General features: G+C 41.8%; 2 protein-coding genes across 3 annotated transcripts; one reads left to right on the top strand and one right to left on the bottom strand.

Annotated features, from left to right (window-relative positions):
- The first annotated feature begins 57,410 nt into the window (after positions 1 to 57,410).
- FBN2 (fibrillin 2) lies at positions 57,411 to 194,360 on the top strand. Its single transcript, XM_079995931.1, has 65 exons — positions 57,411 to 57,696; positions 61,249 to 61,331; positions 64,641 to 64,739; positions 66,149 to 66,244; positions 70,972 to 71,067; positions 84,894 to 85,091; positions 95,899 to 96,024; positions 107,895 to 108,020; positions 109,470 to 109,622; positions 111,201 to 111,434; positions 112,532 to 112,669; positions 116,817 to 116,936; positions 118,637 to 118,762; positions 119,962 to 120,084; positions 120,401 to 120,523; positions 123,368 to 123,520; positions 124,660 to 124,713; positions 125,431 to 125,556; positions 126,348 to 126,473; positions 132,774 to 132,893; positions 134,895 to 135,032; positions 136,720 to 136,770; positions 137,443 to 137,568; positions 141,152 to 141,379; positions 143,205 to 143,330; positions 146,687 to 146,815; positions 147,525 to 147,650; positions 148,891 to 149,016; positions 149,391 to 149,513; positions 151,396 to 151,521; positions 152,648 to 152,773; positions 154,493 to 154,615; positions 157,723 to 157,845; positions 158,222 to 158,347; positions 158,813 to 158,935; positions 159,494 to 159,616; positions 160,634 to 160,795; positions 162,346 to 162,414; positions 163,626 to 163,751; positions 164,596 to 164,721; positions 166,061 to 166,213; positions 167,061 to 167,129; positions 167,478 to 167,603; positions 169,259 to 169,384; positions 169,710 to 169,835; positions 170,119 to 170,235; positions 171,610 to 171,738; positions 172,518 to 172,637; positions 174,905 to 175,030; positions 176,141 to 176,293; positions 178,585 to 178,650; positions 180,106 to 180,231; positions 180,350 to 180,469; positions 180,654 to 180,776; positions 182,143 to 182,274; positions 183,006 to 183,131; positions 184,100 to 184,306; positions 185,530 to 185,655; positions 186,195 to 186,317; positions 186,888 to 187,004; positions 187,649 to 187,777; positions 188,507 to 188,626; positions 189,143 to 189,374; positions 190,806 to 190,971; positions 192,410 to 194,360. The coding sequence occupies exons 1-65, from the start codon at positions 57,461 to 57,463 to the stop codon at positions 192,773 to 192,775; spliced, it is 8,706 nt and encodes a 2,901-aa protein (XP_079852057.1). The 5' UTR covers positions 57,411 to 57,460; the 3' UTR covers positions 192,776 to 194,360.
- Positions 194,361 to 205,560: 11,200 nt separating this feature from the next.
- Positions 205,561 to 253,673, bottom strand: SLC12A2 (solute carrier family 12 member 2). 2 transcript variants are annotated; one of them, XM_079995340.1, is made up of 27 exons: positions 252,844 to 253,673; positions 241,227 to 241,346; positions 238,313 to 238,388; positions 237,595 to 237,690; positions 234,813 to 234,952; positions 233,842 to 233,952; positions 231,979 to 232,087; positions 229,456 to 229,583; positions 229,286 to 229,370; positions 227,592 to 227,743; positions 225,369 to 225,476; positions 224,744 to 224,867; positions 224,032 to 224,133; positions 222,276 to 222,431; positions 220,054 to 220,153; positions 219,021 to 219,132; positions 217,927 to 218,067; positions 216,672 to 216,778; positions 215,853 to 215,932; positions 215,285 to 215,410; positions 214,310 to 214,357; positions 212,842 to 212,958; positions 212,614 to 212,725; positions 212,063 to 212,149; positions 209,860 to 209,995; positions 209,618 to 209,685; positions 205,561 to 208,259 (listed from the first exon to the last, which is right to left on the bottom strand). In XM_079995340.1, exons 1-27 carry the CDS (start codon positions 253,492 to 253,494, stop codon positions 208,124 to 208,126), a joined length of 3,528 nt encoding a protein of 1,175 aa, XP_079851466.1. In that variant the 5' UTR covers positions 253,495 to 253,673; the 3' UTR covers positions 205,561 to 208,123. The 2 variants fall into 2 exon arrangements, with proteins under 2 accessions (XP_079851466.1, XP_079851467.1); XM_079995341.1 differs by lacking the exon at positions 214,310 to 214,357.
- Positions 253,674 to 288,358: the final 34,685 nt, after the last annotated feature.

Raw genomic sequence — 288,358 nt, forward strand, 5'->3', positions numbered from 1 at the left:
CTTTGAAAACAGTAAACACCATAAAATTATCAAAATATAGATAAAATCAACAGGTTTTTAAAAACAAATGCAGTCGGTAAAATTATATGTCTGGCTCAGCTTGCCTAAACAAGAAAGGTTTTGGCAGAAGTTGTAAATGTTGATATTAGATGTCTGCCGAATATCAGTCACAATTAAACAGCACATTGACCCAGAAGTTGACTTGTAAAGGATAAAATTTGTTTTAAGTGGGTTCCCCTCCACCTTAACTTGCTTTCTTGTATAATTGTATTATAGGTGCGTTTAAAAATAATAATTAAAAAAATCCAGTTATCTGTCACATTTACTCTGAATTCATTTGTAGAGAGTTATTTAACAACAACAACAACAACATATTACTTATACCCCGCCTATCTGGCCAGGCCTCTCCAGCCACTCTGGGCGGCTTCCAACAGGTTATTAAAAACACAATAAAAGATCAGACATTAAAAACGTCCCTAAACAGGGTTTATTACACAAACCAATGCACATATTTGCATACAACACATAGATGGGGGTGTTTATTCCATGACCTCCCCACTCCTTGAACTTGATAGGTTCGTGCAGTGGAATAGAATGGAGTTACAAATATTTTCGTGTATTTATTTTATTTAAGGAAATCTGTGGTTTACAACACACATTCATTCTCTCTCTCATACACACACAGACACCCCTTTGGAGGGGGGCAGGAAGCCACAATCTCCAGGAAAAAGTCAACTCGTTTCTAAAGGAAGAGCGGAGTCCTACAGGCAGAGATCCAAAAAAAACTGCAGCTGCTTCCCTTCCTCCCCAAGTCCACCTGGGCTGAGAGCAGACAGCTGTGGTGTAAATGACCCAGCCATTTAGGGAAGATGAGCCTAATGATCGTCATAATGGGGCATGGCAAGTTCATCTCCTTAGAAAAGGCCTTCAGGAAGGACCTGCCGCATTTATTTTGATGAAGGAAACTGGCTGGACAAGCGAGGGCTCTCAGAACTGGGGCTGCCCCATTTCGCCTGTGGCTTTCGAGTGCGAAGTCTCGAGTCGGGCTGTGTCAAGGCCATGTAATTGGAACTGGTGCATTCTTTTGGCACTGCTCCTGCGTCCCTCATTTGGCAGTCAGATAGTTCAAGTTTGCTCTGCAGCTGCAACAATAAAGAGGAGAGTCCAGGAATTTTGCTGATTGCATGTGCACACAGAGGTTTCTTTCTACCATTCTCTAAAGAGCATCAGCTCGGTTCTTTGTAAGTGACTTACTCTCTGGTTTCGCTATGAAACTGCAGCCGAACTCGCCAAGCCAGGCTGCTGCAGAGTAAGCTGTGAACAGATCCTTCCCTTTGGGGGCCATATCTAATTTCTCTCTTTCTGGGTTTTAGGTCTTGTTAAATCTGCACTAGAGCCACATGTCTGCATGCAATCTCGAGAGCCCAAAGCAAAAAGCAGTTGTTGTTGTTGTTTAGCCGTTTAGTCGTGTCCGACTCTTCGTGACCCCATGGACCAGAGCAAGCCAGGCACTCCTGTCTTCCACTGCCTCCCACAGTTTGGTCAAACTCATGCTGGTAACTTTGAGAACACTGTCCAACCATCTTGTCCTCTGTCGTCCCCTTTTCCTTGTGCCCTCCATCTTTCCCAACATCAGGGTCTTTTCCAGGGAGTCTTCTCTTCTCATGAGGTGGCCAAAGTATTGGAGCCTCATCTTCACAATCTGTCCTTCCAGTGAGCACTCAGGGCTGATTTCCTGAAGAATGGATAGGTTTGATCTTCTTGCAGTCCATGGGACTCTCAAGAGTCTCCTCCAGCACCATAATTCAAAAGCATCAATTCTTCGGCGATCAGCCTTCTTTATGGTCCAGCTCTCACTTCCATACATCACTACTGGGAAAACCATAGCTTTAACTTCTGTAATATGTGTTTTGGCCCTAGAATTCTTGCTAAGATTGCCAGCTATAGTTTTGCTTGTGGACTAGTATTGTGGTTTGTTTTTATTGTTTGTAAATGGAGTAGGTAGGTTGAGTAAGCTTATAAGCATAGGTTGAGTGAGTTTATAAGCCTATTGAAAGTCATGGAATTTCAGAGTTTGCTAGCCGCCGTGAAATGAGCCAACAAATGCACAACATTAAAACTTTTCAATATTTGCAGTGTACACTTCATGGGCTCTTATGGCTTGTTGAGTTTCCCAGGGGGTCTGAAGGGTTTTGGATCTGGTCCTTAGGCTTGCAAAAGTTCCCTACTCATCTACTATAGTGTTAAGAGTTTGCGGGTGTCAGACTCATAGCTGTCAACTTTCAGATTTGAAAATAAGGGATCAGCAGTCTCGAAAATAAGGGATCAGCAGCCTTACCTGTCCTGGGGACAGTCTACAGGATATCTAACAATCCGGGATAAGCAGCGGGAAGCAGCGGGAAACGGCACTGGAATAAGGGAATTTCCCGCAAAAAAGGGAAGGTTGACAGCTATGGTCAGACTCCTATAATCCCTGGGTCAAGGATGCCAACTTGAATAAAATATTGTGGGGGCCAAGGTAAGCCCCACCCCTCACAATCAATCACATGACGCAGTGCATACAAACCATTTGAATGGGAATGCCCATCAACTTTCTGGGGGCCCAGCCCCCTCAAATATTTTATCATGGGGGCCGAAGCCCCCATGGCCCCTAGGAGTGGGCTCCTATGCCCTGGATTCAGCAAGTGTGAGAATTTGATCAAGCCCTGTGTTGTTGGGTGCCCGGCTACCCCGTATCTAGAAAATGTTAACAGTTAATTAAGCCAAGCTAGTTTCCTTTTGAGGTGATAAACCCTGGGTGATCAGCCATTAAAAGGAGGGGTCTTGCTGCAAGACGGCAAATGGATAGGGTGCCATGCAATTGTCATGGACCAGGAGTCAGCTTCACCTGCTGAACAGCAGCCTGAAGGGGAGAAGATGGATTGACTCCACCTGCAGGTGATTAGCCTTCAAGGACACAGAAGAGAAGGTGCTGATGAGAACCAGCTGGCTTCAGCCTTCTTAAGCGGAAGCATCCTGTTCTTCACAGTAGTCAACTAAATGCCTATGGGAAGCCCATATTGAGATGGACAACCATTTCCTGCTATTGTTCCTGGATGACTGGTATCCAGAGTTGCATCTGAATCTGGAGATACTCAGGGCTTTTTTTCAGCTGGACCTTGCCAGAACTCAGTTCTGGCACAATTGCCATTCTAAATGAACGAGGAAGGCATTCACAGTGAGTTCTGGCACCTCTTTTTCTAGAAAAATAGCACAGAATATGCTAGATAACCATTATGACTCATAGCCACTGGTAGCCTCATTTTTCAAGAATTGTTCATGAAATTTCTCTTGAAGGCCTAAGCCAGATTTCCAAAGAAATACTTAAAATTCATTACTTTTGCAGCGTAACCTTGGACTGCCCTTAGACGTTGAATTAATGTTGCTTTATGTTTTATACTTTGCCTTTCTGATAAGTCATGCTGGCACCTTTAACTCAGATAAGTGCTGATTAAAGTTTCCGTCTGCTTGCTAGAAAAAATCAAAGCAGTATTAATCTTTTTCCATTCTAAATGATTCACAGTAGATTTGTTAAGTGCAAACTCTTTGAGAAAGGTTGATTTAATGTTACAGGATGATGTGTCTTTTTTGCATTCAAGGACGCACAAGCCTAGATAAGATTTAAGAACCTATCCAAGAGTAAATTTTCACCATCTTCCCAGACTATCTGTGAAGCTTGATCACCGCAAGGCGATTAGTGAGACAGAATATTTAGGCTAATGTGCAATCCAGATTTCAACGGAAACACCTTAACATTGTTTGTGGTTGAAAGGCTGGGAACTATCTGCTTACCCTGCAACTTTATTTTACATCTCTCCTCCCCATTGGAAGAAGTAAAACAAAGGAGATCTTTGCATTCCTTGTACAATCATGATTCTTTTTTTTATTTTTTTGATTGTCTCTCTTATAAAGAACATACTTTGTTTTCTGAGGTTAAGGTAAGAACCTTAAAAGAGAGACTTATTTTTTAAATAAAATCATACTGTCTACCACAAAGCCATACGGTGGGGAATATGGGTTAAGTTGAAAACACATTTTTTTTAAAGACATCTACAATATGATCCTGTACCTTGGCTTACTCAGAAGTAAGGCTTACTATGTTTAATGGAGCTCATTCCCAATGTGTGCAGCTGGGTGGGGAAGAAGACATGAAAGAAATTTATAAAATTGTGCATGGAGAGGGGAAAGTTTTTCAGGGCTCCCTCCAAATAATCTATTTATTCAGCGTTCATGCTGATTTGCTTGCGCAAAAGTTGCATGGTGATTAGGCTATGTCCAGCCTTTATTGTGGGCCGACCTACACTCATGTTAAGGAAGGGTTAAGGAATGGTTTGATAACATATATGGGCACATGACGTCCTGCTTTTAACGTTCATGTGTTATTAAATGCATTAATGCATTAACCAGAGGGCTTTGCAGAGCAGCCAGCAACCAACCGCAAGGAGACAGCATTTTGACAGGGAAAAAAACCAAGGTAAAAAAACACTTAACAAGTAGGTCCTGTGATGTTTTAGAACGACATATCTAATATCATTCTAATAATGTTAAACTGGTCAGTGTAGATCCAGCCTGTGTATCCACGGGGTGGTTAAATGACAATGAGCATTCATCCTGATTTACTTGAGGGATGTTTATACTGCTTCCCATTAGTCATTTGTTCATCTCATCCATTTCCCCTTCACATTCCAAGCTGCAAAAAGTCCAATACTTTTTTTAAAGAAATTTTGTTTCACTGTGGCAGCAGAGGCCTTTAATCCACTTTAACTGTGCGAACCAGTATGTGCTCGAATCCCTCCCACAAAATGGGGGTGTTATAGAGGTACCCTTGGTCCCATCAGTAGATCCAGGCCAGATAAAATAAAACAGGTTTTCACAAAACACGCAAAATGTGGTGGTGTCCAATAGCAGTGCTGGTGCGAGGCATTAAAAGTGTTGTTATGCAATTCAGACATGGCTTCCTGCCTCCTTTTAATTGCCCCATGGGCATACCTGAGGCAAGTGATTTTGCCCTCCTACATAGGTGCCAACTCCCTGGAGCACTGGGTGTCCGAGCACCCACAAAATTTCCTATTAAGAGGCCGGCCACTCACAAATTTAGGTGCATGCTGGCACCCGCAGCCCAGGACACCCACATTTGTGGGGCCGAGTTGCTCTACTATGTGGCAAAGCTAGTTCGATGGCTTTATTCCCCCCCCCCATGCTTTTTTATTGATTTTTCTTTGATATGAACCAAACAAACAAATACAATAAAATTCTATAATCATATACCCACTTACTATCTCAACGCTCTGCCAAGCGCAGACTTCCCTCCCTCCCTTCAGCAGCTTTTCGTATTACAGTTTGCTTTCCACAGTTTCTTAATAACATTCTATCCACATCGTAAGATTTATTTTAGTCCTGCTACAGTCTTTAGACTTCTACAGTTACTACTTATATACTCCACAAATTTCCTCCACTGTCTTCTGAACTTTGTTTCCTCTTGCTTACGAATCCTGTAGGTCAGTTTTGCTAATTCCACATATTCTACCATTTTTGTCTGCCACTCCTCCAATGTGGGTAATTCCTGTATTTTCCATTTTGGGGCTACCAAAATTCTGCTGGCAGTCGTGGCATACATGAATAATCTCTGATCTGGTTTTCCTATTTCTTCTCCTATCAGACCTAGCAAAAAGGCTTCCTTCCTGTTTTTTTGGGAAGGTATATTTAAACATCTTTTTCAATTCATTGTAGATCATATCCCAGAATTGTTTCATTTTCTCACATGTTAGTTTGATGGGTTTTTTTTTTAATAAATTTTTTATTAAGAGTTTTGTTAATACAATAAAGAAAAAAAGACAGCATAAACAGAGAACAAACAGAAAATAAAACAAACATAAATTTTTACATCTTGTAATAACCATCTTTTCTTCATTTTTTCTTTTTGGACTTCCTCATGTCTCTCGCTCCTACATTCCAAGTTCATAAAACTTTAGCCAGCAACTTATCACCTTATTTTCATTCTTATTGTACATAATTCCAATATTTTATCCCTAACTTTGAATATTTTTATCAAAATCTTAAGTACCTAGTTTTAACATAATATTCATTCAAAATTTGTCTTTCTCATGAAATTCACTCATTCTCATAGTCTTTTCAGCTAACTTTATGGTGCCCTGTTATTTTCAAGTCTCTCATCCTTCTTAACACTCATATAGTTTACAGTGTTTTTGAAGATAGTCCTTAAATTTCTTCCAATCCTCCTCCACTGCTTCTTCTCCCAGGTCCCGGATTCTGCCGGTCATTTCTGCTAGCTCCATGTAGTCCATCAGTTGCATCTGCCATTCTTCCAGCGTGGGCAAATCTTGAGTTTTCCAGTGTTTGGCGAGAAGTATCCTTGCTGCTGTTGTTGCATACATAAATAATGTTCGGTCCTTCTTTAACACCCTCTGGCCAACAATGCCCAGAAGGAAGGCCTCTGGTTTCTTAGGGAAGGTATACTTAAATACCTTTTTCAGCTCATTATATATCATTTCCCAGAAGGCCTTAACCCTGGGGCAAGTCCACCAGAGGTGAAAGAACGTTCCTTCAGTTTCCTTACATTTCCAACACTTATTATCTGGCAGGTGATATATTTTTGCTAGCTTGACTGGGGTCATGTACCACCTATATATCATTTTCATAATATTTTCTTTCAAGGCATTACATGCCGTAAACTTAATACCGGTAGTCCATAACTTTTCCCAGTCAGCAAATATAATATTATACCCAATATCCTGTGCCCACTTTATCATAGCTGATTTAACCGTTTCATCCTGTGTATTCCACCTCAGCAGCAAGTTATACATTCTTGAAAGTAATTTAGTCTTAGGTTCTAACAGTTCTGTTTCCAATTTCGATTTTTCCACCTGGAATCCTAACTTTTTATCCACTTTAAAAGCCTCTTTAATCTGAGCGTAATGTAACCAATCTCGCACTTTATCTTTTAGTTTCTCCATACTCTGCAATCTCCAATTGTCTCCATCTCTTTCTAATATTTCCCAATATTTCGGCCATTTGACCTCCATATTGGGTCTTTTCACAGCCTTAGCTTCCATAGGTGATAACCACCTTGGGGTCTTGTTTTCTAATAAGTCTTTATATTTTATCCAGACATTAAACACTGCTTTCCTTACAATATGGTTCTTGAAGTTCTTGTGAATCTTAACCTTGTCATACCACAGATACGCATGCCATCCAAAAGCATTGTTAAATCCTTCCAAGTCTAAAACATCAGTGTTTTCAAGAAGCAGCCAATCTTTCAACCAGCAAAAAGCTGCTGATTCATAATACAACCTTAAGTCTGGCAGGGCAAACCCCCCTCTTTCTTTAGCATCAGTTAATATTTTAAACTTAATTCTGGGCTTTTTGCCCTGCCAGACAAATTTAGAGATATCTATTTGCCACCTCCCATTTTATCCACAATCTGTAAAGTCTGAAAAAGAAACAACATCCTTGGCAATACATTCATTTTTATAGCAGCAATTCGGCCCAACAAGGAAAGTTTCAGTCTTGACCAACTTTCTAAATCCCTCTTGATTTCTGACCAGCACTTTTCATAAAGGTAAAGGTACCCCTGCCCGTACGGGCCAGTCTTGACAGACTCTGGGGTTGTGCGCCCATCTCACTTAAGAGGCCAGGGGCCAGCGCTGTCCGGAGACACTTCCGGGTCACGTGGCCAGCGTGACATCGCTGCTCTGGCCAGAGCCAGAGCCGCACATGGAAACGCCGTTTACCTTCCCGCTGGTAAGCGGTCCCTATTTATCTACTTGCACCCGGAGGTGCTTTCGAACTGCTAGGTTGGCAGGTGCTGGGACCGAGCAGCGGGAGCGCACCCCGCCGCAGGGATTCGAACCGCCGACCTTTCAATCGGCAAGTCCTAGGCGCTGAGGCTTTAACCCACAGCGCCACCTGCGTCCCTATGCACTTTTCATAATTATCCTTAAATAAACTCAGATTCTTTGCTGTTATGTTCACCCCTAGATATTTTACTTTTTTAACCACGTTTAACTCTGTCTCTTTCTGAAACCTTTCTGACTCTGAAGCTGTCAAGTTTTTTTCCAATACCTTAGTTTTTTGTTTATTTAGTTTAAATCCCGCCACCCGACCAAACTCTTGAATCAATTGTAATACCCTTTTCGTACTAGATTCTGGCTCCTGTAGGGTCAAAACTAGGTCATCTGCAAAAGCCTTAAGCTTGTACTGTTTCGCTCCGACCTGAATTCCTTCCACCAACCGGTCCCCTCTAATCATATTCAAGAGCACTTCCAGGACCGAAATAAATAACAGAGGGGAAATAGGGCAACCTTGTCGTGTTCCTTTTTCAATTTTAAACTCTTCTGTCACCACATTGTTAACTATCAATTTAGCCTTTTGTTCTGAATAGATTGCATCTATCCCATTTTCAAATCCCCGTCCCACTCCCATTCCTTCCAGGTTTTTCTTCATAAACGTCCAAGAAATGTTGTCAAAGGCCTTCTCCGCATCTATAAATATTAACACTGCTCTTGTATTAATATTTGTTTGCAAAAGTTCCAAAATATCAATAATGTTCCTTGTGTTAGCAAACAAATGTCTTCCTGGGAGAAAGCCTGCCTGATCTTTATGGATCACTTTGCTTAAAACCTTTTTAAATCTGTTTGCTAAAATGTCTGCAAAAATTTTGTAATCATATTTAGAAGGGAAATGGGGCGGTAGCTCTTAAGTTGTGTCTTTTCCAATTCTGATTTAGGTATCAATGTGATGAAGGCTTCTTTCAACGTTTCCGGTGCTTTCCCCCCCTCCATAATCTCATTGCAAACCTCCATTAGTGGATGTATCAAGTAGTCTTTCAGTATCTTATAATATTTGGAGGTAAGCCCATCTGGCCCTGGGGATTTGCCCAATTGCATATTCTGAATGGCAACTTCAATCTCTTGTCGTGTTATTTTACAATTCAGGATTGATCTGTTTTCTTGAGACAACATTGGCAGTCCATTCTTTATCAGAAATTGTTCTATCTCAGCCTCGTTTTGCGGCCCTTGAGTATATAGTTGTTTAAAGTATCTCTGGAAGCACTTCCTAATCTCCACAGGGTTCTGAATATTTCTTCCTTCAGTCTCTAGGTTAGTGATCGTGTTTAATTTTTGTCTCTTTTTCAACTGCCATGCTAGCAGTTTTCCACATTTATTTGCCGAATCGAATGATCTTTGTTTCATTAACTTAACTTTCCACTCCACTTCCTGATTTATCAATTTGGAGTATTGTGCTTGATGAAATTTAATTTCTTTCAAAATCTCCTTTGACTTCGGTTTCAATCTTAACTTCTTCTCACATTCTTTAATTTTCTCCAAAATCTTATCTTTTTTCTCATTTTGTGCTCTTTTCTTTACAGCGTTCTGTTGTATCAGAAACCCCCTCATAACCGCCTTACTTGCATCCCAGATGATTCTTTTTTCCACCATGGTGTTCAAATTTATCTCAAAATAGTCCTTCAAAACTTTTTGGGCCTTTTTGGTGATCTCCTGATCTCTAAACAGATTGTCATTCATCTTCCATCTAAAGGAGCCGGTTGGGATTAGTCTCATGTCCATCTTTACAGCGTTATGGTCGGAGCAGGTCTTTGGGCAGATTTCCACCTTTCTCGTCTTAGGTGCCAGACCTCTAGTTATCCATATTTGGTCAATTCTTGTCCATGTCAGTTGGGCTTCAGAAAAGAATGTTCCCTCTTTTCCCAGGGGGTTCTTTGTCCTCCAGATGTCAATCAAGTCCATATTGTCAGTCAGTTCGAAAAAAGTTTTAGGTAGTCTGCCATCTTTTGTCACATTTTGGCTTTGAGACTTGTCCATGTTGGTTGATGGCACCCCGTTCATATTTCCCATCATAATGATGTTGTCATAGTCCAGATAGTCCAGCATTATCTCATGCAGCTTCTTATAAAATTCCGATTTCCCCTCATTTGGTGCATAAATTCCTAATATCAAAAACTTTTCTCCCTGATTTTGTATCTCAATTGCCAAGATTCTTCCTTGCTCATCTTTAAATAAAAATTTTGGTGATAGGCTCTCCTTTGCATATATCACCACTCCTCTTTTCTTAACTCTGTCCGAAGAGATAAATTCTTGTCCTAGTCTTTTATTTATTAACACTTTCCTATGGAGCCTAGTCACATGTGTTTCTTGCAAACAAATAATGTCCAATTGTTCTTTTTTCAATATATGAAATATTCTTCTCCTCTTTTCCGGGGAATTACAGCCATTAATATTCCAGCTCAGAAGTTGCAGAGACATCCTGGACAAATCTGTTATTCCTCTGGTGGTGGTATCTTTTTCTCCGGGTCTTCAGGTCCCGAAGGTGCAGGTGCAGGTGATGGCCCAGACCCTGAAGGTCTTTCAATCCCTTTCTGAAGATCCTCTCCGTAGGCACTCAAAAAATTTTCTTTATCCTCGGCTGTTTTAATTTTAACCTTCTTCCCTCTGAATGTAAAAGATAATCCTTGGGGAAATTCCCACCTAAAAACAATTGAGTTGCTCCTCAGTTTGATGGTTTTAAAGGGGGATTAGACTAATTAAAAGGAGGATAGGTCTATCAATGTCTATTAATAATGAACATTATATGGAATCTCCATTGTCAGAACGTCCCAAATCTGATTAAAAAGTAGACAAAATTCTCTAGACTTTCTTGGTTTCTTATGGTGCATATGACACAATAGCAGTTTGTTTTCCCCATATATATATATATATAGAGAGAGAGAGAGAGAGAGAGATTTGTCTATCAGCATGTCTCTTGTATAAACGTTTCAAATGCTTAATTTAAAAATGTGCAGATGAAGCTTTTCCTTTAAAATCCACATTAAGAATTGTATATGGGAGGACTGAGGCTGAAAGGACAAGGCTGATAGTATCTTTGCATTTTGTTATGAATGCACTTTCCCAGTACACAATACCCGGCTTGTTCAGTAGGACTGTTACTCAGTGGAAAGAGATCTTATAGCAATACATACATAATTACCCATTGAAAAATAGCCTGAGCAAAGGTTTCATGGATAATGTGTGCTCATGTGAGCCGACGGGTGATTTTTCCTGCTTTACCTGCAGAGGGCAGTGTAGTCATCCCTTTCAGAAATGACTGGTTTGGGGTACAAAGAAACAGAGCTGTGTCGCAAAGTCCACCTTTTGTGCCAGCTTCTGTCTGGAAATAATATTTTTCTTATTGGATGAGGAAGATCAGCTTTTGCAGAAGTAGGTTTGATAACACATGTGAATATACTTTAACAGCAAATGCTAAGCTGTTGAAGTTGGTTAATGCATCCATATTACCAACAGACATTGACTTAGTCATTCATTTATTTGTACATTTTTATGCCATCTTCTGGTGCAGAACTGACTGGGGACTCAATTGCATGTCTCATTTGGCTAGTATTTTGCTGTTGATAAGTTTGTCCATTCATGGAATTCTGCAACAGTTACACATTCAGACATGACTAATGTAGACACTTGCAAATTATTTATTTCCCATCAAGTCAACATGCTGTTCCTTTAACTTATGTGGGTGTTTTATCTCTAATGCTCAAGCAGATGTTTTGGTTGAGTTGACCGCATTGTCTTAAGATATATTCTGCTTCCTGGACATCTGGAAATGGTACTCTAGAATTAACCGCCACATTTCATAATTTTTAGAATCAGTCTTTGAATTTACATTTTTTTCCTTTTTAAAAAAAGAAAAAAAGTTAAACAGATACTACCTAGTTTTATCATGTTTTGTCAGTTATTCAGTTCTCTGTTAGCATATTTTGCAGCGTAAGAATAGTTATTAATGTTCTCAGTCAAAGCAGCTGTTTTCCATGTGTTATTTTCATTTATCATCGTAAGAGTATTTCTCTGTTTATGACAGTGAAGTTGAAGATATGTGTGATTCTCATGTCTTGTCTCTCCTGCATCAATATAGCATTGTGTTGATAGACACAGAAAAGGGCTTTGTTTGTGTGTGTGTTTAAAAGAATGGAAAAGCATTTCAAGTCTAGCATAAGTAACTGTTGTCACCTCTGATACTATGTCTTATGCAAAACAAGGATCTATTTTCCGCATCTGTTCTTGATAAGAGCATACTTTTCATTCTTTAGCATGAAGTATAGATGGTTCTATTTAGCGTATCAAAAGGCAGAATATTTTATATTATCAAGAATGACTTTCCCCAAGTGTATACCCAACGCTAGCCAGTTAGCGTCTTCCTGCGTTTAGTTAAGGTCTTCACTGACACAAATGATTACTCTGTGGACTTTAGAAAATTCCATTGTAAATAAGAATTGATAAATATTTTTAAAAATATGTTTATATTAAAAGTTCAGCAATAGGCATATCAGCTTTTTGGTATTTTCAACAATCTTGAAAACTGGAGATCTCTTTCCTCTGCTTGCTTAAAAAAAAGATATCATTGTGTATCTGCCCATGTTCAGAAAAGTCAATGTGTTCTTTTTAATATTTGGTTGAGCTACTAAATCCTCAAACACTAAAATTCCTTAATCATGAGCATATGGTTTTGCTGAATGCCACCCATACTGCCAACATAAACTGTACGAAAAGTCATGATTAGAGCTCGTGTGTTTTAAAACAATAATACATTTGAGTTCTTTCCCTCCATCTCCTCTACATTTAGGGTCCTGCTCTAATGTTTTTCCTTATGACTGTAAAGGTTAATCCTTTTTTTTTTCCAAAAAAAGAGAAGTTGAAATATTTATTTTATCACATCATTGCAGCATATGAGGCCATTAAAGACAATAGCAAGTTTGACTCCAGCCTCTTTTACTGTAGCAAGGATGATCTGGCTTGTGGATTAAACTTGGTCTACAAGAGGTTCAAATTTAGCTTGTGAGGCTGTTTTCTTCAAATCGCGCCCACCTGCTCCACACAAAATGTCATCTGTGATGTCAAGCGTTTGCCCACAGACATGCAGCAACCAATGTGCAATCGGGAGCCTGAAAGTGCAGTTTTGATTGTGCATTGGGTTGGCAAGCGAAAGCAGGCTTTGGCCCTATCGCCCATCATCAGTATGCTGGATTGGCTGCATGAGAGACTTCCCTACTGGAACTTGCTTGTGCAGCAAATGCACGATGGGCGGTACAGCCAAAGTCCGGTACACGATGGCTCCTGAGTACCTCTGCATTGCTGTATGCCAGGCATGTCCAAAGTCCATTTTGGGGGCCTAATCTGGTCCACCGGTCGGTTTAATCTGGCCCCTGTGGTAGCTTATTTCCTGAGGTAAAATTGTTTAAAAGAAGCTCAGCAACTTCAGTCTTTAAAAAAAAACCTCAACTTCAACCCAATTAAAAGCTCAACAACTTTGGGGTAAAATCGTAAAAAAAGAAGTTCAGCAACTCCAATCCCCCAAAAAGGTCAACACGCATGTTCACTTCATCAAATCTGGCCCTCTTTGAAAAAAGCTTGGACACCCCTGCCGTATGCTAACATCCCTGTTCCGAGAGCACAAGCAGTCCCTCAAATACAGACATGGTGAGGATCAGTCTACTGGAGTAAGATATTGAATTTTTTTACAGATTCATAGGTGGGTTGTTCTGCACACCTATCAAAGTGGGCGTCTCCTGAAGGGGGGAAAAATCAGTTATGGGCCAACAAGGATATCCATGAGAGCCTATGTAATAGGCAAACACATTGAAAGACTGGAGAGTTTACATTTCTTCAACCATGGTTGAAATTAACAACTGGTAGGATTTTGATTAATTGGGGTATGGATGAAGTTGCAGAACTGTGCCAGATGAGGAATCTCAGGGCTGGCTCATGAAAACCAGCTTGGCTGACCTAGCAAAGAGCAAATGTGTTAAGACGATAAAAGGTGTCTGAGAGGAATCTTCTGACCTGGGCAGACAGATGTTGCAAAGGTGATGAGGTATGTGTTTGAGGTGACAGGAAAAGTTTTTGAGCCCCTCTTGAAATGACCATGCTGTAAGATCTGGACTCCCTCCATGCACACTGAAGGTGTAAATAGGTGTCATATTTTTCCAGGACATGTCCTCTTTTCCCGGGGTAAAATTTGAGACAAATTGCATTTATTTGCTTTGAATGGCCGTCATAGTGTCCTCTTTTTTTGCTCTTTGAAATATGGCAGCCGTAGGTGAATAAACCGTATAATAATAAATAATAATATTTTATTTATACCCCGCCCTCCCCAGCCAAAGCCAGGCTCAGAGCGGCTAACAACAGTAAATTAATACAGTATTCTAAAATAAATTCATTATAAAATCTCTTAAAGCTGTAATAGTCTCTGCCATGTTTCAGTTCTCCAAAGAAACACAGACCCTGGGCGAGTGCCTGGAACCCCATGGGTTCTTGCTGCCACTTAGCAGAGATAGGGGAAGGCCACCAACTTTTTGTAACAATACATTTTAATTCATTTTATACAACCATAGAGTTGTGTTTGTAGGCATTGTCCTTCACAGGAGCATGGCTGCCTTATTACCTCAGTACTGAAGTAATCATTACTGTTTGCCTCTATATTGTTTTTCTTTGGCGATCACTCGTAGCCGAGTAAGATGGTCTTCCATAAACACGGTTTTAACCATGAGTCCGTAAGTGACTGTGGAGGCCAATTCTGGATCCACACGTCCTTCCACAGTGGCAGCTGATCTTGGTGAGGGTTTGCCAAACATGCCTTCTTCTTAGCTTGTTTCTCTCTTTAGTCCTGAGTCTGAGCATCTTCAAAGTCCATGACACCTTTGGTAAAGAATGTTCTCTAACTGGAGAGCTTGCAGACCAGTGTTTCCCAGTTGTCGGCATTTATACAGTGGTACCTTGGGTTAAGAACTTAATTTGTTCTGAAGGTCCGTTCTTAACCTGAAACTGTTCTTAACCTGAGGTACCACTTTAGCTAATGTGGCCTCCAGCTGCCGCCACACCGCCACTGCGGTGTTCTCATCCTGAGGTAAAGTTCTTAACCCAAAGCGTCTGTAACCCGAGGTAGCACTGTACTACATTTTTTAAAGATTTGCCTTGAGAGTGTCTTTAAACCTCTTTTGTTGACCACTCTGTATTGCATGCAATGACTGGCAATGGTTCTCCAGGATTTCAGCAGGATTATTTCCCAGCGCTACCCGGAGATGCCAGGATTGAATCTGGAACCTTCTGCATGCAATGTGGATGGTGTACCAGTGAGCGATGGCCCCTCCCCCAAACATTAATTTCTCTTACCATTTTGCTTGAGGTAGTCAAGTAATATCCTCATTCTTACATTATTATATGGGTAGAGGATAATCTTGCTGCTGGGGGTGGAAGGAGGATAGCTTTGCTCCAGGATCAATATGCAGCTGAGGTTATAACCGGTAGTGAAACTGTTCCACTTGCTGAGCTGCAAACTGCTGTTTTCCATCATTTGTAGTTAGTGGTTTAAATGTTGGGAAACACTGATTTCCCCACAACAGGGTTACTTTCAGGAGTTACGTCTTTCCAGGTGGTTGAGTTGTCTTTCCTGGAAAGGTCTACAGACTCAGTAAAAAATATATATCAAAAATCTGTGTGCTTGAGATAGGAGTTTTCTCTGTACATGTGCATCCCTTAAATCATGGCTCCATATCCATCTGTCATATTTAAGATGTGGGGAAGGGGATGGAGAAAGTGATTAATATATACTGTCGGACTGAACTCCACTTTTTACAGATTTTGTATAGAGTGATATAAAATGTACACAGTTGCATTATCATGCCACATGTTTCTAAGATCTATTCTTTACCAGATGTGGGGCTCATGCGACTCCCATTGCTATATTTGAATTACTTTAATGCGCCCTTTACCATGTGCATGTCTCCTCAAAATATTGCTTTCAGAATCCAGACACAGGCTTCCTAATTTTGCAGCACTGGTGTTTTTGTAATGGATGACTGGGCAAAGACGTGTCCATGGGGACAATAAATAAATTTATCTCACAGTTCTGCAGATGATAGGGAGCAAACCAGAACATTTTCCAGATGAAAGTACTTTTAGCAGTTGCCGGAGGATAGGTGAGAGAGCACCTTCCATTCATCTTGTCCTATTGGCAAACAACACAGCCCATTTTTTCAACATGCTAGTTGAGTGGGGTGTTGTTGGAAGCTAAATGATTAATGATTGATGTCAGTGTCACTAGGGATCCTGTGAAAGTGTGTCTAGTCTCTTTTTGGCTGCTACCGTTGTACTTTTGATGCTGTTGCTGGGAGAGCATAGCATGTTTCTAGTTACACCGGTGTAAGCTTTAATGGAACAGTGGTTGACATAGGATTGCTCTGTCGACAGAACATTTCTGTGAACTGTTCCTGCTTCACTTCTGTACTTTTAGAATTGAAATATATATTTTCTGAAGAACTACCCAAAGAGATTAACACTAGCATCTGTTGAGTGCGACTACCTGGAAGAGAATTGTGTGGACTGTATGCCAAAGACAATTTGGAGGCAAAGTTAAGAATATATATTTGAGCAGCTCTTTTTATGTGTGGTTCTGTCTATAAAGCATTCTTTGCCTCTGAATCATTTGTTTAACATTGTAGTGTTTTTTGTTCGCTAAGTGCATTAACAGTTGTGCAAGATAATTAATAATTTGTCAAGGTATAGATGACTCAAAAAAGTTTTAAATAATGTGCCCATACTGCTACCATATGTCAAATTAAACATTTCTGATGCAATCTTTACAAGGTCAGGAACCTGATCTACCCAGTGGTAGGTGATTTAGCTATCTATTCAGCCAGAAAAATGTAAGTGTTGAGTCGACGTTGGTACCTTGCCAACATCTCAGCTATGTTGCAGCACAGACATAACAGGGGACATGACTATTTACAAACCCTATCTCCAGTGAAATGTTTGTATGATGCAAATTATTGATACTAAGTGTGTTCGGTTCCAGAGTTTAATATAAACATAGCAAACTACTGTATTATATTCACTATGTTAGTGAAAGAAGCAGAAATTCCTAACAGCAAAGCATAAACTCCACCAGGAGCTATAGGTTCCAAGAACTCTAGACAGGGCCAGCTTTTAGCATACCAAAACATCTAGATTCTGGTTTGCCATAAAGTTTTAATATGTAAAGAAATTTTTATTGGCTGTTCCTGCTACATGCATTGGATCAATACCTAACACAGTTTTGAGTAATACCAGGTTGAAGCAATTTAATCTAGCGACACAGGATCAGCTCTCTAAATAGTTAAGCGTTTGATTCTTTGTTTCCTCAGCAGTCCACTCCTCGGATAATGTTCCCACATAATACACCTTGCTTCTAATTCAAGTACTCAACAAGTTCTAGTCAAAGGAACTAGTCTCAATTTATTAGTAGCAAGAAAACATGTACAGTGGTACCTCGGGTTACAGACGCTTCAGGTTACAGACTCCGCTAACCCAGAAATAGTACCTCGGGTTAAGAACTTTGCTTCAGGATGAGAACATAAATCGCGCGGCGACAGCGGGAGGTCCCATTAGCTAAAATGGTACCTCAGATTAAGAATGGTTTCAGGTTAAGAACGGACCTCCAGAACGAATTAAGTTCTTAACCCAAGGTACCACTGTATTTCCTTTTACATGAGTGGACTCAGAAGGTCCTCTCAAGGAACAGGCCTAAAAGCCAAGTCCTTCCTGTTACGTTTGGTAAGGGCAAGGGAGACTTTTGTGCATGGTCATTAATCTATTATATACAGTGTTATTTTTCTAGAAAAAGAGGTGCCAGGGCCAGGGCCGGCTTACCCACAGGCACTAGGGGTGCGGGGCACCCGGGCACCGGGCTCTCAGGGGCGCCAGGCCGAATGTCCGGGGCCGAGATTTGGAGTCCAAGGATTGAAGAACCAGGCCAGCCCAAAAATTGGGGGCGCTGGGCAGTTTTTTGCATCCTGGCACCGCATATGCTAAAGTCGGCCCTGGCCGGAGCTCACCATGAATTTCCCCCTTGTTTTCTTACAGTGGCAATGGCGTCCACCTGAGAGGTGCCAGAACTTAGTTCCGGCTGAAAACCAACAACCCTGAGTACATATACTTCCCAACAGCAAGGACATATGATTCTGCTTTTTGTTTCCCTCAGTTTTCCAGTCTTACATTCAGTTCGCTACGTTTCTATGTCAATTTGCGATTTATTTTTAAAAAGCTCTCACAAAAATATTCCACCCTTTTAATGTGCTCTGAATGCACACATTTTTATATTCACCTTGGTGTAATATACATATTTTGCAAGAAAATTTCCCTAATATAATGTGTTTTTGTATGTTGTTTTTCACTAACACATGTATGTTTTCCCTAATATACATATGTTTGTGCCTGTTTTTTGCATTGCAAAATTTAGAGGTGTTTGAGTTCACATATTGTTTGGGGCCAGTGTGAATTAGGTAGGTTCTCCTTAAAATGTGAAATGAACCAAATTACTTTCCCATTCCTACCCAACAGTAACATCAATGTCTTCTTCAGGAAATATTATGTGAGGATACTCTCGCATGGCAGCTTACCCCAGCGTCGTAGCACTAAGGGATGAGGGTTGGGTTGGGAGCACAGCTTACAAAAGAGGTACTGAAACGAATTCAGAATTCTGAAATGATTATCATTGTATTTATGCCACTTAAAGGTAAAGGGTAAAGGGACCCCTGACCATTAGGTCCAGTTGTGACCGACTCTGGGGTTGCAGTGCTCATCTCGCTTTATTGGCCGAGGGAGCGGGTGTACAGCTTCCAGGTCATGTGGCCAGCATGACTAAGCCGCTTCTGGCAAACCAGAGCTGCACACAGAAACGCCGTTTACCTTCCCACTGGAGTGGTACCTATTTATCTACTTGCACTTCACGTGCTTTCGAACTGCTAGGTTGGCAGGAACTGGGATTGAGCAACTGGAGCTCACCCCGTCACGGGGATTCGAACCGTCGACCTTCTGATCGGCAAGTCCTAGGCTCTGTGGTTAAACCCACAGCGCCACCCGCGTCCCTATTTATGCCACTTACGTTGATCCTATTAGATTGTTTTGACTATCAGCAATCAGCACCCAGACTGGCAGAGGCACAATGCAGACAGCAGGTATCTTATGTGCAAAATCCTTCGTCTAGAAGCATCCATTTGTTATCCTGGATCTAATTTGATGGCCCATTACCAACAGACTGTGGTTGTCTTCTAAATATTGGACGACGAGAAGATCAGTGATATGAAGAAGCAAAATGAAATGAAACTCCTGTTGGGCCTGTCTCCTGTTAAATCTCTCCAAAAACAAGGAGAGTTGCTTGTAGCCTAAGTGAGTTCTTCAGCATTACTTGGATTAAACTGATTTAACCCATTCACGTCGATGGAAATGTGATTCAGACTGTTCTGAGAGCTGGCTGGGGTTCTCTAAATCTTTAGCTGAGTCTTTGCCAGTCCTGGCCCATTGTCTGGAGCAAGGTAAAGGCTGTTCCAACATACGCAGCCGTAAACAGTTTTTTAGATGGCCGCCTGCCAGCAGGCTGCAGCAGCGCTTCTCCCAGCCATCTCCTCTGCAAGCTCAGTTTGTTCCTTACAGGAACATACATACAACGGAGTGAAGGGGTCTGATTTTTTCACTGTGGAGCTAATGCAGATGTCGTTGCTGCTTTTATGTTGCAAGTGAATTTTAGATTTATTTTTTAATACGAGATTGAAAGGAGAAAAACATGTAGGCTACGAACGAAGATCTTTCGAATTGTACACTCGATATATTTCATGTTTTCCTTTACTTCTGTGACTGTGGTACTTTGGTGTACAATTCTAACTGTGCAAATCTGCTTACCTGGTCTGATTTGCACCATGTTGTGGAATGTGGGCCATTATCAGTGAGCTAGTACAGCTAGTACAACTCCCATCGTCCCTAGCTAACAGGACCACAGTGGTCAGGGATGATGGGCATTGTAGTCCCAAAACATCTGGAGGGCCGAGTTTGGGGATGCTTGAGCTAGTATCATGCAAGGAGAAAAACCAGAGGAGGTGTCAAGAGACCAAGTGAAGAATAAACTGTGGCTAATGATGAATATCGGGACGCGGGTGGTGCTGTGGGTTAAACCACAGAGCCTAGGACTTGCTGATCAGAAGGTTGGCAGTTCGAATCCCCGCGACGGGGTGAGCTCCTGTTGCTCGGTCCCTGCTCCTGCCAACCTAGCGGTTCGAAAGCACGCCAGTGCAAGTAGATAAATAGGTATCGCTCCGGAGGGAAGGAAAATGGCGTTTCCGTGCGCTGCTCTGGTTCACCAGAAGCGGCTTAGTCATGCTGGCCACATGACCCGGAAGTTGTACACCGGCTCCCTTGGCCAATAAAGCAAGACGAGTGCCACAACCCCAGAGTCGGCCACGACTGGACCTAATGGTCAGGGGTCCCTTTACCTTTACCTTAATGATGATGAGGTGGCTCTTTGGTAGCAACAGCTGCTTTCTAAGGCTTCGCAGCATAAAGGAAGTTTAAGTTTAAGCCATATTTTTATCTAGCAAGATTTGGTGACAAATGCAGCTGGATCTTTCCTGGATTGTGTGGTAGTAGTTATGCTTTAAAAGCTAAGAGGCCATGTGGCTGGCAGCCAAGACAGATTTACGATGGAGAAGTATTTAAAAGCCTATGGGTTGCATCCTATGCTAGCCCTACTTAGAGTAGACCTATTAAAATCCATAGACATGGCTAACTTAGACCCATTAATTTCAGTGGGTTTACTCTGAGTAGGACTCGTATTTGGATGCAGCATAGAACACCGCTTCATAGAAGTTAGTTTTCTTTCAGCAGAAAGTTGATTCTGTCATGAACCTTCCTTTACTGCTGCTGCATAGCAATGCTATAATAATAATAATTAATAAATAAATAAATAAATAAATAAATAATTTATACACCGCCCATCTGGCTTTGTCTCCCCAGCCCCTCTGGGCAGCTCCCAACAAAATATTAAAAACACGATAAAACATCAAACATTAAAAACTTCCCTAAACAGGGCTGCCTTCAGATGCCTTCTAAAAGTCAGATAGTTGTTTCTTTCCTTGACATCTGATGGGAGGGCGTTCCACAGGGCGGGTGCCACTACCGAGAAGTCCCTCTGCCTGGTTCCCTGTAACCTCACTTCTTGCTGTGAGAGATGCTCCTTCGAGTATACTGGACTGAGGCCGTTATGCATGAGCGTAAAGAGTCTATATGTCCTCTGCTACTAATAGGGTGCCTATTGCTGCTAAAAAAACACATATCCCTTAAAAAGATGTTGGAGGGAGGCAAAGAAGGACTCATGTGATCCTAAGAATTCAGTAATCCTGTAGAACTAATAGTCAAATATAGAGTATACAGTCAAAGAAACATAACAGAAAACTAAAATATTATCTTATAGTGCCCAATGAAAGAGGTAAAGAGCAGCCTCTGATTTCAGGAGAGTGGTGGATATTAGCAAATAAAAAAAAGCCATGACTGTACTCACTAGGTTGTTTTAAAACTAAAAATAATTTTGCTGGTTTTGTTGTCAATCTCATCATCGGCAGCTTTTCAAAGTGGCTCACAGCATGGTGAAGTTTTCTTAAGGTGAACTCAGTTACAAGTCCTAATGAAACAGTCATATGAAAAATAGGCTTAAAAACAAGTATTAACAAAAAAAAAAAAAAGAACAGTCCACTGATAATTCACAGTAAGTTCTGACCCAAAAAATAAAAAAGGAAGATAAGGCAGATCACGGAGAAAAAGGAATGCATTTCTGGAACAAAGTCTTGACCTCAGAAACAAGAACGAAATAATACCCCACCATTCACAAGCCAGGGAATACATTTTTAAAATAAAATAGAATTATCTCTCTTAATTTCATCAGTCTTTGGATCTGGAGGCTATATTACTTTTAGCATGCATTGTACATCATTTTGAACTGCACAAAGTTTGAACAGTATCTAAATGGGTGGATTAAAAATGCTGGAGGCTTTCAAGCCTGTTTTTTGTTCATTATGTTTATCTCATAGATTCCCCCCACCCCAATTACAGAACCCAAGGCAGCATACATGGGATTCCCAAGGCAGTCTCCCATCCATACACTGACCAAATGCAGACTTGTTTAGGCTCAGCAAAGTAGCTACATCATGTGCCTTCATACTTCGTCCTGGAGCCAAAACATTTTTGACTTTGAGACGCTTACTTTCTGCATCAGCTCCAAAACAGAAAGCTTGAAAACAGCACATTTGCTAGGGCATAAATTCCACTGCAATCAATGGGACTTGTCTACAAGTGACTGTGCTTAGGATCCTGTTGTAAAGAAGATGACAAGTGCAGTAAGCATTCTGGTTATTCTCTGCTCCCTCGCAGGGTTTAATTTGAGCCAGAACCCAGTTTTGTATACTGCAGGCAAGTAGTAATGGAGTACATATGTGAATATGAAGAATGGCTTTCCCTTGCCACTGACTAACCACAGCATCCTCCAGACATCTGGGATTAGGGACCATCAAAGACTACAGCTTTCAGGTGGTTCTCTTCTTCTTCTTCTTCTTCTTCTTCTTCTTCTTCTTCTTCTTCTTCTTCTTCTCCCCCTCCTCCTCCTCCTCCTCCTCCTTCTATATTTATATCCCGCCTTTGACAGAACTCAAGGCTGCCTACAGAAAAAGAACCTCTTAAAAAAACATAGAAAAACCAACCATTAAAATGCCATTGGACACTAATACACATTAAAATTATGTGTATAATTTTAATTCTATTACAAGTTCTGGGAGCAGCCAGCAAGAAGGCCCTCTCCTGTATTCCCACCAAGCATGCCTGTTAACGCAGGTTAATTCTGTGTCCAGGGCAGCTGTCTACCAGCTCCATCTAGTACGCAGGCTGAGACCCTACCTGCCCGCAGACTGTCTTGCCAGAGTGGTGCATGCTCTGGTTATCTCCCGCTTGGACTACTGTACTGCGCTGTACGTGGGGCTACCTTTGAAGGTGACCCGGAAACTGCAATTAATCCAGAATGCGGCAGCTAGACTTGTGACTTGGAGCGGCTGCCGAGACCACATAACACTGGTCCTGAAAGATCTTCATTGGCTCCCAATACGTTTCCGAGCACAATTTCATCTTGATCATGGCTTGATCATGAAAACCATGGGGGAATTAGAACACAAAGCTTCCACTAATTTCCAAATTAATGGGGGGGGGGGCGTTCTGGAAGCAGTTAATAAAGAAATGAGCAAAGTGTTGCTGCTGACCTTTAAAGCCCTTAACGGCCTCAGTCCTGTACTGTATACCTGAAGGAGTGTCTCCACCCCCATTGTCCAGCCCAGACACTGAGGTCCAGCTCTGAGAGCCTTCTGGCAGTTCCCTTGCTGCGAGAAGTGGGGTTACAGGGAACCAGGCAGAGGGCCTTCTCGGTAGTGGCATCCACGCTGTGGAACGCCCTTCCGTCAGATGTCAAAGAGATAAACAACTACTAGACTTTTAGAAGACATATGAAAGCAGCCCTGTTTAGGGAAGCTTTTAATGTTTGATGCACTATTGTATTTTAATATTTTGTTGGAAGCTGCCCAGAGTAGCTGGGGAAACCCAACCAGATGGGCAAGGTATAAATAATAAATTATTATTGTTATTAATGTTATTCCCATATGCTATAGTTCTCCTTGGCAAAAGAGATGTGTTCTGTTTGCTTATCTAAAATGTAATCTTGTGTATGAAATATTCTCCACCTTAAATCATTTGCTTTTAAGTTAACAATGGCAAACTGTAGCAGTTCATGGGTGTACCTTGCGTTGTTTTTGTTTTCACAGTCACAATGGCAGTTGCCTGATAGACCTTTGTGTGGGTAACACTGGCAAAAAGTTAACAGCGTTGAATTTATTGTATTTTGCATCTTGCTCCAAAGAACTCAGAATGGTGTGCTTGGCATTATTCCATTTTATCCACACAATCGCTTGTGAGGTAGGTTATACTGCCTTTCCTGCGGCCACCCAGTGAGCTTCATGGCTGAGTGGAGATTTGAAAAGGGTCTTCCAGTCCAAGGTAAATACGTCCAGAAAATTTGCATTTTCTATAGAACACAGGGCAGTTTTCATCTCAAATTGCAAGTGCTGGCCTAAGGTCAGTGGTGTAACAGAGGAGCCACGCTTCATTCCATCAACAGCCTTCTTCATTAAAACATATAATAAACTGCATTTACATAGACACTAGAGACAAAGGCTGTCTTTTTATATAGACTTATCAAAAAGGTAACTAATAATCTTACTTGATTTGTATTAGTAGAAAAGTTTCCCAAGAAATTGACTTTAATACCCCATTAAAAATGCATTGGTTCTCAAAAGTAGGCTTCTAAGAGTATTCTTCAAGATAACACTTTTACTGTGGAGCTTCAAGAAGGTACATGGAAAGAGAAAGGGCCAAATTATGCAAGGCAGGAAGGTTAGTCAGCTGGAAAAATGATTGATTATTTTCACTTCACTGTTCTCAGCAGAGCTGCAACTTGAAAGAGCGTATTCTCTCATTTTGCACTAAGCGTAGCACTAGATCATTCCACTCCTCCGTAATTTGGATCTGGGAGGGGAGACTCACTGGCATTTCTAAATTCTGCAGTGAAACTGGTCACTAATTCACTATATTTTAAAAACCCTCGTAAAGAATGTCTCTCTCACACACACCCTTTGCCATTGCAATTTTAGGTTCTGCAAATTTCTTTGGTGCCCATCCCAAAAGCTGCCTTAGTCCCTTCTCTGTGGCTGTACCACAAGTTGTCAAATAAATGGGTAAAAATTGTGGAATGTCATCCCAGGTAACAGGTTGGGGTTAGTTGGCTGGAAAAGGTAATTGCTGTAGGACTTCTAGCAGATGAAACTGGATAGGCAATACAAGGCAAAATCTTTTACTGGTTTGGTACTTTAACCACTTTCCCCTTTAAAAGAAGGAACAATATGGTGAAGGTCAATACATTGTGAACATATTTTCCTCAACCATAATGAAAGAACCATACATAGTCTGCTTAGGAAGAGAGGGATAATGGACTCTTTATGCTTACAACTATTATTTTTACTGTTATTTTGCGTCACACATAGATTAATTGTATTTTTGAACGCCTTTATAAGCTGCCTTTTATGTAGTTAACTGAATAGCAGACTAGTAGTAATAATAATAACAATAATTATAGGAACTATATCTATGGCACCTTTATGAATACAGCAAAGATTTGCGAATTTAATACTTGAGAGTAAAGATTTATTACAATTTAGTTTTGCACTAGGATAGGAGTTGATTTTTTTTGTCATTTTGTTTTCTTGTGACTGACCAAAATTGCATTTTTCATTCTCAACTTTCTTCACAACAATGGAAAACACATGAATCCGCCTTGCCACGTAGTCCCTTCAGCACATATTAGACATTTTCAAGAGAAAGCATGGTAATAGAAAACACAGGCAATTAAGCAAGCAACATTGCCAAATGGCGTGACTAACAAGGGAGGGAAGAGGGAAGCAGAAGCACTTGCTGCCCATTGTTGGTAATGAAATATGAACAGGAATACCATTTGCAAACCTTTCAACCCAACCCATGAACTGGATAAACAGGAGGGCTTGGATATGAGCCAAGCTCAGTGGGACTAATCAACCTAAATCTAAGAATTCAGACTTGATTGTATTGCGGATTAGTCTTTAGTTATGAACATTTTAGTATCCCCTTTTGAGGACTGACAGGAATCATTGTTCTACCGTTTGGAGCTCTTGATTGATTATCCCTCCTGAAGCTCTTTTTGATATAATTTTAGATATGAGAGACCAATATAGTATACTTCCACTGCCATAATCAGTACATACCATACAGTTGGCGTTAGTACATGCTTGTGAATAAGCGATTGTTTGGCTCTCTCCTTAAATATATAGTTTGCCGCATAATGAATAGTAATTGAAACCAAAATCTCAGGGTTACTTGAATGATCACCTATCACCATTGTCTGTTGGAGGTGTGGTAATTTTATCTGAATGGACAGGGATATTTTCTTGCATCACTAATTTACAGTGCTTGTTCTGCATGTGAACTTGGCACCAACCCTTGGCTTCTTCCAAATATTTGCTGAGGGGTTCTGTAAAACTGAGGAGTTTGCCTCTAATACCCAGCCTGAGCAGTTGGTCCAGGAGAATACCATTGTCAATGGTATCAAAAGCCAACGAGAAATCAATTTACAGTAACAGTGTTGCATTTCTTCTGTCCCTCTTTCGATAAAGGCCCAAATCCAGACTGAAGTGGGTCCAGATACGTAGTTGGGTTACATAATGGTAGGACACTCTTTAGAAGCTTGGAAAGAGAATGTAATGTAAGTCTGCAAGCAGCGCACACTGAGAGCCATTGTGGTGTAGTGGCTAAGAGTGGTGGACTCGTAATCTGGTGAACCGGGTTTGATTCCCCGCTCCTCCACATGCAGCTGCTGGGTGACCTTGGGCTAGTCACACTTCTCTGAAGTTTCTCAGCCTCACCTCAGAGTGTTTGTTGTGGGGGAGGAAGGGAAAGGAGGTTGTTAGCCACTTTGAGACTCCTTAGGGTAGTGATAAAGCAGGATATCAAATCCAAACTCTTCTTCTTTTTGATGACATTGAGACAGCATTTAATAATTTTACATGCTTTCTAAATAAAATGACGATAAACCATTTTAAAAATACACAAGCTCATACAAATTTCCTGAAAGTTGCATCCTTTGCCTTCCATTTCCTGCCCACAGTTGCAACTTGACATTCATAGTTTATTGCACTGAACCGTCTATAATCAAATGACCTATTAATGGTGAAGCCACATGTGAACAATGTAGTAATTCCAGTGAGTGCCAACAAAACCTTTAGACTATGCCCAACTTCATGTAGCCTTTAAAGGCCATATCTATGATGGGAAAACCTGCAGGAATGCTTTTGAGAACTCTAGAGACCTGGCATGTTTAGTCTTTCTTTTCATACTTGTGAACGCTTGCTCGTTCTGAACAGTCAAGTTCCATTAGTACCAAGTGTCAAACACCTTCTAAGAAAGAAGGTCCCTGAAAAACAGTTCTCACTGTATAACTTTATTATTAGAAGAGGAGGAGGAGGAGGAGTTTGGATTTGATATCCCGCTTTATCACTACCCAAAGGAGTCTCAAAGCGGCTAACAACCTCCTTTCCCTTCCTTCCCCACAACAAACACTCTGAGGTGAGTGAGGCTGAGAGATTTCAGAGAAGTGTGACTAGCCCAAGGTCACCCAGCAGCTGCATGTGGAGGAGCGGAGACACGAACCCGGTTCACCAGATTATGAGTCTACTGCTCTTAACCACTACACCACACTGGCTCAAATGAATGTGAGAACAGACCCTTTGCTGGTACCATCTTTTTGCAACCTGTTGATACTACTCTGGCCAACATGGCTTCTCGGCCCTTTTGGCTAAGATCAAGTGTAGTATCTGTTCTTATCAGTTTAATATCTGATACGTTCTCTATTTGAGGACGATACTACTCTGGCCAACATGAACTGGATGCCTAGGCAATGCATTGATGCATCAGGTTGTTTCATCCCCACACAGAGACCAAAATATGGAGCTAATACTTGGTTTCACACCACAAAGTAAGCCTAGCCATGGCTTACTAGGACTACATGGATGTACTGACACCCAGTGAGGAGCTTGTTCCTTCCTGGTTCTTTTTGCTCCTGCGCCATGCTGAGCTCAGCCAAGGTTTGATAGCCAACACCATCCAAACCCAGCCTCATGGTTATGCTCTCTCTTCACTGACCATGACCTGCAGCGAAGAACAAACACCAGCATCATCTTGGTATTAGGAAAATATAACTGCCTTTTTTTAAAATGTAGAAGATTCTAATTCTGCTATCTAATTTGGCTCTTAAACTAGCAGGGAACAGAAAAGTTTTTGGATTTGATATTCCGCTTTATCACTACCTGAAGGAGTCTAAAAGTGGCTAACATTCTCCTTCCCCTTCCTCCCCCACAACAAACACTCTGTGAGGTGAATGAGGCTGAGAGACTTCAAAGAAATGTGACTAGCCCAAGGTCACCCAGCAGCTGCATGTGGAGGAGCGGAGACGCGAACCCGTTTCACCAGATTACGAGTCCACCACTCTTAACCACTACACCACACCACAGATGATTGGCAGGGAAGAAATGACCTGCATAAGTGATATGGTGATCCCTTGTGCAAGCAGACCTTAATAACCACTCTCCACTAGCAGCATAGGAAGATGCTGAATCAGACCATTGGTCTATCTTGATAAGAATCGTCTACCCTGACTGGCAAAAGCTCTCCAGGGACTCAAGCAGATGTCTATCTCTGCCCTATCTGGAGATGCTGGGGACTGAACCTGGGCAGATTTCCTACCGCTGAGCTACTGTGACTGAAGACACATATATTTACCCTCACTTGTGACACCTGAGATGTGTATTTTTTTGGACCCACCTTAACTCTGTAATTGCAAGTTGTTTTAAACTGTTTTTAACATTGTTTTTAAATTGTTGTAGCCTAATCTGGGACATTGGGACGCAGATGGCACTGTGAGTTAAACCACAGAGCCTAGGGCTTGCTGATCAGAAGGTCGGCGGTTCGAATCCCCGCAACAGGGTGAGCTCCCGTCGCTCAGTCCCTGCTCCTGCCAACCTAGCAGTTTGAAAGCATGTCAAAGTGCAAGTAGATAAATAGGTACCGCTCTGGCGGGAAGGTAGACGGCATTTCCGTGTGCTGCTCTGGTTCGCCAGAAGCGGCTTAGTCATGCTGGCCATATGACCCGGAAGCTGTATGCCGGCTCCCTTGGCCAATAAAGCGAGATGAGCGCCGCAACCCCAGAGTCGGCCACGACCGGACCTAATGGTCAGGGGTCCCTTTACCTTTACCTTTAATCTGGGACATTAGGGTGAAAGGTGGATAATAATAATAATAATAATAATAATAATAATAATAAAAATAAAAAAAAATTGATAACAGTGCTTTTTTTCTTAAAAAATGTTTAGGGTACTCTCCTTTTGTATCCAGAAAATCACTATTTTATAGTTCAAATCAGGAAAAGTAAATGGACCAAAGTACAAAGATTCACAAAATGTTTAGGGTATTCGTACCCCTGCGTGCCCCCCCCCCTCCAGAAAAAAGCACTGATTAATAATGTATTTTTCTAAGTGACACAGATCTCTAGACTGGGGTGGCTGACTATGAAAGCAATGGAGAAATGTACTAGTTATACTTTTGCCGTCTTTTCCAGCTGAAAAATTAAAACAAACAAACCATATGTCAAAATCACAAATCCTATTCAGCAGTATTACTTTAGCACATTAAAGGAGTTAGGCATCATCTAGCATTCGTTCTTGCCAAATTATTTATGGAAAGCATTTTGCATTGACTTTGCTATCCTGTAGTTGATTAGAAGCCTTTTTTAAAAAAAACCTTGCATGGCAAACTATTGCTATTGACATAATAAACAAGTGAGCCTTAAAGGCAGATGTTTACAGTATGCTGCAAATTATTTTAAAAGAAGGGGAGGCAGAACCCGACATTCTTTACGTTTGTCTCAACAGCTGCATTCAGTAGTTGGCATCCGGTAGTTGAGCTGTGCAATGTTAAACTTTATGGCTTTTCAAGCATTTCAGGTACTATTCCATTGTATCAAGCTTTCCATTATTTTTGGCAGTACACATTAGGAATGTCTGCTTCATTCAAACATAGCTTTGGTGCCAGCATCATGCTGGGACAGAAACAGAGACTAACATTACAAAAACAAAAAAGCAAACTGTAAAGAAGGGTCTTTTTTAAAAAAAAAACACACAATTTTTTACAAAGTCACCTTCCAGATGATGCAATTAATATGCTACATTATGATAATTAAAAGGATAGAATCCATTTGCTAGACTGGAGGATGTCTTTAAAAATAATGTTTTCCAGGTAGCTAATTTACTCACTTGGCTGAAACACTCAGAAATAACTGTCTATAGATGGAGATGAAAACCAGACTTCACTCATTCCAGTCTGGGGGCAGGGGGAGAGTAAATGTGGGCCATCACTGCCAGTGAAACACCTGCTTGGGGCACCGCCACATACTTTTGGCCGATTAATAGACTTCATAACTAACTAAGCTACTGATAACTTAAGAGGACAAATAAAATACCATTGACTGCTAAGTGTTACCTCTGTGTCTAGACTTACAATGGCTGTGATCAGCACCCTTAGTTTGATATTGTTGTTGTTATTTAGTCGTGTCCGACTCTTTGTGACCCCATGGACCAGAGCACACCAAACACTCCTGTCTTCCACGGCCTCCCGCAGTTTGGTCAAACTCATGCTAGTAGCTTCGAGAACACTGTCCAACCATCTCGTCCTCTGTTGTCCCCTTCTCCTTGTGCCCTCAATCTTTTCCAACATCAGGGTCTTTTCCAGGGAGTCTTCTCTTCTCATGAGGTGGCCAAAGTCTTGGAGCCTCAGCTTCAGGATCTGTCCTTCCAGTGAGCACTCAGGGCTGATTTCCTTCCGAATGGATAGGTTTGATCTTCTTTCAGTCCATGGGACACTCAAGAGTCTCTTCCAGCACCATAATTCAAAAGCATCAATTCTTCAGCGATCAGTTTGATATTAGCATTATTTATTTGCCCTTGTAGACATGATCTTTTGCCCGATACGCAAATTTTCCCTGGCCCTTTCTTTAACTTGAAAAATGCACAATTCCATCTGTAAACAGTGGCTTTGCTAATTTATTTTTACTTTTTAACATTTTGGAGCCGGCACAAAGCTGATCTAACGGACAACCACAAACACCTAGCACTAGTAGCCAACATGGTGTCCTCCAGATGTTTCTTTACTACAACTCCCATCATTCTGGGTCACTGGCAATGGCTGATGAGAGTTGTCGTCCAACGACACCTGGGGGGCATCATCTGGCATAGCATCTCTCGGTTAAGTTGTTGGGCAGGTCAGCCAACTTCCTGGAATAACAGGGGAGATCTGATGGCCATCCATGCAATGTGCCAGGTGTGCTATGAAGAAATGGGTCACTGTGGAGCTAATTCAATGCTTCTGCCACTGAACTCTTACTGCCTCTAACCTCCTGCCCTCCTCTCTCAGGAACTGGCAGCATTTATCAGTGTTCAGAAGGCAGGTCAGCAACTCTGCACCACCCTATTAACTGCTATTGGAAGAAACATTGGATTGAGTCCAAAGATTCCGTTCTCTCCAGAACTATTGAATCATAGAATTTTAGAGTTGGAAAGGGACCCTAAGGGTCATCCAGTCCAACCCCCTGTGATGCAGGAATCTCAGCTAAAGCATCCATGATAGAAGGCCATACAACCTCTGCTTGAAAACCCTCAAGGAAGGAGAGTCCACCACCTCCTGAGGGCGACTGTTCCACTGCCGAACAGCTCTTACCGTCAGAATGTTTTTCCAAATATTTAGTTGGAATCTTCTTGCAACTTGAAGCCATTGGTTCAAGCTTGCTCCCTCCTCCATGTGACAGCCCTTAAGATATTTGAAGATGGCTATCATATCTCCTCTCAGTCTCCACTTTTCCAAGCTAAACATACCCAGTTCCTTCAGCAAGGCAGATGGATCCATTGATGTCTTTTGTTTTAAATTTGACGCCCATGTCTTTTTGTATTTACTTATCCAGAACAACAACTTTCTATGGGCAGTGTATTAAAACAAAATTACCAAAAAAATGTTCTTCTGTGTTAGTTTTCCTGGCAATACTTGCTGGTACAGTCATACAGCTGCTTCAGGTTGTGTTTTTTTTTGGGTTATGGATCGCCGAAACCCGGAAGTACCGGAACAGGTTACTTCCGACTTTCGGCAGTTGTGCATGCACAGAAGTGCCAAATTGCAACCCGCGCATGCGCAGATGCGCCACTGCAGATTGCGAACGCTGCGGGTTGCGAATGTGCATCCCGCACGGATACGTTCGCAACCCTAGCGTCCACTGTAGTAATGATGGAATAGCAATACCAAACTAGAACCTGGAAGTTTTGCTTAGCAGCAAAACATCAGCTTATTGCCCATAATCATCAAAAAGCTTTATTAAACGAGCTTTCTCCTGTTTCTCCACCATTTGCATAATTTCTAGTCCGCGATGCACTTTCACATGACCTGTGAGGGAAGGGATAAAAATGGATGTCCACCTGATTCTGGCATATATTTTTTTCTTTTTCTGTTGGGGATCCCAACTGCTGTTAAGAGAACTTTATTCACCACCCTAATGAATGCATCACATGGAAGCAAGTTCTACTGAGCCAATAGGAAATTCTTTAACATAAGATCGCTCGCTGATCAAGAGTTTTCTGTGCACTTCATCCACACATGACAGAACTCCACAGTTCCACATCAGATTCTTCTTTCTCTTAAATAGATGGGGCAGTTCTGATTTTGAAATCTTTTTCCTTTTTGTGTGAGTAGTTCTGGAGTGAATGGGGGACCCCAGGTGTGGAACACAAATCCTGCATCTGCAATCAATTGCTGAGTCAAGGTTATTCCATTCAGGATCAGGCTTCAAGTTAATGTTTTATTTCTGAAATAAGCAGTGTTTCAAGCAGCGCATGAGATGAAAATTCTGTATATTTCTGACTCACTGTTTGGATGGGATTTATATTTGACATCTGGGGAGCTATCCAACTAAAAAGGGTGTAAAATTTAACAGAGATGGTTATGTATTGTTTGCCGCATTGTTTATTTTAACAGTCTGAAAATATTCTGGTTCCATATATGTTGATCATATCTCTTACATTTTGGGGCCTCTCATTCCCTACTGACTGGAAATGTAGCGTAGAAAAGTTAAATTTTGTACAGCTGCACTTTTGTCTTATCTTAATGTGGACTGCATATTGTCTCAGACATCTAGGTATAACACAAAGCATGAAGGGCTAAAGAGAATAAATTGTGCTCAGTAAGAGAAGGGAAAATCTATATTTGACTACCTATTGGTTGGGAAAAAAATAGGTTCATGAACTGTTGATCATGGGAATTTATAACAGCAAGGAAAATTTGGAAATCATTTTTTTTAATACAGTTAATCAGCAAGTCAAGCTGGAATAGTAAAACATTACAATGCGAAGTCAGATTATGAAATCATGAATACTTAGGCTCCCATGTGAGATGCTTGTGTACATTCTTGAAACAGACAGTATTGAGTAATTAAAGGGACATGTCAGCCAGGGGCTCACAAAGGCTAACTGACACCCGGGGCGGGGCAAACCGCTGGCTGCACACGCGTTGCGCCACTACGCACGATGCATGCATGGCATCGCTACGTAGGGCACATGTGCAGCATTGCCTGAGCGCCATACAGACAGTGGAGGGATCCTCTGCTCACAGCTGTAGTGGCAACGGAGGGATCCCACTGCCCTCTGTACGGCACTTGAGCAGCGCTGGCGGCAAACCGCTATGTACAGCACATGTGTGGCGTCGCTATGTACAGTGTATGTGTGCGACACCACACATGCATTGTACGTAGTGGTTTGCCGCCGGAGCCACTCAAACGCTGTACGGGCGGTGGCAGGATCTTCTGCTCGGGGCTGCAGCCGCGAACGGAGGACCCTCCACATGCGGTGGCGGGATGGCTGCTCATGCCGCTGCACCCAGGAGCGGTGGGGCGAGCACCCCGTGGGGTGCATTGTCACCCCCCCAGACATGGCACCCCAGGCGCACCGCCTCCCCACCCCCCCTTGCGATGCTACTGATGTCAGCTAATGAGGCCACACATTTCAGCCTCTCTAATACTTTGTATATTATAGCAGCTATACTTTATTATTATTATTATTACTACAGTGGTACCTTGGGTTACAGACGCTTCGGGTTATGCATTTTCAGGTTGTGTACCGCGGGAAACCCGGACGTACTGGAAAGGGTTACTTCTGGGTTTCGCCGCTTGCCCATGCGCAGAAGTGCTAAATTGCGCTTTGTGCATACGCAGAAGCACCAAATCACGTCATGCACATGCACATGCACAGGCGCAGCACTCCAGGTTACGAAAGTGCCTCCATCATGGATTATGTCCAGAACCTGAGGTTCCACTGTATTACATACTTATGACCTTCCTCTAAAGGCAGCGTACAAGAGATAATCCCATTTTATTCTCCCATTTTTTCCTATGTGATAAAAGATTACTTTTATTTATTAGAATATTACTTGCCCCAATCCACCCAGAGATCAGGGACCATATACAGAAAACAACCCTGAATTTTTTCCGGCTCTGGAACGACACACACAGTCAGCATCCCAGTGGTAGGTCTGTTGTTTCCAACTTAATCCCTTTTGCTTCCTCTGCTCCTCTTGGAATTGCTTGTTAAATTCGAAAATTAAGGCCCCAACTTATACAAAACTGACTGGTGTGGTCCCAGCTACTGTTAATTTTTACCTTCCTTTTGTTAGCCCAGAAAGGGCTAATACCTTTACCCTCTTAATCCATCCTGATTTTGACGAGACAGGAAAATTGGATTGTTAATCTTTGCTTTTGTTTTAACCTTTAAGCCTCCATTTGGGACAGGCATAGGCAAACTCGACCCTCCAGATGTTTTGGGACTACAACTCCCATCATCCCTAACCAACAGGACCAGTGGTCAGGGATGATGGGATTTGTAGTCCCAAAACATCTGGAGGGCCGAGTTTGCCTATGCCTGATTTGAGGCATAAAAACAGTTGTGTTTTGTCTCAGTAACTCGTAATCGTTTTGGATCTCAGAGACCCCTGCCCAGAGTTTCGCTGTACATGAACTTTTCTGTGATCTTCCTTCCTTCTCTCTCGCTTTCTGTTGAGGAAGAGGTGCCTTCCTTTCAACTACGTCAAGCCTTCTCTTCACAGGTACATCCCCACACCCCATTCTCTCTCTGGCAAACACATCAGCTGACCAAATCCTCATTCTCTCTCCTTCCTCTGTTTTCTGCTTCCCAACTTTGAAAAGTATATGAAAGAACCACTGGCTTACAGTGGAGCTACATGCTATGCTCACCATGGGACTGTTGCTGAAAACGGTGTCCCACCTTGCACTCTCAAATGCACAATTGTACAAATGTACAACCTTTGGACAAATCTCTTGTCCTGAACCCAACTGAGCCCATCTCTGGGATTTACCCAGAGCTGGTAAATGGAGCCCTGGATCACCTCCAGGCTGTGTCATGTCCACCTGGAGCGAACCAGGCTGCTCAGGCAACAGCATGTTTAACAAGGGACTCAGCTATATTAGTGAAAATACAACAATTTGAATGTGTTATAAACATCGGCACCAGAGAGCACAAAAACCTTTCTATAACATTTTTACATAGGTTTTTTTTTTCTTAAGGTAAAGGGACCCCTGACCGTTAGGTCCAGTCATGGACGACTCTGGGGTTGCAGCTCTCATCTCGCTTTATTGGCCGAGGGAGCCGGTGTACAGCTTCCGGGTCATGTGGCCAGCATGACTAAGCCGCTTCTGGAAAACCAGAGCAGCGCACAGAAACACCGTTTACCTTCCCGCCGAAGTGGTACCTACTTGCACTTTGACATGCTTTTGAACTGCTAGGTTGGCAGGAGCAGGGACAGGGCAATGGGAGCTCACCCGGTCGCAGGGATTCGAACCGCCAACCTTCTGATCAGCAAGCCCTAGTCTCTGTGGTTGTTTTTTTTCTTATGACGATTTAATTTCTGACTTATTTATAGTGTGTTTTTCCCCTGTGTTTAGATCCAGCCCAGGAGTTTGAACCCAATTAAACATGCGGCCAGAGGGAAGGAAGGAGGTACAGGCAGAGATTATTATCTGTCCTCCTGCTTTGCACATGTTTAATCAGGGTTTAAGTGTGGGATCTGGAAGGTGGGGTAGGGAGTGAAGTAGCCAATGCAGGCAAGAGTCTCTCTGTGTGTCCCTTTCTTCTCCATCTCCTCAAACCAGTAACATGCTTAATTTGGCTTTAAAGCCCCAATTATTGTAAACCACCCTGTGATCCTCAGATGAGGGGTGGTATAGAAATTTAATATGAAAAAATGCAAATGGGACTCTGAACCAGATTGCAGGGGATATGCAGAGCCCTAGCACACACCTTCCTCTCTGTGTTTGTCCTATTGTGTGGTGTGTTTCCTCACTCTTGCCAGGGGCAGTTACTAATGTGGCAGCTCAAACTGGTGCTACCATCCATGCTGCCACCACTGACCTCCTGTCTGCTTCCTCCTTGACCTCTCACTTGCCCTTTGGTAGTCAAGGGCTGCATTGCAGGCTACTGTGTGGGAAGATGTGGTGCTTATTCCAACGCTGGCAAGAGGAATTGTATGCAATTATGTGTCATCGTGCAAGAAGTTGGAGTGCTTCCTCTTCGCTATAGAATAAAAATGTTGAACACATGTTTTGGAAATTAAAGTGGGGGTGGCCTTGTTCACATTCATCAACTGTAGCATTGCTTCTGTTTTTGTTTGGGGAAACAGCAAGAGTATGCAAAAAATGCTAAGTGATATCAGTACGATATCAGTGACTGAGAAGTGAATATTATTGGGTAGATCTGTTATCCCTTCCTTCCTCCCCAAATACTGTCTTTTCTTCTTCTTCTTGAAATAACTCATCTACAGAAATAGCGAAAAGCAGGTGTTTTTTTTTAAAGGAGGTACTGAAGAAAGAACATAAGATGCAGAGAAGCCAAAATAGGAATGCTCCAGAAATACAAAATTCCAAAGGTTTCATATTTAGAAGCTCTTTCTACAAATAAAGATTTTGCAGTTGACTTTTGTCCTGAGGGACTTGTCGTTTTCATGGACGGTAATCAAAGCATTCCTGGGAAAACAGCCTATTCCTAGAACGACCTTTAACGGTCCCATTGACTGCTTTGTGTGACCTGACTGGAAACAGATAATAGTTTTTAAAAGTGGCAGAGGTGCTATAACAGAGGCACTGTTGCCTGTACAGTGGTACCTCGGGTTAAGTATTTAATTCGTTCCGGAGGTCTGTTCTTAACCTGAAACTGTTCTTAACCTGAAGCACCACTTTAGCTAATGGGGCCTCCTGCTGCTGCTGCACCGCCAGAGCACAATTTCTGTTCTCATCCTGAAGGAAAGTTCTTAACCTGAAGCACTATTTCTGGGTTGCGGAGTCTGTAACCTGAAGTGTATGTAACCTGAAGCATATGTAACCTGAGGTACCACTGTACTGTGGGCATTGATTGCACAGGGAAGGAAATAAATAGGCAAGCACCAGAATTAGATTAAACAGGCCACAGTCTTGTTGAAGGAGCATGGACCAGCATGCTAGCTATCCAAACCACTGTGGAGAAGATGGCTGTAATACTACCTGGGCTGATAAGCCAGAGAAACTGACAAGAGCAGTTCCCCTGACACAATTCTGTTCACCCATGTGCCGGTCCTGTTAATTATCCATTTGCTTTGGAAGGAAAGTGTGAGACAAGTTCCTCAACAATGATGCCAACAACCCCGTGTGATATCTTCACAGCCATAGACTACCGTTTCACTTGAGCACGTCCTGTCTAGTCAAGTTGTGTGGGATCAATTCCAATCTGTTACCTCTGAGGATGTGGACAGGCTGCTTGGACGAGTGAAACCAACCACCTGTCTCCCGGATCCTTGCCCATCCTGGCTTATAAAAGCTAGCCAGGAAGGACTGGGCGATGGGCTTCGTGGGGTGGTGAATGCTTCGCTCCGTGAGGGAGCCTTCCCAGACCCGCTGAAAGAGGCGGTTATTAAACCGCTTCTTAAAAAACCATCTTTAGATGCGGCCACGATGGCCAATTATCGCCCAGTCTCAAATCTTCCATTCTTGGGCAAGGTGGTTGAGCGAGTGGTTGCTGAACAACTCCAGGCACGCCTGGAAGAAGCGGACCATTTGGATCCCTTCCAGTCGGGATTCAGGCCTCATCATGGGACTGAAACTGCCTTGGTCGCACTGGTTGATGATCTCCGGCGGGCTAGGGACAAAGGTGAGAGCTGTTTCCTAGTTCTGCTGGATCTCTCAGCAGTGTTTGATACAATCGACCATAACATCCTTCTGTACCGTCTAGAGGGGCTGGGAGCTGGGGGCACTGTCATACAGTGGTTCCGCTCCCTCCTGGGCCGTGTTCAGAAAGTGGTGGTGGGGGATGAGTGTTCAGACCCCTGGGCTTTCACTTGTGGGGTGCCTCAGGGTTCTGTCCTCTCCCCCATGCTTTTCAACATTTACATGCAGCCACTGGGAGAGATCATCAGAAGGTTTGGGCTGGGTGTTCATCAGTATGCGGATGATACCCAGCTCTACCTCTCTTTTAAATCAGAACCAGTGAAGGCGGTGAAGGTCCTGTGTGAGTGTCTGGAGGCGGTTGGAGGATGGATGGCGGCTAACAGATTGAGGTTGAATCCTGACAAGACAGAAGTAATGTTTTTGGGGGACAGGAGGCGGGCAGGTGTGGAGGATTCCCTGGTCCTGAATGGGGTAATTGTGCCCCTGAAGGACCAGGTGCGCAGCCTGGGAGTCATTTTGGACTCACAACTGTCCATGGAGGCACAGGTCAAATCTGTATCCAGGGCAGCTGTTTACCAGCTCCATCTGGTACGTAGGCTGAGACCCTATCTGCCTGCAGACTGTCTCGCCAGAGTGGTGCATGCTCTGGTTATCTCCCGCTTGGACTACTGCAATGCGCTCTACGTGGGGCTACCTTTGAAGGTGACCCTGAAACTACAACTAATCCAGAACGCAGCAGCTAGACTGGTGACTGGGAGCGGCCACCGAAACCATATAACACCGGTCTTGAAAGACCTACATTGGCTCCCAGTACGTTTCCGAGCACAATTCAAAGTGTTGGTGCTGACCTTTAAAGCCCTAAACGGCCTCGGTCCAGTATATCTGAAGGAGCGTCTCCTCCCCCATCGTTCTGCCCGGACACTGAGGTCCAGCTCCGAGGGCCTTCTGGCGATTCCCTCACTGCGAGAGGCCACGTTACAGAGAACCAGGCAGAGGGCCTTCTCGGTAGTGGCGCCCACCCTGTGCAAAAGCCCTCCCATCAGATGTCAAAGCAATAAACAACTACCTGACATTCAGAAGACATCTGAAGGCAGCCCTGTTCAGGGAAGTTTTTAATATGTGACATTTTAGTGTATTTTTCATCTTTGTTGGAAGCCGCCCAGAGTGGCTGGGGAAACCCAGCCAGATGGGCGGGGTACAAATAATAAATTATTATTATTATCATTATTATTATTATTATTATTATTATTATTAATTATTATTATTCAAAGTGTTGGTGTTGACCTTTAAAGCCCTAAATGGCCTCAGCCCTGTATACCTGAAGGAGCGTCTCCACCCCCACTGTTCAACCCAGACACTGAGGTCCAGCTCAGAGGGCCTTCTGGTGGTTCCTCACTGTGAGACGTGAGGTTACAGGGAACCAGGCAGAGGGCCTTCTCGGTAGTGGCGCCCGCCCTATGAAACGCCCTCCCACCAGATGTCAAGGAAATAAACAACTATCTCACTTTTAGAAGACATCTGAAGGCAGCTCTGTTTAGGGAAGTTTTTAATGTTTGATGTTTTATTGTGTTTTTTAATATTCTGTTGGGAGCCACCCAGAGTGGCTGGGGAGACCCAGCCAGGTGGGTGGGGTGTTGTTGTTGTTGTTGTTGTTGTTGTTGTTGTTGTTGTTGTTGTTATTTCTAGCCCAGTATAGTCTTCTCTGACTTATAGCAGCTTTCCAGACTTTCTCTTAGAGGTCTTCCACATCATGTGCTGGTCATTTTAACTGGAAACAACAGGGATTGACCCGGGAACCTGGGATGCACTTGCCCACGGGACTATAGACTTTCCCATTCTCAGCTGACAAGGTTCTTCTGTGAACCTTCCCACATTACTGCTACTACTGGTACTTTTCTACATCCACACTGGTCCTCCTGCCATGGGAAGAAATTATTATAAATTTTGAATCCCTTGCCACCCCTTAAAGTCCTAAAGGTAAAGGGACCCCTGACCATTAGGTCCAGTCATGGCCGACTCTGGGGTTTCGCACTCATCTCACTTTATTGGCCGAGGGAGCTTCTGGGTCATGACTAAGCCGCTTCTGGCGAACCAGAGCAGCGCACGGAAAGGCCGTTTACCTTCCCACCAGAGCGGTACCTATTTATATTTTGCACTTTGACGTGCTTTTGAACTGCTAGGTGGGCAGGAGCTGGGACCGAGCAACGGGAGCTCACCCCGTCGCGGGGATTTGAACCGCCGACCTTCTGATTGGCAAGTCCTAGGCTCTGTAGTGTAACCCACAGCGCCACCTGCACCCCCCTTAAAACCCTACTTGCAGCCAATTCATGTAATGTGAATCCTGCCCTGGGGTGCCTTTTGAAGGAAAGATGGGCTAAAGATGTAAGAGTAAACAAGCAAACACTTCCATTGCTCCAACCCCCCCCCCCCCAAAAAAAAAAAAACATGAAGAGCAAAGTCCCTACACACTTAATTTCACCTTGAAACACAGAACTGGTAGCTTCTGCACAAACAAATCCAGTTTGCCATAAGAGACAGTTTGTGGATCTAGAATACACTTTCCAGACTACCCCTCTAATGTTCTTCTCTTGTAGGAATGAAAATCACGACAGACGAGTAGTAGGTGTTCATATGAGGAGCGTCTCTCGAGCATGTCTCGAAGAGTCTCTTTTATTGAATATTACAGCATTGCCACATATGTGCTTGTTGCTGATTGGTCAACACAAATACAATACAAGGGTTGCATATAGGCATTAATCATCAATAGACCAAAGGCTGGGAAAGGGAACACAGAATTGGGCAGGCGTGAAAACCTCCTTGTTAAACTATTACTAGTGATTAATATAGCAAAATAGGGACGCAGGTGGCGCTGTGGGTTAAAGCCTCAGTGCCTAGGACTTGCCGATCGAAAGGTCGGCGGTTCGAATCCCTGCGGCGGGGTGCGCTCCCGCTGCTCGGTCCCAGCGCCTGCCAACCTAGCAGTTCAAAAGCACCTCCGGGTGCAAGTAGATAAATAGGGACCGCTTACCAGCGGGAAGGTAAACGGCGTTTCCGTGTGCGGCTCTGGCTCGCCAGATGCAGCTTTGTCACGCTGGCCACGTGGCCCGGAAGTGTCTCCTGAAGCGCTGGCCCCTGGCCTCTTGAGTGAGATGGGCGCACAACCCCAGAGTCTGTCAAGACTGGCCCGTACGGGCAGGGGTACCTTTACCTTTAATATAGCAAAACTTGTTCCATAGATGTGGTCAGCCAAGCACTAAGAACAGGTCAGACTAAGAACGAGTCAGAATGCAATGTTTTCTGCTGTGCAGAAACAAAACTTTCCTACATTCTCTTACAGAGGTCTGCATCAACAAAAAATATTCATGCACTACAGCAGGGATTCCCAACCTTTTGAGGCCTGTGGACAGATTTGAACTTTCAAAAGTGGTGTTGGAAGTTGGGAGCTTGCTCATGATGATGGCAAGTGCTCATGGCTAATGTTCCACAGCCACTCCAGTTAATATTGGGGGTTTTCTTGGGACTTTGCCTGCAGTAAAAGGAGATAGCTGCACAGATAAGGAGGAGGGGGCACACTGTAAGAGCTAAGGAATGTGACCTCTTCACATCCAAAAAGGAGGCTATCTGGTAGATGAAGGCCCCTACCCCTCCACCCAAAATGGTGTCAGAATTCTCCTGGACCTATTGGAATTAAAGGTCAGCAAGACGGAATGAATGAGTTACAGTGATTCAAACCTAATAAAATGTTGAAATCCAGATGAAGGACATTTTGAAATCCAGATGCAAGGGGCGGGGTGGGGTGGGGAAACATTAAAGGAGAGAAATATATATTGATGGCAGTGATCCTGGAAAACCAGACTATTATGAAAGACTTTGGAAGCCTACAGGGGGACGAATAGTGGCACACAGAAAAAAGCAGTAAGCAGAGAAACAGAAACAATTGAAAAACAAGCAGTAAACAAGCAAATATAAAATTATCACCACCACTAGCACTGTGGACAAAACCATGTGCTTTTACTCAAATAAAGTTCCACTGATGGAACTTTTGAGCAGATCTCCTATACTTGCAGTTGACAACAATAAGCAATGTAGACAATGGCCGTATTAGTTTCCAGTCCAGTCTCAGAAGAGCCTATTCTTGAAATCCTGATCTTTACAAATAACATCATGACTCAGATGAGTACCTACCCCTCTATTGCCATGGCATCGGCTGCTGTTTCATTACTATTAAAAGGCGCTCCAATATTGTCAGGAATATTATTTCTGGAAGATGTGTAATATTAGCAGTAGAGAATGTGATACTGTATGGAAAACGTGGCAATTTGTACTGTGCTTAAATGTATGTGCGTGTGCATGCAAGAAGTTCATCTACATCGATCCTGTGAATAAGATCAGTTTTAGTGTTTAAGTGAAAGAAGAATTCTGAATATTTTTCACTTGAATTATGATCTGATTCAAACTCACAGATGTAGAATTCAAAGAATTTTAATGTAAGAAGTATGGAAGCAAGATACTGCACAAACTGAAACGATATATCATGGAAACTGGGAACTGGTCTAGAAGTTTAGTTCTGCCAAGGTTTTGTTTTATCTGGAAAATGTAGTAAGTAAGGCTTTCTCAGAACATATAACTGAAGGCACCTATATAATAACTATAATGAGCAAGAAAAATATGAGGAAAAAACAACACACCTCTCAACTTGCCTTTTAATAACCTGGATCTTAAGCATTTGTACTGATTTTCTTCTTCTTCTGGCCAATGATAGTGCGGTCTTCCTTGATACTATAGTATTGCTAATGCCATTCCTGCAATTTTGAACAAACAATGTGCTTTTTTGGGGGTGGGGGAATAAGCCTTACTATAATTGGTGGGGAGTCTGAATCGCTGTTTATGGGGGTAGAACGGGAGAATCATTTATTTGAAAAGTCACTGGAACAGGCAAACCTCTTTCCTAATGCAGAGCTTTGGCTGCAAGCCTTTAGGTTTGTTCTACCACACGGTCATATGGTGGCAAGCTGTTTTATGTGCAGTGGATGTGGTTGTGCTATTGCTGAGAAAAGTTTAGTTAATTCACTTGAAGCATTTTACCCCACTCTTCAGCCAAAAATGCTTGCAGAACAGCTTACATAACACTGATAAGAAACTAGACCGTCTCTACGATCAAGCTTACAGTTTAAAAGGAAAGAGAGATAGGGAGGGAAGAATTTTTTTTTAATTAAAAAACAACAACAGTTCAGGGTTCTTAAATGACCAACTTGAATGGAAACTGTTCACGAAGAGGAGCAGCCAAATGGGGTTCGTCTGGCCCCTCAGTAGAAATCCTTCCAAGTTTCCTATCTATGTCTGATGAAATGTTATTCTGATTTGTGGGAAAGGATTCTTTTTCCTCCTTGCTTTGAGCCTAAATAAATTTTTAAAAATGTGTGGCCCATGCTCCTTTCATGGTTTTTTGGAGCCTCCCTGGACTGTTCTACTCAGCTTAAGAGCCTTCTTCATGCCCCTTTATTAGAGATACCTTGGGGTAGGACCAACTTTAGTCCTCATAGCTCAGGAGTAAAAGATTGCCGGAAGAAATATCAACAACCTCAGATATGCAGATGACACAACCTTGATGGCAGAAAGTGAGGAGGAATTAAAAAAACTTTTATTGAGGGTGAAAGAGGAGAGCACAAAATATGGTCTGAAACTCAACATCAAAAAAAACGAAGATCATGGCCACTGGTCCCATCACCTCCTGGCAAATAGAAGGGGAAGAAATGGAGGCAGTGAGAGATTTTACTTTCTTGGGCTCCATGATCACCGCAGATGGTGACAGCAGCCACGAAATTAAAAGACGCCTGCTTCTTGGGAGAAAAGCAATGACAAACCTAGACAGCATCTTAAAAAGTAGAGACATCACCTTGCCAACAAAGGTATAGTTAAAGCTATGGTTTTCCCAGTAGTGATGTATGGAAATGAGAGCTGGACCATAAAGAAGGCTGATCGCCGAAGAATTGATGCTTTTGAATTATGTTCCGGGGGGAGACTCTTGAGAGTCCCATGGACTGCAAGAAGATCAAACCTATCCATTCCTAAGGAAATCAGCCCTGAATGCTCACTGGAAGGACAGATCCTGAAGCTGAAGCTCCAATACTTTGGCCACTTCATGAGAAGAGAAGACTCCCTGGAAAAGACCCTGATGTTGGGAAAGATGGAGGGCACAAGGAGAAGGGGACGACAGAGGACGAGATGGTTGGACAGTGTTCTCGAAGCTACCAGCATGAGTTTGACCAAACTGCGGGAGGCAGTGGAAGACAGGAGTGCCTGGCGTGCTCTGGTCCATGGGGTCATGAAGAGTCGGACACGACTAAACGGCTAAACAACAACAAAGGGAAACAGAATTAGGTTGGCCGGCTAGATCTTGAGTTCCTCAGTCCTGGTGGTTACTTTGACATGTGTCAAATCACCTGATAGGCAGGAGACCTTCTCAGCTTCACCTGGAGATACCAGCAACTGAACCTTGGACTTCTAGGATGCAAAGCTTATGTTCTACCACTGAGCTATAGCCCCAACATTCCTTTTGACTTCAGAACTCTTTTTTTTGCTTTGGAAATCCCATTGCTCATTCTCCATGTGTGAAACCTACTCATAGGAAGGGGGACAGCAGGACTGAACTGCTGATTCCCTGGACATGTGGGATACTGAGATGGGCAAGCAATGTAGCCCTGTTGCCCCTTCTCCTTGGAAACGAACGAAGGGGGCTAACCCAAGAGTCATGTCTCGTTTGATGACAAGTACAATAAGTACCCCTTTGTGCCCTTGTGAGTTTTAATTGTTTTTTTTTATTACAGTGGTACCTCAGGTTACATACGCTTCAGGTTACAGACTCCGCTAACCCAGAAATAGTGCTTCAGGTTAAGAACTTTGCTTCAGGATGAGAACAGAAATCGTGCGGCAGCAGCGGGAGGCCCCATTAGCTAAAGTGGTGCTTCAGGTTAAGAACAGTTTCAGGTTAAGAACGGACCTCCAGAACAAATTAAGCACTTAACCTGAGGTACCACTGTACTTCTTTCATTTCTTATTCTGCATTTTATTGTATTACAGTTTGAATTATATGAAATTCAGATATAAAATAATTCTAAGCAACAAAATACAATTTAAAATCATACAGCATCTGGCACAGCACGTTACAATTGCCACAACGGGCAGAAAAATGATTAAGTGGTCCACCAAGACCCTAGGCAGTTTTCAAGTGGTCCACAGGAGAGGAGAGTTTGGGAACTGCTGGTTTAAAAGATTTCACATGAATGTGAACTATATTTGATTTTTACTGTGATTAGGTCATAGGAGGAAGCAAAAATAAATGAAGCATACTGATGAAATGTTGACTTTTTGCACACATCCGTCTGCAGTCAAGACATGCAGCTAATAAAATAAAATATATTTTCTTCTCTTTCACTTTCCCTGTGTATTTTTCCAGTGACTATAATAAAAGTGGAAGTGAAACAACTTGTATTTGAATTTGATCGAAGGAAGCTCAGTTTATCCACAAACTTAATAACACACCTTAAAGTATTATTTTTTTGTTCAAAGGAGTGCTGTACATACATATCTGCTCAGAAGAAAGCATTGTTGGGACTTACTTGCATGTAAATGTGTCTAGGATTTCGTGATTTTGTGCAATGGTTTGCTTGTAAGCCTATTTCCGTGTGGATTCTTATTTTGCTCCTTTGAGGAGACACAAACTATGTCTCGCTACACTGTCCTGGTTGCAAACACGTAACTTGCATTATTCACTGCTTAAATGATACCTTAAGGCACTGTCCAATGTACAACACACTTGGCATATTGTTTGGGGGGAAATGCTAGCCAGAAATGTAGGACTAAATTAGTCTCTTATAAATATCCATTTGCAGGGCAGAAGCAGGCTCTTGTTTTTTAGGTAGGCTTTATCTGAATGAGTAAATACATTAAAATATAAAATTATACAGTCTTCTTTCAGTTAGAGCCTAAGATCCAGGAGGGATTTTCCAGGAATTGTCTCAAACGTCCTTCCTTCTATACGGAAAAAGCACTTATGAATGTTCAGCGACTATGGCTGTAATCTGCACATGGCTCCAATCCTATGTATACATACCTGAGAATAAGCCCCACTGAACTCAGTGGGGCTTACTTCTGAGTAGACATGCATAAGATTGTGCTGTAATTTGGCTTATTTTGACAGTCTTATTTCCCCAGAAAGCTGTTGCCTATGTCATCTTGGGCCAGTATCAATTAGGGCTTCAGTATTTAGTCAATCCGTCACTTAGATTCATCTAATAAAAACTGATAGATTGGACATAAGATTCCCGCCCCCATTATTATTTTCATTTGTTGTTGTTGTTTAGTTGTGTCTGAGTCTTCATGACCCCATGGACCAGAGCACACCAGGCACTCCTGTCTTCCACTGCCTCCCGCAGTTTGGTCAAACTCATGCTGGTAGCTTCGAGAACACTGTCCAACCATCTCGTCCTCTGTCGTCCCCTTCTCCTTGTGCCCTCAATCTTTCCCAACATCAGGGTCTTTTCTAGGGAGTCTTCTCTTCTCATGAGGTGGCCAAAGTATTGGAGCCTCAGCTTCAGGATCAAGTGCTTAAAGAAATTACAGAAGACAGCCACCTTCTGAGAAGAGTCATTCTACCTTCTCACCAACACTGGGAGAGATGCCTTTTCACTGGATGAATGCCATATCATATCCAAACAGAGGCATACCTAGTGGTTGGTGAAACCAGCCTCCATCTCTGTGTGGCAACATGCAGCCGCTGTCATTGCAAGATCAAACATGGGGAAGCTTCCCGTCCTTATTACAATGTGGCACAAAGGTGTGCAATTTTTTCCACCCTTCCTCCTCACCAGTGATTTTTTTCTTTAAAAAATGTTTCAGGGTACTCTCATTTTGACTCAGAGACGCAGGTGGCTCTGTGGTTTAAACCACTGTGCTGCTTGGATTTGCTGATTGGAAGGTCAGCGGTTTGAGGCCCCGCGACAGGGTGAGCTCCCATTGTTTGGTCCCAGCTCCTGCCAACCTAGCAGTTCGAAAGCACGTGAAAAAGTGCAAGTAGATAAATGGGTACCGCTCCGGTGGGAAGGTAAATGGCGTTTCCGTGCGCTGCTCTGGTTTTGCCAGAAGCAGCTTAGTCATGCTGGCCACATGACCTGGAAAAAATTTCTTTGGAAGCGGACAAACACCAGCTCCCTTGGCCTTTAAAGCAAGAATTGCGCCGCAACCCCAGAGTCGTTCGCGACTGGACTTAACTGTCAGGTGTCCCTTTACATTTTGACTCAAGGAAATCACCATTTTATAGTTCAAATCAGGAAAAATAAATGTAGTAAATGGACAAAAGCACCCCTATGTACCCCCTGAAAAAAGCGCAGCTCCTCACCTTGCCCTCACTTCAGATGCGTCAAAAACTTGGGTCCTGTAAAATGTAGCACCTTCTAATGAGGTTCTTGCAATAGAGTGGGTTTTGTTTTTCCTGAGAGGGGTGCTGATACAGCTCCTTGCCAAAGGTGCAAGGGACCCTAGGTAGGCCTCAAGTCCTAAGTGCCCAAGGGTCAGTGATCTCACTTCAAATTTCTAAAGGGACCTCATCAGGTGCCTCCAGCCCTTATGGAACTACTAGACCTGAATGCACACACAATTGAGCCCCATTTTGCACAATGACAGGCCTGGAACCAGTTTTTCCTAGTGATGGAAAGACCTCATGATATCCAGTGGACACATTAAAGCTGCCAAGATCCTTTGAAAGATTATCTTATGTCACAGCACTAAGGAGACTGCTAAAGAAAACATTCAGACTTCAGGAAAAAGTTAATGTAAAGTGCAGTTTGTTTGCTGTATATTTGTTGAGTTAGAAGTAAGCCAATGGGAGGTTTTGATGGGCAGACAAGAGGAGTGCAGTGTTAGGGAATCTAGTCCAGCCCCCGTTCGGGTTTGCTCTGGAGCTCTGGCTCCAGTGGCAGCTGCAAAAAATAAAAATAATGTATATATATGTATATATATAAAATAGGAAAATAAATAATATGATGAAAATTTTATTCAGATGCTACACACACACACACACACACACACACACAGTATGGGAGACATTTACCCCTGGTCTGCAAGAAGCGAATAACTAGCATTTCCTTTTCAGACTGAAAACTAGAGGAATGCAACAGCACATCTGTGTGAAATTAACATCCTTCCCTCCTGAAAATTCACAGAACTGCACAGTTCCAATATGTGATTACAAGCCTTGATTTGTGTTAGCTAATAAAAGCACTAGGATTGAGCATGCTAAAGGGTCCAATGATTAAAAATGGAATATGGCCTTGTTTTTAAAAAACAAACACTACCAGCCGTTCCTGAGGAAGCTTCAGCACATTTGCTTGAGGCTTTTGGTGGAATCAGATGAACGCAGACAATGCAGTGACTGCGAAGAAGCCAATCATGGGATATTGAACTCTTGGCATCGGACAGAAACTTGTGGGAGTATCACACATTGGCTTAACTATAGTTAGGAAACACTTTGAAACTGCAGAAAGACTCAGTGTCTGCTACAGTTTAAACTTTGCAAATGCAGTTAATATCAAATGTAAAGTTATGGGATTTGCATGAGCCTCATACCAAGTACGGTATATTTTACACATTTACATTGAATGTATGGTGTTCCTACGGTGCATAGTTAGATGATTTTTTTGCCTTCACATCTTAAAGAAAAAATACTCTTGAACAGTATTCAACAAAGTATTTGCACGAGCATGTTGGGATTTTCCCCTCTCTCCTCTTCTCTCATCTCCCCACAAAATCCTCTCTGGATGACTGCGGGGGACGGACGGACCGATAACAGATTTAAGAGGTGTGTGGAGGAAGGAGTCTGTCACCCTGGTCTGTCTCATGCCTTAAGTGAAATAGCCAAACATGTTTTCAGAAATGGGGATTATGCATACCTGCTACCCAGAAACAATTCCCCCCTGTAATGTTGATGGGCCCATTTGGACGACCCACCCTTGGAAACCTATGGAAACGGATACAATCCTGAATGCTCTGGGTGAGTTTCCCGTGGAGAAAGCTGATGATCCTGTCAACTCTCTGGTCTTGCTACGGAACGGGTAGTTGACGTGATTGATCCTGAGCATCTCCTCTGCTGTTGCGGAGCCTGAGTGGCTCCTTGGTATTGTGAGGAGCTACAGGCTGGCCACATCATGAGAAGAGAAGACTCTCTGGAAAAGACCCTGGGAAAGATTGAAGGCACAAGGAGAAGGGGACGACAGAGGACAAGATGGTTGGACAGTGTTCTCGAAGCTACCAGCATGAGTTTGACCAAACTGTGGGAGGCAGTGGAAGACAGGAGTGCCTGGCATGCTCTGGTCCATGGGGTCACGAAGAGTCGGACACGACTAAATGACAACAAACAGGCTGTGAGGTAAACTAGAATAAGGCCAGAGTGGAAGCGGTGCAAGTCTCACTCTGAAAACAACCACACCCCAGTTGCACATTACACCTATGAATAAATTGAAGGGCTGCTAAAGCTGTGCATGTTCTTTTGGGGTTGATTGATTGATTATTTATTTATTTATTTATTTATTTATAATATATATATATATACTGCTTGCTTGTAGAAAAAAAAAAACCTCAAAATGGTTTAAAATCTTACAGCTACTATAAGCACTGCTGGGAGAAGAGAATCCTGCCAACAAGCTTACTAAAACTGCCCCCTCCGTAACTCTTCTTAATATGGATCTGCTGTGAAATAATATTAATCAAATACATAATCAACCTCAACAATTGCTGAACATTCTTGATTTGGTTGTTCACTCACACACACTCACACTCATACACACAGAGAGAATGAATGACCACCATTACAAAAATTGTGTTTATATGAAAAATCCCAATCTTAGCCTCAGATAAGGAGAATCTCTTGTAATGAACAGTGAACAAATGTTTTGTAAGTCATTACTCCTTCTTAAAACCTTCAGTCAAATATCTCAAGGGATATAGTTTCAGCCTCATTTCAATAAACCTACTTGTTGAGGTTACTACGGTCTCTCTCTTCTGTTATTTGTGGTAGTCCGTGTGGTCTTGGCAACTGTCTGTCATCTTTGTCTTGCCAACCCAGACTTCGATTTCCCAGACTACTTTTACATTTTTCTTTCCCTGCAAATCTTGCATTCAGCATTTTGTGACTTTTTGGGATAATGTTTTTGAGACACTTTTGAGACAGAGTTGAAGTTCCATTAGTTGGCACTTTCCTGACTCAATATTAGCTCTATTTTTCCTGCTGGTACTTTCTCTCTCTGTGTGTGTATCTGTTCTTCTTGGTTGTCTGTTATGCCAGTATTTTGGTTTGCTTGGCTGTCCATTGCTTATGTTAATTTGCTCTTCTGTTTTATTTTCATTTCATCTGTATAATGCCATTGTTTTTTAACACATCCCTTGGGGTAATAGTCAATGTACTTGGCTTTGCATATGCATTTTTTCATTTAATATAGCTGTAGATTAAAGTAGGGACACTTCATACACTGAAATTGATAGACATGACTAACTTAGGCTCATTACTTTCAGTGGGTCTACTCTGGGAAAAAATTAGTTGGCTACAATCCAATATTCTGCAACATAAAGGTAAAGGTAAAGGTACCCCTGCCCGTACGGGCCAGTCTTGACAGACTCTGGGGTTGTGCGCCCATCTCACTCAAGAGGCCAGGGGCCAGCGCTGTCCGGAGACACTTCCGGGTCACGTGGCCAGCGTGACATCGCTGCTCTGGCGAGCCAGAGCCACACACGGAAACGCCGTTTACCTTCCCGCTGGTAAGCGGTCCCTATTTATCTACTTGCACCCGGAGGTGCTTTCGAACTGCTAGGTTGGCAGGCGCTGGGACCGAGCAGCGGGAGCGCACCCCGCCGCAGGGATTTGAACCGCCGACCTTTCGATCGGCAAGCCCTAGGCGCTGAGGCTTTAACCCACAGCGCCACCTGCGTCCCTATTCTGCAACATAGTAATTTGCTAATTTTATCCTGCTTTTCAATAGATTCCAGAAACAAATACAGTTGGAGATTCAAAGGAGAAGGCAGGCAGGAAAGAAGACAAAATTACCCCTCTCCTTTTCTTCTATCTCCTTTATTAGAGATAGGAGATGGGATACAGGATTAGAAGGATTGGCAAATAAAATAAAATAAAATCTAAGGGAACATGTATTTTCAGGGTCAGCCAGGTTGTCATAGTAGATACGTAAAACTAATGATAGCATTAGTTGCTTGCTGGTCTCCATTGAAAACAAAATAAAACATCATTTGACCCATGGTTGGTACCATTTTGACGCATCTACTCAACACCAGTCATTGGTGTTAGTTTTCTTTGAAATAATTAGCAAGCTCCCATAAATATCCTCAGAGCAGGGGTGAGGAAACTCTACCAGTCCCAACCTTATCAGGATTGGCCTGGGGGGCCAAATTTGACAGGTGGGTGGGGCCACTCATATTGTAATCATGTGACCTCATTATGACAACACATGATTGACAGGTGGGTGACCCAATATACTTCAAAATACCATTCATGGGGTTCCCAAGCACCTAGAAGCCAGCTGTTGGGTGCTTAGGAATCACAGAGACAAGCATAAGCCTAGAAAACTACTGTAGTTATTTCTCCCTTCCCCATGGAGAGTGGGGAAAAAAGAAGCTGTTATTTTACAGGCATCCCTGCATGTAATATCTGAATCAAAAGTGGATCTCGTCAACATTTTGGCTTAGCTATATGTGAACTTTTAAGAAAAATGCACAGTGCTTTCTTTAAGGCTAAGTTAGACTCGCTGAGGGTTATACAAATGAGCATTTGTCATATATCACTAGAATGAACCTTCCAGTGTCAATAACTTGAAAAGGTACATGACCCTGATGATTACGTAAGGCCCAACTTAACATTTCATTGTTCTATTTTAACATATACTATTTCAAATGTTTTAAATATGAAGTGAGTTTGAATAACAGATGGATGTGTTTTGTTCCCACTGTACTTTCCTGAATAAGTACTGAAAGATCAAAGCAGTATAGGCTCGCCGTAGCTTTAGCAAAATGGGAGCAAGGCCAGGCTATTGGGAACTATTTGAAGCTCAAAGCCTTTATTATAAAGCTGGGAGGCCCCAGCAGATTCTATGCATTTGTATGAAGTTTTGAAGGAAGATTTGAGACTTGCATACAGCAACTTATAATTTGCAAAGAACACATTCACTGGTGACAGAAAACAAGAGAGGCATGTCGGCTTGTAAAAATGGCCAAGAAACAATGACAGAGAGAAAGACATTGTAATTATTCCCATAGACATGGGTTGTTATCTCATGCTAACAACTTCTTGGATAAGAACCCTGAGATAACAACATTGGACAACAACCTCTAGGCCTCTACTTTCCAGAGTCAGGGCCAATTGTCATGGAACAGTGACCATTGCTAGATACATGGCGCTGTCTTGGGTTGAACAATGTGAAAAGGAAACAGTCATCTTGTAGCTTGTCTGAACTATGGGGATTTTAAAGTGTTCCACTACGAAAAAAAGCATGTTTGACTTGCTCTCTACTCAAGACATGCTGTCATATAATTACACTACAAAAGGGGTCTCTTTGACTAGATGTTCTTGACATAATAGTTAATCCAGCCCCACTGGTGGCTAAAGTTATCTTTTTGATGGAGGTTTCTCAAGTCATCGTAATGACAGAGAGCCCTGTGTATGGATGGGCTTCCAAAGATGAAAAAGGTGTTCTATCCTCCCGTGGCCTTTCCCCATAGTGCAAACTATGTATTTTCTCTTTTGAAAACACAATGGTAAATGCCAATTCCCTGCAGAACTCTGTGATTGCAAGACTGCAGAGATGCCCTAAAAAATATTGCTTGCTTTCCCCCTGCTTATTTAACTGCTATAAGCTTTTTTATCTTGATATTGCATCGGGTTATTCTGAAAGCTCCAGGGAAAGTGCATATATGCCTTTCCCACTTGAGTTTGCTTACATTGTCTAAATTGGCCTTGGCCAACCTGGTGCCCTCCAGATGTTTTGGATTACAACACCACAGACAGAAGGCCAGAGAGCATTATTTTGGCAAAGGCTGGTCTAGATTTCTTTTATAAGGAGTGCTTACATTTGACATGGGAGCCGGAAACTCTGTATTTATGCCAGCCAGGTACAGCTTCTTTCCTGTAGTTAAATATATGGAGGAGTGATGATGGCATATCAGAATTTATGTGTCGGTGTAAAATTTGGTCCCTGTATCCTTGTAAAGACAGTACCTAAGGAGAAGAAAAGGCAGTAGCTAAGCATGAAAGCTAAAGGGGTCAGCATCCCCACCCTCCCTGTATTTCAGGTGCTTGTCTAACAATTTTGAAAAAAAATCCTTCCAGTAGCACCTTAAAGACCAACTAAGTTAGTTCTTGGTATGAGCTTTCGTGTGCATGCACACTTCTTCAGATACCTGAAGAAGTATCTGAAGGTATCTGAAGAAGTATCTGAAGGTATCTGAAGAAGTATCTGAAGGTATCTGAAGAAGAAGTGTGCATGCACACGAAAGCTCATACCAAGAACTTAGTTGGTCTTTAAGGTGCTACTGGAAGGTATTTTTTTATTTGGTTTTGACTATGGCAGACCAACACGGCTACCTATCTGTAACTAGATTTATTTTGGATCGCCAGGAACTAATCTCAGCTGCAGAAAAAACATACAGTATTCCCCTTTTTATTTTTATTTTTTAAATAAATTTTTATTAAATTTTACACAAATATCTCCAATTAACAACTCCCAATTAACATATTTTTCTCTTTTGGACTTCCCTCAGCTTCTCTGACAATCATCCATATTTAAGTTTATTATCTACGCATTCCCAAAATTAATATCGTCTTTTAAAATACCTTTGCAGACATATTTGCATTCTTGCAATATTCCTTATTCTCTCACAAAGCTTCTTTAAAACCCACTAGCGTTGTTTGTTCATCACATACACTCTCCCCTTTTTATTTTTGACTCTCTTGGGCGCAGGAATGTAACCTTAATTATTTACAATTTCTGTTTAACCCGCAAGAAAGAAGGGCTTTTTCGCTGGCTAGGTTCAATTGTAATCCTTCTAACCTCCTTTGGGGTAGGTTTGCAGGTATGGCCGAAGGAGATAGGATCTGCTCATGTGATGCCCACCTGGTGGAAACTCTAGCTCACATGGTTCTTAAATGTAAAATGTATGATAATCTCCACCAACAATTCTTAGACTATCTATGTATCCCAATGTGGAAACCATATGCTTTATATGCTTCTTATTACAGGGGAGGGGCCAGCAGCTCACCAAGACAGTAGCTAAGTTCCGCTATTTGATTTTTTTTGCCGCCGAAGTACGCTACAGGACCCTGCCCTTGCTGGAGACCCACAGAGGTGAAATAGATTGCTCGCCTCTTCTTTCTTTTGGAAATGATTGTACAGTGGTACCTCGGGTTAAGTACTTAATTCGTTCCGGAGGTCCATTCTAAACCTGAAACTGTTCTTAACCTGAAGCACCACTTTAGCTAATGGGGCCTCCCACTGCTGCCGCACCGCCGGAGCACGATTTCTGTTCTCATCCTGAAGCAAAGTTCTTAACCCGAGGTACTATTTCTGGGTTAGCGGAGTCTGTAACCTGAAGCGTATGTAACCCGAGGTACCACTGTACTGTTGAAATGGTGACAAGATCGCATTGGCCTATTTATTCTGAATGTTTGTAAGTGATGCCGATAAAGGTTTGATGATGGTGATGATTACTTTGGAATGAAATTACAAAGCAAACATAAGAATTTGGAGAAAGCAGCTCGCTATTTTCTTGCAGGCTTTAAATAAGACTTGGTTAGTAGAGCTAACCATGGTAGAGCCCACCAGGGCTTTTTTTCAGACGGAGGTCACAGGAATTCAGGTCTGGCACCTCTCAGGTGGGTGCCATTGCCATTCTAAAAGAACAAGGGAGAAATTCATGGTGAGCTCTGGAACCTCTTTTTCTCCCAAAATAGCACTGGAGCTCACCATCCCTCATAGGAAGCATAGGAAGATGAATTTGAGGTCCAGTGGCATTTGTCATCCAAAACATCTGGACATACCAGGTTGGCAAAGCTTGATTTAATACCTAGGATTGTTTTGTGATATGCATTTGATGTTGATGATAATAAAATCATGATGACAGCTAGAGTTGGAGCAATATGACTTTGCAGCAAACCTTTACTTTCTCATGTGTTTTTAGCAATCATTTCGCTTGGTCCAAACGTCTTGTGAATTCCCAGTATTCCAGTGTTGGTATTAAAGGTAAAGGGACCCCTAACCATTAGGTCCAGTCGCAGACGACTCTGGGGTTGCAGCGCTCATCTCGCTTTATTGGCCAAGGGAGCCGGCGTACAGCTTCTGGGTCATGTGGCCAGCATGACTAAGTCGCTTCTGGCGAACCAGAGCAGTGCACGGAAACGCCATTTACCTTCCCGCCAGAGTGGTACCTATTTATCTACTTGCACTTTGACATGCTTTCAAACTGCTAGGTTGGCAGGAGCAGGGACGGAGCAATGGGAGCTCACCCCGTCGCAGGGATTCAAACCGCCGACCTTCTGATCGGCAAGTCCTAGGCTCTGTGGTTTAACCCACAGTGCCACGCGTGTCCTTGTGTTGGTGCTAAATCTACAATATTATCCTTGCAGTACAAGAAACAAAAGACTAGACTGCATGACAATGCCTTTTGCAGTAGCAGTTTTCAGTTATTAGCTTCCTGTGTTCAATTGTTCTGCTGCTGTAGTTTGCTGCAAGAGAAACATATCTGTTGTCAGTGAGAGAAACCAGGATTCCATATTGCTCTACTGAAACTGAAGTTTGGTGGAAAGGTCACAGGTGGTCAGATTCTTACCCCTGGGTTACAGCTGAGTTTCCTTCACAGTCCCAGGACAGTTTCTAACAGTGTTTCCCAAACTTGGGTTTCCAGCTGTTTCCAGACACTACAACCCCCATCATCCCTGACCACCGGTCCTGCTAGCTAGGGATGATGGGAGTTGTAGTTCACAAACAGCTGGGACCCCAAATTTGGGAAACCCTGGTCTATAAGGACATTTGCCAGCCAGGATTGAGCTCCACTGAAGTCCTGGTTGTCGGCGTTTCTGGAGCCCTGCGCGGGATCCTCGCTTTTCTGCCCTCCAGCTGCCAGTTCCACTGATCAAAACCGACAGAAATCAGCGCTCTCGTTGACATCCGTGGGCTCTGGATCGCGTTCAAGTTCCCATCTGGTTCCTTTTACGAGGGGCGTCGCCTCGTGTGCCTGTCAGGATCCCGGAGGCTCGTGAAGGGATCCCCTCGTGCGTGCCAGACAGTCCCCCGCCAGCTCTCTCCGGAGACCCCATGCTGCCTCCAAACCGCATCTTTCCTCTCTCGCTCGCGCGAAAGTTTCTGAGGCAGCCGTTCCAGAGGCGCGATTTTTGATGGGGGAGCGGGGAAATCGACGCCGCCGACAGGGGGCTGCCATACGTCCGGATTCCTCCGGGCAGTGACTCCGGTGCGCTACTATATACAGCAGTGTTCCGTGTGTGTCCGGGACAACCCGGACGCATGACAACCCTATCCCGGAGACTCCAACTGAGGGAAATTTGGGCGGCGGCGGCGGCGGCGGGTGAGAAACTCCCCCGAACTGTCCCGCCTTTCTTGAGGTGATTTTTTTTGGTGCAAAGAGAAACTACGAGGCCAGGGGGCTGGGAAGTGGATGGACGGACTGCTTGAGAACGGGCAACAAGGTTGTGTGACTGACTGGCGCCCAACGGTTCCTCTTCCTCTGACAGACTTTCCCCTCGGCGCCCCCTCCCTCCCTCCCTCCCTCCCCGCGGCTTCCAACGAAGCTCCTCCCGCCATCCCTCCAGCCCCCTTTCACAAGTGCCGCGGCCCCTCCCTCTCCCGCCTCCCCTCCGGGCGCCCCCTTCCCTCAGCCTCCCTTCCCTCCGCGGGCGCGCTCCTCTCCCACGTGCTTGGCGCGGCGCTGCTGCTCCCCACCGACGAGCGGGCGGTAGTGCCGCCCTGCCTCCCTCGCCCCTCATTCTTCTCGCGGCGCACCGGGCAAGAGCCGCCGCCTCGCCTTCCCCCGAGTCGGCGGCAGCAGCAGCAGCAGCAGCAGCAGCAAGCTTCTCCTAAAGAGGAAACCCTCCTCCTTTTTCGCCTTCCAGGGTGGAAAGCTGCTGCCGGCCCCTGTCACTAGCGGCTCCTTATCATTACTGCTGTTATCCTTGAGGCGGGCAATTTCGAGCTCGCTCTCCGAAAAGCCCCTCTGAGGGCGCCCACACCCTTCGATTGTTCTCCCCCCTTCCCCCTCGCCGGACCTCCTCTCTCTCCCTCCCTTCTTTCCCCGACGGCTTTTAATCGTTTCGCTCGGGAAGGCGAGCAGCGGAGAGGCGGGAAAAGGGAGGAGGATGCAGCGCGGAGCGAGAGAAGAAGGAGCAGCCTCCGCCGCCGCCGCCCTGGCCGCCCCGACCCGCAGCAGCAGAGCGTCGCGCTGAGGTGGAGGGGGGAGAGAGCGCGCGGCCCGGAGGAGGAATAACGCCTCTTCTCCTCAGGAAGGGAGAAGAGCCGGAGGTCGGGGCTCCTCTCTGAGGCACCTCAGGATTTTCGCGCCCGCGACCATGGCGAGGCGGCGGGAGCTCCGCCTGCAGCCTTATTTCCTCTGGCTGGGCTGTGTGGCGCTCTGGGCGCAGGGAGCAGCCGCGCAAGGCAAGCAGCAGGTCCGCCCGGCGGATGGAGCAACAGGCGGCGGGGGCGGCGGCGGCGGCGGCACCAGCTACCCAGCCTCGAGGAGCTTGGAGGGCGCCGCCACCACGAACCGAGTCCGCCGGAGAGGCCAGCAGGACGCGCTCAGGGGGTAGGGAAGCCGCGTTGCCTCGCGCCGCGCAGGTAGGCCTGCCTCTCACAAACAGCGACGGCGAGGCGGCATTTATAGAAGCCGCGTGCCCGGATCGTACCACTTTCAGGCGGCAAGCGGGGGTGGGGTGCATGGTCTTCGTGGGAACGGAATGGAGCAGTCTCTGTGGACACGGGGGGGGGGGGCCGCTAGGTGTCAGGGGGGAAAGGATCCTAGCCTAGCTTGATGCTCCTTGATGCTCCTTGAGTCGTAGGTGTGTCATGATTAGCCCCGCCCCAAAGAGCAGGTCACCTCCACCTGCAGTCTGAAGTGGTACAGTGCAGGCAAAAGGTTTATCTCCTCGATCCGATGCTGTTTGTGAGAACTAGGCCAGGCGTGTATTGCCTTGTTGTTGTTGTTTAGTCATTTAGTCGTGTCCGACTCTTCGTGACCCCATGGACCAGAGAACGCCAGGCACTCCTGTCTTCCACTGCCTCCCGCAGTTTGGTCAAACTCATGCTGGTAGCTTCGAGAACACTATCCAACCATCTCGTCCTCTGTCGCCCCCTTCTCCTTGTGCCCTCCATCTTTCCCAACATCAGGGTCTTTTCCAGGGAGTCTTCTCTTCTCATGAGGTGGCCAAAGTATTGGAGTCTCAGCTTCAGGATCTGTCCTTCCAGTGAGCACTCAGGGCTGATTTCCTTCAGAATGGAGAGGTTTGATCTTCTTGCAGTCTATGGGACTCTCAAGAGTCTCCTCCAGCACCATAATTCAAAAGCATCAATTCTTTGGCGATCAGCCTTCTTGATGGTCCAGCTCTCACTTCCATACATCACTACTGGGAAAACCATAGCTTTAACTATACGGACCTTTGTTGGCAAGGTGATGTCTCTGCTTTTTAAGATGCTGTCTAGGTTTGTCATTGCTTTTCTCCCAAAAAGCAGGCGTCTTTTAATTTCGTGACTGCTGTCACCATCTGCAGTTATCATGGAGCCCAAAAAAGTAAAATCTCTCACTGCCTCCATTTCTTCCCCTTCTATTTGCCAGGAGGTGATGGGCCCAGTGGCCATGATCTTCGTTTATTTGATGTTGAGCTTCAAACCATATTTTGCGCTCTCCTCTTTCACCCTTATTAAAAGGTTCTTTAATTCCTCCTCACTTTCTGCCATCAAGGTTGTGTCATCTGCATATCTGAGGTTGTTGATATTTCTTTCGGCAATCTTAATTCCAGCTAAGGATTCATCCAGCCCCGCCTTTTGCATGATGAATTCTGCATATAAGTTAAATAAACAGGGAGACAATATACAGCCTTGTCGTACTCCTTGTATCGCCTTAGTAGCAGGTTATGCGTGGATGCAACCAGCTGCAACCTGCCATTCTGCGCCCCCCCCCCATCAAATATGTGCATGCACACCATCTCGGCAACTTCTGGGTGATCCACGGGCAAAAATTCTGAAATGCCACCTTTATTGTGCTTTGATGAAACCTTCAGCTCACCTTTATTCTGCTTCCATGAAACCTTTGGCTACTCCTGCTGACAACCCCTAAAAGCACTTCTGTAGTTCTGTAGTTCTTTCCTCTTGTCCTGTGCTCATTTCCTGCAACTTCCTGATTTCCAGTGCTCCATCCCCAATGAATTCCTTCCCTACCTAATAATATGCAGCCACTCCTGCAATATTCCTCTTCTGCTCTCCTTCAAGTACTTCCGTGCAACTCAAAGGTAAATTATCCACATTCCCAGTCCCTATCTTCTAGCTCATTTATCCTCTTTAACTGGTCTCACACCATCCGTAAGTCTTGTTTCTGATAAACCAGTGTTTCATGCAGTGTTTCAGGTGAAAACATCACTTTATCCTGCCTCTGTAAAGCCTGCAGCCACTTCCTGATAACTGTCCCATCAATGCTTGTCTCCCATGAACAGCCTCCTTCAACCCATAATTCTCCCTTGGCATCAGAGCCCAATCAACCTCCCACCAAGTTCTCTTTTACCTCAAATAGCCTTTAATCTTTCTTCCAGGATTTCAATATTAACTCTGCCACTGTTATTGTCACTTACTAGCCTTATGTCCTGTAAGAACTTAGCAACATCCCATAAGCAATTGATAGTTGCCTGTGGGTGGCATCAAGTCTTGGACCTGGACCCATTCTTTAATATTTCCCTTCACCCTCCTGCTGTCTGGTCCCCACACCCAGAACTAGTCCTAATGTGCTCTCTTGAAGCACACCGCTATAGAGCAATTGAGGGTTCTCTTTCATAGAAGGCTACAGTTTTGAAGATGAAATGGGTTTGCCTTATTTTTCTATTTGACTTCTCCAAAGGTCCCCATGAAATAGACACCATTACTCCCAGGGGGTGCCAACTTGAATAACATATTGGGGGGCAGGTAAGCCCCGCCCCACATTATTGATCACATGATGCAGTGCCCACACACTATTTGAATGGGAATTCCCATCAACTTTTGGGGGGCCTGGCCCCCTCAAATATTTTATGGCAAGGAGGCTGGAGACCCCTCAGCCCCTAGGAGTTGGCTCCTATGATTACGCCTTTATCTTTGAAGTTGTCTTGTAGAAAACCTACCAACAAGGCAATACATAGGAACCACTGGTTTGCAGCTAGCTCTAATGGACAGCCACATTTCTTTTGATCTTGTCTCTACCAGGCTGTTTTGTTAAGATGAAGTTGTATCCCAATAGCCACCTCTCTATACAGCTTGTTTTCCTAATCAGTCCCATCACACATCTGTGCATTCCCTTTCAAACTTTCAATCCAAATACTAGCAGTTGTCTCCATTTACTTCTGTCCTTTCCCCCTTCTGTAATTGTTGCTTTTCTTCTTAATGTCTACTGATTGGCTTGATTTGAATGTTAATTTTAAATTTTGGTCCATCTTGGAAAGTTTCCATATGTTTCTTGAGAGTGGTGTAAAAAACATCTGGCTTTTGCAAAAGAAAGCATGTGTAAATACGACACTAATAGCAATACCAAATGTGGCAAATATTGCTTCAGTTTCATGATCAAGTTTTTAATGGTCTTCGCTATAACAGTGCTGAAGGGTGAATTCAATTAAAATCTGCTGAAGAAACATGTTTTTTCAGATTGGTTGAGGGAGGCTTTAAAATGCTAAGTTATAAAATGCATGATCATTTCTTTCCACTTTCAAATCTTTCTAATATACCTCTAGAAAAATCAGATTTTCATATAAAATGTAACTCTCGGTGTTAAGATGAAAAGGCTGTTTTAGATATGTTTGGTGTGAATTATTTACTGCTTGTAAAGTAGTTACAGTAGAGCATGCATTTGGTTCATTGTTCAGAACTGTTTAAAAATGGTACCTTACTAAATACTTATTACTTAGTCATTGTCTCTTTTTGCTAAAAAGTTGGGCTCTTAGCTCTTGGAGGGAGGGATTCAGTGAAATGCTTTTTTTATTAAGAAATGTGAGGGTTCTGTAAAAAGAAAAAGAAAAAAAGCTTGTATGTTGTTTCTGAGGCCAATGCATTTTTATCATGCAGACCTAAAATCTGTTTCCATTGACCTATATTTTTTGTGTACACACTTGTTTGCATATAACAGGCCAAATGTGTGTGGCTCCAGATTCCACTCCTACTGTTGTCCTGGATGGAAAACACTCCCTGGGGGAAATCAGTGTATTGTTCGTAAGTGTTTGGCTTCAGATTTTACAACCTCTGAGTAATAATCCATCCAAAAGACATCTTTGAATTTTAATTAATTACCCTTTTGAAAAGGAAGTAAGGAATTAATCTACTCTGGTTGCTAAGTTTAGGCTTCCATTATGCTTTTAAGAACTAGACACTAACTAACTCACAAATCTATTGATTTAAAAAATGCCCTTTTACAGATTCAGAAATCCAGCAATGAACACTTAAAACAGAAATAGTCAAATACTAGGCAAAGTAGGTTGTACTTTATCAACAGAGAGAAAATGTAGCTGAGTTACCTAGGAATAATATTTCACATAAGGCTGTTGGTTGTTTTTGTTAGTTCGGGGCTGTGCTACAATAGATCTAGATTAGATTTTCTTAAATATATGTTTAACAACAACATGATTGTTTATTTGGCAAAGCTCTTTATTGTGCTGAGCTATGTGACAACTGATAAGACTTGACAAAAGCATGTAAATCAGTTAAACTGTGGTTTGGACTCACCAGGAGTGAGCCTACATCCTGTGGCTAAGGTCAGAGTTCAGCTCTGGAACATGTGAAAAATGTTAAAAGTTCATTTGGGCATATGCAGAGTAGAGGGCTTTTATTTCCCCACTGACTAATATTATCAACATCCACTATCTCTGGGATTTAGAGAGAAGAGGTTCAGGCAGTTGGGGTTTTATAAGTTAAGAGCACAATGCAATGCAAGTTTAATCAAAAGTAAAACGATGTGTTCAGTGGGGCCCACTGTGTTCCGTGCGCCTCACTCCCAGGAATTTGTATAGGAGGGTAGCCTGCTGTAAACTTCCCTTGGAGTAAATTCCATTGAACTCAGTGTGGCTTACTTCTCAGGCGGCATGCCTAGTATTGAAGCATAGTTCAGTCTAGTAGAACATGAGGCTCTTAATCTCAGGGTCAGGGGTTTGAACCCCACATTGGGACAAAGATACTTGCATTGCCCCATTGCATTGCCAAGGGTTGGAAAAGATGATTCTCGTGGTTTCTTCCAACTCTACAATTCTTTGATTCTGTGATCTGTTAGTGTAGTTAATGGCCGGAGCTCTTGCACTGTGACACAGTAACAGTTTATAAAGTCAGGTGCTACATCTCCAAAGCTGTTGCAAGGGCACAATACATAACTTTACATGGATGCTGAGGTCTAATCCTCAAGCCCAGTACTAATGCAGCAATAGTTACCAGCACTGCTACAGTGCTTCCCGAAAAGTATAGATCCGGAACCAAGAGTTCCTTCTATTGAACTCAAAGGGCTGTTGAAGGGGCAATAAATTTCTTTTGTTAGTGTAATCCTGATAATCCATTCTAACTCATATCCTAATGCACCATTCAACAAATCAAGTGACTAAGAAGACCTGAATTGGGGTTTGAAATTTTAAACTTAGTTATGAAGGAATTCTGTTCACATTCTGACCCAGGTGTCTAGTTGGCCTTAACATTAACTGCACCATATAGGCATACTTTAAAGTTTCCTAACCCAGAAATAATAAAAGTAAGAGAATAGATCTGTGTTTTAACTATTTATTCTACTTTCTCAAGTGGCGGAAGGGTGACCTTTATTTTATTTCTGTTCTCAGTTATGGCATTTTTGGACAAAGTTTCATTTATATTGCAGGCCAATCTTCAGAACATTTTCACACATGATACTTGAAATAGCTTTGGCTTAAATTGTTAGGTTTTACATTTGTATTACATATCTTGGCTACGATATACATGCATTTTCTATTTTGTGTTATATCCCATATTAACAACATCCACTATTAACACTGTACACAAAACAGCACAAAGGGCTTCAAAGGCACATGTGAATATCTAGTTAGTTTCAGATGGGAAAATTCGCTCAGAATATGCTGCTAGGACATTGAAAAGCATTAATATAGATGCAGTGCTTAGAGTATAGATGTGTTCAGCCTGAGTATTCTCCATCAGTCCTCTGAAAACCTACTGTATGAGTTATATAGCAGGTTTGTTATATTCATGTGGAATGCTTTGTTCTGTCCATATTTCAATAACCATCATTAAAAGCTCAAACAAGATAACAGTTCTATGCAAGTATTGCTATCTCAAACAAGGTAGCAACCCTGGAAGTAAGCTGCACTGAACACTGGATTTTCCTCTGAGTAAACATGGATATGCTGGAGCTGTGAAAATACTAATTTCATTACGTATCATTTGTATTGCACTTTAGCTGTGCAAAGTTATTTATTCCTTGCAGCGCTAAAACAGGTGTGGGAAGTTCCATCTGCTCATCTTTTAAATGTGTCAATTAAGCTAGAAAATATTCCATTGTCTCTAAAACAAGGTCAGAGAGATATTTAAAATTAATGTTCCTAGAAAATGTTTGAATGAACTGTATCTCAAAAATAATCACTTGTCTGGAGGTAATCATGTATCTTTACAGCAAAGGAACTTCAAAGTCTCTGACTAGTTCTATGTATTCTTTGGCTAGGAAAAAGTCAGCTGTTAGCATTGTTTTTGAAGATACTGTTGCCAACTAGAAAGCCATAGTTTAGGCTTATGGGGGATAAAACAACCCTGCTGTTAAATATATGGATGAATTTAATTCGCCTGCTTTTTATTATCAAAATAACAGCCATGGGGAAGGTAGGAGGTCTGGTTCTGTGGAATAAGTGGACCACATCATGGTTGCAATGATTCCCCTCCCATTTCAAAAAGATGCTAATAACCCCAAGAAGGAAACTTCCATTGGCACCAGCGGTTGCCAGTGGTTCATTGGGACCACAGCGTTAAAGGAAAGAATTTAGCCCTGACTCCCATTCCTCCCCACACCCAGTGCCATGGTCCTGATCCAACTCATCCTACCCTCCTTTGTGGCTATTATCTTGATAGCCAAAACAGGTGTCTTAAATGCATTTACACGCTTAAGGTCACATCTGTTTTGTCTCTCAGCCCTTACACGCAAAAGTAAAATGTCACTCCATAATTTTAGAATTTTCTGATTTCCAGATTGACTTTTACCTGTATTTAGCACACAAATCTCACTTCTTAGAGAAGTAATGTTTTGTACCACCCTCTAAAATCTTAAGCGCATCATAACAGATTCTATCTTTACAGCCCTGTTTTTAGTAAAAGTGAAGCTAGCATAACAAACACAAAACCAAAAACAAAAGTAACATTGTTTCAGCATATACACAGTTGCTTATGTTCTTGGGGTGTGTATGTGGGGAATTGGACACATTTAAGCAAATAATTTATCTTGTTTGCCAGTGTTTCTTAAGCAATTTAAGATGTACAAGCATTTTGATTCATTATTTTCTTCCTCAGCAATTTGTAGAAATAGCTGTGGTGATGGATTTTGTTCTCGCCCCAACATGTGCACTTGTTCCAGTGGTCAGATATCGCCAACCTGTGGAACAAAATCAAGTAAGGCCTAAAGTCTCCATTTTTAAAGTTAGGGAGAAAAAGTGTTTTGCAACATTTTACACTTAGGATAGTGTTTAAGGATAAATACTAAGTGCATGGGAGAATTACCTGTCTCATCTTCCCTACCCTCTTTTGCATGAAAGGCGCTGCTTTGCATATAGAAGATTCCTGCTCATTACTTTTTATGACTGTGTCTCAAATGCCCTCCCATGGGAGGTCCAACAGGTTCTGTCCCTACTTGCCTTTTAGTGAACAGTGAAAACACATTTATTTAAGAATGCATTTGTAGGAAATGTAATTTAGTTTTTGCTGTTCAGCTACTTCAGTTCTCTGCTTGGGGTCTTTTTATGTATGTAGTTCTTATTTTATTTTATTTTATTTTTAAAATTGACATTGTATTGTATTTTGAATTACCTTATCTCCTGAAGAGCAAGTTATCAGCAGTGCAGTTTTATGCATGCAGTATTACAAAGAAGCATGTCCTACTGAGTTCAATGGGTCTTACTCCCACGTAACCGGGTATAGGATTGCAACCTCTGTTTTAATAAAGAAAATTTAGGAAGGTAGTAATGTATTAATTCATGTCGATTATTCTGTGCACCTAGAATAATGAACAAAAGACCTTGAGGTCAGAGAATGAATGAATGGATGGGATGAGGTTGATATAAGAAAATGAAAGAAAAGAAACTAATTGTAGGAATGGTAAAGACCTTTGAGATAAAGGATAAAAGAGATAAAGACAAAGGAGCTCCAAAGTGACAACATAAATCTAAAGGGGAAAGTGCAGAGATTTAAGAAAAGGATAATATCATAGTGAAATTAGAGGAAGGAAAAATATATTGAGTATGGCAGTCTAAAGGCAAAAGTTATAGTTGGATTGTTGTTTTTTTACTGCAAAATTCAGAGCACCATGCCTATTCTCTGTTTTTGGCAGAGTAGTTTCACCCCAACAGCACAAGAAGAGAGAAGGGTGGACAGAAAAAAAGAAGTGTCATGAACAAGGATGCAGTGGTGGGAGGGGGGGACACAGATATCTTAATGTGAGAAAGTGGGGAGGCAAGTGTGTATAAGTGAAGAGGTGAGAGACTTCCCCATTTTTCTGACAGGGTAGCAGCAAATGAAGGAATTAGTTACACATGCATTGGAATTCACCAGCCTTTAGCTCCATGCCTGTAGCTTAAAATAACGCGCCTTAGATCGCTTTTAAGATTACAGCAAAGTCTTTCCAGTTAATGAGGTGCTGAAATATGTTACGTATTCTTATGTGGTTATTTCCTATTTTCTGCTTTAAATTAATACCTATCGCAAGTATTTGGGCAGCCTTGAAATATCACTGCATGCTTGATTGGTGGTTGTGCATTTTTTAAAGCTACCTGCCATAATTTTAAATTGTTTGTGTTTTGCTGCAGTACAACAGTGCAGTATCAGATGCATGAATGGTGGTTCCTGTCTAGAAGACCAATGCCAGTGCCAGAAGGGATATATTGGTACTTACTGTGGACAACGTAAGTAGATACTTTGGGTTCCTTCTGGACTGTAGGAAAACCATAATTTGCCTTTAAACCAAGATCCCAGGCCATGGTTTCATTCTGGTTTAGGAGCAAACTACAGCTTACTCAGACTATAGATTGCCACGTTTTTGATGCAATAGCAAAATCATTTACCAAGAACCCCGTTTAGAAATTGCAGTGTGCAAGAGTATGAGAGAGGGAGGATGGAGTTTGCAACATCAAACCTGACTGCTCATGCATGCTAATACCAAACCATTGCTTGGTATTATGTCTCCATACACTTGAGTAGTCTTTATTGTCCATATAGAGACAGACAGAATGGAGCTTAGGAAGAGAAGGGTAGATAATTGTAGGATAGAATTCCCCTTTCCTACCCTTGCTATCTTTCTGTGTTTCTATGTGTGTTGCTTCTTCCTTCCTTCCCTATATTATTTGCTGTTACATTGCACACCCTTGCTTGCTCCTTAAATTTCAAACATTTCTTGCCTTCTACTAGCTCTGTCTCCTTTTTCAGCAGTTCTTTTAGCTCCGGCATTTTATATCAGTGAGAATCAAGATCTGAGCTGGCAATAAATGGTGCAGTTATTTTAGCCACACTTGAAGATTTGGGCCGTAACCTATAAGCTGATAATATGCTCAAGTCTTTGTGTACTTGTGTTTCTGTAGCCAGAACCACCCCATCCATGCACGAGAAGGGGCTATCAGAAGACCTGGTAGTTCCCAAGGTTTGCAGAAGTACAATAAATATTAGAGGACCCCTTAAAGGGGGGGACAACTCCCAAAAGCCCCATGAATATTCTCTTTGGCTTTGGAATGCTGACTGTTTGCTGGCGTAGTGGGGAGGGCGGAGAATAAAAAATCTCTCTCTCTCTTTCTCCCTTTCTCCATATCCTGGAGGAGGGCATGCTTGGCTGACTGGATCAGCAGGCAGGAGCACGCCACACACTGCACCATTTTGTTGCAGGTCCAGCTTGTGTGCACTGAATTGTAGTTCACATGAAAATTAGACAAATATTATTCTTATCCATTATCACTATGCAAACATTATTTAAATGCACTGTACTTGAGATTTAAAAAAAACAATGTTATTTCACATGGCATCATAATTCACTCGCTATATATTTTTATAACAACACAGAAGTGTTGTCATTCTGCGCATAGATGAGTGAAAGGTAATTCGGTTTAATAAGCCTTGATAAGGAGTAGAATGTCTTGCGACAACAGTACATTTTTATGTGTTTCCCCTTGTGATATAAGGGGATAGTTCTAGCACACTTCAAAGTTCTCCCCTCCCTTTCATTTCCCTCCCTGCCCCCCCCCCCCCAGTATGAATGATTTATTCACTCCCTACTTCTGTGTTGTTTTGGCACAGGAAAGCTGAATGCTTTCAAAACCTGACCATACGCTATAGGGGCTGGATTGGAAACCTGCCTAAAAACATTGAGACCAAATCACTTTTAGCTGTTGCTTGAGGAAGTTGTTAAGACAGTGAAACCTCTTATGGTTGCAATCTGCTAGGTAAAAATGGAGCTATTGCAGACATAGATACTTTTAGCACTTTATAGATTGCACTGCAATATGCACTTGTGAAACAACTCTGGATTATTTCATTTTAGAGTATCTCTTTAACTGCAGTCCAACGAAAGGGAAACTCGCAGATTGAGCTCAGTGCAAGAATGGGCTTTAAGTTCTTGTACAAACTGTTGTTTTTTCCCAGAGTAAGAAGGCAAATAAAAAACCCCAAGTATTTCGAACACAAATGGACTGTCAAAACCTTGCTATACATGCTGTAGAGTCACATACCTGAACAGCCAACTTCCTTATTTCCTTGGGGTTTTTTGTGCTTTGATGGTTGGTGGCTGACATTTTCAGACAGAAACCACGAAGAAAGGGAATGTGGAGTGAGATTAGACCAATTAGAGAGCAGGAAAAATCAGACAAATCGGAGAGCTGGAGAGATTGGATAAATCCATTTTACCCCTTTGCCTCTCTTTTACCAATTGGCTGCAGCAATTTATTTATTTTTTACAGTGGGGGGACATGGAGAGTTAGGGAGAAGAATGTGGACAAATCCTGCATTCAAAGTGTTCCCATAGGAATGAATGGAAATCTTGAACTTGATACACGAATGCTCGTAAAGTGAGACTTGTGTGTGTTTCTTTTAACAGTCACTTAAAAGAACAAAACTGTAAAGAAAAGATAAATATTCCTCCCTATTCAAAACTTGCATTTTTCACAGCATACAGAACTGCCTCATGAAAGGGGCACCTGTGGCTCAAAATGTCTGGCCATTTTGAACTGCTCTGCCTACTTATTCTGAACTTTCAATACCTTCCATCCATCCTTCCTTTTCTTTCTTTCTTTTAGCACACTTATAATCCATCTTTCATTGCAGTAGATCCCAGGGTGGGGTACAGAATACACTGACATAATAGCACTCAAGTCTGTTCTTCTGCTGATAATTCTAAACTATGTACGTTCACTCATCGGCTGACGCATTCTCTTGTCTTTATAACATTTCCCCCCATTAGTTACCATTGGCCTCAATCTAGGAAATTATGAGGGCAAAGTTACAGCGTCTTCCTGTGTCGGTGAGGCAAGGCACACAGTATGGTAGCCTTTCCCAACCTGATGACCTCCAGATGTTTTAGACTACAATCTCCATTAGCCCCAGCCAGCATGACCCGTGGTCAGGGGTGACGCAAGTTGTAGTTCTGTAACATTTGGAAAGTACCAGATTGGAAACGGTACATTTATATGTGGCTTTTTTGTGTGAAATGGGGTTTGTTAATGCAATCTAGATGCTCAGATTCATAAGTGAGCCTTGAAAAATGCAGAACGGATTTTAAGCCATCAGCGTTATTTTCACAGCACGTTAGCCTAATTATACTGCCCCTCCTTATATCCTACCAGCAAGTTACACTTACTCTGATCTTGTCAACACAAACTTTTCCTTCATTCCTTCTGTTTGCATATTCTTTGCCACCTCCTGCTATCTACATATGTGCTTTTCATCCCTCTGTTCCCAGACATCATGGCACTGCAGACAAATGTCATGTCCCCTGGGGTGTCTCGATATGGAGAGGAGGGGAATGGTTTCTGCTGTATGTAAATGCTTGTTTGCTTAGAGGCCCATTCAGAAATCCTAGGGGTATAAAAGGAAATGTTTCTTTGGGAGAACTGATCCTGTTTTCACTTAACAGGCCAGCAAATTGAAGCTTTGATTGCCGTGTGATAGAAATACTTATTTCAGATGGTTTTGCAATATTATTTCACACATAATTATCAGTGATAATATTCTTTGCAATGTTTTACAGTTTTGTTTTTGCAAGAAATGGTAGGCTGCAGTTTGCTTAAGCAGTCGTTGAACTATTCCTCCATTGTAAGGAAAATGGTATCTGGATTCTAGATTTTTATCTTGAAGTGGAAAAATCTGTGACTACAGCTTCCATCATACCTAACCACAGGCCTTGCTAGCTGAGGCTGATGGATGTTGGAGTCCAACAACATTTGAAGGGCTATAGGTGTCCTGCCCTTCTCTAGATATTATGAACTCTCTCTTTTTGGTTTGGAAACCGTGTACTGTAGACCCTTGGGTTACGTTACTCTCTAGTAATGTAAATGTTTCGCCGCTCGCGCATGTGCAGAAGCATTCTATCGCACCGCGTGCGTGTGCAGAAGCGGCAGCTCTGGTTACGGATTTTTTTGGGGTGCGCACAGACCCCCGGAACGAATTAATTTCGTATCCAAAAGGTCCACTGTATTTTTAATATAATGTAATCCATATGACCTTCTCTGTGCAGTTTTATGATTGGTATATTGCAGGAGTTGGCGACGTGCGGGCCAACAAGCCGACCCCAAACTGAGCCGCCCGCTCAGTGAGTCCCCCCCCCCCCCGCATGCTGCGCTAAACCGGCACGGCGACTCGCCAAGCGGCACCGGAGATTGCTTCTGCGCATGCGCAGATACAGAAAATCGCGTCTGCGCATGTCCAGACACGGAAAATCGCTTCTGCACAGGTGCGATTTTCAGCATCTAGGCATGCGCAGAAGCAATTTCCGGTGTCGCACTGCACCAGTCCGGCCCACAGATGATCTCTGTGGGAGTGAACTGGCCCATGATCGGCAAACCTTGCCAACCCCTGGTATATTGGGTTCCACCTCCCATTCTTTCATAACCCCCAACAGGCTCACTGATTGTATTTCTGGTATTAGGATGTGTTCCTTTATCTTTTATTCAGCCTTGAAAAACAGGTTCCTCCTCTCTGCACCCATTGAATTTGTATATGTGTGTACACCTCATTGTTCATCATGCATCTAGAAAAGTATGTACCAAACTATAAAAACTCATGGGATACCTCCTAGGATGCTCTCAGGGTCTGGGTCTGTCCCCCAGCCTTTGGTATAGAATTTCAGCCTAGTATAGATCCTTTTCCTAGAATCTGTTCATATTTTCTGATCTCTTCCCAACACTCTGCCGCAAACCTCACTTACTCCGTTGTATTATAGCAGGCGCTATCTCAAGCATAAAAGCAGGTAATTTCTTATTAAAGCTATTCTAAAGACTTATTGCAGGTTTCACTTAATTACCATGTTGGGCATAATGATGGTGAAAAGCATCCATTTTATTAATTTGTTCTGTAGAACTTCAAAGGGATATTTTCAATATGACCAAGTACGTAATTATGGGTCCCCCCCCCCTTTTTCTATTTCAAAACACAGCTGTCTGTGAAAATGGATGCCAGAATGGTGGTCGCTGCATAGGACCCAATCGCTGCGCATGTGTGTATGGATTCACAGGCCCACAATGTGAAAGAGGTAAGAACTAAAAACTGCAGGGAGGGAAATGTACATGAAATCAATGTGGGTCCATCATTACCTTGGTGACTTCATGTTTTCATATTTTTTAACTTATTGTTAATTGTCCATATTCTTGGTAGCATATAACATTGCAGAAGTTATTCAAAACATGTCAGAGATTTCATCTGAGAACAATTTTCTTTTAAATATAATTTATAAATCCCATTCTTTGTTAAACTCTTGGTTTCTTTGATTCCTAATTTTCCTTGTCATCTTTGCCAATTCTACATATTCAAATAACTTCGCCTGCCATTCCAATTTAGTTGGTGTTTTATCTCCCTTCCACCATCTAGCTATTAACATTCTCGCCGCAGTAGTGGCATACGTAAATATCTTTCTTAATTCTTTCAATATATCTGCAGCAATAATACCTAACAAGAAGGCTTCCGGCTTTTTGATGAAAGTTAGTTTGAACATTTTTAAAAGTTCATTATAGATAATTTCCCAAAAGTTTTTAATCTTTTTACATTTCCACCACATGTAGTACATTGTTCCCTCTGATTCTTTACATCTCCAGTGAAGATTTGAGCTGGTTTTATACATTTTCTCCAGCTTGCTTGGTGTAATATACCATCGGTAGAACATCTTCATAAAATTTTCTTCTAAAGTAAATTTTAAGTCCTTTCTCCAAAGCTTTCCCCAGGATGCCATCTGAATATTATAACCGAAATCTTTAGACCACTGAATCATCACAGATTTAACCTCCTCCTCCAGCAATTCCCAAACCAGTAACAATCTACATTTTGGAAAGTAATTTAGTCTTACTTTGTAATAGATCTTTCTTAACTTTCAATATTTCAGCAGCAAACCCTTTTGTTTTGTCTGATTTAAATATATCATTCACTTGATGATTATTTGATTAGCTAGGCCTCTTCTAGTCCCTCACCCCTACCCCGTGGGAACTGTTTATAGTGGGGTGGCTATAGCTTTATATTGACCTGTTAGCTAAACTTCTCTTGCCTTCACAACACAGCCTCATTTGCTCCATAAATTCAGGCCAAATATGTTTTTGAGTTGGAACTACGGATCTTAATGCCACAGCCTGTACTTCCTCAGGTTCTTGTCAGAGGCTCCATGCCACAAGGGGGATGCGGGTGACGCTGTGGTCTAAACCACTGAACCTCTTGGGCTTGCTGATTGGAAGGTCAGCGGTTCGAATTCACGTGATGGGGTGAGCTCCTGTTGCTCTGTCCCAGCTCCTGCCAACCTAGCAGTTCGAAAGCACACCAGTGCAAGTAGTTAAATAGGTACCGCTGTCGCAGGAAGGTAAACAGCATTTCTGTGAGCTCTGGCTTCTGTCATGGTGTCCCATTGCTCCAGAAGCGGTTTAGCCATGCTGGTCACATGACCTGGAAAGCTGTCTGTGGACAAATGCCGGCTCCCTTGGCCCCATAGTCTCCTTTGACTGGAATTAACCATCCACGGGTCCTTTACCTTTAGTAATAATGCATAACCAGCACAATTTGTAGAGTAGAGATCACTGTTGTTTAATGTACTGAGGCAGCGAGTGCCTAATGATAAAATAGCAAAACAGTGCTGGTAATTTGCCTGCTTTGTAGCTTGAAATTTTAGTGATAGTTCTTAATTCGAAGTCTTAGAAGTTTATAGCTAAAGTTTCCGCAGATTCCTTGGGTAAATTGTGTTAATATTTGTGCAGTGTAATCCTACGCATGTTTACTCAGATGTAAACTACTGTGTACAGTGGGGCTTTCTTCCTAGTAATTGTGTTTAGGGTTGCAGCCTTAAAGAATTTATCGTGCTAATATTTATGTTATTGTACTTTAAATACAGAGATTTTCTAGTTCTGTAAATTAAGGTAATTTAAATTAGGTATTTTCTCCCTAATATGGAACACATGTAGCTTTCCTTCAGATTGGCCTCTCAAACTCTGTGGTATGATAAAGCGTGACCGCTTGTTCAGCTATCTGGGTTTCTAGCAGACTAATTTCCGGGCTGGAGACAGGAGACTGAGCAGTAACTAATCACTGGCATGATTACAGTATATTTAACTTGAAGGTTTGCTGCTGGGCTGCAAGAAAGCACAACCTCTTTTGGACCCTCCCAGCCACACTTTCCTATCTATTATTTTGTATCCTTTATTGGAAACTCTTCCTGTGGCCAGCTCTGCTTCTTGGTTTTTGAAGATATGCAGATAATCTAGAAGAATGCTCTTTGTGAACTGCAGAATATTTTTTTCCCTATGCAATATGAATTTTATGAAGATCGTGTGAATTTCAGTAGTCATATGAATTAATAAAAATGTTGGGTTTTTTTTTTTTGAGGGTGGTATTTTATTATATTTAGTAATTAGATTTTTTACACATGTATTACCATAAAGTCCAAGGGCAGATAATTCATACCCAGAATAAACCCATTGAAATAATAATAATAATAATAATAATAATAATAATAATAATAATAATATATTATTTATACCCCGTCCATCTGGCTGGGTTTCCCCAGCCATTCTGGGCGGCTTCCAACAGAACACTAAAATACAATAACCTATTAAACATTAAAAGCTTCCCTAAACAGGGCTGCCTTCAGATGTCTTCTAAAAGTCTGGTAGTTGTTGTTCTCTTTGACATCTGGTGGGAGGGTGTTCCACAGGGAGGGCGCCACTACCGAGAAGGCCCTCTGCTTGGTTCCATGTAGCTTTGCTACTCACAGCGAGGGAACTGCCAGAAGGCCCTCAGCGCTGGACCTTAGTGTCCAGGCAGAATGATGGGGGTGGAGACGCTCCTTCAGGAATCAGTGGTTTCAAGATAGTAATTTTTTAACAAGCCCATTGTTTTCAGAGGGGCTCTTCTGAATATGACTTGATCAGATACAACTGATATTTACCAGAATAATAAAATAACCATCAGTGAAGGGAAGGGCCCCTCCCATTCATATAAGGCTAGCAAAAGGGAGAAGGCGTTTTTTGATTAATTCTTCCATCTTTAGCCCCCCCCCCCCAAAAAAAAATTGGGAGAGCTATTCAACCCTTTTGACTAGATGATATAATGATAACCAAACAAATAAAGACCAAGATCCGTATTACTGTACTGTGAATTATGGGTGAGCTCTAACATGAGCAGGCATCTTTATCCCTCCAAAATTTGCTTCAGTGGCTTGGAGAACCTTCTGGGCCAAATTTTGAAGGTAAGCATGAGGCTGAGCAGGGTTAAGAGAAACCAGAAGTCTAACTCTGCAAAGTGGATTTCCATTGTGCAAGCAGGCAAACACTGCTATTTTGGCTTAATAATATTTTGTATGCTTTGGATATCTTAATAATAATAATAATAATAATAATAATAATAATAGTTTTAGACTTGAATTTGGAGCATAGAGAAGGATTGTAATAGTCATGAAAATTTTCAAAAGTTGTGAGATGAATTTATGCTTAAATTATATAAAAAGTAAAAAGTTTTTAATTATGTTAGAAGTAAATTCATGCTTTAAAGATTCTTGCAGCACATAACACTATAGTACATAATACTATTTATTCAGCAGTATTTACTGGAATGTATATATTCACATCTGTATTATATCTATCTGTCTGTCTATCTATCCAGTAGCATATTTAAAGTTGGCTAGGATAGGTAAATAGTCGTAATTACATTGTTACATTCTTTTCTTATATGTGTGTGTGTATATGTGCCTAAAAGAAAAGTAAATAATTACAAGGAGGCACCTCAGCATTATACACAGCCTACAAAGAGATAAGGATAGAACTTTCCAGGTTACAACTAGGGATGAGAAAATCTTGTCAATTTCAGTATCTGTTTCTCTCTTTTCCAGTCATAAGTTCAGATCACCACATTGCTAAATCAATTTGTGATTTTTTTCCCCTTATGAAAATTCACCAGCATTTTACTGTGAATTTCTCATAATCTGTACATTTTAGTGCAGTTTTCCTTAGTATAATGCATTTTTGTACATTATTTTCACTAAGACATGCATCGTTATGAAAACTTTACTTAGCATATGCATTTTTGTACAGATTACTTGGTTGGAGAACTGCATTGCAACATTCAAAGTGTGGATTTGACATCATGCCTGCGTTTTAGTTCTCATATACCGGTGGTTTCAGGAAATGCAAATTAGGTAGATTCATCTTTATGTGTGAACAGACTTTCTCCCTCACTCCTAGTTGCAACATAATATGCCATTGTGCTACTTTTGTGCATTTATGGCCATTTTCATATTATGATAACTTGCATTTCATTATTTAAATGACGTATATCTAGTTCTTCATTGGCAGGACAGCTTAAAAAAGCATCAAGGCAACTTTTTATATCTTCATAATTTTTTTTATTTTATTTTTTACAGAAACAGGTTTCTTTTGAGCCTTAACATTTCCATACCTCATATTCCAAAAACCAACAAAACCAGCCCATCTTGACCAAAACAATTAAGCAATTTGTGGCACCTCAAAGACTAACGGGAACGCAGGTGGCGCTGTGGGTAAAAGCCTCAACGCCTAGGGCTTGCCGATCGAAAGGTCGGCGGTTCGAATCCCTGCGGCGGGGTGCGCTCCCGTCGTTCGGTCCCAGCGCCTGCCAACCTAGCAGTTCGAAAGCACCCCTGGGTGCAAGTAGATAAATAGGGACCGCTTACTAGCGGGAAGGTAAACGGCGTTTCCGTGTGCAGCTCTGGCTCTGGCCAGAGCAGCGATGTCACGCTGGCCACGTGACCCGGAAGTGTCTCCGGACAGCGCTGGCCCCCGGCCTCTTGAGTGAGATGGGCGCACCAACCCCAGAGTCTGGCAAGACTGGCCCGTACAGGCAGGGGTACCTTTACCTTTACCTTTACAAAGACTAACAGATCTTGCAATTGCCTATGTTGCCACAAGACAACTCTGGGGGTACCAGGTACAAACTGAGTGTGCTGCTTGGGCCTCGGGGGGCTTGTACAGCTGCATGCCCTTCTGGGGAGATTTAGAGGGATTCTTATTGCCATTGCATGGACAGGCAGAGTCCCCCCAAACCCTGGGCTGCCCCCGTGTGGAATAATGACTCAAGACAATGTGCTATGGGATTAAAATTGGTCACAACTTTATTATGTTTCAGATGTGGGTAGACCTTGGCTCAGGCATTGGGTGTTTATCCCTCCCAGTTCCTTGCCGTGGAACTGGGGAACATCAGGGTTATCCAGAGTGTGTGTGGGGATGGGGGGGTGGGCTGGCTCTGGAGAACATATGTTCAAGCAGAGAGAGCCCGCCTCCGTTATGTCGCCGTCGCAGGGGAGAGCAATGACAATCTCTTGGCGTACGGCCAAAGCCTCCCATCCCTTTAATGGGGAACCCTGGTATCACTGCCGCAAAGAGAAGGGTGGTGTGAGTCACCGCTACACGCCCACCCCCAGTTTAGGGAAGATAGACTAAAGGATTCCGCCTAAGGCCTGATACCGCCAAAGTTGTGACGTTTTGCTATGGCAAAGGCAAACCTGCCAATGCAGGAGAATTCCTTTCCGACCCTTCAACAGTGACCTTGACGTAGCAGCGCCCGCGTACCTGTGGAGAAAAGGTTAACCTGCAGAAGAAGTCTTAACGAGGGTGGGTAGGGTGGGAGAAGCTCTGGAGCCAACTGATGATTCCCAGGTAAGATCCTCCCCCTATTGGGTGGGCAGGGTGGTCCCTCCCCCTACCTGGCCTGATCACCTTGGCAACGCCTCCCCAGGCGGAATTAAGCAACTGGCTAAGGTAGGCGGAGACCTCCAGGTATCCCACCTGGGGAAGGCGAAGCCAAGCCTGTGTTAATGGTGCCGCATAGGGTACAGTGGGCTGCCCGCGACCATGCAAAGGGTGCCCCCCATTTAATGTGGGCAGTGGTCATTCTGTGGCTAGGTTTGTGGTGGTGCATTTGCCTGGTGTTGCACTGGAACTGCACACTTTATTTGGAGCTGAATACAGCATCTCTTTCCCAGTAGCTTTCTATGTACACAGAGGCTTCCGAGCATCTTGCCTTCCATATAAACTATCCCTGAGAAGAAACAAGTCTGTTCTTTGTTTGCTTTGGCGTTGATTTTTATCCTCCATTCTCCTCCTTTTCTGGGTTACCTTTCCCTCCCAGTTTGGGGAAAGTCCATTATCTTCCCTCCCAGTTTGGGAAGTGGCTTGGCTGCAGCTGCTGGCTGTGTGCCATAGTTGCTGTGCCACCTGTGGCGATCCCGCTTGTCTGTTTGCACTAGCAATGACCAGCTAGCACAATGAAAGCAGTACATGGAAAGTTGGGGGAAAGGCTTCCCTCTAAACCAAAAAACATCTGAAAATAATCAAAAGTAATAATGAGAGAGAAATTTTCCAGTCTAAAAATCTGACATGCATAGGTTGGGAATGCCTTGTTTTTATGGGAAATAACTCTCTTCTGTGCTGGAACGGACTGCAAGCCTGAAATGCTGTTACGGCTTATCCTGTATGAATCCAATATTCCATTTGACTGCCCTGCTATTACTGACTGATTGCTCTATTCAAACGGTGCATTGTAGGATCCATTTTAATATCCATATTTAAATTCTCCTTAATAACTGCTGTGTATGAAGGCTATGCCCATAAGTAGTAAGGCAAAAAAAATTATGTTTTTAATTTCCTTTGTGCATTTGTAGTGTACTTGTTTTGAAAACAAAACCAAACCCCAGCCCTTCAAGATTTTCCTCTACTGCTGCACTGCTCAATTGCGGGGCCCCAATTAGTGCCATTGCCTTCCGTTACAAGTTTGGGTGTAATCCGTGATGCCTCCCTTTCCATGGAGGTGCAGGTTACAGCAACAGCCAAGGCGACATTTCTCCACCTTTGCCGCATTAAGCAGCTGGTCCCTTACCTTTCCCGCCCCGACCTGGCCACAGTGATCCATGCGATAGTCACCTCCAGGCTTGACTACTGTAATTCGCTCTAAACGGGGCTGCCCTTGAAGCTGTCCCAGAAACTCCAGCGGGTGCAGAATGCAGCAGCAAGGCTCCTCACGGGGTCTCTGCTATGGGAGCATATTCACCCAGTGCTTTTCCAGCTGCACTGGCTCCTGGTGGAGTACAGGGTCAGATTTAAGGTGCTGGTTTTGACCTTTAAAGCCCTTCACGGCTTAGGACCCTCATACCTACGGGACCGCCTCTCCTGGTATGCCTCATGGAGGACCTTAAGGTCCATAAATAACAACACCCTAGAGGTCCCGGGCCCCAAGGAAGTTAGATTAGCCTCAACCAGAGCCAGGGCTTTTTCAACTCTGGCTCCAGCCTGGTGGAACGCTCTGCCTCATGAGACCAGGGCCCTGCAGGATTTGATTTCTTTCCACAGGGCCTGTAAGACAGAGTTGTTCCGCCTGGCCTTTGGCTTGGATTCAATTTGACACCCCCCCTTTCTTTTTTCCTTTCTCCTCCTGTGATGAGGCTGCATTTTAATGTTTCAATGTTGTATTTTAATCTTGTTTTTAAGTTGTATTCATTCAACTTGTTTTTAGTATTGCTTGTTAGCCGCCCTGTCTTGGCTGGGGAAGGCGGGGTATAAATAAAATCTGTTGTTATTATTATTATTAAGTGTTTTTTGTTACTTGCTGCCTCTGCAGTTCCTCTGTGTGCAAAGCCTGTGTTGGAGTGTGGTTTCTATTGCTACCCCCCCCTCACACTGGTTGCTCCTGTTGGTCCACCTGCCTCACTGTTTCCTACACTGGTTGGCAGCAGCTCTTCAGCATTTCAGACAGGGGAATTGAACCTGGGTTGTTTTGCTTTCAAAGCACCTTCTCCAGAACTGAAGGGATGAAGGGGGAGGGCTGACACAACATCCAAGGTTCAGTTTCTGGCATCTCCAGTAGGGCTTTGAATGTCCCCAGTCTGGAGGGCTGCTGCCCATCAGTGCAGACAATACCAACCTAGATGGATCAGTGATCTGACTTCTCTTAAGGCAGCTTCCTATGTTCTTTGTTTTACACAAGCATTGAAGTGAAGTCAAGGTTGCTACTTAGCTTGTATGTGGGAGCTCAAGCAATTATTACTATTATTATTACTCTGTTTCCCCAGCCACTCTGGGTGGCTTCCAACACAATATTAAAAAACACAATACAGCATTAAACATTAAAAACTTCTCTAAACAGAGCTGCCTTTAGATGTCTTTTAAAAGTCAGGTAGTTGTTTATTTCCTTAACATCTGAAGGGAGGGTGTTCCACATGGCAGGTGCCACTGCCGAGAAGGCCCTCTGCCTGGTTCCCTGTAACCTCACTTCTTGCAGTGAGGGAACCACCAGAAGACCCTTAGCGCTGGATCTCAGTGTCCGGGCTGAACGATGGAGGTGGAGATACTCCTTCAGGTATACTGGGCCGAGGCCGTTTAGGGCTTGAAAGGTCAGCACCAACACTTTGAATTGTGCTCAGAAACGTACTGGGAGCCGATGTAGGTCTTTCAGGACTGGTGTTATATGGTCTCGGCGGCCACTCCCAGTGAGTATTGGGAGCAGCTAGATTAAGTTAGCAATCTTAACCCTGGATTCAGAGATGTTCTGCTACTATGGCAGTGGAACGCCTGTCAAATTCCATATCTACTCAGCCTAGATGGAAGAGAAAGCACACAATTAGAAAATATGAAATGGTGCAGTGGTAGCATACATCAGTCCCAGCATGATTTGAGTAGAGGATTGCAGAAAAGCATTTGATCTTTCATTTGTGAGACTTATCTTATTCTAAGCATAGTTAATTTTCTAGGGAAAATGACCACTTTTATTATCCTCCCCCAACTGAAGAGACTGGCTCTCATTTCCCACATGCACTGTATTATTCCCAGCTTGCTAGATAACATTGTAAAAATGCTTTTTATTTTTATCTTGTCTAAATCAGTACATGACTATCTAATGTAAACAGCTAAAGCCTCATGGCAACCTCTTTGTTTTGGCTGTGATGCATTATTTTAAAAAGAATAGGTTTTTCATTAATGACCATTAAACTATTGGAATAAAATGTCTGAGATGATCATTAATGTATTTATTTGCAGCTTCTGCACAGTTTGACGTTTTAATAGTCTGTTTTGTACAACAGTAGGCCAGAACATAAAGCATATTGGCAGATGCTTATATTTTGAAGAATTATGTACAGAAATGAAACACGTACTTGGGAACACAAAGGCATGATTTACTTGAACCCTATAAAAGTCTGATTTGTGGGTGAGTGGAATGAGGGCTAAATCAGGGTGTTTGCTTAAGTGATACTATGATTGCTTCATTAAGTATTGGGCTCTCTGTCCCCTACCTAGAATGGAAACCCATCTCTTGCCCCACCTAAAGTAGAGGCATGGTTGATGACGCCAAAAGCTGGGACCTTTTCAGTGGCTGCACCATCTTACCCCATGAAGCATGGGCACTTTTTACTCATGATCTCTAGCTCTGCTTTAAAATGGTTTTTAAATTTTGTGTAGTTTATGTATTTTTCTTGAATTCTTTTTTGGTATTTTAGTATATTTTATTCTGTTGTAATTATTCATTGTTGCAAGCCGTCTGAGCAATGCTTGAGTGCTAGCCTTGCTCTCCCGGTGCATGGGATTATAATTGTGCGGAGCCTAAGAATGGAAGGGGGTCTTGTGGGGGTGAACAAACTATGGAAATGCTTTTATCTGCTGATCCCAAATATTTGCATTAGTGCCATGCTAGCCTAACATTGCTGATATAAGATCTGCAGCACAATCTTATTTGGGTTTACTCAGAAGTTAATTCAATTGTGCTCAATGAGGCTTATTTCCTAGCTTGTGTATTTTGGAGCTTAGCGTAAGTTTTGTGACATTGCATTGATGTAACTTTTGTTACATCCAGTCTTAGGATCTGGCTGTTGTTTTAAAATACAAATGAAAGATGCTGAAACAGTACCATAAGGTAGGCGTAAATATATGTGTGTACATACAGAGAGATGGATAATTGTTTTATTATAGCCATTTTGTCATTCTCCATGTCCTAAGTCATTCCATTCCTGGAGATGACGGTTTTCAGAGACAGAGAAAAACGTAGCCACTACATGTGAAAAGTAGGTTACCTACTCTCATCAAGGCATAAGATTTGCTAAGCAAACTATAATTTGTAACATGTGTTCCATCAGTGCCTTTTGATAGAATTGTTCCCATAGCAACAGCGGGGCAAAAACAAATTGTGAAACTCCTAACATGACACTTGTCTGCGCGCAAGGAAAATATGAAGTTAATTTTTGTTTATGTTAATTTTACGTTTAATTTAATTAGGTGTAAGGGAAAAAAGTGTCGTCAGCCTAAGCGTGGAATGCCTTCAGCAATGTGCCAGGTTGTTTTTCCTATGCACCATGGCAATAAATCATTTTATCAGCCTTGCATAGGTTGGTTTGAAATGCCACCGGGGATATGTGTCTACGGAAATATTTCAGATCCATGTAATTGTGGACTTGTAGGCCTGATACACTTGTGACGTGTCCAGGATACCATCATGAATACATCACCATGTGTTGGGACTTGTGAAATCCCTCAGCCTTAACATAGAAATTAATGACTTGGAAGGTAGTTCTAAAAGGAAAATTAAAAGCATCCCACTGTAGTATCAGGCATTCCTTAGAAAGTGGTTGTCCCTTAGAGTAGAGCTGATCCATAGCATGGTTTGATCATAGTGTGATATGGATACTTTTGTTACAGCCCAGAGAGCCAAGTTGATGGACAATCTCCTACTGAACTTCATGTAAACGTCTTTGAGCATCCCAAAGGAAAAGTGGCATGAAAATATTTAAAATCCTATAGGCATTGGCTGATGCAAGTCTTCCTTTAAAAACCATGGTTTCCCAAGCTTGGGTCCCCAGCTGTTTTTGGACTACAGGCCCCATCACCCCTAGCTTAGCAAGACCAGTGGTCAGGGATGATGGGAACTGAAGTCCAAAAACAGATGGAGTCCCAAGTTTGGGAACCACTGCAAAGAAGAGAAGAAAAGCTTGGATTTGATATCCTGCTTTATCACTACCCGAAGGAGTCTCAAAGCGGCTAACATTCTCCCTTCCCTTCCTCCCCAACAACAAACACTCTGTGAGGTGAGTGGGGCTGAGAGACTTCAGAGAAGTGTGACTGGCCCAAGGTCACCCAGCAGCTGCAGGTGGAGGAGCGGAGACGCGAACCCGGTTCCCCAGATTACGAGACTACTGCTCTCAACCACTACACCACACTGGCTCTCATACTCCCTCCCAGCTCAGCAGTACCTTAATGGCGTGATGGAACTACCACTGCAGCTTTGCCATTCCAAAAGCCAGGGCAGAAGGCAGGCAGTGCCAATTCCATTATATGATGGCAGTGGGGCAGGCTTAGAATCTAACAGATCTCAGCCCTGATCAGCTTCTTCCGGGAAAGCCCTGCTACTGTACTTTTTGCTGGCTGCCACCCAGTAGAGATCCTGTTGGCAGAACTTTGCCTGGCTTCATGAAGGTGCTCTGCTCTAGCAGAGTGGCATTGGCACTACTTTGCAGGTAGTGGGCAGGGGGAGGCTGGCGGAAAAGACAGAGGGACACCTAGGGTCAATCCAACATACACCTACACATCCATCGCAAGGGGGCTTTGAATTGCTCTGTAATTAGTGAAATAATTGCGATAGGAGGAAGATGAGCAGGGTGTATAGCCCAAACAAAACAAAGTAACTACTGATTTCTGCTTAAAGTCCAGAAGTTAGGGGCGGCGGTTCCTTCAACTTTTACATACTCAGTTTGTTCTTCTGTATGAAAGAAGCTATTCTGACTCTCAGAGCATAGAATAAAGATGTAATAAGAATCCCTGGTGGACTTCCAACATTTAGTAGTGGGCCTCTCCAGACATAGGCTGCAGCGTGCGGAACAAAGCAAAAGTTATTCAGACTGATACAAACACTGCAATTGGGCAGATATCATGAACATGCAAAACAGGCCGACAGCCTTGTGATAATGTCCCATCTTTGCTCACCATTGCGGTACAAAATCGCAAGCTACACAAGCATGTTGGCTGTCCCTGTGCCAGCATGAATACGATTCCAGTAGGGAGATCAAGCATCTCACCAAAAGGTTTGTAGCAGGGGTACTATGCCACACTGAACTAAATCGAATCCTGGTGTGGGGGCAGAATCCAGATGGAAAGCTGCAAGAGCATGGGCATCTGTTTTTATAAGGAACCTTTTCCAGTCTGGGCATAAATTTGCTACATTTGAAACCAGCTTTTAAAACCCCTCCTTTAGTTACCCAGGTAAAGAAATGCATACTCTTATTTGATATATTTAGGATGGTACTTTTATTTGAATCTTAGCTATATTCATTTTTTCCTTAGACATTTAGCCTGTCCTTGTACGACCTGTTTTCCAAACAGTTCATTGAATCCTCTCTGACTTGTTGATACATAAAGAAATTTTATGTATTTCAACCAGGGCTTGTCTGTTGCTGGTTTCAGCATCATTATTCACCATGTCTTGTCTATCATGCAAGCCTTTGGGTGCTGCGGTGGGGTTATTGGGCCGGAGGGGGTGGTGTTATCATGTATTTTGTATTTTATACTTTAAACTGCTCTGTGTTCTCTGGATAAAGGTGGTGTTTTGTTATACAATACAGGTTTTTTTATAGTGGCCTATATTGCAAGAGGCTTGGACATTAAGCGACCGAATACAAAACTTTAATGTAACCTGCAGGCTCTCCATTTCTTTTGCTGAAATGAAGGGGCAATTTTTGGCTTTGTTGCATTATAGCTGTGTGTAATGGCATTGTTGCACTCCTTTCTTCATTGCAAGGCACCTTTGGGAAGGAATAATTAGTGCTGGAGAATGGGCAAGAAAGTGTGCCAGTTGTTTTCCCATGAATCTTCCCCAGCAGTTGCCTTTACTGTAGCATCAGGGTGTCCCGAACCCACATTTTTTAAATTGGCACATGTTGAGAACGCTGGCAGGGTAAAAGTGTGTGTGTGTGTGTGTGTGAAAGAGAAAGAATTTTAGTTAGCTAGTTTTCCCCATGGTTGGGGGAAAGTTAAGCACACCTTTCCTCCTGTCCCTCTCCAGGTGCAAATTGTCCTTTGATCAGGGCAATTTGCAAGGGAGAAGAGGCCATCTCTCTCCTTAACAAAGCATGTGATCATCACCTGCTCTGAGCTTAATCAAGCTGAGTGACCACAAACCTCCCAGACCTAACAAGTCACCTAATCTTCACCTGATCAACTAGTAAACTGGGCTGTGTTCTGTCCTCTACCTCAGCCTCTTCAGGTATATTCCCCACTGTTCCTGGAGCCTCAGAGCCTGTCACATTCATGGAGAAGGGGACACCTCTGGTTCTGGTGACATGTCTATTTCCTCTGGCCCCTGTGAACTGCTGGCTGTCTCTTCAACATCCTCTGCTGTTCATTGAGGAGACCTCCCCAGCCCCAGCCTCCCATTCCCCATCTTCAGCTTGTCCTGGCGGCTACACCCTCACTGGGTTCTCTTCCATTTTCTTGGTGTCCTTCCAGGTCATGATATCAAAGCAGCACGCTGATCAAAATTTGTGCAAGCTGCATGACACCTGCCCTGTCATTCCATCTGTGGATAGTGTTTGATAGATATCTTTAACAATCCCTCCTTTTAACTGAAAATATAGACAAGGTACACTAAGAGTTCAAGGAATTTAAATCCCTAGTGGGATATAGCGAATTTGTTCGTTTTTTATTTTTAAAAAGGCACAACATGCCATGGCCCTTCAGAGAAAAAAATGGTTCGTTGTGTTGCAAGCTTTCAAACGGAACATATTACTGCATCAGATAAGTGAAGTAAACTGAAAAGTTGCTCTGTTTATAGATGTGGAGGTGGAGGCACTCCTCAGGCATTAAAATGTTTCCTCTTAATTTCCAGATTACAGAACAGGCCCTTGTTTCACTCAGGTCAGCAACCAGATGTGTCAAGGCCAGCTGACTGGCATTGTTTGCACGAAGACGCTTTGTTGCGCAACCATTGGACGTGCATGGGGCCACCCTTGTGAGATGTGCCCTGCTCAGCCTCAGCCATGCCGCCGTGGTTTCATCCCCAACATCCGCACTGGCGCATGTCAAGGTAAGCCATTTGTATTACGTTAGTTACTGCAATTTAAATGTTTTCCTACTGTAGAGTAGATCTGAGCAATTGATTGAAGCCAGATGTTACTTCCCTCCTTTCTCATATATATATATACAGAGAGAGAGAAAGTGAGAGTATATTCAAAATATAAAGCATTTCTGTAAGTGTCAAGATATTTGTTAGGCTGCATTGACATAATAATGAAACCAATGTGTTTGTGGAAGAATGAATTAGACCCACAGACTGTGCATGAAACACAGGAGTGAAAACAACTCCATTTACTCATTGAGATAGAGCCTCATGTACTGCAATAGATGCCTTTTCCCTTTCTTGGGATAACCATTATACAGTCATACCTCATGTTGCGTCCGCTTCAGGTTATGTGTTTTCGTGTTGTGTCCCGCGGCAACCCGGAAGTACCAGAACGAGTTACTTCCAGGTTTCGCCGCTCGCGCAAGCGCAGAAGCGGCGCTTCAGCTTGCATCAGTTCTGTGTTATGGACGGGCCTCCGGAACAGATCCCGTCCGTAACACAGAACTGATGCAAGGTTCCACTGTATATATCATGTCTATTAAGTGTCTATAATTCCCCCTCCACAGGAGCAGCTGGTGGAGAGAGCAGCCACAATAGTCTTGGCCTCCCAGCAGCTGCTGTCACCATGGGACAGTGAGGGGGCAGGTAAGGGCAGCAGAGAGAGCAGGGTGGTTTGGACACCCAATCTGGCACTTCTGCTAGTGTGCCCTGCTGGCCTAACCTCATTGCTGCCCTACCCTATGCCACCCAAGTCTGCAGCAGTGCTGCCATGTCCTGAGTGGTGCTCTCCTTTGATGACTGTTGCTGCCCCTGTATATAATCAAGGCCCCTGCCGCCTTTGAACAAACTGCATTTTGGTAAAACAAGTGAACAAGTGGTTCCCAAAGTGAAATGTGGGGTTTCCTAGAAAGGGGTGAGAGCAACTCCCCTTCTCCCCACCCCCAGAGTTGTAACTTGTTCATAACATACTGAATTGTGAAATATAGGAGAAATGTCCCATTTTTACTCCCGGCCTTTGCCAGGCAAACTTTAAAGTACATTTTCTTGAAAATTGTGAGGGTTATTATAGTTATTAAGAAAATGTACTTCAAAGGTTTTTGTCCCTATAGGCACTGAGTATGTAATTAATGCAATTACGAGGCTGACACTAAAATCTGAGAGTCAAGTAGAAATCCTCATTATAGGGACTGGTTCTAAAATTGGCAGCCTTAACAAAGCAGCATATTTGTCCTTGTACAAAATGAGTAAGTGACATAATTTATGCTCAGTGGATTGATACAGTGATCTTTTGCTTTCTAAGGTGAATTAATATAACAATAGGTCGTTCTACATCAGTCAGACATATGTGCCAATTTTATTCCACTGGATCGAATCTAATGTGGAACGAGTAGAAAAAAAGTAACCAGTAGTAATTTCCTGTAGTAAAGGTAAAGGGACCCCTGGACATTAGGTCCAGTCGTGACCGACTCTGGGGTTGCAGCGCTCATCTCGCTTTATTGGCCAAGGGAGCCAGCGTACAGCTTCCGGGTCATGTGGCCAGCATTACTAAGCCGCTTCTGGCGAACCAGAGCAGTGCACGGAAACACCGTTTACCTTCCCACCAGAGTGATACCTATTTATTTACTTGCACTTTGACGTGCTTTTGAACTGCTAGGTTGGCAGGAACAGGTACCAAGCAACGGGAGCTCACCCCGTCGTGGGGATTCGAACCGCCGACCTTCTGATCGGCAAGTTCTAGGCTCTGTGGTTTAACCCACAGCGCCACCCGCATCCCTTCCTGTAGTAACAAGTAGTAAATATATCCTTCCTTCTCCTTAGAACAGCCTTCTGCATCCTGGTTCCCTCGGGATGTCATTGGCATATAACTCCCATCAGCCCTAACCAGCATGGCCAATGATGAATCATGGGAGTTGTAGTTCAAAAAATATCTGGGAGACACTAGATTGGGAAAGTCTCACTGAAAATGTCATAGGCTTAGGCCGCGAAATAAAAACACAGTGTTTCAATAGACTTCCATAGGTCTGGTAGACGAATTGGGTTCATGGCCTCGCACCCAAGAAAATAGTGTAATAACAGAACAATTGTTCATGTGACTCAGAAGGCAGTGACATGGATGAATGTGAATAAAACTTTCTTTGCAGATCTTGCAGTGGGAACACAACAGTGTAAACAACTTTTATTTTATGTAATGCAGCCATATGGGCCTCAGGCTTCGCGTGCGTTCTTTGAACCAGCAGAACACTCTCAAAGACATTGAAACACAGACATGAAATACACACATCGCTGTTTGCTACTATTTTACAAAACTACAATTTTTTATGCAGGAAAATTGGTATATTTTTTGAGAGAAGGTATGCAAACTTATATTCTGGCATGCACAAGAGGTGTAACTGTATACAAAACTAGATTCAGGTAGGTAGCCATGTTGGTCTGACGCAGTCGAAATAAATTAAAAAATTGTCCAGTAGCACCTTATACCCAGAACAAACTTAGTTGATCTCTAAGGTGCTGCTGGATAATTTTTTATTCATGTATACAAAAGTGTGTGAAAGAAGCTGACCGTGGGAAGCAAAGTATGTGGTGTTTTTAAAAGGTTTTAGCACTGCATCTTTTGCTCTGTCCAGCCTTCCTTAATGGTAGCACGCACTGTCAGAACTCATAGAAGAGTTTGTTTGGCCTTCCTGCGTCTAGGATTGGGGTTCCCAGTGTGCTGCCAAGACACTTCTGGACACTTCCCTTGGTGTCCGCTGAAGTGGATGGGCTGCCTGGAAAGAGAAGCGCAGCCCCAAGCAGCCTCACACTTTCCCCATCCATTTCCCAAAATGCCTCTGAGTGTGCCCAGGGATTTTCTTCATAGGAAAGGAAAGAAAGACTTGGGGGATTCTGGAACTGTTAGTCTCAGTCCTGGTTCCTGGTCGGGAAAGCCTTTCTGCTGGGACCCAGGAAAGCTTGCTACTCCTCTATGTGAAGGTAGCTCCCCACCCCCCGTTGGGGCAGGAGATAGCAGTTTACCGATTACAAGTAGTCAATAAAATGCTTGAAGTGCATTTTATAGGAAATGGGTGGAAGTTTACAGACTGTGTGTCAGGCCTGGAGGTTTTCAAGGGTATTCTCACTATATGAGTATCTTTTCTCTGATGCTTATGACTCCTGTAGTTTATGGAGAGAAATGATTAGAAGTATGTCAAGGATTCACTTGGCTCTGTAGCTTCAGTGCCCTTGAGAATGTTTTTCGGCATTTCACGGCTTTGGCTGCTGGTTAACTGAGCATGACAAATATCCTTAAACTGTGCAATGAACAGTTGACATTGTTGCAGAATTACACTGTGGAAATTGAAAACAGTGTGGGTATTTTGCCTGTGAACAATCCGCATTTAAAACAACCATTTTCTTTTTTACACTATGTAATTTCACAATTGCTTCTTATGGCATTCTGAATGTGCTTCGCTCAACATGAATTAGGAACTTGGCTGCTGAGAAGCTTGTACTGTCAAATCATTTCAGAGAGAAGCAAAATATCAAAGGCATAAAGATAACATCAGACTTTTGAGAAGGGACAAATCCTGAAAAGTGCTGAATATCCATAATTCTTATTAAGCCAGACACAAAGGCCAATTGCAAACATGGATTGAATTTGCTTTCCTGCACACAGTACTGTGTTCCTTTTGTTAACTAACAGAGAAACACAGGAACTGATTATGTGTGGCCTTTATTCAGACCATAGAATTGTGGAGTTATAGAGCTGTAAGGGACCACGAGGATCATCTAGTCCACCTGCCTGCAATGCAGAAATCTTTCGCCCAATGTGGGGCTTGAACCCACAACCCTTAGGGAAGATAATGGAGAATCCCATTTTCAAGTCATAATCAGAAAAGATTCCCTATTTGAGATCCAGATTAAATTGCTATGTCTTCCAACCAAATGAAAGAAGCACTTGAAATCACATTTTGTGCATCCTCAGAACAATCCCATAAAGGTATTATATGGAACTATTTGATGGCCATTATCAGTTTTCCTAATTTGCCATTGAACTGAACAACTGAGAGAATTCTGTTGTTGTACACCTCCTGACTTTTAATTCGAAAATATGGATTTCAAGTCCATGTTCAGTTGTTCTTTCTCTTGCTTGGTGTGCTTGATGGCACGTAACTCATATCTTCTGCTTTTTACTTTGAGTGATTACGTGGGTTTGTTTTTCCTGTTTAGAACAATGGCACCGTGGAAATAGTGGCAGCAAACAACTGCCATGTCCAAGCCATCGTCCTCACTAGGAGAAGGGTTCTAAGGGTACCACTGTTTGCTGTTCCTCTTCCTTCTAGAACTGTGCCAGCATCCTGATCTTTATTTGCACAGGCCCTTTTGCACAAGCTTTCCTGTGCCCATCACTCTGATAGGCCCCCTGTTTTAAGTGTAGGGTAGAAGCCCATCTTCCTTGCAAGTGTGATTCGCTTTGCATGCTTCTTCCAAAAAATGTATGTTCCTAAGTTTAAAGAAATCTGATGATCTTGAATGAGATTCTGCATGTTGGCTTGTGGCCTTCCCTGATGTGTATGGTTCTGCTGTTGGCCTCTGATGCTGGCTTGAGTTTTGTTTTCATGTGGCTTTTAGAGGAGTTTAGATTGTGAGCTGCCTTGTAACCAGAAGGGAGGATAAACTTATTTGATGACCCTCCCCAATCTATGAGGTCATACAAAGAGGCCTTCCTACATGTCCTGCTTGTAACTGAGGTACATCTGGTAGGAAAGCTTCTGAGATGTGGAACCTCCCTGCCTTGGGAGATCTATCTTCCCCTAGCTGTGTTAGGTTTTAGTTGCCTGTTGAAGACCTGTTTATTTAGACAGGCATTTAGTCTTAGCTGTTTACATTCTATATTATTGGATTTAGGCATTACTGGATTGTTTGCATTCTATTGGAATTTTTTAGATGGATTGTTTTTTGATTAGCTTTCTTGAGCACTTCATTCTGGAGAGGCAGGATACAAGTGGTGTGTGAGAACGAAAGAAAGGAGAGAGAGAGTTAGAGAACACAGACATATACACATTGAATTGTAGAGTTGGAAGAGGCCCTGGGGTCACCTAGTCTAGATTACAACTAGATCAAACGTGACAGATGGCCATCCAACCTCTGCTTAAAAACCTCCAAGGAAGGAGAGACATGCCCTTTTTTTTTTAGCCACAAGATAACTGGAGGAGGAGAAAGTTATACTGACAGATATCACTTTATCTGCTGAGGAGCATTTTGCTTTGCAGTGGAAGTTTCGCTTAGTTTCAGTGGCTGCTTCTGATGTGGCATGGCAGAGCTGCTCTTCAATACAAAAAGCAAAAAGCCCGACTATGCATGTAGCTATAAACAGCAAAGTGGGCTTTAAAGTTGAAAGGTATGCTTTAAACCAAACATTTGGTTTCCTCTCTTGTACCTGTTGGGGGGACGGGTCAAGCTGGAAGAGATGACCATTTGACATCTCTGTAGTAATTAGTACACATTTATAATCAACTTAAAAACAGATGAGAAGCAATTCCAGCGGAGACTACCCTGATGTGAAACATTGCTCTAAGAACACATTTGGTTAGACATTGTAAGATTAGAGAAACACTCAACAACAACAGATGTTAGTCCTGCCTTATCTACAGTAAAAGGGCACTGTAAATACAGTGGCGCCTCGCAAGATGAAATTAATCCGTTCCGTGAGGCTCTTCGTATAGCGGTTTTTTCCTCTTGCGAAGCAAGCCCATTGACAGCTTAGCGGATTAGCGCTATTAGCGGTTTAGCGGCTTTTAGCGGATCAGCTGATAAGCGGCTTAGCGGTTTAGGAAAAGGGGGGAAAGGGGGAAAAAACCCGCAGGAACTCGCAAGACATTTCGTCTTGCGAAGCAAGCCCATAGGGAAATTCGTTTTGCAAAGCGCCTCCAAAACGGAAAACCCTTTCGTCTAGCGGGTTTTCCGTCTTGCGAGGCACCACTGTATGTATTAACTGGACTTGAGCTTTATTTCCTTACAAGTCCATCTTATGCCACTAGGATTGTGAATATTTCTGCCCACATGACTGGCTAGAACCACTCGTTCTAATAGCAGACTCAGGTGGTGAGTGTTGACAAGAATGTAGGCAAAATGAGGCCACTGAGAACAAGAAGCAGAGGTATCAGCATATGTTAGGGAAACACTGATGTTAACAAATACTTTAAAAAGCAACTGACAGCCTAGTGCAGAGGGAACTTGTTCAGTAGCCATGGAATTTTGAGTTCTCATGAGCACATGCTGGCATCCAGGAAGAGGTGGGAAATACTCATGTCTGAAACCTATGTTTCTATATCCCTGGAAAGGACTCGAGTTGATTCTGGTGAAGTGGGGTTTGCTGGACCATAGGATGGCATAGTGGGAACCACAATATTCATGGAAGTGGGCAGAACAATGTCCTATCTGACAGACTCTCCTGCTGTCAGTGTCTCCCACCTATAAATGGTCACAATAATATTTTGATTTCATCTTAGTATTCTGCTGAACCAAAAGATCTATGACCCCTTTTTCACATGAAAAATGAAGCGAGGCATGAAAAATATAATAAGAGCTATTTACAGAGATGGAAACCAATGTGGCTTCTAACCTGTGGCCTATGAAACCACTGAAATCAACTTGATATGTGCTTTCATTTGGCTAGTTCAGAACCTCACTGTGTAAGACTGTGTCCAACCAAATTTCAGACCTAATTTGTGTACATATGTAAATATCAATAGCTTCTCTAGCTTCAGTTGCTGATGTAGCAAGGCTCCATTCATATTTCACTTCCTGATTTCTTTTCCATAGAACAGTTTAACATAATGCAAGTTGCTGTCTTTTCTTGTTTTTTTTACCACAAATCGAACCAAAGCTGATAATGATTAATAAAGTTTCTTAAATACTAAAATGTTTTCACTGCAGGGAGAGAGGAAAACTTAGCCTATTTTTGTTTCCTGCTAGTAGAGCAATTAATTATTTAATAATTTAATATCTGCAACTCATTTAGCTGTGAAACATTCTCTTGTGAAGGAGTCAAACAGAGACACTCTTTGTAGAAGTAGTGGCCACCAGAGAATTCATATATTGCTGTTTGCACATTAATTTGCTACTTACAACATCTGTAAATTGTTAATATTAGCTACTGCTCTGCTGACACAGTTGGCTGCATTTGAATAAGCAACATTGGCAGATAAAAGGTCTACTTATACTGAATGCCTCCATGCATTGAGTGCACATTGAAGCAGAAGGCTAAAGGTCAAACCCTGTACCTTACAGCTAAGAACTGAAAGAGGCTATTGGGAAAACTGATGTGGTTACTAATACCACGTGTCTGGTGGGACTTAACTTTGGGCGAATAATTGCAGTGCTGAAATCTGCCCTCCAGTATCTCAAAAGTTTTCTCTCCTTCCCTTTTTTTTGGCCTTATTCTCAGAGCACTTTAGAATTTTCCATTTTTGAGCTTACCTTATTGTTTCAAGGTGGCCAAGGGTGGTATATGCATTTTGCCTTCCAGTAAAGTTTTCTCTTGCACTCTGCTGCCTTCCTGCCACTCCATGCTTCCTAATCTGAAAAAGCCCCATGGGATGAGTTACCTTATGACGTCTTGCCCTGGGCTTTAAAACACAGGAACCCCAGAAACTCCATAGTGCAGACTATTAGTGAGATGATTTGTTGAATCAAAGAAAGGGCACTCACAAAGTACCCTTTGGTCACCTCAGAAGTAACAGAAGCATAACAAATTCCTTCACCCTGCCCATGAGAAATTTACCAAAATATCCTCTCCCCCTTTATAATTTTTGAAGACAAATTCTTTTCCCATTAACTGATGAAGATTGGTTGAAAAAATCCACAGGAGAAAATTTTGGCGAAGAGGCAGAGTAAATTACACTTTCCCCCCTTAGCACTTCCTCCTGCCCAACCCATTGTCATTTTGTAATTGTTGTCTTAAAGAGAAGCTTGCTCTAGTTCGTCTTATACTATATCACTGGCCAATTACCCTTCTAAGCCCCAACTCTGTTAAATCACTGGCTGATCACCTGAAGTCTTCTTGCTGTTTTTTTCTTTCAAGCTAACATACTGAAATATAATAGTGACATCAGAGGTGGTTTTAGGGTGGCACAACCAATGTGGCAGAACTGGGCACCGCACTGCAAGGGGAACCTTAACAATTCTATAGAACGGAGCACAAGAGGCAGGGGGTACCGAATTTGCATTGCACAGGGCACCAATGAAATTTGAGAGCCCAAAGTCTGCCACTGCTCCCATTGGCTTTTCCAAAGTACTTTGGTGGGAGACTTCCTCTGTCCTTGCAGACCTTCTTAGCTTCAGCTTTCATTGATTTCAGCATTAAAGCATTGGGTCTTTCGTCTTCCTTCCTCACTTCCTAAGCCCCCTGTGGACACTGGTTGTTTCCCCTGGCAACAAGAGCTTTCCATTCCAAACACTCAGACTTGTCACTTTTTCTTCAACACACATCTTCACAGTCTTCCGAAGCCCCTTAAAAAATGCTGAGTCTGCCCTTTTATTCTCTCCAGTCAGACCCTCCAACCAGTCACCAGGTTCTCATTAGAATTCCAAAATTTCATTGGCCTATAACTACAGACCAATATATTTGAGTGGAATTTCTACTGAAATGTATGAAAGTTGAATTCTGTAGCCAAGTGTCAAAACTGAAACCTTATGCGTTACATAATAATATTTTCAGCTCATCAGTTTATCTGCCTCCTGGCAAATTGCCAATGGTACCCCAATACAGTGTACAGTGGTACCTCTAGTTGCGGACACGATCCGTTCTGGGGTGCCGTTCGCACCCCGAAAATTCCGCAACTAGAGTGGTGATTCTGTGCAAGCGCGGAGCGTGATAGAGAGCTTCTGTGCATGTGTGAAGCATGCAGAATGCTTCTGCTCATGTGCAAAGTGCACGGCGAAACCCGGAAGTATACACTTCCGAGTTTGCTGCGTTCGCAAGCCAAAAAGATGCAACATGAAACTAATGCAACACGAGGTATGTCTGTACAGTGGTGCCTTGCAAGACGAAAAGAATCCGTTCTGCGAGTCTCTTCGTCTAGCGGTTTTTTCGTCTTGCGAAGCAAGCCCATTGACAGCTTAGCGGATTAGCGCTATTAGCGGTTTAGCGGCTTTTAGTGGCTTTTAGCGGCTTAGCGGATAAGCGGATAAGCGGATAAGTGACTTAGCGGCTTAGAAAAGGGGGGGGGAGGAAAAAAAACCCGCAGGAACTTGCAAGACATTTTTGTCTTGCAAAGCAAGCCCATAGGAAATTCGTTTTGCGAAGCACCTCCAAAACGGAAAACTCTTTCGTCTAGCGAGTTTTCCGTCTTGCGAGGCATTCGTCTTGCGGGGCACCACTGTATCTGCCGTCATTTAGGAATAAAAGTCACCTCCCCCTTTCACACAATTAACTTGATAGTGTTTGAAACAGCACCATCTTGTTACATTTAGATTTCTCCCATAAAAATACAGTTTCTTACAGGCACCATCAACAGTCTGTGAACCTGTGGGTATAGGGTGATATATAAATTCAATAAATAATAATAATGATAACAGTCTGCAAAATTCTTAATGTGCCATTTAAACATGCTAAAATCTGTATATAGGTGCGGGATGTGTTGAGGATTTTTAATGTGCTGAATTAGCACTGCTGAGATGAAAAAGAAACGTAAGTGCCTGTGTCATGGGGTTCTGGGTGGAAAGATTGGTCACCATTGCACCTGCCATCCAGACAAAGGGCAAAAATCTGGCCTCTCTATTGAAGAATGTCTGCAGAGTCATTGAGCTTTTTCAGACAACAAAGTTCTAGACTACTTCAATGCATGTCATTTTTTATTAGAAAGAAAATTGATTGTTCTAATGTACCCTCATTATAAGTGCTGTTTGTCTTGAACAGCCTATATTGTAAACCAAAAACTAAAAAACGGCAATTCTAGGAAGGACATGCAGGAGTCCACATGGCTTTACATCATCTCTATTCTATGCATTATGGAGGCTGTTTATTTCTAAATAAACTCAGCATAGTTTCAGCAGCAAAGTAGAAACACTTCTGCAAATGTAGTTACGACTGAAGTTTGGCAATCAATGGTTATAATAAACTATGTTTAGCTAGATGTCTACATTGAAAAGTCTTTCAAATTCTTATTGTTTGCAATGTATGTGTCTTCAGGTTTCTGGAACTAGAATTGTTTTTGTTTGTTGGTTGGTTTTAAATAGAATAATTCCTTATAATGTGGAAATTTAATAGTGTAGAAGCAAAATGGGGCCATCTAAAATTAGATGGTAGCTTCTCCATACTCAGCGGATGCAGAATTTACAGAAGTTCTTAAATAAAAATAAAATAAACTTTTAAAACACTCCAGAAATGGCTGCTTACCCAGTCATAGGGTGGGCAGCTGTTGAGGCCCAGTGCAGACGACTCCCATCCCCCAGGGAGCGATGCTTGGGACAACAGTTTGGGGACTTCCCAGGCCGGCCGCTGGGGATTGGTGAGGCTTTCTCACCAGGTGATTGATTTGAATTCCAGCCAGTCCAGCCAGGCTGAGTGGGCGAGTTTGGGAGGCCAGCCGCACTAGATCGCAGGGACCTTTGAGGTTTCAGGATTTGTGGAATACTGATGAGCATAGAGGTAGCCAATCCCATCGTCTGGAGATGGAGATTCCACATTATCATTGCCCTCAGCAAGAAAACACATTCGTGTACATTGTATTAGCATTCACATGAGGTTTATTTTCATTTAGGATATTGAAAACACATATTTTATTTGCAGATGTTGATGAATGTCAGGCAATACCTGGAATCTGCCAAGGGGGAAATTGCATCAATACAGTTGGATCATATGAGTGCAAATGCCCTGCTGGTCACAAACAGAATGAAGCAACTCAGAAATGTGAAGGTAAGTGTAACAAACTGGAAAGAAACCTCATACATAGTGCTCACTGCCTGTTGTTTTATGATATATTGGACTGAGAGCATGGGGGGGCATAGTTTGGGGTTTAGAGTCTGGACCCTAATAGAGGAATTCAGTCGGATGCTTGATAGGAACACCAATTTTCATTTTCTCCCATAAAACGCCTGCCCCATACACTTTGCACCCTATTTATTTTTGCTTCTTCCAGCTATTCCCTCTCCGTTTTTTGAAATTTGCCAAAACACTTCATCCTCCATTTCCTTCCTGCTTCAGTCTGTCAAGCAGTCTCAGCATCATGGGACAGAGACTCTAAATCCCTTCTCTCGTTCTCTTGTATAAGCATTTCTGGAAATATTCCAAACCCTTCCTTAGGCTTAAGAACTCTTTTTTGACCTCTTCTACTATTAAATGAATTGTAAGACCTAAGAAGATCTATCGTGCTGACCATGAGAGAGTGAGGTAACGTAATCTGATTGCACAGGTGTTTGAGTGAGAGAGGAACAGTGGAAGAGAAAATCCATTTAATAATGAACAGATGAACCACATGTATGTTATGTGTAGATTAATTATGTTTTAACTTATTTGCTCATTTTGACTGAACTTTGACAGGAAAATCTGAGTTCTTGGGAACAGTGTTGGGGTGCAAGGTAGCAAGACCAATCTTTTTTCTCGCCTGCAACATTCTTTAAAATTGTACTCCTTTACAATTCCTGCTAAATAACAGACATTGTAACTATGAATACAATTGATTAAGCTTTGAAGAAAAGCTAGCAAAACAGAGGATATAACTCCAGTTTTTAATGAAGGAAAACAAACATTTTGTTTAGGGAAGTTTTTAATGTCTGATGTTTTATTGTGGTTTTAATATTCTGTTGGGAGCCACCCAGAGTGGCTGGGGAAACCCAGCCAGATGGATGGGGTATAAATAAATAAATATATTGTAATTATTATTATCACTGAAAAAATATTTGCTTGGAACTATATCATAAATAAATCAGTTTTGGAATAAATAATAAAGGTAACGGTAACAATAAATAGAGAACTGTTGTATATTTTCACCATGAGAAATCCTTTATCTTCTCTAAGTGAAAATTTGGAAATGTACTGTTACTTGCACAACAGCAACTGAAACAAATTAGGTGAAAATGGCTTTAGTTTCTAAATTTAGCTGTACATAGTACAGATATTGCGTATGCAAAGCAAGTGTGGGTATGTCCTTGGCTTTTGTGCTGTATTGTGGAATTCACAAGTTATTTGTTTTTGAAACATGTAACATGTAGGCAAGAAATGCTATTATTATTTCCTTCTACCCTTCTCCTCCTCCTCCCTTTTCTCAACTCTTTCTTGCACACGGATCACACATCACTTTTCATGCATTCTCCCCTCACCTGTTAGGTCCTCCAGCTTTGCCAATACACAACATTATCACCTTCCTCAACACCTTTTTCTACCTCCTCCTTTCCTCAACTCTTTTGTACACAGACCATCCCCATTTCTAAGCTTCGTCCTCTCCTACTTGGCAGCCCTTTTCTGTACACACACCATGCTGAAAAAGTGTTGCTGTGTCATTAGGATGAATAGAGAAGCTTAAGAGTAAGCCTACCAGTTTGTTCAGTTACCAGAATGTTAAGATCAGGTGGTGGATGTTGTACGTATATGGGGAAAGGTAAAGGGACCCATGACCATTAGGTCCAGTTGTGGCCGACTCTGGGGTTGCGGCGCTCATCTCGCTTTATTGGCCGAGGGAGCCAGCGTTTGTCCGCAGACAGCTTCCGGGTCATGTGGCCAGCATGACTAAGCCGCTTCTGGCAAAACCAGAGCAGCGCACGGAAACACCGTTTACCTTCCTGCCAGACGGTACCTATTTATCTCCTTGCATTTTGATGTGCTTTTGAATTGCTAGGTAGGCAGGAGCAGTGACCGAGCAACAGGAGCTCACCCCGTCGCGGGGATTCGAACCGCCGACCTTCTGATCGGCAAGTCCTAGTCTCTGTGGTTTAACCCACAGCGCCACCCACGTATATGGGTACTTGTGTGTTAATAAAATTGTAGAATCATAGTTGGAAAGGACCCCAAGGGTCATGTAGTTAATTCCCTGCAGTTCAGGAATCTCAACACACTGCAGTTCAGGAATCTAGGTTTGTCGAAACCAAAATATCACTGTGCTTTTCAAATCAGTGGTTAAAATCAGTGTAGTTTTGAAAGGTGCAGTCCGCCATCTTGATTCAAAATGGCTTTCAGTTGAATCCAAACATAGATGAAAACCCCTTCCTTGGCTTCAAGAACTATTGTGCAAAATTTGGTCATGAGTATCTTGAGAGGTATCCAAATGCACAGAGAACAGCTTTCTAAAACAGATAGCAGATTTTTATTGATTTATTTAAACCACTTTGTGAAAGGGTGCCTGAAATTAATAAAAGATGCTTTAGGTTTTTGAAGGTAAACGTTATTTTAGGGGTTAAGTTGAGCTCCTTCAGTGCAGGAAACGTTTCAATATATGAGAATATTGACAAAATTGGGCTTATTATAAGGCTCAAAGAGCAAGAGAGAGCATGAGAACTCAGTCAATAGAAGAATACTTGTTTTAATCTGGATTTCCTTTTAAGTGATCTCACCAGCAAGTATTTAGTTCACTCCCTTCCCCTCTCATATATGTAAAGCCAGATCAAACATTGCAAAGGGGCAAACGTGTTGCAGGCCTTACCTAGGCAAGATGCCAGTTTTTAACAGGAATGGTATGACTTTGACATTAACTATCCATTTTTACTTTTTTAAAAAAAGAAAATAAACTAAGAGTCATGTAATTTCAGTTTCTTTTTTACCTTTTGGACTTGAAGAACCAGATGTGCTTTAGCATGCTTAAAAGAAACATTTTTCCTGGCAGGAATGTGAAGAAGTATTCACATTACATTCTCAGTACTTTGCTGACCAAAATTGCTTAAATAACTTAAGAGCACAAAACCTACTGTAACTCAGTAGAACTTGTACTCTGGTCTCATGGATCCACAGGTTAATTAATTTTTTATACTCTTTACAAGACTTTCATTTTATTTCTGAAGGATTTTAGTTTAGTAGTAGTAGTCTAGTATTAAGGGGAAACTATAAAGGCTTAGTGATTTTCTCAGTATTCCTGGAAATACACATTTAATCCTTAATTCTGTGGGTATCACATATTTCTTTTTTAGAAAACCCAGTACAAATAAAAAAAAGTTTTTGTTTGTGGTACTTTACATTTTAAAAGCATTTCTTAAGTTTATATACATAATAAAAAGTATTATAATGTTTCTGAAAGTCACTTGTCTTTGGTCCTCATTAGACGTTTTCCCCTCCCTATGTTTGGGAGACAGGGAAAAGTCCCTAGGCTTGTCCACTCCCTACCCAACCCTTCACTAGTTTACTTTCCTCTATATTTACTCTTTATCCACATTTTGTTAAATTAGATTAATTTATATTGGCACGTGTTGCTTCTTGCTTATTCACCTAAGTATGCAAAACAGTACTGGGATTTTTAAACTACTAGTAACAAAAGTGCAATAGCCACTTGGCTGCACAAACACTCCCAGATTAAGTATTCCTATACCAGTGTATAAGTTAACAGGTTCATGGATTTGTGTGAACAGACACACAAACAGCTCATCAACAAATGGTAAGTACATTTTATATACCGTATTTTTCGCTCTATAAAACACACCAGGCCATAAGACGCACCTAGTTTTTGGAGGAGGAAAACAAGAAAAAAAATAATTCTGAATCTCAGAAGCCAGAACAGCAAGAGGGATCGCTGTGCAGTGAAAGCAGCAGTCCCTCTTGCTGTTCTGGCTTCTGGGATAGCTGCGCAGCCTGCATTCGCTCCATAAGACACACAAACATCCCCCCTTACTTTTTAGGAGGGAAAAAGTGAGTCTTATAGAGCAAAAAATACGGTATTTAAAATGCTTCTAATACAGCAAATGATGAAAAGGGAACATGCAACTATTCAGAAATGTCTTCAAACTTTTTTTCTGGCAAGGTTAGTTCCCAATTATTATATCCTGTTCATTGAAGTCATTTTGGTAAAGGAGATGACCTCTAGCTGACAAGCAGGGAAGTTGTTTTGCTTGGCAGGCAGGCAGGCTGGCTGGCTGGCTGGCTGGCTGGCTGGCTTTTTAGTAAAATGTCCCACAGGTGGGAATTTGCTATCCAATTTATGGCCATGTCCAGTCCCGTCCTAGGTGTAATACTTAAAATATAACTTCTTCTCTCTCTCGCCTTGCACAACGCTTAACAACATATTCACCCTCATTTTTCTTCTTCATTCGGTTAAGAGGTACAGTGGACGCTCGGGTTACGAACGTGATCTGTGCAGGATGCACGTTCACAACCCATAGTGTTCATAACCCGCATCTGCGCACGCGCAGGTTGCAATTCAGTGCTTCTGTGCATGCGCAACTGCTGAAACCTGGAAGTAACCCATTCCGGTACTTCCAGGTTTCGGCGATCCGCAATCCGAAAAAACACAACCTGAAGCATCTGAGGTATGACTGTATTTGTGTTTAATTGGATGTTTGTCTTTACTGTTTGACAGAACTGGCTTAAAACAGTGCTGGCTTGGTCCTTGCTTTAAAGGACTCGGGAGATTTTATGGTGATGATGGCTAAACATTCTTTCACCTCCTAAGGGCCAAGTCATGTGCAGCAGACGGGCTTAATACTCATCCACTATGTGTTCCAAGAGAACTCTGCAACATTTGAAGGAGAGATGCATGGTTTGTAAACAAACTGCGCACACTCTCCAAGAAACAAAATCTTAGAGTTGTGCACAGAGTCCCAGTGGTAGAGCTTTTACCTGTAGAAGGTCTAAGATCTAATCTCCAGGACGGGTGGTAAAGACTCCTTCTTGAATCTCTGGAGAATTGGTGGCATTCATTGTAGACAACATTGAGCCAAATGAACAAAGGGCCTAAGTATAAGGCAGGTTCCTGTGTTCCTAAACTTGCTTTTTAAAATTAGTTTTTATTTAAGATTTTCTAGTGTTACAGAGCAAACAAATACCGTATTTTTTGCACCATAACACTCACTTTTTTCCTCCTAGAAAGGGGAAATGTCTGTGCGTGTTATGGAGGAAATGCCTACAGGTGGCATGCCTACGGATTTTCCTCCTCTAAAAACTACGTGCGTGTTATGGTCGGGTGCGTGTTATAGAGCGAAAAATACGGTAAATAAGGAAGAGTACTGTATTTTTCCGTGTATTGGATGAGGTTTTTTGACTCAAAAATCACGTCAAAAAACTGGGATCGTCCAATACACGGAAAATGGCATGGGGGGGAGGGGAGGGGAGAAGCGCTGCGCCGCCAGCCAGCTCTTTGACGGGAGCACAAATCCACCTGATGCCGCTGTGCACGGGAAGCACTCCCTGGATTGTTTCCCGTGCGTGATGGCATTGGGGGAGGTTGCATTCCTGCAAACTGGATGGATGGACGGAGCGCAAATTCACCCAATGCCTCTGCGCGCGGGAAACGATCTAGGGAGTGTTTCCTGCCCACAGCTTCGTGGGGGGAGAGGCTCAACAGCTTTGGGCCATCTCCCCTCATTTTCTTAAAATTTAGTCCCCCAAAATGGGGGGGGGTGTCTTATACAAGGGGTGTCTTATAGACAAAAAAGTATGGTACCAGTGGCGTAGCGTGGGGGGTGCAGGGGGAGCCGGCCGCACCGGGCGCAGCATCTGGGGGTTAGGGTTAGGGAGCACAAATCCACGGGTTAGGGGGTGCAAATTACTTGCCTTGCCCCGGGTGCTGACAACCCACGCTACGCCACTGATGGTACATATAACATCTCCATTTTTTACTCATAGTCAGTTCGTTTATGTTTTGTGTGAGACACTATCGTCGTAGACATAATGCAGTTGCGGGGGGGGGGGGAGATGGGGAGGGATAGAGATGGGAGGGTAATGTTCTTTTGTTCAATTGCATAGCATCTGGGTAGGGTATTTGTAAATTTATTAATTTTTATTGGCACTGCAAGAGATTAGGGGGACAGGAGCTGATTGGTTGCGTTCAGTTGATTGCAGTGTGGCTTGTTTGTATGTGTTTGGGGGTGGGTTGTGTGGTCAGATTAGCCATATTATTTTGTATGCATCATAACTAGACACTGGAAGTACCTATCAGGAGCGAACATGGGCTACTGGTACCAAAATGGGTGGGAAACAGCCCAACTAGAAAAGTTAGCCAACAAACTTAAATTAGCACAGGGACAAGCAAAGGAGGATGCCTTCACCTGGCGTGGTTCCCCTTTGTCACATGCACAATACAACAAGACAATGAACTAAACTTGTTTTGTTCAAATCATCAAATGGCAAATGAAACACATGCCTTTTTTTTATCAAGCTTTCTGTTAACACTGACTTCATGGTTAATTTATTTAGCTTTTATTTATTTTTGTGTTCACTTTAATATACATAATTTGTGTCTTAAATATATAAAACTAGCACCTTGAATAGGCTCAGAACGCTATAGAAAGCCAGTGTCCTAGCACAAAGCAGCTGTTGCATTCTGCACCAGTGAACACCTTTCGAGTGAGGAATTCCATAGCTATAGATAAAGGCTCAAGGATTTGGACTCCTTTTATGAGAACATTATGAGGACAATGTTCTTCGTTTTTCTTTTTATCCAACTTAAAAGGCAGCTGAGGCAGAATCATCTGGCTATAGATTGAGACGTACAAACCCTACAGAGTTTCGCATAGCTTCAAAATGGAAAACATAAGTCAGTTCAAGGTTTGTGGAAACTTGGCCTAAGCTTGAACAAAATGAATCCCAGTTTAAACCTGGGCCAGCCTCCAAGTTCGTTACAAAACCTGAAAGCTGGCAACTTTTAACTGGTGATAGATTGCATAAAGAGATTTACAAGGAGCTCTGACTACATGTACCAGAGGTCACTATAAAATGGCATTGCTTTGTGAGAATCATATTAGAGATACTATAGGAACAACTATATGGTTAGTATAAGAGCATAGCAGTATTGTCAAGTTTCACAGCGTGGTTTGAAAGCAATGAAAATTTTAAGCTCCATCTCTCACCAGTTATATGCCTTTTGTCTTCTTTTTCTTTTTCTTTTTTCTTTTTAAGAGGAGGGAACAAAAAAAGACACATTCTCTTTTTAAAGGAAAATAAAGTACACGGAGAAAGACAAGAAAAGAAACAGCATGTACAGTGGTACCTCGGGTTAAGTACTTAATTTGTTCCGGAGGTCCATTCTTAACCTGAAACTGTTCTTAACCTGAAGCACCACTTTAGCTAATGGGGCCGCTGCGCTGCCGGAGCACGATTTCTGTTCTCATCCTGAAGCAAAGTTCTTAACCTACCACACTATTTCTGGGTTAGCGGAGTCTGTAACCTGAAGCGTATGTAACCTGAGGTACCACTGTACTATTCTAATGCTTTGCGCACTTTAGTACAGTGTGAGGCATACACCATAGAACCAATGGGGACCGCATATCCCCATAAGAACTGACCTAGACCCTGCAATCACAATCTGAGGCCCTTCTTTGTGTGTACCTCCTCCACAAGAGGTCTAGAAGGTGGCAACACAATAACAGGCCATATACCATACGCTGCATAGTCTGATAGGTGATTTTGGTGCCCCCCTCGGGGGAGAGGGGCTGGTTTTGCCAACCCCTAGATGCACCTGTAGGTTCCTTTGAGCCTGTAGGTACCTAAAGCAAGAAATCTGGGGTCCTCCTTGAATCTTCCCAGTCATGTTAAAAATAGAAAGAGAGGCCTATAATTTGGATAGGAAAATTGGCTTCCAGGTGGAAAAATCAAAATTAGAAACAGAATTGTTAGAACCCAAGGCTAAGATACTATCAAGAATGTATAACCTGCTGTTGAAATGGAATACTGAGGATGAAACGGTAAAATCTGTTATGATAAAATGGGCACAAGATGTTGGGAACAGTTGTGGACCACCGGGGTTAAATTTACGGCATGTAATGCCTTAAGATGGGACGCAGGTGGCGCTGTGGGTTAAAGCCTCAGCGCCTAGGGCTTGCCGATCGAAAGGTCGGCGGTTCGAATCCCTGCGGCGGGGTGCGCTCCCGCTGCTCGGTCCCAGCGCCTGCCAACCTAGCAGTTCGAAAGCACCTCCGGGTGCAAGTAGATAAATAGGGACCGCTTACCAGCGGGAAGGTAAACGGCGTTTCCGTGTGCGGCTCTGGCTTGCCAGAGCAGCGATGTCACGCTGGCCACGTGACCCGGAAGTGTCTCCGGACAGCGCTGGCCCCTGGCCTCTTAAGTGAGATGGGCGCACAACCCCAGAGTCTGTCAAGACTGACCCGTACGGGCAGGGGTACCTTTACCTTTACCTTTAATGCCTTAAGAGAGAATATTATGAAAATGATATATAGGTGGTACATGACCCCAGTTAAGCTTGCAAAAATCTATCATTTGCCCGATAATAAATGCTGGAAATGTAAAGATACAGAGGGTACATTCTTTCACCTTTGGTGGGCGTGCCCAAGGATTAAGGCTTTCTGGGAGATGATCTATAATGAACTGAAAAAGGTATTTAAATATACTTTCCTGAAGAAACCAGAGGCCTTTCTCCTGGACATGGTCGGCCAATTGGTGCCAAAGAAGGATAGAACTTTCTTTATGTATGCTACAGCAGCAGCAAGAATACTCATCGCAAAGCATTGGAAGACACAGGACTTACCCACCTTGGAAGAGTGGCAGATGCAAGTAATGGACTATATGGAAATGGCAGAAATGACGGGCAGAATCCGAGATCAGGGAGAAGAGTTGGTGGAAGAGGATTGGAAGAAATTTAAAATCTATCTACATAAATGTTTAATGTTTTATTATGTTTTTATATAGGGTGGAAGCTGCCCAGAGTGGCTGGGGCAACGCAGTAAGATGTGTGGGGGTACAAATAGTAAAATTATCATTACGGAATGGGACGTCCCTATTTTCATCAGAGAAATGTTGCAAGATATGAAAAACTACATAAAAGCATGTAAGCAAGGCTTAGTGCCCCTTTTAGGTTCTTGACTGTGACCAAAGGGGGGACAGGACAAGCAGAGAGCGGAGGCAATGGAACACAACAGAAGAGACAGTGAAGGAGAAACTACCTAGAGTGGGAATGGTCCTGGCATAGTCTCTTATAGACTTGGGAAGACTGAATTAGTTTACACCAGGCATGGCCAAACTTGGCCCTCCAGCTGTTTTGGGACTACAACACCCATCATCCCTAGCTAACAGGACCAGTGTTTACACAATCTATTTGAAGACAGGACTCATAAAGACTGAACAATGAGGTTCCATGAGAAAACTCTTAAAAGTCCAGTTTTCTGAGGGGTGGTGTAGCACATAACACCTTGCAGGCAATGATTTGCTTTGTGCAATTATGTGTAGAGTGAAAATCTAAGAGTCACGGCCCTGGGAGGCATACACAGAATGAAATTCCCCCTACAGTGGTACCTCGGGTTAAGTACTTAATTCGTTCCGGAGGTCCGTACTTAACCTGAAACTATTCTTAACCTGAAGCACCACCTTAGCTAATGGGGCCTCCTGCTGCCGCCGCGCTGCCGGGGCACGATTCCTGTTCTCATCCTGAAGCAAAGTTCTTAACCTGAAGCACTATTTCTGGGTTAGCGGAGTCTGTAATCTGAAGCGTATGTAACTATATTATACACTTCCCCTCCTATGTGTCTGGCATCAGAATGACACTATGCAACACAATGCAACATGGAATGACCCTGCTGTGAAACATACTCTTGTCAGGAAGATTATGTGTATGAGAAGCTCTCGGGAATTAATCCCGTTTAAGGTCCAGAAATAATCCGCCCCCCGCTCCCCACTTTCCATGAGAACCTCACAAATTCTACTACACAAACCGCCTTTTCTTCTCACAACATTCGCTTATACAGGGATCTGCTTGGTGACTGTAACATAGGCGAAAAAACCTTGATGTAGAGATCTGAATTGCAGTGAAAGTGAATGTACTGTTTTCATTTCTAGCCTAGGGTATATTAGCAGACATTTGTCTGATCCTGGTGGAAATAAAGGGATACATTCTATACCCTCTTGTGGTCACTTTGGAGTAATTCATTCTTGGGGCACATGCTTATTAGAGCAAGCAGACTTAAATATAAACGTTCTGCTTTGCTTTTTTTGGCTGTCACATAGTAAACACCTACATTTCACTTTGTAATGAGATCACTTAATTCCTGCCTTTGTTTTTGTTTTTGTTTTTGAGAATGTGGTGTTTTGTTTTGTTTTCATGACAACAAGTATGGTCAGGGTAGTGGCTACAATGGCTACAATGGGAGAAACTGGGCATGCTGTATTCATTCCAGCTTTGGAGAAGTTGTAAGAAAGAAGTGGTTTGTTTGGTGTGGTTTTTTAAAAGCTATAAACATGATTGTACTTTTTCCTGACACACATCACACCGTGTATGATCCTCTGCATGTTCAGTAATGGCAACTAGAATCAAATTGTATGCGTTTTCTGTTATGCAGTGAAATTTGACTCCAGTTGTCATTACTGAGCATGCTGTATTGCGTTTGAGCATGCTCGGTAACATAATATATATACAAATGTGGCAGGTGTGATACATTGGCACAGGGAACTTAAAGAAGTCCAATATTTACTATCGCAGACCGTATGCTAAACACATCAGGTGGTGTAGTTAGAGCACAGTACAAATATTTGTATTCATGATACATATCAAGAATGGTTTTACAGCAAACATATGTTTATGCAATAAAAAGCACATACAAATTGAAAACCAGAGATCAGCTTTTACAGGTACTGTATTTTTCGTCCTATAGGGCGCACCGACCCATAGGACGCACCTCGTTTTTCTTTGGGGGGGGGGGGAAATGAATTTAAAAAAATTATTTCCCCCCCCCCAGCCGCGACAGGCTGCCCCCCAAGCCTCGCGCGCTCGGCGGGATCTCCCACCGGGCGCGCAAGGCTTGCGGACACTCGCTGGGGCTGCAGGCTGCTGCCCGCAAGCCTTGTGAGCCCGCGGGAACTCCCGCCGGGCTTGCAAGGCTTGTGGATAGCTTCCTGAAGCCTGGACAGGGAGAGGGGTCGGTGCGCACCGATGCCTCTTGCTCTCCAGGCTTCAGCGAAAGCCTGCATTCGACCCATAGGATGCACACACATTTCCCCTTCATTTTTGGAGGGGAAAGTGCGTCCTATGGGGCAAAAAATACGGTAGATATTTCCTTAATTGCCTGCATAAGTGTGATGGCATAGATAAGTTTCCAGAGGTCATTTAAATATTCAAAGAGACAGCGCCTGTTGCACCTGTTGGCAGAGCATTCCACACTAAAGGCTTGATGATGCTAAAGGCTTGGGTTTTTGTTGCCGTCAGGTGAGCCTTGCCAGTCAGTGTGGAACAGGGGCAACTAACAAGGTTCCTGCAGGTTAATTCAGGAAATGAGCTGGGATATAAATGTTTAGGAACCTGGGGTACCTGAACCTAAGTTGTGCCACAAATGCCAGGTGGCTGAGGAGTATTCAACCAGTGCTACTCTCTCAATGCAACCCTAAATATTAGAGTGGAAGCACCATAATACTGTGCCTCTGGTACCCATCCCACTAAGTGACTCCAAGAGGATACCATGGTCTGTTGGTATCAAAAGCTGCTGAGAGATCAGGCAGAAGTAACAGGGATGCACTCCCCCATCTCTCATGATAAGGTCAGAGCAATCAAGGCTGATTTAGTTCCGAAATCAGGACTGAACACAGATTGTAGCAGATCTAGCTAATCAATCTCATCCAGGAACTGCTGCATATAGCAATCAGTCTCATCCAGGGACTCCTAAGGAAGAAAAAAGATTTTAAAAGTGTTCTTCATCTGCTTCTGTCTCCAGATATTAATGAGTGCAGCCTCATTCCAGGAATATGTGATGCTGGTGAATGTTCCAACACTGTGGGAAGTTATTTTTGCCTCTGTCCACATGGTTTTGTGACATCGACAGATGGCTCTCATTGCATTGGTAGGTATATTATTTTATGGACCCTTTGGACGGTCTCGAAGCTCACTGCAGGCCAGTTCTAACCTACTGTTCCTTGGACAGTTCATAAAGGTTTCTAGTCTATGAACTTAACTTGCTAGTCTTCGGCCATCATACAACCCTGGTCATATCCCACAATCTCCCTATTTGTAGAGGAAGGAGCTGTGATCCTTGCATGCACTGACCATTAAAATAAATAAATGGAGGTGTGTTTGCAAAAAAGACTCTGGGACCTTCTGGTAAAGGGTGGATAAGAAATACAACAATACAGCAATAATTTTATACAGTTTGGTTATAGTCTACTTCCATGGTTTAAGACTATGTCATTTCCAAACTATATGTACTTTACTTTATTTGTGATGTTTGGAAAACAAGACATGAGGAAACTAAAATTATATCATTTACTTAATCCAGCCTCTACTAAACTTGAAGGGAAAACTCAGATTGATTTCTTATTAAGATTAATTTGATTCTTCTTTAATATTGTAAAGTTTGCCTTGGATTGTTGTCTATAACCACAAAGTCAATATTTGAAAGATACTCCTATGAAGCTAGAATACATCAACAGAAAAGATTGCTATTTTATTTGGCCTAAGTACCCTCTCATGCCCAATGAGGAAAAGTGGTCAAGAAGATGTATTTATTTCTGTGCTTGTATGTCAACAGGCAAAGCCTAAAAGCTTCTGACATCTGGTAGCCAGTTGGGGAGAAAAGCAAATAAATTTCTTTCTCTTGAGTTTCTAGTTAATGCAAGAGTTACTTTAAACCATCAGAGGGCACTGTTTAACAATCTAGCCCGCGATTGTAGCCCCTCTGCCTAACTCGACTCCGCCTTTTAGAGGTTATTTTGGTTTATTGTGTTCTCCCAACTTGTTGAGACAAGATGTCTGTTATTTTCTCTCTCATTTCCATTCATCCTGGAAATATTTCCTACATGAATATAGCCTTTGAACTCCATAAACTGTAAGTGGTTATTCCAAAAGGTACCAAAGCTGCAAGGTCTGCTAACAGCAAGGAATGCTACCTACCAGTTTATCTCTGCCTTACAGCATGAATGCAGGAGTTTTATGGCCTTTTAGGCTGCATGGTTGTCATTTGTCAACTGTAGCAGCCAGTTGTAGATGGGCTCTCTGCATAGAAGTGATAACCATAAACTGCATTGCATAATGTGTTCTACTGCACTGATAATACTCACATTTGTTTACCCAAATTGTTGAAATCAGGCATAGGCAAACCCGGCCCTCCAGATGTTTTGGGACTACAGTTCCCATCATCCTGTTAGCTAGGGATGATGGGAGTTGTAGTCCCAAAACATCCGGAGGGCTGAGTTTGCCTATACCTGATTTAAATGCTACCCTAGGGTTAAGAAAATGTTTTAAATTACTTTATATAAATAGTCCGTTAGTAATTTTTCTCCTTATCAATATTCAGATCAAAGAGCAGGTACATGTTTCTCCAGTCTGGTGAATGGTCGCTGCGCACAAGAACTTCCTGGCAGGTTTACCAAAATGCAATGCTGCTGTGAATCTGGACGTTGTTGGGCACTTGGATCCGTACCGGAAATGTGTCCTGTTAGAGGTTCTGGTGAGTGCTTTTATATGCCCAGTTTTAGTTAGGATCGCTGGAATAATATTGCACCAATTTTGAAAATCAAGCTTAGATATGAAAAAATATATAATTGCATTTTGCTTCAAAAGTACATGAAGTTCCCAGCCTGTACATCTCTCTGATCAGTTACAGTTAAGGGACAACCTCTTTCTATTACTATTGAAAATACTTCTTTAAAGCCGTGATTATTTAAAGCAATCATAGCTCATTTCGATATAGAGAAATAACGACTCCTTGTACTGCATATTTTTAACTGTTATATTAAATTGAACTGGAAGGATACAAGGCACCCATATTTTGTTTTATTTCTCCAAATAACCTGGGAGGAAAAGGTTTGAATACAGAAACATTCAAATTTGCAGAAAACGTCTGAAATAAAACCGAAATCCTCCAGGAAAATGCATTCGCTTAAAAGATCTGCCTTTTTAACATAAGAAAATGCTAATTTTCTATGTTTATATTTATTATCTGCCTTGCTGTCATGAAGTCTTTCCTGCCTTATGTCTTTGTGACCTGCTTTTACCTCCCTCAAATCAGAGTTCCCTTTGAATTTTTTTGGGTCTTGCTCATCCCAACACATACCACCTGCATTCCATAGTGATCTGGCTCCATATCACTCATAGCCTCATCCTTACTTTATTCCGTTTAGAATCCCTAAATGTTTTCTAAACAACCTTAATGTAAATAATATTCTGCCTATTCCAAACAATAAAATAACTTGGAGAGATATATTCTCTTGGAGTCAGCTGAGGTTTTGTGTATTATTCTAAATGAGTGTTCCCAGCTGTCTCCAGTGCTTGCTTAGCAAATTAATGTGACTGAACTAGGAGACAATGGTTAGTGATCGCAGCCAATTCCATATTTACTCACATGAGTCCACATTTGGAGATGGCTGTGAACATTTACATGAATGCAAACGGTATAATCTAAAACTGTACAGAAATTATGGTTTATCTTGATAAATTACGCCCTTTCCGGAAGCAAATTTCGTCTCGGTGCGAGACGTATACAGTGGTGCCTCGCAAGACGAAATTAATTCGTTCCGTGAGTCGCTTCGTCTTGCGATTTTTTCATCTTGTGGAGCGCGGATTGCCCAGGTATTAACGGTTTTACGATAAAGGTAGCAAATCCGCAAGACGTTTTCATCTTGCGAAGCAAGCCCATAGGGAAATTCGTCTTGCGAAGCACCTCGAAAAATGGAAAACCCTTTCGTCTAGCAAGTTTTTCGTCATGCGAGGCATTCGTCTTGCGGGGCACCACTGAATTTTTCTTTCTGTCAGCCTTGGGGGACTTAAAACAAGGTAGAAGAAAGAATATCCTCTATTTCTGAGCTGCTGAATAGTTGAGAATAGATTCTGTCACGATAACTCTTGGAGTAATCTTGCAAAAATTAGCTGTGCCCAAAGCTAATTGAGGTGGCAAAATCTCTCATAAGTAATAGTATCTTTTTAAGTGAATGTCTTATTTTCCAAAATAGATGAACTGGTGTATGTTCCTACCTCTTTGTGAAAAGATGAGATATTAATGCTTCTGTGTTGTTTTTCATTTTCGTAGATGAATATCGCAGGCTGTGCATAGATGGCATTCCTGTCGTAGGGGGTTCCAGACCTGGTGGTACAGGAGGAAATGGGTTCTTTCCTGGAGGAAATGGAAATGGCTATGGACCAGGAGGAACAGGATTCATCCCCCTTCCTGGAGGAAATGGTTTTTCCCCAGGTGTGGGTGGGGCTGGAGTAGGGACTGGTGGCCAAGGTCCCACAGGAAATGGCCCCATCATTACAGGGCTGAGTAAGTTGCCATATTTGACTGTTTTTCCATGCAGTGGATAATTTGTGTGTGTGTGTGTGTGTGTGTGTATAGTAGTTGAGTCCCTGGAGGCGGTTGGAGGTTGGATGGCAGCTAACAGATTGAGGTTAACAGATTGAGGTTGAATCCTGACAAGACAGAAGTACTGTTTTTGGGGGACAGGAAGTGAGCAGGTGTGGAGGATTCCCTGGTTCTGAATGGGGTAACTGTGCCCCTGAAGGATCAGGTGCGCAGCCTGGGAGTCATTCTGGACTCACAGCTGTCCATGGAGGCACAGGTCAAATCTGTGTCCAGGGCAGCTGTTTACCAGCTCCATCTGGTACGCAGGCTGAGACCCTACCTGCCTGCAGACTGCCTTGCCAGAGTGGTGCATGCTCTGGTTATCTTCCGCTTGGACTACTGCAATGCGCTCTATGTGGGGCTACCTTTGAAGGTGACCTGGAAACTACAACTAATCCAGAACGCGGCAGCTAGACTGGTGACTGGGAGCGGCCGCAGAGACCACATAACACCGGTCTTGAAAGACCTACATTGACTCCCAGTACGTTTCCGAGCACAATTCAAAGTGTTGGTGCTGACCTTTAAAGCCCTAAACGGCCTTGGTCCAGTATATCTGAAGGAGCGTCTCCACCCTCATCATTCTACCTGGACACTGAGGTCCAGCTCCGAGGGCCTTCTGGCGGTTCCCTCACTGCAAGAAGCCAAGTTACAGGGAACCAGGCAGAGGGCCTTCTCCGTAGTGGCGCCTTCCCTGTGGAACGCCCTCCCACCAGATGTCAAAGAGAATAACAACTACCAGACTTTCAGAAGACATCTGAAGGCAGCCCTGTTTAGGAAAGTTTTTAATATTTGATGTATTATAGTATTTTAATATTTTTTTGGAAGCCGCCCAGAGTGGGCGGGGTATAAATAAATTATTATTATTATTATTATTATTATTATTATTATTATCCCCTACCACTGTCAATACTGCTGATTGCAAGTTAAAATAATTATACTATGGAAAATAAAGTCATTTGATCATCTGGACCTAACTTTAATGTTGTAATACAACTTGGATCTGTTTTTCCTCCCCTTAGCAATACTCAATCAAACAATAGATATTTGTAAGCACCATCCAAATCTTTGTTTAAATGGACGCTGCATCCCAACGATTTCCAGTTATCGATGCGAATGCAATATGGGGTATAAGCAAGATGCAAATGGAGACTGTATTGGTGAGTGCAACTTCTGATTTCACCTGCTTTTCATCCGATCCGTAAACATCTTTAAAATACCTCTTCTACAGAGATACTGAAATATATCTTCTATAAAGATGCTGAAATATTAAAAGGCCCCCAATGTGCTCTTGAGACTTTATCGCAATGAAATGTAGATTAATGTGACAACTACGAAGAATTATATTATCACTTATTTTTACCCTATTGATATAAAACTTATAAACACTTATGTACACTGATGCAAATGGTTACTAGGTTTCTTCTACTTTCTGCAAAATGTATCGAGCATCTTGCATGGTTGGACTGCACACACAAAAAATGGCCAATAGTTTAAGCAGTCTCTGCTCTCCAGCCCTTCCTCTGGTCAGATTGGCAGCCTACCAAGGTCGCTCTTGGTTGAGAGAAACTATTGAGGGAAGTAACAAGGAACTCTGTGTAATGTCTAGATGATCAAACGAGCTACTAATAAGAGAACACTTTTCTGGAAGTTTAGCAATCTAATATTAGGGATGCTGTATCATATGGCAGTACTTCCTGAATTATTAGAACATGCTTGGAAGCAACAGTTTAAAGATGCTACTTAGTGTGTTCTAGCAGTTTAGCAAGCACCTCCACAGTTCTAACAATGTATGTATTAATCTGTAAGGCTATTCACTGGGATATTAGTTTTCAAGTAACTGGACTGCCCAGTGAAACAAAATAAACTACTAAGTGCTTTGTAATGAACTCCCACAAGAGCTAGGGCATTAAAGAGAGCAGCTGGGACATTTAGAGAGCTGGAAAATGTTCAAAGGAAAACCATTTGAGCAATAATAGGGTACTTTGAGAGGTACAGTGAGCAGATGAGAGAAAAGCCAAAATAGCACTAAGTAGACAATGTGTTCTCATGTGGGGGGTATTTGCAAGGAGATTCTGTTTCTTCAGAAAGGTTTCCAACAAAAAGTAAGAGTTTTACTCTTGTCAGGCAATTTCCTTATTGAAAAGCCATTGTACATTTATCTTTACTCCCTTCCACCACCAGCAATAATATGGGAGTTTACTAAATTTAAACAAGTTGATCTGAATAGAAATATTCCCTGTAGACATGAATTTAGTGAAAAAAGCAAACTGCTGGCTGTGCTTAAAAGATTTGCTTATCACACAGAGTACATGTATTTGCATAGGACATAAAGAAAATATATGTTCTGTAAACTTAGCATTTTCTTTCCGAAGAAACCATGCCAAGGCGGAAGGAGTGTTATGTTTGTTGTTTATAAATATCTTCCACCCATGAATATATTAACAGTTCAGTACAGTCCATTCCTTTAAGAAGTTCTTTTATTTTCATATGAAGTTAACAGACAGGATATAACAGGCAACACATTCATGAGGACCTGTGGCCTAGTTGAAATAATATCAATAGCTTTGTGCTTGTTGAGGGCGGAAACAAATAATCCAGCGACAGATTGGCTTGCTGTGCATGAGTGCAAAATGTTTTTACTTAGAAAAATAATCAAATTCTACAGGGAAGTATGTGGGGGAGGAGGAATCCCCACGTTACTGTGTACAATTTAGACAGAAAATTATAAAAGTCAGTGCTGAATGGCTGCTACATTTGATTATTTTAATATATCCTGTTCTCTTCATATTGCTTCATGTTTATGGCTTTGCTGCAGTTTTCTCAACTACATGCTCAAAAGTAAGTGGGGTGTGAAATTAAGCTGGGGTTTTTGCATGGGAAATGGGGAATTGGTCTATAGTATTAGATAGAATATTGTCATAATCTGCCAGGTTAGATTTCTGATGTTTATATCGTACTTTTCACTGGTGTGGGCAAATAACTTGGAATCCTCTTTATATGTGATTTCATTTACATTGAGTAAAAATTTATTAGCAGCTTGATGTGCAAACTCTTTCACAAGGTCTTCAGGGGAGAGAAAAGAGAGACAGTGACCGTTTTAGGCATGTCCAATATGTGCTCCACTACGCACATGCACATCACACTGAACTCAGAACTGAAAATGCCACAAAAGAGGGCAGAAAAGGGTGAGGCAGGGGCAGGATGGTGGAAACGGTTTGTTTCGATGATTTTTCAATGGTGTTTCAAATATACATGTTTTCACATAAACTTGAGGTTCCTTGGAATATAACCCCTACGTAAGTTGGGAATTGGAAGTGCAATGTGGTAGACAAATTTGGAGAGGTTTTGTACAAACCCTGCAGCCCTGTTTCCATGCTTGCTTTGGGAACACGCATGTGAATCTGTTTTTGTATCCTGAGAGTTGCCTCCTCTGAAGCTGTGGGTGATGGGTTGGGGGATAGTCTTATGCTGAAGGGAACAGCTTCCCTCTGCAGCCTCTAGTTCTGCTCCTGCTGGAGGTCAGGCTACCATTTGCTCATTACAGCCGGCTCAGAAAACCAGTGCTTTAGCCAAACTAACAGGAGCTCACTGCAAAGTTTCCAGAAAGGAACAACAGAGCTAAAACTTAAGGACTTAACCCAGAAAAAGAAAGGCAAAAGAAGCATCACATTTTGTACGCAACAAGAGTTTGAAAGCGATCCCAGGAAGAAAGGACAGGCTGAAGGAAAAAGACAATGAGCAGAATGGGAATGCTCTGACAAGAAACTATTGCCTTTTCACCACAGAGATGAAAATCACAAGTGGTTCAGAATGTATTGTCAGCTTCATAGAGTCCCAGAAGCTCCTACAATGTAGGTGAAATGGAAATGGGTTTCTTAAACTGTTCTCCATTTTACCTCTGTAATAAGGTTTATCTGCATAGATGGGGACGGGGGCTTCACCACTGTGAGCCAGTGTGGTGTAGTGGTTAAGAGCGGTAAACTTGTAATCTGGGGAACCGGGTTCGCGTCTCCGCTCCTCCACATGCAGCTGCTGGGTGACCTTTGGCTAGTCACACTTCTCTGAAGTCTCTCAGTCCCACTCACCTCACAGAGTGTTTGTTGTCGGGGAGGAAGGGAAAGGAGAATGTTAGCCACTTTGAGACTCCTTCGGGTAGTGATAAAGCGGGATATCAAATCAAAACTCTTCTTCTTCTTCCTCTTCTTCTCCTTCATTTGATCACTGCTCATTACAGTATTCACACAGTTCTCCCACTTTAAGGAAGACATTGTGCATGATCTAATTGCTGCTGCAAAAAGTAGGAAGGAAGGAAGCTAACTGAACATGCTCACTATTATGCCATATGAAAATCTGTGCCATAAACAGCTGCTAAACCTCTTCCCAGGTGTATGCTCAGGCTGTTAACTAAAACACTTCATTCAAAATCATAAATACGGATGGTTGTTGATTTAAGGAAATGCCCATAAACAGAAACAAGGGGTTGCATTATATGCAGTAAGTAATAGGTTCACGTGGTTGCTTTTCTGTAGTTAAGCTACATTTGGCAGCCTCCTCCATGTGAAGAGCCATGTCTTGTGAGTGCATTTGACTGCTATATGTTTGTCAATCCTGATACTTTGTTTTTCCACATGATCCAAGAGTGTTGAAACCTATCCTAAAATCTGCAGCCAGGCACATCTCCAAAACACAGAAAGGCAAATTAATGATGGAGAAACAATAAGAGGAGGAGGAGTTTGGATTTGATATCCCGCTTTATCACTACCCAAAGGAGTCTCAAAGCGGCTAACATTCTCCTTTCCCTTCCTCCCCCACAACAAACACTCTGTGAGGTGAGTGGGGCTGAGAGACTTCAAAGAAGTATGACTAGCCCAAGGTCACCCAGCAGCTGCATGTGGAGGAGTGGGGAATTGAACCCGGTTCACCAGATTACGAGTCCACTGCTCTTAACCACTACACCACACTGGCTCTCATATAACTCTGTGATTCAGTCCTATTAATCTAGTGACAAGTGTATATTTATATTTCTTCATTGCTTTATTTTCTTTCTCTACCTAGATTTTATTTTTTTATTTAAGAAGCATGAGATGCTGCATATTTTTGAAAATGGACTGAGTGGGCTGTATTAGGTAATGACTGTATACTGAGAATCATGGTGCAGGTGTTGTTGTTTTTTTTAGATTAGTGCGTTGAATCAGTTTCTGCTGAAGAAAGTGAAATTTATTTCTCTGTTCAGCGATTGTACTTGTTAGGAGCTTTTTTGTATAACTCGTGAAATCTGATTGTCTTCTTTCCTGATATCAACAGATGTTGATGAGTGCATATCAAATCCATGCACTAATGGAGACTGTGTGAACACACCTGGCTCTTATTATTGCAAATGCCATACAGGTTTCCAGAGAACACCTACAAAGCAGGCTTGCATTGGTAAGAAGGCCAATACTTCTGCAATTACTCGTGCTTATATTTGACCTGAGTTTGATCTCCCACCCCCCTTAGATTATCAATACGATTTTGAATCGCCTTTTCAGCAAACGGTGACAGTGATGTAGTATTTACAAACCCTACACAAATCTTGTTGTTGTTGTTGTTTAGTCGTTTAGTCGTGTCCGACTCTTCGTGACCCCATGGACCAGAGAACGCCAGGCACTCCTGTCCTCCACTGCCCCCCGCAGCTTGGTCAGACTCATGCTGGTAACCTCGAAAACACTATCCAACCATCTCGTCCTCTGTCGCCCCCTTCTCCTTGTGCCCTCCATCTTTCCCAACATCAGGGTCTTCTCCAGGGAGTCTTCTCTTCTCATGAGGTGGCCAAAGTACTGGAGCCTCAGCTTCACAATCTGTCCTTCCAGTGAGCACTCAGGGCTGATTTCCTTAAGAATGGAGAGGTTTGATCTTCTTGCAGTCCATGGGACTCTCAAGAGTCTCCTCCAGCACCATAATTCAAAAGCATCAATTCTTCGGCGATCAGCCTTCTTTATGGTCCAGCTCTCACTTCCATACATCACTATACACAAATCTAGAATCCGTAAAATGGTTGGATGGCACCCTGTACGCCTCCTTCTGACGCCTGCTGCAGCCAAGCTGGTGCCAAATGTATTGCTGTGCTTTCCTTTGGACCACATCAGTGAGGCTGACAGGGAGGACTTGTCATTTGGGCATTCCAGGACCTCCATACACACTGTCGGGGCTTGTGCCCCGGAGTTCAGTGCTACTAACACAGCAAAAACAATGTGGGAAGTAGCAGTTATGAGTCTCCAGTCTCTACAGCCACAGCAGGCGCTGTAATTGTTCACTGGTTCATTTCGCCCCCAGAGGCACACACTATTGTCTCTCGAGACAGATGGATGCTAACAAAAAGAAAGAAAAGAAGTGTTATTACAGGAGCAGATTTTGTCAAATCTGCTTGCATTTGAAAAATCAAGTGACTGTGGACAGATAAAATACTTGATATCTGGTACCGTATTTTTCACTCTATAAGACGCACGAGACCACAAGACGCACCTAATTTTTGGAGGAGGAAAACAAGGAAAAAAATATTTTGTATCTCAGAAGCTAGAACAGCAAGAGGGATTGCTGCGCAGTGAAAGCAGCAATCCCTCTTGCTGTTCTGGCTTCTGTGATAGCTGCGCAGCCTGCATTCGCTCCATAAGACGCGCACACATTTCCCCTTACTTTTTAGGAGGGAAAAAGTGAGTCTTACGGAGCAAAAAATATGGTATATACGGGTTCACATCTCAAATGTACAAGACACAATCTAGCTAAATTTAGCTATGTGAGTTCCATTACACTAAGTAGTGGGACAGTGCTGGTGTCAAGTCTGGATCTGTAAACAGAATTCAAACATACTGACAAACTGCTTCATAAAATAAAAAAATTCCTTCCAGTAGCACCTTAAAGACCAACTAAGTTAGTTCTTGGTATGAGCTTTCGTGTGCATGCACACTTCTTCAGATACTTCATGTTTGCTTTCCAATAGCAAAATTGAAAGATATGATTTTCATTGAGTAAGGGGTATGTAAACCTGAGGTTTGGACCCAGTGGTCAGAAGCAGTTTGTTGTTTTCTCCTTGAAACTAGTTGATAATTATATTGTTATTATTCTCTGTTCTCCCCCACCCCTCTCAGATCTTGATGAATGCATCCAGAACGGCGTACTTTGTAAAAACGGCCGATGTGTGAACACTGATGGAAGTTTCCAGTGCATTTGCAATGCTGGGTTTGAACTAACTACTGATGGGAAAAACTGTGTTGGTATGAGATTGCTTGTTTCGTTTGTTTGTTCACTTTTAATGCTGATAAAACGTGCAAATTTCCATGCTGTCCTGCCATATGGCACAGAATAAAGTATATTCATAGGTTAAACATCAACAATTTATATACTGAGACTATACTGTGGGCTTGTTAAAATTTCAGCTACCATTTCAGGGGTTTTTTTTATAATAACAAATTCAATTTTAACATAACTTTATTATTTATTTAGCCTTTGCCAGTTAATTACAAAATAGGTTGACATGTAGTCACACTCTGGTTGATGTTGAAAAAAGCTATTGCAGTTATCCTTCTGAAATTTGGCTGGATTCATGCCCTCAGAAGGATTTGCACCTTTGCCCCCCTTTTTTAAAAAAAAACAAAACAAAAACAAATTTTAAGGTGCTCAGCACAAAAGCCCCAAACCTCATTTGCCTGTAATTTGATAGGCTTTACCTATCCTGCAGGGGCAGCTATTTCTGCAATTTTTATCCTTTTTTTTTTTTTTTGAAAAGGAACAAAAGTTTCAGGCATTTTTTATTTATCAGTGTTGAATGGGGATAAAATAAAGCAGCCTTGGATGGATCCTGAGCTGAATTTAGGCAGCCTCAGACCAAGGCAGACTTTTGGGCCAATAATGAATCATGGAGCCATGCCCTTGCTCTTTGTTTCTCCCCGTCTTCTCCTTCCATGTGTCTGACCAGTGTTTAGATTCTGGCTATTTAAAACCAGTTTTCTTAGATGCCTGAACTTCTGAACTGAATTTAAATGTTGTTTGCAAACCAGGATATGAAACTAGGTTCAGATTCCAATTATAAATTCTGATTTAAGCAGCACTGCCATGCTTTATATGTGGGGCCGCCTTTGATGGTGGTTGGGATGCTTCAATTAATATAGAATGCAATGGCCATAATTTTTAGCACCCTGAGAAAATGCTAAGAACATGTGCACTGTGAATGCCCTTCATGTCCACTTGTTTAAAGTGGATGAACTGAAGTTTTCACATTCCAGCTGGATCACTCTCTTAAGGTATAGCCAAGTTTGGCACAAAATGATTAAAAGAAAGATTTGCCATTTATTTTGTGTGATTTCACCCATTTGTTTTTCTGGTAGAAAGATTCTCATTAAATGAGACAAATCTTGAAAGAGATCTTGAGTAGTTTCTTCAAGGATTAAATATATCTACTAATTCGTTTTTCTAGATCATGACGAATGCACAACTACCAACATGTGTTTGAATGGCATGTGTATAAATGAGGATGGAAGTTTCAAATGCATCTGCAAACCGGGCTTTGTCCTGGCTCCTAATGGGCGCTACTGTACTGGTATGTAAGACACCATATTATGGCAATCTTCACTCTATACACACACAGAGAGAGAGAGAGAACTATGGTTGTTTCTCTCCTGCTTATTTCAGTTGTGCTGACATAGGAAAAGTTTCCACTGAAGTGTGCCAGTCTTGAGCATTGTGCCCTTTGATCAAATTTTGCCCTGAGCTTATTCATTGATTGTTTATTTAATCCACATATGAATCTTCGGTGGAAGTAGGTGGTGAATGACATTAGAAGGCCACAATCACACAATTTTATAAGAAAATTGTGGTTTCATTTACTAATCAGTAAAACATACATTTTCCTCCAGATATTGATGAGTGCCATCAGCCAGGGATTTGCATGAATGGTCACTGCATTAACACCGAGGGCTCGTTTCGTTGTGATTGTCCGCCAGGCCTAGCTGTGGGAGTTGATGGTCGTGTCTGTGTAGGTAAGATACACTTTTACAGTTTAATGTGATAAAGTTTAAACAAATATGGGTGAGAGCCAATGGTGGCAGCTGCTAGTACAACAGTCATTCTGCTAGTGAGGTCCCCATTGTTAACGTAGTGCAACAGCTAGACCCAGTGGGTAGCTTGGGCTAGCAGAAGTGTTGCACAACACTAGAATATCATATACCATTCAGCATTATGGCCACTAGGGCACTGTGGCTGGGACTGCATTGCTCTTTCGTCTCCTGAATGTTGTGTGTCTTTTCCGCTTACCAAAAGAGAGGAGCAAGGCAGCAGGAGTTTGGCACAGTGCAGGTTGTGTATCGGAGCCAACCACTGCTGCTCCTGGTGTATGTGTGTGTGCACGTGCGCACGTGCACATGACTTCCACTTGTGCTAGCACTTCTGCCATGAAAATAGCTTTTGCAGAAATGCTTACTGTCAGGGGTTCAGGAGCAGAAGCACAGGGAAGAGGGGAGATGGAGAGCGAAGGGGAAGAATCTGAGGGCAGCGTAGGAGAAGATGACAGTGGCCCGAGAGATTCCATGAGCCTCTCCAGCGAATCGGAAGATTCACAGAAGGGGGCGCCGGTGGCCAGGGCAAGGGGGGGTCCCAAGGGGGACACCCCAGAAGCAAGGGGCCAGCGGGGACTCCCAGAGCAGCAGTTGGAAATCAGGACCAGCTTCCCCACCAGAGCATAGTGGGGGGGAAGAGTCACAGGTATCGGGAGTAGCGTCTCCCCCAGCAGGGAGAGGAGAGGAGTCAGGGCTGACCACGCCTCCATCAGAGAGTCAGACAACGGAGGGGAGGTCAGATCCGGCCAGTATCCCGGAAGAGGGAAGCAGTGACAGAAGTAGTGTAACGGTCAGGAGGAAGGTCACTGGGTTGGCGCGAGAGGCAAGTTCAAATGTACAGGAGCGTGGGACAGCAGAGAATGAGGATTGGGAACCGGGTCCTAAAGCCCGCCGGAGGCAGGGGGAGGAGCTAAGCGACTCAGCGTCAGAGGAGTCCAGAAAGGGGAATGCCCCAGCGGGCAGGAGGACCCAGAGGAGAAGAGAGCAGCGGAAAAGGTGGAGCAGGGCTAGGATCTTAAACTGGTGTCAGAGGGGAGGAGATTCAGACGGGACTTCGCCGATCTAGGGTTTAAGACGTAGGGCTACACGCTGCGGCTTTGAAATGGAAATTGAACTTCAATAAAGACTTTTGTACATTACGACAGCCTAGCGTTGGTCCTCTGTGAGCTGGGACCTAGAGGCAGCTCTGACACCTACTTTCCCGCTTCTTTTGTTTACAAAGATGGACTGTACCATGTGTTCTAAAGCCTATTTTGTCACATACTTGAAACAGATAGCACATTGTAGTTTCATAGTCCGTTTAGTCTTCTAAATACAGTGGTACCTCTGGATGCGAATGGGATCTGTTCCGGAGCCCCATTCGCATCCTGAGTAGAGCGTAACCCACGACAGCGCATGCGCGGATCGTGATTCGCTGCTTCCGCACATGCGTGTGACGTCATTTTGAGCGTCTGCGTGAGCGGCGAAACCCGGAAGTAACACGCTCCGTTGCTGCAGAGCGCAACCTGAAAATACTTAACCGGAAGCTACTTCAGCCCGAGGTATGACTGTATAAATAAACACTGCCTAATGAATTAGTAGTGTACACTATAGTTTTTCATCTTCTTTGTTCTCTACTACCAACTCTTTAATAAATGCAAATTGTTCATTGGCAGCCTGGAATAAATCAATGAGAATGAGAATGTTTAGGTTTGGCATTGTGTTTATGATACTGACTCTGTGTAATTCCAGAGCCAGACCCAAAGGGCTAAATTCAAAATTGGCATGAATAACCTGTTCAATTCTTAAAATAATCCCAAAGTTATATGGGGACTTCCCCACCCCCCACCTCTCAGTTTGCCATAGATTTGTTGCTGCTGGGGAAATTTGCCTTGCTGAAAGTACAAGTTTCAGGGCAGAAACTAAAACCTACTAAGCCCTGGCCCCGCACTAGCAGTAAGGCCTGTAGTCCAGGATGTTTAATTCTCTTTTGGAATACACAATGCTGGTGCTTAAAAGAATCTAACTTGCTCTTAGTTGTTAGATTATTTCTTCAATTGAGACAAAATCAGGAATCATTTAGGAAATTCAGTTCCCCAACAAGATGATATAATTACTCTAGACATGCAGTAATGGGAAGAAATCTTAAATAGCGCATAATAAAAAAAATCTTACTCTGAACAGAATTTCAAAGTGTGCGTCTACTGTTAACAAATCTACTGTAAATTCTCTTTGGCTTCAAAACCCTCCTTGTTGGCTAAGCTGCAGGATCTTTTGAATGATCTAAGTGATGTAGGCAGAAACTGTAGGCAGCTGAAAAGTGTTTATAGTCTGAGAATTGGCGTATTTTATTAAACATTCTGCTTAGGGCTTTTAGTAGTGCTGACAAGCAGGTTAAATATTTAACAGACTGTATGAAAAGAAAATTTCATTAAGACTGCCGTACTATACACACGTACTCAGTAGACATGTATAGAATTGCAATGTAAATAATCTTAAATCATACATGCATTCATACAAACTCAAAAGTAACCTGCAGGAAATAAAGTTAAGTAAGACATATTAGAAATAACTTTGGGCATGAACAGAATATCCAGATACAGATATAAGCCTATGTTAGATGTCAACATTTGGTTGGTAATGGACTTTGCAGAAGCCAAGTTTTGACAATATTAATTAACAAATTACAGATGTAAAGGTTTTGGGTTCATTTTTTATGTGAAGAGTATTTCTTCATACCATTTCCAGTTGTAAGACAACTCACCTATTGTTATGCCCGACTCCTCTTAGATACCCATATGCGCAGCACATGCTATGGTGGGATCAAAAAGGGAATATGTGTCCGTCCTTTTCCTGGGGCAGTGACAAAATCTGAATGTTGCTGTGCCAATCTGGACTATGGGTTTGGAGAGCCTTGCCACCCATGCCCTGCCAAGAACTCAGGTAAAGTTGTGTTCTTCTTTTGATTACTGTGAAAAATATATATTGTCCATGAAAACAGGGAATAGTAGTAGTAGTCAGTCTGCTAGTTTCAGCTGATAAGACAGCTACAACCATTTCTAGACCAGGATAACCTGATAATTTTCACCCATGCACTGATGATCCCTTGAGGTTGGTCTGGTAGCTGCAGCTGATGCAAAATGTGGCGTCTCGGCTTCTCCCTGGAGCAGGATATTGGCAGCTTGTTATGTTACCCTGCTGTTGCGCGGGTGGCGCTGTGGGTTAAACCACAGAGCCTAGGACTTGCCGATCAGAAGGTCAGCAGTTCGAATCCCCGCGACGGAGTGAGCTCCCATTGTTCGGTCCCTGCTCCTGCCAACCTAGCAGTTCGAAAACACGTCAAAGTGCAGATAGATAAATAGGTATTGCTCTTTCCCACTTTACATCTGTATTGGAATTGTTTTAAAGATGTTTTCTTTGTTTTATCACTTGTCGGCTGCCCTGGGCTCCTTTGGGAGGAAGGGTGGGATATAAATTTAATAAATACATAAACGATTAAAAAAACCCTTACAGTACTTGCAAATGTTTTCATTGTTTTTTTGAAATCTTTTTTATTGGTTTTTATGAAAAAAAGTTTAAAGTATTTTTTTTAAAGAAAAAACCTTTAACATATCAATTTATGAGGTTCCCTGGATCTTGTGACCCCCCCATCCGTCCCCTACATGGGTCCTTATAATAATCTTTCTAAAACTACATATCCGTACATTCTCCACAGTTTTCATTTCTCTAAATTGTCCATATCTTTTGTTTCTTCACAAGTGGTTTTTAAAGTCCAACTAATGTTTTTATCTGTTTGCAATGGTTTCCTAAGTAAGTTACGAATTTTCCCATTCTTTTTTAAAAGGATCTTTTTGGTTCCTGAGTCTCCCGATCAGTTTCGCCATTTCAGCATAGTCCAGCAAACTGGACTGGCTTCCCATTCTTCCCTAGTTGGGACTATTATTTCCTTCCACAGTGCTTGCTAATGTTAATTAACATCCAATTTGAATCGGCAGTAGTTGAGGTTACATAGTATTAAAACATAGTAATACTTAACCTATTTTTCTTACGTTTTTCTACCTTTTTTGTTTTCATATGAGAAGCTGAGTTCCGTGGTCTGTGTAGCAGTGGCGTGGGAATTACAGTGGATGGAAGAGGTAATGCTCCATAACATTTTACAGGTGTGACCTATAAAAAAGGGAAGGAAATGAAAATAAATAAATAAATCATGTGCATGAAATCAGATAAACAGACAAAAATATTTTGTTCCTCAACCTCCCACATGCTGTTGTTTTAGGTATGAGGCACCAAATTTTTTTTAAAGTGAACCAGACTCTGAGGAACGGCTAAGCTGTTTTCCCACTGGAACCAGTGGCAAAATTCTCTCTTGCTGCAGCAGAAGCATGGAATGTATTTATACATGTTCTCTTGGCAGTAGCATATACATAGTATTTTAATAAAATGAAACAACTTTCATTCCTTAAAACTGTGCATATGCTCCAAGCAGTTCCCAAGCAGCTTCAGGCTGCCGTCCTATAATAAGGAGTTATTATTTAAAATATTTTAGCCCAGCACTAATCTCAAAGCAGGTTGCCATATTTAAAGCAACCACACTGAAAAACAGTTGAGACCAGGTAAAAATACTAGTGGACACGAAAATACAGCAGTAGATTAATATTCCTTTATTGTCTGGGCAAAACAGACCAATGTTATATTTTGTCTGCTGATATTTAATTCTGGTTTAATTTATGCAACTTCAGTATGGTTGGTTTCACTTTTTACTAAATGGTTTTGCTGTAAGAATACTGTGTATTGTTTGTCATTTAAAATATTAACCACCTACATTAATAACCTTAATTATTTTATTATTGCAGATATTAATGAATGTGCTTTAGATCCTGATATTTGCTCCAATGGGGTTTGCGAAAACCTGCGTGGCAGCTATCGGTGTAATTGTAACAGCGGATATGAATCGGATATTTCAGGAAGAAATTGTGTTGGTATGTTATCTGAACTGTATTCATACGATTTCTGCTGTGGCTGCCTATGAGTCTAACAGCAACAGGAATAGTCCTTGAAAGCTAAGTGTTGTGGTCACTGCCTTTCCTGCACAATAGAGGGAGTGTTGGGTGCCTTAAACGAAAAAGAACCTTCCTGGTCTTCTGTTCTGCTAATTGAAGAGCTCTTTTATATCTTTCACTAGAGTTTTGTGTGGGAAAAGTGAAACCAAAGAAAGAATTGTCCTTTTTCTTGCACAGGCCTTTGTGCAAAAGGAACATGCTAGCTCTTATATAGAGCTGGATGAATTCTTTCACTGTTGCTCAGTGGGTGCAATGGGACCACTTTCTAGCAGGTGGGTCACTGTTGCTTAACAGAAGAGGAAAGGGAGAGAAACAGAGAAGTTGGTACGTTGCAAACATACAGTACTGGCAGAGCTAAACTGGCAATTTGCACACCAAACACTGCACTACTTCACCCCTCTCCCTTCCAGTAAGCAAAACCAGCCTTCCTGCCAGGAAGCTCCTCCATACCAATTGAACTGCTTCTGCTTATAGAAGCCAGGGCTTTTTATCAGCAGGAACTCAGTTCTGGCACCTCTCAGGTAGCACCATTGCCATTCTAAGAGAACAACGAGGGAGGTGTTCATGGTGAATTCCAGCATCTCTTTATTCTAGAAGAGTATCACTGACGGAAGCACTAATGGTAATTTTCCTTCTGCTATTTGAGTGCGAAGGAGCAACACCATTTCTGTCGTACATCCTAATTGGTACGATCAACTTTTCCTTTCCAGACATCGATGAATGTCTAGTGAACAGATTGCTATGTGACAATGGCTTGTGTCGAAATACCCCTGGAAGCTACAGCTGTTCATGCCCAAAGGGGTATATATTCAGCAGTGAAACTGACACATGTGAAGGTAAGATTTCTGCAGCGAAAAGTATGGATGTAGTCCTGAGTTCATAACTTCTTGTTGTTGTTGTTTAGTTGTGTCTGACTCTTCATGATCCCATGGACCAGAGCACGCCAGGCACTCCTGTCTTCCACTGCCTCCCACAGTTTGGTCAGACTCATGTTTGTAGCTTCGAGAACACTGTCCAACCATCTCGTCCTCTGTTGTCCCCTTCTCCTTGTGCCCTCAATCTTTCCCAACATCAGGGTCTTTTCCAGGGAGTCTTCTCTTCTTATGAGGTGGCCAAAGTATTGGAGCCTCAGCTTCAGGATCTGTTCTTCCAGTGAGCACTCAGGGCTGATTTCCTTCAGAATAGATAGGTTTGATCTTCTTGCAGTCCATAGTTCATAACTCTTTATATCATAAAACTAATTAAGAATTTAAAGAAAGTCATTGGTTATAAGCCTGAGTTACCACATTCTGTTGTCTTACCTAATGCAAGGTACTAAAGCTTCATTTCTTCCATTTTTTAGTTCCTGTTTTAAATTATTTTTAAGTTTGGAAACTGGTCAAATAGGCTATAACTACTTTTTGTTACATATGAATTCATTTCCTGAATATGAATATCTTCCACATCTCATTAAGCTACATTAAGTTGCACCAGCACAGAGCAGCTAAGCAGCCGATTGTTCTTAAGAGACACCTGCAGAGTATTCCTTTGGGCCAAAATCTATAGAATAGTTGCAGTTTGCTGCACCTCCAGTCATTCACCCAAGTAGACTGAATGATTGGAGGTCTCATTGCTGCCGAATGAATACTAAACTTGGAATGGGCCCTTCGTTACCACTACTCCTGTGCATAATATTTTGATGATGAAAAGCTGGAATGGGCCACTAAGACAGCAATTTCCTAGGCAGCATTGTTGCTAGGACTGAACTTTAGTTAACACCAACCAGGCCCCAAGTCATCACCTGGGTAAGCAAGCATATGCCAGGGACTGTTCTGCTTTCATTGGTCACTGTAGCATCCTATGTTACTTTTATTTATTTTCAATTTTAGTCAGGGGTTGTTTCCCAAACTTGGGTCTCCAGCTGTTTTTGGACTACAATTCCCACCATCCCTAACCACTTGCTAGCTAGGGATGATGGGAGTTGTAGTTCCAAAACAGCTGGAGAGCAAAGTTTGGGAAACACTGATGTACATGGTTATAGGTGGTCATTTACCCTAGGTAAATGTATTAAGCATCAGGACAGGAGGATAAAACTCAAATTTTATTCCTGTCGTGTTGGCTCCATGATTTAAAACGCAAAGCTGCACTTACTCAGAGTATTTTTATTCATTTTTTAATCAACATTTTTTAGTTAGGTTTCTGCACCTTCCTGGTCTAACACAGGGCTGTCCAACACATCACCCGAGGACTGCAAGCAGCCCTTGGCAACATTTGATACCACTGCCCTCCAGGGGCGCCGACTTATAAAAAATATTGGGGGGGCCCATACCGGGGTCCTGCCCCGGGAAGTTTTCTAAGAGCCGCTCCCGGCCCGTTGGTGCTGCTGCCGCCCGCCTCGTGGCCCCCTCGCCAGCTGAGGGAGGGAGAGAGACTGAGAAGGAGAGAGATGCGTGGTGGGCAAGGCAAGTGCCCGCCGCGCCTCGCCTCCCACCGCCCCTCGTGCCGGCCGCCCCCTCCCCTCCCTTCCCCGCGCGCGCTCGCTCGCTCGCCCTCCTCACCCCAGCTCTTGGCCGTTCGCCCCAGGAACTCGCCGCTGTTGGGGTTGTAGATGAACCTCCGCCACTCGGCCATAGACTGGCTGAAGGGCTTCTTCTCCTCCTTGGCCATAGAGAGAGAGAGAGAGAGAGAGAGAGAGAGAGAGGCTGGAAAGAGAGAGGGAGCTCGGCGGTTCGCGGGCGGCGGTTTTTCCCCTGCCGAAACAACAGCGGCTCCTCAGAAATGATAAGTAACTCTCCCTCAGGCGCCCGGCGGAAGAGCAGAAGAGAGGAAAAGGAAAGAGGGGCTGGGCCAGTCGCACGCACCGAGCAAAACTACTCGCGCCGCCTCTTTTACTACCGTAATAATTATTTGTTTTAACTCATTACTGAATGTATTTTAAAAGGTAACTATCGTCAAACAAGGAAAATAAAAAATACCAACATAATTTTGTGATTTTACAAAGCATAATATAACTAATAATTTTCTAAAATTATTGGGGGGGCGGAGCCCCCCCAAACGAATTTTTGAGGGGGCTCGGGCCCCCTCAGGCCCCATGGAGTCGGTGCCTATGCTGCCCTCCCCGCAGCCCTCACGTCTCCTTTCCAAAGCTGGGGAAGAAGGTGCTAGGCTTTGGAAAGGAGGCATAAACAACCTTGACAGAGTCCAGAGTCCTCTTGTTTCCTTCGCAACGCCTAGTTAGTGCTTTCCCAGCTTTGGGAAGGAGGTAGGAGTGCTCTGGGACCCTGCCAGAGCCTTGTGCCTCATTTAGCTAGCTTTGGTAAGGCAGCGCAAGGGCAGGAGGGATATTAAATTTTGGTTCCCCACCCCACTGCATGACAAGGCAGTGTGTGGCCCGCGGGTTCCATGTTGAAGTACTCTTGCTGCCCACTTGGTATGAAAAGTTGGACCGTCCTGGTCTAACATATCACGCATGTAGAACTGGTTGCAAAGCATGCGGAGTGGGGAGGGCTGGGGAGAAAACAGAAATGTTACTAATGTGCCATTTAAAGAGCCCCCATTGTTGGTAAGGTCATTCAGTTCAGGGTCTAAAATTACTTGGCTACACCACTGATCCAAAGGCCCATAGGATACAGTGGAGCTTCCTCTCCATGAACAGAGAGGGAGATCTATGGGGTAGGGAAGAAAGTCCACTGTTGTAGGCCGCCTATTGCACAGAACGCTTGATCACACATGATTCTTTGCTGTTGGTGCTCAGTGGTGACAGTGAAAAGCGTTATTCCAGGAACTTGAATTTGCTCAATCCAGACCCTTCTATTCCCCACTCCCACCTCCTGGGTGGGGATAAAAGTATGCAAGCCCTGCAGCTGGCTTACTGATTTTTCTCCTATTGGGATAAGTGGGAGGGAAAGACTGGAAAATGACCAGGAAATATTACCCCCTCCCTCCACCAAACATTCCTACCATCTGTTCTGCCATAAAGTAACTCAGCAGGGCTTTGAATTTTATCTGTCTTCCACCAGGGAGTCTCCCTTTCTTGCTCCCTTTGGATTGTTCTGTCCGTTAGCCTGGGTCAGCTTAGCCATAGATTAATACAGACCGCATCCGGGTTGATTTGATAACATCTAAAAACTTATGTGTACTTTTGAACATACAGTGTCTACTCATTTTTATTGCCACATAATTCTCTTGAATTTCCCTGGGCATTTGAGTAGCATTTCCTTATTTATAAAGAATCAGGTGCATTCAGATATCAAACAGTCAGCCAAGACCTGCCTGCACTTGGATTGGCTATGGAATATTTTGTCTTGATTTCATAGTGAATTTAAATTGCCCCTTTTAGGAAACGACTTGCTTCTTGAACTAAACTCAGTTATCTCTCAGTTTAACTAAAGTAAACTCGCTCTACAGATGCTTAACTTCTGCCAGAGTCAATTCAGGTTTAGTTCCATGAACATTTACTAAATCGTCTGATGTAAGCCTTTAATATCATGGTGAAGTTGTTTGAATTGTATCATAAGGATATAGTCATGTCTGTGAAAAGCACTTGCAACACAGACATTTCCCCTTCCCCAAGCACAATTAAGATGATTCAGCAGGGACTAGACTTGCAGTTCTGTTCAAATGTTATTCTTCAATCCTGAGCTTCCATAATTTTTGAAAACAGACTACAATTCTAAAACCATTTACTTTGAAGAAGCCTGATCAAAGCGCAATAGGGTTACTTGGAACTCAATGACAGCTTAAGTCTGTAATCCTTATACACACTTTACCTGGAAACAAGCCCTATTGAAAATACTGAGACTTACTTCTGAGTAAATATGCGTAGGATTACACTGCATGTTTTTATAGGCGCTCAAATGGTCGTGAGTGTGTTTTATGTCCTAGTATCATGGGGAGTTTTATTGTAGGCTGAAGGTTGAAATAATACAAGAGGGAGATGCTAACTGGATCTGTTCATCTTGATATTTATCTTCAAAGCACAGCTCTGGCTATAAACGTGTTCACACAGTTGAACATGAATCCAGAACACAAACAACAAAGTATAAATCACTGTAATGTAATCACAAGGGAGAATTCCAACTTTGGCTTTGACTCTGAAGAAATGACTAAGCAAACTAAACATGTTACTTTTACAAAAGCTCAGCTCACAATATAGCTAGGCTACGTTTTTCAGTGTTAAGAGTATAAAGAATAGATGAACTCAAAAACTTATTAATGTTGAAGGATGTCATTTTAAAATTTCTTTCAAATAATTTTTAAACATAGATGAGGATCTTGGGAAGTTAGCTTTGCGTCTTAGTTGCACTGTGAAACTGGGCTTGGAATGCTTCCAACCAGTGTTTCCTCTGGTTAAGTAATACAGTCTGGAGCTATCCTGGGAATTTTGGTGTCTCCCCTGTGAACAAGTACCCGAAATGTCTAGATATACAAGTATCCCAGATATGCCCCCTCTGCCTCTCTCATTATATATGTATATTTATATATATATTGGTCAATAATCAGTAGAGTATCCCAGATGTACTAACCCAGCCTCTTCTCAGGCAATGAACTGTTTTTAGCACTCTGGTCTGGAGAATCTAAAAAGGAGTGCAAAGGAGTATTTCTGGAGAAATACAGATTTGGGATGGGAATGGGAGAACAGAGTAGCATATCATATTCAAAGGAAGTATAAGTGGATTTTTTAATATGTCTAATCTGTGTATTTATCATTACCTACTAGGGTATATTTATCCAGTATTTAACTAGCTCTTGTGTTTAATATTTCACTTACCGTATTTTTCGCACCATAGGGCGCACCGGACCATAGGGCGCACCCAGTTTTTTTGGGGGGAAATAAAGGGGAAAAAATTATTTCCCCCCCAGGCGCGGGGCTGGGGCGGGGGAAGCTTGAGCTTCCCCCGACCCCAGCCCCCAAACAGGCAGCTCTCTGCAAGCCGTGGGAGCGCTCCCGCTGCTTGCGGAGAGGTCCGCGAAGCCTGGACGCGCTGAGCTCAGTGCGCGCAGGCTTCAGCATGCAGGCAACTCTCCGCAAGCAGCGGAAGCCCAGCACTGGGCTCCCGCTGCTTGCGGAGAGGTGTGCGAAGCTTGGAGAGCGTGAGGGGTCCGTGCACACCGACCCCTCTCACTCTCCAGGCTTCAGCGAAAGCCTGCATTCGCACCATAGGACGCACACACATTTCCCCTTCATTTTTGGAGGGGGAAAAGTGCGTCCTATGGTGCGAAAAATATGGTATTTTTTAATTTTAGGTTTAGTGGGTTGGATTTAGTTCTTAGTCCCTCCTTGAGAAAGTAATTAAGTACTAAAATGTATTCCATTCCTGAACCATAACATGAACTCTCTGTTTGGAATAGTATGTCTTGCATGATATAAGACTCATATCAAAAAAGGTTCAGGGGAACTGCAAATACATTTATACACACAAAACTACTCTTTAGAGAATTACCGTCCTGAAAAAAATTACTTTTTCGTTATTAAAAAAGTAGAGTTCAAGCTAATTTTCCTTTTTTAAAAATTAAAGAAAGATTGATATTGTTAGGTTGGGTTGCACACCTACATACGGACCTACTTAAAAACAGCACATGGAAAGCCTGAGGTTGAGCCATGGGAAGGGGCAGGTGAAATTTAGGAAATGGGCTGGTAGGGAGATACTATTTTGTATATTATAGTTGCAGCATAACTTTTTAGGAAGTTTCCAGGTCTGTGGAGTCACAGACAGCATTGTAATGTTTAGTTTCTGACAGTATTTTCTTAATTTTCCCAAAGCCTCATGGAGCCATAAAATGACAGAAACAATACAGCCTTTGTTTGGCCGCAGTACATTGTGGCGGGGAGTGGATTGCTTTCCATTAAATGGGCTTTGATTTCTCACAAGACAATTATAATTTATTCTGGAAAACAGTTTCAGTCCAAGTTCTTGGAAGTTTGTAGCTTTATGCGAAACAGCCAGTTAATTAGCACGTCCCAAAGTATGCAAGCTGTCTTCTGCCCTACATTCTCTGCATTATAGAAATTTAGTTTAACGCTTAAACAAAAAAAAAAAATGAACAAATTTTCCAGACATTCTGGCATAACATGGTTCATGGCAGGGTTTATACATCATAATATTTTCCAAAAACACATGGTGAATCTAACAGTGTCTTTTCCTTCTGGATTATAGATATAAATGAATGTGAAAGCAGTCCTTGTGTCAACGGTGCCTGCAAGAACAATCTTGGTTCTTTCATCTGTGAGTGTTCATCTGGCAGCAAATTAGACTCTACGGGTTTCATCTGTATTGGTGAGTCTATTGGTTTGTTTTGCTGTTTAAACAAAAGCACGAATTCCATTGGCTGTTGTGCTGAGTTAAATTCAGTTGAGTACATTCCTTAGAGAAAGAATGGTATCTGGAAATATCCAACTTGTAACACAGCAAGGTATTGCTCCCTAGAAAGAATTTATCAAAATAGATCGAGATTCTCATTTTCTCCATGAGAGTTGTATCAAACAAAGTTTCAAGAATAATATTTCATGTGCTGTCTTATCTTGGACTTATGAAATACTGAATATGGCGAGAAAAGATTTTTTTCTGGCTCTAACTTTTAAGAGAGATCTGCTTCACTGTTGATACATTTTATAGGCCAGATATGGGAAACGTTACCCTTCCAGATGTTGCTGGACTAGAACTCATTCCTGATGACAGGCCATGCTGGTTGAGGTCCATGAGAGTTAGAGTCCAACTGCACTTGGTCCACAGGTTCCCACTCTGTTCCAGACATTTTGGGAACTTGCACCTTTGTGTCTACATTAATATTTCTAATAAGGTTCAAAGAATGATTTTTCGTAGTGGTATGTACAATCCAACCTGTCTGCTGACCAGTGGGACTTAACATAGCATCCAGGACCAGCTCAGTGCCTCCCCACCCCAGGAATGTACTGTTTCAGGGATTTTTGCTGTCTGCCAGTGTCAGGAAACTGCCATCGGAGCCAAGGGTGGTGGTGGTGAGGCTCGCTAATGATGCTGGAGAGGGAACCAGCAAAGAGAGAGAGGAAACTTCCTTTGGGGAAGGAAATAGACGTGACGCCAGGGAGAAAGGGGAGTCTGAGGGAGCTGCGGAGAGAAGGCTCCAGGACTCTTCCAGTGAAGCCAGCGGGGAGAGCACGGGACCTCCTCTGGGGACGCCCACTCTGCGCAGAAAGGTTTCGCGCAGAGAAGGCAGGCGTCGATTGGGTGTGAAAGAACTTCTACGTTGGAAGAAATTCAGGAAACGCCCACTGACGGATTCTGCCAGTGATTGAGACAGCCATGGTGTACTGACTGTCCAGCCTGGGGGAAAGTTTTAACCAAACTACTCAGCCTGGAGCAGTTTGCGCCTTACGCACAAGCAACCCCATACCCCATTACAGCCAGCAAGCAACACTTGCAGACTCCTGCCCAAATTGGGAGCTTCATGCTAGTGGAATGACACTGGCATCTAGTGAAATGACACTGCCCCTAATACCTGTATCTCAGTGGTCTAAACTCAGTTTATAAATGTGGTTCTGTTTTTCACTGTTGCTAAGTGGAAGTTACAGATCATTATTATTTTACAATGCGAGCCTTTTCATGAATATTCAGAGGTAAGTTCCATTGTATATAAATGTGTATGGGCCAGCAAGGAGAAGAGTCAACAAGCCCTCCGCTGACATGCAAGCTTTTTGTAAAAAAAACAACCCAACCCCCCCCCCAAACCTCTAAAACCCAAAATAAGAATAAATACACAAAGGTGTGTAGTTTGTCTCTGCAGTGTTGGCATTCTTTACCATTGATGAACGCGGGTGGCACTGTGGTCTAAACCACTGAGCCTCTTGGGCTTGCTGATCAGAAGGTTGGCGGTTTGAATCCCCACAAGGGGGTGAGCTCCCGTTGCTCTGTCCTAGCTTCTGCCAACCTAGCAGTTCGAAAGCACACCAAAAAGTGCAAGTAGATAAATAGGTACCACTCCGGTGGGTGTTTCTGTGCGCTGCTCTGGTTTCGCCAGAAGCGGCTTAGTCATGCTGGCCACATGACCCAGAAAAACTGGCTGCGGACAAACGCCGGCTCCCTCGGCCTGTAAAGCAAGATGAGCGCCGCAACCCCAGAGTTGTCTGCGACTGGACTTAATTGTCGGGGTGCTTTACCTTTTTACCATTGATGAACAGGCAACTGAGCATAAACTACTGCAAGCATCCCAATGATCAGGCTGGCTATAGCCATTTTCACTTCCAACACTGATGACACAGGTGGATTGTGAATATCCTGTTTTGTTTTGATTCACTGCAGACAGTCTGAAAGGAACGTGTTGGCTGAACATTCAAGACAATCGTTGTGAAGTGAACATCAATGGAGCCACTCTAAAATCAGAATGCTGTGCTACTTTGGGAGCTGCTTGGGGTAGCCCTTGTGAGCGCTGCGAATTAGGTAGGATTTTTTACTTTGGAATGTTCTCTAGCTACTTGGCAGAAATATGTGAGTTGTTTCAGTGGTGGAACATTGCTTTAAAACTGGCTGACTGTATGCATCCTTTAAGTAAGGAAAAGTCTGCTTATTAAACTCATTTACGGTGTTACCAAATATATTTAATTGGTCTGGATTCAGACTTCCCAGGAATGGAACTCTCCTAGTGGAATGCTTCTGCTGGAGGGAGAGGAGGTGGTTTTTCTATATTTCCCCTATGTAGCCACCTATGCCCCCTGAAAATCTACTCCAGATGTTTGCAAGGGGGGAGGGTTCCAGAAAAGCATGGGAGGTGGCAGTGTAGGTTATTATTATTATTATTATTATTATTAATAATAATAATAATAAAAGCCACCCATCTGGCTGTGTTGTCCCAGCCACTCCAGTTTGCTCCCAACAAAATATTAAAAACACAATAAAACATCACCCATTAAAAACTTCCCTGAATGGGGCTGCCTTCAGATGTCTTCTAAAAGTCAAATAGTTGTTTATCTGTTTGACATCTGGTGGTAGGGTGTTCCACAGGACAGGTGCCACTGCCAAGAAGGCCCTCTGCCTGGTTCCCTGTAGCTTCACGTCTCACAGTGAGGGAGCTGCCAGAAGGCCCTCAGAGCTGAACCTGGTGTGCAGGGTGGATGATGGAGGTGGAGGCCCTCCTTCAGGTATACAGGGCCAAGGCTGTTTAGGGCTTTAAAGGTCAACACCAACACTTTGAATTTTGCTCAGAAACGTATAAGGTTGAAGGCAGAAGGAGAAATTGGTGAAAACCTTCTCCCTCTTCTTCCAGCAGGATTAGAATCCCTTCCATGTGTGGAAGGGGAAATCTGGGTACAGCCCATAATATATTCTCTGTGTAATGTAATGTATGTATGTTTGTAAGTATTGTTAAATAAAAGAAAGTGTTCACTGGTTAAGAATTCTGAACTGTCAGTCACAAACAGATATTAACATCTCATTTCACATTGTATGCAAACCAGGAATTTTTGCAGTGATTCATTTCCTAATTATGTGATTTAAAAAACTATTATATTACATCATCTTCCAGTATTTAAAGATAGTAGCAGCATACTGAAGCAGGGCAAACAGAGTGCATTCACTCATTTAAATCCCATTCTACTGTCAGTTCAAGTAAAGGTCATTTCTGCTTAGACATCCTGGATAATAGGAAGAATGTTATGTCTTTGGTATATCAGGAAGAGGGATTAAGACACTGAAATTAAAACAGCCAAAAACTTTAAGGCTTAGGTCCTCTCATCTTTTTGCACAGGTGTGCATGAGGATTTCCATGTCGAACAGATGCTATTTTCTTTTGGCTTTGAAACAGCTGTAAGAGGGCGGAAGGATATACCTAGATTCAGACCCCTCCCCCCCGGCTCATCTGAGTAGGTTTTGAACTACAGTTGTCATTTACTTTGACCGTTGGCTGTGTTGGCTGGAGCATGAGGGGTGTTGGGATTCAGTCACATCTGGAGGGCCACAGGTTTCCCATCCCTAATATAGCTTGTTTATATTTCACTGCTTAAACTTACTCATGGGCTAAAATGGTTGAATTTTATCAAATCTGTTAACAAATATAGCTGTTGGTCCCCTTCACGGCAACTCGGACTCATTGACCTAGCATGTTCTGAAATAAATCTTTGCTTCACTGCAGACACAGCATGTCCCAGAGGATTTGCAAGAGTCAAAGGTGTTTCCTGTGAAGGTACAGTTATTCTTTGTTGTTCTTTTTCACAAATGTAATTATTGAACCTGTTTATTCTTAACAACAACAACAACGCCTACTGAAGTCAAGGAACCATGACTCCAAGCTGCTCCATATCCCTTATCCTTTCTTATTTTTGTGCATTATTTTTTTAAAAATGCAATTTCTAAACAACCACTGAGTCAGTGAAAAGGCTGAGGGGGTTGAAGAATGTGATAAATGGGGCGCAGGACAGTTCCTTGATCCCATTCAGCATGCCAATTCTTATATTCTCATATTCTTATATTTCCTTAATTGGAGCAATGTGATAGTATTAAATAGAGACATTGGATTCTTATCTCATTATACATGATAAAGCTATTTTTAGCCCTCTCACCCCTTGCTTTTTCCTTTTTTGCAGTCATAACAGGTTTACCACACCTATCAGCCAATCACCCATTCCCACCACTCTTCTGAGTAATACCCCTCCCCACCCTCTCACTATATATAAGGGTCTGGTGACTTCTGTTTCAGTGTATCTGAGGAAGTGTGCATGCACACGAAAGCTCATACCAATAACTCACTTAGTTGGTCTCTAAGGTGCTACTGGAAGGAATTTTTTTATTATTTTATTTTATTTAGTCTCAATAAAATCAGGATAAATTGTAGTTTCCTATTCATACTTTATGCTAGATGTAAATGAGTGTGAAGTTTTCCCTGGAGTGTGCCCCAATGGACGGTGTGTCAACAGCAGAGGATCTTTTCATTGCGAGTGTCCTGATGGCCTGACATTGGATGGAACAGGCAGAATGTGTTTAGGTGAGCAACCATAAAACCTTCACTGCATGGTTGATTTAGGGTTGGTTCACACATTAGCTTTGTGCTAAGAGTCCACATGCCCTGAATCCTTTTGTGCTCCTAGTGACCTCCAGTTGTAATAGCCATTTCATTTCACTTTTAATTTGTATACCACTTCTCTATATTGCGATACACAAGGCAGTTTACAAGCTGAAGAAACAACAAAATAGCAAAGACCACATACCTAATAACAATCTGATCCAATACAAAAAAGTCATAACAAAATAGAACTTTAAGATAGATAACTTATATCAAAGAAAGCAATGTTCAACAACGCATTAGAACATAATAGTAAACAGTAAAATTAAATATCAGCAAATAATAATTAAACAGCTTACACATAACAATTACAATAAAGAACTACTAAGCTATAATCAGTAAAAAGAATGACAAGTCACAATGCATAAAATACCACAATGACAAGTGACATCCAGGTTACTTGTTTATTGAGCATTCACCCTGATTTGTTTGACATGTAAAAGCAAGTGTTATCCCACATTTTCCAGTGCATTTTCCCCATCACACTCCTTATCTCAAAAAGTCCAATCTTTTGCAAGACTTGCCAATCCACCATGATTGCAAGACCTGAATTTGCTGTTACGTGATTGAATGCTACCTGAAAATTGTGGCAGTCTGAAAGTCCCCCTAGGCTCTGAAACCCTTGGGTGTGAATCTAATAGAATTCAGCAATGCTTACTTCTGCATGAACATTTATAGGATTCTACTGTCAATCTTTTTAGTTAGAAATACCCAGAGAAAAAGATCATGCCATGACATGTGTCCATTAGATTAAAATACTCTTAACTTTTCATATTAGAAGTGTGTAAGATCTGAAGGCTATACTTGGAAGGCCTTTTTATGTGCTTGGTGTGGTGTGTTGGGTTTTTTTGGTTTTTTTTTAAAAAAAGTTTTTACTGGTTTATTTGCAATTGTACTTTCCATCTACTTCTAGGAATTTCACATTCGTTATGTACTTGTTAGATGCCAGTACTTTATGAAATAGCTGTAGACATATTGAATCCATTTTAAAACACTATAGCCAAAAGAGAATGAAAAGTAGGAACGAAGCTCTGCCATCACCCAAACCAACCCAGCATACAATTCAGGAATTTCTCACTCTTAAGAAAACAGCAGGGTAAAAACGCACTCAAGAAAGATAATTTCAAAAAATGAGCTCAGTTTCTGGGCAAGTTATTGGGGGAAAATGCCTAAAGGCATTGGCTTGCCCAGTAGGGCAGAGGGCTGGCAGTGTACTTGCTACCATAAGTCCAGTTTTTCTTCATTAGCAAGACATTGTTCATCTTTGTGGGTGAAAATTTACTGCGCAATCCAAACCGCAGCAACCACTGCATCTTCAGTCCTGTGATTCACATCGGCTGGTGGGGAAGGGGGAAAGAGAAGGCAGCTTGCTGTGCCAGCCTGGAGCTGGAACAGTTTTCGAACCCAAATCTGGCCTGATGCCATCTTGTGACAGCAGAGGTGCCACCTTAAAGTCCAGTGGATCACAGGCAAACTCAGCGAACACCCCACTTAGGAGCTTACTGCTGGCTGCTACCTGCAGGGAACTCACTGGCAGTAGTTCTACCCTTCCACATATTTGATGGGCAGAAGGGGAAGCTCTGCATCAGGGAGCAGCTCCCCATCTCCTCCCCATCATGGTAAGAATTCCCCTCTACACTACCTTGTTCGTTACCCAGGTGAGGAACAGCCACCTTTTGAATAAACCACAGAACCAAGGAAACTATTTTCAAGTCCCGCATCCAGATTTGGGGACCTGGCATTTATTATGGCTATTGCAGTAGGACAGAGCTCACTCAACGTGCCAGTTGAGAAGGTCTGCCCCGAGGCACTTCAGAACAAAAATCTTATGTAGTAGTTTAAACACAGCAAACAATGGTCAAATGGCCAAGTGGCATATTGAGGCGTCACTCCAAGGTGATGTAGGGGTGAAGATACCAGCATGGAGCCATGTGTGCTTTCCTGACGTATGTGAAAATAACTCTTTGTTTGCTGTGTTAGATGCCAGTACAGTGGTACCTTGGTTTGCATACGTCTTGGTTTGCATACGTTTTGGATTACAAACACGTCAAACCCCGAAGTGCATGTCCCAGTTTGCAAACTATTTTTGGATTCCAACCCTTTTTTTTCATTATGAACAATTGTTTTTTGAGGCCCCATTGGTGAAAGCGCACCTTGGGTTACAACCTGTTTTGGTTTATAAACGGACCTCCGGAACTGATTATGGTTGTAAACCAAGGTACCACTGTACTATTTATGTATCTTTTCTTAGCAGCTTCATTATTTATTTATTTATTAAAAATAAACACACACAGACACACAAACCAGCAGAAAGAACTGCACGCTATATCAGGAAAAGGCAGTGCTATCATAATACAGATTGAGATCAAGAAAGAGCCACCCTCTTCATACTGGTGTCACTGCATTTTAGCTGGAAAAGTGTTGGGTGGGGCAGGGCAAGGCAGTGGCAAGTTTGGGGCTGTGGAGCCAATCTGATGTTCCTACTCCAGCCGTGTCCACACAGCCCCAACTTTGCCACCACCCGTCCCTGTCCCAACCACATCCAACTAAGGTGCAGTGATGCCAGTATGGGGCAGGTAGCTTCATGATTCTCCACCACTGTACCAGCCACTACTCCTTGATTACTTCTTGTATTTTCCTCATATTAAAGACGTAAATTGAAAGAGCAAAAATCAAGAAGGATTTCCAGCGCTTAAACCTCACTGTTTAAACACCTCCGAATATCTTGTTCCTGATATATTAAATTGTTGATCCTCATATAACAATCTCATTTCAAAAAAACATTGCTCTTATTTAGTTTCAGATGATCACAATCTGATTTCCATGTTTCAGTAATACATTGGTGCCCCGCAAGACGAACGCCTCGCAAGACGGAAAACCCGCTAGACGAAAGGGGTTTCCGTTTTGGAGGCGCTTCGCAAAACGAATTTCCCTATGGGCTTGCTTCGCAAGACGAAATGTCTTGCGAGTTCCTGTGGGTTTTTTCCCCCTTTTCCCCCCTTTCCCCCCCTTTTCCTAAGCCGCTAAGCCGCTTATCAGCTGATCCGCTGATAAGCCGCTTATCAGCTGATCCGCTAAAAGCCGCTAAACCGCTAATAGCGCTAATCCGCTAAGCTGTCAATGGGCTTGCTTCGCAAGACGAAAAAACCGCTATACGAAGAGCTTCATGGAACGGATTAATTTCGTCTTGCGAGGCACCACTGTAATAATAATAATAATAATAATAATAATAATAATAATTTATTCATACCCCGGCCAACTGGCTGGGTTCTCCCAGCAACTCTGGGTGACTCCCAACAAGAACATTAAAAACACAATAAAAGATCAGACATTAAAAACTTCCCTAAGCAGGGCTCCATAGACCAGAGATCAATGTTGCTGGTCCCATATTTGCCCAAGCCAGAATTTGGAGCGCTCATGATAAGCCACGTACTTGGTGGTGTGAAAGTTTTAGGATGGGTTCCAGAACTTCAACATCTGGCATTGTTTTTAATCTCTTTTGTAGATATCCGAATGGAGCAGTGCTATCTGAAGTGGGATGAAGATGAATGTGTTCAACTTGTCCCTGGAAAGTTCCGGATGGATACCTGCTGCTGTGCTGTAGGTGCCGCTTGGGGATTGGACTGCGAGGAATGTCCCAAGCCTGGGACAAAAGAGTATGAAATATTGTGTCCCAGAGGACCAGGCTTCTCCAACCGAGGAGATATTTTAACAGGCAGGCCTTTTTATAAAGGTAAAATAGCATTTGTGGTGGAATTCCGTCAAGGGCCGTATCATTTGTACATTTCACTTTTCTCCCAACGTGTAATATGTTTTCTGTATAATTTTATGCATGTAAGCATATATAATTTACAATTTCTTCGCTTGGATTTATAGCCCACCTAATACAGTCATACCTTGGTTCTCGAATGGCTTAGTTGATGAACAAATCGGCTCCCGAATGCCAAAAACCTGTAAGTAAATGTTTCAGTTTTCGAACATTTTTCGGAAGCCAAACATCTGACACAGCTTCTGCTTGAGTGCAGGAAGCTCCTGCAGCCAATCGGAAGCCGCGCCTTGGTTTCTGAATGGTTTCAGGAGTTAAACGGACTTCCAGAATGGGTTAAGTTCGAGAACCAAGGTTCCACTGTATAGGTCTGCAGTCCAGTAGATGACATGCCATAAACATTAGGGACTGCCCTTGAGCCATAGGGCTCAAGAGAGCCCTGTTTCTTCCCCTTCCTTGTGGCATATGTATGCAGGCTCTACCTAGGGTATTACAGGGAATGAGAGTGGCATGTTGTTGAGAGCCAATGCGGTGTTGAGAGCCAGTGTGGTGTAGTGGTTAAGAGCGGAGGACTCGTAATCTGATGAACCGGGTTCACGTCTCCGCTCCTCCACATGCAGCTGCTGGGTGACCTTGGGCCAGTCACACTTCTTGAAGTCTTTCAGCCTCACTCACCTCACAGAGTGTTTGTTGTGGGGGAGGAAGGGAAAGGAGAATGTTAGCCACTTTGAGACTCCTTCGGGTTGTGATAAAGCAGGATATCAAATCCAAACTCCTCCTCCTCCTCCTCCTCCTCCTCCTCCTCCTCTTCTTCTTCTTCTTCTTCTTCTTCTTCTTCTTCTTCTTCTTCTTCTTCTTCCCATGTCCCTACCCTGCCCTCCCACTCTGATGCAAGCTATTCAAGCAGCCAGATGTTGCACAGCACAGATGATGCGTGTAGCAGCCTCTCAACTTTCTACTAAGAAAAAACAGCTGTAGAGGACTATTGAGTTTGAGTGAAGCAATGAGGAGGTGTACTGCTTACTCTGCTTTCCCCTCTGGCTATTTTTCTATTTGAAAACCCATGTCTTTCACCAACTATGGAAAGCTAGCTTGGAGAAGAGAGTTAGAGTAGGAAAGCGGCTGGAGGAGAAAAAGCTTAATCAGCCCCTCTCCACCTCGTTCTTCCACAATGTCACAGGCTTGTGACAGGTGTCAGGAGAAGACTCGAGATCTGCCAAGCAATACCTAGTTTTGCCATTATACAAGTCAAAGCAGGGTATAGAAAGGCTATTCTGACTCCACTGTGGCTGTAATTATGAAGCCCTTACTCTACAGTGGCTCTGGGTCTTCAGCACTATCTGAACAATAGAGTGGGCCCTAAAAATAGATAATTTGGCAAGACAAAATATTCCTTTGCCCATTATTATTCAATCTGCACAATCCCTCTCTTATGAATGAATTAATACTCCTCTTCTAATGACCTCCACACACTTGCTTGGTAATTTGACCAACTAATTACCTGTTTTGAGACTAAATCTTTCTTTATTCACTTTCTCTCTCCTATTGACTCTATCAGCCACAGAGAACCATACCATCTGATTAAAAATGTTAATTGTTTGTAAATTCTAACATATATTTGAGAAGATCGGTTGCAGAAATGGAACACCTGGTGCATTTACTAAAAAAGATTCCACTGTTCTAGTTCACTTTGATAAAACAGTACATTTTGAGTCATCACTGTTTGCTCGATAAGTGAGCTCTTGAATTGCATAGAATATGTGAACTCATTTTATCTATTTTCCTCTTGCAGATATAAATGAGTGCAAAGTCTTCCCTGGCATGTGCACAAATGGCAAATGCAGAAACACAATTGGAAGCTTCAAATGTAGATGTAACAGTGGATTTGCTTTAGACATGGAAGAAAGAAATTGTACAGGTGAGTTTGAGATAGGACTCCTTAGAGAAACAATGGTACATGCAAAGGGAGGTTTGAGCTGTCCACTCATCCGCTCCTGGATTGTGGCTTGCATGGCATTCGAGTTTGCATCCTGTAGCAACTTTGCATTAATCTGGGTGGTTGAGAGCTCCTCACCATAGCCAAAGCTTGCAAAGACCTTGCAAGAAGTATACAGTGCTACCTTGGTTTAAGAACAGCTTAGTTTATGAACAACTTGGATTAAGAACGCTGCAAACCCAGAAATAGGTGTTTTGGTTTGTGAACTTTGCCTTGGAAGCAGAACATGTTTCACTTCCTGTTGAGTGTGTTCCATTTCTAAATTGAGTCCCCCGCTGCTATGGGAAAGCACGCCTTGGTTTAAGAACACTTTGGTTTATTCCATTCCTTCCTGGAATAAATTTAATGATTATCTAGTTAAATTTGTTAAGTTAAATTAACTGAAAATAGCTTGCAGATACTGAATTGGCTTAGGATTTTATTTATGTTAAGTGATGAATTAATATGTTTAATTCCATAAGGTGAAGATTTAAGGATGTTAATGTTTAAGTTAAATTTCATAAGAATTGGGATTTGGAAAACTGTTAAAAGGACATGCAATAAAATTCAACCAAGGGGAAGCGAGCCGTTTACCTTCCCGCTGGAGCGGTACCTATTTATCTACTTGCACTTTGATGTGCTTTCGAACTGCTAGGTTGGCAGGAGCTGGGACCGAGCAACGGGAGCTCATCCCATCGCAGGGATTCGAACCGCGACCTTCTGATTGGCAAGTCCTAGGGTCTGTGGTTTAATCCACAGCGCCACCCACGTCCCTATGGGGTATAAATAGTATTGTATTATTATTATTATTATTATTATTATTATTATTATTATTAAATGCTACTGATAGAGCCCAGAGGGAAAGGCATATGGAGAGCAGCAACCGCAGTAAGAAAGAGGAGGTGGGTACACTTAGCGTTGGAAAGCCTTATCTGCCATTCCTTTCCTCAGTGAGTTTCATGAGACCACTGCTTGCCCTTGCATTTATTTATATAGACTTTGAAATACTTCCAGCTAATGTTCAAAACTATCAAGCCCCAAGTTTCAGTGCAAGATTGCTTTTGTTTCAGCCCCTAGAACACCTCAGTCCAAGAATGCTGGGCCCAACCTGTCCAAACAGCCATTGACTGTACCATATTTCAAAGTCTCAAGACTTGAACTTCTGAAGATTGAACAAGGATATTCCAGCCATTCCCCTGTTATCATCCCAGATTTACTAAATTTGCAATGTATCTTTCATCTTTTTATAACGCTTTGCAGAGATAACAGTTTGGGCAAGAAATCTGGTGACAGTTGGGTGCTTGGAATGATTGCTTAAAATAACAGCATCTACTGTTACCACCAATGGTGCTCCAGGTGTTGTACATCCAGTATCTTCAAAACGTGGTCTCAACACACCAGGGAACATTCTCACAGGTGCAGTTTATCGAAATTGCTGTATTAGCAGGATGACTCCCAAACGGATCCCAAGCTGTCCAAATCAATTAGTATCTAGCATTGTCCTATAATCAAAACCCATTCTTTTCACACCAGAGCAAATCTGAGGTTGAGGTTTTGCTTGAGACTTTCTACAACTGTGATGAATGGATGTGTGCACAGTGGGTGGTTGCACATTAACAGTGAAAATCAGTTTGTTCTGGAACTGCGGAAGTCAAATGTGCTGGGGTAATATAAAATGTGGGTGGTAAGGCATGTGAATCAAGGCCTTTCTAGATGTTAATGTTGCTATAGCTGGTGACTTCCTTGTTTTTCTAATGATTGCATTGATGGGAAATGCACTTGCTTGGCTTAGCTCTTAAGTCTAAAGCAATTCTGAGAGTTGGGAAGGAAAATATCACCCGGAGATTGTATCCCTCACAAATGTCAAGACAGCTTTCTTTGCCTCTAGAGCAACACCACCTTGCAGGATCAGTCATCTAATTGAGGGGAAATCTCCCAGCCATCCCAAACTATTTCTGCTTTATGGCCAGGAAACACCGCTTTTATAAAGCTCCTCAAAGTTCTTCAGCAGACTTTTAAACTATTTTAAAGTTTTCCTGCCATTCTTTCTAGCATATCCCTTCCGCATCGTTTCCTCTATAATCTCTAGTAAAGGGGCTGAAGGGCGACATGGGTGCCTCTGTGGGTTAAACCACAGAGCCTAGGACTTGCTGATCAGAAGGTCGGCAGTTCAAATCCCCGTGACGGGGTGAGCTCCTGTTGCTCGGTCCCTGCTCCTGCCAATCTAGCAGTTCAAAAGCACGTCAAAGTGCAAGTAGATAAATAGGTGCCGCTCCGGCGGGAAGGTAAACGGCGTTTCTGTGTGCTGCTCTGGTTCGCCAGAAGCAGCTTAGTCATGCTGGCCATATGACCCAGAAGCTGTACGCCGGCTCCCTCGGCCAATAAAGCGAGATGAGTGCCGCAACTCCAGAGTCAGTCACGACTGGACCTAATAGTCAGGGGTCCCTTTACCTTTACCTTTAAAGAGGCTGAAGCTGAACTTATACAGAAAGGGAAGAAGCATTGAAGGCTAATCTCTGTGAGACCTTCTGCCAATGCAAGACCTTAAAAATCTCAAAGGCTCCCGACTGCTTGCCCTTTTTACCAGACTTGGACACTACGCCTGAGAATTTTGTCTCACCTCTTCAGCCAGTTTGGGGAGCATCTGTCACCCCACAGATTGCATGGGCTTCCCTGGCTTGGGAGCTGGTGAGCTTGGGTCAATTTCCGAGTCAATTATTCTGCCCACCCCCCCCCACCCCCCGCATCTAGAAAGAGCAGGAAAGAGAAGCAACAGACTTCCCTCTGTAAGAGATGACTTGCTGGTCACCATTGACTCCTGTTCCTACCCAGCCCATTGCTCTGGAAGTATATGGCAACGGGGAAGAGACAATACCCAGTGTGCAGCTAAGGTGAACTCTTCCTTTTTACACTTTCTGTGGCTCAAATCAGCAATTCCAGGATGTGATCTAAGCATGGAGCTGAATGGAACAGTACTCAGAATAATTAGAGTTGATGGATCCATGCCTGCGGAGAGTCTAGTTGGACGCCCATTTGTGAAGTTTAAGCTATTGCTTTCCACTCAGGAGGCAGCGCCCTGAGATCAATTGCTCGTCACAACCACTTCAATTATTTCCCAACCGCTTCAGTTATCAAATTCCGTTTTCAGATATCATGATCTTTCTTCCTACTGTATTTAGGATTCCTGACACTTTGATATTTCAGATTTTAAATATCTCCAGTATTCTTTGCAAATTATTAAATGAAAAAATGGATTTAAAAATGGATTGTCTTTTTTTTTTTAATTATCCTGAAACTAGACATTGATGAGTGCCATATCTCACCTGACCTCTGTGGAAGTGGTACCTGTGTCAACACTCCAGGCAGCTTTGAATGTGAATGCTTTGAAGGCTATGAAAGTGGATTTATGATGATGAAGAACTGCATGGGTAAGTAAACGATGAAGGTTTTAGTACACATACTACATATACATTTCAAAGCTTGTGTAAGACATGGTCATAGCTATATGACCATTTTTCATACCACCTGATTGTGCTTACAGCCAGCAATTATGTATATGAAGTATTATAAATATCCTGTCCCTTTATGGGCACAAGGTAACCTTTTGTGCCTGAACACGTAAACTAGACATAACATTGTGTACTTGTTTTTGGATTAGTGGTTAAATGATCTGAAAGTTGTGCAAATGACAGTATATAGAACAACACATTTCCCCATCATCACAGTAGTTGCAACAACAGTAGTTCCTTTGTTTTGCTGCCTACAGCCATTTGCTAAAATGAGTCTTTCATATAAAAGAGGAAAGAAAACTTTCTTTGAATATTTGATAGCAATATATGTAAGAAATTTAAAATAAAACAATTCTTCATGATCTAGGTTTTCAAATTGCATGAATTTCTTTAACCTAATTATGAATTTGGGAGTCCCTCAGGTGAATAAATCATCCAATTTCCTGTATTCTATACAATTTTATGTTTTATTTATTATGAAATCTGAAGGATATAAGTATCATTGTTGTTATGAAACAGCCTCCTTCTCAGGGAGTCAGACGTCCCTAATTACTTCCAGATGTTTACAATCTCTTACTTCATCTCAAATTGTCCCTATAACAATATTTCCCTTATATTTTCTTTTCAGATATAGATGAATGTGAGCGCAACCCTCTTCTCTGTAGAGGTGGCACGTGTGTGAATACTGAAGGAAGCTTTCAGTGTGACTGTCCTCTTGGGCATGAATTGTCTCCATCACGCAAAGATTGTGTGGGTGAGTTTCAGGTGTCTCTGAATGAAATGTTCCTTGTTCTATAGCTAGTAGTTTTTCCTAGCTATAATGATAACTTGGTTCTTAATATGAATTTGTCTAGCTCCTAATGCTTTGATGAATGGCAAATCGAGTCTAATTTTCCTCTGAAGTTCTTGGACTTGAAATGTAAAATGAGATTTTGCACACATGCAGCCAGAGATCAGCCTAACCATAAAGGTCTATTCACAGAAATTATTTAATATTGAACTGTTAATGAAACTCTTACTGGTTGCTATAAAATGTTAGACCAGACCTTACCCAAGCAGTCTATTTCATCTGTTTTTGGTCCATGTTATGAACACAGCCAAGCTGAGCTTTTCAAGTCTGATTTTGGCTTTTTGCTTTTTTAAAAAAATGCCATGGGGAACTGTGAAGGCCCTTCATATTTGGCAAAGCAAAGCAAAGCTTCCAGTCCTTCAGGTCAAGGAAGCTGTGCAATCTGTGAGCTTGTCTGACCAGGACAACAGAAGTCCCCCAATCTAACTGGTGACTGGCCGCTGGGACCACATAACACCGGTTCTGAGAGATCTGCATTGGCTCCCAGTACGTTTCCGAGCACAATTCAAAGTGTTGGTGCTGACCTTTAAAGCCCTAAACAGTCTCGGCCCTATATACACCTGAAGGAGCGTCTCCTCCCCCATTGTTCAGCCCGGACACTGAGATCCAGTACCGAGGGCCTTCTGCCGGTTCCCTCATTGTGAGAAGTGAGGTTACAGGGAACCAGACAGAGGGCCTTCTCGGTAGTGGCGCCACCCTGTGGAACGCCCTCCCTTCAGATGTGAAGGAAATAAGCAGCTATCTTATCTTTAAAAGACATCTGAATGCAGCCCTGTTTAGGGAAATTTTTAATATTTAATGCTGTATTGTTTTTAACACTCGATTGGAAGCTGCCCAGAGTGGCTGGGGAATTTCAGCCAGATGGGCGGGGTATAAATAATAAATTATTATTATAAATTAGCTAAAGGCTAAGCAAAATCCATTTTGTCCACACTGAAGTTTAATACAGATTTGAAGCTCCTTGTGTCTTTTTTTTGGGGGGGGGGATACTATTTGAATTTGTGTGTTATTTTGACACATGGAAACATTCAGAATAAAGTTAAAACTTCATATCAGAACCCACTTTCATAAAAATGTTAACTTTTAAGTCTGTAACTATATTCTCAACTTCCCAATGGCCAGTAATGTAATTCTTGTTTTTCAGATATTAATGAATGTTCTCTTAGTGATAACCTCTGCAGAAATGGCAAATGCGTGAACATGATTGGGATGTATCAGTGTTCATGCAATCCTGGGTATCAGGCCACTCCGGACAGACAAGGGTGCATTGGCAAGTATTTTATTTTTATTTCTGCACAAATGTTTCTAGTTTGTTTCTTTTTCCAAACTTCAATTTCATAACTGTAAATTAAATAATCAATGACAGCATCTTTCAGAATTCAAGCAGTGGGCATGCCCCTCTACTCTAAAAAAACACCCCATTTTTACTCTTTATTGCTGAGCTATATTTTGCATTCTTATTTTATGTTAACTTTATTTCATTCACTGTTGTCATTTCATTCTAAAACCACTTAGGTACTTAGTGCCTACTGTCTTCTGCTGATAGGAAGGAGAGAGTGGGGGGAAATATGAGGGATAGGTGGGATGCTTTTAAACAAAGTACCAAATAGATCTAATAATCTGTCCACAATATTCCCTCCCTAGATATTGATGAATGCATGATCATGAACGGAGGCTGTGACACCCACTGCACTAATTCAGAAGGCAGCTATGAATGCAGCTGCAGTGATGGATATGCTCTGATGCCAGATATGAGGACTTGTTCAGGTAAAAGAATGAAGAGTAGCGTCTCAGTTCTGTTCTGCAGAACTGCATCCATAAAACATTGGAATTGTGTTTGAATTTCCTTACTGTATGATGCAGTGGTTTGAAGAGCAAGCCGTGAACCAGAAGGTCTCTATTTGGTTCAAATGCAATCTTGGCTATTTCTAGGTGGAGATAATGACCGCTCTCCACATCAAACGGAGGGCGCCCTTTGCATGCCCGTGCTCAGCACCCCTGATCCTATGTGACTCCCGGCAGAGCGCTCCTGGAACACTTCCCCAAGTAGCTAACCTTGAGGTTCCCACCAAACCTCAGTTCAGATAACCAATTGCGATTGGGGAGGTGGAGCCAGGGGAGTGGACCAAATAAGGGTCCACTCTTTAAGCATAAAGGGTATGGAGCCTACCTGAGAGCTCTCAGTCAGGCCTTGTGCGGAATCCTTAAGTCCAGCGATGTCCAACAAGTCGATCCTGATTGACTGGTTTATCCCTGAGTGAACGCTATTGATCGTGGTTGATTGAAGGCTCCCTTCTGATCGCCGGTAGCAGAAAGCATTGTGTTGAAAGTCTCTGCCCCCTGTGGCCCTCGCTCTGTCCATCTGTTATATGAAATGTGCAGTCGTTAGCTCTACTAAGCTTTCCTTTACTGCTGCGTCTGCTTGCTAATAGCGGTGTTGGTTCCGAGTGTTTCATGCCTCTCCCCGAAAAAGGTCACCAACATTTTTCTCCCCTAAAAAAAGTTCAGCAACTTTGGCCTGCCCTCCCTCCAATGACAATGGGTACATCACTGCCGGTTGTTTTACACTGGGAGTAGATTGCAGTCTCTAGGGAGTTGGATGTGCTTGCTTCAGTCTATCTTCCCTTCTGTGGCAATCCCAGGGTTCCTTGTTAAAGGGGTTGTGTTGAGGGGAGTCACTGGCCATACACTGAAAGGTTGTCAGTGCACTCCCCTGTGTTGCGGTAAAATGGGGGGCGGGTTCTCTGCTTAAACATACATATTCCAGAGCCAGCCTAATCCCCAGATAGATTGGTTAACCCTGATGTGCCCCAGATCCCTGGCCAGGGACTGGGAGGGATAAATGCCCAATGCCTAAGCCAAGGTCTTCCTACATCTGAAAATTTAATAAAGTTGTGGCCAATTTTAATCCCATAACACGTTGTCACAAGTCATTATTCCACTTGGGTGTTGCCTGGGGTCAGGGGGTCTCCACCTGGGCATGCAATGGACTTAATAGGTGCCCTTAGAAAAGTGATAGTTTCTCTTGAAGTTCTACAACAAGTTCCTGACAAGTTCTACAGCACATCAGGACTTAATAGGTGCCCGTAGAAAAGTGATAGTATGGAGAAGATTGTATAGGCTTATCTTGCAGTGTTGAATGAATAGGTGACGTGGTTCACATGTCATGCCAACCACAATTTGTCATCACACAAGTGAGCCCTGGGCTCACAAGCTTTGTTTTTCTGCTTGCATGCTGTAAATCCCTCCTGGCTGGAAGACTTAGATGTGTGCTTGCCCTCCAAATTGTTATTGGAAAACACAGTTGGAAGCTCATTCCCAATTCTGGCTTGGAGGGCAAACACAAATATTACCTTACCAATTCAGGTGTTAAATCAGGGAGGAAATCAGAGTGCATAAGGGGAGGAGAGATCAGGAAAGTCCAAGGCTTGCTCATGCAATATCAACACATGCTTTTTCATTACATATGAACTGGCATTGTGTAAATGAAATGTCTAACATTCTACATAAATGCTAAGCAGTAGTATATATGTTAGCACCATTAAAGCCATGTAGATATATAGCAACAGGCTAGTAACAAACTTAGCATGGCATGGTTTACAGAAGATTTGTCTGTTCAGAATTTCACAGTGATAAAATTTTCCTATAGACATTGATGAATGTGAAAACAACCCAGATATCTGTGATGGTGGGCAGTGCACCAACATCCCAGGAGAATATCGATGTCTTTGTTATGATGGATTCATGGCTTCTATGGACATGAAAATATGCATTGGTAAGTAATTTAGAGGTAGCTTTCAAGAGTTGTAAATATATTGTTAATGTGATTTTTGATTCTCAAAAATAGAAACCTTTTCCTTAGGGGAAAACACTAATGTAGCAACTTAAGATTTGTTCTTGTGACTACTTCACAGAAGAAGGTTTAAACCTCATCAAAAGAAGCTAACTAAAATGTAGTTGAATCTTGTGGTGGTAAACTGCCCTAGATTCCCTTCTGACTGTCCTGGGAAAAGTGTTTCCTTTTTTTTTTAACCTTCAAAGCTGGGGAAAGGTGGCAGTAGAAGCAGCACAGAACAAGAAGTAAGGTTTTCCTTCTCCCTCCCTTACAGTCATCCTGACAAGTTCTACAGCACATCAGGACTGAAAGAACAATAATAGAAATTGGCATTGCCACCAAGAAAACCTTACATATTCCAGCTCTCTACTGATCTGATCCGAAAAAGGGATTGGAAGGCGCTCTTTTAAGAATCTCAGAAGTTAACTTATGAGCTAAGCTCTGGTGTCATCCTCTTTGATGATAACCAAGACAGAATAAAAACTAAATTCCTTGGAGAATATCATTCAGTTGGCCATTATCAACCAGTTAAAATATAGCACACATTGTTCCTATTTCAGCTGTTGTGTTTTTGCAGAATAGAAACTTCCTCCTGGCCCAACCAGACATATTCAGAATCTATACCTTCCCTAATAAATATTCATAAGTCTACAAGGAAGGGCAATTCACACTTTGGGAATCTTGAATACTAAGGGCTAGTTCATGGATGATGGAGAATATATTAATGTATTATAAAAGTAATAGACTTCTTAAAGAAAAGTAGCTGAAATAATTCTGATTTATTTTTTGAAAACCGATTTAGATTTAAGCAACTATCAGGTCTTATGCTTCAGTAATACTTTTATTCATGTATATCTTTTTGCTACACTGAAGTGTCTCATTTTCTCATTGGTTCCTATCTTGTTGCTTCATACAATGATATGATCTAGTTGAAAAATGTAAGATAAAAATAATGTATAATTCTTGGTATATTTAGTACGTTCATTTTATAAGATGATTTATTTTGAGTGACTTGACTAACGAAGAACAAGTTTTCAATTACTAACTAAGCTATATTAACTTACAGATGTGAACGAGTGCGACCTGAATTCCAACATCTGTATGTTTGGAGAGTGTGAGAACACCAAAGGATCCTTCATTTGTCATTGCCAGCTGGGTTACTCTGTCAAGAAGGGAACCACAGGATGTACAGGTATGATATACTTCGCAACTTGCTTGAGAACCAAATAGTTGTGGCATAGTTCTTTGCAGGTAAAGGTAACGGTAAAGGAACCCTGGAAGGTTAAGTCCAGTCATAGGGGGTTGTGGCGCTCATTCACTTTCAGGCCAAGGGAGCCAGCATTTGTCCGCAAACAGCTTTCCAGGTCATGTGGCAGCAGGACTAAACCGCTTCTGGCTCAACGGAACAACATGACGGAAACCATAACACACGGAAATGCTGTTTACCTTCCCGCTGCAGCGTTACCTACCGTATTTTTCGCTTTATAGGGCGCACCGGCCCATAGGGCGCACCTAGTTTTTTTTGGGGGGGGAATAAAGAAAAAAAATTATCCCCCCCCCCAGGCGCGGGAGTTCCCGCCGGGCTCCCAAGGCTTGTGGATATCTACCCGAAGCCCGGGGTGCGCTGCGAAGCGCTCCCCGGGCTTCGGGAAGCAGGCTGCTATCTGCTAGCCTGAGGAGACCGGCGGGAAGTCGCACCAGGCTCCCAAGGCTTGCGGAGAGCTTCCTGAAGCCTGGAGAGCGAGAGGGGTTGGTGCACACCGACCCCTCTCGCTCTCCAGGCTTCAGCGAAAGCCTGCATTCGCTCCATAGTACGCACACACATTTCCCCTTCATTTTTGGAGGGGGAAAAGTGCATCCTATAGAGCAAAAAATTCAGTATTTATCTACTCGCACTGGCATTCTTTCGAACTGCTAGGTTGGCAGGAGCTGGAACAGAGTAATGGGAGCTCACCCCATTGCAGGGATTTGAACCGTCGACCTTCCAATCAGCAAGCCCAAGAGGCTCAGTGGTTTAGACCACAGCGCCACCTGCTCCCCCTACCTCTTTGTACACGCACATGTCTAATTGTGGGGAAGCAGTCCTGCAGAACAAAACTCAGAACTGCAGTTACTTTTGAGTTTAGTATGCTCCTTAAAAAAAAAAAAATTAGCTATTAGTACCATTTTATCAAGTAGCACTGCTTTTGTGCTCCTACTGAGTTCCCATTGAAATGCTTGGCATATTGCAACCATTATTTTTGAAGTATTTAAGGCTGCAAACCTATACATACTTAGCTGGAAGCCCCAAACAACACAGTGAAGCTTACTGCTCAGGAAACATGCATGGGATTGTACTGTATGCATCAGGGCTTTTAGATAACAATCTATGCCCTTTTCAATTGGGGGCATGGGAGGTTATTGTTTTTGTTTGTTATTATGATACACATTTTTGTGTTTTTATACTGTAATCTACCTTGTGATCTTTGGTTAACGTGCAATACAGAAATTTAATTAATTACAACAACAAGAACAAGGCTTAACCATTATAATTCTGAATTCTTTAAGAATATCATTGTGAATTACAGTTATCTGGTTCACATATGCTAAGCCAAACCTTGATTTAGTAAGATTGTGCAAACGTGGACTCCTAGAGTCCATCACAACCACTTTCCTCCTTTTTTGCTGCTGTACTACACTATGCTAAGGCTTGTATCATCTGAGCCAAGACTCATGGTTATGCCCTCTCTTCATTAACCATGAGCAGTTGCCAAGGATTACAGATAATTCCTAAAATCAGATACTGTTCTAATAAAATCAGTGTGGAATAATAATGCTGGATGTATTATATTGACACTGTTTCCAAGTTTATCTTGGAACAGAAGATATCTGTTATTCTGAATTCAACTTTTTAATGTGCAACTTTTCTTAGATGTGGATGAATGTGAGATTGGCGCCCATAACTGTGACCTGCATGCCTCATGTGTCAATGTCCCAGGAAGCTTCAGGTGTAGCTGTAAAGAAGGATGGATTGGAAATGGAATTAAGTGTATTGGTGAGTAGAGATGAATTGATACAGTTGTTCAGCTGACAAGATGGTAGGCCTAAATTACTTGGTTATTTTTAGAATCATTGGGTAGGTTGACTGGAGGTGGGGATGGCTGAAGTAGCTATGGAAATGTTTCACCCAGAAACAGAAGGCGGCATTTTTGATTCTTCAGGCTTCTCTTCCTATTTGGGTCAGAAATGGGGCCAGCTTGCTGGTTGACTCCTTCATGGAAGAGAGTATCTGTCTGTCTCCCATAGAGCTCTTAGTTTATTTTAAAACACTTTTTTGTTAACTCCTCACCTTCTCTTTCTTGCCTAGCTGTCCTAGGTAAGAATGGGATTCTAAATTGTCTAGGGAATGAGAGCTCCAAAACTTTCCACACTATTGATATGGATATTCCACTCCTGCTTTCTCCTCCCATACATTCTCCTCCTTGCTGAGTTGCCAGGTTCTTTCAGTAGGACCATCCAGCCTAGCTAGAGCCAAGGTGATATATTGTTTTGTTAATATTCTCGCCTGGAGAATATTATGATCAACTACAGATTCCAACAATAGATGTGCCATTGGGCACTTGGGTGAGAGATGTCATGAAGGAAACCCGAAAGATCCCTGTGATAAAAATGGAGAAGCCACACCGAGGCATGTTCAGTGTTGTTGTGTTCATCAGTCACCAACTCCATCTCTACAATGTTGACCCTCCTGACCGACTTGCCTCTTTGAAATCAGTTTCTAAGAATCTGAAGAGTAGACCGAAAAGGTTCTTCTTATCAGCCACCGTCCTAGCAGACTCTATTATAGCCTCTAATGTCAGAAACAGAAGGAATGTGTACTTAACACGGCACGAATCTAGCCATAAGTGGTGCCTGATTGCCACACTGTTTTCTGGCACCAGCTTCTTCGGTGGTGCCAGTGGAAACCAAAAGTAAAAGAAGTCTGTCCAAACTGCCAAATGAGAGGACGGAAATTCCCATGTCTTATTAGTCCTTTTGGGACTTGCCAGCATCTCAGTACCACTTGGGAATCTACCAGCTATAAGACTCAATAACCACATTCCATATATTCCAACTGAAATTCCTCACTGATCTCCCCTGGAAACTGTTTGTCATCCAAGGTTGAAAGCAAACTGTTCTAGCAGGAGATAGGCTGCCCCATTGCCATTATGCTGTAATTGTCTGTCTCATGTGGTTGGTGCCTCAGTGGAAACAAGACCACACTGATCTATAGTGTGAGAAAGACAATATGAATAGGATACGTGCTGGAGTATTCAATGGGCCTAAAAGACAACTTTGTGGTTCCAACAAAATCCAAATTTGTAGAGAAACTCCTGAAGCAAAATCTCTCCCTAATCTCCCACCTCAGGAATATTTTGGTGATTTTCATAGAAGATGTCCCTTAATCAACTTAATCAGCGCATAGCCCCTGCTTCTCATCTGGATAGGAGAGGCACTTTTGAAGTACAGTGGTACCTCTAGTTATGAACTTAATTCATTCCGGAAGTCCGTTCTTATCCTGAAACTGTTCTTTACTAGAGGCGTGCTTTCGCTAATGGGGCCTCTTGCTGCTGCTGCACCGCCAGCACTGTTCTCGTCCTGGGGCAAAGTTCTCAACTCGAGGTAACTCTTCCAGGTTAGCGGAGTTTGTAACCTGAAGCGTTTGTAACCTGAGGTGCTTATAACTTGAGGTACCACTGTATTGAGAATACTATCTTCTTCCCTAAGAGAGAGAAATTTCTGATAAGAAATTTCCCTTCTTTCTAGAATGCCTCAGTCTATTATAATTCCATGTTTGTGAACATTTTTCTATGTGAAGTCTCCAAAGAAAGTAAAGCCATTTTCTTTTCATGATTTCTTACTTACTTCTTACTGACAGGAGATTGATAACATTGTTAGAGATGGCCTTTGATGACAATTGTTAAATCCAATCACTTATAGAGCAGAATATTAGTTAAATATTTACTCAGTGCTAATGAGTTGATGTTTAAAATGTAAAGATTATAAATGAAATGGAAGAAACAAAAATAATTTTATGGTTTCATGTCATTGAAAGGTTATGAGAAAGCAAGTTTGAATTTAACGCTTTGGGCAAATTTAAGCTAAACTTGCAGCTTGCAGTCAGAGTTAATTAGTTCAAAACAATATATTTGAGATTAATTCCTACCCTCCCTCCCACTGGTTCTTGGCACTCTTCACCCCTTAACAATTGCCAAGTCACAATGTTGCAGTGATAATTGAAGCCAAATCTGGCTGAAATATCCTAGCAAGGTCTAGATTTAGACCTAGTAACCCTATGCCCCCTTGGCTCCCTTGTCCACAGCCCTCCAAACTCCTCTACCCATAATGGATCCTGGAGGTTATGTGCTCTGCTCTCCTCATCTATACTGCCCTTCTCAGGTGACCTGTTGAGCCTCCTTCATCATCTCCTGTGTACTATGCCTGCCAGCCTCCCCACTCCTGTAGGAGTGCTGAACTTGTCCACTTTCTTTCTCTTGGTAAGCACCAGCATACATGCATCAATGTGGTGTTTGGAAGGAGAAGAGTCCCTTTCATTTATGGTTGAAAAAATAGTTCTGCCTTAGGCAGCCATCTAGAATCATACAGCAATAAAGTCATGCCTTGGATTAATGAATTGGTGCATATATATATATATATATATATATATATATATATATATTCTTATTATGGTAACCATTATAACAGAGGCATGCAATATAAATGAAAAAGTGTTTAAACAAAATTGGTAAAGTATTGAAAATGTTCCACTAACGCTGAACATAGCAATAGGCAGATCAATTTCTGAAGCTACCTTCATTTTGAGTCAGACATTGATCCATCTCAGCCCTACATTGTTTATTTTGTCTGGCAGTGGCTCTCTAGCAGAAGTCTTTTCCATCACTTACTACCTGATACGTTTAGCAGGAGATGGCCGGGTTTGGACTTGGGGACTTCTGCATGCAGAGCACCAGCTCCTTCACTGAGCTGTGACGCATGATGGCTGAGAGCCAGTTCTGACACTCTTCGAACCAATTGTGCAAGCAGGCTACTCCTGTGGAAATCCCTGTTTCTGTGAACATGTGCATCCTTTTTCTAGTTCCTTTGTGTGTGTTTTTCTGGCAGATCTTGATGAATGTTCTAACGGAACACACCAGTGTAGTGTAAATGCGCAGTGTGTGAATGCTCCTGGATCATATCGCTGTACCTGTGCAGAAGGATTTACTGGAGATGGGTTCACTTGTTCTGGTAAGAGAGATTTAAGAGAGTTTAAGGAAATCATTTTATCTGCTTGTTTCCTTTAGAAGCAGAATTCAGAGCTCCAGCAACATTGTGAGACCAGGTTTCTCCCCTGTACTTAGTTTTCTGCATACCTAGTTGTGTAATTTCTTAACACGGCATTTACACCGAAACTACTCTGTAATGGATAAAACTAGCATTTCCCCTAACGGGCTCTAAATATCAAACAGAAATATCACTGCTCATTTTCAACTAAGGTGGAAGCACCAGTTTTGCTTTATGTCAAGTAATACTTAACAAAATTATCTAGATATGTTTATAATGGACATTTGCTGACCAAATCCCTTTTGATACGTTGAACGTCAAACTTAATTATATTCAACAGATATTGATGAATGTGCAGAAAATATTAATCTATGTGAAAATGGACAATGCCTGAATATTCCTGGTGGATATCGTTGTGAGTGTGAGATGGGTTTCACTCCGGCTTCAGACAGCAGATCTTGCCAAGGTAACTCACCACTATTCCATTTGCATTTTCAGGGTTTGGAATGTATTCCAGGAGGGAAACCACAAGAAGCACTGAAAAGAACATTCAAGCACAAGCTTTGCATAGAAAATACATTTTTCTAATCAAGAATTACTATGCTGTGCCAGCTCTGATAAAAGCTGCCTTAATTTTTAAAGACTTTGCATGGCCTTTGACCAAAAACCTTGCAGCTACATTTGGACTCATCTTCCTTGTATCAGTTACTAAAAGACATGTAGAAAAGTACTGCATTCAAACAAATGTTTCTTATTGTAGAATGTGATGAGGGTATGCAAGTGCATGCTTGTTCGCTTCCAATAAAACCACATAAGCACAGATTACGTTTTCAAATGCACATTTGCATTCGATGACAAATTATTCAGAATATGTACAATATTGATGTGTGGGTAACTAATTTATATATATATATATATATTATCCTTTCAGATATTGATGAATGTGCCTTCCAGAATATCTGTGTGTTTGGTACTTGCAATAACTTGCCAGGAATGTTTCACTGCATTTGTGATGATGGCTATGAGCTGGATAGAACTGGAGGAAATTGTACAGGTATATAATAAACACATCACACTTGAAGAATGTAGCAGTAGAAGAATGAGATTTTGTTAAATAAATGTTTACATTTTTGGCTTTCTTTAATGGCAGCCAGAATGTTGGTGGCTGTGAACTGGAAGTGTAAAAACGTATTCATTGGTTTAGGAGAATTTCAGAAATATCCCTTTGTGGTTAAACAGATACATTTTAGGAAGTACAGGTAAGTCAAAAAGTTGATGGAGAAGTTTGATGAAAACTGACATTCATTCATTCATTATGAAATGAGAATGCAAAACTTTTAGCCTCTTTTCTTGAATTAAAATAGTGATGATGATGGTGATGATTAATAATCATAATCATAATAATAATAATAATATACCACCCTATACCCGGGGGTCTCAGGGCAGTTCACAGAATAAAATCAAGATATAAAACCACAAAATACACAATAAAAGTAAAAACAACAACCTAATAGCCCCCCCAATAGCTAAACATAAATTTTAAATTTTCTTCTTCTTCTTCTTCTTCTTCTTCTTCTTCTTCTTCTTCTTCTTCTTCTTCTTCCTGCCTTAGACATTGATGAGTGTGCAGATCCTATCAACTGTGTTAATGGTTTCTGTGTGAACACGCCTGGAAGATATGAGTGCAACTGTCCTCCAGATTTCCAGCTGAACCCAACAGGAGTTGGTTGTGTTGGTAAGAATATTAAATAAATAAGTAGAAAGGTTAAAGGATTCCATATGAAACAATATTGATTCATTACTTAAATACAGTGGAACAAATTCTGGAGAAATGTACTTCCCACTCATATCACATGAACTGTGCAAAAAAACCCAAACCAGGATAGATGCTGATTTCAAAATCCCAACTGTAAATGGATTCATGATGAATTAATAAATTTATAACAAATATAATACAATTTTTTGTTTCTTTACCATGTCCAATCAAAGTCAGTAAGGTTTTATTTCTACATACGATTTTCAGCAGGCTCTTATTTTCTGCTATGCCAAGAGCTGCCTCAATATATTGGAGATAGGTAATTGAAAATTAATAAAAAATATATAAAAAAAGAACTGCCTCAATGAAGGACAAGATTGGGTAGTGTGGCAATGCACCTAATTATCCCCTATTGATTATATGATGCAAAGATCATTCTCATGCTAGTCTGACTGGCCAACATCTTTGAATCAGGGAAGGATATTTCTTCCTGGTCCTATTAGCAATGTCCCTTGCAAAAATGGCAATTGCTTTTCCCTGAGACTTGCGGTTTTGCTCATTTATCTGAGTCTTTTGTGCTTACTTGCTCCCTAAACACCTATTTCCCATGTACTTTTCTCTCATCGTGGCAAACTAGGAATTAGATTCTATCAGGTGATTTTTGAGGAACTGGGTCTGAGTGTTCCTGCCTTCTGGTGAGACGAGGAGAGCTGAGCTAAAAGACATTTTGGACCTCTTCCAAGTCTTACTCTGTTATTTTGTGATCTTGTTACACTGACAAGACCCTTGGCAGTCAGTTATGATTTGCTTTACCCATTTCCCCCTTAGATCATTTAAGAACTTTTCTGGTGTTGCAGCTTCACATTTAGGTCAAAGCTGAGAAAAATTACTGAAGTTAATGTAAGATTATGAGGTTTACTACTGAAAGCATTCATGAAGCGTGTTTCACATGACTGTGGCTGGTGGGCACAACTGTTTTCCATTCATTCTCCACAGATAATCGAGTTGGCAACTGTTACCTGAAATATGGACCAAGAGGGGATGGAAGTTTATCCTGCAACACGGAAATTGGTGTTGGAGTCAGTCGCTCCTCTTGCTGCTGCTCTCTGGGAAAGGCCTGGGGGAATCCCTGCGAGACTTGTCCGCCTGTAAATAGCAGTAAGGAAATGACTCTCTTAGACGCAAGGACGAAAACAAAAACTACTAACAGTATATCATAAGGAGTGAAAACCATTTCATGTGGTTGCGTTTTATACATGACCAGGCGGCGACAGCCCCAGCCCCCAAGGATCATAAGGAAGGAATAAAAACTGACAACATTATATGGAATTAAAATTGGGCCACAACTTTATTAAACTTCTGAATGTAGGAAGACTTTGGCTTAGGCCTTGGGCGTGTATCCCTCCCAGCCCCCCAGCCAGGGGGGAACTGGGTCTCATCAGGGTAAATGGGATATGGGGGTGGTCTGCGAGACGGAAATGTAGCAGGCAGCCTAGCCCCTATCACCGCACACAGGGTAGTTCACTGACGACCTTTCAGTGTATGGCCAGGGACACCCATTATATAACCCCTTTTAAGAGGGGGACCCTTGAATCACCGCCACGGGGGGGTGAGTCCCCACTTCATGCCCCCCCCCAATATAGGGAAGAAAAGACTAAAGGGTTCCACCCAAGGCCATAACTGCCAAAGTTGTGACAAATTGCTACGGGGAAGACAAAACCTGCCAATGCAGGAAAATTTCTTCCCGGTCCTTCGACAGCAACCAGTCAAAGACCACCTGCTAAACAGGAAGAAGAAGTTAACCTGCACACAAGAAGCATTAAACAAAGGGAGGATAGGGAGGGTGAATCTCCAGAGCCGACTGCCTGGCTATTGTCAGCTCCACCCCCTATTTATAAATGGGGCTGGTCCCACCTCCCAGCAAGAAACTTGATTACTGAGGCTGGGCGTGAACCTTCACAAATTAACACTGAGAGGCAAGCCAGCCCCTGTTTGCCAGTAAGCTCCCTGGGAACTGTAGCACCACGTGCGATCCTGCAAAGGGCACCCACAACGTGAGTGCTCATTAAATAGAAAAGCATGCCTAGGTTCTCAGATGTGATTCATAAGCCTTGAGTGCGGGAATCAAGGATCCCAGCTTTGCTTGTGACAGCTTTGCTTGTGATGGCCTTAACTTAAGTACCTTGTTAACCTAAGTATCCTTTTTTCTGTGTGTAAAATTGAAAGCATGTTTAGGGTCACTAATATAAAGTGTTTTGCCATGTACTTAGTGGGAGTTTAGAACAACTGCTGTTCTAAAGCATCTGCAAAAGACACCAAAAATTATTAGTAATTATGATCTTCCATCAAACGTACTCACCTCAGATACATGGTATGGACACATTGAAAATATTTGTTTTCCATATTGTGTAGAACAGCTTTGGTGGGAAAACAGCTGCATGGACATGAAGTATGTATGGATTGTAAGAGTCTGAAAGGACACTACACTGAATGGGGTCCCTATGTGCTGCTTTCCAGACAAAGTTATTATAAATCTGTGTGATTTGTTGTGGGGTCAAGAATAGAGGCCTTGACAGTCAAAACACAGTTCATATTAAGATGATAAATTTCATGAGCTGTGAACAGGGCTATACAAAAGAAAAACAACAACTGAAGCCATCTTCCCACAGCCTTTTGTTTAATTTTTGCTTGTGTTCTTTTCTCTGTAGGTGAATATAATACTCTCTGTCCAGGGGGTGAAGGTTTCAGACCAAATCCTATCACTATTATTCTAGAAGGTAAGTCCTTCCTTCCATCCATCCATCCATCCATCCATCCATCCATCCTTCATTCCTTTCATTTTTACAACAATTTTTTATTGGTTTTTAAACAAATACAAAAACAAGAACCATTAAACCCTTTTGTTAATGTCTCACTGTGTTTTTAATTACATTGGAAGCTGCCGGGCAACCCAGTCAGTTGGGTAGGATAATAATAATAATAATAATAATAATAATAATAATAATAATAACAACAACAACAACAACAACAACAATAATAATAATTTAGAAGTATATATAATGGTGTTTGTTGTATCCATTGACTTTAGACATAAACTTACACATTCAGTGTCCAAACATGTCACTAAACATGACCTCTCCACTGAGAAGGCTGAGTGAGTGGTATAACAGGGTCTTGATTTCGGTCATTAACATAGTTAAAGAAGTTAATTCTTTTAAAATAACTACTATAGCTTTTTATGACTTAAACAAGAGTCAAGTTCTGTAAAATGTCTATAATGGGGAGGTAGTGAAATCTGTTAGTTCCATAGAAGAAACTAAAATGTATGTATCTTGTCAGCTTTGTTTTAAAGTGCTGGCCATTTCAAGCATATATACTTCTTAATGGCAGCACGTTCAACTGAGTTTTTCCATCTGTTAAGAGCTTCCCAGCAATCTGCAAATTGCTTTATAAACTTTGAGTTCCTAAATTGTTTTGGATTTTGGCAGCTTTACTGCTAAAGGGAAAATGTAATGTGTGGTGTTCCTTTATCAGCTGCCTTAATCTTATTCATTTGGCTCATTCTGAGTCTGTTAGTTGTGTCTACTATCACCCTATCAAAAAATTAATTGGAAGCATGACTCAGACTGTTCTACAACTGATCTTTTAAGCTTTCAGCATCCATGCAATGTACCAAAAAGTGATAATTACAGGGCATATGTTCCTAGGTGATAAAATATGATGCAACCTGGCCATGGTTGAGCACAGTATTTGAAGACCCATTGACTTTTTGGGAAGACTTTAATTTATATTGCAATCCTTCGTACTGCGGTTAGTGGGAGTTAAATGTACTTTGGCTGGCTCATACTTTTATCAGATCTTTTTCATAAAAAGCTGAGCAGATTTATAAACAAAAACAGGCAAAAGTCATTCTCTGCTAGCCATCTATGCAAGTAGTCTGCTATAGTCTTTCATCAGCAAAAAAAAATGCCTTTCTCTCTTAACACAGACATTGATGAATGCCAAGAGTTGCCTGGCCTCTGCCAAGGTGGAAACTGCATCAATACATTTGGCAGCTTCCAGTGTGAATGTCCCCATGGGTACTACCTCAGTGAAGAAACTCGTATCTGTGAAGGTAACAATTCTTATCTTTTCTCATAGTAGAGCACCCATTTCTTCTCAAACAATATTCTTCCCTGCAGACATTTCTCCCCGCACCCCTCACCCGAAAGCTTGCAGATAAAATGCAGGTACTAGATCTAAAGTTGTAGATTTTTAGGATTTGCAACTTACATTTACACATTCAGTTATTTCTCTTTTCTTTTTAAACTAATGACTTTAGTGGGTTAGGATTATAACTTGAATCCCACATACTTCCTCAAGATATTATGCGCCCCTGCATCTGCTTTTTGCTGCAAGTAACATCTTCATAGACGAATTACAGCTTCAGATGTTACTTGTTGTAACAAAACTTAGTCGAGTAACAGCTTTAGGTGGCTGATTTTTTCAGTGGGAAAGCACTACAGTGTTCCCTTGGTTCCTGAAAGGTTTAGTTGTAGAACAAATTGGCTCCTGAATGCCGCAAACCCAGAAGTAAGTGTTCCGGTTTGTGAACGTTTTTCGGAAGCTGAACATCTTCTGATTGAGTGCAGGAAGCTCCTGCAGCCAATTGGAAACCACGCCTTGGTTTTCGAATGGTTTCGGTAGTCAAACGGATTAAGTTCGAGAACCAAGGTACCACTGTACAAGGGGCGGGTGAACTCCTACCATGGAACTCCATAGCTACTTCAGAAGAGGAGGAAAATCCCAAACACGGGATTCAAAGATGGTGGATTCATTGTTTAACTCTTACGTAGCCTCTTTGTCCACAAATGAGAAATACTTGTTTGGCAATTCAGTTTGGCCTGACATGTTGTTATTTATTGAGCACTTGTTTGTTGTACCTTAATTGCTTATTGAGTCTCCCTGCCCTCCCACAGATATTGATGAGTGTGTTGCACATCCTGGCGTCTGCGGTCCAGGGACATGCTACAACACCTTGGGGAACTACACATGCATTTGCCCTCCGGAATACATGCAGGTGAATGGAGGCCACAACTGTATGGGTATGTTACCTTTTATATTTCCACTTCCTACCTTGATACTGAGAAGAGTTTGAAGACCAGATGAGTTCCTAAAATTTAGGCCCAGTTTACACTTAACAGCTGTTCCTATGCAGCTTCCTCAGTAGCACATAGGATCTAGAATCCAGTTTCGCAGCTGGACAGCATTCACGTGAGACCACCATTGGTGTTGGAATGGCTCAGAGGAATATCTGGCTTGGTCAAAGTCAGTTAAACTAATTTTTGTGGAAATGTGCATGTTTGTTGAAATCATAGCTGTCAATCTTCCCATTTTTTGTGGGAAATTCCCTTATTCCAGCACCATTTCCCGCTGCTTCCCGCTGCTATCCCAGATTGTTAGATATCCTGTAGACTGTCCCCGGGACAGGTGAGGCTGCTGATCCCTTATTTTCAAGGCTGCTGTTCCCTTATTTTCAAATCTTAAAGTTGACAGCTATGATTGAAATAGCTTAAGTCATAGCTTGAGGCTGCATTCCTACATCTGTCCAGAAGATGGCTGTGGGGTCTCTGAATGTGTTTAGGTGCCAGTTTACTAGTGGAGAGGAGGTCAGAAAGTAGGATAGCATCTATGCCTCTGGTAAAGCCTCTGGTTCACCACTAGAAAGTTCTGTGGGTACAGATGTATCCCCAGTGGGGTTCTGGTGGTGGGTGGGTGCCTTGCAGAGCTTGGGATCTGCAGGATCTAAAGCCCATGACATGTGCTCAAAAAAGGCCAAGATTCTAGAGCTTGCATAGTTAATTTCCCTTTCATTGATTTCAATGGGAGATAAATAGGGAGAAAGACAAGAGGGGTGAAAAAGGCCTCCCCACATATCCTGCCCTAGATATATCAAGCTGTCAGGACAAGGGAACTGGTGGTAGGTCTGCCACAGATTCTCCCCACCCCCCAATTCCATCGAACAGCTGTGTAAGTTACTTTTATTGTGTATTCTGGATCTTATAACTCAATCCTGATTATGTCTACTTCAATTAAGCATGCTTATAATGGGTGCTCACCCAGTCCCAGGGTGGGTGGTGGTTGCAGCCAGTCACAGCCACCTCTCAACTCCCGGGAGGTTGAAAATGCTTCCTTATGGCAACCAGCTAAAAATGAACCAATTCCCCCATCGTGGTTGGGAAGATCTAGCATCTGCCCCAGTCCTCTTGAATAAAACACAGAGAATAGATCCAGCTGGAGTTATTCTGTGTTCCGAAACAGGAAGCTGAAACAGGTAGATACTAGATGTCTAGGAAAAAAGAAAGCCAGTGCTCAAGATCCAATTGTTATATGTTTCATACTTTAAAATACCCATTTAAAAGCATGAGATTTCTACATGTACAGATATGAGAAAGAGCTTTTGCTATAGAAGCTACAATGGAACGTCTTGCGACAATGAGCTCCCTTTCAACGTGACCAAGAGGATGTGTTGCTGCACCTATAATGTTGGGAAAGCCTGGAACAAACCTTGTGAACCATGTCCAACTCCAGGAACAGGTAAAAACTAGACTTAACAGGGGATGTTGTAAAGACTCTTGAGCCCAAATTAATATTAAAATATATGCACCCCTTCCTGAACAGATTCCAAGAGAGCCAATACAGTGATATATTATTCAGTCATTTCATTGGCAGTCAATTTAAGCAAACACAATGTTCAGGAGCTGTTATACCTCCCAACAACCTAGTGAATAAATGTAGGCATCAGGGATATTAAAAATATTAGTTTCATTTGTTTCAGTTTCCTGGCTTTTTTCCATTTAGTTGAAAGTGCATGTGATAAACAGTTACCTGTATATTTCTTTCAGTGTTTTCTTAAAAGAAGTTTTCTTAAAAGAAAACACTGGAAGAAAGATACAGGCAACTGTTTCACATAGGATAAAACTTACGAAAACCCAATAGCTGAGATATATTAGTCTATCTCTTTGATAACAATAGGAAAACAAAGCAGTGCAGTATTCCTTTCATCAGTACGGATAGAGGAAATAAGAACTGAAAATAACATTTTTCCTTCCCCAGAAGTATTCTAAGCCAATGTCCTTCCTGTCACTAATCAAGATGGGAAGAGAGAAGAGCTCAAAGTCCATTATTTGTACATCAAAATTATTAATCTTATATGATTCCACACTGGGGGTTTTCCTTGTCAGTGTCTTTCAGTTTCCAAATTCTGTCAACATTAAAGCTAATACTTGGATTAAATAACGTATTTGTTTATGGCTACATTGTGGGGGGGGGGATCCTCTTATTCAATAAAATGGATTACTGCTGTTTGTAAATGGATTGTTTGTCCAAGAGTTATTTTTATATCCAGCCTCCTTGATTCCACCCCACTTTCTTTCCTTTCAAGTTGAATTCAAGTCAATATGTGGAAATATTCCTGGCTTCACATTCGACATCCACACAGGCAAAGCTGTTGGTGAGTTTTTAAAGCTATGTTCAGATTAATGAATGCAGCATGAATCTGAAACCTAGAGGCTTTTCCCCCTCCCACCTATCCCCTTTTTATTTATTTATAAGATGTGTGGAAAACGTAACATGACAGGGAAGACGTTTCAGCTTTTTATGTATAAAGTTCCCCTATATGGATTTTTCCTTTATACAAAAAGCATTCATTAAAATTAAAATTGAATTGCTATATTCAATTTGCTGTATTATATTTCTAGGTAAATTTTATGACCACTTTATTTTCCTTATTTCATGCACAAACTGAGAAAAAGCAGGGCTTGTCATTGCATTTGACTAATAAATATTGTGGTTTTTTTAGATATTGATGAATGTAAAGAGATCCCAGGGATTTGTGCAAATGGTGTTTGCATTAATCAGATTGGCAGCTTCCGCTGCGAATGCCCAACAGGATTCAGCTACAATGATCTGCTCTTGGTCTGCGAAGGTGATGTAAATCGTATTGTCTATGGTTTATCCTCATGGCAAGAAGCTTTTCAGCAACGGTCTCCACTCCCACTTTACTGCAGCTCATAAGTGGGGGTTTTTTTGGGGGAGGGAATACACCTAGAAATCACACCTGCCTCCAGGTCAGGCTCATGATCAAAGAGGAACTGATTGTACTGACTGAGTCCTACACAATGGCCTAACCTGGCTGTGTGGACCAGCAGAGAGGAAGTGCAAGCTAACATGCCATGCACATGTCTACTATGCAACTGTCTGTGATCTGCTCTAGTAAATTAGAGTCATGTGGATATATCTTCAAAATAGAGCAGCAGTTATTTTTTATTTTTATTATTAATAATAATAATAATAATAATAATAATATATCCCACCATCCCCAGCCAAAGCCAGGCTCAGAGCGGCTAACAACAGTAAAAATAGCACAGTTTACATAAAATCACAGTCAATTAATTGAAATACATTCTAAAATCAATTCAAAATCAAATTAATGGCAACCATTGGGCTAGAGTTCTATGAGGATTACAGAAGGAGGGGGTCAGACTGTGCCTTGGCCAAAGGTCTGGTGGAACAGCTCTGTCTTGCAGGCCCTGCGGAAAGATGTCAAGTCCCGCAGGGCCCTAGTCTCTTGTGACAGAGCATTCCACCAGATCGGGGCCACAGCCGAAAAAGCCCTGGCTCTGATTGAGAACAGCCTAACCTCCCTGTGGCTCGGGACCTCCAAGATGTTTTTGTTTAAAGACCGTAAGGTCCTCCGTGGGATATACCATTCAGATTATCAGAAGAGACGGTCCCGTAGGTACGAGGGTCGTAGGCCGTATAGGGCCTTTAAAGGTTAAAACCAGCACCTTAAACCTGATCCTGTACTCCACTGGGAGCCAGTGCAGCTGGTATTAGAAAAGTATAGAAAAATAGTGACTGATGAAAAGGTGTAGAAGTGCAGCTTTATTTTTTCAAAGACAAGCGTCATCAGTTGATTCGGGACCTAGGTTTTGAAACGCTTATCAGTAATTCCATGAAGTGTTTGAACATGATCATTAGGTGCCCTTTCTTCCATGAATATAAGTATTTCTCTTCAAATCCATGTATTGTCTGGTCTCACAGGGTTGTATTTATCTTCCTGGCAGATTTCTTAGAGAAAGGGAGGCAGGAACATTATTCAAAGCATTTGCTCTGTGTGTACAATGTGCCACATTCCTGCTGTTTGTATGAGAAGAATTTGTTAAATGCTCTGATGAAAAATGTTCTGGAGTGGTATGGTTGTGGGATACAGAGTGTGCTTGGGTTCCTCCTCTACTTTTTAGTTTCTGTCAGTCTTCTTCTACCTGTTTGGCAGGAATCCCATCTTTCCTCTTCCTTAGAGGATATTAAACAAAGGCATCTTCAATAATGTACTGGTCACTACTTCAGAGGGATGAACACAAAGATAAGGGATATAAACACATTTAAGTTCCATTGATTTCAGTTGGTATGTTGAGATTGTGTTGAAAATTCTCTAATTGAAGTAAGTGGGATTTGAAAGTGCTTTAACATTGGCTGAATTATGCCCATTGCAATGTAGAGCACAAAAAGTATCTGAATACCTCAAAGAGATGAAGGACACCTATACTGACATTTGACTAAGAGTTATTGATCTTGCAGATATTGATGAATGCAGCAACGGTGACAATCTCTGTCAACGAAATGCAGATTGTATTAACAGCCCTGGTAGTTACCGCTGCGAATGTGCTGCAGGTTTCAAACTTTCGCCCAATGGTGCCTGTGTTGGTAAGAAATAACTTGCATTTACTATTTTGCTTAATTCTTCCCTCTAGAATATTGGCAGTTTTCCTATTCTGAATTTGCTTGTTTTTTTTTTGGTTTTTTTTGCACACTTACAATTATGTTGCTTCCCTGACTTTTGTGTCATGTTTAGCAGTATCTGACTTTAACACGAACAGACAAATAGTAGGCTTTTAGTGCTACAACTGTCTTTATAAAATGGACATTTTAAGTTCACCTTCAGTAATCATTAGCAGATTGTAAAACGTGAGTAGTAACAAAACCACAAATCAATAATGTATACCATGTGTTTTGTGTATTTTTGTTATAGATCGCAATGAATGCCAGGAAATTCCTAATGTATGTAGTCATGGCACATGTGTGGATAAAGAGGGGACTTACCATTGCATCTGTCAAAATGGCTTTAAGGCATCCCATGACCAAACTATGTGTATGGGTATGTTGAGAGAATGTTATCCGTGTAAAAACGTGAATTAGAAAATCTAGAACAGCTTAATTAATTGACATTTTGGTGAGTGATGGTTGGGTTGATACTGTTATATTTATTTCAGATGAATATAAGTTATGTGTTGTCAGATAAATGCGGTGATTGCATTTATTATATCATTGCGAAAGTTTGAAATATAAAAAGGGGAGGGGGAAAATAAGCCAGTGTTTAAGGTTTCCCGAGATGATTCTACAAATAATAATTCCTTTGTATTAATGCCTTCTCTCTGCAGATGTTGATGAATGTGAAAGACATCCTTGTGGAAATGGAACGTGTAAAAACACAGTTGGCTCATATAATTGTCTATGTTATCCAGGATTTGAGCTTACACATAATAATGACTGTATGGGTAAGAGAATCAAAAGAAAACTACACTTTTTCATTTAGGAAGAGGGATGGTGCAAGAAGTTCAAATAAAAGCATGGAAATTTCTGAATTTTAACAGACAAATCTATTTAAGGTCTGTACTCTGTTGTGGAACTAATTTTGGAAAAAAAAGTATTATACTATTTCAGCTTCAAACACCTTTTTTGACCTTTCAAGTAGCTGCAGGAACCGCCAACTAGATCAGGACCACAAATTTGGGAAGAGAGAATTACATATGAGCCAGAAGTCATCTTTTTCCATTGAAAATGAGGGTTTCAGAATGGTCAGCAGGGGATGAATTTTGAGAATTTGGGAGAGGGATCGTGCAGTTTTCAGTTGTAAGGGAAGGAGATCCCCAGGGAAAGAAGTGACAGCAGTGGCTTTTTTCCTTTCATTCATTCATTTAAAATGTAGTTGCTGCTCCTGCAAGTGGCAGCAGAGTTGCTATTGGTGCCCCTTCCTATACTCCCTTGGAATGACACTGTGTTGTCATGTAGCATCCTCTTAGGGCTATGTTGGTGTGGAACTGCAGTTTCTACTGACTGGGCCACCAACAGCAGCACTGTGGCTGTTTGTGGTGGCAGAAAATTAAACTGGATAGGGAAAGACTGCTAGTAGGTCATTCCATATCAAGTGATCCAACTTTTAAAACTCATGTCATCCTATTTTCTTTATATTTTGTACACTTGTTGAATGATCAAAACTAAGTTAGAATCTAAAATTTTAATTTTTTATCTCATCCCGTTATGAGGTGTTTCATGAGAGTTTGAGATTTTAAAAAATGGATAATTTCGGCCTTGCCGGACTACACAGTAAACATAAAAGCTCAGCCCAGAACTGAGATATGTCAAAACTAAAAACACCAGTCTCTTCAGAACTTCATGGGCTTTAATGTGATATGTCACAGGATGGATTCACTTTAAATTTTAAATTTAAGTTACAAAATTGAAACCTTTAAAAAGTGATTAAAAAATTAATATGATTTTAAAATTCCAAAAAATGTATTGGTTATTTAATATTTCTAAGAGCTACCTCCAAAATTCCATCTTGGAATCTCAACGGGATCATATTTTTTTAAAAAATATTTTGTACATACATGTCTGCCTTATTGGGTTCTAGTTAGGATAAATTGGTCTTCTTGGAGTAAAATATAACAGAATAAACCAGACTTCAAACTGTAATATCAGTTACTTCAAGCAATTCTTTAGAAAGTTATTCAAATTAAAAGGTACCTGAAAAGCTAGTTGGGCTTTTCTTTTAAAAATGTATTGTAGCTTGCAATTATTGCATGATAGAATAATGCTTTTTGTTGCCCTTGTTTTGTTAACCATTTTGTTGCTTTTTGTTAACCATTTAGATATTGATGAATGCAGTTCCTTCTTTGGGCAGGTGTGCAGAAATGGGAGGTGTTTCAATGAAATTGGTTCTTTCAAATGTTTATGTCATGAAGGTTATGAACTTACTCCAGATGGCAAGAACTGTATTGGTATGTATGAAAGCAACTACCTAGTGTAAATGTGCATTGATAGAACAGCAATCCTGTGCACACTTATCTGGGATTACATCCCATTGAATACAGTGTGACTTACTTTTGCTAAACATACAATTGTGCTGCTTTTTCAGGTATACATTTGCACAGTCATGTTACAGAGTCTTTCAGTCACATATATCCTAGTGTCTTTCAATTAAAAAACTAAATAAGTTAAAGAAGCACAACAAAACACTTCCGGCAGGTATTTATGGATAGTTGTGAACTGCAGCTGAAACACAATCCTATATCAGACAAGTAAGACAGAGCCTCTCCCTCTTCTCAGGAAATCTCTGTTCTTTTACCAATTTTGGTTGATACATTTGCCTTATGTGGCTCTTGTATGCTAAACTGAACAGCAGAATTCATTGCAAAGGGGTGAGTAAGGAACTTTTCCCCAACAGCAAGAGCTAGGGGCGAGGAGTGCTATTGTTTCCCTTTGTTATGTATTTTTTTGTTTTTATATTGTAAAATCTGTGATCTTTGGGTGAAGGGTGGTATTATAAATTTTATTATTATCTATTATTATTATTAATCATAATAATAATAGTAGTAGTAGTAGTAGTAGTTATTTACATATGGGAGCAGGGTTACTTAACACAGCAAAGGACAGACAAAAGTGTGAAAAGGAGGATCAATGATCTTGATCTGGATTCTTCTCTCTTATTGCATACTGAGACTGTAGGTAATCCTTCTAGAATCTCTAACATATTTTGTCTTTTTTCTATTCTTTTGAGATATTAATGAGTGTGTGGTGCTTGCTGGCTCATGCTTCCCTGGTACATGTCAAAACTTGGAAGGATCTTTTAGGTGCATTTGCCCACCAGGCTATGAAGTAAAAAGCGAAAGCTGCATTGGTAATGTTGCATTATATTTTATTTTGAACTTCAATACTAACACAGTAAAGAATAGGTATTTTGGATGTGGTAGAAATAACATGCAAAGATTGTGTCACTCATTTACAAATGTAGCGACTTTCAAGATACGGCATTCTTCTGCTTGTGATGAGAAACAAACTCATGTCACGATGAGAAACAAACTCAAAGTCATGGCATTTCATTAACAGAAATCAGGGGGGAAATATGCTGGTTTGTGATTCGTAAAATCTTTGCTTAACAAACAAATCCACACACCACCACGCCCTGGCGAGTACATAGAGAAAACTTAGCTGAAAATTTGTCTGAAAATATAGGCTGCATTCAGACAGCATTTTATTCTATTTCCCTAAAGTTTCCTTACCTGATAACATTCTCATTTTATGTGATCTTTCACACGAGGTAAATTCCAGTTCTGGAAACCTAGTGGAATTTAGTAGAAGCCATTTCTGTGTTAATTGCTTTCAGGGGGAAAATCCACTTAACCTAGAAAATCACAGGAGCATTTGTGCTGTAATTTCCCCACAGTTTTCATAGATCATGCCACTACAGCTCATGTTACCAAATTTGCAGTGGTATTCTAATACACAGTACCTTCCCACCATTTTCATGTGTGAATCATGAGGGAACAGAATCACTCATGGCGACACGCCTGGTCACATCTACGGTTGTGTTACACCGTGTCCACTGGTGGGAATGAAATTTAGCATGCCCTGGCAATATGGCAGACAAAAAGCCGCAATTCCAGTAACACAGCTGATAATAGATACAGTGTAAAAGGAATGTTAGAAACTGGGGCAAAAAGCGCTTGTATTATAACCAGAAAAACTACCGTAATTCAATAATCTCTACATCCAAATGCACCCAGACTCAGAAATATAGCAAATGGTTTCTGTTTTAAGCCTTAACGATCATAGTTATGCGCAACTAAATTCCGCACCAAATGCACACCTAGTGTGTAAAGGTAATTGAGTTATTTGCATAGCGCTTTGATGTTTATTTCAGCATCTAAGGAATTTTTGTTTTGGTACAAAATAATATACCAATGCTTTTAGAATGTTAGATGCTTTAGATTTTCATTATATGGAGAAAAAACGTAACACACAGCTATCAAATGAGAAAGCGGATCCATGCAAATCACAATGTGTTTCATCAAACTAAGAAACAAAGATATTGGTACCAGACAGCCAATCTTAAATATCTTCAAATTAACCATACAGGAAGCAAATCCTCATGTGTTCTGTGCCAAACTGACTGATGTTAGTGAATTTTTTGCCCAGATAAAGATGGAAGGGAAACTTTATGTGTGCTTTCAGTAGTCTTCATAAATCAAGGAACAAAACCTTGCTTAAATATGCTGGACTTTTATCTTGAGCAATACATATTTTTTATTTTTTTGAGATTTTAACTTTTGTAACACAGTGCATTTATTAATTTGTTGTCTTGCCAGCTTTTAAATATTTTTGGCAGCTATTGCTAGCAATATTAACTGTTTTTCTTGAGAGTAATCCAAGTCATATTTTCTTTGAAACCTTTCAAAGCATAGCATTTTGGGGCTGCAGTGAATATCATGTGCAAGACACTGGTTACATTAGCACATAAGACAAAGAGAAATAATGTCTTAGTGCAAATGTGTGGGCTTTTGGCAAGGAGATGGCAAACACTGTGTTTCTTCTCAGTCCTCTTAGCATGGCATGATGCGGCAGCTAAGTCAAAGTCAGGTTTAGTGTGTTTTCTGAATTTGGACTTGTAGTTAAACACTCTCTTTCCATTAAGCATGAGTTGTAGCCAAGGTTAATTCTTGGTTGCAGCTCATGGTTAAGGACGAGAGGATGTGAACAGCCCCCAACTACGTTATAATGGAACAGGAATAGACAAACCCCTGCCCCACCCCTCAAATATTTGTTTCACAAGTTCTCATACTCACTTTCCTTTTTAATGAGCAATTTCTTTTTGCCTTTCCCCAAACTGTTGGGGGAGGGGATGACCAAATATACTGGCACAGCCTTAGAGTAGACTTTATAAAGCAATTGGTGTTTTAAAACAGAACAAACTGGTTTGCTCATTTAAAAATCAGTTCTGCCTAATTGCACTATTTCCCATCAGCTCTCTGGAAAATACACAAGATGAATACCATTTTGGATTGATGTTGTAATCACATTTTCGTTTTAACCGTCTTTAAAATTTTATTTATTTACAATCAAGTTGTGTAAAAATGGTATGAAATAAATAAATAAATGATTTTTCAGACATTGATGAATGCAACGAGGATCCCAACATCTGTCTCTTTGGATCCTGCACTAATACGCCAGGAGGATTCCAGTGCATCTGTCCTACAGGCTTTGTGATATCTGATAATGGCAGGAGATGTTTTGGTAAGCACAGTGGTTGCAGCAGGCTGTCAACAGTCAGCTCAAATATTCAGAAGGGAGAGCCATTCAGTAAACTTCAGTAAAATTTCAGTAAAATTTGGCTAAGTTGGGCTGTCTCACGTTTATTTATTTAAAGGAGTTCTACCTCACCTTTACACTTTAAAAAATTACCAGGATGGCTAATATTATAATAAAAAGAAAATACAATCATTAACACATGCAAAGATGAACGTGCAATGCTTGAAATTTAAAACACAACAGAAAGACAAACTTTGGCTCGACCAGTTGCTGTGGGCCCAGTTGCAGCGATAAAAGCAATACAAATACAATAAAAAACCAGTATGGATGTTCCATCTACAATGTTCAATCACAAATCCATGCTAAGCCCAGACCAGGCAAAAATGGATTTGAAGGCTTGCCTTGCCTAACACCAGTGCTTTTTTTTTTCTAGAAAAGAGGTACAGGAACTCTCCCATTTTTTTCCCAGACAACCCTAAGTTATTGAACTTTTTTTAGGGAGCAAATTGCCCAATTCTTCCAAATGGATCAGAGCCCTATGACTTTTAAACAGCCACCTGCAATATTAGACTGAGATTAATTCAACAACAAACAAAATACTACACTGAGCCTACTGGATGCCATGCTTTAAATGTCTTGAGTTTTCCCCACATGGATGAAAGCTGGCTCTACAAAAATCCACAGGCTGACTTAGCACATGTGTGGGATTGTTCAATTGTCAAATAATTCTTGAAGGAGATACAAATGAGAATTAAAAGACGTTATGGGGTAGATGGATGGAGAGGGAATGAAGGATGATGTGGGGTGGGTGGGGAAGAAACTGAACTACGCCATTTTTGGATACAAATATTTTCACTACAAAAGTAATTTTTCAGGGGTGGGTGGATCAGAGGTTTCCCAATGCCTAGTATAAGCAGACTGAAAGGGCTTCAGTGCATGGAAAAGGCATTACAAAATAATAATGCCTCCTGCTGATAGAGGTTCAGGCAGGAATTCCCACGCAAGTGAGAAGTGAAACCATTCCTTTGATTTTGATTAACTTACCCAGCTACCCAGTGTCTAAAGTAATTCTGTGGCATTTGCTTTCCCCCCTAGATACACGACAAAGCTTCTGCTTCACTAACTTTGAGAATGGCAAGTGCTCCGTGCCAAAAGCATTTAACACCACCAAGGCAAAGTGCTGCTGCAGCAAGATGCCAGGAGAAGGATGGGGTGATCCCTGTGAACTTTGTCCTAAGGAAGAAAAAGGTAAAGAAAAAACATGTGCTGGCTTTGTTGTTGTGGTTGTATAGTCGTTTAGTCATGTCCGACTCTTGGTGACCCCATGGACCAGAGCACGCCAGGCACTCCTGTCTTCCACTACCTCCCACAGTTTTGTCACTCATGCTGGTAGCTTCAAGAACACTGTCCTGCCATCTCGTCCTCTGCCGTCCCCTTCTCCTTGTGCCCTCCATCTTTCCCAACATCAGGGTCTTTTCCAGGGAGTCTTCTCTTCTCATGAGGTGGCCAAAGTATTGGAGCCTCAGCTTCAGGATCTGTCCTTCCAGTGAGCACTCAGGGCTGATTTCCTTCAGAATGGATAGGTTTGATCTTTTTGCTGTCCATGGGACTCTCAAGAGTCTCCTCCAGCACCATAATTCAAAAGCATCAATTCTGTGCTGACTTTAGGCCTGTGCAATAAATTGCCATACATTTGAATAACAGTATTGGAAATTACGTCATGATAAGTGTTGTAACAAGGCAATATACAGGTGAACAAAAGGTGGAGACAAAAGGGGTGGTGCAGCTGTACCCATACCTTTGAGATACTTTGCAGATAATTTGCAGGCACCCAGACTCCTGCTGTGTTTGCTCTCTCTCTCCTCCCTCCTAACCTGTAAGAGATTAGGATAAGCCCTCATACAAACCAGCAAACTCTTTCAGCTTCACCAGTATCTTTGCACCTAGAGCTCAGATAATTATGCAGAGCCTGCTAACAATCCAGGAGGGACCACGCCCATGGCTAGACAATCAAAGTTCCCAGGAAAGTAGAAATTTAGTTGAACTCAGAGGGGCTTATGCATGCACAGATTCCACTTAGACCTCTGAATGGGGAAGCAGATGCAACTTGACTAGTAAATCACTTAAACCACTCTTAAATTAGTTGAAAACATATTAAATATGTTATATGGAGGTTTATTTAATATTTTGATTAAATCTACTACTTCCTTACATTTTAAGGCCCTCCACCACTGTGGGGAGGCATGGCAAGGCCCTCTGCTTTTGTGGGGAAGTGAAACACTTTGGTAGGACCCTCTGCCACTGCAGATATATATCGAGATATTGTGATGTTTAGCTGGTGATATATTGTGATGTTGAAAACCAGGTATTGCCCAGCCCTAGTTGGCTTTCAAGAGGCAGTGGTAAAAAAACGATGGACATATAGAGCCTCTACTTGTCCAACCAGATCCTTGATCCAATTCCAATAGAAGAAGAAGAAGAAGAAGAAGAAGAAGAAGAAGAAGAAGAAGAAGAAGAAAATATATAAATTTATTGATTTATTATTTATACCCCAGCCAGCAGAGCAGTCTGGGCAGCTGCCAACTGAATATTAAAAACACAATACAGCATTGAACATTAAAAACTTCCCTAAACAGGGCTGCCTTCAGATGTCTTTCAAAAGTAAGATAGTTGCTCATTGCCTTGACATCTGATGGGAGGGCGTTCCACAGGGCAGGCGCCACTACTGAGAAGACCCTCTACCTTCTCTATTGACTAACTGTGGATTACTATACAAGGAGCAATGGATCTTTGGGGCAAGTGGGGAGATGTGCTTTAAATGTATAGCGTATATGGAACCAATATCATCACAGGAAACTGGAGCTGGCTAAACATGGGTTAAAATCCAGTAAAGCAATTGGTGTCTTTGGGGTTTTGCTACTGGCTTATATTAAAAACAGGGATGCAGGTGGCGCTGTGGGTTAAAGCCTCAGCGCCTAGGGCTTGCCGATCGAAAGGTCGGCGGTTCGAATCCCTGCGGCGGGGTGCGCTCCCGCTGCTCGGTCCCAGCGCCTGCCAACCTAGCAGTTCGAAAGCACCTCCGGGTGCAAGTAGATAAATAGGGACCGCTTACTAGCGGGAAGGTAAACGGCGTTTCCGTGTGCGGCTCTGGCTCGCCAGAGCAGCGATGTCACGCTGGCCACGTGACCCGGAAGTGTCTCCGGACAGTGCTGGCCCCTGGCCTCTTAAGTGAGATGGGCGCACAACCCCAGAGTCTGTCAAGACTGGCCCGTACGGGCAAGGGTACCTTTACCTTTATATTAAAAACTGAATATTGATTACAGCTACAGTTGCCGATTACTTTATGGATGTGGCACTTATTACGCAGTATTCGGATATGGAAGAAAAATGGGGGGGGGACTCCTTTGTAGCACTTGTGAAAAGCATATATGTATATGTGTGTGCCTGTTATTGCTTTAATTGGCCATAGTCAGCTGTATAATCATTGCCATTTTTATTCCCTTTGTGGTGCTGCTGTTCCAAAAAATGTTCTCGTGCAGTTGCCTTCCAGGATTTGTGTCCATTTGGTCATGGGACTATACCTGGGATTGATGATACACGAGAAGGTATTGGCTTTACTTTGATATCACTTTAAAACTATTTCTTTAATGAATTATACTCCAGGATTCTCTGGCTTTTAGAAAGCAAGTTGTGTTGATTTTTCAGATACGAATAATATTCCTGATTAGGGGGAGACAACATAAATCTTACTCCAGAAAATGTCCTTACTTTCTCTTATTGGTGAAAGGTCACATGGCAGCACAAGTTAATATAGGCCTCGGGTAGTAGATGCAGCCCACAGGATTTAAACTCTATGTACTAGCCAATATGGTAATTTATATCCAGTTCTTCTGTTTAGAGCAGTGATGGCCAAACTTGGCCCTCCAGCTGTTTTGGGACTACAGTTCCCATCATCCCTGACCGCTGGTCCTTGTTAGCTAGGGATGATGGTAGTTGTAGTCCCAAAACAGCTGGAGGGCCAAGTTTGGCCATCACTGGTTTATAGCAACCAAAGTGGCTTAAGACAAATTAAAATACTATCAAATAGAAATTTGAAACAATGCAGAACACTACAATACTGGCAACTCCAGGGGTTATGTTCCAAGGCACCATGGGTTTAAATGAAATTGTATTTGAAACACAGTTGAAAAAGCCTGCAAACATACCATTCCGCCCCTGCCTCATTCCGCCACTGTTTGTGATGTTTTCGGGTCACTTCCGGGTTTGACACAATGCACATGTGGGCATTTGCGCACTTATCGGACCCACCTAAAACGTTCGCTGCCTGTACTAAAAACAACAGCACTAAAACACCAAATGGGCAGCAGCTCAATTTTTTGTATAGCAAGTTTCTTCTTAAAAAAAAAAAAAAAGACCAAATCATTTGTTTAAAGCAACAAATCACAAAATATAAACCGTTGGAAGTTTAAAACATTTTCAGCAACTGTCTACAGACAGGGAGAGAGGGTGTCTGGCAGATCTCCACTGGGAAAGTTTTCCATAACTTTGCTCCTATCTCTTAACTAATTGTTAATCAGAGAAGCAAAGCAAATGTCCTTAATACAGTGGTGCCTCGCAAGACGAAAATAATCCATTCCGCGAGTCTCTTTGTCTAGCGGTTTTTTCGTCTTGCGAAGCATCCCTATTAGCGGCTTAGCGGGTTAGCGCTATTAGCGGCTTAGCGGCTTAGAAAAAGGGGGGGGGAAGGAAAAAAAACTCGCAAGACGTTTTCGTCTTGCGATGCAAGCCCATAGGGAAATTCATCTTGCGAAGCGCCTCGAGAAACGGAAAACCCTTTCATCTAGCGGGTTTTTCATCTTGCGAGGCATTCGTCTTGCGGGGCACCACTGTAATAATTCATTTATTTTCTCCGCGTTTTTGGCATAAGAAATAATTCTTTCCTTTTTATTCATTTATTCCTCTACTACTGTCCAATAAAATGTGTATCTGTTATACTAAAGGAATCCCGAGATGGATAACAGAACAGTACAAATGATTTTATGCCACTTTCTTGTTTCTAGATGTCAACGAATGCCTTGAGAGCCCAGGCATTTGTTCCAACGGTCACTGCATAAACACAGATGGATCCTTCCGTTGTGAATGCCCTTTGGGATACAAGCTAGATTACACCGGAGTGCGTTGTGTAGGTGTGTGCGGATTCAAAGCCATATGTAAAATCTGTTTATTTCATGCATTGTAATCTTTAAAGCTTCATGAAATTGATCTGCATCCCAGTTTTCAAAAGTTTTGCTTGTTACACCCTAGATACCGATGAATGTTCAATTGGTAATCCATGTGGAAATGGCACGTGTTCCAATGTTATTGGTAGCTTTGAATGTAATTGCCTGGACGGGTTTGAACCTGGGCCAATGATGAACTGCGAAGGTAAATTATAATTTGTTTTATCTTCTGACTACATTTGGGCAACTAACCTCCTTTGAATCTTTTTCCGATTCCCTTTACCGCCAAAGGGAAGTAAAAATAAGAAAGAGTGGCTTGTTTGTTTTTTATTTTTGGAAGAAGATTTCTAAGGCCTGGATAACACTGATGTTGTTTCTATTTTGTTCAGACATAAATGAATGCGTACAAAACCCGTTGCTGTGTGCTTTTCGCTGCATAAACACATATGGTTTCTATGAATGTACCTGTCCAGTGGGCTATGAATTAAGAGAGGACCAAAAAATGTGTAAAGGTATGGATGTTTTTTTTAAAAAAAATGATCTTTCATAGGAAAATGTTTTTTATTTCAAAATGTATCACCTACATTTTACTTAACACAGACATGAAGAAAGCACCCTTCAGTTCTTTGCCTTAATTTCGCTTGCCAGTTTTGTTGGGCTTACTTGCGCCTCTAGTGGACAAAAGCAGGAATAGGTTTTTCAGGAAATAGGCTTGCCCCTCCTCAGTTTTTTGCTCCTGCCTCCACAAAGCAGTCATGTTCCCTTTGGTCCCTCTCACTTCTTCATCCTGGTTTAGTGTTTCTCACTTCAATCTTTAACCTCTTAATCCTCATCTTCTCTATCCTGTATACATGCATGTGTGCATTGTCAAATCTTTCTCCTCCTTCCCCACTGTGACTGACTCTGGAAGAGGGAGAAATGGTGGCTTGCCCAGGGCTTTTACGTCCAGAGATCTTTTTAATTATTATTATTTCACTGGTTGGATGCAGCAGCGGATAACGACAGGGATTGGTAACAGCCAGGATGTCAGAATCCAGCAATTCCACACTGGCAAATGGGTAGATTTCCTTGTCCAGTGTAGCATCACTGGGGCCACACCCTTCTATGGCCTGTGACTCTGATTGCCAGCTCTGGTTGCCCAACTGGACTTTATGTTGTTTGTTTCTTGTAGGAAGAAGGTTAACACTGTTCTGAGTTTCAGTTCTGGCCAGTTCATTCTCAGCAAATATGCAAAACTGAGGCTAGCCTATTTCCTGAAAAACCTACTCCTTCCTTTGTCCGCTAGAGGCACAAGTAAGCCCAACTCAGTGATGCTACACTGGACATGCAAATCTACCTTTCAGCTGGGTACAAATGGTACTTCCTACCTCTTTCCTGTTTGGGCAATCGTGAACATTTTCATCCTCATCCCTTAGGGATGATTTATTCTCAGCTGGAAACTCTTCGGCTCTTTTTGATTTTTCCTTGGTGATCATTTTTAAAGGTGCTCTGCTACTTCTTTTATTTTAAGCTCCCAACTATCTGGTTGCATTCTGGTTCCAGTGGAGTCAGTCCCTTTTGTAGAGGCATGACTTGTTCCAAAAATTACCCTAAACCGTTCCCCAGTGCCTAACAAATTGAACCCCTCTTCCCAACATGACTGGCTCACCCACATTTTGAGACGCCTTGTTTCATATGTCTAGCTGGCCCTGTGCATAGAATGGATATTTCAGAGAACGTTACCCTTCCCCATCTGTGCAAGACAGTATACTCACTTAAGTTCCCTTATACTCTATGCTGTTTACTTTGGGGTGCATATGTATAGGACAGAATATTGTCCCCAGAACAAATAGTAGATTGATGTTCTAAGCATATACATTCCTTGGTTATTTTTTAAAGATCTTGATGAATGTGCAGAAGGTCTACACGACTGTGAATCAAGAGGTATGATGTGCAAAAATCTGATAGGAACTTTCATGTGCATCTGCCCTCCTGGAATGACCCGCAGACCAGATGGAGAAGGTTGCATGGGTAAGTATTAAGATAGGGTGCTTCAAGAAAAAAACTTGAGCCTATTTAACTCAGTATTCCTGTTGTGACTGTTAAGAATAAAAGTTAATGTATATTATGACTTTTTCCGATCTATTGTTAGTGCACATAATAGACACATTTTTGTATGCAGTGTTGCCTAACGTACATATTTATTCAAGCAGTGTCCCTGATATTAGGATTTTTTTGTATGCTCTTTCACTCACCTATGGATTTGATGCACACTTCTAATGTGTGCTCATTTTTTGGTTGGAAAGCTTCATCACAAAATTGGGAGAAGTGTGAATTTTGAAGGACAGTTGCATTTCAGTCTGCATATTGCTTTGGGAAGTACGAATTATGTAGGCTTCCATTAAATTGTGAACTGAAATGAATTTCTCCCCGTCCCTAATATATACTGAGTGTAAGCTGGGATTTTACAGCATTAATTCTGACGTTTCTTACTTCCTATCAGTTTTCTAGGAGAACCCTCAGCACCATAGCATTGGATTATTACAGAGAGGAAATCAGGCTCCTAGATCTCAGACTAATTTCTAGCAACACTATCAGTCTCAAATTATTATTGTCCTTCGGCAGCCTCAGTTAGCATTTTCCTTAGAGGAGGAAGGGGAAACCCAACTGAGTGATCTTAAGTTGTTGATTGTATTGGTATCATTTAACTTGCATTGTGATTCTGTGCATATTTATTTTTGGTTTCTGTATTTGTGATAAAGATGAAAATGAATGCCGCACCAAGCCAGGTATCTGTGAAAATGGCCACTGTGTCAACATTATTGGAAGTTACAGGTGTGAATGCAATGATGGTTTCCAGTCAAGTTCATCTGGAACTGAATGCATTGGCAAGTAAACCTACAGTCCATTATTTTCTGTTCAAATGAAAGAGTGTTTAAGAAATCTTTGCCAGTTTGGATATAAGTGGTAGTTGGCTGAAACAAAATCTTTTGTATCTGTCTTATCTACAAGGAAGGGAAATTAAAAGATTATCCTCCTCTGTTTGCTAAAAAATAAAAAATACCAGACAGATGGTTTGAGAGAAAACTAATTAAATTAGGAAAGCTGGAGATACTATATCAAGTAGTGATTTAACACCTTTCATGCATGCAATGTTCCATTTTCAGGGTTGCCCTACTATCAAGCTATCCTGTCATATGTCAAGAGAGAGGTGTACTTTTGCAAGAGCTATACTGTATATATTGCTCAATTGTTCAGGATACAGACTGGATTTCCCCCATCAAATTGCTAAGAGTTAGTGCTCAGGACACAGATTAATGTAGCATGCCCATAGTTTTCTGAGAGAATGATCTTTGATGGTGATAAAGCTATTAAATTTCATAATTAACATTTAGATTCCAACATATCTACCTTACACATTTTGCTTACAAATTTGGTAAATAAATGCCATCTTGTAACCTTACTGCGTATTAAAATCTTTACGTGAATCAAATGCATAAAAACAAGGAAGGTAAAAATCAGTGTATTGTTACTACTAAAAGTATATTTGAATTTTGGCTTATAGAACTTATGGACATGTATGTAGTATTAAAATGAAAAAGTATTTTGTGAGTGGTATTTAAAATTATGTATGGAAAAACCACATCAGGGTACAAAAATTGGACCAGTTTATAATTCTAATAAAATAGATTTGTCGGTTTTCAGGTAGTATTCTGTGATGAAGTATGATAATTTGGAAAAGGACTTGCTGGCTAATTGCATAAAATGGTTCCGTAGAATATGATAATAAATGCTTTAAACAAGGATGTGCACCTTGTTCTAATCCATATGTTGCTACTTCACATTCACTTCACAGATAACCGTGAAGGTTTCTGCTTTGCTGAAGTCTTGCAGACAATGTGCCAGATGGCTTCTAGCAGCCGAAATCTTGTCACAAAATCAGAGTGCTGTTGTGATGGAGGCAGAGGCTGGGGCAATCAGTGCGAGGTTTGCCCACTCCCAGGAACAACCCAGTACAAGAAACTTTGCCCACATGGTCCCGGGTACACCACCGATGGAAGAGGTACAGTTTGATAGATAAGTAGGATAAATGGGTCTTATTTGGTTTTTCCTAATTTGTTGAACAGTATTTTATGCTGAAACAGGAGTAGATGGCTAACTGTAAAGTTAAAAATAACAGACAGAAAGCTTTCTGCAAACCAAAAATTCAATGATTTTGTGGCGTATGTTGACTGTGTTGTAAATTAAACACAACTGCGCAGCAGTTTCTCTTAGCGGAACACTCTGAATGGTTATCTAGTTTCTTTTGTCCAAGGGACACAAACGGCAATCCCACTTTCGGACAATATGGCAAAGCATACCGTGGCTCCTTTCCTAGCAGAGCAGGAGCAGTAGGAACAAGGGAGGAGTGGAGTGCCTGCGATATCTGCAGTGTGCCCTGCTGGCATGCTACTCATAGTTTAACCATGTGACCTGCAAAGTTTAACCATGTGACATGCAAAATGGGCCACCTACCATATAATATTGTAGTTTTCAAATTTTATTCATTCCAGCCAATTTATGCTCACTGATGCTGGGCAGATATGAATTCTGTTAAGTTAAATTGGTAAGTAGCTAGGCAAATGGTTTGGTATTTGTGTGACAAGCCTACAAATTCTACTTAATGCAATGAAAGTAAATACAGTGGTACCTCAGGTTACAGATGCTTCAGGTTACAGACTCCACTAACCCAGAAATAGTACCTTGGGTTAAGAACTTTGCTTCAGGATGAGAACAGAAATCACACAGCAGCAGCGCAGCAACAGCGGGAGGCCCCATTAGCTAAAGTGGTACCTCAGGTTAAGAACAGTTTCAGGTTAAGAATGGAACTCCGGAACGAATTAAGTTCTTAACGCAAGGTACCACTGAACTCAGAATTTGACAATAAGGTGTCGTCGAAAGATAAATAATTTGTGTAATACATTCTTAATCAAATAAAGGTGCAGTTTTATGGTTTCTGAGGGGACATTCCAAGCATAATAGAGTGGATTGGATGTATCCTTCTAAGGGAGACAATGGGGGAGGGGTGGAAATGGGAGGTAAAATGGGATTGGGGGAGATTTTTTTTTAAGAGTCTATAGTCCTCTGTTTCTTGGCATGAAATACTGTTTGTCCAGCCACCTTTCCCCCTGCCAGTAGTGTGCAGAATGAGGGAATTAGACCATGCTCCACATCAGGATTGCATCCTTAGTCTCTTATGCTACAGTAAGAAATGTTATTTTTGAAATATTTCCTGTTATTCCACAGATATCGATGAGTGTAAAGTCATGCCAAGTCTATGTAGGCATGGCCAATGTATCAACACCATGGGCTCTTTCAGATGCTTTTGTAAAGTTGGCTACACCACTGATATTAGTGGTACTTCTTGTGTGGGTAAGTTTTACCACGACCAACTTAATTCCTTTTGGTTGACTTTAAAACAGCCTTATAGCCTTCCTGGTTGCTCCATTACATAAGTGAATGAACACTTTGCAGTACAAAATGGGGAAACTTCTGGCCACACAGCCCTAAGTAGCAATTTCCCCCTCTAAGCTGTGGAACAGTAACAACTGGTTTACAAATGAGCTGTGAGCGTGTGACGCAGGGGTTGCTATCGCCATCTAAGCAGACCAATCCCATTCCATATCAGACCCATATCTGGGAGTTAGGAAAGGAAGCAGAGGTCATATTGGCGCTATCCTGAAATATAGTAATATTACGGATGTTAGGAGAAAGATTCACCCATTTTGTGCATTTATTGACTGAATGTGTATCCCATCTTCACACCAAATAGCGTTCAAGGTGCTTCTTAGCACACACCTGTTTTTCTTTTCAATATTTCCCATATGAGGGGGGAATAGTCATTTCTTTGTATCTTTAGATATTATTTCCAGCAAGAAACTGAATTACTAATAGTTCATTATCCTACTTAGATCTTGATGAATGCTCCCAGTCTCCCAAACCATGCAACTTTATCTGCAAGAACAGTGAAGGAAGTTACCAGTGTTCTTGCCCGCGTGGCTATATCCTGCAAGAAGATGGAAAAACCTGTAGAGGTTAGTGGCTGAGTGCTTTGATGGGTTGCTTTTATTTGTTAATTCCTTCTTGTGTAATACTTGAATTTTTGGCAGCAAATTGGGTGTGGGGTCCCAGTCTGGACTGGGAGTACGTTCCCCACTGCTCCTTTTCCTTTTGAATAAAAGTAGCCTGCTAGACCAAGGCTTTTGCTTGTTTTTTGTATTAAAAAAGGTGTAGTTTGGCCCAGTATGTTCAATTGTATATTGCAAGAGCCTTTACATGCTTCTGCTGCAGGCAGAGAAGGCTTGGGCAGTGTTCCCTAAATGGAACAGAGGCACAAAACTGTCCAGGTGTATCTGAGACTGACTAAAACAGAGGTAGGGTCTTGACAAGTTGGGTAAAGGCAGCCAGCTCGGCTTTGCTTCTTAATTATAGAATTATACTTCAACTGTTCAAGCCAAGCATGGGGTAAGCATGTAAAAGAGCCTTGTAACTGATCTATTGAAATAAGAGGAAATCATAATTTTTCTGACTGTGATATAGATAATTTGTTAGTAAATAACCTTTCATTTTAAACATAATATATTTTACCTCTTTTTCACTTTTAGATCTTGATGAATGTCAAACTAAGCAGCACAACTGCCAGTTCCTTTGTGTCAATACCTTGGGAGGGTTCACATGTAAATGTCCACCGGGTTTCACGCAACATCATACGGCTTGTATTGGTATGTTCAATTGAAAAATTGAATTTTCGTTCATAAAAACAAGTCACATTAATTGCCTGATTTTTTTTATCTGATCTGTGTAGAATTATTATTTTTTAAACAACAACAACAACCCAACTGTATAAAGATATTTGTCATCACTGCACTACTTAGAAGTTCAAGGGGGGGATGTAGATAAAAATGTCGGAAGAAATGAAAGCACTCACTGAGGATTTTTATGCAGTTGCTGAATATTACATTGTAAATGTAACCACACAGAGACAAAGGAGTAAAGCATTATTAAAAGCTGACTTGAAGTTACAGTTGCTTAAAACTACATTCAAAAGTATTTTTTATTGACATATCAAATGTCCATAATCTTCTTTGACCTTTAGCACACACCTTGTGGATTTAAGTTAATGATGGAGAATGAAGTATTTTCAAAAGAGAACCTCCTATTTAGTTTGCATCTGGAAGTAGCACTGTGGGTGCAAATAATTCCCACAAACTTAATCATATTCTGAACCCCTAGTCAACATCATGTGCTATGTTGATAGCTATAGAAATGTGCAAGTTTCAAGCATGTATATATCCATTGCCATATACTTCTATATTTGTATTAGATCTTTTTTCAATCTGATTCATAAAAATGAATAACTTTTTAGATAACAATGAATGTGGATCACAGCCTTCACTTTGTGGATCAAAAGGAATCTGTCAGAATACTCCTGGAAGTTTCACCTGTGAATGCCAAAGAGGTTTCTCTCTAGACTCAACTGGATTAAACTGTGATGGTAAAATCTGAACATAATATTACATACTGAGCTTATACTATAAATTCATAAGAGCATAGGCAGGTTTATTATGGGACTTTATTGCAACACAACATTCAAAATCTGAATGCCTTAGCTTAGGCAGCTAGTTGAGTCTAATGAGACAGCAGCATAAGTATTCCATTAGTTATACCTTTTGCTCTATTAGTTCTAAGTAGCTGGGTGAATATTTCTAAGCAAACATTTTTAAGCAAGTATTTTAAAGCAATCACTGTGATGTCTATTCATATGTTTGCCACTGCCGTGTTTTCAGTAATGATTAAATCTCACTATTAGATGTATGCACCAGATCTCAGATTCTGGGTTGGGTCCAAAGAACCTGATTTAAATGCTTTCAGTTATTGGCTCTTTCCAATAAACACCTCCTAGCTGCAAGAATAAGTCAATAAGACATTGGAACTTTAGCAGCTATGTGACTGTATAATAAATGATTGATTGAGATATTGGAACAGGTATCCTTTAAAATCCAGGGGGCCCTATTTCTTGGAGAAGATTGGGAATCTTCCCAGGGAGGGTGTAAAAGGGTTGGTCAAAAGGGTTACTACCAACTCCAATTTTCTATGAAGAAATTTTGTTAAGGCGCAATCCTATTGCATAGTCCCACTGAGATGATGGAACTTGTAAGGTAAGTGTGTATAGAATTGTAACTCTCCCTTTTCTTCTTGTATCTACCGCATTCTTTCTTTACAGATGTGGACGAGTGTGAAGGAAACCACAGGTGTCAACATGGCTGCCAAAACATCCTTGGTGGCTACAGATGTGGCTGCCCACAAGGATATGTTCAGCATTATCAGTGGAATCAATGTGTGGGTAAGAAAACAAAACTTCACAAGCAGATCATTTCAAAATTTCAAATTCAACATTTAAGTTTTCAAAACTCTGACAAAGAAACTAAACAGCAGGGCAGCAGAAATCAGTAGGTGGCACTAATGAGGCATAGATTATAGGATTGCAGCGTCAAGCCTAGCTGGCTAATGGAAACTGCTCTGTGTTGCCAAAGGACACCTTTAGCTACAGTCTGCATTCAGGGGGCTATGCATTTGTAGGTGCTGATGGAGAGCAAAACAATAATTCTGGTGGGAAGAGTCAAAGAAAGCACAATAGATGGGGTTTGCCCTCTCACACTGCTGGTGATATATTTACCCCACTACCATACTGAAGTCTGTTTTATCTTGTAGTTATTTAAAATGGCAAGAGCACTTTCCTGTTCCAATCTTTAAAATCTTAAATTCAGAACCTGTTTATATTACTGTTTTACTACTATTGTCCTGTTAATAAATTCTGTATACCTTTAAAAAAAATAAAATGTTGTCATTTGTCCAACAGATGAAAATGAATGCTCAAATCCTAGTGTTTGTGGTTCAGCTTCATGCTACAACACTCTTGGAAGCTACAAATGTGCCTGCCCCTCTGGATTTTCCTTTGATCAGTTCTCAGCTGCATGCCATGATGTAAATGAATGTTCATCCACTAAGAACCCCTGCAATTATGGTTGCTCCAACACAGAAGGCGGTTATCTTTGTGGTTGCCCACCTGGATATTACAGAGTTGGGCAAGGGTGAGTATTTGCTGGTGATTCCCACAAGCCAGCATCTATGTTTTATTATAATGCTAATCTTCTAGAAGGCCCAGGTAGCCCAAATTGTTAGCAAATGTGTTCTAGTTATCTAGTATTTTATCAACGCACTATTTCTGATTGATTATATGAGAACAAGAAGCATAATTTTCACACTTTCCTTTCTGAAGTGGCTGGGAGATTAAGACAGCCTTTAGACAGTCAGCAACTGAGGTCTTCCGCTCCTTTACAAAGTCACAGGCCTAGGTGTCCAGCTACATCACTCCCAACAAGTCTTAAAATCCAGATACTTGTTGCCAGTTGGGGCAAAGCTACAACACTAGCTTCCCAGCAGGTTGTTTAGTGATGCTCACTGGGATGAAGAAGGCAACGCAGCAGAGGTCAGCAGAGTGCAAATGCACTGGTAGGAGTGTTGGGTTGGTTCCACAACCCCTACTTCTTCTGGTAAGCAGCAATGGTCCACCTGGTCCATCCCACCAGCAAGCAGTTTTTGCTTAAATCTTAATACTGATTCCTGCCAGGGACCTTCTAGCAATTCTGCCAACCAGTTATAAAGTCAACTGGCTCCATTCTGCTTTTCTTATCAAACTTGTCTTAGCACCCACCAAGTTCTGTCCACCGCCAAGCCCCATATTAAAGGTAAAGGTAAAGGTACCCCTGCCCGTACGGGCCAGTCTTGACAGACTCTGGGGTTGTGCGCCCATCTCACTTAAGAGGCCAGGGGCCAGCGCTGTCCGGAGACACTTCTGGGTCACGTGGCCAGCGTGACAAAGCTGCATCTGGCGAGCCAGAGCCGCACACGGAAACGCCGTTTACCTTCCCGCTGGTAAGCAGTCCCTATTTATCTACTTGCACCCGGAGGTGCTTTCGAACTGCTAGGTTGGCAGGCGCTGGGACCGAGCAGCGGGAGCGCACCCCGCCGCAGGGATTCGAACCGCCGACCTTTCGATCGGCAAGCCCTAGGCGCTGAGGCTTTAACCCACAGTGCCACCTGCGTCCCTAAGCCCCATATTAGACAATATTAAAAGTGTGGCTACTCTCTTCACTTTATACAACAGAACAGTTTTGTAGTACTTTTGATATCCTGGATAGTCTGTTTTCTTCCTCAATGAACTAACGTGGACTAACCAAGGAGTGCCCAAACCTAGAGATAGTATTTTCTCTTCTGCCACTGCCAGAAGATTGCTACAGAAATAGCCAGGTATAATACTGCAAAGATGCCCTGCCTCTTAGCTCAGAGTAACTCATTTTCACTTTTCTTCAAAGACCGCTTGTTTATGTTCAACACAGAAACCAAATTTTAAGAATGTTTTCAGTAGTATATGGTTTGCAACGATTCCATACTGAGGAAGTGGAAATGTAACATGATGGTTTAGATTTTCAAGTATTAAAATTGCTATATTCTTCCAACAGGCACTGTGTCTCAGGTATGGGGTTTAATAAAGGCCAGTATCTGCCCTTAGATGGGGATGAAGAGAATGCTTTGTCTCCTGAAGCATGTTACGAGTGTAAGATTAATGGCTACTCCAAAAAAGACAGCAGGAAGAAAAGAAGTCTCAATCAAACTGAGCTGAATGAGGTAAGTAAGAACTGTAGAGTTAAACTAGTTTGCACTTCCTCTTCCTAAACTAAGTTGAATAGATTTGGCCAATTGAGGTAGTTAGCTTTTTCCTGTCAAAGTGGGGGAAGGGTTGGAATTTGTTGATTACCCTATCCGAGGGCGGCCTCACATTTCACACCAAGTGAGCCGCAAGAGTGCTTTGACACAGAATCCATGAGCTGTACACTGCTTTGGCATGCACAGGGTGAGCCCCAGTGCTGTCTTCTCACGGGTGGCTAAGAAAAGCACCAGGCTTTGGGAAGGAGGTGTGAGAATCTGACCGGGGCCTAGAGCCATCCTGCCTCCTTCCCAAAGCTGGGCCAGCACTAAGTAGGCCTAGGAAAGGAAATGGGAGCAATCTAAGACCCTGTCAGAGCCCTCATGCCTCCTTCCCAAATCCCAGCACCACACTTAACCTGGCTTTGGGAGGGCAGCACAAGGGCTGGGCAGGGGGTGTCAAATGTTTCTGAGGCCAGCATGCAGCCCTTGGGCTCCATACGGGACCACCCTCCCCTATTCCGTCAACTGCTGTGATCAAGAATGTTCATGAACATTTCTTAGGCTCTACCACGTTGTATAGCTTTACTCAAACTAATCTCTGTATTGCACAGATGCTCCTATTTGTATTTGTCTGTAAAGGTCACCCCAGCTGTAACTGTGGCAAAAGTCCCAATTGTATAGCCAGTCTCTTGAAATGCAACTCCCTGGTATAAGCCAGCACCTGCCTATTTCACTTGCAATAACCAGAGAGGTGGTAAAAACATAAGAAGAGCCTGGTGGATCTGGCCAATGCCCACCTACACCAGCGTCCTGTTCTCACAGTAGCCAACCAAATGCCCGTGGGAAACCTGCAAACAGGAGCGGAGCACAAGGGCACTCTCCCCTTATGCGGTTTCCAGCAACTGGGCCATTGAAAGCCTTGTCCTTCATGAAAAACCCTTTCCTAGCCACTTTCTCCATGCCATGCATAATTTTATAAACTTCTGTCATGGCACCTCTTACTTGCCTTATCTCTTAACAAAAGTCCCAAATGTTATACCCTCATGGAGGAGCTGCTCTCCCCCTTGATTATTTTGGTCACCCTGTTCTGAACCTTTTCCAATTCCACACCACCCTTTTTTGCGGTATGGCAACCAGAACTGTACACAGAATTCCAAATGCACCAGAGATTTGTGTAATGGCATTACAATATCAGTTTTGTTTTCATTAGGCAGCTAAATCGCAGATGCAGTTCAATCACTCAGTTCAGAGAGGTCCTGTGAGGTCTCTTTGCAATCTCCTTCATTTTAACAACCCTGAACAATTTAGTGTGATCAGCAAACTTGGCAAATTGGACCAATTAACAGCTGTAAGAACAGTATAAACAAGACAGATCATGGGGTTTGCCTATACTTTCATTTTCACTTCTCGTTTATAGATCAGTTTGGAAAGTTTGGACATTGACCACCCGTTGAAGATGAGATTCAACGTGTCTGGGCTCAGCAATAAAGAACACATCCTAGAGCTCATTCCTGCAATTCATCCCCTGACAAACCACATCCGCTATCTCATTTCCTTTGGTAATCATAATAACATCTTCCGGATACACCAGAAGGATGGGCTGAGTTACCTTCAGATTGCCAAGAAAAAGGCAATCGCCGGCACTTACGCACTGGAAATTGCTAGCGTTCCTCTCTACAAAAAGAATGAGCTAAAGAAACTGGAAGAAAGCAATGAGGACAACTACCTCCTAGGAGAGCTTGGAGAAGCTCTTAAAATGAGGCTCTGGATTGAACTCTACTAAAACCTCCACTCCTTAGCTCCACTTCATGAATGATTCACTTCCATTCATGCACTTATACATCTGAACATACTTCGCTTTCTGAGAGCTTTAAAGAGAGACAATGACTTTTTCAAAAGTACCAAAAACTACCGAGGACAGAAACCTCTGAGTCCTTCCATCCTGTCCAAGACTGCAGAATGGCCCTTTGACTTTCCCGTGGCCAAAGCTTTTGACTACAATGCCAATCATGGTTACTGTAACTTCCATATAACCTCAGTTTAAAGTATACTGGTGCTGAAGAGGTCAGCATATGGCACAAAATGTGAGCTACTTTTTTCCTATTAGCAGTCTAGCACGTTGGGTATTTTGCTATAGTTCCTAAATTAAAAAAATAGAGATTTTATTTATTTTTAATGCAGTAATATATGAGAATTTAGCAAACTACGTTAACACAAAAAAAGGAAAACACACCTGTTTTTCCTTGAGATTTTATGAATTTGAACTATTACAGGTAAGAGGTTCTTCTTTTCAAAAAAGAGAAACCAAGATTCCCCCCCCCCCCAAAAAAAGTGTCCTTTCACTATTGTGCCAGTCATCCCACAAAGCATAAAGGCAGTTCTTTAAAATATCATGAAGGCGAATGAGCACTGTATTACATTTCCGGAGGGTCAAAACATCCTTCCCCCTCCACGTAGGGTATTTAAGCCATGCCTTATCAGCAGTGACTGTGATCAGAATTTCAGAAACCATAAGCCTCAATACTAATGCTTATGTTACTGCCCTGAGGACTAGATTCCATGTCAGAAATTACTAATAATGGAAGGTGGCACTCAACCACTGTAGCAAAATACCTGGACTGCTTGTGGTACCAATTGCAGGCCAAACCGTACTGTATTTTCTCCTGATAACCTCAATGTCACACAACACCTCATTCACCACAAACTAAAGGTGCTCTACATACTTGCATTGCCGTGGGCAGCTGAAAACAAAACTTATATTCTTAGAAGGGAACACCTGATGCCTCATTGTGTATAGTGCTGGCTTGGATTAATGCTGAAATAAATATGACCGAGCTGCTTCAGGGCTGCCATATGTGTACACTATTCATGCTGCACAGAGAAAAGAAAGAAAAAATGCATATTTGAAACCAATTAAGAATTTTCATTAATACTGTAGTTATACACAATATGCCTCATTTTATCATAGCCTATTTTATAAGAATTACTTTTGTACAACAAGTTGGCATTTAGTTTACTTTTAGTATTTTTTTAAAAATGTTGTGCCATTATGTTTTAATAAGTGTATGTCACCATGGTGCTAACAAACGACAGCTGGTACCTGTAATATGCAATGTAAAAGGACCTCACATCTGAAACAACCCAAAGCACATGCCAAATCTGGGTTTTTTTTTCCAGGCATCTACCTGTGCTGACCAAAGATTAGCAACACGTTACACACACTGTTTGCATTCACTTTGTATTTTCTTTATGGAAGTAAGAAAACATTGTAAATTACAATTTTGTTTTGAGAAAAGGGGGTATTGTTTTGTAAGCCTTTGTACTAATACAACACCACCTTTCCTGCAATAAAACCTATTTTCTGGTAACTGCCTTGCTTTGTCCAGGCATTTGGAGAAAAATGCCTACTAACTGAAGGGAAATAATGAAAGTACCCAGATCCCTTTCCTCATCACCCAAAGTATTTTTGACCTACTAAAAAAAAATAATCAGCAGCTTTTCCCGCAATTCTCACCTTTAGTGGGGCTGTGCAGGAAATGTCCCTGGTGCTATGTTATTTAAAAAGCCAATGTTCAATAGTTTTGAATATTGCATTTGAAGAATTACATTTCTCCCTTGTGTATCTGTATACCGCTGCTGCATCACACCACAGGACCATTGATTCCAACATCCTATTCTCACAGTGATCAGCCAAATACCATTGGGAAGCCCACAAGCCAGCAGGAGGAGGACCACAAAAGACAGAAAGGCTGAGCTTGAGAACATCTGAGTCAGTGTATTTCTTCATCATCAGTTCTGCTCTTTCCAGAGGAAAAGAGATCCTTCTATTCTTTTACAAAGCCGTTCCTACCTAGGCTTCTTTTCCTATCATGAATTAAACATCATAGAGTACACCCACTGAAATTAATGGACACAATCAGCCAGGTTCCATCAAATTCAATGAGAATACCCTTCAGTACAACTCACTTGGCTACAGTCCCGTTTTGTTAGTTTAATTCCCTGTTTCAGCCATTTCTTCTGCCCTTTGCTGGTCATTATTAGGTAGTCAGTCAGTGATTCAGCAAGACCTTCTCTCCTGTGCTGAATAGCTCAGAGCAGGGGTCGGCAAACTATGGCCCCTGGGCCAGATCAGGCCTGCCTGGGTCCTGTAGGTGGCCCGCCTGGCCATTTAAGAACCCGCCAAGAAGCCAAGACTCCCAGCGATGGCGATGGGAGGAAGAGGCCGAGCAGCGGCAGCTCTGACAATCAAACGCACCTGGTTTACCTCAGCGGCATTTGATTGGCAGAGCCGCTGCCGCTTGGCCTCTTCCTCCCGCCACCGTTGTCACTCTGGTGCTCCTGTGGACCAGAGGGCGGAGGAGACGAGCTCGCTTTGCCTACCCGCTTCACGAGAAGAAAGAGCGGTGGTGGTGGCAGTGGCAGCCCCTGGGAAGGTAACCGCAGTGCCCTCTTAAGGCAGGGAGGAAGCCTGTTTTGCGCCACCGCCGCCAGCCCTTTAGCGAATGAGGCACACGGCAAACCGAGAAGGCAGCTGGGGGGTGGGAAGGACTACTTGCCCCCCCACCTCTTCTTCCAGCTCCCCCTCCCATGCTGCTTTCTCTGGAGCCACCATCCCTGCTTCGCCATGGCCGTGCTCTGCATATTGAACTTGCTGCTCTTTTCTCCGTGGAGCGATTGTGGGTCTCTGTGTGTGTGTGTTGGGGAGTGGCAGGTGGGTAAGCTTGCCTGTCGGTCCTTCCCCACCCTGCTTTAATGCACACTATTTTATTTTATTTTATTTATTTTATTACACCTGCCCTTCCCCCGCCCCATTCTTCCCAGTGTGCATAGGAATTCGTTCATCCCCCCCCCAAATATATAGTCCGCCCCCCCCCCAAGGTCTGAGGGACAGTGGACCGGCCCCCTGCTGAAAACGTTTGCTGACCCCTGGCTTAGAGGCACAATTTTAACTAGGTCCCCAGTGTGGAGAGGCAGGGACGATTTAATCCACCATTACTCAGTGCTGCAGTCCCAGTCCTGATTGGAGCCTGCCATACTGCAGCTGTTGAAAACAAGCTCACATCTCATCAGATTATCTAACATAATGTGTAGTTTGGCCCTGAGAATTCAGAAGGGTTTACAGATTGAGGGCATATCTCCCAAACAGATGAATGCACCAGCACCTCTATAAGCACTGACTCCAGCTTCATTGCAAACGAATTACAACAGAAAAGCAGTTTTCCTTCCACACACAAAATCCACTTATCCAATAAATCTTCACAAAAAAACAGTAAAGAGTCTTGTGGCATTTTAAAGACAAATGAAAACAGCTAATCTCTTGGAAATTGTCACAAAAACAGTTGGTAAAATAAATACCCCTTTCATGTTTTAAGCAAGTTCCGCTTCCTTATTCTGCCATCTCCTTTATGACTTAACTAGGGCTCAGCCTAGAAGTAATAAAATAATAATAAAAAAACCTAGACCTGTCATAGAATATGGAAACTGTCTGAGCAGTCTCTTTGTTATATCAGACAAATTATGGCAAAGTATGGAAAACAATAAACATAAATAGGCGGTGCTGAGCGGAAATGAAACTTTCTATTATGGACCAACTGGCCACAACCAAAATGATATTTTTCCGAAGTTATTATTTTTATTCCAAACCCTACCAGTGCGGATCCTACCAACCCACATGTGCAATTGGCAAAGAAAAATTAATACATTTGTATTTCAATCAAATAGAACACACATTTAAAAAATCCCTGCTGTATCAGCACCCAACTGTTGGAGGATGGGGACTTCCAAACTTAAGCAGCTATTATAATGCATGTCAGCTAAGCAGTATGATAGCCCTAATGTCTGGTAATGAGGGAATCCAATGGAATAAGCTGCAGAATGTGGAAGTAGACAGTATTCTTATGTAAGTAATACCTCTTTTAAAAGATAAACTAAATTTCCTACACAGATTCAAAAACCCATTTACTTACACAACTTTTAAAATTTGGACAACATGGGCAAATCTCTTTGTCCCAGGCACATCACTCATAATGCCAATAGAGTTTTACCCAATCTTTACAAATAAATATAAAACCTATAAAAAACCTACAAATTAATATAAAATCTTTAACATAGAAGGGTGGAAAGAAAAACAATAATACGACCTGAAATATTTTTACAAAAACGGAACGCCGCTTATCATTAATGACATACAAACCCAGTTGGGAAATCCTCAAATACTGTGACTATTAGGATACCCACTAAGGGGATTTCTAATAAACTCTTAAGATTAAAACTGAAGCCACGAGACAATTAACGTCATATGGAAAAAAAATAGTAGAAGAAAATATAGCAACGAACGGATTAATATCACCACCCTGTATAAAACAACTATAGAGGCATATTTCCCTCCCCAGAATAATATGAGAGAATGGTGGGGATCAAATTGGGATTTAGAATCCAGAATGCGGCAGCTAGACTGGTGACTGGGAGTGACCACCGAGACCACATAACACCGGTCCTGAAAGACCTACACTGGCTCCCAGTACATTTCCGAGCACAATTCAAAGTGTTGGTGCTGACCTTTAATGCCCTAAATGGCCTTGTCTCAGTATATCTGAAGGAGCATCTCCACCCCCATTGCTCAGCCCGGACACTAAGGTCCAGCTCCGAGGGCCTTCTGGTGGTTCTCTCATGGCGAGAAGTGAGGTTACAGGGAACCAGGCAGAAGGCCTTCTCGGTAGTGGCACCCGCCCTGTGAAATGCCCTCCCATCAGATGTCAAGGAAATAAACAACTATCTGACTTTTATAAGACATCTGAAGGCAGCCCTGTATCGGGAAGTTTTTCATTTTTGATGTTTTATTGTGTTTTTAATATTCTGTTGGGAGCCGCCTAGAGTGGCTGGGGAAACCCAGTCAAATGGGCGGGGTATAAATATTAATAAAAGTAAGTAGTAGTAGTTGCACTTGAAGACATTTGTGTGTATCTAAGTTTCACAATTTAAATGTCTGTTCACTTCAATGCAGACACAAGACATGCCAATTCCAATTGTTTTTGTGGACAGACACCCCTAACCTTGAGGAATGTGCCACATCTGCATAGCCACTCCATTCGCCTTTTGAGTAAGACACCCATTAACCTGGCAACAGACAATAATTATCCCAAACACACCCCAGCTACTGACGAAGAAAACCCCAATGTGGAATTATATAGGATTAGTAATTTTGATGTACAAATAATAGGCTTTCAGCTCTTCTTTCTTCCCATCTTGATTAGTGACAGGAAGGACATTGGCTTAGAACATTTCTGGGGAAGGAAAAATGTTCTTTTCAGTTCTCATTTCTTCTTTCCATACTGATCAAAGGAATACTGCACTGCTTTGTTTTCCTTTATGCCCTATTGTTATCGAAGAGATAGAAGAATATATCTCAGTTATTGGGTTTTTGTAAGTTTTATCCTATGTGATAAACAGTTGCCTGTATCTTTCTTCCAGTGTTTTCTTTTAAGAAATATACAGGTAACTGTTTATCACATGCACTTTCAATTAACTGGGAAAAAGCCAGGAAACTGAAACAAATGAAACTAATATTTTTTATATCCCTGATACCTACATTTATTCACGAAGTTGTTGGGAGGTATAACAGCTACTGAACAAATTAATATTAAGAGAGTCAATACAGCAATATATCATTCAATTATTTCCTTGGCAGTCAATTTAAGCAAACTCATTGCACCGTTGCTTCTAGCAAACAGATCTGTCCATTTTGTTTCAAAATGTCAAGATGAGTCGAGTTTTTAAAAAGTAAATAAACAAGCCACACTGTGTGCGTGTGTCAACTCTACCCCCCTCCAACACGTGGTCAGCAAAACTGCTTTCAATTCTCTTACTGCTCCCATCTTGCAAAGCACAATGAGTTGACACAACTTCAAGAGAAACACTCAACAGGTGCTATGAAGAGTTGTGACTTGATCATCTTTGGGGGGTGGGGAAGAGGTGCTTATTTTTCGGATAGGATATTTTTCGGGGATGGCGAGTTGCGTACATAGGAATAACACGGTACCTTTCAAGCTCTTCCCAGTTATTTTGAGTTTTGCGTGAGGAAGCAGAAAGTGAAATGAGGGAAGGAGACAGGAAAGTGTGTGTGTGTGCGTGCGCGCTTATGAACAGAGACTGGGGCTTTGGAGTTTGCAGTGCCTCCCTTTCTCAATGCCTTCCCCTCCAAATAAAACAGTTCATGACACCCCACCCCACCTCTGCCTCCTTCAGAGTCCCAGCAAAGCAAATAGGAGCACCAAGTCCCACCAAAATAATTTGTATTTGCCCTCCCCAAATAGAGTGGTACCTTGGTTTGCAACCGTTTTGGATCACAACCGCGTCAAACCCGGAAGTGTGTATCCCTTTTTTTGGATTACAACCTGTCAGAGCTGCCTTCGGGTCCCAGCTCACAGAGGACCAACGCTAGGCTGTAGTTATGTACAAAAGTCTTTATTGAGATTCAGTCTCCATTTTAAAGCCGCAGCGTGCAGCTCTACGTCCCGACCTTAGACCGGCGAAGTCCTGTCTGAGTCTCCTCCCCCTCCACACCAGTTTAAGACTCTCGCTTTGCTCCACCTCTTCCTAAGTTCCTTTCTCCTCTGGGCCCTCCTGCCCGCTAGGGTCTCATCCTTCCTGGACTCCTCTGACGCTGACCCTGACGATTCTTGCCCCTCCTTCCAGCGGGCTTTAGGACCTGGTTCCCTATCCGGGCTACCTTCTGTGCCGCTCGCCTGTACCTTTGAACTTGGCGCGCGCGCCCAGCCTGCAACTTTCCTCTTAACCGTTAACTCGCTCTCCGATGGAGGCGTGGTCAACCCTGACTCATCTTCTCTCGCTGGTGGTGCATATGTGGGCTCTGATACCTGGGACTCCTCCCCCCCACTACGCTCCGGTGGGGAAGCTGGTCCTGACTTCCAACCGCTGCTCTGGGAGTCCCCGCTGGCCCCTTGCTTCTGGGGTGTCCCCCTTGGGTCGCCCCTTGCCCTGCCCATCGGCGCCCCCTTCTGTGAATCTTCCGATTCGCTGGAGAGGCTCATGGAATCTATCGGGCTGCTGTCATATTCTCCTACGCTGCCCTCGGATTGCTCCCCCTCGCTTTCCATCTCCTCTCCTCCCTGCGCTCCCGCTGAGTCCCTGACACAACCCATTTTTATTTTTTATTTTTTGGATTACAACCTATTATCATTATTTTTTTGAGGCCCCATTGGCAAAAGTGCACCTTGGGTTACAACCTGTTTTGGTTTACAACCGGACCTCCAGAACGGATTAGGGCCTTCTCGGTGGTGGCGCCCGCCCTGTGGAACGCGCTCCCATCAGATGCCAAGGAAATAAGCAGCTACCCTATTTTTAAAAGACATCTGAAGGAAAGTTTTTAATATTTAATGCTCGATTGGGGCCGCCCAGAGTGGCTTGGGAAACTCAGCCAGATGGGCAGGGTATAAATAATAAATTTATTATTATTATTATTATTATTATTATTATTATTACTACTACTACTACCACTAGATTTCTTTAATAGCCTTTCCCTTCTAGAATATTCTGTCCGGCCACAAGGTGGCACTCAATGACCTGCAAATTAATAATGTTTTACTGCTATTCTGTCAAACTCCTAACTCCATACTACTTCCCGTCTCTGGTTCTATTTCCTAATGCTGAGGACAGTGTGCTGGCGATACAGTTTCTTTGCACCTGTGCCATTCATAATGGTCGGTACAGGGAGAACTACATAAGCAGGAAGGCAGAGGCTAAAAGGAATAAAATTATCACCAGCCTTGTGCCTTTTCAGTTATTTTGGAAAGTATAGGGCTAGGGTTACGCCACATTTCACATTTCAGAGACAACTGAACTTCTTCTGGCAAAGTTGTTGAGCATGCAAAATCTCGAAAAGTGAAGATTTTTACCTATCTTTTAGGAAACTTGCCCAAAATTAAGCACCTCACTAATGAACGCCTGCCTCCCTTGTTCTCTTAGAAGGGCAGTGGTGCCCACCGTTGTGGTACTGGAACTGAGTTCCGGCGGCAAAAAAAACCTGCGTACAAGTTGTAGCTGCAGGAAGCAAGCTAACTGCAACAAAATGAATGCCCTTTTCCTTTCTTATCCCATTGTCAAACAGAGAGTAACAGCCCCACTTTTTATTTTGAGAGAGGGAGGAGCGGCAGCCGCCTCAAGAGACGAGGGAACCTGGAAGTTGCCCCTCTCTCCATTTTGTTCTTACCTCAAGACCAGGCCTCAAGGATGCCATCCAGTCCTTGCCGCACTCCGATCCTGCCCCTCATCAGTGGCGTGCCTTACTCACGGAAAGACAACACTGCCACACCTCTCTTCCATTTTGCTTTTACCTGAGGGGGTAAAAACCAGCCTCAGGGCGGCCATTAATCTCTCCTATCCTGCACTTCATAAGCAGGGAGAGTTGCTTGCTCAGGAGAGAGGGACACAGAAGAACTGCCTTTTTCTTCCATTTTCTTTTTCTCTGGGAAAAAACAGGGCCTAAGTACAGTCATTCTGTCCCATTCAAATGGCACACCTTGTGAGGAGAAGAGGAAATGGCTTTTTGTGTGGAAAAGGGAGCCACAGCTGCCTTTCTCTCTCTCCAATAATGCAGTCAGGTTTCAGCTGTGTCCTTTAACCACCTGAGAGACACCAGCTTCTTAGGAGTAAAGCCAATTATTTCAAACAGCTGCTTTCTTTTCACACTGCACTAGGTGCCAGAGGTTTCCCACCACCAAATATCAACCTTCAGCTTGCCAAGAGAACCATTTACACTTTCTTTACCAAATCTACTGGGCCTCAGAATTGCTATTAGGTCATTTCCTAAAAGGAAGGGACCAGCCATCTTTCTCCCATGCAGCTGCTCTGCCACCAAAGGGAAATGGTAAAGCAGAGCAATTATTACGTTTTGCAAATAGCATCTTGTGGCTTTTTGCTAAGCCGGCATGGCTTACGGGTGGTGTCATCTTTAAAAGCAGCTTTCTTTATTGTAGCTACAGATAAGACCGATCTTATCTACTTAACTGGTGTGGAGACCATTTGATAGATGCTCAACAAACTTCCCGTTTCATCTGAAATATTGTCCTTTTTGCTAACTGTAGTGAAATGAATGGCTATATTCATTTGGCTTGCATTTTAATGCATGCTCCATTACCGAGTTCTAAATGGGGCTTTGTTTTGTGGTCTTCGGTTGTAAACAAAACAAAGTGTGGAGAGGCTTAAAAATGTTATTTAAGTCCCTTGGCAAAGATTCCAGTGAAGCCTTAGTTGTCATGCGGTTAAAAGGGCAGGTCCTCTCATGTCCTCCTAAATAGTTAGAAGGGGATGGGGAACAGGGGGTTGGGAAATAGTTTGAAGAACAATACCGCACTTACCCATGATATGTATTTGGATTGGTGTTTCTAGAAGCAAATAAATAACAGACAGATTAGATATAGTTATCTAAAGTAGAGAAAGAGGTCCAGTGCAAGTGTCCAGAAGTGCTCACTGGACAAGAGGAAAAATCCTAACTTTATATACACACAAATATATACAAAATTGGCTATAGGTGCTGAATCTTTAAAGTGCAATTAAGCTGTTTAATAACATGAAAGATTAGACAGCAGATTAAATATCTTTATCAGTTATTAACAGCATAGAGAATTTGCCTAGATAAGCACTTGAGAGAATCTGCGTTACCCAATGCAAAAAGCTTTTGGGATATTAAGCAAAACCCCACCACCCATTTCATTCACAGCTTATAAGGTTTATTGCTACCTGAAAATATGGTTATCAGCATAACTGGGAAAATATGGTTATCAGCATAACTGGGAAAATATCAGTAAGAATCCATATGTAGAAATGACACCTGCATTAGGAAGTACCCCTTCAGTTACTAAATCCTAGGAACAAAGAAGTGATGCCTATTTTCTTTTTGTCTTACCTGTGATATTCCTCCAGGGTCATCTGATATACCCCCAGGGTCATCTGATAGTGACTTGAGGTGTCCAAATTTTGGAATCGAGAAATGTGTTCCTGAATGGGGTTAATTTCTGATTAACTTTACACAACCCAAGACATGGACTAGGCTTATAAATGCCCTTGGCTTATCCAGAATACTACTACTAATTATTATTATTATGTATTAAACTTGTATACCCTTCAACCAAAGATCCCAGGGCGGTTCACAACAGAAAATGGGAGTACAAAATACACAATAGAACAAACCAATAACCCAGTCTCCCACAAACACATTTAAAAAGCCACAGAATGTTAATCAGCTGAACACCTGGTTGAAATGTTTTTGCCTGGCATGTAAGGATAAATGATAGATGTAAAATAAAGGCGCCAGGTGAGCCTCTGATGCCGAAACCCAGTGTAAGCTTCAATGTGGAGTTCCCATTTGACAAACGGGGAGCCAACACAGAAAAGACCCGTTCTCATGTTGCCACCCTCCTCTCGCAGAAGCTGCACAAAAAGGACTCAGATGATGATCACAGGGTCTGGGTCCATTCGTATGGGGAGAGGTGGTCCTTAAGGTATCCTGAGCCATTTTGGGCTTTATAGGTCAAAAACAGCACTTTGAATCAGGCCCAGAAACTGATTTGCAACCACTGCAGTCTGGCAGGATTGGTGTGATATTCTCAAACCATCTTGCTCCAGTGAGCAACCTAGCCACCAAATTCTGCCCCAGCTAAAGTTTCTGAACCAACTTCAGAGGCAGCCCCATGTATAACAACATGTTGCAGTAATTTAACCTAGAGGTTATCAGAGCATAGGCAACAGAAATTAACTATCCCTGTCCAGATAGGGGTGCAGCTGGGAACTCTGCGCCACTGAGGCCACCCGAGTCTCAAGCCACAGCAAAGGATCCAGAAGTTCTCCTGTTCCTTCAGAGGGAGTATAACCCCATCAAGATCAGGAAACTTCCCATCCATCCAGTGTAGAGAACCAGGCCTAAACTCTGATTGAAATGGATATACTAAATCAGTTTCTTCCAAGAGTGCCTGGTTCAGGTCTGCGACAACCCACTCAAGAACTTGGCCCAAGGAGGAGCTGGCTGGTAATTACTTAGGCATTCTGAATCCATGGAGAATTTCTTGAGGTGTTGTTTTACCACTGCCTTCTTCAAGCAGGTAGGGTCCAACCACCCGCTCTCACAAGGAGGCAGTAATCACCTGCATGGCCCAGCCAGCTGTCTCCTCACTGCTGGTTTTTTAATCAGCCAAGAGGGGCAAGGGTCCAAGGCAAAGTGGTCACCCTGACTGACCCAAGCCCTTTGTCTACATCCTCAAGCCTTACTAACTGAAACTCATCCAATACAACCGGACTACAGTCGTACCTCGTTACGCGGCCGGGATCTGTTCCAGAGCCCTGGCTGCTAGCCAAAAAGGACACAGGGCAAAGCGCCACGTCTGTGCATGCATAAAGCACAATTTAGTGCATGCGCGAGCGGCAAACCCGGAAGTAACCTGTTCCAGTACTTCCAGGTTTGCCACGGACGTTCACCAGAATGGATGCTAGACAAGGCAGACGTTTGTGGAGGTATTACTGTAGATAGTGCTTTGGGCACCCTTGAGATTAATCTGCTGCAATAGCCGTCAAGATCCCAGTGGATGCAAGTGATTTTGTCTTCAAATTGCTTTGCAAACAAGTCATAGTGAGCTGCTGTCGGTTCTACCACCTCCTTTGGTCCAGGACTGTAAGTAAGGTAAAAGACCCCTGGATGGTTAAGTCCAGTCAAAGGCGACTATGGAGTTGTGGTGCTCATCTCGCTTTTTCAAGCCGAGGGAGCCCATGTTTGTGTGCAGGCAGCTTTCCAGGTCATGTGGCCAGCATGACTAAACTGCTTCTGGTGCAATGGGACACCGTGACGGAAGCCAGAGCGTATGGAAACGCTGTTTACCTTCCTGCTGCAGCGGTACCTATTTATCTACTTGCGCTGGTGTGCTTTCAAACTGCTAGGTTGGCAGGAGCTGGGACAGAGCAATGGGAGCTCACACCATCACAGGAATTCGAATTGCTGATTTTCCGATTCGCAAACCCGAGGCTCAGGTTTAGACCACAGAGCTACCCACATCCCAATGGTCCAGACTGTAAGAAGCCCCATGCTACCTGGAAAAGCTCTGCTGGATGGCACAATGAGAATGCAATGGAGGCAGCAAAGTATGCTTTCATTGCTGCCTTCATTGCCGCTAAATAGGCTCGATGATGAGCCCTCACCAGTGTCTGATTGTATCCAACGGAGTTTTTCTCCACTCGCATATTTGAGCTGTCTCTCAACATGTTTCCTCGCCCTAAGCTCTGGAGCTATATTGACCTTGAAACTCTATTTTTTAAATTCATATTTCTAAAAGTGCAAGATGAGATTATTTCTATAGCTCCACTCCACCCTGTTATTGGACAGTCAAATGCAACAACTGGACATTCATTTTAATAGTGATTTTTGTCATGCTACTTAACCTTTTTTTCATCTACAGGTTACAGAAGCACTTTTTAAAACAGTGCATGAAATATCAAAAACTTGTAGTGTTTAGGTCTTCCTGGCATGTTGCATGTTAGGTGGGGCTCAAATAAAGAGTATTGAAAACCAGAGGAAAGGAATTTATTAATAAAAATAGGCTGATTTAGGCAACCACAGTTAATTCACTCCCATTTATTGCAGTGATCCCTCCCCAATACAGAGTAGTAACTGCAATACTCAAGTTGTTAAAACATTAGAAAACCCATTGTGTGTGACAGTTACAGTACAATATTATCAAAATATGACATGACATTTTCAAACTGTGGAATAGTACCAACCAAGCTCAATCCTTAAATTAAGACCATAGTTCATTTTTAAATAAACAGAAAAGCATATAAAACAAATTATGTAAAAAGGAAAGCCTAATACAAACATAACAAATAAATAATTGATTTTTTTCAGCTACTTTCTAAACACTTCCTAATTTCATAAAATAAAGTTTCTGCTACAGAAATGGTATTGCTGAGTGTCAATGGAAAACAATTATTTCAAGTCATTACTGATTGGAACTTAAGAAAACGTGGCGCCAAAAAGAAAAGATCAATTCATACTAACTAGAAATTGGAATGGCTATGTATCATAAAATTGCCTCTTGCTAACAAGGTGCAATTATGTTTATTGGAGTGTTAGAATAAATTGTACAATTGTTGTCTTGGTGTCTAGTGTGTGGTATGTGTGTGTGAAGTACTGAGAATTCTCATGTATGAAGTAACCTTTATTAATTTACAGACTACATTTTGCTCCCATCCATATATGCATATTTAGATAAATTTGATTTTTTTACACAGCACACAGAGAGACTTTTCATTTGGTTCCTTTTACAGATAACAAGCAATGGTTTTCCTGAATAGCAAAATTTTGAATAAGTGTACCAGTGCACTTTTTCACGATAGCAGCACTAAGTTCATGCCCTACTGTCTGTACATAAACAATGGAAACAAAAGTTCAGATTAAATGAATAATTTTATGCCCCTCATCACACCAATAAGCACTGCAAACTTGTAATTATCAATGCTATTACACATTGGGAATGCTTTTTAGGAAAAAAAATCCTGTTCTTATTATAAGACTTTAAATTTTCTTTGAAAACTAGGTACTGGCACTGATTTACTCTACCTGGCTGCCAACTTGTATTGCACTTCTGAAAAGGGGAGAACACAAACAACATTGGTAAGACAATGAGAGTCGTAATTTACTAGAATGCTAATCACTATCTGCAAGAATCACCTTGTCTCAGTAACTGGGACTACCAAAATAAATTTGTTCGTTTATTCTGATCTTACACAGTAAAAAATATTGTGTATTCATATTCTCTATCTTCAATATCCAAATTACAGGTGTTCATTCTAGCCCATATTACCCCGTATTAATGCCAAGAGACTGGGAAAGGGTTTGAGGCAACTTTTAACAGATAATAGGCATAAGCACTATTACAAACTAGTGAATAAAACCTCAAGTGATTCTTCAGTAAGCAATTCATCGAGTAAAAAAATATAAAGCAGTCAAACCACACACGCACACAAATTGAGGGCACACAAATTGGCAGTTCTTGAATACACAAGGTCATCACATACAAATTAAAACATAAGGTCAAGAGGATCAAACCTGAGTATTTAACAAGACTAAACATAGATTCTGACAACTGAATAAATTGCCCTTGGGACACCTCTAATAAAATGTGGTCCATTTAAGCAGGTGAACAAACTGTTAACTTTATTTAGATGGTCCTTGAAAGATTGAAGTATCCTATTAGATGGCATATCATAAATGCGCCTGACATTTACATCATCATGTAACATAACTGCAGCTTCACAGTGGAGCTACAGAGTGAGGACTGGTCCACTAACCTTCAGCCAAAGTAGCCCAATAGGAAATATATATATATATATATGATGAAATCTAAGAGGACCCTCTGTCAATACACTTTAGCTTTATTCAGTGGTACAAATTGAAAAGTACAAAGTCCTAGATATCAACGTAACAAATTTGGTTGTTTTTTTTTTTTATTACAGCCAACTTGCTCCACTTTTTAGCTTTGTCTCAGATCCAACAGAGATCTTTAAAAACAAAACACACCATTCCAAACAATAGGAAACATACAACAATAAAACTAATACCTTTATGGAAGACCAGAACGCAGCATTTTTATTAAAATGGAAGTCTAAACTAAAAGAAGTTTGATCTAAAGTTTTAGCCAATGGCAGACTGACATTCTTTATAAATTTACAAAATAGAGTATATGGATGAAATTTGGTTAACTTCAGAAGGCACCTCAAGGCTAAAAGGCTTTTATAAATCTATAATCCTTTCACTGATCAAAAATAAACACTTTTATTGCTGCCGCTCAAGTAGCAAAGAAAAACCTGTTTATTCATTCTTCAGTCCAGCAAGAAATCTTCCCCCATTAAGCAAGATTAAATTACAGAAGAATTAGAAGAAAACTGAAGCTTTCACAACTTTAGGAGTATAGTGACTTTCCTTGTGTGCTTTCAAGTCAGTGGAACAGTGAAAAAGAGTAGTCACTTTTTGCCTGTGTGTGATGTTAATATTTTAATCAAACATCTCAGTCTCTCCCACTTTAGGCACTGAAGTACCATTTCTTCACAGCTACATGCTGCGCAGTAGTGCTTAGGAATAGAAGGTAAGAACACTCTGATGATTCCCACGGACAAGGAGAATTGGTGGCAGGTCCTTTGAAAGAGCTTCGATCCACGCCATGTATAGTGCACTTGATACTGCACTTTTCCGTGCTACTGGCAAGCTCCTATAACCAAAAGAGGAATTAAACGGGGCATTTTGTCAGGTAAACAGCACAACCGGATCAGTTAATGCAAAATGTCTCAAAATTACCGAGATTGACAGCCAGCGTTTGTATTTTATTACAGAAGATAATTTTAAAACGATCTGTTACCCAAAAGATTTTTGCTGCTAAATGATGCTTATTAGAAGCAGAAGTAGCATTAACGGACAATACTCATCGTTTGGAGAATTATCTTCCAAATTTGTCAGATATGCTACTTTGCTACCATTGAAGGCAAGGCTGTAATCCTGGATGGAGTTATCTGAGAGTAAGACACACGCGTACAGACAAACATGCACAGAATTAGATTGTTTCATTATTATTTTAAGAATTCTATCCCACCATTCAGTGCTACTAACCCCAAGGTAGGTTACAAGCATGTCAAAATCCTAAATACCATAACCCTCAAAAACTACCATGATTCTATTATCTACTACTGTAGCTGAAGCAATATGCTATCTCTTTCCAATGCTTGTTTCCCTCTCCCTCTTTCCAGCCTACTCTGCCTCCAAAAATATATTCAGGTTTGGGCACCTTCTGGAACAGTGTAGATCAGGCATAGCCAAACATGGCCCTCCAGATGTTTTGGGACTACAATTCCCATCATCCCTGGCCACCGGCCCTGTTAGCTAGGGATGATGGGAGTTGTAGTCCCAAAACATCTGGAGGGACAGGTTTGGCCATGCCTGGTACAGATGGCGACTCTGTAAACTGCAGGGGGAAAGGAAATAAAAACATCTAGGTTTGCAGAACAGGAGTCTCTGCTCAATCCAACATTACGCTCTCAAACACAACAGGTGACATCCAACTAAGTCATACTCAATCCACTACAGTTTCAATGGGTCTGCGCTAAGGTTAACAATGGTTATCACTGGCTACATCAGCATGGCTGCCACTTATTTCTACTGCACCAACAACCCTTTAACTCCAAGGTCAGAAGCATTCATAAATGTTTCCAAGCATCTCTTGTATATCTACCATGTAACTACTTTTTAAGGGAAAACCTAGAAATTCAGAGTCTTCATATGTACATTTATTAAGAGAACTTTGTCTAACTTATCATGATTACAGCAGAATTACTGCCACAGGGACATTTTTGTGAAAACCTAGCTAGGTATTTGCCTCACAGAAAGTCTGTTGCTATGCTCTAATCAGGCAGCTCAACCACTGCATCATAACTTGGAGAACTGTCCCATTTTGTGAAATTCCATTCTGCGCAATCCTCAGGCCAACCCAATTATCTTTCTGTAGCCACCAAAATTATTAACAACCTTTCCCAAATAGTGGTGTTGATGCCAAGAACCACAGAAAGCAGTACTTACATAACAATTAGATTAGCTGTGCTTGAATGTTCTTTCAGTAATTCGTTTAACCTAATCTGGCGTTGGCTCTGCAATTAAAATGATAACATTTTAAACAGCCCAAACAGCAATTTTTAAAGATCAGCAAGTAGTAGATTTACCAATGTAGCAACTCAAAATCAATACTATAGGAATGAATACTCAAAATGAATACTATAGGAAGTTTAAATATTCCTATGTGGAAAGAGAGTTACAAAAAATACCTTTGTTTTGTATAGCTCAATTTCATTATCCGTGATTCTCCAAGGTTCATCTTCTTTCATTTTATCTGCAACATCTTGCTCTTTATCATCTTCATGAAGTCGGAATGGCTCAATCATTTCTTCAAAAGCTGCAATGCTAAAGATTATTTTAACATACAGCTGGAGTTAATCAGTCCTCAGACTCCTAACTGAAATATTTGTACAATGAGACCTGCAACTAAGATGCTACATTAATTGAACAAGATAAATGTGACTTCTCTATTCCAAGCTAGACTGCACAATACAGACTTAAAGGCTGCACAACAGAACCACCGACTGGGATCCACGTTTGCTTTATGCAAACACCAAGGCTGCTTGGGCATTCCTACTGGATTTTAAATTTTTGATAAACTCTCCCCACCTTTGGACAGCAGGTCCCCCTCTGGTATCATAAAATGCTGTGACAACTCCGCTCAGTTTCAAGAGAATGAATTTTCCCGTGCAGAACAGGTGACTACTGTTTAAAAAACAAAAACTTAAGCCTGTGTAAGGCGACAAAATTGCCATACACACAATTAACAAGGATAATAGATTTTTTGCTTTTAATGAGAAAGCGGCCAAAATCCTCCGGTTATTTGGGAAGGACGACACAACAAGGTGGGGAGAATGCCCTCCCTCCTCTTCCATTACTAGGTGATGCCACTGAATCCAAAGCCATCTCACTTATGCAACAGCCATATTATGTCTTTATGTTAGCAAAGCAATCTCCTAGGTAGTGAAAGATTCCTTTGTGAATTTTAAAAAAGCCAATACAATGAGTTCCTACGAAGCTTCATTTTTACCACCACAACTCAATTCATATAAGTAGGATAGACAGACCAGCATATTGCAAAACTTATATTCATTTTTTCACTCCATCATAAATGCAAGCTGCTTTTTAAATTCTCGAGTTTCCAGCTGAATAAAAGCAGTCTGAATTGCGGTGTGGTGAGGCGCTATTTGAAAAGAGGAATAGGAACATTTTCTTCAGATTTATAAAATGGGTACTTTATTGGGGCTTTCACAGAGTCATAAAATTGTAGAGTTGGAAGGGACCCTTTCCAATTCCATGCGGGAATCTTTTGCCCAGCCTGGGACTTGAACCCACAACCCAAAGATTAAGAGTCTCATGCTCAATAAAACTGCAGAGAATGGATGCTGAATTGGGAAGTCTTGAAAGGCTGCTTTATCAACTCTTACAAAGAAGGTAGGAATATCAATATGTCAACCCCAAGGTTGGCATCCCTTTTTTGCTGTTCTAGGGACACGTACAGGGAACCAAGACATGCTGCTTTGCTTCTCCACTGCACCAATAATGCTGGAGAAGGAACTGCAACAAGGAGGCTGCTCCTGTAGAAGGGGAAATCTGCAAAATTCTGTGGCCCCTGGGACCAGAAAATTGTGCCCTAATCACTTCACACTAATGAATGGAATGAATAAATGCTCTGCTTGTGCAGAAACATTTTAACTATTGCTCAAGCCATTTAATTTGCAAAAGAAAAATCTTAGTATTTATATTGCTGTGGGTTTGAGGAAAGGAGAGTATCAGGCAAGAGTTCCATCTGAATCTTAAAAAGTCTGGTGAGCATGAATGCTGTACAACTCTTAATTATGCTCATTATTTATAAAAGCTTCTTTATTTCTGTTTCATCACCTGCATTTTTACTTTCTTTACTATGTATGTTTCTTTCTTCAAATTACAGCACAAGAGAAACGCAACTCTTTAAACCAAACATATGCATACATGTTTACATATTATAAAACCTTTCACGGCAACACATAAAATCACATACAGATCAGAAAAGATGCACAGACCAAAAAAAAAAGGGACCCGGAGAAAAAAAACTGGGGCAAAAAACAAGGATAGAACTCCAAGCTCAAAGGAAACATGCCACTTAAATCGTCAAAAGTTAATGTGTTGGTTTTTTTTTAATGATAAGCTATCCTAGTGCATAAACAATAGAAGGGTAGGGTGGAAATACCTAAAAATACAATAAATGAGTGAACAAAGTGTTGTGGCTTTTACTTTTATAAACTTAATTATGTTTCTCACACAAGCTGCTGGTGGCAGCTAAATGCTAGTGTAAATTGTCAATAATATTTTTGAAAAATATAGGAAATGAATGTTCTCTCTCTCTCTCTCTCTCTCTCTCTCTCACACACACACACACACACAGAAACTTACTTTTCTTTCTTTGGCTTTGTATTGATATCACCAAGAACCATGATATCCGAGAAATCTATCCGAAATTTGCTGAGCAGTGTAGCCATTCTAAAAGCAATTTTTAAAACACAGTTAAATGTATATATTAAAACTGTACAGTCAAGATAGCTAAAATGGTTTGCATGCTTACAGAGGTTATCAGCTGGTTCTAAATTCTGACCACCAGATTATTTAAAAAGTTTGGACGCAACCCTACGGTTAGGAGTAAATGCCACTCTCTAAGGAGAGAGGCATATGACTGCACAGTAAACTTTTATAAACAAGTAGAAAATATTTGCCTCAAGAACCTTTAGTATTTAATAAGTTTCACAACAGAAACACAGGAGGAAAAAAACCCTAATATTTTAAAGTGGAATAATAAAATAAGCTGTATAGCTAAATATAAGACTGAGTTTTTAAATCAATGCTAATTATTAGGTCTGGTAAGTAAGAGTACTGATTTCTCTTAACAATCAACAAATCCAAATGATTTGTTGCCAAATGATAAAAGAATTGTACTTAATGAAACTTACGCTCTTCTGTCGTGATCTATTCTGTTTATTTTTCCACCAATGAACACTCTGATCCTGCAGTCTTTCCACTTTTTTTTGGTTGTCAGAAGATATGGAATCAACAGCGTCAAACCTACATGAATAAAGAATTCTCACTTTTGGTACTGTGTTAAGTTTTGGCAGTATCAGAAATTATACACTACTTAGTTGCAGTATTATTATTATTTTTAAAAAGAACTTCCATCTTACCCCCATCATCAAAAAGCCACCATACGTCAATATTATTTTTCCCTTGTTTCTTCTGAAACTGAGAACTTGCATCAAGCAATTTTTGATCAGCCAAGTTCAAGGCTGGACCTTTGGGATCTGTAGAATAGAGAAGTGGCATTTAAAAGGAAGCAAGAAAGGCAAAACTTTATTCCTGTCTCAAATGCAGAATATGGGTTACTTCTGCTTCCAATGTTGTGGGAGCGGCATTCTGCTTGTGCAACAGGGCATCCCTTTCTTCTCCCCTCCGGCCCTCGCAACCTTTTGGAGCAAGTTTTGAAGAGGCATGTGAGGCTGCAAAGGAGAAGAGAGGAGGGGAAGATCCACTATGCAAGCAATGCTAGCGTATGAGAATTTGTATTGAATTTTGTATGAATTTGTAGAGCCATCAATTAATACAACTGGAGATGGGATAGGACACTCCCTTCCTTTAACCAGGGGTGGCTAAGCTGGGGCATTTCAGATGTTAGTACATCAACTCCTACCAGTCCCAGCCAGCATGGCCAACAGGCAGGGAAGATTAGAAAAGTCCAGCAACACCTGGAAGGCCACAGGTTAGCCACGCCTGCCTTAAATCAAACCTCATGAAACCTGACGCAGGAGCTGTCCTAGGAAGGGCAGAAAACACATGGCATCCCTGCCTAAACACCCAAATAAAAGTTATCACAGCTTTGCTCCTGTACATTGATTTGTCTCTTTTTAGAAAAAGTCTAGAGTGACAGATTTTCCATCCGCACCAGCTTAACTCCCAAACCGCTATATTCAGCAGTGAATATAATCATTTGTCTCAATAGTGGTTCATTGCCAAGGGGGATGGAGCCACTGAGAAACAAGAAGGAGGTTAAGAGGTACCTGCCTACCAAAAATTAAAATAGCCCAATGAACATGCTCAGTAGCTTCCAAGAATCACACAATATTATGTGTCGGTTGGGAAAATAGGGAAGGAAGATTAAGGTGGTCTTGGAGAGTAGTTTGGCCTTTTCCAGCCCCTCCTAACTATTGGTATCCCAGGAAGAAGACACTATTGTCTGGAAGGAACCCTGAACAGGAGCTCTCCATTAAGAGAGTGAGGATATCATGCAATATTTAACTGAAGGTATCACATTACACACACACACACACACACACACACACACACACACACACATATATGCACCAGAAGTCATCTATGGGCACTCTCTCACCTGGCTGTAGCTGAAGACAACTCTAATATTTAAGACAGCATTATGTTCCAATTCTTTCCCCATCCCAAAAACTTATCTTGTCCAAGAAACCCACCCAACCAACCAACCAACAAGGTTCCCATGAGCCCAGCAAGTACAAACTATTATCTTCTTCCGAAGACATGTAAAATGTTATGATACATGAAACAAAGCGTGAGAAATTATAAACTGATGTTTACAGCATGAAAAAAAATTGATTGAAAACAAAATATGGAAAAATGGCCTGCCTTTTTTCAAAAGTGGCTGCGTTGGAGTCTTGCCATCGTCGTCGTCTTCTGGATAAGGTTTAAAAGGGGGGGAGGATTAAAAGGTTATTTTGCAGTATTAATAAAAATGTGGATTCTTCATTCTTTTTAGGATGCAGCATGAAAAGCCAAACGATGAATGAATTCAAAGCAACTGTGTTCATGAATGTAAGTGATTAGCATGTTAACATACCACTTTATTTAAGACACACACAAAGTTCTACCACATATTAAAAGTAGCTACACTATTAGCATTTTTTTCCATTTAAGATCCCTTTTCACTCTCAAAAGGGTTTGGGTTAGAAAATAGAGATGCTTGCTGCAATTGAAACATTATTTCCCTAGCAAATATTTGGGGTGGGGGAGGAGATGGGAATGATATCAATAGTTAGTCCCATAGCTTCTCCTCAAGACAAGATGCACGACTTGTGAAGTGCTTAAAGCATCTATAAGAGCAATTATTTAACAAAAGCTTTGCAACACTTGATGGTAAAAAGAAGTTCTAAGAAGTTTAGAAAAATAAAAGTCAAACACATAACATTGTTCAAATACCATGACCAAAATTTCTGTACATGTTTACTACTAAAGGGCTAATCTCTGATCCCGTGGCTATCAGCTTAGTAAAGACATGTATGCTGTTGTGCCTCAATGCTCCAAGATGCTGTGTTGCACACTTCTTACAAACACACTGGGGTTCAAAAAATGGCTTGCCAAAGAGATGAAGTAGTAAGATAGTCTTTCAATGGGCCATCCTTGTTGTGTGGCAATATTCTTGCTAGTGACCGAAACACCCAAAAAAAGTTGGACCCCTAAAGTGAGGCTCCCACAAGCTTAAAATATCTTGCGGTGACACATGATGAAGACTTTGGATTGCAAATCTGACTTTGAAGTTTATAAAGGAGGACTATTATGATTTTTGCACTGATGCCAACAAAAATTCATTAAGTAAAATGTTACCTTTATGAATAGGAGCTTTTTCACTCACAGGCTTGGACGTTACTGTCTCAGTCTTCTTGCTATAGTCCACATTTACTATAATGTCTTTGGTTACTGGTGATTTCTCTTGGGACGACAATAATTCTTCTGTGAATATGAAAAATATACTATTCAGTATTTTTGCAAATGAGTTTACAAGCTGGGAGACAACTCACAAGGAGAAATGGTCGGGAATAAATTCAAGCAAAGACAAGGGAAAATATACTATAGTTTTGCAAAACTTTAAACAAACCTAAAGCTGTGCTTTGGCTCAGCCAAGTTCATGTAACTGGATTTAAGTATATTTTGTTCTTGCATGTAAATGGGAAAAAGAATGATGTTCACCTGGCGACTAGAAATTATTTAATAACACATCCCCCCAGCACTTACGGAAGTAATCAGTTGTTACTTCATCAGGCACTTAACACAAAGTGAGGCTAGAATCAGAAGGAATGGGACACTCAATAATCTTTTGTCCCAGGCATAATTTGCTAATTTCTCCCAAAGACCAGAGATTAATTCATGATGGACAGCGTTAAGTAAGGGTTACCTTGCCCCTGAAGGTGAGAAATATCCAGACCTTCCCTCAGACGGATAACTACTACTCCATACTGAATGTCAAAGGCATCGCTGAAATAGAATAAACACATTTTGGGGAAATATATAAACTTCCAAATATCAAGTGATTAACTTCAGCTGTAAGGACAAGTACTCTGGTCAGCAAAATCAGGCAGAAAGAGTCTCCAAAGGTAATTCCAGCTCCTGAAATGACCACGCTGTTCCTACAATGTGATTAATGAACCAATTTAAGCTAAGATGGCGGTGGATACCTGCATGTGAATAATTCTGGCAGGCATGCATCCTTTTTAGAGTAACGCCTCATCTTCCATCTCTTCCTTTGTTCATGGGCTGCCCATTGCCAAAATCAACATCTCTTTTGGCACCATTTTGCTTTGATGGCAATGTGATCCCAGCTGGAATAAGAATGTTACGGTATTGTAACATATCCAGATTTGGGCTGTAAAAGGTGGTCATGAAATGGGTGCATGCTTCTGTCTTTGCTGAAATGGAATAACTGCTTACAATTTTTCCTGAAAATAGTGCTAAACTAGGCACTATCAAGTGGTGGGTCAGGACTCACTTGTGAGTCGTGGCCTGATTCAACCTGGGTCGCAACAAGAGCACTACCACCAGGCAAATATATATTAAAAGATTAAAGAAATGAGTCCCCAAATGCATGTTTGGGTTAAAAGTGGGTTCTGGGTCTGAAAAAGTTGATGATACATGAATCAGGACAACTGGTATATGCACTGGACTATGAAAGCTGCATCTTCGCAGTCGGGCATATTGTTAACCTTCTTCTACTCACTGTAATAAGTTGATGTAGGTGTCAACATCGTTCATGTCAGCCGACTGCCAATCTTTCTTAAATCCAAGAACAAGTGTGTTTGGTTTCATTCGTCCCAAACCTGCAGCCTAACAACAAAAAAACTCTACTTAAATTTTAGGGAGGTTATATCTATATGTCTGTAAAAAAAAAAAGTAGGCTACATGAAAAATGGGAATTTTCTTTCTAGTCTAGTGATGAAAGTGGCGGGGGTGAGATGAGTAGGAGAGAACATCATTTTCCTGCCCTATCTAGTAATATAAATAATATAGTAATAATCTAGACCTCTTGGAGATCCTATGACAAGCTGTGGCAACATCTGAATGTAGTCTTTACCATTAGATAAATGGCTCAGGATGGGATAAGATAACTGGCCTTGCTAGCAAATATAGTCCTATTCTTTTCTTCGGGTGACAGTTCCCTTCTTCCCTATAGGGCACTAACACAAAACCTGCGTGCCTTCGTGAATATTACAAACCCTCACTGTTGGCGATTTTTCCTGACTGGCAGCACCCACACCATAAGGATCTGGGCCATCAAACTGTCTAGCTATCAACCCAGTATTCCCATCTCCTTGGACAGGACATGTGCCTGCTACTGATGTGAAAGCCATTATGTTGCTTTCCAATAGAGAACTGCATTTATGTTGCAAACCAACAGCAAGGAGTGGGGAATTGAAGCTGGTTTAACTGCTTTACCCGAAGCCCTGCTGAACTCATTAGCGAGGAGGAAGTAAAGTTAGCGCAGCATTCTCCCCCAATCAATTTCTTTTAAAAAAGAAGTTTCCCTCTCATTTTTTCCTAACGGGGAAGAAATGAATGCCAACAATTAATATGTCTCCTTGGTCCCCATGGCAGAGGGAGGATGAAAGACCTCTACCCCATGAACTGTGAGGGTCAGAAACCTTTAGAATTATCTCCAGTGAAACAGGAAAAAGGTTAACAGAGAACTGGGTTGCAAGAGCCCTGCTTTTCTACGGGGACTAGAGAGGGCAGGGTCTCCACTTTTTTTAAAAAAAAACTTCCCAATGCCTGGAATGTTATAGCCTTGCTTTCAAACCTAGAATCCCAGGACCTGATCAATTTCTGACCACCTTTCTCCACTGGACAAGTTTGTTACTTTGCAAAATTGAAATATATATTTATAAAATTGCAGTGTGTACAATGCAGCTAAAAATACAGTGCTCAGAGCAGATCACGAAGCAGCACAGAACTCCACACTTTGTATGACCACTTACCTGCATTAGGTATTGCGCACCATCTCTCAAATCTTCTGCATGTACTGGAGCATAAAAGGCTTTCATTTTATTTTTAATAAGCCACCGCTGGTACCTGGCCAGGTCTGTTGACAATTCCTTCATGGCCTGCCTGCGAGGGCCCTATGAAAAAAGTGTGGGGAGGGGAGCACACAATTACAAAGACACAGAAGCACATTTTGGATGACATCTTTAAGTGAGGATTTCTTACAGAGAAAAATAATGGGCTCTTTTAGTGTGGCCAATTCAAATGAAATGTTATCGCTTAGACCAGTTGCCAGATAACGTATCAGAATCAGTACCCTGACAATGAACCAGAACTTTAAAAATATTCAATTCTGCTACTTTCAAATTAGAGGGTACACTTTATTTTAAATCTTCATGCTGCTTGCTGCAGAAAAGACCCTATTTAGCACTTTAAAGTTTTGGTATTTGTAGGGCACTACCAATTTACTTCTTATCAATTATTTGTGCAATTCACCCACCACCTTCCACAGATACATATATACACTGACATACCGTATTGGCCCAACTATAAGCTGCACCCGCAAATAAGCCGCACCTTTAAAATTCAAGGCTTATTTGCAGGTGTGGCCTGCCTCCCGACACTACTGCCCTGAACGGCGAGCGCTTGTCACCCCACTCCCCAAGCCGGTGCCTGGCTCCGAGCACACTGTGTGCCCATCTTCTGACACTACTGCGCTGAACAGGGGGCACCAGCGCTCGGCTCTGAATATAAGCCACACTTGAACTTTTCCGTCAGAATTATTTTTGGGAGGGGGAGTGTGGCTTATATTCGAGCCAATACAGTACATGCAAGCAATACATTATCAACAACATCCCAACCTAATACTTCTACGTTTCAAGTATTTTCTTGTATTATGGTATTTTTATGAATCCAGCGCTCTTATATAGGTACAGCTTTCCCCAAAGCGTACCCCAATAACCTAGCAAATCTCAGCTTTTCCTCTTGACACATCATTTTATCTGTATGCTTGCATACTGCTTATTACACAAATATAGATTGTTTTCCAAGTGCTATGGTGTAAGAGGAAAGTAATTATTCACAGACTTACCATATGTATGTGACCGCAGATCATCAATCCTACATTCTTGGTGAAGGCGTGTACTAGATGAAGCAAAGCCGGACGTGAGCTTGGAGCACCACTCATGACAAGGCATTGTGGCCTGGTTTTAGATTAAAGAGAAAAATAGGTGTGTACATTCATTTCTACAGGGACGCGAGTGGCGCTGTAGGTAAAACCTCAGTGCCTAGGACTTGCCGATCGTATGGTTGGCGGTTTGAATCCCTGCTGCGGGGTGAGTTCCTGTCTTCGGTCCCAGCTCCTGCCCACCTAGCAGTTCGAAAGCACCCCTAAGTGCAAGTAGATAAATAGGTACCGCTTTATAGCGGGAAGGTAAATGGCGTTTCCGTGTGCTGCGCTGGTGCTGGCTCGCCAGAGCAGCTTTGTCACGCTGGCCCCGTGACCCGGAAGTGTCTCCGGACAGCGCTGGCCCCCGGCCTCTTAAGTGAGATGAGCGCACAACCCTAGAGTCGGACACAACTGGCCAGTACGGGCAGGGGTACCTTTACCTTTTACATTCATTTCTTACAGGAACCCAATCACATATGTTAATAAGCTAGATACTTAAATACCAATGTTGTTTCTTTTGTTTCTGTTTCTATCTTATGTGGGTTTTTTGCCTTTTTTGCCGTAAATTGCCCTGTGATCCTTGGATGAAGGGCGGTAGACAAATGAAATGGGGAAAAAATAAATGTTGGCTGCATAAAATATCGGGGAATTAGCGCATGATGCCATGATATTGATGCTGAATAACATTAGCTCAAAGGAACAAACATTACAGACAAGCTTCTTTCTGCCCTGTTACTACTCCAAAGCCTGCCTCCAGAAAAGTTGTTGCAACAGTGCAAGCAGATTAGAATACACTAAATGCTGTGTGAAACCACTTTCCGTGCTTACTAGACAAGAGCTATAAATTGGTCCTCACTTTCAGAACATTCTGTTTCAACAGTCTGCACTGTTTCACTGATAGTTATACTTGTATCTCAAAAGTTCAACCATATTGTCAAACATCTATTGATTTTACCTGAAGTTTTTCACGTGGTCTTCCACACCAGTAAGGCGAACAGCATGCTGCAATGCATTTAGGTAAGTCAAGGCTTGAGTTGAAGACCCCCAATTTACATCTGTAAAAAGAATGGTTTTTCGTTGAGACAGAAGAAGTCAACTGAGGCCTCAGTCTTATTTCAGAATGAACACAAAATGTGACATTTTAGTGACACTATTTGTACTGCTACCTTGGCAATTGAGCTAAAATCACAAGCAGTTTGGAAGGGAGCATCCAAGTTATCTAGATTAAGTCTAGTTGTTTCAGTGTTGGGAGTGTTTAGGAGGAAATATTATTTCCTAAAATGGGAGAGGGTAGCTAAAGCCCCCTAAAGTATTTTGTTAGCAATTAGTGACAATGTGTTTTTAGAGTCAAATATAATGTATTATGAACATTTGGCAAACTTCATTAGGCTTGCTTGAAGGCACCAAATTTAAGACCCAAATCTTAATATAGAGCCTTTTGAGATCAAGAAAATTATCAATCAATTTTGTACACTCTCTCACACTACTTCTGGTCACAGCTGTGTCTCTTGCCTTAGAAAAGGGATCTGATTAATAACCTGACAAATGTTAATTATTACTGAAGCACTTGTTGGTATCCGTCTGTCTTGGGAGACAATGGAAATGGAGGAGTGCACCTTCGGGGGTAAAGTCAAACGTTGTACCGTTATAGCAAAGCCCTGAGGTTCATCATATAAGAGCTTTCATAAAACCCATACATAATTAACTTTTAATACTGAAGTTCTCTGTTCCTATATATGTTTGAGATCTTGGCATGTACAATAATTTTTGTGCCCGCCCCCTAGAAGCAATGACAGGTCACCATCCAATTATAAAAGTTTTAAGAAACTGCAATTAAGTTTATGAAGTCACACAAAGACATCAAGCAATATTTGAAAATAAACCCTATTGAGGAAATTTGTTAGCCTTGGGAAATAGGGGCTACTTTAAAGGAACTGTTTGTATTCTGAATTTGTAATAAGCCTTCAACTTATTCAAGTTGTCTATTTTTTATTACTTGCCTGGGGGCCAATTCAGATGTAATATTCAGCATTCACATGACAACTTTTTGAAGTGACCCTATAGCTTTAACCATATAAAATGTTTATCTCAGAATGGGCTAACCACCTTTTTTGTGGTCAAATTCTGAGAGCAACACTAATTCATCTAAAAACCCCTAGACATGCAGAGTTGCCTATGGGAGTTGCATAAGAAGTACAGACTTGTAATTTCAGAAACCTCCAATATTGTCTAGTGCTTCATGTTAGCTTCTTCCCTTATTTTAATGATGAGAATAACCTTTGGAAAGGTCTTATTCCTCTTTTAATTTTAAAGATGCAAGCCAATTTGAGTATTAAAAGTTTTTTTCTTTTCTTTTTGTAAAGCACTTGATGTATCTCTTGTTCTAGAGATAGCCATCACAGGTAGACACATGCAATAGCACCACAGATTTGTCTGCCCCTCCCTTGCCCCCAGTGTTCCCATTACACATGCAAACCTCCCCTTACACACAGAGACAGACACACAGCGAAGAACACCACACACTCCTTGGACAGAGCGGTGCACTTTAAGGGCTAAATTCATCGTAAGCTGAACTTGGAAAGTGCATTCTATGCACTGTAACTTCAGAACAACCCTAAATAAAATGTTAAATGAATATAGTGGGATTCATATGAGGGTGGTTTTTTCCTCTTTTGTTCCACACCTCCCTTGCTGACATGCAATGGCAATGAAAAAGTAGGTGAGTCAGTAGAGTCTTGACTGTTCACTTCAGAGAAGGCCTTCTCACCAGCTCAGTCCTAACCACCAATACTGTCTTTCATGTTAGAATCCACAGAACAAAGACTAAGGTATCAAAATAGGTTTCTTAATGCTATTCCTTTTCTAGTTTGTCAAAGTGTTTCCTTCAAGGACACTGTACTTTCCCCACTTTTGTCACACAAATATTTAGGGTTTCCTAAGGAAAATGGCCACCAAGCTCAAACACTTTCTGACTATCTACCACTTTCCCTGTCACCTTTTAAACAAAGTTAATACAATTTACAGAGCCTAGTCAATTTTCTTTTGTTAAATAGCATTGAAGGGAAACAGAGGGGAATCATGTACTGTATATGAAGTATACTGAATATGTTTAAAAACAGCATTGAATCAAACCATAAATCCAGTCATTGGCCTAGTGTCTCCTAGACATGCACCCACCTGGCTTCTTGTAAGTTACATAAATGTAGAGTCCTAGAACGATGACATATGTGAGGAGTGCTGCCCACCAGTTAATGACAAACATCACTATACAGCAAAGTATTGCTCCAACTAGAGACACCCACATGTTGTAGTACTTAAAAGCAGGACGCCAGCCTATTCAAAAAGCAAACACAGAAATTAAGAGTACAAACAGAAAAGCTTCCCCTTCAGTGTGGGTCCACAAGCCCCACATTCCCCAGCATTTTAACAGCATAAACACATGTAAGTTGCCAACATTCTGGTTGTGTGTATGATATGCACATGATTAAATACCAACAAAATAGAGCAACGGATGAAAAGGGGTACACTGCCTTGGTCTGCACATTAAACTAAGCTAAACCATGGCTTAAATCTGTGTCTTCGAAGAGATCACAGCTGCTGAGCTCCACCTCTGGGTCCTCCCATTGCTATACTTTCATGACAGCATTCGAAACTCCCTTTGTTCCAGGCGGGTTTTGCGACAGGGAATTTCCTTAGAGCAAGCAGTTTCTGAGCTCTGGGCGCAGTACTGCGCCTAAGATTTCAGATTAAAACTGCCGTGTGGAAGGAAGGGAGGACCTTTTTCTGCCTCCCCACTTCCAGCCACTCTCTTAAGACCCTCTTAAAAATATTAGGGGGAAAAGCAGGGGAAGCATGGCTTAGGTTTTTTGGGGGTTTTTTTGCAGTCTTCAGATGAGGACTAGACCATGTGAAAAACGAACCTAAGATTTTTTGCTGAAGTTCATTTTCAGCTTTATATTTTTGTTATAAAAAAAGCGTGCCTAAACATTCCATTGCTGCGACCATAACCTAGCTTTAAGGTGCCATTTAGCTCCTAACTTTCATATCTCAGTTTCTATCACTGTTTCATGAGCTAAGTGATAGCTTGACAGCATATTGTCTGAACCTGGCCTCATACTTTGTCTTGCTCCAGACAAAGCATGAGCAGCTACCAAAGTCTGTCCTGGGGCTTACCGGTTTGTCTGGAGAGAGCAACCAAAGGAAAAGTTTCACTACCCTTAGCAAAAACACAAGTTGAAAGGAACAGAGTTAAGGGAAAACACTCAGTTATAGATGGTATAAATACAGATAATATTCCGTAAGATAAAATGAACAGTTCAAAGGAATGTAAGGAAAACACTTCTTTATCAGGTGTAGGCCACTGCCAATTAAAATTGAACTAAATTCAATTGAATTAAAACTAAAAATGTACACTAATTGAATTCAACTAACTGAATTAAAATTGAATTAAAAATGTAATGGTCAGATATGATTCAATATTTAGTCTTCTTCAGTGGCCCACTACTATCCTTATTCTCCTATTTACCTGGAACATGCAATCACTTTCAAAGATCAGTGAATTTCAGTTCAGACACCCACTTTGAATCAGACAAACCACAGACCCAAGATCACAGCAGTGGAAGGAGGATCAGAGGAGGAGCACAGCAGCCACAATCTCCTCTCCAGGAACCTTCGTTCTCATGTCTTTGCACTAAGCAATAGTTTGGCTTAGCATTGCAGGTAAACCAACCCATAGTGCATATCGTAAAATTTCAAGTTGCTTTCATGCAGATTTGCTATCCACAATCTAGTTTGCCGAACAGTTACACTTTTTAAAAAAATCAAGTTCAACATGTTGTGCAATTACTTAAATTATAAATCAAAGGCATTTTAAAAAGATGCTTTTGCCGTCACTAATTTCAAATGACCAAGAGAAGCAATACAAAATTCATACCTGGAGATTTTGCAAGAGAAGCATGGAATACAGAGAAATTAATTAAGGCATAGGAAGCCAAGAAGAAATTGGAAATAATGGGAGCGATTACATTCAGTTCAGCTGTAAAAAAAAGAAAAGAAATGGAGAATTATATTAAATTTTACAATAAATAGCTGTGATAAGAACAGAATTGCTGCTTGGGATGTGGGCTCTCTGCAGTCCCTCTCCAAGATTATGCGATGACTTAAACGATGGAAATTCATTTCCAGAAAATATGGCAATGGCTGCCATTGGGAGGGATTAGAAAATATTCATTTAAGATAAGGCTACTAATGGCTACTATTAATGATGCCTATATATTACTTCCAGAATCGAGGCACCTATGCCTCTGATCACCAGTTGCTGGGGAAGAACAGCAGGAAAGGGCTAACTGCCTTCATGCTTTACTTGTAGCCTTTCATAGTAGCTTGTTGGCCACTCTAGGAAACAATGGTGGACAATAGGGATAATTCAGCAGGGCTCCCATGTTCTTAGTTTTCCCAAACAGAAGCCACCAACATTAGTGGTTTGGGGTACATTCCCTCTCCATGAAACAGGCTATGTATCCTCTATTCATACTGAACCAGATAATTATTACATGGGATTAGACAACAGAGACTGTATTAGATGCTCCAGATAAACTTATACCACAGAGAAATATTCCTCTTTTTAAAATGGTGTAATAACCAACCAATTAATATGAATCCAAGAGCAATCAAGAAGGTCAGCAGATATCCTCGTAAAGGCTCGTTATTCTTCCCATAGCCTTTAGCAAACATCAGGAAACCAGGATAAATATTGTCTTTACACAAAGCCTAGAAGAAGAAGAAAAAGAAGATGATGTTAATTAAACTATGGTCACATAGATATAAATTGATGCATCAAATCTGAATAATGCAATGGCATGTGAAGAATGTAATTAACAAAAACTGTAGTAACTGCAGACATCACTAACTCAGTGAGGTCTTGGGTACCATGGGAAAAGTTAGATGGTGAACAGCGGAAGTCAGCTTTACTACAATTTAGTTACCTTTATGCAAGCCTAAATCAAATTGGTTTCAATATGGAAACTGAGTGCCTACACATCTTAAGATCCGAAAAACAGTCAGTGATTTGGGGGAAATAACTGAAAAAGTGTGTTAATAGAATACATTTGAAAGCCTTGATTTCTTAGTTTAGCTATGGGACCAATCCAACAGTATATTGAGAAACAGTGAATAAACATCACGTCCTTAGGATTTAGAAAAGTAATGTTTGAAAATATATCCAAAATTCAAGTTTGATCAGGCTTGCCACAAACAACTCAAGATTCTTACCTGGAAGATTTTAGGTGCGCTGACGAGAGATGCTAATGCTGAAGAAAGGGTGGCGGAAAATATACCAGCTGATATCAGAGGTGCAAATCCTGATACCATGCTCATTACCTGGAATAAGAATGTAACTTTAACAAGGGCAGTTTAAAAAAACAAACCAAAAACCAAAAACAAGGGCAGTTCAAACACTTTAACACATTTGTTGCAACGTTGTGTTAATATGAAACAGCATGCACAATTTTCAAACGCTATGACAACTATTAGAGCATTCAGAGAAAGAACTAATATTGCTGTACGAATAGTTAAGTGTCTGAATTTGCTCATTTCTTGTTCCTTTCTCATCTTTTATTGTTCTATATTCTAATCCTGAGGGCAGGGACCATGTGGTTTAAAATCTTTGGACAACAACCAGAAACCATATACGCTTTAAAATAAAAGCAAGCAACAATGATCTGCGTGTTATTTCTTAACTTTGGCAGCTCTATCATTGTTTACTACTTTTCATAAATAGTGAATGTAGTGCAACAGGCTAAATACTGGCTTTGAAGTGGAAATCTCTTCTGCCAATGAGTTATTTGGGGGAAAATATGATCAATAATCAGAGCAACTGCATAACTTCCTCCCTTTCAATGAAGTTTCTGCACAAGCCTCACATTAAAGGGGGTGGGTGAAACTGAATAGCAGCCATGCTTTGTAGATTATGTACATTACTCTGAACTGGAGTGCTTTTACAGAGCTGTCATGCTGCAAGTTTGGGGGTTATTTTCCAATGAAACTGTGTATTTTCAAGATACTGATAATACCAGTACTGCTGTTCTGCACACAACAGACAACTTTGAAGAAAGCCAACTTCTGTTTTAAAAATACTGAAAATCTGATTGGCACGTTCCAGCTATGCAGCTAACCCAGATTTGTGACTTTTAAACAAATACCAGTTTTTAAATAAAGTCTGGCACGACTACTCCTGAATAAATTGCCTCTTTCTTTGCAGTATCTTTCTGTCAAAGCACCCACTAATGTTTTAGAGTAGTCACTGATAACTGCTTCAGCTGCTTTTGATTTAAAGTGACATAATCTCAGAAGGTAAACTCGTTACCTAATTCAGCCAAGTAAGTAGATGAAAGCCCTTTAAGGCCTAAGTACTTTATCTTAACTGAGCTATTATACTTAAGTATATGAAAGACTATCATGGCTATGACTTTCACTGATCTTAGGAGAAGTCAAATTCAGACTATCTAGAACAGAGGTGAAGTAGTCATTATGACCAGATGCAATCTGACAACAAAGTAAATTAAAGGGAATTTAAAAGAGTGATTATCTCCCACTTTTGCCTTTGTCAAACTTTTTTTGCAATTTTTAATATGTTTCAAAAGCCTGCATCTCTGGTCTCTGTTTGACCAGAAATGACAGTGGGAAGATGTGTTTACACTAAGTGTTTACACTTAGCATTCTAAAATATTCCAAAAGCCTGTCGTCCAGCCACAATGGTTCTAAATATACAAAATAGTTTGCACTTTGAAAAAAGAAGGAGGAATCCTAGAGTTGTAGAGCAAGGATCATCTAGTCCAACCCCAGCAATGGAGGAATCTCAACCCACTCCATTTTGAAACCATACTAGACCCTACTTAGCAGTTTTATCTAGAGATTATGAACTTTACACGTGTGAAATTCATATTCTTGTAGACAGATTGCAACTTCAGACTTCTATTTAGAGGGGGGAAATGCGCTATTTCAAACTTTTGACCACTAGTCACACATTCTCTTTCTCATATGCACGTAAACACAAAGTGGAGTGAGGGAGATACACTATTTTTAATCTATTTCATGTGCTCTGCAAATGATTTAGTTTGCACACCTTGAACTAATTCACAGACTGGAATGTAATTATCTTGATATTGCACTTCTCCAGTTGTTGTGATGCCGTTATCAGCCCAAAATGCATGAAAATACCTATTTTAAGATTAAATGTACTCCAATAAAATATGTACTTAAATACCAATCTTTATACAGGTGCTTTAGAAAAACCCTCACAGTTTAATGTGAACAGGATGGAAAAGGGTATTATGAACATGGTTGGCACCAACTAGAAATAAGACTGATTCATCCCTCCCTAATTTACAGTATATTAAGATTTATCTACATGTATTTTGTAAGTCATGCACAAAGTGCATAAAACATTTTAAGCAATTGCAGTTGAACATCTCAGGGTTAGAAATCACCGCTCACCTGGAAGTTGTTCATTAGCCCATAAGGACACGCTTCTTTTTCACATGAGGAGAAATCAAAGTTAAGCTTACAAGCTGCAGTAGTACAGTTTGTCAGCTCACCGACAAATGTGTCATTAAGGCTCCCAGTGGCATCTCGAACAACACAAGCACCTAGAGCAGAGGGAAACAGAAGCAGTGACCTTCCAAGCAATTAAAGCAAACTGCATTATATTTCTCCTTGGTATATTCCAATGGAAATTGAAATTTCAATCAAGTTACTTCTACCCTCCAAAGTTATTGTAAAAATAAGTATGGCTAGTTACAAAATGAATTTTAGAGCTATAGCACTGTTGACAAAGAGGTGAACAATAAAGGCATTCATTCTTTTTGGATTATAAATGTTGGTGCTGCAGTCCTGTATCTACTTTCCCTCAAAGTAAGCCTACAAGGGGACTTTTTGCCATGCGTTCACCTATAGTGTTGTGTTGTTAGAGAAGAGCCGAAAAGCACAGGGGTAATAAATATCTTACTCAGCCCACAAACTCTTGAGAATCACAACTTTCATCATAATTTGAGTCCCCATAAGTTTATACCAAAAGACACGACAGAAATATGTACACAAGATAGCTCCTATTGCTTGAAATGTAACAAATTCAAAGCCAGTCTCAGGAATTTAAGCTGATTGTCTCTTTTTCTTTCAGATCTTAAGATTGTCATCTTTGCTTGCTGAAGACTTCCCACACTTCGTAAAATGCTAGAAGTTGTATTCTCAAAATAGATTCTCCCATACTAAGAAACCCTGGAACACAAGTCCTCTTTACATTTGAAGGCAGACAATATATACATTTGCCATGATGCCATGAGTAAAAAGAATTAATTGGACTTTTACAATGTTTTAAGTCCATTGATATACCACTTTTCGAAAAAGCTTTAGGTAGCCTGCACCAACAAGATGACAGCAAAAGAAGTTAAAAGTGAAAATGCTGGAATTCAACCAGTCTTTGGGAAAAGTAATCTCTGAACTCTGAACGTCTGTCTATGCTCAATTTGCAGTTATTGTTGATCACTTCAAGTAACAAAAGAACAACACTACTGGATAAAATGACATTCCACATTTTCCTCACTGCCTCACCTTTGGACTGGCTTTCTTATACTTTCAATATTTCATTTTAAAAATCTAAAATCCATTTTTATAATGCTGTCACTAAGTGCCTGGTTGCTGGTTTACCTGCCCAGTCACTGGAATTCTGGTTAGTTGTTGTTCCCCTTTTCAGGTGTGAGTGAATGCACAGGCAACATATCTTGCCAAGCCCTCTTTCCCCTTCCCCATCTATATATATATACACAAACACTTATGCTCATCTATCTGTGATCCCAACTGCACTCTGGGTAAGAAACAGTAATTGATGATGGATTGACCTGAACATACAGGCACTGTAAATTAACTGTATTGTTAAGTGGTTGTTTCTGTAACATGATAGAAGAGAAGAGCTCAAACCATTCTGATTTTGGTATGTTTTGATGTTGCTTTAACATCAAAATGCTATAAAATCATTAATCCAGCCCCTTGTAACAATTCAAAGAATAAAAGCCAAATAATGGAAGGTGCTATAAAAATTCAGCTCTAAACATCAATTTCAACATAGAACCACAGCAATATTAAAAATATCAAGTTGTCTACAAAGAATGAATAAGAAAAAATTAGTTATTTACCTACAGATACTGCAATTCCCATGTATACCACTGTAGTAATTAAGATGGCCAACAAGGTCCCTTTAGGTATGGCTAATTGAGGATCCTGGGAGGGGGAAAAACATCAACATTATGAATCTATGGAACAGTTCAAATTAGCTGAACAAGCAACAAAACTAAAAACCACTCACCGCAAGATCACCTGAGATATTTGCACCCGCTAGAATGCCTGTTGCAGCTGGGAAAAATATAGCAAATACTGAAAAGAAAGTTTCTTCTTCTCGGAAATCTGGTCCAAAATTCTCATAAAAGATTTCAGCTGTTAGGGAGGAACATTACAAAAAGTTTATTATAGTAACCTGTGTTTGTATAATGTCCATAATATTTAGTCTTCCACCTAATCAGCTGCAAGTAAAATGACAAGGAGTCACCTCAGATTAGAGGTGTTACATGTAAACTGAACTCTGAGAATTTGTTTCATTAGCTGTTTGCGGAAATGTTTGTTTTCCAAGCACACACAAATTTGCTACACGGCAATGTAAAAACTGAAATATAGGCACCCCTATATTCAACAAACAAACAAATAAAGTGCCTAAACTTGTCCTTCCCCACAGCATGAAGGCTGGGCCTTATTTAATTTACCTTCCTTCACACCATTAAGAGATATTACATTATCCAATTCAATAAAATTATATAGCAAGCAACATTATCCAAAAATAATCACAACATTATATTCTTATAAAAGGTAGATATTTACACAACCACTAAAAAAATCTGCTATGAAATCTTAAGAATCAGGGAACAATCTCTCAAATGTTTAGAGAAGGCCTAAGAGAGATGACTGACTTTCTAGTTTAAATGATGGAAGAAAATTGTACTTATTTTATACAGTAGCTACCACTAGGGGGCTCAGCAGGTGACACTCTTAAATTCCTTAGGCTACTTCCACAAATCCTACAACCTCTTTCCAATACTCCAGCATCTCACAATTTATTTTTTAAAATAGCTTTTAAATTAATAAATGTCCAGCCTCCAGCAGCTAGCTACCGCCAGCCCTTGCATGTTGTGCTGTTTGGCTTCACTTGTTTTTCAGCTTACGGAAAAGTCAGGCTCAACTTTAAACACACAGTGCAGCAGGCTACTCTCCCCAGCTCTTACTAAAATTGGCTGCCTGTCAGGGGCATGGAAGATTTGGTGAAAACGCTAGGAACAAGCAAAGAAAGATCTCCGTGCATGAACTCATAGTCTCTATGATGTGTTTATTGCTTAAGCAGCAAGTACCAGTTAAGGCAGAGGTCTTAACTTCCTCTTAAATCCCCAAAGGAGGAAATCTGTAAAAAACAACAACTTTAGCTCTTCTTGTAAGCCAAAACATTTTGTTTTATTAACCACATTTCTGTTCCATTTTTCCTCCTAGAAGGTCAGAGTGACAAAGAATGTTTTCTTTCATGTTATTCCTCACAAATAAATATTTGAGGTAAATTAGGCCGAGAGGCAGTGAGTGGACCAGGTGAGTTTGATTCTAGAATACAGGAAAAAGTACATAGAGAAAGTACATAGGTGTTGTGTTGACTTAAATAGCTCAGTCTTCTTGGAAAATATAAAAATATAAAATAGAAGTTAATGCTTTTGGGTGTGATTCCTTTAGCCAGGGGTGGCTAACCCACAGCTCAGATCCAGTTTCCACAAAAGGTTTTTTCTTAGCAAATATTATCCTAGCATACACCCCACCAACCCCCCGGACCCCCCAAAATTCAGTTTTCTTTTTTGAAATTTCTGCTGAGGTATCCCTTGCTGCAGAGGGCCTGCCAGCCATCAAAAACCAGGCACCTCTGCCTCTACTTACCTTACAAAGGAAGCCCTTGTCTCTGTGGTGCAACACCACTGCATGAACGTCTTAGGAAACAGGAAGGAATGTTCCTTCCTGTTTCGTAAGCCTTAAGACCTTCTTGCAATGGTGTTAACCAGAGGGAGAGCAGTCTCCTTTGCAAGGTAAGTGGGTAGATTTCTTCCTCATTGCAGATCCTCTCCTCCGAAGCTCAGCACTGCCATGGGGGAGAAAGCCCACCCCTCTTCAGCTACTTAACTGAGTTTTGGGGGTAGGCAGCTGTCTGAATGAATATGAACAAGTGTCTGGCTCTGTAACATGTGTGCATTATCTGTGGTGGTGAGTGTGCACATACAAGGGAGTGTGCATTGGCCACATCCAATGCTGCAAGTGGCCCTTGGAGGATCAGTCAATCCTCAGAGCAGCCCTCAGGGCAAGAAATGTAATTGCCGCTTGCTTGCCTAAGCACTATTGCTGTGCAGCCTTCACTGATTCCAACACAATCCAACAAGAGGAAATTTTGCATCAACTGTTATTAGCATGTTGAGTTGCATGATGAAATATCACATGGAACCCAAATCCCTGCTCTCTCAATAGACCAGTCATAGGCAACCTTGGCCCTCCAGATGTTTTGGGACTACAATTCCCATCATCCCTGACCACTGGTCCTGTTAGCTAGGAATCATGGGAGTTGTAGTTCCAAAACATCTGGAGGGCAGAGGTTGCCTATGCCTGCAACAGACGTACGAACCAAGGCATTCTTTAGTCTTATAGCTTTGGCTAAAGCAAACATTTCCACTAGCAACATAATTGAAATATCAATGTGTTTCAGATATCCATTGCAGCTACATTTCCAGCAAATTAATATTTGGTCATTCTCCCTTACCTTGGTAGCCAAAAAATCCTTTAGGCTTCTTGCTTTCAAATGAAATAAATGTTCCTATGATGAAGTCAACAATAGCAACTAGCAGGATCACAAGCAGAACAATTTGTGCCTGTAATTTTAGAAGTCATCAACATAATTAAAATACATTTTTATCCAAGCTAAATCCACGCGCAACTGGACGTAAACAGTAGGCTTGGGCAATTAACTGGTCAACTAAGATCACATGTTCCACGAAGACCATGGAGTAGATGGCAGCTTACATTACAACACCATTTGTTAAGCAAGGCCAGCAGCAAAATCACCTTGCCTCCTACCCCTGTAGTGTATAGCCTGGCACAGACTGGGCAGCACAGCAAACCTTCTCAGGTTAGGACTGGGAATGCTCTGATTCAAATCCTCAGCCAGCCATGAAGCTGAGCCAGTCATACACACTCAGTCTAACATACCCCACAGAGTTGTTAAGGTAAAATAGAGAATGAGAATGCCTTCCCAGGTTTTTTGGGGAAAGGAGAGAATCAAAATGTAACTTTCAGTACATCTACAACATACACAATACTTACCTCTTTAAAGAATGTAACTCAGGCATAGGCAAACTTGGCCCTCCAGATCTTTTGGGACTACAACTCCCATTATCCCTACCTAACAGGACCAGTGGTCAGGGATGATGGGAATTGTAGTCTCAAAAGATCTGGAGGGCCGAGTTTGCCTATGCCTGATGTAACCATTAAAGTATTTACAGAAATGTGACTTTTATGTGGAGTCTGAGTATTAAATGTTATGTTTCAATATGTGTATTAAGTATTTTTTTCCTAAAATGGTAATGAATTTATTTAAGATAATGTGATAACAGTTGTAAAGATATCTAACTTGTTTTTGTAATTAGATGAAGTATTAAACTGATTGATTAGCTTGTTTCATGTCAATGCTTTAAAAATATGTGACCATTATTTGATCAATATTTTACTTGTCATTTGTCCGAATCCTCAGTCCACAATGAAATACTCATTTACTTGTAAGATTCTTCAACTTAAGTGAGGTTCATGAATATGCATATAGGACCTCTGTTGTTGTTGTTTTTAAACACCTCTCCCTCACTTCACAATACCAATTATATTTTTCTTATGCAACTAGAATGATAATACATTAAAACTTTTCATTAAGCTTCACTTGAAGCTTGCTTTTCATATTCCCAATTTATGTATCATCTAAAGTCCTGAAACACAGGTTAGGGGTGCTTTTAACTATGCAGACACCACATTGGGGCCACTTAAAAACTGTCTCTGCATGAGTACTTGGATCTGTTTGAATGCATCACCTATACGAGCAGAGTAACCTTTCAGTATTGTACTAAGTTTTTGGGTGGTCTCTCTGTTTTGCAGTATATTTGTTGCTTTCCCCTTTTGATGCTGCAAAGGAACACTTGACTGCATGAGGGAAACCCACATAATGGGACTAATGCACATCATGAACCAGACTGACCAAGGATAAGTCCACCTCCTTGAACAATATACTTAATCTGCAAAATTCTACTAATATAAGATTTCAGTTTCTAAATAGTTACTGTGCATGTAGCACTAAAGTCTCACACAACTGGCTCAACTATGCATTCAACAGCACCAGCCTGCCTTCATTCATGCCCAAGTGCAAAATTTACGAACTGGTTTATTTTCCTGGTTTGTTAAACAACAATATAATGAACATAAATAAGTTCATTTCCTGCAACAATATTCTGCAGCCAGAAATCTGATTCCAAATTCTAATTCCAATGTAAGTTCAAGTCGATGTTTACTTCACTTGCTTTGCAGATTTCAAAAGGTGTTCAGCTTTTCAGGGCAGTAGATATTTTAAATCACTGTTACTTACTTTAGCTTCCCACTCCATTCCTGCCACAGAGATGCCCAATAAAATAACAATTGTGATGGCTCCTATTATTCTGATGTCATTCATTTGATCCAACATAATTAAATTATGTTCCTACAGAAAGAAAAGAGAGACAATTATGACAAGGTTGACACCATATGTTCGCTTTCCTGTTATGAAATAATTCTGCCCTAACAGTGATCAAATATGATTTTGAGTCCTAGCAAATATGGTATTAAGCGCTAGCAGTTTTTCTTAAGAATTTATTATATTCTTTTTGTAGGGTTCGTTTTTCATACAAATCAAGTCAAACATTCACGACTTCAAAAAAAATACAGATTTTTTTAAAACAGAAATACTAATAAACATGAACCAGAACTAAACACCACGTTTTAATGGTTCAACTCTGTTAATGGCCCTATGTTTTACCTTAGTAACTTAAGTCAATTTATTTTAAAAATCAAACACCTTAGATGAAGGTGCAGACCAGGATCTAAACACGTTCATAAGCTCTTGCAGGCATAATAGACCCCCCCCCCCCAATAAACTCCAATTCCTTTCAAACAACTGAGCATGTTTCCTCTAAGTTTTATACTTTGCTCTGCATTAGAGGGGGGGAGAGAACGCTATTAAGCTTAGCGATAGGACTAAACCCTCCATAGGCTTACAGCCTTTTCAAGTGTTGGATCCTGCATATATTTTTACTGCAACTAAGTCACAATCATTTGGTCTAAGGCTGATCCCAACAAGTATTTTGCCTGTCATCCAGAACTCTGGGGGCACCAAATCCAAGGATGTTTACATGTCTGTGTAAAAATGAGTCATTCAATATTATAGATTTTACGTCACATGTGTAGTGGATTTGACAACGATTACAGATCAATCCAATCCATAGTTATGTTGTAGAAAAGGGATGGTAAAATTCAGACTGTTTCTATCATTGTGAAAAACAAAACTGGGGAAAAATTGTTTACCTTAAGCAGTTCTACAACGGTCTCTGCGAAACCAACAACATACATGGCTACAGCAACAGCATTAGCAAATGCAAATATCAAGCCTATTGCACCACCAAATTCTGGACCCAGGCTTCTGGAAATTAGATAATATGCTCCCCCTGCAGAGAGAATAAAGAAGAATTAGAGCAAGATTCAAGGCTATGTGAAACCAAGCTCTGGTATGTACTATGTTTTTATACACACACAGCTAAAAGCTCTACGTTTGTAGAATGTAGATATGCCCCTAGCTGCTACTTCAGCTGGTAATCAGGTTGCCCTCAGCTACATGTGTAACAGCTTTCAGTAAGATAACAGAATTAAAGTTATCCAACTGTCAGAAAATTCTTCCTGATGTTTAGTCAGAATCTCCTTTCTTGTAATTTGAATCAACTGGTTTGGGTCCTACACTCCAGAAAATTGCTCCATCCATGACACAGCCCTTTAGATATTTGAAGATGGCTATCATATCTGTCTCCTCTTTACCCGGCTTAACATACCCATTTCGCTCAACCATTCCTCATAAGACTTGGCTTCCAGACCCTCCTCTGCTCACATTCTAGCTTGTCAATATCCTTCTTATATTGTGGTGCCCAGAACCCAGTACTCCAGGTGGCGTCTGACTAAGAATAGAATGGTACTTGATTGAGACATTATACTTCTGTTGATGCAGCCTAGAATAGCATTAGTTTGTTACTTTGTTTTGCTCCTGCATCACATTGTTGACTCATGTAAAGCTTGTGGCCAACTAAGACCCCTAAATTCTTTTCACATTTACTACTGGCAAACCAGGTGTCCCCGTCTTATATTTGTGCAGCTTATCATTCCTGCCTAAGTGCAGAACTGTACATTTGCCCCTATCAAAATTCATTTTGTTAATTTTGGCCCCAGTTCTTCAGTATGTTCAGATCATCTTGAATCCAGATTCTGTCTTCTGCGGGATTAGCTGCCCCTTCCAGTTTGGTGTCATCTGAAAATTTGATGAGGATTCCCTCAATTCCTTCATCCAAATCATTATAAAGATGTTGGGCAACAATGGGCCCAGGACAGAACCCTGCAGCATGGCACCCCACTTGTCACTGTTTTCCAAGAGGATGAGGAACTATTAGTGAGTTCTCTTTGGGTTTAGTCGGTCAATCAGTTACAAAACCACCTAACAGTTACCTTGTCCAGCCCACATTTTACCAGCTTCTCTGTAAGATTATTTGATATTATCAAAAACCTTACTAAAATCAAGACACACTACATCCACAGCATTCCTCTTATCCACAAAGCTTGCAATTCTATCAAAGTGTACTATTTCTTTCTTGCAATCATTAAAAAAAATAGAAAACCTGTTCTTTAAAAAAATCAGATTATACAGCTGAAGATTGCTAACATTCACTTTGAAGTAGATAAAAGAGAAGAAACACAAATAGCAACCTCCCCCCCAAAAATAAGACCAGTGAAGAAAATCCACTTCAGAATTATTCATGGATTGTATTTTCTGTTCCAATGGACACTCTATTCAAGAAGCAAGCTTCTCGAATAAAGCCATCATATTTCTACCTTTATGCTGCATAAATTATTCTCACACAACTGGTGTAGTTAAGCTTTGGCCCTCCAGATATGGTGGGACTCTAATTCTCATCATCCCTACCACTGGGTCATGCTGGTTGCAACTAATGGGAGTCACTTGAGAGTCCAACAAGATCTGGAGGGCCACAAGTTAACCATTCCTGTCACAGGAGATATAAAGAGCAATGCTAAAGCTGTCAAAGGCTAGCCAAGGAGTTGTTAAAAGCACCACTTTGCCAGGGGAAAAGGCCCACTGACAGGAAAGCACTCAAACCCCACTAGAAGTCCCTCAGTATATCTATAGAAAGCTCCACTACTGCCTTAAGCAGCACTACTGCACTGTTCATATGCCCAATTGTGTGGAAAAGTACGCCCAGGTGAAAACTGTCCAATTATGTAAGTCATGATTAACATGTTGCATCAACAGAGCATCCGACTGTAGATAGTAACAAACATCTAAACCAGACTTGCTGTAACTAAGACAATCACATTTCCATAGCATCACTGAGATTGCTCAGCATCCGGGAAGAAGGCCAAGCTGATTTTCAAGATACAAATCTGCAATTAGCCTCTTAAGAAAGGCAAGCTCAGTGTTTAAGTTTTCTTAACATCTTTTAATTACTTGGACTACAACCCTTAATGTAATTAGCTGCAAGTAAATCTCACTACAATAAATGGTATCTCTTTCTCAAAACAAAGCTTGGATCGCATTGTTTGCCTCTTAACTTGTGAATGCGTAGGTGGTTCTAGGTCAGGGAAGAGGAATCTGTAGTCCACCAAATGTTGGATTATCTCCAGACCATGTTGGGTGGGGCAATGGGAGTACAAAGATGTTTGGAGGGCCACAGGTTCCACATCACTGATCTAGTTACTCTCCATTTCTAATGCATTACTCACCATTTGCCTGATTTCAAATTCTTTTATCTATGTCTTACAAGCTGTACTCTCCATCCCTACTTGTGACCTACCTACCTCTCCTCACTTTCATGACCCCAAAAGTCACTTTTTGAAAGTTCACTATTGCGAGCTGACAGTTTAAAAATGCAGTAGCACAATCACATTGTTTCTTGAAGAAAACCTTGCGACTTATGATGTACTTCCGCAATTATATAAAATATTTGATGCATACATGCAAAGTAAATATCACATGATTTGGCTCCCTTTGAAGAAAACTAAACAGGAAATTACATGTATAACATTGTTTTACCTCCTCTCACAAAGCCATTGGTAGCTATTGCTGATGTAGACAGGCCCGTGATCGTAGTTACCACAGTCGCCATTGCAATGACCAAGACTGCAAGTCCTGTAAGAAGATTCCTAAGATTATTTACAGGAAATTATCATTTCCCCCAAAACAAATGTACAATTTTGTTTAACAAACGCTGGCTGTTGGTTTCAATAAATCAATACAACAAAAAATGTCTTAAACCTAAGGCATGCATGAGCTGGTTTTAAACAATCTTGTTTTAACATGTGCCTGCAATATGCAAGACATCACCTGTTCACATCAAGAACAAGCATGCCTACCACCTCTCCTGCCCTCAGGAGTACCTTTTCAGGTAGAGTATGCCTCACCTTTTGAGGACACCACAGAAACTAGCAACTACTAACAAGGAATATGAAAAACTACTTGTTGCCTATGTAATGCTCTGAGCAGGACTAATCCTTCAAATATGTATTACCTCCTAATCAGTGTCTCATACTGTAATAACAAAGAAAAGAACATTGCTCTGGAGACACACTGAGCCTCTTAGTGAAACTGATAAGCAGCATATATTCCTTGTTAAGAATATCACAATGGTAATCAGCAGCATTCCATCAATCATATTCTCATCCAATGCTGTAAGTTACAAGTCACTGATCTTTAACAGTTGATCAAGATTAACATAGTACACACAGATGTTTTATTTGGTGGGCACACTTACCTATGCCAGCCTGTCCTACAATCCAGGACAGTCGAATGAACAGCATCACACCCCAGATATTCAACATGCATCGTACCTAGAACACCGTAAGAGCAAAGAATGTTCATGCTATGCTGTCCCAATATTTATTATAGAGGTATCATTTTGAATAAGCTACAACAGAGTTTTAAGAATCGAGTTCACAGGGTCAACTTCAAAAGTCTGCTGTCATACAGGCAACCAAGCACCTCAACTTTTCAAGAATTCTTTCCAGGAGGCACACATAACTTGTGATTCAAGCCGAACAGCACACCAAACATGCTTTGTGGCAATTTATTATCTTCAATTCTTCCAGTCCTGGATCAGTAGCAGTAGTAGGGGTTTAGCAATCTCTTCTCTGGGCCATCATATGGTGGGCCCATTTGACTTGTGATGTCTTGCAAGTTGTGCTTTAACAGACCATTTTTAAAAGCGAAGTGACTGAAGTCACTACATTATGAAAATTATACTTCTCCTTAACATAAAACAAATATTATTAATGTTTAAGCAGAAGTGTTTATGACCCAAACCCTGCAGCAGCAGCAGAATCTGAGGCCCTTCTTCAAGTGCTCCCTTCCACAAGAGATTTGGAGGGTGGAAACACAAGAATTGGACTTTTCGATGGCGATTGTGGAATCCTCTCCCCAGGAAGGCACACATGGTGCCATCTTTATATTTAGGCACCAGGCAAATACTTTTCTCTTTTGGCCCTTAGTGGAGTGGGATCCATTAGTCCTCCCTTCTACTTGTGTTTTTAGGGAATTTACTTGGTTGCTTTTTAAAAGTTCTTAATGCAAGCGGTTTTGAGTTACTCAGTGAGAAGTGACAAACAGTTATAATAACCAACAATAATAAATAAAAAGGTAGTTAATACTCTGTTATAATTGTAAACTGGAAAACAATACAAAAACTCCAATTATTTAAAGTAAATACTTTTTTTTTGCCATGTCAAGATAAAATATACTACAGACATGCCAAGATTCCTCCAGAAGACAGGGGATTTTGTCCATGTAAGGTTGCTTTGTTTGTACAAACTGAACTGTGTTAATTTCCACCATCCTGTCACAGTTATAACATGAGAGCTGGAATCATGTCATTTGCAGTTTTATAACACTAAGTTAAGAAGGATAGACATTCTTCTAGTATTCACTGTGTCCTTAGCAGACTAGTACAACTTTGAAACAACTACAGTAAATCGAAGTTAAAATCTGCAACTTGCTTGAACCACCACAGTAACAGAAATTGTGATGTTACAAATCTTATTATTTCTCTATGGAGTTATTTTCAAACAACTATAACGTCTGATAAAGCTGTGAATGAGATTTTTTTTTTATTGGAAAAGGTTGGGTTCAGTTAATTCACTGACTTCTTACAAAAAACGAAAACACAATTAAAATTCTAGGGACAGGATTCAACTAATGAGTCCTGTCAGCGGAAGTCCTAAAGAAGGGCTTCTGCTTTCATGGGAAATTGGGCTTGTACACCTTGCAATATACACCTGCAGATATAGGGTGGTATACAAATTTATAAACAACAACAATAATAATAACAATAGGCTGGGGGAGCAGGAGGAAAACCAGAGTAGCATGGGAAGGAAGGAGCAGGAATCCTTCTGTGATTCAAAAATGCTCAACCTGCCCAAATCACCTTAGCACGACACTGAATTCCTCCCCAGACTTCCAATAAGTCAAAGAAAAATTACTAGCTGAGATGAATGTCCCATTAAGTGAACACTGCAGGGAAGCCAATTTATAGATGAAATCCTTTTGTTTACTTATTTGAGCCAGGATACTGCTCTCTCCTCATCCTTATTTGGGCCAAATGACTGCTCTCCCCAGGCACTCCACCAGAAGAAACAAAATCTAGTTAATGTTATAAGCTGTGCAAGTTACTGTATCCTTATGACATCATGGCATTGGTCCAATAGTTATCGGAGGATGAAATTTGAGCCACCATGTTCCCTCCCTTGTGTTTCCTTAGTTAACTGTGCAAAGTGACTCGTGTCTGCATTTCCATGCTGGCTACAGATGGAGGAGAGTCATCCCTCCCCTGCTAGTCCATTTGCAATAAAGTTACCAGGCAAACTGTATACACGCAGGTCCTGCTATCAGCCCACTTATTATGCAAAAATTCACTTATCCAAACACAAAGAAATAAGCCCAAACCTCACTACGCACACAGCTAATTCAGGTTAGCCAGAGTTTGCCCACTTCCGTTCATGTTTGTGGTTTGCTGGACAGCGCCAGCCATTTTCAGGCAGAAACCATGGAGGGGCAGAGGAGAGATATAAGACAAGTCACGGATTAGAAATGTTCCCATAGGAAATAATAGAAATCTTCGGTTCCTTATGCAAACGCCCGTCTAACAAACGATGTCCTGGGACCTGCTTGCAATACAAGGCTGCCTTAAGTAACATGAATGCCTTTTCATTATTCTTCACCTTACAGCCAGTCCTAATAAGATTTTCTCAGAAGCAAGGTCCACCAAGTTAAATGGGATTTGCCTCTTAGTAAAGTGTCTGAAGGAATGAAATTTAATTTGCTAGACACTCAAAGATGAGCCAGCGTTTATCTTTGAGTTAAGGAACAGCAGGAAGAGAGAAAGTGTTTGGCCATTCATGAATGTCCTAAATCATTTTAGGGCACAGTAATAAAAAGAGTTGAGGGAGACAAAGGCAAATGTATCTTGATACATATTTCTTTTTTTAAAACAACAACAAGAGTAGCAGAAACAGAAAAACAGAAACTTTGTATCTACTACACGTTAATCAATTATTTTGCTCTTTCTTTTTTAAAAAATTTGCAATATATATGCAAGTAGACATATTCAATTGTTGCTTCATCAGTTACTAAGAAAATACCACAGATGGGTTCATCATTACCAAAGTTATACTTACCAATACACCTTTAATCCAGCCAAACTTGACAATCCCTTTACTTTCAGCAGTGTAAGTAGCAGTGGCATCTCCCGTAGGAGTTCCTTCTTCTCCATTTGCATATCCATCCTCAAACGGTTCCTGTAGTAAAACAACAATCAGAAGGTGTGGGTTGGATGAAACGGAAACCTACTGAGCCTCTGCTTAAAGTTGCAATCCTAAGTACATTTAGATCCTACTGATCTAAATATTACCTATGTTTCAGAATTGCATTTGCATGCAAGCTGAAGGAACAAGTTAATGAAAAAGGCTATTTTCATCCACAATCTTGGTAACTGTCAAGTTGGTTAATTAAACGTAAAGGTTTGAAGCACATACAAGATGAATAAAGATGCCTTCATATCATCACATTTTTCAAAAGCACTGGCATATAAAAACTTAGCTGTGCTTGTGTATTTTGTGGACTTTATCAGATTCTAGATTTGGAGGAATAACACTTCAACAAGAGGGTAAAAGTGAAATGAACCAGAAGCAATGTCTGCTTCTGAGGATCATTGGATCCCACGGGAGAGTTGCTCAGGGAATACTGTGTAATTCTCCTCCACACAAGGTTAAATTTAAAGCTTGGCCAGCAAAAAGTAATACCAAACATGGCATAAAGCTAATTAATATGTATTAATGGAAAAAAATGAAAGCAACTGATCAGCCAAACATAATTTCTATCCAGTATGGAAAGTTACTGCATTAATACAACAGCATACCATAATGTTAAAATGGCTGAATTCCCCCTCATTAGGCTACATTCCATAAATGTAGAAAAAGGCATCTGTTCTGGACTCAGATACTTCAGCCAGATACCAAAGAAAAAAATTCCAATTGATGCTATCATTCAAAAAGGCAGAAAATGATCTTTATACCCTCATTGCAAGGGCTTGTAAGTCCTCATCGCAAGGGCTTGTAAGTCCAGGAAAAATCTTTGTAAGTCTTGAAAGAACTGGCCTGGGATAGAAAATTCCTCCTCCCCAAATTTTAACTAGTTGTGCAGTCAGTTAAAATTGATGGCATGACATTTAAAAAGAACTATTTATGACAATACACAAAATCAGGATGTCACAGGTCACTCACTAGTGCCACAGCACAGATGATATAATACTTACTAGCTTCTAACAGAGCAAAATGGAATCTAGATAGACCAAATTAAAATTTAGGAGCGATGGGAAGATTTGGACTACTTGGTGAAATGAAATTATGCAAAAAAAATGCCAGAACATTTTAATTTTAAAGAACTAGAAAATATTCAGGCTTTTAGCAAAAAAAAAAAAAAACCCAAAAAATAAAACTGCTAATGTTTGGCAACATGTGTTCTAATCATTCTAGTATCAGACCTGGTTAGCACATAACACTAAACCATTGTTTAGTAAACCATGACTTAGTGCTCTAAGTAGACTCTACCCGGATATTAACCATGGTTTGTTGTTGGCTTACAACGCTTGGGTTTCAAAAAAAGGAAAAACACCTGTGGCTTGCTCTTCTTTGTGAGTCCAACATCTTTCCTTAAGCATGATTTTTTTTACCCCTCCACCACAGATGCTTACCAAACTACAAAGGCATGGTGCAAGAGCAACTAGAAAACAAAACAAATCAGTTTGTTCATCATCTACAGGGCAACTCATGATTAACTCATGGTTTGAGGGGAGGAACCCATGGCTTACCATTTTGTGAAACTAGATATGCATAGGATTGTGCTGTAATTTAGTCAACTCTTGATATGTTAACATAAAAAAAATATTCTTGTTGTAACTGATGTACAATTATGCACAGTACCCTGACCCAAGTATTAGACTTTCATGGAACAATTATATAGACATAGTAAAAGAATTATCAACTATAAAATCAGCATAGTATTATTGTTACATGAATAAAAGACAACATTGCATTATGTATGTGTTACCTATGTAAATATAAATGCATAGAATATTGAAGTAAGTGGATACCTTTTAATAGAACAGTACTCAGAATGAAAACACTGAGGCATTATTCACGTATGTGGCGGTGTGACAAATGTCAAGATTTCACAACATACATTACCTTGTATGATGTGCAGTATTACCGACGATGGTTGGCATTCAGCTATGTTTTACTTAAGGTTAGAGACATTATTTTTAATGGGCCTACTCTGAGTAAAATTTAATTTAATACCACCCCTAGTTTCTGCATTATTATCTTGTAAATGGGATATTTTTCTTGGTTATTATATGTTCAGAACTTTTTTAGCAGGTTCTTCATGTTATTTACTGCCAGAGTGCTCTTTTGGGGGGGAGATGGAGGGGAGGGTTGCCTCCCACAGATCAAGTGACATTTTTAAAAAAAACACCTCAAGTTTTAAAATTACTAAATGCAACCACTTACCTTTCTGTCCTATTTATGTATAATACAAACACAGTGAATCAAAACATATTGCTGTGCTGGTGACGTGTAAGAGGGGGCCCAAAATAGTGGCTAAGTGAGTTAAGTTGCAGAGGCTCTTATCACTTAGCCTCCTCCATACCTGTCCTATAATAGTAATAATTTTTGACTAATTTAGAGTATTGTAAGAATGCATGCAAGGGACGCGAGTGGCGCTGTGGGTTAAACCACAGAGCCTAAGACTTGCCGATCAGAAGGTTGGCGGTGTGAATCCCCGCGATGGGGTGAGCTCCCGTTGCTCAGTCCCTGCTCCTGCCAACCTAGCAGTTCGAAAGCACGTCAAAGCACAAGTAGATAAATAGGTACCACTCTGGCAGGAAGGTAAACGGTGTTTCCGTACACTGCTCTGGTTCGCCAGAAGCAGCTTAGTCATTCTGGCCACATGAACCCGGAAGCTGTACGCCAGCTCCCTCGGCCAATAAAGCGAGATGAGCGCCGCAACCCCAGAGTCAGCCACGACTGGACCTAATGGTCAGGGATCCCTTTACCTTTAAGAATGCATGCATTGAACATAAAAATGCTATTTGGTTGCTCATTATTTAAGGCAAAGAGATAAGAGGATGAGTAGTCACATCCAAGTTCTGTTCCTCTAAATGCAGCTCTTCTATGCACGAGTATTTCTAATATAACGTCAAGTAAGCACCACAACAGAATCTTCTCTGCTGCCACACAATGGTTAGAGCCCCATTCAATACAGGAAAACAGAAAATTCAAGTCTACTGATGGATCTCCTGCCGCCAGGAACAAAAGGCTGCTAAGTATAGTACTGTGAGAGAAAAAGCTGCAGATAAGTTTATCCACCAACTGAGCTATCCAGCACTCAGGACCTTTGAAAAAGCTCCTTAAGAAGTATCCTGGGCATAAGTCAGTTTCCAAGGATCATGGTCAATCACACTGGAATATATTTATTTCTGAAAGAGTTGTTAAGTTCTGTTCACACTTTTAGCCATAGGTGTAGAAAGGGCTCTTGTTCTAATTTATGGCACTACATAGGTAAAGGTAAAGGTACCCCTGCCTGTACGGGCCAGTTGTGTCCGACTCTAGGGTTGTGCGCCCATCTCACTTAAGAGGCCGGGGGCCAGCGCTGTCCGGAGACACTTCCGGGTCACGTGGCCAGCGTGACGAAGCTGCTCTGGCGAGCCAGCACCAGCGCAGCACATGGAAACGCCGTTTACCTTCCCGCTATAAAGCAGTACCTATTTATCTACTTGCACTTAAGGGTGCTGTCGAACTGCTAGGTGGGCAGGAGCTGGGACCGAACGACGGGAGCCCACCCCGCCACGGGGATTCGAACTGCCAACCATGCGATCGGCAAGTCCTAGGCACTGAGGTTTTACCCACAGCGCTACCTGTGTCCCTCCTATGGCACTACATGCCCCCCCAAAGTTCTAGTTCAAACTTGAACTCTATCTCACCCAAGAATAGTACTTTTACAGACTTTCCTCCCTGAGCAAGCAGCTTGACAAATCAAACTGTGACGATACAGATTTACTGTACTCAGGGCTTCATTAGCTATAATTTGCTTAGTAATACAGCCCCTTAAACAGATTTCCCACTTGTTAATTCTCGGACATTAGTTACTAGAAAACTTTGTAGTCAGTTGTAAGACTTTATGAGCCATCAAGTTAATATTTCAGTTCTTGGCCTTGCATTAATCCTCAACACCTCCTCATTTGCACATAGTTCTGCAGGCCAACCTTCCTCTTCTCAACCAGGTTATCATGACAACATTCGCCCTAAGTGCAGATCAAACATTTTTCTCCCATCCTCAAACTGAAAGTTTTTCTCTGCATTCCCAGACAGAAGGACAGATTTCATGTTGTTCCTATTATTCCACTTTCCACCTCCACCCTAATCTTCTCTTTTATCATGTAAAGCAGCTGAGGAAGAAAAAGCAGCATGTGATGAAAAGTATCTGGAAGGAGGGGTTACTCTGAGCAGACAAAACAGCAATGAAGGAATGGGTTAAACAGCCAGTTACACTTACACACAACACACCATTCAAAGTCATTTAATATGATAAGAGGTGCAGGGTGGGAAGAGAAGAGAATCATATAACTAAAGAGAACACACATAAATTCCTATGAGTGTGGTTGGAATTTGGCACCTTTGTGATTGTTTTACTCCATTTGTTTTATGACCTAGCTGCTTTAGGAGCATCTATTGCAGTACTTTTGAAAAGTCTGTTGTGCTTAGACACTCACATTATACAAATTTGAAGATACATCTAGGATCTTCTTTACACAAGGATTGTTGCCATACATCTGCTCTACAAACACCACTCAAGAATACACTGGGAGACAGCCTGTGAATGTCTCAACAGAATGAAAGTTTAAAGGATCCTAATGGGACGCAGGTGGCGCTGTGGGTTAAAGCCTCAGCGCCTAGGACTTGCCGATTGAAAGGTCGGCGGTTCGAATCCCTGCGGCGGGGTGCGCTCCCGCTGCTCGGTCCCAGCGCCTGCCAACCTAGCAGTTCGAAAGCACCTCCGGGTGCAAGTAGATAAATAGGGACCGCTTACCAGCGGGAAGGTAAACAGCGTTTCCGTGTGCGGCTCTGGCTCGCCAGAGCAGCGATGTCACGCTGGCCACGTGACCCGGAAGTGTCTCCGGACAGCGCTGGCCCCTGGCCTCTTAAGTGAGATGGGCGCACAACCCCAGAGTCTGTCAAGACTGGCCCGTACGGGCAGGGGTACCTTTACCTTTACCTTTAATGGCAACTACTTTTAGCCATAACAGTTAAGGTTTGATGTCTTATGGTGTTTTCCAAACTTTTCATTCAAAAGCATTACTTCAAACACACCAATACAGAAAACCTACAATATGGTACATATCCTCCATACAAATAAATAATTTTCAGACATGGGAATAGCTACTCATAAAACCAATTCTATTCACCCAGAGCTTAATTCCAAACTGTGCCTGGGGAATAAATCTCCATTCCCAAGTTGGATTTTTTTTGGTAGCACTATTGACCACCTCCTCTGTCTCATCACATAGGTTATGAATAAATTTCAAAAATATCAGCCAACTTCACCCAGCAATTCATTTTTATATCAATAAAAGATCTATCCTCCTCCACCATCTCCCTTGCCATAAGAACACAGCGCCTTAAAACCAGTAGAGAAGTTTATTTGAAAATGACCCCCATGGCCCAAAGATTCTTACTCCAAGATTTGAATCTTAAGGTCAAGGAGATCTCACATTCATAAACATTAAAAGGTAAAATGAATAAATAGTGGGGGAAAGTAAAGTAAACATTGCTCCCAATCTGGCTGCTTGTCCCCTGAAAAGGCCATCATTAGATAAGATCCACAGAATTATATAGTTTGGCTGTTTTATCATGCAGTTAAATATGCCTCTCTCTCAAGCAATTTATTGAAAATGCTTTTGAAGGCATTTACATGCCCAGCTCAATCCTACACATGCCTACCCAGTGGTAAGGCCACCAGAGTTCAATGGGACTTAGTGTACTTCCATGTCAGTGCATACTGGGCTGCAGCCTCAAGAGACTCAGAGACAGCAGACAATGCTAATGAAATATAGGTCTCATACCACAACTTGACATAATTGCCTTTTATGTCTCTAGCTGAACAGTTAAATTACTTCTACCATGTTCTAGAATTATAATGGAGCCAACAGCAATGTTAACAAAATACTTTAAGTACATTTTGTTACTCTTTCCATCCATCTAATCCATCAGCTTTAGGATTAAGTGTGGAACTTTTGTGTCCAAAAGACTGTGATAATATGTGTTTTACTTACTATCCCAAACTCAACAATATGAAAAGATATGATCATAAAGTGTTTATTAGTTAGGAGATCAATGCAAATGTATTACAAGCTATATTATATATACTGAATGTTACTATCAACATTCAGCCCAACTATGACTGCACAAGTTGATTGGAATTAACTATGGAACTGCATAAAGCCCCATTTGCACCATTATGGCAGCCATGCTTAGTGAATATATTCACTAAGAAGCAGTTACCCCCAGGTGAGCAGCCAAAGTGTCAAATTGTGCCTCTTAATTTGAAGTCATCCAGCATCTTTGTCATCGCCTGCAAGAGCTGGGAAATGGTAGGCAAAGCATTACCAGAATAAGAACACTGAATTCTGCCACAGTCACAATCAGACCATTGGTCCATATACCCTCAGTATTATCTACACATTGACTGGCACCAGGGATCTTTCCCAGTCCTACACAACTGATTGAACTTAGGAACTTCTACAAGCAAAGCTTGCCATTCTGCCACTGAGCTTAGTCCCTCCCCTCTTGACAACTGAAGGCACAGCAATCATTCACTGCAGAGCTGCAGCATCTCTTCTAACCATGGTAGGAATGTGCTGTTGGTCCTATCTAGAATGGGCAGGCACATTCCCTACACTACTTTTCACTGCTTTAAAAGGTACGCACAAGATTCTAGCAGGGTTAAACACATTAGAAGTGGGATCAGTTCTCAGTGCTTCCCACTGAATTCAATTGAAGCAATTAAATAGGGTGCAATATGGGACAAGAGTAAAAGGTAAAGGTAAAGGTAAAGGGACCCCTGACCATTAGGTCCAGTCGTGGCCGACTCTGGGGTTGCGGCACTCATCTCGCTTTATTGGCCGAGGGAGCCGGCATACAGCCTCCGGGTCACGTGGCCAGCATGACTAAGCCGCTTCTGGCGAACCAGAGCAGCACACGGAAACACCGTTTACCTTCCTGCCAGAATGGTACCTATTTATCTACTTGTACTTTGACATGCTTTCGAACTGCTAGTTGGGCAGGAGCAGGGACCGAGCAACGGGAGCTCACCCCGTCGCAGGTATTCAAACCGCCGACCTTCCGATCGGCAAGCCCTAGGCTCTGTGGTTTAACCCACAGTGCCACCCGCGTCCCATATAATGGGACAAGAGTGGGGGGAGGCAAAAACTCCTTCCTGTCCTAGATGGTGAAGTGTTCAACATAGCAGTGAACAGCAGTCATGATATAACATTGCACTTCCAATGCAAATTCCAATAATTTGCAGGGAATTTTGTGTGTGTGTGTGTGTGTGTGTGTATGAAATTTTCTGACTCCCTAGAGAGTGATCTAATTTAGCATGCTTGTTTGTTGGTCAACAAAGGGAAAAAATACTTTAACTGTCAAACATATCTAATATTTATTTGCAGTTGACATTCATTCACTCTTATTCATGAACTTATAAAACAGAAAATTTTCCACAGTAAAAAGCAATTGATTTTTTTTTTTTGTAAAATAGAAATTTTCCCACGCATATCATGGATGACACTATCATTGTGATGAGTCAAGCCAGCCTCTTTCATCAGCACTGTGAGTTAATGTTTTACTTTCTGGTGTCTTACTACTGCTCCATTTTAATGATGGTAAGGCACTTTATTCCCATATTAGAAAATTGAGATAAAAATGAACTATGCCCCTATGGAAGGAATGCATAGGTACAGGCCAAAGTTACTAGTATTTCTTTGTTTTCATGAAAACCCCCAAGTTATTCCAATCTACCAAAATTACACTGGCACATATAGTTAATGGCTCCTCAGGATTGCTATAACTTCTTGCTCACCTTCCACCCCTTGAAATGATGGAAAAGGAAGCAAAGACTAGCCTGGTTCACATATAAGAGTAAGTCACAGAACAAGCAAGTGCGCTGGTGCACGCTACTCAGCTAAAACCCATCCCCTTCCTCCCGGAGTTCTTGGCTTGTTTTCATGGCTTGGAGAGAAATAATCCACAAGACCTAGTTTACACCTATCTCTAGTTTCCTCTGGGTGTGGCAAATGCAGGGAGGGGGTTGGTGCACCAGCTCCCAGTAAGCCATCATTTGTTTTGACCCTGATTTACTGTCACAGGTGAACGAGGCCACAGTGGGAAAGGTTACAATGGCTATTGCCTCAAGAGGTCTCCAACATGTGCTATGAAGATTCCTTTCGCAACTACCTCCTTGGCCAGTTTTCAAAGTCATCACAGGGTGTTTGTGGGTTAGATACAAACTGACCACCAACTATACTTAAGGTATGCTATAACAGGGGTTGCCAATCTGGTCCCTACCGCCCACTAGTGGGCGTTTCAGGATTCTAAGTGGGTGGTAGGGGGTTCTATGGCACAAGCTGAATCCTCCTTCCATCGAGCACTGGTGGGTGGTAAGCAAATTTCACCATCGAGAAAGATGCATTAGTGTGTGATAGGTATAAAAAGGTTGACTACCCCTGTACTATAATTTTAGCAGCTTGAAAAGGTAACCTGCCAGTGCGAGTATAATCTTTCAGCAGTACACAAGATGCACAAGTATTCTTTTTTTTAAAAAAAAGAACCTACATTTCTGAACTTCCTCAAAGTTGTGAAAGGATGTACAGTGGTACCTCGGGTTAAGTACTTAATTTGTTCCGGAGGTCTGTACTTACGGTAACTTGAAACTGTTCTTAACCTGAAGCACCACTTTAGCTAATGGGGCCTCTCACTGCTGCTGCGCCGCCGGAGCACAATTTTTGTTCTCCTCCTGAAGCAAAGTTCTTAACCCGAGGTACTATTTCTGGGTTAGCGGAGTCTGTAACCTGAAGCGTATGTAACCCAAGGTACCACTGTATTTGCTAAGGGTCCTGCCTCGTTGTGCTTTGCAAAGACTCTTCTACTTACACACAACACTAATTCTTTTCATTCTTCACAACCTAGTCAATGGTTACCTACTAACCATGGGGCCATATGCCAGGTTGAATATGGCTTCAGGTACTTCAATCACTACTGAAAACACAACTGACACAGCTGCTAGGTCTTGCAGCATGCAGCATTTTAAACTGGTTTTAAACAAGCCATCCAAATTTTTAAAAAACATTTCAATTCTTTTTTTTTTAATCTACATACACTAAACATACAACATATTGTAAACAGTCAGGAGTAAATACCTGGTATTTACAATATATTGCTAAGTTACTGCACTATTGTTTATTCACTGAAATTTAAAGGAGTGAATTGGATGTATCAGAAACATCTTCCCATCTTTAAATTATTGTTGTTTAAAATTTTCAATAAGTGGTCAAGTCAGGCATTGAATGGTTGAAGCCCATACTTTAGCATGCGTTTATATGTTTATAATTCATCCTATTAGTCAGTGAAGGTTTCCAACAGAACATCTGAACATGCAACTTACTCTACTGGGAAAAGTGAACACGTTACTGGGGTTAAAAATATCACAATCTTCTCTTTCTGGGATTTTCATCATAATATAGGAAACGTCTTACAGATAAGTGACAGATGAAGGTATATATGCCTCTTTAAGAAACAGACGTCCCATTTTAAAGAGTGATGTCACCATGTACCTGCAGGTAGGTATAGGTATATGCGGTAGATAACAGATGTATCATTTAAACTGAAACATGTGATAGGAATTTAGTTAATTATATTCAAATGTGTGTTTATTTATTTATGTAAGATGCTTCTTTAAAATGTACTAACCATTTCTACCAGGTGAGAAAATGGGGTTGTTTTCTATCTAAAGGACATAGGTCTGAAGAAATGAAAACAATCAAAAAAACAAAAACTTTATTGCTGGATTTCCTAATAAATGTATTTTACACTTAAGAAAATTTAAAAACAAAGTTTCTTGTGTTAGGTTACCTTTTCCCACAGTATGTCAAAAAATTGAAGAGGGTATTTAATTCTGATCTACTGTTAAAAGTCAGGAAATTAACAAAGCACCTTCAGTTGTCTTGTGTGAGAATCAGTAACAAATACCCTTTAAAACAAAGCCTAGTCCCTACTTTTAAAAACCAGGTTGTGAACACCACAGGAAGCATTAGGATTCTAGGAACAGTTAATAAAGCACTAATACTAAACGGATGAAGACAGTTAAAAAGAAGCTGAAATCATTCCTGAGGATAGCGAGGAGGCAATCACACATGCAAGTTTATGCAGAATGCAGCAGCCCATAAAGAGAAGCATGATGTAAACAAGTGCCTTTACAAGAGAACAAAAAATAAAGTTGAATTATTTTAAGCCTAATCTATGCAATATGGCAAACAGTTTGTGTCACTGAATAATTCCAGTACTTAGATAAGGGGTGATGGTGGTACCCAGATGCTATGTTTATAAAAGCAGAGACAAATTAATTTCCTTTGGCCTATCTCAAGGTGACCTTTGATTGATCCCTAGTTGGGGCTTGCTTCACGTTCTCCCCAGCTGACCCCGTGCAAGAAACTTCTGCTGAAAATAAACAGGAAGGAAAGAGGGATGGCGTTCACAAGAGGTAAATACTCATCTTTGTTGGTGTTATCACCGCTTAGGAAATTAACAGCAAGTAGTTTGCCATGCTTTTTCATTTGCAGATATTCAGCTGCAAATGATCCAGTTACTTTTGTAGATATATAAGCACATGTTGTTTCATGCTCCCATGTGCACTTGGGACAGCAGACAACACATACACAAAGCAGATGGAAGAATTAGATAAAAGTACAGTATTTTCCACGTGTACCTGAGAAGGCCAAGTTCATGTGCAAAGAATTAAGGAAGGACAATGACATAAGGTTAGCACTCCTTACTTAAGCTGAGCTAGTTTTGGCAGCCCATAGGGGGGGTTTATCTAGTCTATACCAACACCAGAGCATTGAATCAGCCTGTATGTAGCCCCTTTACCCATGCATAGCAAAGTCTACCAGACGTCTCTTGCTTTAAAGAAATATAAAAATAAAGCACGTGTGCCTAATCGCAGCAGGCTGCAACTCCAGAGCGTGTAGCATAGCAAAATAGCAAACTGGTAAAGTGCAAGGCAGTTTCTTCCTCCCACATGCTGTTTAACTACAGCTCCCATCCTCCCCGACCACCGGCTATGCTGGCTGGGGATGATGGGAACTGTAGTCCAACAACAAGGCTGGCATAGACCGAAACCCGCCTGTCAAAGATCTTTTAGACACGGGGATTAAGTTAGCTCGCGGGTTGCTGTCGCATCTACGACTCCTGAAAGTCAAAACCGTGTTTATGGAAGACAATCTTACTCGGCTACGAAGGATCGCCAAAGAAGAAGATGCCTCTGCAGTTCTGCACGGCGCCGCAACCCAGGCTTGCGAGACCTGCTTTCGGCGTTTCTGCCAAAGGCACCCTCTTGCGCCTGCCCCGCGATCCTCTGCCAAACGCAGCCGCGCACGTAGCTCGCCCGCCGGCTGCGCATCCCTCTCACCTTGTCCAGCTCGTCGTGCAGCTCCGCCAGGCTGGGCCGGATGAGCTTCTCCCCGAGTCCGGAGGCCGTGTGGCGGTAATAGTCTATCCTGGGCACGGCGTCGATGGTGTTGTGTCCGAAGGTGCGCAGGTAGTAGGTGTTGGTGTGGGTGTCGTAGTAGTAGTGATGGTGGCCCCCGGAGCCGCCGCCGGAATGCAGGCTCCCCTCGCTCAGCACCGTGTCGCCCCCGTTCTGGAAGCTCACGTTGCAGCCTTCGCCGCCGGGCTCCCCCGAGCTGTCGTCGCCGGCCGAAGGGTCCACGAAGTTCACCCGGAACCGGCCTTTGGCTTCCTCGCCGCCTTTCCCCTCCCCGGGGGGTTTGGGGGCCTCTTCTTCCCCCACGGCGGCCGCTCGCCCCGCATTCTCGGCCACCAGGTCCACCTGGAAGCGGCTCTGGCTCGGCGTCGGACCCAGCGGTCGGAGAGCCAGCCCGTCGCCGGCAGCCGAGGCGGGAGCCGGCGCGGTGCCGGGCTCCGCAGGGGCGCCCGTTCCGCCGGCATCGCCGTCGCTGGCTGGGAAGCGAGGCGCTTCGTCGGCGTCGTCTTTCGGCAGAGGAGAGCCGGCGCCGGGCGGCGGAGGCGGCGTGTGAGGCGGCTGCTGCTTCCCTTTCATGGCTGCTGCTGCTGCTGCTGCTCCTCCTCACGCGGAGCCGGGCGAGGAGCGGCTTGGAAGGCGGCTGGTTCTGCTGCTACTCCTGAGGGCGCTTTAAACTACCGAGCGGCGCCGCGCCGCTGCTGGGCGACACTATATGCCGCACTCCGGAGGCAACGCCACACGCCGCGCCTCCTCAGCGAGGCAACCGCCCCGCGGCCCCTCCCCGCCCGCCCGCCCTCCGCGCCAGGTGATGATGAGGACGGTGATGCTCTTGGCCGGCAGCGGCTCCCGCCTGCCTCACGCTTCCCCCGCCAAGATGCGGCCCCTCGAGCCGAGGCTTCCACACAGCCTCGCCGCAGCCTTCCGGGAAGAAGAAGAAGAAGAAGCGCCAGCGCCGCCGTCCCCTCACGACTCCTCCCTCCCTCCCTCCCTCCCGCCAGCCGCTGCCTGAGGGAGCCGCCGACGTCACAAGCCTCGAAAACGGGCGGCCGCTGAGGGGGAAAGGCGGGAGGGGGCGCCGCCGCCCTCGTTTCCCACACGCAGGTTCGCGCGGCGTCTGAAGGGGCGAGCGCGGGGGCGCTCCGTGTAGAGGTGGGCGGGTGTCGCCTCCTCCTCCTCCTCCTCCTCCTCAGAGGTGCTCCGAGGCGCAGCCCAGCCGCCAGGCGACACCAACGGGCCCCTCGGCCGCCGCCGCCGCCGCGCGAGAGGAAAGAGCGGGCCGCGCTCAGCCAATCGCCTCACGGCTCTGAGGGCGGTGGTGGGGGAACTCGGCTTTTAAAGGAGCCGCCTCGAGGCTGCCGGGGCCGCGCGCTCTTCTCCCCGGCTGTCACTGACAGGCGCCGCCGCTCGGAGGACGAGGGGAGGCGCCGCCCGCCTTTCGCACTGCAGCGGCCGCCGCCTCACTGCATTGCAGGGGGTTGGACTAGATGACCCTCGGGTCCCCTTCGAGCTCTAGGGTTTTACAACGCGAGGCCCGCCGCGCCGGAGGTTGACTGGAGCGGCGCCTGGGTACTCTTGCCGCGCAATGAGGGGCTATGACAGTTTTTCGGACCCGGGAGGGTTTCCCTTTAGCGCGCGGAGAAAGGCCGGCCGAAATCTCGCGAGGAGATGTGGAGGCGGCGGTGGCGGCTGCAGTCGCGGAGCAGGGCGGGTTCGTGTGTCGAGGAAGCGCGCGTAGCATCCGGCTGCAGTGGAGTCTTGCAAGTGCTGCGCTGCGCTGCCCGGCAAGGGGTTCTCACGTTGCAGCGAGCCCAAAGGGCTGCCGACGTGGTTGCAGAGAATAGCTGGTTTAGAAGGTTTACGCTTTGCATCTATTTAAAATTATATCTGCTTTCTGAAATTCTCTCACACACAAAAGTTTATTTAAGGTATTGTTTATATTCCGCTTAGTTACACAAGTCAAGTTAATAATAATAATTATTCTACGAGGCTGCTATCCTCAATTTAAGGCCTATTGACCGCATTGAGATTGACATATTCCTTAGAATTTATATACCAATTGATTGTAGAAAAACCTCTTAAGTAAACATGGGTTGGAATTATTATTATTATTATTATTATTATTATTATACAAGACTGCTATCCTCATCTTAAGGCCCATTGACCACTTTGAGATTTACTTATTCTATAGACTGTATATACCAGTTGAATGTAGAAAACCTCAAAGTAAATGTGAGTTGGATTAATAATGATGATGATGATGATGATAATTTTATTTGCACCCCCTTATCTGGCTGGGTTGCCCCAGACACTGAACAAGGCAGATACTATTTTTCGCCAAAACAAATGAAAGAGCATCAGCACTTCTAATTCTCATCAGCCAAATAGCTTGCCTTTTGCTTCTGATCATCACCCAGCAATAAAGCAGCCACTGGATAGTTGGATCTGTTTTTAGGGTGAATTCCCTGACAGGGCAGCGGTGTAGTCAAACAGGCCTGGGCAGTGCCGCCTTTGTACTGAAAGTGCATCATAGAACATGACCTAGAATCCCTACAATGTGCAGGGATTGCTTGGCAGACAAGAGGATGTGGAAAATGCTCCCTGAAGGCACAAAATTTGGCCTACAGCAAAATTTGCTCCTTCAGGAAAAGGCAAGAGGTATTTTCTTGGCTGGATGAGCTTACCAGTAGACTTTGCCACTTTATATATAATGTCTATACAGTGGTGCCCCGCAAGACGAATGCCTCGCAAGACAAAAAACTCGCTAGACGAAAGGGTTTTCCGTCTTTTGAGGTGCTTCGCAAGATGAATTTCCCTATGGGCTTGCTTCGCAAGACGAAACGTCGGGCGAGTTCTTGCGAGTTTTTCCCCTCCCCCCCCCCTTTTCTAAGCCGCTAATAGCCGCTAAGCCGCTAATAGCGCTAAGCCGCTAATAGCCGTGCTTCGCAAGACGAAAAAACCGCAAGACGAAGAGACTCGTGGAACGAATTAATTTCGTCTTGCGAGGCACCACTGTATTTAGGTCCGTTTCTCATGTTGGTTTTCATTTGTCCAACCATTTCCTTAGGTTCAATTCTGACTCCTGTCCCACTCCACCCTTTCAATTTTAGAGCATGTCTATGCAGGGATTCTTATTTATTTAACTAAGGCTCCAGTGTGCTTATTTAAAGTGCATTGTTTCTGCAAGCTTTATGACCTCATGCCCATTCCCTTCTTCTCTAATATATATGATCCAGATGCTGGCAGTACCATTGTGAGTTCAAAAGTATGTACATTCTAAGGTTTAATGGTGGCACGGGAATCTTCCATGCCAGGATGTTGTTTACAAATCCACAAACCTAATAAACATGTGCTTAATTGTTGAAAAACAGTAGCGTGTGAAATCCAGAAAACCATACAAAACTTCACATTTTCCCCCCAGTTCATATTACCTTCATTTCTGTTTTCATGAGTTGATTTCTTCCATTGATTTTGGCACTCAGAACTCTCATTATGTGTGATCTGAAATTTATCTAGATTGTGAGTCACCATGTCTTGTTTCATCCTATTTTAAAATTATTTGCAGCTTGATGAGTTGCCAACTTTAGGTCATACACAAGTCTGGTTCAGTCATTGAAAAAGTGAATTCATAATATGAACTTGATATTCTCTTTTTACACTGCCTGCCTGCCTTATTTGATGTGACTACCCTTGCTGTTGCCATTTCCCAGTGTGCTACAATGAGTGCATTTTTAAATATTGGGCTGAATCCGGACTAAATTGCACTGAGTTCCCTTTGAAATCAATGGGAATTAAGCCATGAGGCTAGGCCACTGAAAATATAAAAGTGGTTAAAAATGAATGACAATTCTATTTTAAGCTTAGCAGCCTCTACTATGTTCAAGGGAACTGAACAGCCTATTCCATCCTAAAATTCTGGAGCTTGTTCTTTCAGAAGAAGCATATGCTGCACTAATGGGTTAAATTATAGACTAATGGAAGCAGTTCTGCAGTTAAAGTTGATGGCCATTTCAGTATTTTCTTATTACAACCGGGAACTACAGCAACATGTTGCAGAGTAGTTCTAGCCTGTAATAGGAGTATCTCTGTTCTGGGTTCAAGTTAGACTAGAATTGGAGTCTTGTGGCCTTATTTAGGCCGGGGGACGGTGTTCAAGAGGGAAAGGGAAAAAAACATGCCTTTTTCTTTCCTCTACCCAGCGTTTCCCAGCTTTCCTATAGTGCTATGGCTGCCAGCCTATGTGTTGTAAAGCTGTACATAGTGGCCTGCAGAATGGGAAAAGAGAAATGTGCATTTCCCCCTTTCCTCTCAACTGAAATATCCCTGCATATTGCATGGAAGAGAATTATTTATACCTGCAGCATGTATCTCCACACTGGTAATAATACTTCCCTCTAAGGTTCTTACCATAAGTTGCTAGGACAGAGATGCCAAGCATGTCTGTCCAAATAAATGCTGAGAACTGCAGTGTTCATGGTCCCTGACCATTGGCCATGTGGCTGGGGCTGATCAGAACTGGGAGTTCCCCACCTATTTCTTAGGACCTTGAGTAGCTAATCCCCCAAATTCCAGCCCCCCAGTTTTATTTTTCTCAGCTGGCAAGTCAATGCTCTGTATGTTTCTCTTTTTTAAAACATTTTCATTCACAGATTTAAATATTGATTCACAAGCACATTTCTAGACTGCCTTCCGGCCCTTGCAGCAGTTTACAATAACAGTCGAAACAGGTAAAATAACTAAAACAAATTAACATGTCAAAACAGAATTTGAACAGCCAGAGGAAGTTGAGAAGTTCAAAAATTAAGAAACATTTTATAGCCAGAAGGGGAAAAAAGATACTGACTGCCTAAAACATTCAATTTATATTTCTGCCATTCATATCTACCATAAAGAGTCACAAGCATGTGCAAACACTCCCTTATTTTGGGGTGGTGTGTAGGAAAATGGGGTGTCATCACCTGAATTCACCATTGGTATACAGTCGTACCTTGGAAACCGAATGGAATCCGCTGCAGAAGTCCATTCAACTTCCGAAATGTTCAGAAACCAAAGCGCAGCTTCCGGTTGGCTGCAGGAACCTCCTGCAGCCAATCGGAAGCCCCATTGGACATTCAGCTTCCAAAAATAGTTCGCAACCTGGAACAGTCACTTCCGGGTTTGCAATGTTAGGGAGCCAAACCGTTCGAGAACTAAGCTGTTCGAGAACCAAGATATGACTGTATACGATAAAGCATTAAAATCCTATTTATTGTCCTGTTACCCGGTGCAAATGTAAGAGTGTGCATGTTCCTTTCTTTGGTCTTTCTGCTGCATTTCTGTGAGCAAGCCATGGTTTGTTGTCTGAACTTGTGCTTTGACACCACGGATTGTTGTAGCCAAGGATTGTTGGTTTGTCTGGGGGAGACAACAACAAGCCCTGGAACAGATGGGGACTTGCTAAGTCAAACCATGACTTAGCTTGCAGAAACAGGACTGGTGGGGGTGGGAGCAAAGCTGCAGTCTCTTCTCCAGGAGCGCACATGTTTGGACTAAACTGTTATTTGGCTTAATAGCACCTGCAAAGCGAGCCATTAAAGACAGGAAATTCAGCATGGGAAGAATCTGTCTTATAAAGGGCATGATCTGACGATCGTTTTTCAAAATAAGTTCTCAGGAAAGATGATTAATAGTTAAAAAGTTGAACAGAGGTACATGTATAAATTACTAACGGGGGTAAAGCAGAGGGGTGGTTTTGCCATGCTGAACCTCAAGTTGTACTTTGAAGCCACATGTCTGTGCTGGATTAAAGAATGGATGGTACTAAATTATACAGATATACTTGATCTTGAAGGATGGAACAACTGTTACAGTTGGCACTTGTATCTATGTTATAATAAGGTAAAAGTCCACAGAAGATTCTTAAATCATATAATCTGAAAACCCTTATACAAGGTATGGGAAAGATATAAAAGCCTCTTGGAACCTGAAACACCGTGGTGGTTCTCACCATTAGAGGCCATTTTGGTAAAGAAAAAGAACATGGAGGGGAAATGGGCAACCTATAAAGAGTTATTGAAAGAAGAACAGGGTCGACTTAAATCTAAAAAAGTTTGAGGAAATAGGTAAAAAGTTGAACAGAGGTACATGTACCCGACGCCAGAAACCATTTTTGCGTCTCTCCTACCCACCCTAGCATATCTTATTTTTTGTCCTATTGGTGGTTCAGATTCAGTCAGCGTTTAAAGGAGTTTACAAGGGTGTCCCTTCAGCTTGTTTTATGAAGACCTGTTATTTTGTGCGGCATTTCAGACTTCCCATTTAAAACAAGCCATTTGATTGAAGTTGTGGAAACCGTGTCTAGTTTGGCAGGCTGCGGCTTCTGAGGTGGAGCTTGTTTCCCCAAATTAAAATGGCCATCCCCAGAGCGAGGAGATGTCTTGCTGCATGCTTTCATATCATTTCTTTGCCCATTGCATGCTCCTGGGGTTTCCTTTGTGTTTGCATGTGATGTGGTGTTGCATATCTCCACCCCCATCGTTCTGCCCGGACGCTGAGGTCCAGCACCAAGGGCCTTCTGGCGGTTCCCTCATTGCGAGAAGCAAAGCTATAGGGAACCAGGCAGAGGGCCTTCCCGGTAGTGGCGCCTGCCCTGTGGAACGCCCTCCCATCAGATGTCATTCAGAAGACATCTGAAGGCAGCCCTGTTCAGGGAAGTTTTTAATGTGTGACATCTTAGTGTATTTTTGGTCTTTGTGGAAGCTGCCCAGAGTGGCTGGGGAAACCCAGCCAGATGGGCGGGGTACAAATAATAAATTATTATTATTATTAGTGCAGTTTTGTGTGACATGCCTCTGCATTTGTTTGCACGTGTCGTGCTGCTGTGGGTGTTTGTGTATATTGTTCTGGCTTCATGGGTTGCTGCACTTTTTTTTTTTAATGTCGTGGACAAACTGGCTTGAGTTAATTATTCATCTGGTAATTATTCAGCCAGGTAATATAAATAACAATCACATATATTATTCTATTAGTAGTTATTCTCGTGTCAAAGCTTTTCAATAGCTTTCTCCGACTCCATTACCAAATAAAGCTTGGTAATGCATGGGGATCTCTTTTCAGCCCGGCGGCCCTATTCTCTGGTGAGCAATCTGCTGTGGCCCGCAGGCCAGGGATGGGCAGGGCCAGAGGCGAAAGCAGATGTGGTCATGCAAAATGAGCAGAACAGTGGGTAGGACTCTTACCTCTGTACAGTAGATTGCATTCCAGCTGCGCAACGCCAGATGTTTCTGCCCAAATGCACTCCACACTTTTCCTCCCTCCATCCAGGCAAGCGAGAGGCATTGTCACAGTTTGACGACACACGCAAAAGCATTCAATGTGAGACTCTCAATCTCGGGGTTGTGGGTTCGAGTCCTATGTTGGGGGAAAAGATTTCTGCATTGCAGGGGATTGGACTAGATGACCCTTATGCTCCCTTCCAACTCTACAATTCTATGAGCAATGATTTCAATTTACAAGAAAGGAGATTCTGACTAAACATTCAGAGAAACCTTCTGACAGTAAGAGCTGTTTGGGAGTGGAACAGACTCCCACGAGAGGTGGTGGACTTCCCTTCCTTGGAGGTTTTTAAGCAGAGGTTGGATGGCCATCTGGCATGGATGTTTTAGCTGAGCTTCCTTCATTGCAGGGGTTGGACTAGATGACCCTTGGGTCCCTTCCAACTCTTAAGATTCTGTGATTTGTTCAAGGAAGGTGTAAAGCCTAGGGATGTGTGATGCCTAGGGAGAATCCCAGGGACCAGACAGAGAGTTATGGAGGGCTGCATTTGGCCCCTACACCTGAGGTCTCCCCTTCCTGGTTTAGGTTCTAATGTAGACAGTAAGGTTCAATCATGCATAAGGAATAGGCTGCTGCCTGGGGTATCATAATTCAAATAATTACTGCCACTCCAAAAGCAGCAAGACTCAGCCAGCGCTCAAAATCAGCCAGGCGCACTTTGCGACTAGGAATTGTCTGATTTGAGAAATCTTGGTGCCATGGACAGAGACTTGAGATTCAAGATTAAAATTGCCATGGAGGGCACAGGAGGAGAACCAACTCTAAAGTAAGATCGCTGGCTGCTGCCTTCCAACTCCCTAAGTGCTACTTTGCCTCCCCTCCCCACCCAAACATGTAAGTTGAAATCTAGCACAGTATTTTACATAACACACACACACACACAGGTATTTGTAAATATTACTTATTCAAATTGACTTGCGGTTTGGGCCACTATTGCAGGGGCTGTGCCTCATTTATGTTTGTGGTGTCTAATTAAGAATTGCTGTTAAAAATGTGGCGTTAACACTGTCACTGGTGTGAATTGTGTATTAGTTCATGTGTTAAAATAATTAATAATAATAATAATAATAATAATAATAATAGAAAGTGCCGCTAAACTGAGAGGGAGACGACTAGCCATTCTCTTTTAGTGCTCATAACTTCAGTTTCAGGAGCCATGTGGCAGATAGCTTTTCTATCCCTATTTCTAATATTGGAGTTGTTTGGCTGATTCTTGCACAGCTATGCTCCCTATAGAAACTGAGAATGTGCCCCAAATCCTTTCTGTCATGACCTCCCAACCACTCCCATTATCTTTCAGCACAATAGCCTAAACCGTTATGCTGTTGTTTTAGTAAGATTTAGCTCTTAACACTGCAGGGTGATCAAATTACTATCTTCATGCTATGTGTAATCAGACACATTGTGTTGGGAAAAGTATCCCTGAAAGTGAAATGGAGCATTCATTTAGCTGTACATAAAAAATAGTCCGTAACAATTAGTCATAATATTTTGATGCATAATGTATCTAACTGAAACTGTTTATTAAATACTTTTCCTAATAGAGCACGGCTGATATTTTATGGTAATAAATTATGGATTTCATCGTGTAAATAAAGAATAACACAAGTAATGACATGTAATATAAATATAAATGGGAATGGAACAATGGAGAATTGTAGAAGGTGGAACATATTATTTTATAGGGTCTGAAATATAAAGCAGTCTTATCTTCTCCTGCCCAAGAGATACACTAAATAATTCTATTCAGAGTTAGGAACTGCTTTGCAGTAAAGCCAGAGGGTGATATCCAACATTAGTCAAGCTCAGATTTGATCTAGTGATTTTATAGGGTATCCTTTTAAGTAGAACTTAGTTGGATAGCTCCCAGAGTGTTTGGCCTCGATCCAAAAAGGGACATGTGCGAATGTGCGTGAACTGCACATATAGCCAGAGTTTCACATGGCAGTTTTTATGGGTGCTACTTCAGGTTTGGGTAAAAAGATGCCAAAAAGCACTCACAACAAGGGTATGCTCACAACAAGATTCAATGGCCTTTCTGTTATCCCCCACCTCCTTATTTCCTTTAATATGCTCTTTTGGAAGAAACCGGAAATTCAACATCTCCCACCACCCCAAAATAAAGTTGATTAAATAAGGGACAAGTAAAGGAAGAATTTATTTCTAAACCCTCAAGTAGGAAAGCAGTAATCTTGGCTGGACCTGCAATCAGGAAGGTTTTCCTTACCATTAAGAAGGGGCTTGTGAATAGACATTGGAGACATCCTTGGCATAGGAAGGGAATTGCTGGATAACCTTGTGCTTTAGTAATTGCTTGCCTGCTGATTGTGGAGAAATTCAGCATCACTAGACAACCTAGCTAGAGAGTATTTGTGATAAGAATGAGAGACTGAGGTGTAAAGAATGTCTCAACTGATAGCCTGTTTCTATGCGGAATAATACTTAATACAGATAATGGATTAATGAGATAATGTCTCAGAATGGTGTCATTTATACCAGTCCTTTGTAAAACCATAAAATTTAGTAGCAGGAATGCTATTAAGGCCACATAAGTGATGCAATTAGGAGAAGGTAAATATCAGGAAAGCAAAGAAATGCAGAATTCCTGCTGCTGTCATTAAGCAGCATAGAAGTCTTACCTCTGCTGCAACATGAGACAGTAAAACAATGAATTATAAAATTTACAACACCTGTATAATGGCCATGAGAATGGCGGAAGCAAGACATGATTTAGCCTAAATTTATGCAGTTAATATTTTGTAGAGAGGAAATGGCAAAGAACTGGAAGACCTGTACACTATAATTTTGAATAACCACTTTAGAACTGTAGGTGTGGTGTCTAATGAATGGTTTAAGGAAATGACTGGTGTTTTCTGATTTATTTGATTATCTTATGTCATACTGAAGATATAGGACTTGTCTGCTTGTCACAGGGTAGGTGGGTGGGAAACTGTATACAATTATTATAAAGCTAGGTGTGTCTATATCTTGGTTGTATTAATTATTGCTTATGTACAGCTTAAAAATAATTGAAGCGCTGAATATCCAACACACACACACACACACACACACACACATAAAACTGTGTGTGTGTGTGTGTGTGTAACACACAATTGTATAAGTTATAGGTTTAAGTCAGATGATGATCCGAATCATAGTTTGGAGGATTGGGAATGTATTGCAGACTTAAGCTTCTTACCCTACTTTCCCTCTCCCTCTTTTGCCAATCTCACTTCCATTTTCAGCTTTTTACAAATTCAAAGTAGGGACGCAGGTGGCGCTGTGGGTTAAAGCCTCAGCGCCTAGGGCTTGCCGATCGAAAGGTCGGCGGTTCGAATCCCTGTGGCGGGGTGCGCTCCCGTTGCTCGGTCCCAGCGCCTGCCAACCTAGCAGTTCGAAAGCACCTCCGGGTGCAAGTAGATAAATAGGGACCGCTTACCAGCGGGAAGGTAAACGGCGTTTCCGTGTGCGACTCTGGCTCTGGCTCTGGCTCTGGCCAGAGCAGCGATGTCACGCTGGCCACGTGACCCGGAAGTGTCTCCGGACAGCGCTGGCCCCTGGCCTCTTAAGTGAGATGGGCGCACAACCCCAGAGTCTGTCAAGACTGGCCCGTACGGGCAGGGGTACCTTTACCTTTACCTTACAAATTCACAGCATGTCGGTGGACCCTGATGTGGATCATAACTCCAGGTTGAGTGGGGTGGTTGGGGTTGTAGAAGGTTTTAAGCCTTTGCTCTCTGCTGTGGTCCCATATGACTCAGGACCTGCATGCTGCAGCTTGCATTGGGGGGGGGATCGGACTCAAGCCCCTTGTCATTGGGCAGAACTGGACTCCCTCATCTGGATTGGGACTACAGTGAGAGTTTAAAACTCCTACCCCTGTGCCATGCTCCTGATCCAATTTGCCCCACCAACAACTGGCAATTTGTGAAAGAAAAAATCTGTGCTCAAGGGCAAACTGTAGGATTGAAATCAGCATGGCTGTGAACCTGGTGGTTTTTGTTAGCGCTCTTCTCTGAAGCATGACTTTCATGCTTTCAAATAAAGGTTTTTGAGTTTATGTTAAGCATAGTTTGCGGACATCATGGTAACATGTGGGTAAAAGAAACCTGGAAATGAAGAATAAGGCAGACAATGAAAGTTATCTCAAACTACGATTGCAATGTGACATCTGAATTGGGCCATAAGATAAAACATGCTTCCTTCACAGGATTGTTGTCATAATCCAGTTCACTTATGAGCACTTACCGTAGTTCTAATTGAAATCAAAGACTCTGCCAGATTGTGATCTTTATATCTTGAAATCAGTGAGCACTTTTCAGTCTGATGTATGTCAGTGGAGCAGTTAAGCATGTACAGTACTTAAATCCCTCTCATTTAAATAAGTTGTACTGACAGTCAAACTGTGTGTATGATTACTTTGAGCTAAGTTTCATGTGTATTGTGCCATTTTATTTATTTATTTTTTGCTTTATGCATACATCGCTACTCCAGATAACACTGATCTTTTTTGAGGGCTCATTTGAAATTCAGAATTCCCTGCATGGATTTTTTTCTATTAACTCCAGGAAGGTTGCTATTGAGCACAATTATTCCCTCTATTTCCAATGTTCAGAGTGTGAGCGCCATTTTTTATGTAACCAAACTGCCACTGGCCACATGCAAGAAGGAGGTATCGGCAGGTTTAGGAAGAATCTAAAGGTTTGCAGATGGAAGAAACAATGGGGGAAGACCCTAAGGGAGTTTTTTTTAAAAAAAAACAACACATCCACCAACCTCCAAACAAGCAAATGAGTACAGCGTGACTGATTAGGGATGTGGGGAAGAGAAAGTCAAGTTTGATGGGAAATGGAATGGAATATCTTGGCAAAGGGTATGGCTCAGTGAATGGAATGATGAACAGGAGCATCTTGTTTCAGGCCTACCCTTTTATAATTATTTTATAAAGAATAATTCACAGACTCGTTGCCATTCAAAATGTTTGCACTCTTTTGATGTCTTATTTTTCATTTTTGTTCACCATAAATATACATAGGCACTGTATTGTGATGGTGTGAGGGAAAGGCTTATCTTATAACCTGTTACTGGTGTTACCTTTCCCCCTGGATATTGGACAAATTCCTAAACAAATATTGTATAACCATGAGGCATCTTATGTATATTTGTGTATTAAAACAGACCAACACTTGCTTTTCTTTTTCTTGTTTAATGTTACCATATTTCTGAAAGTTTGCCAGGCACATTCCATAATTAAGCTCTTCTGGCTGACACTTCTAAACGATTTTCATTGCTGGCCGGATGCAGGGATGGGAAGGCTCATTTCAGCAAGTTAGTATGATTTTTATACTTGCTACTAGGTATTCTGCCTTCCAGCTCGGGTTACTGTTGGTTTTTCCCTCCATTCAGCAGTCTAAAATCAAGACCACCATAAACAGTAAGAAAAAGTTAATCTTCAGAAAGGGCTACGTTTTTAGAACTCGATGTTTGCAGCTGACATTTTCACAATCCTCATTGTATCTTTTGAATGCTTAGTTAAACATGCTTAGATGGATCCACGAAGTACCATTTGTCATGAATCAGAAAACCTAAATAGTAGGTACTGACTTTCTTTTCCCTGTTCTGGTCTTGGCTAGAGAAGGGAGCGACGGGCATATCAAGTTAGATTTCTCCCACTGCGGTCTAGAATCCTGTCCTGGGGTATTGGGTAACTTTCAGCAACCAAGGATTCTAAGCTGCTGATGGATGCAAAATTCACTCTCTCCTTGTGGGCAACTTGTTGCCTAGAAAGGTCACCTCTGCGCTGTATCCCCCAAACTACTTGTCAGTCCTTGGCCAGATGACCCAACAAAACGAGATTCATAAGTGTGTTGGCTGAGCTTAAGAAAAGGGTCATAAACGAGACACCAAAAGCCCCCAAGACAATAGGATCAGCTTGACTAAATCTATGTGAAGATGGCACAAAATACTAATGATAGCCTCCCAAGTGTTCTCCGAATAAGGAGGAAGCATAACATACCTATCTTATGCTGCGTTGCTCTGCCGAGGGTAAAATACAGTCCAGATTGTGGGTGGAACAGCTGCTGCTAACAGTCCCGGTTGATGCCACATGGTTATTACTCCTGCTTTGTTCAGTATGTCTGAAGAAGGGCATACCAACATTCCCCATGTCAATATTTATATCAGAAGGGATATGCTCTCCCTCTGCAAATGCTACTGTTGTCTTAAGCTCCAGTTACAGAATTAGTCTTGTCAAGTCCATTTATGTCCTGCCTCAAGTACTTAGCCATTGATTCAGTGAATGTGTGGAATCTTTCTGCAGCCATCATTGGTATGAGAACCATGGCATCCCTGATGAACAGTGTGGCTTCTTTATTGCATGCTTTGAACCCCATGGATTCTTTCAGCTCTTTGTGCTGGTTTTCCTACCTTATCTTCAGATGGCAAGGAGGCAGCTTATAGGTAGGGCTTTTTTTTCCATCTAGAACTCAGTTCCAGAACCTCTCAGGTGGGCGCCATTGCCATTATAAGAGAACAAGGGTTCATGGTGCATTCTGGCACCTATTTTTCTAGAAAAATAGCACTGGTTATAGATACAAATGAGTCAGCCAAGAACAGCTAAGCCACACAATAACTTCTGCACATTCCTTCAAAATAAATCTGTAATTAAAATAAATAAATAAATAGACCAAAATTGCTGGAATTAATGCCAAAATTTGATTTGGTTTTAGTCATAGCACCAAATGCTACGCCAGGATTTTTGACTGAGCAAAAGGTTCCATCTTAATCGAGTTTGCTTTGCTGGCCACAAATCTTTTTATTTGTCGTACATTAGCATTCATTTCGCCAGATGCTGTTGACATCTGGTGTTACATGCTGCCCAGGAAATATGTTAAGCATTTTATATGTGATATAAGACTAAACGTGCTTGTGATATCCCCATGAGAAATGAGCATGTTCGCCTAACACAAGGGTTGTCAACCCTGTCCCTACTGCTCACTAGTGGGCGTTTCACGATTCTAGGTGGGTGGTAGGGGGTTCTACAGCACAAGCAGAATCCTTCCATCGAGCACTGGTGGGTGGTAAGGAAATTTTACCATCAAGAAAGATGCATTAGTGGGCAGTAGGTATAAAAGGGTTGACTACCCCTGACCTAACATCTAGCAGTAAGACTCCTATCAGGAGCGAATCGTAAATATTACACAACACGTGTCTTGAAGGAAGTGAGTGTTTTATAAGCCCGATCTGATGTCTTTATATTGACCCTTAAAGCTCTAAAATGCTTAGGCCATGGATACCTAAAACAGCAATTTCCTCCATATATCCCCCTTTGTTTTCAGAAGAGTAATTGTCCCCTGTGAGATCTATAGGGCTTGCCCAGCCAAACACAGAGTGGGGAGGCTATACTGTGTCATTCCCTAGTGGCAGGTGTGCTGTTGTCACCTGCCTTATGTGCCAGTTCATGCAGCCTCCCTGTCCCCCCATGCTGTGCATCATTCTCATCCCCAGCCATTGATACGCTCCTGTGTGAATTGTAGCTCAGGTTGGTGACTGGATTGCATTGCACTGGTGGGGTGGGCCAGGCTTGAGTTGTCCTTTTACCATTTTTGTTCCTCTCTGGCTTCAGGTCTCTCTTGGCCAGTTGGGAGATGGAGCATGCATAGCCTTCACAGCTCTGGCTGACACGAACTGTCCTTAAGACTTATATATACCCTTCCCACTTCTGGCTTCTGGTCTCCTCCCCCCATTGGTTATGGGATAATTCATTCCGTAGAATTCCCAGTCCACTAGGCACTTAGTGAAGATGCTTCCGTTTGATGGCTGTGCTCTTAATCCATTTCTCTTGCACACACCTGCTCCCCACCCACCTGATTCTTTCATGGCAATATCAGGCATTTTCTTCTTGATGGCATTTGTGCCAATTGCAACAGTGTGAGCATTCATTTGTGTGTCCCTCCGACTCTGCTAGCCATTCTCCAGTCTTGCTTATGCCCTTGCAGGCTTTTGAGTGAACAACGGCTGATGTGGACCAGGAGGGTGTTCTCCCTGTGTAGATTTGAAAGATGGGATTTTTCGAACGTGTGTGTTTATGCTTTTTTGCATTAGAGTAGGAGGTAAACTTCTGTCTTGTCTGGGGGAGGGGGGGAATCAAACCAGCCACCCTAGGGGTGAATGCTTGCTTGTGCTTTGTTATAGCACACTAAGGAGTTTGCTTGGCTGTGGCCACAGTTTCTTTTGGGCTCTTTGTGTGTCTTCCATGTCTGTAGTGTGTAGCATTGTGACGGACATGTCCTTGGCATATATTCTGCATGGATCGGCTCCCTGTGCTTCTGTGTTATATAATCACTGGCTCTGCCCAACGGGTGTAGTGTTGATGTGTCTATGTCATTCTGCCATTTTGGGATTTTCTGGTTGTGCATGTTTCCTTCTCCTCTGCCAGACAGAGCAAGTATAGGATACAGCAGCCTTCCTCGTCTTCCGTATAATGTAGGGTTGCTCTGCTGAGCGCATGTGCACTGAAATATGGCTCACGTCCGCAGTAGATTCGGACAGATGTAAATGTTTCAGGCTTGGTGCGTTGAACTCAGTTGCAGGATTCGTGGATTTGCCCTGCTTAAAGAGGGGTGATTTGTGTGCTCTTCCTTCAGTTGCAATATAGACTGTGCAGAGGAAGCATACTTATCTTGTGACCCACTAATCCAGCTGCAGCGCAACAGCCCCAAATGTCAGCTCATGAAAGGCTTAATAAATCTGCCAGCGGGTGGGGGGGGGGGTGGAGTTTGCTGTCTGCCTAACTCTGCAAAAGTGGAAAAATCTAAAGCATTTTCCAAACCATAGCACATGGCTGGTGCTTTATAAGCCTTTTGAAAACGAGGTATTTGGTCTTCGTGTTTTTCGGCCCTCTTACAAGTTGCTTTGAGGAGTTTTCTCCCGGTCACCATTCAGGTATTGATTCCTGACTGACAGCTAACTTTCAGAATATCCTCCGATAAAAAGTGTCTCATGCTTTCACTTTTCACACTCTCAGTCTACTGTCCTAAGGGAATCTGTGGCATTTTTCTCAGATTTTATTTATTTAGCAAGCCTTTTGTCCCATTTAATCAACAAAAACTTCTAAGCGGTTTGCACAGAACAATATAAAATCTTAATTAAAAATACAGATGATTACCTCCCCAGCTTGTTGGTTTCAGCAATGCTCTGGTTAAGTGTCTGGTTCTTCCCAGATCTTTTCGGAAGTCCACGGCCAGGGGTTAAGCTACGCTGTTGCTCTGCAGAGTGGGAACGCTTACCCATTGCACAAGCTTTTCTTTCTTTCTTTTTTAAGGCTCTTGTTGCTAGTTTGATCTCGCCTTCATTTGTTACCTTTTCCAGCATCACTCCCACTAATGGTGAACTCAGACGATGAGTTCCAGCAGGACTCTAGCCAAAACAACAGAAACTGGAAAATAGGGAGGAAGGGATTGGCATGCTCAGAGGAGACCCAAGGTTCGCAGGAACACCTGTGCACACTTTCTAAGGGGGCAACCTCCCCGCTAAAAAAGGACTGAGCATCCTCAGTGGCCACATAATATTGAGTGCCTGTTGTGTAAAACTTAATATTAGTAAATAAAGGGAGAATGTAGTGTCCTGGCTGACGATGGAACTTTGCCCAGGCACATCACACTGCAATATTGTGTTGTAAGTCCTATGCGTTCTTTCCTAATGAGTTACCAGGCAGTCTCAGGGCTGCCTCATATGTGCTTGAAGCTGTTGTGTGCAAAAGCTCCCTCCCCCATTTGTTGAGTGCAATGATACTAGCACTGCATATAAGGAATCATTGGCCCCCTAAAAGCTGTTGAGCCTTTCTGGGTAAAGAAGGCTTTCTTTCACTTGTGGGTTCTACTTACAAACATCTCCCCATCCACTGGTAAAAAGGTAAAGGACCCCGGATGGTTAAGTCCGGTCAAAGGCGACTATGGGGCACGGGTGGCACTCTGGTCTAAACCACTGAGCCTCTTGGGTTTGCCAATCAGAAGGTCAGTGGTTCGAATCCCCGTGATGGAGTGAGCTCCCGTTGCTCGGTCCCAGCTCCTGCCAAACTAGCAGTTCGAAAGTATGCCAAAAGTACAAGTAGATAAATAGGTACCACTGTGGCGGGAAGGTAAATGGTGTTTCCGTGCACTCTGGTTTCTGTCATGGTGTTCCGTTGCGCAAGAATCTGTTTAGTTATTCTGGCCACATGACCCGGAAAGCTGTCTGTGGACTAACACCAACTCCCTCAGCCTGAAATCTATTTCTGCTTGGGATGCTGTGGGATTTGAACCAGTGGCTCAGGAAAGCCCTTTTCCTGTTGCTATCAGGGTCAGTTTTGTGTCCTCCAAACTGCTTCGGTTGTGGCATTAAGTGCGAGATGAGATGCTATGTACTGTATCACCATCTGTCTATTGGAGAGACACAGCACCTTGGGAGATTCGGAGAAGTCATAATACTATTGTCTCAATGTCCAAGTCTTGATGTTACAGAAATGACATTTAGGGCTACATAGGGATTTTTCTTCCTTCATGCTTGGGAGTTTCTGTGCAAATAAGAAAAATGTCAACAACACCAAGTTATTATCATTTGAGAGGAAAACATTTCAGCACCACTGCAGTATATTTTCAGTGTTTTCCTTGAAATCTAATGTTTGTTTGTTTTAAGAAACAGGTATTTACTAAAGCCAGCTTCTAAGCTGACTCAGCTGGAACGCTCCAACATTCCCTAAAATTGCTTGACTAGGAAGTGGGAACAGAGTGTTCTCAGTTTTAGGTCACCAAGGCTGTGGATCTCTTTTCATTTCAGCACAACAGTCAAAAGGTTTTTCACATCCAGGTACAACACAGAGAATCTATCTGGAGTTGAAATGAGGTTTATTTGTTTGGTAAATGGGGCTTTTTCATAACCATCAGCTAATAAAAGATTTCTTTTGCAGCATTGTGGAATATTTTTTTTTGTAAAATAAATTGTACTTGCCTCTGCCAGAAGGACAAAGTCTGTGCTCCTCAAATCGTTCCTTCAGCAGCAATCCCATTGACACAAGAGTTTGTAGTATGACCCATTATTTTATTCTTAAAGAGACCCAGTTTGTTATACAATTGGATGATAGAAAATAAGACTAGAATTTGTTTTTCATCAGTGAAGGCCTTCTCCTAATAACAAACTGCTTTATTTTTGTTGTTGGACCATTTTACATCTCTAAAGAACGGGGGCAATTACAAGCTTCAGGCCTTTTGGTTTGCCACTACACATAGCTATTGTATTCATTACACAAATCATACCTTCTTAAATTAAATTAAGCCAGCAACTGTTGTGCACTTATTAGGTACCTATTATAAGTGTTCCCGTTGCTTTTTAAATATTTGGCTGCCACCATAGCCAGCTTTTGAAAACCCTTAACGCATAATGAGATCTAAGGAACACCAGCTGTTTCTTGAAAATGAGAACATCATAGCTGCCATTACAGCTCAGATATCTTGCTTCGTATCCAGCAGTCTGCAGTGACCAGTGTCATAAGCCTTATAGGCAGCAGGGTTTGTGATGATTTGTGCTCATAGTGCTATTGGGCCACCCACGTGCGATCCCACTTTCGATAATGCTTGTTCCTTCAAAGATTTTGAGGTGGTTGCACTGTTACATTTCCAGTCGGTGAATATCCCTGCCAAAATCCTATAACTTTTTGCACCAATAATGTTCTGGTTGGTTTTTGTCCCACTTTTGTTGTGCTGTAGCCCCTCCAGACAGCAGCAATGTGATAGCTCTGAGGAAGCATTGCAGAATGAACTAAAGCAGAATAAAGCTAGTGCTGATCATAGAATTATAGAATTGGAAGGGACCTGCAATGCAGGAATATGCAGTTGTCCCATACAGGGATCAAACCTGCAACCTTCACATTATCAGCACCACACTCTAACCAATTGAGCTATCCAGGCTTTAATGGACTGTTATTGTATAAAATGTGCATTTCAGAATACACCCATAATAAAATAATAGTGTGGATGGGCCCAAAGGATAAACACACGTAGGGCTTATCCACATTTAGCTTTCCTTTGCATTTTCCAGCCCGAAACTGCCTCGGCCCAGTATACCTGAAGGAGCATCTCCACCCCCATCGTTCAGCCCGTACACTGAGGTCTAGATCCAAGGGCCTTCTGGCGGTTTCCTCACTGCGAGAAGTGAGGTTACAGGGAACCAGGCAAAGGGCCTTCTCGGTAGTAGCACCCGCCCTGTGGAATACCCTCCCATCACATGTCAAGGAAATAAACTATCTGACTTTTAGAAGACATCTGAAGGCAACCTTGTTTAGGAAAGTTTTTATTGTTTGATGTTTTATCGCATTTTTAATATTCTGTTGGGAGCCGTCTACAGTGGCTGGGGAAACCCAGCTAGATGGGTGGGGTATAAATAAATTTTATTATTATTATTATTATTATTATTATTATTATTATTATCATCATCCATGTCCGAGTACCACTGCTTTTGTTTCTGTTTGCTCTGGAGCTTTCCCCATGAAAACCTGCTCTTTAAAGCTGCATCAGAGCAAATGGCAGTCCACAGAAATCCCCAAATTGCCATTTGCTCCAATTGAGTGCTGAAGAGTAGGTTTTTGCTCAGAAAGCTCAGGACATGGGGCTTTAAAGTGTGGACCTGTGTATGTGGATAAGCCCATAGTGCTGAACCAGTTTAAGAGAAGTTAACATAATTCATGTATAAGATTCTGGTTTGCCCTTGAGTCCAAAATCAAATTTCTCTTTAGTGTCCAGGCGCTACCTTTTATTTAGTTGGTTGCTGGTGACTTGCTTTGAGAAGGCCCACTTCTTACCTTTGTTTTCACGCTTGTAAACAGACTGTCCACACACCAGAGACCTTTTCGTCCCATCTTTGCTTTGTGTTCTCTAGCATCCTACCCGTAGCATCACCAAGAATCGGAATCCAGGGCAGGGCTGCACATGCTGGAGTAGACCCGATTCACAAAGGTTCTCATTATGTTTTATGGGGCGACGTTGTAAACAGGTTTCAATCACCAAGACTACTGGGAGAGAGGTGAAAACCTCCCCCCCCCCCGAAGATGAGGTCATCAGGAGCTGGAGGCAAACATAGCATTCACCTCCCTGAGTTTGGTAAAACACTGAACCTAGAGATATCATTGCACCGGATGATGGCCTCCACTGAGAAGCTAGAGACTCATTTTAGGTATAAGGAATACTGTAATATAATACCTTGGCGCACAGTGTGGCCTTTTGCACCAAGATATTCATTCAAGTATGATGTCCTGAATTTTTTTTCCAAAGTGTGCATGATACTCATATTTTGTATGACATGTACAGTGGTACCTCGGGTTATATACGCTTCAGGTTACATATGCTTCAGGTTATAGACTCTGCTAACCCAGAAATAATACCTCGGGTTAAGAACTTTGCTTCAGGATGAGAACAGAAATCGTGCTCCAGCAGTGCAGCGGCAGCAGGAGGCCCCATTAGCTAAAGTGGTGCTTCAGGTTAAGAACAGTTTCAGATTAAGAACGGACCTCTGGAACGAATTAAGTACATAACCCGAGGTACCACTGTAGAGGTTCAAATGACAAAGAAAATGTTGGTGATTTTTTAAAAAAGTTTTGAAACTTTGTTGCAAGTAACATCTATATTTATGCAATATTCATTTATATCGAAAAGTTTTCTTGAATTTTCTGTTTTACAATTTAAAGTACAGTGGTACCTCTAGATGCGAACAGGGTGTGTTCCGGAGCCCCGTTCGCATCTAGAAGCGAACATAACAGCGATGGCACGTCTGCGCACACACGCGTCGCGTTTTGCCGCTTCTGCGCATGCACGCGACATCATTTTGAGCATCTGCACATGCGCAAGCGGCGAAACCCAGAAGTAACGCGCTCCATTACTTCCGGGTTGCCGCGGAGCGCAACTCGAACGCGCTCATCCTGAAGCACATTCAACCCAAGGTATAACAGTACTCATTTTTTACATCTTTAAGGTATCAGTGACTTCCCTTCTCTTTCCATGGTTCATTTTACATATTATAAATCCCAGCATATTTTACCAAAACTATACCATTCAGTGTTCCATTATTACATCCACCCTAACTTATTTACATTGTTGAATTTATCTTAATGCTGCAAGCTATTTCCCATATATTCAATAAACATTTTCCATTCTTCTCTAAACGTATGTTTTTCTTGTTCTTTTATTCTATATGTTAAGTCTGCAAGCTGCACATATTCTGTCAACTTAAGTTGTCACTCTTTGGTTGGGACCTTGGTTTATGCAATATTCAGATGAACAAGATAGTGTGTGTTTTTAGTCTGCCACATGTCAAGTTTTTCATTAAACGTGTCTTGATTTCATCACCTCTTTTCTTGGCTTGTCAATGAGTCACTCTTCTGGGCTGTGTTTATTAACCCAGCCATGCTCTAGATATTAGGAACAGCACAGTACTGAGAAAATAGTTCCAGCCTCCAGGTTTTTCTACCTTTAGTGTTCGCAGTGAGAGTTGTAGAATGTGCAGCACTTCTGACCAGTTTTACATGTTGGCACTGGGCTGCCTTATTTTTCTTGAAGATGTAAATTGGCCAGTACTTATGTGTATAAAAAGTCCTCAGTACCAAATGTTCCAGTTTTTAAAAAATAAAAAAATCCAGCATTTAAAAAATGATTTATGTGAAATATACTATTAATATTCAAAGAGCATTCACACTATAAGAAAGGGGAATGTTGATTGCCTTCATATTCTGCTTATGAGCTCCTAGACCTATCTGACACACTGTTCTAAACAGAATAGTACATAGACCTTGTTCACCAAGGTTATTAAAATATATATCTTACATTGATTAGTGTTTTTCTTTTATTGGGGTTCACCATGCAGTTGTGTATGCAATGGTGCTTCAGAGGCATTTCAGATATTTCATTCCAAATTTTCTTTAACATTTGCTGCTCATGTGGACTTTGCATCTTATGAATTTCAGGATGCCGGTTTTAATTTTGTTTTTAAAAATTGAGCCCATCGTGTTCATCAGGCCTGAAGCTGTGCATGATACATGTCAGTGGAGGAGGAGGAACTAGTCTCTGGGGGCACGCCAAATTTGGCTCTATGCTTTGGGGACATCAGGTGGCCCCAGCCCCTACCCAAAAATATAGGGTGGCCAAAAGGGCTTGGCTCCTGCTACATATTAGGAAGTACCTCTTTCTCAGCTTCCTACAACAACTGGAAATGGCTGTCATCTCTGGGTCCGCATTCAAGATTAACTTCAAACAGATTAGTTACTTATAAAACTTTTTAACCACCCTTTTTATATTTACACTTGAGACAAAAAAGGGATTTTATTTTTGTCCCCACCTTCCAATGTTTTATTGCAGCTGAAGTGGGAGTTCCAGTTTCCATTAGGGATTTTATGAGATCATTAACAAACAAAGGGTAGAATAATTAACGTGGAGCATAAAGGGGAAAGTTTTGTATGTGGGACTGAAATCAAGACCCAAGCTTGCCAGCTACTTTGGAATGAAGCGTCGAGATTATAAACAGAAACAATGATTGCTCACTCTCATCAAAAGAGTTTGCTTGCCTGCAAAGTAGATGCTTTATCACTGAGCTACGGCCCTTCCCCTGAGCTACTTCCCTGAGCAAGTGTTATTTCTCCCAGTAGAAGAGAGTTTTAGAGTCTCAGACAAGATGAAACTAGAATACTTCTGTTCAGTCACACAATGGCTACAAGGAGGTGAAAGACCCATTTAACCTTTGCGCTTGCTTCTCCCATTCTCTTGCATCAACATTCTGAAAGTTGGCTAGGTAGCACCCTAGCAAACGTCTTGTAAGAAATCCCATTCTTACGTTATTTGCAGCCTAATCTTTTAATCTTAGGAAATGTAGGTAGTTGAGATAAGCATGTGTCAGATTATATGGGATTGTTATTTATAAATCCAGCCTCCTTTCGTTCTAAATCACAATTTCCTCAATTAAATCCTGATCCTGCTTCTTAGTTATGCTACTGAACTCTCCACAAATTAACAAGATGTTTTTTAAGGTTGGCACATGCAAAAATAAATCTTCTCACACTTCCTTGAAGGGTGTTGGATCTTTATTTTATTTCCAACCTCAGGCTCTGCTGTGTGACAGAAGTTTGCAAGGAAATCAGAAGTACACCACAAGGAGCCTTTCGGGTGTTTTTTGAATAATAATTCTTGTACATTCCCAACTTCTCTCTCGCTTTATTCTATTAGATGCACCGTAACTTAGTAGCAGAGGGGCTACTTTGTATGATAGGCCCCACAATCTCCCCTTAGTGTGTCAAGTTCAGGTAACATAAGGCTGGGAAGGATATTAGCCAGGAGACTTGCTGTCAATCACATGCAGCTATACATTTCCTTTTGTCTCTAAAATGTACGTCCTCCATTCAAAGATTGCTAAGCATTCTACCACATTTGGTGGATGTGCAAAAAGGCAAAGGCATTCTGGGAAATGATATATAACGAATTGAAAAAAATGTTTAAGATAACTTTTGTTAAAAAAACCGGAAGCCTTTTTAATAGGTATAATAGAATTACCAAAGGATATGAAAAGACTGTTTATGTATATGACGACAGCTGAGAGAATGCTTTATGCCCAGGGATGGAAGGAAGAGAAAACATCAACTAAAGAAGAGATGATTATGAAGATGATGGAATACACTGAAATGGCAAAGATGCCTGGAAGAATCAGACACCAAGAGGACAAGTTTAATACAGAATGGAAAAAATACATTATTAAAGAACATTGTGAACACTTAAAGATGTTAGCAGGATTTTTATAACACTTGTAATTTGCAGAAACCAAAAGATTTTAAAAAAGGATTACATTAAAGTTAGATAAATGTAATTAAATTCAGTAAGGATTAAAAATGTACATTTTGAAAACGGGGGAAGGGGAACCCGGGGGTTCAGAGAACCCCAAGTTTATATCAGTGTTATTTTGTTTGAATGGATGTTTGTAATGTTAAAAAAATGGAAAAAAAATAACACTACAAAGATTGTTAAAGCATGTGAGGCTTGTAGCATGTTCATTTGCATTCTTGGTTGCTGCTAGTAGAAATTTGGGTTGTGTGTCTGCTTCAGATGAAGTCCTGATTCCAGAAGCCAAGCAAGCTGCTTCAGGCTCTGTATGAGGTGAGATGCATTTGGCTTCTCCCAGAGCCTCAGGCAAGGCTGGCCAAAGAACTTTTGGCACCTGAGGCAAACCACAAAATAGCACACCTCCCGCAGCCAGGGAAGAAGGGGCGAGTGATGATGTACTTCAGAAACAAGGGGGGAAATATCTAAATCGGGAACAAGGGTGGGCTCTTACCCTGAGGCTGCTGTTGAGGGAGAATTTGGGATGGGGGGCTGCCGAGGAAGGTGCGGATCTGGCCTCCGAGGAGCACACTGCAGCTTCAAAGGCAGCAACGGCAGGTGATTCATTCCTCGAAGGCCTGATCTGTCCCCATGGAATCTGCAGCCTGAGGCGGTTGCCTCACCTTGCCTCCTGGGTGGGCCGGCCCTGTCTTCAGGGCTGCCTTGAAAATTCAGAGGATGCCAGTAGAGTCAGGCAGTCTGTAGGAGCAATCCTACCCTCCCATTTGCTTGCGGGGAGTGGGTTGGGGGTGGTGAAGAAGAAGAAGAAGAGTTTGGATTTGAAATCCCACTTTATAACTACCCTAAGGACTCTCAAAGCGGCTAACATTCTCCTTTCCCTTCCTCCCCCACAAGAAACACTCTGTGAGGTGAGTGGGGCTGAGAGACTTCAGAGAAGTGTGACTGGCCCAAGGTCACCCAGCAGCTGCATGTGGAGGAGCGGGGAAGCGAACCCGGTTCCCCAGATTACAAATTTACCACTCTTAACCACTACACCACACTGGCTCTCTGGACACCTCTTCTATTTCCACCCGCTCCCACAGAAATGGGGTGAATTCCTTCTCTGCAAAATGTTAAAGACCAACTCACCTTGCATTTAGCCTTCTGAAAGGATACTTATCATAGGTACACCTCGACACCTCATGCCATTTTAATACAAATCCCCTCCAAACTCGTAGGAGATTAGCGAATCAATTTCTCTCAGACTTTTGCATAAAATCACCTGTACCTATCTGTCTGAAATTTGGCAGGCACCATCCTCTCAGAAAGGTCCGCTATGTCTGCAAATTTCATCCAGTTCTGTCAGAAAGAAAGTTGTTGCCGATTGACAATTTCCTCATGGAAGGCAGACATAGAAAGCCTTGGATTTTCTGAAACAAGGCTTGGTATTGGACCAAGGCAAAGCATATTTGTTTTTTTTTATGATAATTTTTATTATTATACATTTTATAAAATTCCCTCCAATTCTTCGTTCAATCCCGCATACAACGAATCATAGTTATTTTTTGACTTCCTTCAACGTCTCTGACAATCATCCGTAGTTACACCTTTAATACACATTCCCTTCTTTCGTATTGCCATTTTTCCTCCTTACTCCTATTATTTCTCATAAACAATACTTATTTTCTTTTTTTTACAGTGCCTCTTTAAATCCCGCTAGCGTTGTGTTCACACCACATATATTTTTCAGATAATCCACAAATTTCCCCCAGTCTTCGATGAACTTTTGATCTTTAGTATATCTAATTTTCCCAGTTAATTTGTCCAGTTCTGCATAGTCTGTCATTTTTAGTCTCCATTCTTCTATCGTCGGTATTTCCTCTTGTTTCCACTTCTGAGCCAACAGGATTCTGGCTGCCGTTACCGCATACTGGAAAAGCTTACAGTCCTTTCTTCTGATGTCCTTTCCTACCATACCTAAAAGAAAAGCTTCGGGTTTTTTCACAAAAGTATATCTTAACATTTTTTTCAACTCATTATATATCATTTCCCAAAAACTTTTCACTTTCTTACATTCCCACCACTGATGAAAGAATGTCCCTTCCTTATCTTTGCACTTCCAACATTTGTTATCAACCTTATACATCTTTGCTAATTTTACAGGTGTCATATACCATCTATAAAACATTTTCATCACATTCTCCTTCAGTGTGATACATGCTGTAAATTTTAAATGCTCTTTCCACAGTTTTTCCCAATCTTCAAATTGAATATTGTACCCAAAATCCTTTGCCCACTGTATCATTACCGATTTGACCTCTTCATCTTTCGTATTCCATTCCAGCAATATCTTATACATTTTTGACAGAATTTTATACTCATTATTTATAATGTCCTTTTGGAAATTTGATTCCCTTTCCACATAACCCTTTTCCTTCAGATCTTTTTTAAATATTTCATTAACTTGGTAATGGTGCAACCAATCATAAACTAAATCTTTAACTTGTTCATATGGCTTCAGTTTCCATTTTCCTCCCTCTTTAACTATCAGTTCCCCATATGTGGCCCATTTATTTCTCATATTGATCTTCTTCACAGTTATTACCTCTAACGGGGACAGCCAGTGTGGAACTTTTGGTTCCAGTATATTCTTGTATCTCTCCCAAACCTCTATTAGCGAACCCCTGAAGATGTGGTTTCCAAATCCTTTATGAACCCATTTTTTGTCACACCAAAGATACGCGTGCCACCCAAATCTGTTATCAAATCCTTCAAGATCTAATAATTCATTATTTTCTAACTTTATCCATTCTTTTAACCAGCATAGACAGGCTGCTTCATAGTATAGTCTCATATCTGGCAGGGCGAAGCCTCCTCTTTCTTTTACATCCGTCAGTAATTTAAATTTTATTCTAGGCTTCTTCCCCTGCCAGATATACCTTGAAATCACTTTTTGCCATTCTTTAAAAATTCCTGTACCCTTTAATATGGGTAAGGTCTGAAATAGGAATAACATCTTTGGTAGCACCGTCATTTTTATTGTAGAAATTCTTCCCCAAAATGATAATTTCATTCTGGCCCACACCTCCAGATCCTTCTTTATTCCCTTCCATACCGGGATGTAATTATTTTGGTATAAATCAATATTCTTGGCTGTTACCCAAATTCCCAAATATTTAACCTTTTTCACCACCTCTATCTCAGTTCGTTGTTGCATTAAATCGATCATCTTTTGATCCATATTTTTTACAATCATTTTTGTCTTTCTTTTATTCAATCTGAATCCTGCCACCGTACCAAATTTGTCCATCTCGTCCAGTACCTCCTCTATACTTTCTGCTGGTTCTTCCATAGTCAGTACCAAATCGTCGGCAAAGGCTTTAACTTTATACTCATTTTGACCTACTGCTACCCCCTTTATTTGTTTGTTTTGTCTAATTGCATTTAGAAAGACTTCCAGAACCGTTATAAATAACAATGGCGATAGCGGGCAACCTTGTCTTGTTCCTTTAGATATTTTTATATCTTCAGTGATAACATTGTTCACTATTAATTTTGCTCTCTGTTCTGTATAGATTGCCTTTATGCCATTGAAAAACTCTTGACCAACCTCCATATGTTCTAAATTCTTCAACATAAATTCCCAAATTATGTTGTCAAAGGCCTTTTCTGCATCCACAAACATTAGAGTCGCTGGTTTATCACACCTATCAGACAGATATTCTATGACATTAATTATAGTTCTTATGTTATCTCTCAGTTGTCTGCCTGGTAGGAAACCTGCTTGATCTTTGTGAATAATCTTTATTAATATCTTTTTCAGTCTCTTTGCTAGAATTCCTGCAAAGATCTTATAATCTATATTCAGAAGCGAAATAGGCCTATAGTTTTTAACTTGTGTTAAGTCAGAGTCTTGTTTTGGGATTAATGTTATATATGCTTCTTTCCATGTTTCTGGAATGTCTCTTTCTTTTAAGATATTGTTCATAACGACGGTCAGTGGGGTCGTCAATACCTCTTTCATTTCTTTGTAATAACTTGATGTGAACCCGTCTGGTCCTGGGGCTTTCCCTCTTTTCAAGTCCTTTATCGCTTCTTGTACTTCTTCTTTTTCTATTGGGGCATTCAGCTGGTCTTTTTGGTCTGTCGGGATCTTTTGCACCATTTTCTCTCTTAGATATCTTTCTATTTTCTTCTTATTGTTCCTTTCTTTGTTTTTATATAATTGCTTGTAAAAGTCCAAATTTACAAGCAATTTACAAGGCAAAGCATATTTGAAGTGGAATCAGCCAGATGTACAAAGTGAGGTCTGAATAGAACAATAAGCATAGCACTTCTGGAAATCCCCTCTTCCTCTTTCCTGAGTCTAAGGTGGGGAGTATGTCCTTTCAGCAATTGTGCTGGATTCTTCTGTTGATTCCAATTGTTTAACTAGAAATAAAATGTGTTGCGAATGTCTTCTCCACTTGCAATCTACGTGCTGGAATACTTTGGCTCACACAACCCACCATTTGAGAGTCATTGACATAATCTTTACACCCAGGCAGTTATAGATACATCCTGCCTCTGTTCTCCATTGCCAAATATCTAGAAAGGTACTGAAAACTGGGTATTGGTGGGTAACCTTCAAAAAAATTGGGGATGCCAGATCAGTTCAAAAACCGCAGAGACTACTCCATTGACTGCTGCTGTTCAGTTTCCCTTGAGTTTCCTTCCAAGGCATTGACATTCACTTGTTGGTTATGTTGAGGAACAAATTTAGCCATCAGCCACCTAAAGCAGCTGCAATCGTGACTGATTTAGACATGAAATACTGAGTGGAGGCCTAGGATTAATAGAAGGCAGTTTTAGCCTGAGATGACAAAACAGTCTGCTATTAGAAAATAGTAGCAAGAATTCATCAGTCATGGGTAATACTTTGTTTTCTGTTGCAGGATTCTCAAAAATGTCTGTTACTTGTGGACTCGACTGAAGAGCCAGTGGTATATTATTGCTGCTTACTGTTTACCAGCTATTTTAGTTCAACCTCAGTATGGATGACTCAGGTTGATAAAATAAGGCCAGTTTAAACCCATTTGTTTTGCTCAGTTGTCCATTCCCTTGTTTCAGCAAATTAGAAAATCACTGGGGATCTTTCAAGAGTACCAAACATTTCGTTGGGGAGTGAGTTCCCTAGGAAGAATATATATAAAGAATAAAGGAATATTCATGACATGTATAGTGAGTATCAGTATTAATATTACAGAATGGTAGTACCAAGGCATGCTGTTCCGTTTGTTCAGTGTCACTTCTGATATTGTATCTCCAGCTTCAAAAGACTTCGGCAAATATAAAGACATTTGGGTCTCAATGAGAGCAATGTGAAATTTCTTAATCTACATCCATAATAGATAGTCGGAGGCATTATGTCTCTGAATGCCGGATGCTGGAATTCACAACAGGAGAGTACTGTTGTGCTCAGATGCCTTCTCATGGGCATCTAGTTGGCCACTGTGAGAAGAGGATGCTAGACCACAAAGGAGAAACAGACAGAAAGAAGAAACATATTTATTTATTTATACATACATACATACATACATACATACCCGGCCCATCTGGCTGGGTGGTTCCCAACAGAATATTCAAAACACAATAAAACATCAGACATTAAAAACTTCCCTAAACAGGGTTGCCTTCAGATGTCTTCTAAAAGTCAGTTGTTTATTTCCTTGAAATCTGATGGGAGGGCGTTCCACTGGGTGGGTGCCACTACCGAGAAGGCCCTCTGCCTGGTTCCCTGTAACTTTACTTTTCAATGTTCGGGCTGAACGATGGGGGTGGAGATGCTCCTTCAGGTATGTTGGGCCAAGGCCATTTAGGGCTTTAAAGGTCAAGGCCAAGCACTTTGAATTGTGCTCGGAAACATACTGGGAGCCAATATAGGTGTTATGTGGTCTCAGCAGCCACTCCCCGTCACCAGTCTAGGTGCCTCATTCTGGATTAGATGTAGTTTCCAGGTCACCTTCAAAGGTAGCCCCACGTAGAGCACATTCCAGTAGTCCAGTGTAGATCAGCACTCCCCGAATACTAGAAGAGGGTGTAAACAGGACATTGTTAGGCCTCTCATCTAGTTCAAGCACAAGATATGAGGCTTGCCTCATCAGAGCTGCCAGCATTCTTGCAGAGGCCAAGCCAAACCACACACACAGCAAAACACAACTCCCACATGCTCTTTCTTCACACATTGGAAGAACCAGCCTTTCATTGTGGGAGGAGAGATTTGCCAGTGGCCTTCAAAAGCATTCTCAAAACAGGACAAGCCAGAATGGAGGATGGCGGGAGATGCTTGACAAGCCTTAATAATCCTCAGAGTGGGGAAGTGAGGCTTTTCGCTGCCACCCAAAAGGATTCTTGGAAAATACCAGTCATGTGGAAGCCTGCAGAGGAGCAGCTGCTTACACACAGACTTCAAATGCCAAGGCCGACTTGTAGGTGGCTGGAGGTGCAGCCCTGTTCCCCAGTGCTCAGTTGATGTGCCTTCTATATGATTGATACTCGAATGAATGAATAAATGAATGAAGTTGGCTATACAAACCTTTAACATAAAATCTATACGCCACATTTTCCATTAAAGGAAATTTGTGCCCCACTAATTCACCGACTAAGGGATGCGGGTGGCGCTGTGGGTTAAACCACAGAGCCTAGGGCTTGCTGATCCGAAGGTTGGCAGTTTGAATCCCTGCAACGGGGTGAGCTCCTGTTGTTTGGTCCCTGCTCCTGCCAACCTAGCAGTTTGAAAGCACAAAGTGCAAGTAGATAAATAGGTACCGCTCCAGTGGGAAGGTAAATGGCGTTTCTGTGTGCTGCTCTGGTTTGCCAGAAGCGGCTTAGTCATGCTGGCCACATGACCCAGAAGCTGTCTGCAGACAAACACCGGCTCCCTCGGCCAATAAAGCGAGATGAGCACCGCAACCCCAGAGTCGGTCACGACTGGACCTAATGGTCAGGGGTCTCTTTACCTTTAATTCACTGACTATCGGGTTAGGTGTGTACAAATTGTTACTTCCACAACGAAGAGAACACTATGAAAATGGCTAGTATACAGTACTTGTAATGGCAGTCTTTCCTTCCCTGTGTCGTTCTAGGCCAGGGTTTTTGGACTACAACTCCCATCATTCCTAGCTAGCAACTCCCATCATTCCTAGGACTAGTGGTCAGGGATGGTGGGAACTGTAGTCCAAAAACAGCTGGAGGCCCCTGTTTGGGAAACCCTGTTCTAGGCATCTCCCTATCAAATAGCTGTTTATCAGCTGCTGGTGGTTTTTCTGGACTGCCTAGGAATTTAGGCCCCTGACAATTTTGTAAACTGTAAAACATGAGATGTCAAAAAAATTCCAATACAGGGTTGCCTTCAGATGTCTTCTAAAAGTCAGATAGTTGTTTCTTTCCTTGGCATCTGATGTTAGGGCATTCCACAGGGAGGTTGCCACTACTGAGGAGGCCTTCAACCTGGTCAAACTTTGCGGCCAATGTCGCCAATTTCTGCCCTCTACCATGGCGCTATGGGGAGCCTCTAACAGGACAACCACTGCGAAGGCTTCTTTATAGCTTATTGTTAGCACTGCGCGTGGAGCCCTGTGGTTTGACTGTGATGACCTCATGGTGTTTCCTGCTCCTCTGTGCATTGATTGGTGCGCCTTCAGTCCATAGGTATTGCAGACAGAGCATCTCAACCAATGGACAGTGGCAGTGTTTACAGGGCCAATGAAGGAATGCCAGTTGGTTAGACAGCTACCTTAGCTTTTCCCAATATTGTTTTGCTTTGTTGGTGTGAGTTCACAGGACTGTGATTACATTATGTGCCTGCTATCTATGGCATAGCAGCTGTTAGCATGGTGGGACTGAGGATCAGCCTATGATTTTTTTTTTTTTAATTTATATGCTCACATATGAATGAGATCATTGTTAAATGCTCCGAGAGCCCCAGGCTGACGAACAGTACAGGAATTGTCTGTATAACTAAATAAATGAAATTGAAGCTTGATATGCCAAAATGTTCATATTTGGGTCACGGCCATGTGGGAAACTGACTCATAGCTCACTCGTTCAGAAACCAGCACAGCAAGTTTATCATAAATAAAGGGCCTGTGGATCAGAGGCTGACAGAAGTATTTGTAAGCGGCCTTTTCCAAAAAGGAAAAAGAAAGAATTAGGTCCCTGCACAAAGAGACATGTATGTTGGTTGGTTTAAATATTTCAACACTTAGGTTTTGTTTCGGAGGAGAATATATACTACGTGCATGATTTCATTAGATTGTAGCTGTTCTGGCAGCACGGCAAAATGAGACAAAGTGGTGATAGTCTGTTGGTCTTGGACAGCCTTCTGTTTGCAAGAGCATGGAATCTTCCTACCTTCGCCGAGCTTTTAAAATGGAGCGAAACCAGATGTTAAGTGTGGTTTCGTATATCACATTCTTTTAAGTGCTTTGTTGAATCTGTGCCCTGAGTCCGTTTTGACATACCTGAATAGGAACTAAATAATTTAGCTGGAGGAAATGTGACTGAAAATTATACGAATTACATCTCAATGCAGAAAATGTTGCATTTTGTAATATGTAAGGTTGGCCAGCACCACACATGACTAAATTTGTTGTATTGCAGCAGTTTGCGGATGCTTGCATGACAATATGGGGGGCAAGGAGCTTGCCCTATAGATATATTCTTGGATCTATATGGGACTGTTGACCAAAAAAAGCTGCTTTTGAGTTTGCCTGAAGTTGATGGAAGGTCATTACAAAGGAACTATGTTCAGATAATGCAGTAAGGCAACCAAGCTACATATTTTAGGAAGAGGCAAAATAAAATATAATTCATACACAAAAAGTCGTCCAGTAACACTTTGTTGTACTGTTGCAATAAACAATGCAATAAAAATTACTGCCAAAAAATATCACCCAAGCTCTAGATTATTTGACAGATTTGAGGAGCATGTCTTCCTTTTGCCCACTATGGTAATCAGTTCAGGGAAATTAATAAAGTCCAAAAAGGACTACTACTTCACATAGAAAGTCCAGCCTGCAGCCATAACAAGGCCCACCCAGCCTCTGAATTTGCATCGGTTTGCATATTTATTTTAAGTCCTTATGAAAATTCATCAGTGTTTTAGAGCAGATTTCTCCTAATAGGCATATTTTCCTAAGCAATTTCCCTTAATACTGCGTCTTTGTATTTTATTTTCACTAATATTTGCATTTTAATGCACACTTTACCCCAGTATATGTGCTTTTGTATACGTTACTTAGCTGGAAAACTGAGTTGCAAAATCTAAAGAAGTGTGAATTTTGAAGAAAGGATGTGTTTTGGTTCACACACAGTTTGGGAAAGTGAATTAGATAGATTTGCTTTTAAATGCAGACTGAATCCAATTTCTCTTCCATCCCTAACTGTGTCCATGCTGGTTGTAACACTGCGCCTATTTAGGACTGTTGACATTCTACTGCCTGTACTACTATGCTGCCCTAAACCAAGCTGCATGTGCTCCTCAGCTCTTTGTCATTGCTCAGCAGGGTCAGTTGAGCAATGTGTGGCATCACTTTTGCACGCTATGTGAATCAGTGTAAGCCTTCGAAAACAGAGGGAGAAACAGACCAATTCCATGCTACTTGGTTGTGGCAGGCTCTGATGCAACAAAGAGAGAGAGGAAAAAAACATGCATTTGTGGAAGTGACACCCTTCCTGACTCAAATAAGACATAACCCAGACACTGTTCAGCTTGGACACTGAGGTCCAGCTCTGAGGGCCTTCAGGATACAGACGCTTCAAGTTATAGACTCCGCTAACCCAGAAATAGTACCTCGGGTTAAGAACTTTGCTTCAGGATGAGAACAGAAATCGCACGGCAGCAGCGGGAGGCCCCATTAGCTAAAGTGGTACCTCAGGTTAAGAACAGTTTCAGGTTAAGAACGGACCTCCAGAACGAATTAAGTTTTTAACCTGAGGTACCACTGTATACCTGAAGGAGCATCTCCACCCCCATCATTCAGCCCAGACACTGAGGTCCAGCTCCGAGGGACTTCTGGCGGTTCCCTCACGGCGAGAAGTGAGGTTACAGGGAACCAGGCAGAGGGCCTTCTCGGTAGTGGCGCCTGCCCTGTGGAACGCCCTCCCTTCAGATGTCAAGAAAATAAACAACTGTCTGAATTCTAAAAGACATCTGAAGGCAGCCCTGTTTAGGGAAGTTTTTAATGTCTGGTGTTTTATTGTGTTTTGAATATTCTGTTGGGCACCACCCAGCCTGATGGGTGGGGTATAAATAAATTGTTGTTGTTGTTGTTACAGCTAAGAAGCCAGTAGAGGAATCACAAGATGTACTTCATAAATCCACCCAGCTTTGTACTGAACACAGCTGCTTCCACAGATGTTCCAGGTAGTGTGCCCGAGAAGCTCAATATAGCAAATATTGATAAATGGCCCGTCCGTTAACCTTGATGTGGTTTCTGAGTCCATCATTTAAGTTGTGGTGCTAAACACACTTTTAAATATGTTCCAGTGGGTTTGCTTCCAAGAAAACAGGCTCAGAATCAGAGCATCTGCTGAACTAGATGTTGCTGTCTTCCAGTTAAGTGTGGAGACAGAGAGACTGGAGCAAATGAAGTGAAAGTGAAGTGTAAAGGAATTCTGCAAAGATTTCTAAGGATTTCTTTCCTGCCTCTTGGATAAAATGAGGTGAAAACACCCAATTTTGAATACACTGCTTTCAATCTAGAATCTGGATGTCGGTGGAACATTTTAACAATGAAGCCCTGTTGTAAAATGTTCCTCATTGTGCCTAAAATTCTAATAAAGAAAATACTTCATTGCCAGAGGAGTATTCTTTCAGCTGCATTAACATTTAAAGTAAATGGCACTCACTGCCTACTTAACTTAATTATAGTTCAGAAATGCCTGTTACTGAGTTAGGGAACGTAGTCTAACCTCTGGATTCCTTTTGTGGAAGGTAAGCTTGGAGAACACAAATAGGCTATTCACTAAAGAACCTTAAATATTTCATAAATTAAGCTGGGTTCCGCAAGAAACAGGAGCTTCGTTCGGAACACCGTCGCAGCAAATTGCTTCACTCCATTTCTGCCTATGGGAGCCCAAAAGCAATGTCGCCACCCACCTTTTGCAAAGTTAAATCAGATTGTGAAACAAGTGGGCAGATTCTGACAAGTCAGGCCAACTTTTTAAGTGGCTTCCCATTCTTCATCTCTACACGGCCAGCATTAAATCACCTTTTAGAATGGCTTCCAGATTTGCAGACACAACGTTGTACATCCTAATTGAAA

Source organism: Podarcis cretensis (assembly GCF_951804945.1).
Source record: "Podarcis cretensis genome assembly, chromosome: 11".
Taxonomy (NCBI): Eukaryota; Metazoa; Chordata; class Lepidosauria; order Squamata; family Lacertidae; genus Podarcis; species Podarcis cretensis.

Excerpts from the sequence above, each read along its gene's own strand:
- SLC12A2 (XM_079995340.1), bottom strand. The coding sequence starts at position 253,494 with ATGAAAGGGAAGCAGCAGCCGCCTCACACGCCGCCTCCGCCGCCCGGC. Across the intron at positions 220,154-222,275 it reads TGTAACTTACAAGAAGCCAG|ATGTAAATTGGGGGTCTTCA; the intron begins GTGGGTGCATGT and ends TTCTTTTTACAG. Across the intron at positions 212,959-214,309 it reads GCAGCCACTTTTGAAAAAAG|ATCCCAAAGGTCCAGCCTTG; the intron begins GCAGGCCATTTT and ends TCTATTCTACAG.
- FBN2 (XM_079995931.1), top strand. The coding sequence starts at position 57,461 with ATGGCGAGGCGGCGGGAGCTCCGCCTGCAGCCTTATTTCCTCTGGCTG. Across the intron at positions 61,332-64,640 it reads GGGAAATCAGTGTATTGTTC|CAATTTGTAGAAATAGCTGT; the intron begins GTAAGTGTTTGG and ends TTTCTTCCTCAG. Across the intron at positions 188,627-189,142 it reads TCAGTGGAATCAATGTGTGG|ATGAAAATGAATGCTCAAAT; the intron begins GTAAGAAAACAA and ends TTTGTCCAACAG.